We start from the raw sequence: 223,105 nt of genomic DNA on the forward strand, positions 1-223,105 counted from the left end.
TTCCCTCCTAAACTGTGAGCGCGGTTGCTCTGGCTGCTGTGTACACTGGGCAAGGAGAACACTTCCTGGCATTCAAACAACAAACAGATGGAGGCAGACGCCACCCTTGGTAGTTAAATAGTCAGTTGCTGGCCATCCCAGCAGACAGCGCTAAACTGAGAATCACAGATGAAGAGAGAGAGAAAAAAAATAAAAACGGGTTTTTTTGGGCTCTTGATGTAGCTCTTTTGTTAAATGATGATGATGTACCCCTTGGGGTGGATGTGCACCCACTGGGGTGCTCGTGCACTCCCTGGTGTACATCAAATGATGATGTATCTTTTAGGGTGGACGTGCACCCCTTGGGGTACATCAAATGACGATGATGTACCTTTTGGGGTGGACTGCACCCCTTGGGTGGACGTGCCCCACTTAAGATGGACGTGCACCACCTGGCGTACAGCCGGGGAGGGTGCCGTCCCCCTTGGGGGTGTGCCCAAGCTGATTTAATCAGCCCCTTGGCTCGCGTGATTCCTATTGTTAAATCAGCCCCGTACATCAGGTGACTCCCATTGAGTCAATCAGCACCATTTATCACGTGACTCCCACACGTTAAACCAGCCCGCGAATCACGTGACTCACACTGATTAAATCAGTCCCCATAAGTCACGTGGTTCTCGTTGATTAAATCGGCTCCCTTAAATATCATGACCCCCACTAAATCAATCGTCCTTCTTAAATCTCTTGGCGTTCATTAAACCAATCAAACGCCTTAGGTTTCCTGGCCCCCATTAAATCAATCTGCCTTCTTACGTCTCAGGGCATCCATTAAGGATGATTGATTTAATTAGGGTCACCATATTTACCAAGGCAGATTGACTCAATGGGAGTGCTGTCCCACGTGGGCGGGTGCTCAGGCGCCCCTTGGGGGACCGTACACCCCCCCTCGCTGTATATCAAATGATGATGACGTACACCTTGGGATGCACTGCACCCCCTGGTGTACAGCCAAGGAGGGTGCTGTCCCCTTGGGGGGGTGGACATGCGCCCCGTGGGGCAAGAACCTTGACACTTAATCGTGACAATATTTACCACATTGAGTTGAAGCTAAGCTTTCTTCTCGTTTTGTTTCATAGTCACTCCTTCCCCCTTTTACTCTTCGTTATAGAGGGACTATGAAAAAAATGCTTATCGTATTTAACCCCTGGTCACTCACCCCCTACTGCTTAACCCATAAGATGGCATTTCTGGCAAGACAAATTATGAAACAGTCTTAATAGTATTTCAACTTTCCTTTTTGTTTGACTGTGAATTAGCGAAACGTGCCCTTGTGTTCATAAGAGACAATCTGAACATGGAAAAACAAATTTAAAATTTCTTACCTTGAAGCTTTACTGATTTGGGTGAGTTACCTCCTTAGGATAGGCTCATGTTCAGGAAAACCAACAAGACAATACCTTAGAATTTAAAAATCGAAAAAGCAGGAACTTCCCTGGTGGCGCAGTGGTTAATAATCCACCTGCCAGTGCAGGGGACGCAGGTTTGAGCCCTGGTCTGGGATGATCCCACGTGCTGTGGAGCAACTAAGCCCATATGCCACAACTACTGAGCCTGCGCTCTAGAGCCCACGAGCCACAACTACTGAAGCCCATGCGCCTAGAGCCCGTGCTCTGCAACGAGAAGCCACCGCAATGAGAAGCCGCAGCGGAGAGTAGCCCCCGCTCGCCACAACTAAAGAAAGCAGGGGCGCAGCAACGAAGACAAAGACCCAACACAGCCAAAAATAAAAAATTTTTAAAAAACCAAAAAACTAAAAGGTAGAATTCGTTTTTAAAAAATTGTAACTTACCAATCTTTAAGAGCGAGAAAGCTACCATGGATTACACCTTAAGTGACAGCTGATTTACTGGGGCTTCTATTTAATAACTAAAAAGGAATTTAAAATCACATGTTGCCAGCATCTATTTTTTTAAATGAATAAAATACTACATATCAAAACTTTGTCATGTTGAAATAATAATATTTGGGGTATACTGTGTTAAATAAAATCTATTGTTAAAATTTAAAAAAAAACTTTATTTGTATTTGAAGTTGCCAGCTTAATCTTTGCAAATCTCTTACATAAGGCTGTTTAACAGTTAGTATTCTTTTTGCTAAAAATACTAGATTGTAAAAGCATTTACATAATACAAACATAGAATGTATGAATTAAACTCAATCCTTGAATATATATATGTATATATATTATATATTTTTTGGCCACATCACGCAGCTTGTGGGATCTTAGTTTCCCGACAAGGGATTGAACCCGGGCCACGGCAATGAAAGCGCCAAACCCTAACCACTGGACCACCAGGGAACACCCCCTGAACTACACATTTTAATCAGAGATTAAACTCTTGCATTTTAAATTTAAGGTCAAAGAAAAAGATTCACACATATTATACACAAGGACGATTTTAATCCTGCATTTTCCTGCAGTACCATCCACTGCTGGCTATATAGGGACTGAAACTGCATTTGCCAAGAACTGTGAACATTAAGAATCTTCACATGAAGTCACACGTGTTGATACAAGCACAAAGACATCTTCCAGCACCAACAGAATACACACATAACCACGTACCAATTGGTTTTGATGGATAAATTTGCTTCGTCAGATAATTTTATTTAGCTAAATTCACAGTTAATGCAGAATTTCATTTTCTTAATTTACATCTTTATTATACATTCTAAGATTTCAATTATTTAAAAACCCACTATTTAAGATTGCAATTTGCATGGCAATAAACAATGGGTTCTAACTTTCTTATAGGTGTCTATAGCAATTTAAAATACCATGAGTCTTCTTTTTAGTTTGTAGCACCTGACGTGAGACCTTTATAAAAACAGATTTTAAATTCATTTAATGTACTCATTAAGATTCACTGTCACTGTTTCTCTTGTAAGAAAAACACATTTTAACTGCTATTTCCCAGACTATATTGAGCAATGGTGTATATTATTTTCAAATGGTTAGAATTTTACATAAATTTATAGCCAGAAAAAGAACTCAGCCTCTCTGGATGCCTATTCACTCAAAACAATGATGAAAATAACGTATGAAATGGATTTGGGTGTCTGACCTCCTACTTAACATTATCAAACACCTTTCCAAGTATTCTTAGAAAATATCTTAAAATATATGCAAATATTCTACCATATGACAAACCATCATTTCTTTAACCATTTCCCAATTGTTCATCTTTATCATTTGCAATTTTTTTATATTATGAGTAGCACTTTGATGAACACCTTCATCCATAGTTTTAAGCAAAACATTATATCTTTAGGATAATGTCAAGAAGTGGGTCAAACAGTGCAGATGGTTTTAAGGCTTTTAATATACTTTACCAAATAATCTCCAGAACAGCTTGATAAACTATTACCAACAATATGTTAATAGGCCCACAAAGTGAACTTGGTTGGTGACAATGAAGCAAATTCAACCACAGATCCATGAGATGCTCAAGCATCTCAAAACTATCACACCAAAGAAGCAAGGAGACAGTTATTACTGGTGATGAAGCCAAATTCAAATTCTTCAAAGTATCACTCAGCTTAACAACCAAAAAAAAAAAAAAAAAAAATCATGATTTGATAAAATCATGATTATTTAAAAATAATCAACAGAAAAGCTTTCCACAGAAAGTCTAATTTTTCCAAAAATAAAAAGTTAAAAAGAAAGAGAAAAGTCAGTACCAAATGACCAAAATTTTTTATTTGACTAAATTCTATTTCATGCATAAGCATGACAGTCTCTCCTGTTTATCAGACTTTGGCAACAAAAAAAAAAAACAAGCAGCCTTGTACAGAACAGTGAAAATGCCAAGGGTGAGGGTAGGCTACAGTTTTACTGTAGGATAAATATATATATATTTTTTAAAAGGCCTCTCTCCCTTTGGCCATATCAACAATCAGTTCAGATCTTTAAATACAGACAAATTTTCAAAATCACTTCTTCACTTCTCCAAGATCTTCAATGCTATCATCATCCACCTGTAAAATAAAAATAATCACATTTCATGAGCTGTGGTTATCAACTAACACAGAAGCAACTTGCTTTAATAACTTATTTCTATAGATGCACATGTTCCAAATACTCACTTCTGGCCATTTTTCCTGAATGACATCAATTATGTCATCTGTAAAGTCTCCCTGAATGATGATTTCATCCTCCCCTGTTACTGAGGCACCACAGGAGAATTTCTGAGCAAAAAACCTTTGTGCTTCTTTAAGATCGATTTCTGTTATTTTAAAAAAGAAATAGCAAGACTATAATTGGAATCATATGTCAAAGATATTTTTCCATCTTGAAACTTAATCTGCATTTTAAATTCATAAAACAGATTGTGTTAATGGATTTCATGTTCCTTTCAGAACAATAATTACAAACTACCCAAAGGCAGTCATCTTAACAATTCAACTTATATTTTTAAGGTCAAATAAAGCCTCAGTACATAAAAATAAGATCACCCACACTATTCCTAACTCATATAGTAAGACCAAAATAAATCCAGGGACACATTAATTCCAACATTACATATACACTTCCAAGTATATGAAGTTCTTTTGGTTATCCCTTTTTACAAAAGAAAAATATACAGCAGAGAAACAAGCCTAATATTTATGATGTGGTCTAGTGACTGTTTTTCACTCCATGTTGTCAAATGAAGGAACCTAATCACCCTGGTTTCACTATTCATTCAAGTTTTCCAGGAAATGAAGGGGCTCTGAAGCAGGACATTCTGCCACTAACCACCTTCCCTCACCCTCTACTGTCATCCCAGAAGGGATAGGTCATTTTGCAACCACTGGGCTACCGAGACTGCAGGGAACAAGGAGCAGTGCTGGTAGACTTCACAGGGAAACCTATCCAGCCCTCCTCATTCTACATAAAACGTGCCCAAACAGAAATTCTGGAAAGGAAAAAGTTAAACCAGTCCCCTGTGCAAAAGATTTTTAAGTTGCTTCAAAACTTGATTTTGAACCTATAGTTAGAAATGCAAAATCTCATTTTGTATCTTCTTAGCAAAAAACAGAACTGTAAAATTTTCATGATACTAGATTAAAAACAGAGAGAATGAAATGAATGAATGTCGTTCACACATTTTAAACATACTTAAGCTTGGACTCACCAAAAGTTGCAAGGCCACACACTCTTGTTACATATTTCTTCTTTGCTCTGGGAATTTTGGCTATCGTAACCTTTTGTGGTACAGTCTTCTTTTTTTGTTTTATTTGACCCCTTCCACCTTTATTTATTAAGAAAGAGCTCAGGATTAGTTGTTCTGTTCTTATCATAAATAGAGAATACTGTCTCTAAATTTATTAACTTTCAAAAGTTATGAAATACTAATTTCTAAAGTTTCTTTTTCTAATACAAAATTAATAAACACATGCATGAGTATTCATTCAATCCACAGTTATTAAGTAGTATGTGCCATGCACCGCACTAAGGGCTGAGGACACAAAGATGAACAGAACAAGAACAGAGTCGCTGCCCTCCAGGGACTCTCAGTCTAGTGCAGGGAGGCAAAAAGTTAAATAAGTACGGCAACCTGATATATACTGTAATAGGATCCACGAATATGGCACTACCACAAGCTTTGCAGAGAATGGCTAACTCGGCTTCCAGAGGACAGGACAAGTTTCCTACAGGAAGTGGCATCTAAGTGCTTGCAGAATAAGAAATGGTCCATTCGAAGGGAGAAGGGCTGGGGAGATATAAAAAGGATATTCCAGGAAAGGGAAACAAGTACAGAGACAAGAAAGGGCATTATATTTGAGAACTACACTTGTCTTTTTGTGTGTGTGTGTGACAGGAAAGTAGGATCTACTGGTGGGCGTAAGGAGGGGACAATGGCACTCAGGAGCGCAGGGCCCGCCATCTGTCCAGGGGCCACGATTAGGGATCTATTTGACCCCACAGCCATCTGGGATGGGCCGGTTTTCTGCCACTATGTTTTCAAATTCATCCATATTAAACTTAGTAAATCCCCAATTCTTGGAGATGTGGATCTTCTGGCAGCCAGTGAACTTGAACTTGGCCCTGCACAGGGCCTCAATCACATACTCCTTGTTCTGCAACTTGGTGCGAATGGACATCACTTGGCCAATGTGACCAAAGTGGACCCTGGCCACTGTGCCCTGGGGCTTTCCAAAGGCACTGCGCATATCTACCCGGAGCCTAGACTGGGGACAGCATGCCAGACGTGAATGTCCACTGGACAGGGCTGTCTCCAAGATCCCTTAGGGCAACCCATACAGCCAACAGGCTGCATACACTACCAAGGAGGCTACTGCTTGCAACCACTGCACACCCGGCCCCAACGGGGAAAAGAGCACAGTCGGCTTAACTGGCTGCAAATACACTTGTGTTGATGAAGGAAGCGTATGGATATGTAAGGAAGCCAGAAAAGCAAAGATTATATACCAGTAATTTAAGGAACAGCACAAGCTCTGTCATCTTATATTGCAAAGAGAAGCCAGTGAACAACTGACTATGCAGGAGTGAAATTACTGATTTACGTTTTGTCAAGATCACCATGCAGTGTGGAGGGTGGGTCTGTGCAGAGCAATGGTAGAGAGGCCACTGCTGAGGCTCCTACATTAGTTCAGGCAGAACTTAATCAAAATCTGAACAAAGCAGTGGCAACAGTAATGGCCACTGGCACAGGATAAACAGAGGAAGAAGAAATGACAGAATTTAGAACTGATTAAGAGGGTCAAAAAGAAAGAATCTAAGACGGGTCTCAGGTTTCTGGCTCAGATGACTGGATAAAAGGTGCTGTTAATAACCAAAAATGGAGAAAACAAAAGATGCAGATTTGGGACTTAGTAAGTTTACTTTGGAAGTGCTGTGTTTGAAGTACCTGTGAGACCACATGCGCATTTCTAGTCTAGAGACGTGGGCGAGGACTAGAGATATAAATTTGGGTACTGTAAGTGTAGCGTGGTGGCAGAAGTTAAGGATGTGGAGGAATCATCCAGGGAGGATATGCAGAATGAGGAGGTAAGTGGGCCGAGGACAGAATCCTGGGAAACACCAATTTTTAAGGGACACAAGGGAGAAGAGAAGTCTGCACAAAAGACTGAGGAGGAGTGAAAGGAGAATGAGGGAGGAAGCACAACACTTCAAGAAGGGAGGGCTCAGATGCTCTTACCACTTAGCAATCACCTAGCCGTCGTGACCCTTGTTAGAGGAGTTTCAGTGGCATGAAAGTCAGGTTAGGATGGACTGAGGAGCAAAGACTCAATGACCGAACTGAAAGGGGGATAGTTAAGTCTAGTCTTATTAAGGAAGTCTGGCTAAGAAGGGAAGGGGGAGAATAGAGCAAAGAAAGATATGAGCTCTTGGGGGAATTTTTTTTTTAATGCAAAGTCCTAAAAAATATTTATAAGCTAATTTTAGTCACGGGGAGAATTAATTCAGGAAGAAGAAACAGGCGGGGACACGATCCAGGGCACAAGGAACTCATTTTAGAAGGAGGAGAGGGCTTCCCTGGTGGCGCAGTGGTTGAGAATCTGCCTGTTAATGCAGGGGACACGGGTTCGAGCCCTGGTCTGGGAAGATCCCACATGCCACGGAGCAGCTGGGCCCGTGAGCCACAACTACTGAGCCTGCGCGTCTGGAGCCTGTGCCCCGCAACGGGAGGGGCCGCGATAGTGAAAGGCCCGCGCACCGCGATGAAGAGCAGTCCCCGCACCACGATGAAGAGTGGCCCCCGCTTGCCGCAACTAGAGAAAGCCCACGCACGAACCGAAGACCCAACACAGCCAAAAAAAAATAAAAATAATAAATAAAGTAGCTATAAAAAAAAATAAAAAATAAAAAAAAAAAAAAAAAAAAAAAAAAAAGGAGGAGAGGTAAACAGGTATGCCTAACAGCTGTAAAAAGAAAAATTCAACTGAGCTGACAGAAGTAATGAGAGAACAAAATCTTAAGTGTCCTCACTCTAATTAAATAGAATACACAGGTATTTTAATAAGGTAACAAAGTTTTTAAGTCATAAACAAGCTGGCTGGATGCTTTTTATGTATATATATGGCAAATGAAGCATATTTTCTTAGATCCAATTTACTGATAAAGCCCAATTCATACGAAATCCAGTCATCCTGAGAACATGATCCTGTATCCCTCTGTATGGTATACACACAGAATTACTGTAACAGGTAGATGTTATTCACTTTGGGAATGCTTTCATTTCTTATTTCTTCAAGCAGAGGGAGGGTATGTTTGTGTAAATCAAATCATGGATTCAGGTCTCACCTCTCTTTTGTTTTTTCTTCTCTTCCTCTTCCCCTGCTGTTCCTTGACCCTCACTAATTCCAGCTTCTTGTTTGGGTGAATTTTCTAGATGTAAAAACAAAATCCAAAAGCATTAACATCACTTCATTACGTTAAAAAAATTACCCTTGAGGAACCTCAAACACATATAAGGTATTTTACCAACAAATGAGTATAACATTTATAATGTAAGCGATTATATTGCTAGATTCCTATCAAGCCTAACTCTGAAGTCATTATGATAAGTATATGGTGATAGAAGACAAAACAAAGTCTTTGATATGTGAGAATCGCCATTTTTTAAGCCACATTAAAGGAGCATAGAACACTCAAGACTCCACAGGAATATTTAGCATCTAAGCGTACTAGTTCTGTTAACAGGAAGTCTGGTCCTGAATATGAAGGTATGTCCTAGGCAAGTCACATTCAGGGCCCACCATGTAGACCGTGACATCAGATGTGAGGGTTCTTATCCAATCACGGACAGCGACTGTGCTGTCTCAGGGGCTGTGTCTCATGGAAACTATCAGAAAATCAAAGCAGCAAATAGTGGGATAACACTGGGTATACGTGACAGGACCGTTTCCAGCCCAGGATTTCCCTTCTCCCTGCTACTGCCTTCATTTTTAACAATCTTGTAAGAGAGGCCGTCAATTTTAGCTAATTGAGGAAATCTGTTCCTCTGCAGTTTCCTTACCTCTGGCAACAGCAACTCCATTCTTCTAGTTGCTTCGGTCAAAAATTTAGCTGCCCCTTTTCCTCACATCCCACATTCAACACATCAGGAGACCCTGTCAGCTGTACCTTGAAAACGTATCCGGAATCTGACCACTTTTCACATCTCCACTGCTACCATTCTAGTCGTTGTCATCCTGACCAGATTAGTGCAGGAGCCGCCTATTTGGTCTCCCTGCTTTGCTGCCTAAGCCTCTCTTCAGTCTATTCTTAACACAGCAGCCAGAGAACTGCTGAAACAGAAGTCAGACCGTATCACTCTTCTGCTCAAACCGCTCCAATAGCTCATCTCACTCAGAGTGAAAGCTGAGACCTGGCATTTAAGCCATGGTCCTTCACTACTTCTCCGACTTCATCTCCCTTCCTTCTCCCCCTCCAGAAACAAAGGCCTCCTTCCTGTTTTTTAAACATGCTGTAAGCGCTGAGTGTTTGCCTCAGGGCCTTTGCACTGGCTGCACCATCTGCTTGGAACGTTGTTCTCCCAGATAGCCAAAGGACTCTCTCCCTAACTTATTTTAGGTCTTTGTTCAAATGCCATCTTTTCAGCAAAATCTTTCAGGGCTACTACCTAAAATTTCAAATTCCCTCCCCAACAATTCTTATCTCTCCATTCCCTGCTTATCCTAATTTAATGTACTTATTTCATTTGTCTTGTTTTACTTATTTTGTCTCTCCCTCTAGAATATAATTTCCAAAGAGTAGGTCTTTTGTTTACTGCTTTATTCTCAGCATCCAATAAGAATGTATAGCATATAGTATGCTTACAAGAAGCAATTTGTTGGACTTCGCTGGTGACAGTGGTTAAGAATCCGCCTGCTAATGCAGGGGACACAGGTTCGAGCCCTGGTCCAGGAAGATCCCACATGCCGCAGAGCAGCTAAGCCCGTGTACCACAACTACTGAACCTGCGCTCTAGAGCCCGCGAGCCACAACTACTGAGCCCGTATGCCACAACTACTGAAGCCCGCGCGCCTAGAGCCCGTGCTCTGCAACAAGAGAAGCCACCGCAATGAGAAGCCCATGAGCCGCAACGAAGAGTAGCCCTGCTCACTACAACCAGAGAAAGTCTGTGCGCAGCAACAAAGACCCAACGCAGCCAAAAATAAAAATAAATTTAAAAAAAAATTTGTTAAATGAATGAAAGAAAATATATGCCCCTAAATCATTTACTCTTCTTTATATAAAAAAGTTAATACTTTGACCTATCCTGTCTCAGAGATAAGACACATGAAGCAGTCTGTGATTTTTTTTTTTTAATTTATTTTTGGTTGTGCTGGGTCTTAGTTGGGGCCGGTGGGCTCCTTAGTTGTGGCTGGTGGGCTCCTTGGTTGTGGCATGCATGTGAGATCTAGTTCCCTGACCAGAGATCAAACCCGAGTCTCCTGCATTGGGAAGCGAATTCTTAACCACTGCACCACCAGAGAAGTCCCACAGTCCATGATTTTATGTAAGGAATTTTAACCCAAGAACTTAAAACAGTTTTAAAGTTAATCGACATAGATAGATATAATTCTGTAATATCCTACTAAACAAATGCATGCTGCATTTGTTTCAGGTATATAGGCTTTGATGAAAGAGGAAAAAAAATGTTCATACCTACAGTAAGTTTTGCAAACTCATTTGGAAAATTCTTCTCTAACCATTGTCTACATTTAGCAACATCAGGCATATATTCACAGTACTGGAGGGGGAAAAAGAAACTGAGTCACAACAGTACATTTTTAATCATTTTAATTAAAAATCATTCCCTGTGCTTGCTATATATAGAATCATAAAACCAACTACTCCCACCTGACATTTTATCCACAGGAAATCTGTATTCAACCAAGAAATGTCCCATAAGAAATTAAAAATTAAGACACCTCCTCACTGTAGCAATTTATTTCCTCTCCAACAAACAGAAAGGCCATTAGAAAAAGGAGGAAACAGACAAAAACGAGCAGGTGTTTTTCTTGCTTTGGGCACCTAGGTGTCTCATTTTCATGACCTACCCTTAGAGCCTGACTTAGAAGCTTATCAACAGAAAGTCTTACACATAATTTATGCTTTCTCTTCTCTGTTTGGATGTTAAATTTTGGCTTTAAGGTTACTCTTGTTTTATTAGCTGACTATTCATGAGTTCCATGCAAAAATCCAACCTATGTATAGCCAAGTGCAAAAGATGCACACATATAACTCAAAGTCTAAAGAAAAATTTGTAGGACCATAAAATTATTCTAAACCAAAGTTCTCTATAAAAGGTTGAAACTCTGCCATCAAATAATAGAAAATGAAAAGTACGAAGTTCCCAAGCTAGCTCTAAAATCAATGACCTCAAATGCAGAAGTTAAAAAAGAATTTTAGAAGGACTTACCTCTGTTGGTAATGAGCAGACTGGGGATGGAGAGAAAAAAAAGATTTGAAAATGTAAATAAATAAATAAATAAGTACACACACACACACACACACACACACACGCACACACACACACACGGCTCATAACAAATTTTATTTTTAATCTGACAAAATGCTTCATTTGTTTTTTCCTATAACTTTTCTGTACCACTTTTCAAATACTACCCCGTGATGCACTTTTTTTTTTTTTTTAGGTAAATGGCCCATGATTAATAGAGATATTATCTTAATTTTTTTTTTTGGATCTAAAGAACAATGTCTCCTTCAGTTGGTAGAACATCAAACTATACTATCTGGCATGTCTTAAGGTTTTACCACAACAACCTCAATGGGTCTGAAACTAAGCTAGGATGGGAACAATTCCCCATACAACAAAGGTTGAATGGAGCTGGTTATTTCTTTTGATAACTTCACCAAAACAGCCGCTACTTTTTATTCATACTAACACATTTACAGACTTCAGTAGCAATTTTGCTACCATTTCTTTGCAATATACTTTTCCTTTTCTTTTTTCATATTATGCTACATAAGACCAAGACCCAGTGAATTTCCTTCCTTAGAAGGAAGGTTGGTTCAATCCTGTCACTGTATAGCCTGCAAAGGCTAAAGGACAAGAAAAACTCAAAGGGTTTCCCAATTTTAACTATAACTCTATTATTGGGTCAACTGCTTATTTTATTTTTATTTTCAAGGTGAGGAATGGAATAGTTCAGTGTGACAACACCTTGAGATTTGTGAGGGAGAGGAGGGGTGGTACACCATTAATAATAACAGCACTTACCATATATTGGGCACATGCCAGGCACTTTGCGATGCTTTATATTATTATGTTCAATCGTCACAACCTTATAAGGTAAGAACTACCACACGTGTATTATGAATGAGAAAAATGAGACTTAGAACAAGTAACTCATTTGTATCCGGTTAGAACAGGATTTGAACCCTGGTCTGTTTCTGAAGGTCATGCTCTTAACCACTAAATTAGACCACACAACATATAAAAGCAGTGCACCTGTGTGCCAGCCCATCATCACTCTTTTACAGATGAAGCCGAAAAAGGTTAAATAGCTTATCCAAGGCCAAAGGTGGCACAGGGCAGAAAACTAGAATCTACCATCTCTATTTCAGTTTAGAGTTCTTTCTACTAAAGCTCTCCTGGTTAACCAGAAGCTCTCTAATCCTCACAGTTCAAGTTCCAATACTAGTAGGTACAGATGTTCAGCCACACTTTCAGGATATAATTATAGGTTAAATACCATTACAGCAGATACTAAAACCATAACACTTAGTACACCATTTCAAATAATATTTGGTTCAGCAAAATTCTAATACAATGAAAAAAGTTGGACAAATATTCCAAATTGCACATTATTTGCTTTTACAGTCTATTTCCCTCCACAAATGATTTACTATTTGTAAACTGTAGCTTTTCAAGGAAAAGACCGAGCAGTCACCAGCTTCACATCACTAACAGTGGAACAACCTGACATTATGCATCTGCTGACATGATGAGATATGATGAACAAAGCCACATCATCCATGAGACCTTCTGCTATGGTCTGAATGTTTGTGTCCCCTCAAAATTCACATGTTGAAATCCTAATGCCCAATGTGATGGTGTTAGGAGATGCAGGCTTTGGGAGTAATATTTCATTTATTCTTCTCAACAGCCCTCTGAAGTAGGTTGTTATCCGTTTTATGGATGAGGGAACTGACCAAGGTCACCAGTGAGTAAATGGCTAAGCCAGGATTCAAACTCAGACTGAATTCAGATTCTGAAGTCTCAATCCTGCAGACATATATCTCCCCAGAAATGACCCCATCCTACTTACCCTTGTTTCTCACTATACTTCAACCAGCATTCTGCTCCAATCAGCCCCTTCTTTTCCCTCTACCCCCTATCTTTTCCCTCGATCTTTAATATGAAGATACCATATTAAACCATGCCCCCATATTTTTCTTATGAATTCATCCACCTTTTCTTGCAAACTCTGCCCATTACCTAAGGTTTCTCACTTCCTCACTTTGCTTTCCTAGCTTCCCTCTGAACAAAGACCCCTCCCTTTCCTGAAACCCTAATTCAAAGCTATGGTCAGTACCATTGAATTTAACATTTAATATTCCCTAAGTGCTTCTCCTACAACTAGACCTCAAACTCTTTGAGGAAAAGGTAATCCTGTCTCCAACCTAGTGCCTGGAATATCAATACAAACTAGGGAGGGAAATAAAAATAAACTTTTCTCAAAAAGGTTAGGTACCTCTGGTCAACACAAAGTATCACTGGGGTGGACTGCATACTTAGTGCAGTTGTTCAAAGCCGTCTTAGGAGTGACCTAAGCACTTGAACAGGATGGCTTTCATATCCTGTATTTCATTAATTCTAATTTTTTTTCATTTTTATAGGGATGCATTCCATAATTATGGCACGTCAATCTAACAATTTTTTCTTTCTTAGTGGAACCTAAAATAATGGTGCACCTTATAACATATGGAATCTTAGATTCGGTGAATTAGGGTACAAAGAACAATAGCTCCTAACTATATCTGACAAACAAGGAGGAATAAACTAAACTAGTATACTTTCCTAATAACAGTAATAATAGCACTTATTGTATTATGTTCTTATGTTAGTTGCTGAACCAGCTTTATAGGAATCATCTGACTTCAGATGTAATCATCATTTTCATTTTACAGACCTTAAGAAACAGACCTCTAACCCTTAGTGAAATCAGGTAACTTGCCCAAGGTCACACAGCTAAAACTAAGCAGGAGCAGCTGGTAATGCCCAAGGTAAGGATGCAAACCCTGGCCCATGACTCCAAAGGCAAACAATATAACCAAATAAGACGAACATCATAACAAGTCTCCATCAACCCTACAAAAAGTTCCCCTGCCTACTCTCTGGGATATTTTACACTCATTTTATTTTATCATCAAAGATAGTCAATAAATGATGAGTTGATACAGTTTTTTAACTCAGTGACATCACCTCTCCTGTAAGTACTGAAGTACTTAAATTCCAGAAGAAATCCCTATCACACTCACAGAATGTAAGGTCCCCGAGCACAGACCTTTCCTGACTTATTCATTATTCAGTCCCCAGCATCTAAAACTCTGCTAGGCACATAGTAAGTGGCCAAAAATATTTACTAAAAAAAACAATATTTACTTGCCCTTTTACTTTACTGTCTTACGTCTTCAGATTTTTCTAAACCTTTCCAAGATGCTAGTAAAATTAGAGTATTTCCAATTCACAAATATTTCTGGATTGAAAATGAGGAAAAACACTCAAAGGGAAAAAAATCTTGATTTACATTTTATTAATCAAACCAAGAACACTTTCCCAAGACTGTCCTACTACCCATCACTCCAACCTCATGATCTTCCACTCATTATTGACACCATTCCTATACTACACACTATACTAATAAAAAGCTGCTTATTTCTCCACAGACAAGCTTTTTCTTGCACAGCTATTCACTTCATCCGGGATGCCTTTCCCCACTCCCTCAACCAATCCTTCTCATCCCTTAAGATTCAATATCTTCCAAGAAGCCCACCTTTAATAGCCAGACTAGCAAGTAGCATTAGGCTGGAATAATCTATTTACATATCTCTATTCTAACCGGACTGTAAACTTCTCCAGGCCAAGTAACAAGACGCAAGTCACACAGGTTGGGAAAGGTCTGTTAATCCATGCCTCCTCTTCCCCAACTCCCAATTAAAGATTCACCAAATGACAAAGATGAAAAAACTACTAGGACCAAACCAATGTGAAACCATTTATCACAACGCATAAAAATACAGTGAGTAAAAGCCATTTTCTGCCTTCCAACACTTGCCTCCGCAGTAAAGGACTCGAAGTGGGTAATCTGCATCTAACTTGGTATTGCTCCTCGGGTCTCCTTTGCAGTCATGCCCACCGGATTCAGAAATGTCAGCAGCCATTTCAAAACCTGTAAGCAAGGAAAATAACACATCTTCACTATTTTGGACCAAGACGCCCAGAGAAGCTGTGTTCAGGTGTAGTCCGGCCTCCTCCTACTAGAAATCCCCCCACCCCGAATCTGTTTCAATTCTTTGCTGAATGAGAGATACAAGCTGCATTAGGATTCATAAAATATATGAGTAATTCTGGGCACACCATTTTCCAGGTCTGCAGGGAAGCAAGTGACAACAGTGAGACTCGCAGCAAATGGCCCACGACAACTAGGGGGAGGAGGGCACTAGTGGAAGAGGACGCAATGGGGAAAAAGATGGGGAGGGTGAACTCGGTAGGGACAGGGCAAAAGGTCTGGGGGATGATCTGGAAAGGATGCAACAAACTGCAACAACAGGGAAAGGCCACAAAGCAGCTGAAGAGGCTGGAAACGCCTACGAAGAAGGAAGGGGTGGGTCGCCGGAGGTGCCCAGAGGGCAGGGTGTGGGGTGGGCTAGAGGCCAAGGGAGGGACGCGTTAAGAGTCACGGAAGGGAAAGGGAGTGGGAGGGGGCGGGGAGGCCAGAGTCTGAGGATAGAAAATGCGGGCAAAAGAACCAAGAAGGGGCAGAATGTAAGAGCACTGAGGCGACGACAAGAGCGGCCAGGTGTGAGGGCGCGACCTGAGGCGAAGGGGCAACCCCGGGGACACCAGAACGGCCCATGTGGGCGGGGGTGTGGAGACGCCCGGCCCGGCCCCCTTCCGCCGGGGAGCACCTCAGCTTCCCCCACGCTCTCTACGAGCTTCTTGGAAGCGGGAGAGGCACGAGGGGTCATTACCCAGGCGGTCGCACAGCCTCCGCCGCCTCCGCGCCCGCCACTACCGCCAGCTGAAACGACACATGCGACTCCTCTTCCCCGGCCAGAGCCGCCCGAAAGCCCGTCTGCCAGCCGCGGTCCCGCGAGACAATAAACCTTATCGCGAGATTCAGTCTCCGCTGGGCGGCTGTCGCGAGAAGCTCGAAGGCGGGGGCGGAGAGGAATTGGGGAGCATGCGCGTTTCGCTCAGGGGCGGAGCCAAGCAGCCTAGAGGCTGACAGCCAGTAGGCGGTGCTCGTTACCTATGGGAGAGGAGGGGTGGTCCGTGGTCGGCGCCCGGAAGGGGACGCTGTTTAGAGAGTGGAGACATGCATCTAAATCAGCAATGACTCATTATTTTGAGTCGGAGAACGTGGCCCTTGGGGTCTGGGGTGCATCCTGGAGACCTGACTGACCTCCAGCCTGTTGGATAAGTCTTTCCTATCCGGGGAGATTGCAGCTGGAAAAGGCGTTTGGTTTCATTTCAACACAGTACCCTACATTGGAGGAATTCTTTTTAAAAAGACAGTATCAACGCAATTTACATTTTTCTCATCGCCCCACAGTCTCACCACCCTAACAACTGTTTTCACAGCTTCCTAGTGTTTATCGATCTTTATATGTGCTGTGAATTGGAATTAATCTCTCCCATGTGAGTGTTGACTAAAAAACTGCACAACCTAAAAGTTGAGATTTATGTTTGATTCGGCAGGAATTTTTAGGACTTCAAGCCCGGGAGGCATCATCTCAAGTAACCCTGAGAGAACTGCTGCAAGGAGGAAAGGGGGCAAGCCAGCATATATAGGAGTTCTACAACCAAGGGCAGGTAGTCTGAACATCAAAAGATTATTGTTAATTAAAGAAAACCAGGTATGTCTAGTTAAGGAATTTGGCGCTTTTCTCTGTATGGGAAGATGCAAGAGTCTGGGCTCACTGAAATCATTCCTTTGATATGCACCTCAGCTATCTGGGGCCAGCATCCTGTGTTTTCACATCCTGAGTTTCCTCAGGGCTCACCGTAGGGAGTGGCTGCAGTCTGATGGTTGCTAGACAGCAGGTAGGCAGGTGTTCTTTTGCTTCCTGAGTTCCCTCAGGGTTCACCAGCTCACCGTCTGGTGGTGGCTGCAATCGCTGATGACTGTGAAATCCTTTGTTTAAATATTCCATTTATCAGAGACTTCAGAGAAGAGGCCACAGTCTCCGGTGTAGATTATGCCGGATGGCTTCGTGTGCAGTTTTGAGCAGAAAATTTAAGGGTGGTAGTGGTGGTGGCAGAGAAGTTTGCAAAGGAAGGAGGGGAATGAGGCAGATATGAGTGGAGGATAAAGCAAAATAGAAAAGAACAACCTCCACCATCTACAAAGCTCTTTTTGGTCACCGTTTCCCTAACTCTCATAGCTCTGCAAGTGTTGTAGTGTTATTCCCATTTCACAAATGGGACTCAGGCTGAGGATAGATATGAAGGGTTTTTCCCAAAATGAAACCACTAAATGGAAGCAAAGCTAAGACACACCATGTGCGAAAACCTGACGATAAATGGAATATTTCCTGTCACATCGGTAGAGAAAGGCTGTCACAGTCATCAGCGATTGCAGCCACCACCAGATGGTGAGCTGGTGAACCCTGAGGGAACTCAGGAAGCAAAAGAACACCTGCCTACCTGCTGTCTAGCAACCATCAGACTGCAGCCACTCCCTACGGTGAGCCCTGAGGAAACTCAGGATGTGAAAACACAAGATACTGGCCCCAGATAGCTGAGGTGCATATCAAAGGAATGATTTCAGTGAGCCCAGACTCTTGCATCTTCCCATACAGAGAAAAGCGCTAAATTCCTTAACTAGACATATCTGGTTTTCTTTAATTAACAATAATCTTTTGATGTTCAGACTACCTGCCCTTTGTTACAAAACTTCTGTATAACCTGCCTCCCCCCTTTACCTTCTCGGAGCAGTTTCTCAGAGCTATCTGAAACGCTGTCTCCCGGGCTGCAGTCCTCATTTTGCCCCAAATAAAACTTAGCTCGCAACTCTCACGTTGTGCATTTTTTTAAGTCAGTATCTTTCTTAAATAAAAGAGGGGGTTCCCCCCTCTCACAAAAGAGAGTCAATTCTAAATGACATTCATGAAAGAAGATCTTGTTCCAGAGCCTATTTGATTCCAGTAATAATATCTTCCATTTGCTGATACTCACCTCCCACTATGTGCCAAGAACCTGCTCATTTGGAGATAGAGTCCAGGTGGATTCATTTCACAAAACTTTCTTGGGTTCTTACCATGTGCCAGGCACTGTGCTAGGCACTGGGGAACACAGTGAACAAGAGACAAAACCCCCAATCTCACTGAACTTAACAGTCTTAGTTACAAAATCCCTACAAAGTAAGGATTGTCTCTAATTCCCAGGTGGATGGTAAAATGGAAGCTCAAAGATGGGATGAATTAAGTTCACCTATTCTTAAGATCACACAGCTAATAGCATGTTATTGATCTTAAGACACACATTTTTCACATTTTCACATCTTTCATATTGTCACTGAGTACAAGCTCGCCCCGCTCGCCACACGACAGGCCAATAAATCGGAGACGAGGTGTTGAGGCAGGGAATACGACTTTATTCTGAAAGCCGGCAGACTGAGAAGACAGCAGACTACAGTCTCAAAATAACCATCTTATTGGGGTTTGGAGGCCAGTTTATTTTACAGAACAGAGAGTGGGGAGGAGATGAGGAAGTAAAGTGAAAAGGCCATAAGATTTGCAAATGTCCCCTGGAATGGCCAGCCTGAGGGAGGGGATGTGTTAATTTCTTCTTTCTTGCAGCCATCCACAGGTGGACAGGGGCCGGACGTTTCCCTGAACAAAGGCACTTTGGTTTAACAGTCATGCAAAGGGGCAGGGTTCCCTGAGGCAGGCCATTGTGTATAGATAGTATCCTTTTAGTGAACAAAAGCAGCAGAAAGCAAAGGTTAAAGTAAAAGAAACAGGTCCAACTTGTAGTCAGATTTGGCTCTTCCCTGTTACAATATCAAGATGCTTTGCAATGGATGGAGTCTTAGCACTGTGGCATAGTTTATTTGGCAGCATTTTTCTCTCAGTGATGCATAAAATAATGCTGCATCTTACAACCAACGGCATCTTAGATGTGATGAAATATGGATAAGTGGCCAGTCCTGTGTAGTAGACCCAATGTCCTCAGTTCTTTCCCTCACCCTTTTCCTGCTCTGCTTTGTAGGGAAGGGGGTGCTGATCCCTATGACTGAATGCCCAGGCTTTCCTGTTCCTGAGCTTCCATCTAGGTTAAACTAATGGGAAACAGCAGTGAGACCTCCCCACCCCCTTAAGCAGCCTCTCTGGCAGTAGGTAGCTGGTTCTCCCCCTGCATTGTTTAGGGATCCCAGCCCCTGGGCTCCTGTAACATAGTGCCCTCCCTGGATCTAGTCTCTAGCCCACCAGTGGTGATCGATGGATTCTTGCTACTGCTGATCTCCGAGTTGCCTCACCACCTCTGTTTAGCTTTTCAACAGTTCCATTCCCCGTGTTACCAATCCCCTGAATGAAATTCTCCTCTGCTTTAAATGCTTAGATGGGGTTCTGTTTTCTCGGTGTACTCTGCCTGACATTGCTGGCATTCAAACCCAGAGCTACACTTCCTAGCGCACACGTCACAACCTGTCAGCAATCAGGTACTAAAAGGAGGGACAACCCATTAAATAAAGAAACAACCGTGGTTTCTCATCAGGAAGCCACAGACCCCGAGAGGCAGTGGAATGATTGCAAAGAATACAGGAATCCAGTTGAGGACCAAGGACCGTCAGGAAATTGACTAAATAGCTTTCAGGCTTAAGTGTTACTATTTTTCTAGCGTAAGTTACAGTTTTGTTCCAATGAAAGTCCAAAAGTTGAATCTGATCGGGTTGTTTCCAATCGTGTCCACTCCTAAATCAATCACCATAACTAGACAAGCCCTGAGTTAAAAGTGTCCATTTTTGGAGCTGGGTTTGGAGAGTGGAGACAGGGTACATCCCAAAGGAAATTTGAGGAACTATAAATAGAAGAGGGAATGATGCTGAAGTATCAAAACCAACAGATGTTTACTCCAGCCATCCTCATACATGTGCTAAAAATTATTTTAAAATCTAATGCCCTAGGGACTTACCTGGTGGCGCAGTGGTTAAGAATCCGCCTGCCAATGCAGGGGACATGGGTTCGAGCCCTGGTCCGGGAAGATCCCACATACCGCGGAGCAACTAAGCCAGTGTGCCACAACTACTGAGCCTATGCTCTAGAGCCCGCACGCCACAACTACTGAAGCCCGCGCACTTAGAGCCTGTGCTCTGCGACAAGAGAAGCCACCGCAATGAGAAGCCCGCGCACTGCAACAGAGAGTAGCCCCCACTCGCCGTAACTAGAGAAAGCTTGCGCACAGCAACAAAGACCCAACGACGCCAAAAAAAAACTAGTGCCCTTAACACATCAAGTGGGTGTATAGGTGAGGCAGACTTCCTTACTAACAGAATCCTGTGTTGCTGGAGATAGCAGTGTGTCCAGCTAAAGATACTTGATTTCCCAGCCTCGCATGCAGTGAAGGAGGCTATGTGATGCGGTTCTGGTCAATGAGATGTAGGTGGATGCTGAGATAGGGCATGCCTTCTCTTGGGAAACATTGTGAAAGATTTTTAAATGGACAAAAAAGAATGCTGGGTGTCCTATTTATCATTCTGTTTAGTGTTATCTTTCATTGTCTTTGAGCTATTTTACAATTTTGTAAGTTGTAGAAAACTGATAGTAATGCAGTTTGCTCTTGTCCATAGAGATGCAAATGACTTTTGTCTGGTGGAGCTCTAATTGATTATTTCTCTGTTGACTAGTTTTCCATCTACTTGTAAATTCATTTCAGCATTTCTTTTTTTCTTTTTTAAAAATTTATTTATTTATGGCTGCGTTGGGTCTTTGTTGCGATGTGCAGGCTTCTCATTGTGGTGGCTTCCCTTGTTGTGGAGCACAGGCTCTAGGCTCGCCATCTCTAGAGCGCAGGCTCAGTAGTTGCGGTGCACGGTCTTAGTTACTCCACGGCATGTGGGATCTTCCCAGACCAGGACTTGAACCCGTGTCCCCGGCATTGGCAGGTGGATTCTTAACCACTGCGCCACAAGGGAAGTCCTGTTAATATGTTTTGTTTTGTTATTTTTGGCTGCGTTGGGTCTGCATTGCTGCGCGGGGGCTTTCTCCAGTTGTGGAGAGGCGGGGCTACTCTTTGTTGCGGTGCATGGCTTCTTACTGCGGTGGCTTCTCTTGTTGCAGAGCACGGGCTCTAGGCACGCAGGCTTCAGTAGTTGTGGCTCGTGGGCTCTAGAGTGCAGGCTCAGTAGTTGGGGCACACGGGCTTGGTTGCTCCACGACATGTGGAATCTTCCCAGACCAGGGCTTGAACTCGCGTCCTCTGCATTGGCAGGTGGATTCTTAACCACTGCACCACCAGGCAAGTCCTCATTTCAACATTTCTGATTGCTTATGTATGTGGATATGATTGCCTATGTGTGTATGTTTTTTAAAATTCTCCTTTGAATTGGTTTTCACATCTACTAATTCCCTTATTAATTAAGAAGTGAAATAAAACCTTTAACACATGTTTATTTATAATTGGATTAGTCATGCTTTTTTATTTCCACGCCACGCAGCTTACAGGATCTTAGCTCCCCAACCAGGGATTGTACCCAGGCCCCCAGTGAAAGTGCAAGTCCTGACCGCTGGACTGCCAGGGAATTCCCTATTTAAAAAAAAAAAAAAAATCGCTAACACTTCTCAAATAAAAAGGCGAGGCCTCATTTAAAAACAAAAGAAAACAAAACAAAAAAACCCTTGAGGGCTTCCCTGGTGGCGCAGTGGTTGAGAATCTGCCTGCTAATGCAGGGGACACGGGTTCGAGCCCTGGTCTGGGAAGATCCCACATGCCACGGAGCAGCTGGGCCCGTGAGCCACAACTACTGAGCCTGCGCGTCTGGAGCCTGTGCCCCGCAACGGGAGGGGCCGCGATAGTGAAAGGCCCGCGCACCGCGATGAAGAGCGGTCCCCGCACCGCGATGAAGAGTGGCCCCCACTTGCCTCAACTAGAGAAAGCCCTCGCATGAACCGAAGACCCAACACAGCCAAAAATAAAAAAAAAAATAAAAAAAAAAAAAAAAAAAAAAAAAAAAAAAAATGGGTTGCATTCTTTAAAAAAAAAAAAAAAAAAAACCCTTGACTTTTCCGTCTTCTTTCCAACTGAAACATGAACATAAGCCATCTTGCAACCGTGAGGACGGATTACAACCATCTTGCAAGCCTGAGAATGCAGGTGCATGTGCTAAGGATCTTGGACTGGAAACATAAATAGCCTGTGCTCTGGATAGCACTGCTGACTCACCATATCAGCTCCTGACTATCCTCCTTCCAGAGCTTCCTACTGTGAAAGACAAACACTCCCCATCCCTACCCCCGCCCCCCCACCCCCAGACTGTTTAAACTAATACACTAGGGCTTTCTATTATACCAATACTACAGAATGCATTCCTAAATGATACTACCAGGAAGCCAGGTATTTCTGAGACCCGCCTGGGACCTGGGACCCTTTGCTGCAGTGCTGCAACGCTTGCACCTGGACAAACCTCTCCTCCAGCAACAAAATGCAAAGAAACTATAAGGGAGGGACTTCCCTGGTGGTGCAGTGGTTAAGGATCGGCCTGCCAGTGCAGTGAACACGGGTTTGAGCCCTGGTCTGGGAAGATCCCACATGCTGCGGAGCAACTAAGCCTGTGCACCACAACTACTGAGCCTGCGTTCTAGAGCCCACCAGCCACAACTACTGAGCCCGCGTGACACAACTACTGAAGCCCACGCTCCTAGAGCCTGTGCTCTGCAACAAGAGAAGCCACCGCAATGAGAACCCTGCGCACCACAGTGAAGAGTGGCCCGTGCTCGCTGCAACTAGAGAAAGTATGCACACAGCAACTTAGACCCAATGCAGCCAAATAAATAAATAATAAAAATTTTTAAATAAATAAAATGAGCTCTCTAAAAAAATGTGCTCATTAAAAAAAAAAGAAGAAACTATAAGGGACTGAAAAATAACTGCAGGTACGCACAGTTGGGGCAAATTCTGGACAAAAGATACAAAAAGACCAAAAAAAAATCCCAACTGCCACTTCTGAAGAGCTGGGAGCAGAAACAGGGTGTCCGGGAGCAAAAGCAGGGTACTGCACATGCCCCCTGCCCTCAGCACCACCTAAGGGGTGGGCAAAAAACCTCAGTCACCCCTCCAGCCAGACCCCTGGACACACCCCTACCCTCACCCCATATAAGGAACCCGCTCACCTCCCACTCCGGGAGTGAGCAAGCAAGGGAAACTGTTAATTGTTCTTGCTTCCCCTGCTGCAGGAGCCCTAGTAAAGCCTTGCCTGAATTTCTTGTGTGGCCTCTGATCAATTTCTATTGATTGGGGAAGGCCAAGAACCCTGGTGGGTATCATTTCCTTTAACACAAGAGGGGAACCCATGGTCCAGCAAAGCATGTGTGAAGGAAGGGGACAAAAGTTGAGACCTGGCTAAGAGACAATGGGGAAGTGATGTGAGACCTGTCATTCAGATGAAGCATGGAGGAAGCAGCATTTTGTCACTCATTTTCTGAGAATGATTTCGGACGCACTCAGCAGTAAGCGGCAGCTTGCATCAAGCAACAGCGAACAGTAGCTAGAAGCAAGATCTTAGTTCCTGGACCCAGGGTCCTAACCACTAGACCACAGGGGCCAGCGGCTAGGACCTGGATCCCTAGTTCTTGCCTGTCTTGTCAAGAATGAATTCAGGCAAGGAGGCAGAAGGTAAAGAGAAAAGTAAGAAGTTTATTGGAAAAGCAAAGTACACACGGAAAGACGTACACACAGAAAGAGAGACGCACGGGTGAACTCAGAGAGAGAGACGTGCTTTGGGGAAGTTTAAATCCTTTATAAAGGGGCAGTTTTACGGGTCTTTTGTCTTCCTTCTCTCCAATCATCTTGTTTTGTCCCCACTGGCTAAATTGTCTCAGGAAATGCAAACAGAAGTCTAGTTGTAAGTATCCGGCCTGAAGCCCACTTTTTTCTGCCTCATGAAAAGTTAAGCAGGAGGCCAGTTGTAAATGTCTAACCTGGGGCCCATCTATCTCCTGCCTCAAGAAGACTTCTGTCAAAGAGAATGAAAGCGTCTGCCCTGGGCTCCCTGAATGAGAAGTGACTTCTTACCACACGTGATGCTTTGTCATAACATCATCTATTTTCTCAGGAAATCATGGGTTTTATTTTTCCACTCTTGGGGCTGGCTTGGCCCTTAGCCAGACATTTTCTTTCATCTGGTTCTTTCTGGGCATTTTCAAGATGGTCACTTGGGGCAGAGTGGATATTTGTTGACTGTCTTTCTAGCATCTTCTCTCTGTAAAAGGTCCATCTTGGCTTGGAAGTGTTCATCTCCTCCCCACACTCGACCCATGTGGTCCGATCAAACCGTCACAACACCCCCATTCAGAGGTGGAGCCTGTGACCCAGGTCTAAGGCAATCAGCACATGGTGTCCTGCTGGTAAAAGCGATTAACTGATTCAAGGGTAGATCAATCAGAGTGAATCCCAGCACACTTTTGAAGGAGCTTCTAGAAAAGAGGCTCTCTCTTTCCCACTGGACTTGAGTCTCAGAGGATTCACACTAGAGCTGCTGGCAGCGATCTTGTCACCATGTGGGGTTTTTTGTTTGTTTGTTTTTTGTTTGTTTACTTATTTATTTATTTGGCTGCGTCGGGTGTTAGTTCCCTGATCATGGATCGAACCCAGGCCCCCTGCGTTGGGAGCACAGCATCTTAACCACTGGACCACCAGGGAAGTCCCACCCCGCTGTGGTTTGAGAATAAAGTCAATATGGAGAGCAGATTTGAGAGACAGAGAATCCAGCCACATCTGAGGTCAGCCTTAACCCTCAACTTTTCTGGATAAAAGTCAACACATTCCCATTTTTGCTCAGGCCAGTTTGAACTGGAATGTCATTTTCAAATTAGTTCTGATGGACACATAGGGTTAGGGCTAGTGCAGCCCTTACAGGGGTTTGTTAAGACCTGTTCTACCCAATGTTTCCTAACATTTTCCCCCCACTGTGATATACCCAATGGATTTTATGCCCTTGCAGAGCACAATCTCATAAACAAATCTACATTTTGATGACACCTCCAAATGACTGCAAGGATGTAAATCATTATAATAATTTGTGATTTTCGCAACTAATTACAATACACACATAAGGTAGGTGGCCATGGACTATGGCAGATTAAAAGGGTTGTTGTTTGATTCCTTTCTTTCCCCCTCAAGAAGGCATTTTGGAGTTCTTAGAACAAGGCCCAGTCCAAAGAGAAATACAGGGCTAACCTTCAATCTGTCTCATCTGCTTAAGTAAATAAAATTTTAAACTCTAATACTTCCATATTAGCAATAAATTACCAGACACATGCCATACATGAAACTGAATTCAGGGAATTCCCTGGTAGTCCAGTGGTTAGGACTCCTCACTTTCACTGCAGGGGGCACGGGTTCAATCTCTGGTTGGGGAACTAAGATCCCACAAGTCGTGTGGTGTGGCCAAAAAAAGTAAATAAGTAAGAAATAAAAACTGATTTCAACATACCAGTGGATCGAGACACACATGGATGAGAACTGACAAGTGAATTGGGCTCAGTTTATTCCCAAGCTACATGAACTATCTTCAAAACTAATACAATTTTCATCTGTTAGCTCTGGTCTAAATTGAAAACATTTATTCTTTTCTGAAAAGAGAGTTTGTATTTGTCACCTTTCTCTCTTGAAGGACAGATAGCCTTTGAGAATTATTTTCTCAAGGGCAAGATGGTACCTTTCGCTTGGATCTTTGATGTTTAAACTGGTTTAGAAAAAAACATACTTTTAAATTAATACAGTATTTATTTGTCTTTTCTCTGTCAAACCCTGAGCCAACCAATTTCCCTAGGCTGCCTGGGGAGGTATAGGAAAAGGAACATACAGGGCAGAGAAACACAGGAGAAAGAACTATAGGAGGTGGAGACAGCTCCTTCACATGGTAAAGAGGATGAGAAAGGCCACCATCAGGCAAAAGGTCCCCATCGCCTCCGAGAGGGCAAAGGCCAGAATGGTGTAGGAGAAGAGCCGTTGCTTCAGAGAAGAGTTCCTGGCATAACCAATGATGAGGCTCCCGAACAGTCCTGATTCCAGCCCCAGAACCAGCCACCTACCGTGGCCGCCTCAGGTCCAGTGAACTTGGCTGCTGAGTTGATGTCCCTTGAAATGGCACTGAAATGTATATGTATAACTGAATCAGGGACTTCCCTGGCGGTCCAGTGGTTAAGACTCTGCGCTTCCACTGCAGGGGGCGCGGGTTCAATCCCTGGTCGGGGAACTGAGATCCCACATGCCGTGCTGCGCGGCCAAAAAACAAAATAAATAAAAGAGTAAACGGGGATTCTTGTACCATCTTTGCAAAAAAAAAAAGAATAACGGAATCACTTTGCCGTACACCTGAAACTAACACAACATTGTTAATCAACTATGCTCCAACATAAGATAAAAAGTTAAAAAAAAAAGCTGGGGGGCACTGGTTTGGAAGCTGCTGCTAAGAGTAAGCGAAGTCAGGGGACATGGGGCTGCCAAGCTGCTGAGGGTCTCATCTGTCAGCGTCTCTGTTCATTTCAGCACCACTGCAGACAGCGATGGGCTCAGTAGCTTAGAGGTTCTCCTGACCTAGAAGGAGGTGGAGACAAACGTGCAAATGTACATTTTCAGGGGATGAAAAGCTGTGGCAGGAGAGCTGCTCCCAGTGCAGAGAGACAGAGAGCTAGAGAAAAAAAAAATTTTTTTTATTGAAAAAATTTTAAGAATCCAGGATTGGATTCCAGTTTCAGGAATAGCTGGATTCTAGAGATAAAATAACATACTCAAGAATCTACCTCTCTCAGGGGCTTCCCTGGTGGCGCAGTGGTTAAGAATCTGCCTGCCAATGCAAGGGACACAGGTTTGAGCCCTGGCCCGGGAAGATCTCACATGCCGCGGAGCAACTAAGCCCGTGCGCCACAACTACTGAGCCTGCACTCTAGAGCCCGCGAGCCACAACTACTGAGCCCACGTGCCACAACTACTGAAGCCTGTGCGCCTAGAGCCCGTGCTCGGCAACAAGAGAAGCCACAACAATGAGAAGCCCGTGCACCGCAATGAAGAGTAGCCCCTGCTCGACACAACTAGAGGAAGCCCACGCACAGCAACGAAGACCCAACGCAGGCAAAAATAAATAAATAAATAAATAAATAAATTTATTTAAAAAAAAAAAGAATCTACCTCTCTCAAAGGATTGGGAGCCTGGGATTAGCAGATGCAAACTAGTATATATAGGATGGATAAACAACAAGGTCCTACTGTACAGCACAGGGAACAATACTCAATACTCTGTGATAAACCAGAATGGAAAAGAATATGAAAAAGAATATATGTATGTATAACTGAGTCACTTTGCTGTACAGCAGAAATTAACATGACATTGTAAATCAACTATACATCAATACAATTTTTTTTTTTACAACTACTTCTCTCAGAAAATTATAAAGCAAAAGTGAAAAGTGCTTATGCTTGATACTTCTGGGTACAGGTAGGGGAGTTACTTTGTACTATTCTCGTAGCTTTTCTGTAAGTTTGAAATTATTTCAAATTTAAAAGTTTTTTAGGGGACTTCCCTGGCAGCCCAGTGATTAGGAGTCTGCACTTCCAATTCAGGGGTCACAAGTTCGAACCCTGGTCGGGAAACTATGACCCCACATGCTGTACGGCGAGGCCAAAAATTAAAAAAAAAAAGAAAATGTTTTAAAAAAAGAAACTATCTCTTTTCATGCTTTGTCTCCTCCCCTATGCTGTTGTCATACTCTCCAAATACTTCCCCAAATTTACTACTAGTTTAGCAATCCCAGAAGAAAGACTATCTTTTCCAGTGGTTCTAGCAAACAACTCAGGTTGGTATCTGCAATAGATCAAATGTTTGTGTCCCCCCCAAAATTGTACGTTGAAATCCTAACTCCCAATATGATAGTATTAAGAGGTGGGGCCCTTGGGAGCTGATTAGGTCATGAAGGTGGTGCCCTCATGATGGGATTAGTGTCCTTATAAAAGACACCCCAACAAGGGCCTGCTTCACCTGCACCCTACTCACATGACTGACCTTCCTATGTACTTGCCCCAGGTCCCAGATAGTGATAGCTTATCAAAGGGGCAGTGAGGGGCGTACCCCTCTACTGGTTTCCCTGGTAGCAAATGAGCCCACCTGATGTCAATTCCCCTATAATTTGTCATCTCCCCTTCCCCTTGAGAGTGAAGACTGCCACCAAGTCCTGCCTGCCATGTGCTGCACATGGTGGGGCATCGCTCCAGGAACTTGCTTCAGATGTGTAAGCTCCCCCATCCATTAAACCACTGATGTCTCAGATAAAATAAAACAAAAGAGGCTCCAGAGAGCTCCCTTGCCTTCCGCCATGTGAGGACGCAGAGAGCAGACAACAGGAAGTGACCACTCACTAGTGATTCTGCTGGCACCTTGATCTTGGACGTCCCAGCCTCCAGAACTGTGAGAAATAATCACAGAGATAACCTGTTGTTTATAAGCCACCAGTCCGTGGTATTTTGTTAGATCAACCCAAGTGGAGTCATCAGTCCCTTGAGTCCTGTGCCCACCTGACCCAGTCACAGTGGCCACAGGGATGAAACGATCTGATCTGCCAGATGTCCATTCCTAGAGCCAGACCCTCCTAAACCTCAGAGATGGTCAAACCTCGGGGATGGAGCAGTCAGCAAAGGAAATCTGGGTGCCAATGCCAAAAGGAGGGCACGTAGATGCTGGGAAGACCCAAATAGCATAGAACTACCCCGTCAGCCAAGCTCTTGATCCCAGAAGCCCTGCTCAAAGGAAGAAGGATGGGGGGACTGAGATGATAGGGAAGGAGCAGATATGACAGAGGTTAATGAAAAGCAACCTGTTCTGCTTCTCCAAAAAGCTTGATGTTTCATAAGGTCATTTGCCCTTCCTGCCATTCCTGCAACACAGGACTAACAAGGGACACAAGTTCTGCCACAAGAGGCCCATAAATATTCAATATAGAGGAGGATAAATTTACAAAGATGATACAATTTTATCACGATGGGGCAGGAACTTGATCAGGTTTACAGTGAAACCCGTCTTTGTTTAGCCCTCGTATAAGGGGCGCAAAGCCCCCTGACATTCTTTTTTTAAAAAATATTTATTTATTTGGTTGCACCGGGTCTTATTTGCAGCAGGCAAGCTCCTTAGTTGCGGCATGCATGTGGGATCTAGTTCCCTGACCAGGGATCGAACCCAGGCCCCCTGCACTGGGAACTTGGGGTCCTAACCATTGTGCCACCAGGGAAGTCCCAGCCCCCTGACATTCTGAGAGTTATATTACAATACATTTAAGTATACCTCTCTTTTATTACAAAAATATTACAAAACATTCATAGTGTGTACAGTAAAAAAACAAAATTTCCCCCTCTCCAGAGTGCTATTAGCAGTTTGGTACATATAATGATATTAATAGGAATATTAACTAAGACATATATAGCATTTACTCTATGTTGTATACTGCTCGAAGCACTTTACATAGATTAACTCATTTCTGTTACTCAGTTCAATCTCGTACTGCTCACCGCACAACAGGCCAATAAACTGAGAGACGAATTGTTGGGGCAGGGAATAGTGACTTTATTTGGAAAGCCAGCAGACCGAGAAGATGGTGGACTAAAGTCCCAAAGAACCATCTTCCCTGAGTTAGAATTCATGCTTCTTTTATACTAAAAACGGAGGGAGTAAAGTCCTGGTTCCGGTCAGACTTGGGAGGGGATGTGTTAATTTCTTTCTTCCTGCAGCCATTCATAGGTGAGCCCGGTCAGGAGGTTTCCTGTGAGCTAAACCAATGCATTTTATTTTATTTTATTTTTTTCTTATTAGTTAACCATTTTATACATATTTTTTTAAATTAATTTATTTATTTATTAATTATTTTTGGCTGTGTTGGGTCTTCGTTTCTGTGCGAGGGCTTTCTCTAGTTGCGGCGAGTGGGGGCCACTCTTCATCGCGGTGCGTGGGCCTCTCACTGTCGCGGCCTCTCTTGTTGCGGAGCACAGGCTCCAGACGGGCAGGCTCAGTAGTTGTGGCTCACGGGTCTAGTTGCTCCGTGGCATGTGGGATCCTCCCAGACCAGGGCTCGAACCCGTGTCCCCTGCATCGGCAGGCAGATTCTCAACCACTGCACCACCAGGGAAGCCCCATTTTATACATATTAATGGATATATGTCAATCCCAATCTCCCAGTTCATCCCACCACCACCACCACCACCCCGCCGCACCCCCGCCGCCAATTTCCCCCCTTGGCGTCCATACGTTTGTTCTCTACATCTTAAACCAATGTATTTTAGCTTAACACTCATTACATAGGAGGCAGGGTTCCCAGAGATGGGCCATTATGCATAATTTAAACTTATAGGCAAAATCCCTTTAGTGATTAACTTGTAATAGAATGCAGAAGTTCTTCCCTATTACAATTTTGCCTTCATATTAGAATAACATGGGTAATATCATTTCCATTTGACACGTGAGGAAATTGATCCTTAAAGAGGGAAGTAGCTTGCCTAAAGATCTTGCAGCCAATAAGTGAGAGAATTAACTTTAAACCCGGGCAGCCTAACTCCAGAGCACATATTCTTATCTTCCAGATTTCTAAAATGCATATACATGTTTTTTACTGAGTTGCAGTTCACATAAAGTAACCATTTAAAGTGTACAATTCAGGGATTCCATGGCGGTCCAGTGGTGAAGACTCCGCACTTCCACTGCAAGGGGCACGGGTTTGATCCCTGGTCAGGGAACTAAGATCTCCCATGCCACACAGCATGGCCAAAAAAAAAAAAAAAAAAGGTACAATTCAGGGGCATAATACGTTGTTGTGCAAACACCACTTCTATCTAGTTCCAACATGTTTTCACCCCCAAAACAAACCCTGTACCCGTTAAGCAGTCATTGCCTATTCTCCCCTATCTCCAGTCTTTGGAAAATACTAATCCACTTTCTGTCTCTATGATTTATATATTCTGAATGTTTCATATAAATGGAATAATACATTACCTCTTATGTCTGGCTTCTTTCACTTAGAATGTTTTTGAGGTTCATGGACTCTGTAACATGAATCAGAACTTCATTCCTTTTTATGATGGAATAATACTTCATTGTGTGTTGATACCACAATTTGTTCATCTGTTCATGTGTTGATGAACATTTGAATTGTTTCTACCTGTATTATTCAGGGTTCTTCAGAGAAACAGAGCCAATAGGGTGTATATATATACAGAGAGAGATTTATTTTAAGGAATTGGCTTATGCAACCGTGAAGACTGGTAAGTCGGCAGGGTAGGCTGGCAGGCTGGAGACCCAGGGAAGAGCCAATGTTGAGGTCAAGTCCAAAGGTCATTTGCAGGCAGAATTCCTTCTTGCTTGGGGGAGGTCAGTCTTCGTTCTAGTAAAGCCTTCAGCTTACTGGAAGAGGCCCACCCACATTATAGAGGGCACTCTGCTTTACTCAAAGTCCACCAATTTAAATGTTAATCTCAATGTAAAATAGCTAGCTAGTGGGAAGCAGCCGCATAGCACAGGGAGATCAGCTCAGTGCTTTGTGACCACCTAGAGGGGTGGGATAAGGAGGGTGGGGAGGAGATATGGGGATATATGTATATGTATAGCTGATTCACTTTGTTATAAAGCAGAAACTAACACACCATTGTAAAGCAATTATACGCCAATAAAGATGTTAAAAAAAAATGTTAATCCCTTCCAATAGACACCTTCAGAAAAACATCCAGCATAATGTTTGACCACATATATCTGGGCACCGTGGCCCAGCCATGATGACACAGAAAATAAACAATCATACCACCTTTTAGCTATTGTGACTAGTGCTGCTCTGAGCATTTGTGTACAAGTATTTGTTTGAGTCCTATTTTCAATTCTTTTGGGTATATACCTGGAGTGGAATTGCTGGGTCATATGGCAATTCTATGTTTAACTTTTTGAGGAACTGCCAAACTGTTTTCCACAGCGGCTGAGCCATTTTACATTTCCACCCAGCGACGTACAACAGCGTATACATTATTTTTTTAGCTTCCAAAAATGGGATTATTCAACACAAACTCCAGTGCATTTTTTGTGTTTTGGTGGGGGCCTGATCCAAAGGTAGTGCTGTACAAGTGAACGCTACTATTCTTTTTTAATAAGTACACAGAATTTTATTGAATGGAGACACCATAATTTATCTCATTCCCCACTGATACAGATTTAAGTTGCTTTCAACTTTATTTAACTTTTTATAATGAAAAATATATACAAACAGGGAGAATAGGACAATGAATATCCCTGTTCCCATAATCCAGCCACAACAATAAAAAATTCGTAAACTCTGTTTTTCTATTTCTCTTCCCCTCTCCTGTTGGACTCCTTTGAATCACATCCCAAATACCATGTAATTTCATCTACACATATTTCAGTATTTATTTCCAAAAGATAAGGACTCTTTCTTTAAACATAACCAAAATACCCCATTATCACACCTACGATAATTAGCAAGAATTCCTTATTATCCTTAATTAGCCAGTCCTTGTTCAGATTTCCCCTAATGTCTCATACTTTTTAACAGCTGGAGTTGAGAGTACAAACAATTGGTTAATATATCTAGTTTTTTTTTTTTGGCCATGCTGCACGGCATGCTGGGTCTTAGTTCCCTGACTAGGAATCAATGGACAACGGACAACGGACAAAGGATTAATCTCCAAAATATATAAACAGCTCATTCAGCTCAATATTAAAGAAACAAACAACCCAATCCAAAAATGGGCAGAAGACCTAAGTAGACATCTCTCCAAAGAAGACATACAGATGGCCAAGAAGCACATGAAAAGCTGCTCAACATCACTCATTATTAGAGAAATACAAATCAAAACTACAATGAGGTATCACCTCACACCAGTTAGAACGGGCATCATCAGAAAATCTACAAACAATAAATGCTGGAGAGGGTGTGGAGAAAAGGGAACCCTCTTGCACTGTTGGTGGGAATGTAAATTGATACAGCCACTGTGGAGAACAATATGGAGGTTCCTTAAGAAACTAAAAATAGAATTACCATATGACCCAGCAATCCCACTACTGGGCATATACCCAGAGAAAACCGTAATTCAGAAAGACACATGCACCCCAATGTTCACTGCAGCACTATTTACAATAGCCAGGTCATGGAAGCAACCTAAATGCCCATCGACAGAGGAATGAGTAAAGAAGATGTGGTACATATATACAATGGAATATAACTCAGCCATAAAAAGGAACGATGTTGGGTCATTTGTACAGACGTGGATGGATCTAGAGACTGTCATACAGAGTGAAGTAAGTCAGAAAGAGAAAAACAAATATCGTATATTAACGCATGTATGTGGAACCTAGAAAAATGGTACAGATGAACCGGTTTGCAGGGCAGAAGTTGAGACACAGATGTAGAGAACAAACGTATGGACACCAAAGGGGGAAAACCACGGTGGGGTGGGGATGGTGGTGTGCTGAATTGGGTGATTGGGATTGACACGTATATAGTGAAGTGTATAAAATTGATGACTGATTAAAAAAAAAAGAAAGACTCATTTTGAAATGGTGAGGAACTTCTTTGTCAGCTTATGTCAGGTCAGGGTAACTTCTCTTCTGATCACCCTGTGAAGCAATCCCCAGCTCTCTCCTTAACCTTCATGCCCCTAGCTTTCTCCTGGGCTGTAGCAGGAAACAAAACGAAAAATGTGATAAATCATTTACACCATAAATTCCGTCAGTAGTTCCTCCTCCCTTCCAGAGAGGGCATTTTGAAATAGTTTGGTAGAGAAAGGAACTCTGAGACTCAAACACTGACGTTGAAAAGGTCACTGTAGGGCTTCCCTGGTGGCGCAGTGGTTAAGAATCCTCCTGCCAATGCAGGGGACACGGGTTCGAGCCCTGGTCCGGGAAGATCCCACATGCCGCAGAGCAACTAAGCCCGTGCGCCACAACTACTGAGCCTGCGCTCTAGAGCCCATGAGCCACAACTACTGAGCCCGCGTGCCACAACTACTGAGCCCGTGCGCCTAGACCCAACGCAGCCAAAAAACAAACAAACAAATAAATAAATAAATAAATCTCAAAAAAAAAAAAAAGGTCACTGTAGGGGCTTCCTGGTGGTCCAGTGGTTAGGACTCCGTGCTTCCACTGCCAAGGGCCTGGGTTCAGTCCCTGGTTGGGAAACTAAGATCCCACAAGCTGCTCAGCATAAATAAATAAATAAATAAATAAATAAATAAATAAATAAATAAATAAATAAATAAATAAATAAATAAATAAATAAAGGACTCTTTAAAAAAGAAAGAAAAAGGGAAGGTCACTGTAATGCATGGAGTGGTTACCCCTCAAAAAAAAGATATGTCCACATCCTAAACCCCCAAAACTGTGAATATGACCTAATTTGGAAAAAGAGTCTTTGCAGTATTTAAGTTAGTGATCCTGAGATCATTCTGGATTATCTGGGCCCTAAATCCAATGACAAGTGTCCATAGAAGAGGTACACGGAGGAGAAGGCTATGTGACCATGGAGACAGAGATTGGAGTGAGGCGGCCACAAGCCGAGGACTGCCAACAGTCCCCAGAAGCTGGAAGAGGCCAGGAACAAACCCTTCCCTCGAGCCTCTGGAGGGAGCACAGCGCTGCCGGCACCTTCATTTCAGGGTTCTAGTTTCCAGAACTGTGAGAGAATACATTTCTGTTGTTTTAAGCCACCAAGCTTGTGGTGATTTGTTCTAGCAGCCTCAGGAAGATAACACAGCCACACACCAGGTCTCTGATTGGGAAAGGCGTTTTGGAGAAGCAGAGGCCCTGGATTTCTACCTGTGACATAATAAGAAATATATATGTTGGTCTCTGCCCCTGGTTCCCGACACAGAACTCCTAAATCCCTTGGAATTTCCGGGGTGATAGGATTGTCTCGTGTTCTAATGAGGTGACTTTTTTTTTTTTTTTTTTGCCATGCCTCGAAGCATGTGGGATCCTAGTTCCCCGACCAGGGATCGAACCCAAGCCCCCTGCAGTGGAAGCTCAGAGTCCTAACCACTGGACCGTCAGGGAAGTCCCATCTAATGAGGTGACTCTTAAAGGACTGTTGGATGGGGGCTGGTTACCAGAAAGACCGAGCCATCATTAGAGGCTTGGAATTTTAGCCCTACCCCCCATTCTCCAGAAGAAGGAGAGGGGCTGGAAATGGAGTTAATGAGCGACCGTGCTTGCATGATGAAGCGTCCACAAAAATCCCAGTTCTATGAGGTTTGGGGAGCTTCTGGGTTGGTGAACACGTTCATGAACCAGGAGGTCCCCAACCCCATGGGGACAGAAGCTCCTGCGCTCAAGACCCTTCCAGACCTCACCGTACATACCTTTCATCTGGCTGTTCTTCTCTTTATCACATCCTTCATTATATAATAAACTGGTAAACATGACTGTTTCCCTGAGTTATGTGCGCTGTTCTAGCATATGCTCGAATCTGAGGAGGGGTGTCATGGGAACCTCGAATTGCAGCCATGTCGGACATAAGTTGTAGGTATCTAGGGGACCCACAACTTGCAATTAGCATCCAAAGAGGGGGGCAGTCTCATGGGACCGAACCTTTAACCTGTGGGGTCTGGGCTAACTCTGGTTAGTGTCAGAGTTGAATCAAACTGTAGGACACCCAGTTGGTGTCACAGAGAATCGTGTGGCGCGGGGAAAAAAAAAAAATCCCACACACCTGACATCGGAAGTGTTATGAGTGTGGCCGAGGTGCAGGAGTGGAAGAGACACACCAGGAGGAGTGTGAGTTCCTAACACACCGCCACACAGACACTCCCCCTCCTGCCACCTGCCGGGCGGTCCCGCAGGGAATGTCCACTGCCTGCCCCTGTCCCGTACAAAGTGCCATGTTATCTCACAAAGCATCGGGGGAGGTGGCCCGGCGGGGTCCGAGAGCTCCAAGCTCACACCAGATCAGCCTGGCAGGTGTGGCTGCAAGTCCTTTCAACCTGCCCTTCCTGTGTCTCCTCAGAGCCAGGAGAAGAAGTAAACTACAGAGGTCTGTCGGGAGTCATTCGTGCACTAGTTCATTCGTTTCCTCAGGACATACTTCTTGTGTGTCCCCTTGGTGCCAGGCTACAGTCTGGGCTTGCAGAGCTGAATCAGACCCAGCACTAGGCTTCGTGGAGACAAGGGGCTGGGGGGAGACACACAGGTAAACTGTCACAGTCCTGCGTAGTCAGTGTGTGTGTGGCAGACATGGGCAGAGACGAGGGTTTAACCCAGACTAGAGAGGGAGAAACACAGGAGGCTTGGGGGCTGGAGGAAGAGGTATCCCCTGGGCTCCCTGTATGGTAGCCACAAACCACATGCGGCTTTTAGAATTTAAACTAATTAAAATTAAATAATATTGAAAATTCAGTGCCCACTAGCCCCAATTTCAAGCGCTCAAGAGCTGCATGTATATTACAGAACATTTCCATCATTGTATTTAGAAAATTCTAGTGGAAGCTGCTGAAGCCAACAAAAGAGGAGTTATCCAGCACTAGGAGGGAAGGGAAATGTGTTCCCAGCAGTCCCTATAAGACAGCCTTCGGACACTAAACACTGTTATGCCTCATGTTGGATGTTGAGGCCAGTTTCTATGGTGTCTTGAATTCCCTGCTAAGGACAATAGGGAAGAATGGGAGCATTCAGCTGGGTTGGTGGGTGACAGGTGACATCATCAGGTTTGAGTTTGGGGAGATGTGCTGGAGGAAGAGCATGACAAGAGGCAGGAGGACCCATCAGGAGGTGGTTGTTTCCTCTAGAAACTCGGACCAGCCAAAGTGGTAGCAGTGTGGAGACTTCCCTGGCGGTCCAGTGGGTAAGCCTCTGGGCTCCCAATGCAGCGGGACCGGGTTCGATCCCTGGTCGGGGAACTAGACCACATGCACGCCACAACCAAGAGTCCACATGCTGCAACAGCCTAAATAAATATTTTTAAAAGTGGTAGTAGTGTGGGTGGAGAGAGATTTCGGGCGTATGATCTGTAGATGGGGAGGTGGCTAGCAAGGAAGAGGGAACCAAGCTATGGCTTGAGCTACTTGATGGATGGTTCTAACAGTTCCCTTTGTCTGATGTGAACTTTATTTTAAAAGTGTTGGGGGCTTCCCTGGTGGCGCAGTGGTTGAGAATCTGCCTGCTAATGCAGGGGACACGGGTTCGAGCCCTGGTCTGGGAAGATCCCACATGCCGCGGAGCAGCTGGGCCCGTGAGCCACAACTACTGAGCCTGCGCGTCTGGAGCCTGTGCCCCGCAGCGGGAGGGGCCGCGATGGTGAGAGGCCCGCGCACCGCGATGAAGAGTGGCCCCCACTTGCCGCAACTGGAGAAAGCCCTCGCACGAACTGAAGACCCAACACAGCCAAAAAATAAATAAATAAATAAATTAAAAAAAAAAGAAGTTGCCTTTAAAAAAAAAAAAAAAAGTGTTGGTACTCAAGGGCTTCAGTTATCTGGGACACCACACTCCTTGATAACATTGTCCCTATGGCTCACCATGGAACACACTAGAAAGAGAAGTCATGGGCTCTGACCCTGCAGAATTCCCAGGTGACAGCAGTTGGCAGTACTGTGGCTCCAGGGTAGGCAGGAGAAGCGGAGGTGGGACACATATTAAAAGCCTGTTGCTTTTTCATCTCCTGCGTCCGATCTTTACAACGTCACTCACTCAGAAATGGTTCCTCCAGGGCTTCCCTGGTGGCGCAGTGGTTAAGAATCCACCTGCTAATGCAGGGGACACGGGTTTGAGCCCTGGTCCGGGAAGATCCCACATGCCACGGAGCAACTAAGCCCGTGCACCACAACTACTGAGCCTGCGTGACACAACTACTGAAGCTCACTTGCCTAGAGCCTGTGCTCCGCAACAAGAGAAGCCACCGCAATGAGAAGCCCGCCCACCACAAGGAAGAGTAGCCCCCGCTCGCTGCAACTAGAGAAAGCCCGCACGCAACAACAAAGACCCAACGCAGCCAAAAATAAATAAATAAATTAAATAAGTTTAAAAAAATAAAAAAAGCTTCCTCCATAAGAACCTGCTATATAAAAAGAAAAAGAAAAAAAAGGTCCCCCCTGCCACTGAATTCAAGGTCCTCTGCAAAACACCTCCACTCAGTGTGACCTGTTTTATTCCTTATGTTTCTGCAACAGACTCCAAATTCCAGACTCCTTGAACGTTCCTCAGATGCCCCCTCCACCTTACTTTTTCCATGCTCCTCATTTTCCGGAATGTCTGTTCCTTCTATTTCTGCCCCTAGAAATTTTAACAACTCTCCCTCATTCCCCCCACTCACAAAACTGCAATAAAACAGCTGTATTTTTTTTGAACACATATTAAAATAAAGTCATAGCTATAAAGTCAAAGTCCATATGGATATTACTCTCCATCATCTAAAATCATCTCACGTTATCATCTGTGGCGTGTCCACCACATTGTGGACAATATTGCCTTAAACCGCTTATTCAATTTGCTTTTCCTTTATTGTTATTTATGCTCTTGTCTTATTTCTCCTAGTAAACACTCAGCTCCAGACAGCAGGTAACATCCTCATTTTGGGGATCCTGAAGCATCTAGATAAAGTACCTCAGAGGTTCATTGAGTAACCATTTTTTTAATCAATAAAGCCTCTATTTTATTATTTATTTATTTATTTACTTATGGCCGTGCTGCATGGCATGTGGGATCTTAGTTCCCCGACCAGGGATCGAACCCGCTCCCCCTGCAGTGGAAACGTGGAGTCTTTACCGCTGGACCGCCAGGGAAGTCCCAAGCCTCTATTTTATATCAGGCATTGTAATTGGTAGCTAGAAGTAAAAATCAGAACAGTAATGAAATTTGGCTTAAAGAAAATTTAAGACTTTTTTTTAGAGCAGTTTTAAGTTCACAGCAAAATTGAGGGGAAGACACAGAGATTTCCCACAAACCCTCCATCCCCACACATTCGCAGCCTCCCCTATTATCAGCAGTAGACTTTCAGAGAAAGAGAAACCTATCTTTTCTTCCTTAATCCTCTGCTAACTCTAGAGGGAGGAAGAGAGAGGGAGTGGGAGGTGATTTGACAAAACAGAAAGGTTGTGGAAAAAAAAGGCACGTGTTAGTCATTCGGGAAAAGGGAAACACTTGTGTTAGCGTTTACAAGAATCTCGACGGTATCTGCTAACCCAGAAGGAAGAATCTTTTCCATTAGTTGCAAAATCCAGCCTGATCATACTGAGGTAGTACTCAGGGTCACCCACCCAGCCTCATTTTGGGGCATTCCAGCCTACGGTAGTTTCCCCCCCATCAGTTAGCATATTCTTATAGAATCACAAAGGTCCACAGAGTGGAAGTGGCGGATACGTGCTCTGAGGAAAAGTAGGAGTTAATCATCAGATCCTTCTTCTAGGCCCTTACTGTCAAGAACATGGACTTTATCTCCAAGGACCTCTTGGATTGGTGAGGGAGCTAAATGTAGTTGTCTGGTGGACACATTTATTTGTTAGAAGTTCAGAGACTCACAGGTAGGGTGTGAGGAGGAAAGTGACAGGAGAATGACACTGGAAAATTAGTTTGGGAACCATCTGTGAAGGGCCTTGTAGACCAACCCAAGGAACTTGACCTTTAACCTGGAGCAGAGGTGACAAACTTAAAATCCCACAGAGACCAGGCGTGTCGATGAGTGAAGCTGACCAGGTAACAGGGAGGGGTGAGGACTGTGGCAAAATGGGGATTCTCGCCTTGTCTCAAGGGTGCAGCTACTCTCAGCTTCAGCAGACTGTTACCAGGTAGGAATGGTTGGCCCAGTGTGACCAGATCTTCCAGTTTCCAAGAGAGGCTGGAAATCCAGGTGTGTTTTTCTTTTGTTTTGTTTTGTTTAATGAAAAAAAATATTTTTTTTATTTTTCAGCCATGCTGTGTGGCACATGAGATCTTAGTTTCCCGACCTGGGATCGAACCCAGGCCCCTTGGAGTGGAACCACGGAGTCTTAACCCCTGGACCGCCAGGGAAGTCCCTGGAAATCCAGGTTTTCATATGACAGTCCTAGGTTTTTAAAACATATGGGCCAAGTCAAACTGGTTCTCAAACCAGATACGGCTCACAGGCCACACAGCTATCACCTTGGCAGACTGAAGGGTTTTAAGGGGGAAAAAAAAAGATATGATCATATCTGTGCTTTAGAAAAAAATCACACTGTAGAGTGGGAGAGGAGTTACAGAAAATAGACTAGAGGCAAGGAGACTCAACTGTTTCAACAGGAGGGAGTTGACAATGATCCGTGCTAGGGTGGGGACAGGGGAGAAGGTTGTTGGGATGATTTGGAGTCCAGGATTCAGGGGGAAGAATTTAGCTTTCACCAGCTATCTGGAAGAAGGCATATGCCTCCTCTCCGTGCACGCCCTCCCCTCACCCTTTCCTAAACTGAAAGCTGAAAGGACGGACAGATCATCTCTAAAGCCAAAGGACAGGGAAGTTTAGCAAAGACTCTGGTCTTGGGAGCAGACTAATTTTACTAATGATCGTTTTTGAGATAAACTCCTTGACCAACTGCCCCAACTCTCATTCTCCCCCACCAATGGGCTCAGCACGTAATTAAAATTTAAAACTTATAGGGACTTCCCTGGCCATCCAGTGGTTAAGACTCAGCGCTTCCAACGCAGGGGGCACGGGTTTGATCCCTGGCTGGGGAGCTGAGATCCCTTGTGCCGTGCAGCCAAAAAAGAAAACAAACAAAAAAACCATACAGATCATGGCGCTCTGCTCTTTTGAGCAGCGGAATTTGGGAAACTCAGAGCCAAATCCTCTTTTGCTAACAGCAGAGGAAGGACCTGGTTCCCAAAGAGGCTGTTTCATGAATACGGACGTGAGAGGCGGATTCAGATCCATTTCATGGTCTTGGTGGTGGTGCAACTGGTCACTCGGCTCCAAGGAAGAATGCAAAGGGTAGGAGGTGCCAATGGGGGAGAGGAATGGCGACTCGCTTCAGAGAATTTTTCTAACAGCCAACAAGTGCTATATTAAGGATTTTTCTCCTCCGCAGATCCTTCCGATTTTTAAGTGCTGTGTTTTTGGGTCTGGCATAGGAAGTGGCCCTGAGGAGCTGCAGAGCTAAACCTCCCCTCCCTGGCACGGCCTGGGAGCACCCCACAGGATGAGGGAGAGGACAGCAGTCAGGCAAAGGTTAGGGAGGAAAGCGCAGGCAGAGACCCAGAACGGCTCCAGGAAATGTTTGTATTTCTCCACCGGGAGGGAGGACAAATAAGCTTTTTTTCATTCCTTCTGGGCAGCTTTGCTTATTCTCCAGCTAAGAGAGAGGCTGAAAATAAAAATCATTCTGGGACAGGACTCAACTGCTCCTCTCCAGCATGAATCTCCTCGGACCTGCCAGCTGCTTCCCAGAAATGACAACTGCGTGAAATTACCTGCGTTTCAAAGCCCTGGGGTGCTACATGCTTCGGCTCTCAGGGAGACAGGCGGCTTGTGACCCAGGCTCCAGAGAAAGGACCCTCCCCACCTCGAGCCTCCCATTTCCTGGCCGAAGTTTCTGTTCTCCGTGGAGTGGCTGCATCCATGTGCACGTGTGGTACCTGCGTCCCGGGGTGAAGAAGTTGGAAACGTAGCAGCTGGAGCATTCAGGTAAGCATCTGTGTTTTGGGGGGAACTCCACAGCCCAACACACAGAACACTGGTCCTCTGTCCACCATGGAAAACGGGTCGTGCTGCCTCATCCAGGGGGACCCCATCTCCCAGGTGATGCCGCCGCTGCTCATCCTGGCCTTCGTGCTGGGCGCCCTGGGCAACGGCATCGCCCTGTGTGGTTTCTGCTTTCACATGAAGACCTGGAAGCCGAGTACCATTTACCTTTTCAACTTGGCCGTGGCCGACTTCCTTCTCATGATCTGCCTGCCCTTTCGGACAGACTACTACCGCAGACACAGGCAATGGGCTTTCGAGGACATCCCTTGTCGGGTGGCACTCTTCATGCTGGCCATGAACAGGGCTGGGAGTATCGTCTTCCTAACGGTGGTGGCCGTGGACAGGTATTTCAAAGTGGTCCACCCCCACCATATGGTGAATGCCATCTCCAACCGGACTGCGGTTGGCATCGTCTGTGTCCTTTGGACCATGGTCATCCTGGGGACTCTGTATCTTTTGATGGAGAACCATCTGTGTGTGCAAGAGAAGACCGTAACTTGTGAGAGCTTCATCATGGAGTCGGCCAACGGCTGGCACGACGTCATGTTCCAGCTGGAGTTCTTCCTGCCCCTCAGCATCATCTTGTTCTGCTCCTTCAAGATCATTTGGAGTCTGAAGCGGAGGCAGCACCTGGCCAGGCAGACTCGGATGAAGAAGGCTACCCGGTTCATCATGGTGGTGGCGGTTGTGTTCATCACCTGCTACCTGCCCAGCGTGTCGGCCAGACTATATTTCCTCTGGACGGTGCCTACCAGCGCCTGCGATCCCTCTGTCCACGTAGCCCTCCACGTCACCCTCAGCTTCACCTACGTGAACAGCATGCTGGACCCCCTGGTGTATTATTTTTCAAGTCCCTCGTTCCCCAAATTCTACTCCAAGCTCAAAATCCACAGTTTGAGACCTAAGCGTCCAGGACACTCCAAGAGGCCAGAAGAGATGTCCATTTCAAACCTTTGTCGCAAGAGTTGCATCAGTGTGGCAAATAGCTTCCAAAGCCAATCCGATGTTCAGTGAGATCTCCAAATGTGATGGATGGCACCAGAACAGACAGATGGACAAAATCAAGGAAGACCCATGGGCGACTTAGAAATAATTCATGCTGAGGGGTGGAGAGCTTTGAAAATGCCATTCTTTCTTAGCTGTATCCTCCTCACTCTGTTAGATACGAAATTCAGATCACTATGTCTTTTTGGAAGGTTCCAGTTGAGAAGTGAGTCGGTTGCATTTATATGATTTGATTCCAATGACAGGGGCGTGTGTGTGTGTGTGTGTGTGTGTGTGTGTGTGTGTGTGTGTGTGTGTGTGTTGGGTGGTGGGTTGGGAAGAGCTTGGCTCCTGTGTATTTTTAAATGGCTGAGTTAATAGGTACTAATGTTTAAACCCATCATGTTCTCTCTCTGGGGGAGTTAGTGAATTTAATAACCTATCCTCTGACCTTAAATTCTTACCTGTCTTGGAAAATAGAAACTAGTGTAAGTCAATATTTTTATTTCAGGGGGAGTGAGGCTTTAGACTGGGAAGTCTCGACCCCGATGATTTTCATCTTCCTGGGGCCCCTCTGTACTTTTCTGACTTCTCAGGAACCCAAGAAAAATGACAGCCAAACAATCTGCTCCCACCTTCTTGGAGCTCCACGTTTATCTGCAAGTCTTTGCATTTCAAAGAAAGTACTGAAGGATATGTTTATTCCAGTGGGAATTTTCCAGTGGGAGCTGAGTGCTTGAAAAAATCCCGTTAGCCTTTGGGAAGTGCTGAGTCTGGCGTAACTGCTTTGGCTGCTTGTTATGTGACTATGAGTTTGAATTATTCAATCACTCATTTTCCACGTATTTCCTGAATTAATATTCTGTGCCAGGTACTGTGTTAATGTCCCTTTTACCTGGACGGTCCTTAGTCAACTTGTGTGTGGCGGGGTGGGAGGCGTGTGTGTAGCAAGCAAACAGAAGTTAATGAAGTTCACCCTTTCAATGACTATAGTTTCTAGACCTGTTCTCTGCAAACACCAGTGTTGTCCTCTTATTGTAGGATTCCATACAAACACGAAAGGGAGGAAAGGGTAGTATCCCTTACACACATGAATTTCCCAAATATGTCCATGGGACCCTCAAAACTAGATGATTGTATGAATGACATGCTGCCCCTGCCCTGGATTAGGGGGAAAGATTCCAAGCCAACCTTAGCTCCGTTCTCAAGCCACAAAGTGGTGAAAGTGTTCCTGGCTCCTTTATTTACACTTTCTCAAATTCCCAGGGGACTCTCTGCAGTTAAGGCCCTTACCAGCTTGTCATTCTTTAGCCTTGAAAAATCCCGCTAGGCTGTTCCTATTAATTCCTTTTTCAGGGGCACCGCACAGCCCAGGCATGGGCTGTACAAAGCTCAAATCACAGCTCAACTGCTTATGATGTGTGATCTAGGGACAGATTTTTTTTCCTTCGGCTGCACCGCGGCATGCGGAATCTTAGTTCTCTGACCAGAGATCAAACCCATGCCCCCTGCAGTGGAAGCTCAGAGACCTAACCACTGGACCACTAGGGAATTCCCTGGGGGAAGATTTTACCTAACCACGTTTAGTTTCAATTTCCTCATCTGTCAAATAGGGGTAACAATAACGTTGACATCAGAAGGTCATTGGGTGGATTCATTGAATGTAGGATCCTGAAGCACAGGGACTTTGTTTACTATTATATACCCAGAGCCTAGAGGCATGCCTGCACATAGTAGGTGCTCAGTAAATATTTGAATGAATGAATAAGTGCATGTAAAACGTTAAGCGCAGTGTCTGGCATAATATAGTGCATAATATTATGACGTATTACGTTAACACACTCTACGTATAAAGAAACTGAGGCACAGAAGCAATTTCCCCTGGGGTTCAGAGCCCGTAAGTAGCTGCTCTGTTGTGACTACTTGAGTTCCCTGGCTCCCTAGCTTCCAGGGGAGAAGTGAAAGCAAGGATTCTTATCAGCATCAAAGAACCATATATCCTCTTGATAGAAATCTGTGAAAACCCCACACTTCTGCTTAAATTCTATTCTTAGTTCATTCTTTCCTGGGCTGCCCCCTTGTTGCTTCATCTTAATAAAAACGGATTCCAAAAGAAAGTCTGCGTCCTGTGTGTGATCCTATGTTAAAAGATTCATGAGGGGCTAAAGACGCAGATGTAGAGAATGGACTTGAGGACATGGGGAGGAGGAAGGGTAAGCTGTGACAAAGTGAGAGAGTAGCATGGACTTACATATACTACCAAATGTAAAATAGATAGCTAGTGGGAAGCAGCCGCATAGCACAGGGAGATCAGCTCGGTGCTTTGTGACCACCTAGAGGGGTGGGATAGGGAGGGTGGGAGGGAGACGCAAGAGGGAGGAGATATGGGGATATATGTAAATGTATAGCTGATTCACTATGTTATAAAGCAGAAACTAACACACAATTGTAAAGCAATTATACTCCAATAAAGATGTTAAAAAAAAAAAAAAAAGATTCATGAGACTTTACCCTCCAAGGAAAGAAATCCAAAAAAATCCAGAAGCACACGGTAGGCTGAGGTTCTCACTAAAAAACAGCAAAAACAAACGAAAACAAAAATCAAATCCCCAACTGAAACAAGAGGGAAGGGGGCAGGGCACAACCTTTGAAAGGATGACAGTAGCCCAAGGATATGACATACACTGATTAGAACCAAATGGGTCCAAGATGGCGCACAAGTCAACTTCCGCTAGACCTTGAGCCTCAGTATACGCTCACTGTAACACATCAGCAAGCTAAATGACACACCCACAGGCACCATGACAGTTCCAAGATGACCATAAGGATCAAAAAGTGGGTGGTGGCCCAACTCCTGGAAATTCCTGCCCCTTCCCAAAATAGCTGGAATACTCCTCCCACTCATTAGCCTATGAAATTACCCACCCCTATAAAAACTGACAACCCCATACCCTGTTGCCTTTCTCACCTTCTGAGGTGGCCTACACTCTGTCTGTGGAGCGTGTTTCTCTCTAAATGAATCCATTTCTTACCTATCACTTTGTCTCTCACTGAATTCTTTCTGCGATGAGACATCAAGAACCTGAGCTTCATTAAGTCCTGAAACCAGGTGTGTGATCTCAGTTGGAAGACTGTGGGTTTTGGCTGGGTTCGAATCCCGGCACAAGGGTTCATGTCCCAATCTGAGGTGCACCGTTTCACAACCACAGTCTTGACTCTGGTTTTGCTTCTCTTTTTTAAAATTCATAGAATGTGATGAAACGAATGTTATCAAGAAGTGTTCAGAATTGTAAGGAAGAGTCATATAGCTTTGTTGACAAAGTTTTGTTTAAACTACCTGGAATAGGAAAATGTCATCAATTTAAAAGAAATATTGTGTCCTCTGACTCAGGGTCTTTCAGGAAAGTCACATAAAAGTGAGAAGGGATAGTAGACCATTATTGTTCAGGAATTGTATGGAAAAAATAAGAGGTACCTTTTATTGGTGCTGACAACATAAAAATTTAGGTTCTGGTCTATTCTCAGAATGGGTTTCCTTACCCTTTCCGACAACTGACATGGTTAAGATGGTGTCTGAGGTCACCAGTGTGTAGGGGCTGCTTGGATGGGATTAGAACTCTGGGCACAAGGGGTTGAGCCATTTATTAAAGGTTCCCCAGCAAGGTGGGGGAAGTGACCACACTGCAATGCACAGTCTCAGCTTGCTGCTTTCTGGGCCTTCGAATCCACAGAGGTTTCCAATATTACTCAAGACTCCATCATCCCAGTGAGTACCTAAATGGCTTCAGGATCAGCTACATATTGATCATCTGCAGGGCCCAGTTCAAGGTGAAAATGCAAGGTCCCTCATTCAAAAAGAATTAAGAATTTCAAGATGGTGACAGCAGGGCGTTAAACTAAACACAGGACCCTTCTGAACTCATCCATGAAGCTGGGGCCATACGTTTTATGTACAGAGAGGCTGAGATGGAGCTAAATAAACAGATGGGCTCACATATGGGCTTAATCTCTACTCAGCTTCCAGCGATGATACACTTGCAGTGAGAAGGGGGTCAATATTTTCTTCCTTGTAAAGATTCATTCAGTCATTCATTCCCTCTTTCAAGGAACATTTATTAGGCACCAGCTCTGTACCAGGCACAGTAAAAACACAAAAAAAACATAGCCCCTCACCCCATGGGTTCCATTGTAGAAACCAAGGAAAAAGTAAATTTACCATTCAGGGCAACTGCAGTGAAAGTGGTAAACTTAGGGTTCTACAGGAGAACCCAGGGGCCCTTAATCCTGGCTTAGGGGGTGAGGGAAGGCTTCTCAGAGGAAGTGACTTGTGAACTTAGCCCTGAAGGATGGAGAAGAGGCAACCAGATTGAAACCTAACAGGACCCTATAGGGCTCCCAGGCGTGGAGGCCTTTTTGTCCCCCATTTCTTGTAGGCAAGACTCCAGCCTCCATGACCTTCCCTGAGTTCCAAAGGGCAGATTAGAACAGTTGCTAATCAAGGGGGGGAGCAGCGAGGAAACCACTTGAGGCGAGATTAAAGGGACTAGAAAAGCTCATCAAGATTAGGAGACCAGGGACTTCCCTGGTGGCGCAGTGGTTAAGAATCCTGCTGCCAGTGCAGTGGACACGGGTTCGAGCCCTGGTCTAGGAAGATCCCACATGCCACGGAGCAGCTAAGCCCGTGCACCACAACTACTGAGGCTGTGCTCTAGAGCCTGCGAGCCACAACTATTGAGCCTGAGTGTCACAACTACTGAAGCCCGTGCACCTAGAGCCCGTGCTCTGCAACAAGAGAAGCCACCGCAATGAGACGCCTGTGCACCGCAACTAAGAGCAGCCCCCGCTCGTGGCAACTAGAGAAAAGCCAGTGCGCAAAAAAAAAAAACCCAAGGCAGCCAAAAATAAAAATAAATTAATTAATTAAAAAAAAAAGGATTAGGAGACCAACCACCTGAGATCCTGCACACACCCTAATCTTGTCAGCAACCCCACCCTTTTGAAACTTTGCAGAAGAAAGAAAAATGCAAGACTGTTACTGTCTTGATCCTTATCACATACCCCTGACCATAAGCCCCGACTATAACACCTCTCCCTATTCCCCAGGGAGGGGGGCACAGTTCTTGAGGCTCTAGCCTACTGTGTTCCCTCTTTGCCTGGCAAAGAAATAAAGCCACTCTTTCTTTCTCCTCCATAACTCTGTCTCTGTATTTCTGTTCGACATTGGTGCACAGAGAGTCAAGATTTTGGCATCAAGATGACTCAGTGGGGAAAGGTGTTCCAGTTAGAGAGGAGAGAGATGAGAACGCAGATTGTTTGGGAACTGCAGGAAGATCAATGGGACAGGAACGAAAAGTCCAGGCTGGGCTACAACAACCTGGTAAGAGGTGAAGCCCTGAGATCCACCCAGGTGAGAAGGGTCTGCTCACAATCTTTCTTGATAGAAGATTTGTGAATAGCCTTGCAGACCCCTTTCTTTTTAAACAGGAATTACATTTATTTAATCACAGAGGCATACACGTTTTTGTTCAAAACTCAAGGAACACACAAGTATGTAAAGTAAGAAGTAAGTCTTCCTTTTATTCCTCTTAATCTCATTTTCTAGAGGTGATGACTTTTTTTTTTTTTTGGCTATGCCCATTCGGCACGCAGGGATCTTTGTTCCCAGACCAGGGATTGAACCCCTGCCCACTGCAGTGGAAGTGCGGGGTCTTAACCAGTGGACCACCAGGGAAGTCCCGAGGTGATAACTTTTAACATTTGGGCTATATACACTCTTGCACAAAACTAATGAATCTTTAGTTTTGCTAAAACAAGATAGATAGATAGATAGATAGATACATAGATAGATAGATAGATACATAGATAGATCGATAGATAGATAATTTTGCAAGGTACTCTTATCAAAAATATCTTCCTATATCAGAACAGAGATCAAGCTCCTTGTTTTTAATTATATTTCATTGTATAAATGGACCACATGTAGTTTATTTAACCAATGACCTTTTAATAGACATTTCAGTTATTTCCAATTTTCCTCTATTGCCGCCATCCTATGGTGAACATTCTGAATGATATATCTTTGGGTAAATGTGCCAGAGGTTTTAGAAGATAGATTCTTAGACATGGCATTGTTTTTTTTTTGTTTTTTTTGTTTTTTTAAACTTTTTTATTTATTATTTATTTATTATGTTTATTTTTGGCTGTGTTGGGTCTTCGTTTCTGTGTGAGGGCTTTCTCCAGTTGCGGCGAGTGGGGGCCACTCTTCATCGCGGTGCGCGGGCCTGTCACTATCGCGGCCTCTCTTGTTGCGGAGCAGAGGCTCCAGACGCTCAGGCTCAGTAGTTGTGGCTCACGGGCCCAGTTGCTCCGCGGCATGTGGGATCTTCCCAGACCAGGGCTCGAACCCGTGTCCCCTGCATTGGCAGGCAGATTCTCAACCACTGCGCCACCAGGGAAGCCCCGACATGGCATTGTTGAGTCAAAGGACAGGCATATTGAGTGAGGTAGTGTGCACAGTGGCTGAGAGAATAGCCCCTGGAGCCACACTGTGTGGGTTCAAATCCTATCTCCTTTCCTTACTAGCTGTGTGACCTCGTGCAAGTTACTTAACCTCTCACTGCTTTGTTTTTCTTGTCTGTAAAAGAATAATACCTATCCCTTAAGGATGTTCTAAGCACTAAACAAGTTTAGCTTATAAAGCACCTACACTAGTGCCCAAATGGAGTAGCTCTATTTCTATTAATCCTTATTATTATCTTGTATTAGTTCTTATTATATTAGCTTTTATTATAACCTTGATAGATACCACCAAATCACCCAACAAAAAGGCTGAACCAACTTAGACTCCCACCGACAGTGTATGAGAAAGACTTCTTCCATGTCCTTGCCAGCAGGCCCTTGTTTGGTTGCTTTGTTTAATAAGCATTTTTCTCTGTCTTTTTCAAAAACGAAACAAAAACAAAAACCTTTACTCCTTTAAAGTGGTGAAGTCCAATTTATCATTTTTTTTGCTTGTTTGTGTGTTTGGTGTTGTACCTAGGAAGGCTTTGCCTAAGCCAAGGTCATGACGACTTACTCTTAGGTTTTCTTCTAAGAGTTTTATGTCTTACATTTAGGTCTGTAATCCATTCTGAGTTCATTCTTGTGTACGGTTCAAGGAAGGGATCCAACTTCATTCTTTTGCCTATTCAGTCATCCAGCAGCATTTATTAAAAAGATGATTCTTTCTCCCATGGATTTGTTTTAGCACCCTTGTTATAAAATCAGCTGACCATAAATGCAAGAGTTTATTTCTGGACTCTCAATCCTGCTCTATTGATCTATATATCTATCCTTATGCCAGAACCACACTGTCTTGTTTACTGTAGTTTTTTTTTTAAATTAATTTATTATTTATTTATTTTTGGTTGCATTGGGTCTTTGTTGCCGTGCGCGGGCTTTCTCTAGTTGCGACTAGCGGGGGCTACTCTTCGTTGAGGTGTGTGGGCTTCTCATTGCCGTGGCTTCTCTTGTTGTGGAGCACGGGCTCTAGGTGCGCGGGCTTCAGTAGTTGTAGCACGTGGGCTCAGTAGTTGTGTCACGCGGTCTCTGGAGCGCAGGCTAAGTAGTTGTGGCGCACGGGCTTAGCTGCTCCACGGCATGTGGGATCTTCCTGGACCAGGGCTCGAACCCATATCCCCTGCATTGGCAGGCTGGTTCTTCACCACTGCGCCACCAGGGAAGCCCCTTGATTACTGTAGTTTTGCAGTAAGTTTTTAAATTGGGAAATGTGAATTCTCCAACTTTGTTCTTCTTTTTCAAGGTTATTTGGTTATTCTGGTTTGCCCTTAGGTTTTTTGCAATAAATTTAACACCACGTTTCAAAACCCTGAAATACCCTTCTCCTTTCTTTTAATGTCTCTGTTAGTCAGTATCACCAGCTTCCTCTGCCCCCTTACTTCCCAATTTCTCCTACTTCATCTTCTTCACTAGTGGTCCAAAGGTCTCTCATTTCCCAAATGACCCAACTCAATGTCATTTACTACCTGCAGAGGCAAGTCTCCCCAAACACCACCAATGAACTGTGCCTCCTGAAGCCCCAGCCTTATGTGGCCCTCCCCGTGGAATATGGACTGGCGTGGTGACTCGCCTTAGCCAGTAGAATGTGGTGGAGGTGATGCTCTGGGATTTCCAAGCCTAGGCGTTCAGAAGGTCTGCCTGTGTGCTTTCGGAAGTGTTGAGTAGCCTCGTAAGAAGTCCAGCGCACTCAGTGGAAAGAATATGTGAAGAGGTTGTGTGCAGATGGCATATAGAGAGACACAGACCATATGAAGAGGGAGAGAAGCCCAGGCATCCCAAATGGCCTGCGTGAGCCTCCCTGCCATCTAAGAGACCCCAAACAAGGACCAACCAGCTGAGCCCGGTCAACCCATAGAACCATGAGAGATAATACAATGGTGATTGTTTTAAGCCACTGAATTTTGTGGTGGCTTGTGACACAGCAATAGATAACTAAAACAGAGACCCCAGCTACGTTCAAAGACAAACAGTGAGAGTGCCGAATTCTAACCACTAGACCACCAGGGACAGATGGATAAAAAAGGTCCCACTGTATAGTACAGGGAACTATATTCAATATCCTGTGATAAACCATAATGGAAAAGAACATGAAAAAGAATATATATATGTGTATAACTGAGTCACTTTGTTATACAGCAGAAATTAAACACAACATTGTAAATCAACTATACTTCAATTAAAAAAAAAGGCAAACAGTGAATTAACGTCTCTGGGGTTTCTGATCTGTAAAATGGAGATGGTGATCATAATAGGACATCTCACAGGGTTTTTGAGAGGATTAAATGAGATCACGTAGGCACATCTCTTAGCCTCATGCCTGGCACAAAGCAAGCATTTGATAAAGGACAGCTATTGTTATTTTTAATTTTAAAAAGTAGTTCCATCCCTTTCAGGAGCACATTCCAGCTGTAATAAGAGAACTAGGCATGGAGATTCGAGTTAATTGTGAAAGTCACAAATGTTAAATGGAGTTTCCCCCCAGCTCGGTAGAATCACTGCCTGAGCTGTTGAAATGATTCACTGGAACAAGTTTCTGTACAACTCATGCACTAGTAAGAAAAAAAATAAATACATAAAAGAAGGACAGGAGCAAGACAAAACATGCCCACAGCACAATCGGAAGACAGGAAATTCCATAGCAGGGCCAGAATCCAGGGCAGCTGGGATTGACATTCTGTCTGAGTAGTTGTGGACCTGGGTTTAGAATCCTAGGGTGTGAGAACTGGCAAGAAGCTGGAAGATGGTCTCATCCCCCACTTTATACATGAGGAAGCTCAGGGGTTAAGAGGTTTCACGGCTAATGATGGAGTGAGAAAAAAGCATCCAGGGCCTCCAATTTCTCTCTTTTTTTCAAACGTAACAGTATCTATTGTTGTTCTTTCCTAATTTCATCCATGGTATTGGGGTTTTTTTTTGTTTTCATTTTTTAAGATTTTTTTGATGTGGACCATTTTTAAAGTCTTTATTGAATTTGTTATAATATTGCTTCTGTTTTATGTTGTGGTTTTTTGGCTGCGAGGCACATGGAATCTTAGCTCCCCGACCAGGGATGGAACCCGCACCCCCTGCATTGGAAGGCGAAGTCTTAACCGCTGGACTGCCAGGGAAGTCCCCCATGACTTTTTTTTTCTTTTTAAAAAGCAAATATTGGGCTTCTCTGGTGGCGCAGTGGTTAAGAATCCGCCTGTCAATGCAGGGGACACGGGTTCAAGCCCTTGTCCGGAAAGATCGCACATGCCGCGGAGCAATGAAGCCCGTGGGTCACAACTACTGAGCCTGCGAGCCACAACCATTGAAGCCCATGTGCCCAGAGCCTGTGTTCCGCAACAAGAGGAGCCACCGCAATAAGTCCACACACTGCAACGAAGAGTAGCCCTGCTCGCCACAACTAGAGAAAACCCACACTCAGCAATGAAGACCCAATGCAGCCAAAAAAAAGGACATATTATGAAATCGTAAAACTTAGAAAGGGAGGATCCCTTGCAAATTCCAGCTCCCCAAAATAACTATCGTGAATCATCAGGTTTTCTGACTCTTAGCTAATAAAGGCACTTAGGGTTTACTTTAGGGTTACTTAGGGTTACTTTATGAATGTCATTGACAAGTCCACATGCATCCAATAAGGGAGCAGGATATTCACAGGCAGCAAGGATGGGAAGCAAATACTAGTCATTTCACTAGAGTCTAACTACAGCCACATAATGTGACCTCAATCCAGTACAGCCTTCTAGAAGGGGCAATAATATAATAAGAGGGAGTGTAGTGTAATGGTTAGGGACACAGGCCTTGAAGCCAGGGCCAGATTCAAATCTTATTAGCTGTGTAGCCTTGAATAGATGACCAACCTCTCTGAGCTTCCTCATTTTGAAATTGGAATCAGTAACAGTCCCTACCACATGGACTGCAGTCAAGGGAAAACAAGATAATGTATTTCAGATAATGATGGGATTTCCCTGGCAGTCCAGTGGTTAAGACTCCGAGCTTCCACTGTGGGGGGCACAGGTTCAATCCCTGGTCGGGGAACTAAGATCCTGCATGCCGAGCAGCGCAGCCAAATAAATAAATAAAAAAAAATAAAGCACTGAGCATGGCGTCTGGCACAAAGGAAGCTCTCCCTAATGGGGGTGCCAACATCATCTTCATCATCGTCTTCATCATCAAGTGCCACTGCTTCCTGTGTGAGTCTAACATTAGATCATCCTGACTGCCGTTTCCTGGGAGGAGTCTACAAACCCCTATCGTGGAACCTGGGTGTGAAACTAAAGAAGCAGATGTCCTACTTCTCACTCAAAGTAGAAGCAACACAACTCAGAACCTCTTGCACGGCAAGAATTCATCTGACCAAAATATTACAGGGTGGAAATGTTCTGTAGTGTTACACCCAATTATACTGAAAAGCAAAGAAATGATGTGTGAAACGATGACCTGCTGCAAGGCAGAGGTCAAAGTCTTTTTACATTCTCTAAGTTTAATTTCCCAAAAATGGGGGCTTTTAAAATATCACGTGCATCATGGGGGAGGTTGTGTGCGTGTGGGGATAGCTGGTATACCGCTGGTATATATACGCTCTGTACTTTCCACTCAGCTTTGCTGGGAACCTAAAACTGCTCTAAAAAATAAAGCTTATTAATTTTAGTAAGTCACGTGCTCAACAATAAATTACTTACTTGAGCAAGAAGGCATCTCAAAATCTAACACAAACAAAGAAAAAAAACTAACTTATTGTAACATACCACTGGCAATCCAAACTGGGTTCAAGTTTTCAAGCATCTTATGAAATGGCATGCTGCTCTCAAATAGCTTTTTTTTCCCCTTAGCTGGGGATTAATTGCAGTGTTCTGGTGTAGAAAAGCAACCCATGTTTTACAAAGAAGATGGCACGGAAACATCAAATGCAACACATCTGTCCTCATAAAATACTAGACAATTACTGTCCTCTCGGCCTTTCCAAAAAAAAAATCATACACACGCTACTGTTTCTTAAAACATAAGCCTGTTAATATTCCATGCTAATTCTTCACGTTTCTGTTGAGCACAGTAAATTATTATTGCTGTTGTTGTTTTGTTCATTATGCAAGGCAACCGCATGACAGTGAATTAATTCTCCCATGTTAAGTATTCAATATGCAGGCACACAGCCTTCCACATTTCAGTCTGCTTGAATTATGTCATGTCATAATTCACAATGACAGTCTGCTTGGCCAAACGTATTCTTTACATTTAGAAAATTTTGTGGGTTCTTATATGCCCGGGGGATTTTTTTTTTTTTGTTATTTGTTTATGCAAATAGCAGGTTGCATAAGAGCCTTGCTGGCTTTTTTTTTTTTTTTTTTTTTTTAAAGCGATTTCGTAGTTTCCTGGTAACCATTCAGTCATCTATTTCAACACCCTGACATGACATAAAGGCGAGTGATGAACCACAGTTTCGCCACTCAGACCCACATCTTGTTCCTGAGCGTTCGCTAGGTGAGGCGCTCCCTAAGACCAACGCGATTCACTCATGAACCCGTCCCACCCGCAGAATCATTTTCTGGAAATAGGCAAGAAGAACTGCTGTGTGTTCCGGGATGATTTCATTGCCAAGGTGCTGCCACCGGTGGTGGGGCTGGAGTTTGTGTTCGGGCTCCTGGGCAATGGCCTTGCCCTGTGGGTTTTCTGCTTCCACCTCAAGTCCTGGAAAGCCAGCCGGGTGTTTCTGTTCAACTTGGCCGTGGCTGACTTTCTCCTGATCATCTGCCTGCCTTTCCTGACCGACAACTACGTGAGGAAGTGGGACTGGAGGTTTGGGGAGGTCCCGTGCCGGATGATGCTCTTCATGCTGGCCATGAACCGCCAGGGCAGCATCATCTTCCTCACAGTGGTAGCCGTGGACAGGTACTTCCGAGTGGTCCATCCCCATCACGCGCTGAACAAGATCTCCAATCGGACGGCGGCCCTCATCTCCTGCCTCCTGTGGGGCGTCACCATCGGCCTGACGATCCACCTCCTGTACAAAACGATGCTGATCAGGAATCGCAACTCGAATCTGTGCAGTAGCTTCAACATCTGCCACACTTTCCGCTGGCACGACGCCATGTTCCTCCTGGAGTTCTTCCTGCCCCTGGGCATCATCCTGTTCTGCTCGGCCAGAATCATCTGGAGCCTGCGGCAGCGACAAATGAACAAGCACGCCAAGATCAAGAGGGCCATCAACTTCATCATGGTGGTGGCCATCGTCTTCATCATCTGCTTCCTGCCCAGTGTGGCCGCACGCATACGCATTTTCTGGCTCCTGCACACCACTGGTACAAAGAACTGTGACACCTATCGCTCGGTTGACCTGGCTTTTTATATCACCCTCAGCTTCACCTACATGAACAGCATGCTGGACCCTTTGGTGTATTACTTCTCCAGCCCATCTTTCCCCAACTTCTTCTCCGCCTTGATCAACCGCTGCCTGCGGAGGAAGGTGCCGGATGAGTCCGAGAATAACCGCAGCACAAGTGTCGAGCTCACGGGGGATCCGAGTACTACCAAGAACGTTCCTGACACTTTAATGGCCAATCCCAGTGAGCCTCAGAGCCCCTCTTATCTGACTCCAGCCTCTCCTTAAAATAACCAAGCCAAGAAGGGAGATGATCATCAAGGACCAAGATCTCTGGAGAAGCAGTTGGGCTGGTACACAGAGTAACATCATGAGCCTTGGCCTGTGGTTTTCCAGAACTTCCAGATCCAGAGAATCCGATTTAGAGAATTGGTCTGGCAGCATGGGCTGCTTGGTTGCAGCGTGTCTCCCCCGGGATCCTGGGGGAACGGAGGAAGAAGCTTCTAGGCGTCTGAAACTTCTGTTCAATCTTGGACACTCGCAGAACTGAAGATGGCAAAACTGTCCCCATTTCTGCTGCTGGAGTTGGAGCCGCAGAGATGCCCACTGGCACCTGTGACTCACTGGCCTCTTTCCTTCACCTGCCTGAGACTTGGATGGCTCTCAGCCCCTGGGGTGACGCCTAGCCTGTTTGTGGGCTCCCACTGGGATAAGGAAAGCTAAGTGATTGGAGGGGAATTATTGCTCCTGGAGGGAGCACAGGCAAGCCAGGAGGTCACCTGGGTTCCGTGGGACCAATCCATCTTTCAGCTATGCTTTAGCAGAAATGGACCAGACAGAAACTCATGAGCTCTGGTTAATATCTGAGTTTCCAGTGCTGGTAAGGAGGGGATTTGCCCCAGGAGGGACTGAGCAAAACAGTGTTAGTAAGGGAAAGGAAATGGCATTTATGTTACAACCTGCAAGGAATCCATTCCTCTCTTGTTTACACTAATTTGAAGGTTGAACTGTTAAAAAGACTTCAGGGAGAGAGCTGCTTGCCACCTCTGTTTGCTTTTATCACTGAAAGGGAAATGCTGCCCAATGGTTAGAGGGGGGAAAGCTTCCTCCTGGTTCATTTGCTTGTGTTTCTATACTTATAAGAAATCTACCACTTCAATAAACTTTGATATGAGACACACAGTCTGGTGTTGCATGTGTCTGGGTGATGGTTCACAGACATGGACTCCTTACTTAAGTGGAGAACTTTATGGGCTGTTAGCCCATAAAATTTTCAACCAGGTTTGCCCTGGTAGAAAAACACCACATACTGTAAAGTAAGAAAAGGATGTGGGCTCTGAGCTGCACCATGAGATAGTTAGGTAAAAATTACACATGCATTCGAACAAAGATGGGAGAGAGCTGGGAAAAGTAAAAACAATTTAATTCAGAAGGGTAGTACAGACAGGATTGCAAGAGCACTTTGTTTTATTTAGGGCTTGGTGAATGCTGCTATGAGTATTTGTGCATTAAAAAAGGAATCCAGCCAGACTGGGGGGAGAGAGAACTTCCTGTGGAATGGTTTCAGTTCCCAATTCTGGGATGGAAAGGAGACGTACTGGTTTGAGTCTGTGATCGGTCCAAGTTTCTGTTACGCTTTCACTTCCACTCATTAGTTCTTTAGCAAGATGAGGCTTGCTTTGGCATTGTGACTCCGATGCCAATAAGAAATGCAGATACTCAGCCTCCCAGCCATGGCTGAATGGCAGTAAAGGAAGAAAGATGAACGTTCTTGAGGTTCTGAAGTGTTTTTTGATCAGTGTGCTTGTCTGTTTTTTCAATTAACTCCTAGAGACAGAAAGTTAAAAGCAGAGATTACCTTCTTAAAGAGGAAGAGATGAGCAGAGCTGAGCTCAGAGGAAAGTAGGGATTCCCGCAGCCCCAGATGCATGACTCAGCAGGGCACCCAGTTGTGACTCCAACCTGTTCAGAACTAACAACCCACATCCGTCCTTTTTTTTCATTCATCCCATCAGCTTTTATGTATTAAGCACCAGCTGTGTGCTGTTGTGTTCTGAGTGGTTGATGGAAATAGAGCAAGGAACAAGGTCCCCAGGACCCTCTTCTCATAGAACTCACATTCAAGGTGGGGAGGCGGACAGAAAAGAAGTAGACAAATAAATGGAAAGGGAGCTTGGGATGTCTATGAGGACTCTGAAGCCAACAAAGCAGGGTGACAGGCTAAAAAGGGGGTGGGGCTGGGATGACTGGGAAGTGACCTGGAGCTGAGCAATGAATAACAAGACAGAGCAAACAGTGTGAAAATCTGGAGGAAGGGCATTCTAGGCAGCGGGGATGGTAAGTGCAAAGGCCCTGAGGTGTGTGAGTGTATTAGTCTCCTCGGGCTCCATAACAAAGTACCACAAATTTGGTGGCTTAAAAAAACAAAAATTTAGGGCTTCCCTGGCAGCACAGTGGTTAAGAATCTGCCTGCCAATGCAGGGGACACGGGTTCGAGCCCTGGTCCGGGAAGATCCCACATGCCACGGAGCAACTAAGCCTGTGCACCACAACTACTGAGCCTGCACTCTAGAGCCCACGAGCCACAACTACTGAGCCTGCATGCCACAACTACTGAAGCCTGCTCCTAAAGCCTGTGCTCTGCAACAAGAGAAGCCACCGCAATGAGAAGCCTGCGCGCTGCAACGAAGAGTAGCCCCCGCTCGTCGCCACTAGAGAAAGCCCACGCACAGCAACGAAGATCCAACGCAGCCAAAAATAAATAAATAAATAAATTAAAAATTTAAAAAGAAAAGAATGAAATAATGCCATTTGCAGCAACATGGATGGACCTAGAGATTATCATATTAAATGAAGTAAGCCAGACAAAGACAAATACTGTATGATATCATTTATATGTGGAATCTAAAATATGATACACATGAACTTATTTATGAAACAGAAACAGACTCACAGACATCGAAAACAAACGTATAGTTACCAAAGGGGAAAGGGGGTGGGGGAGGGATAAATTAGGAGTTTGGGTTTAGCAGATACAAACTATGTATAAAATAGATAAACAACAAGGTCCTTCTGTATAGCACAGGGAACTGTATTCAGTATCCTATAATAAATCATAATGGAAAAGAATATGTATATATATGTATAACTGAATCACTTTGCTGTATATCTGAAATGAACACAACATTGTAATCAACTATACTTCAATTAAAAAAAAAAGAGAGAGCAGTCTCCTAAATACTTCTGTTTCCCTGTCCAGGAGAATGCCAACATTAATTTTAAAAGGGAGCAAGCAATGACATTCTGGGCTAAACCAATGGTATATTCCACTCAGTCTCAAACTGTGTGTGGTACGTGTGAGTGTGTGTGTGTGAGTGTGTGTGTGTAACTATATGTATGCATGTCTGTGTGTCTATATACATATTGGAAGGGGCAGTTATCAACATTTACACATCTCTTTTTCATTACTTCATTTTTTCCCAGTTTTATGGAGATATAATTGACATACAGCACTGCAGAAGTCTAAGGTGTAAGCATAACGATTTGACTTACATACAACATGAAACAATGATCACGATAAGTTTAGTAAATATCATCTCATATAGATACAAAATTAAAGAAACAGAAAAACATTATTCCTGTGATGAGAGCTCTTAGGATTTACTTTCTTAACAACTTTCATCTATAACATACAGCAGAGTTAATTATATCTGTCGTGTTATACATCACATCCCTAGAACTTATTTATCTTATAACTGGAAGTTTGTACCTTTGACTATCTTCATCCAATTCCCCCTCCCCCACCGCCTTCCTCTAGTAACCACTAAAGGGTATTTTAATTTTTAAATATTAATTAATTAATTAATTAATTTTTGGCTGCATTGAGTCTTCATTGCCGCGTGCGGGCTCTTCTCTGGTTGAGGCGAGCGGGGGCTACTCTTCGTTGCGGTGCGCAGGCTTCTCATTGCGGTGGCTTCTCTTGTTGCGGAGCACGGGCTCTAGGCGCGTGGGCTTCAGTAGTTGTGGCACGCGGGCTCAGTAGTTGTGGCGCAAGGGCTTCGTTGCTCCGTGGCATGTGGGATCTTCCCGGACCAGGGCTCGAACCTGTGTCCCCTGCATTGGCAGGCGGATTCTTAACCACTGTGCCACCAGGGAAGTCCCTAAACGGTATTTTTAAACTACTGTTTATGTGAACTCATGCTGACTGCCAGGCGTTCCTCAGGTAACATTTCAGACCACCGCCCACATCACTCGCTTAAAAAGCACGTTTGCGCTTTCAGCAGACTTGATCCCAATTCTCTTGCTTCCAAAATTTCTGCCACGTTACAAAACTCTGGAGAACAGACAGGTAATCAGCCAACCTTGAGGAAGAAATACAGTCACACTGCCCCAAACCCAAACAGATGTGGACCTCCAGATGTTGACTGCTAGAGCCCTTCTGAAGGCCTTCCCAGAGAATTAAAATCTTTGCAATTTTATATATTACTTAATAAACTCAAGTCCAAGACATACTCTTTGGCAGGCTTAGCTGTGGTGAGTAGCTGGCCATGACATTCTGTTCACTGAGTTCTGCATCTGCTATGACAAAGGAAACATGGCTATTTTACAGCCCAGTGCTGGATTCTCTGGGGGCTCAAGTTTAAGATTTGGTCACCCCCTGTCTCTTCAGGGAGAAGGGGTTTGCGTGCGGCATTACAAACATCAGGCCTGAACACAATCCCATGGCCCTGTCTTATGAAAGGCAAGCACTTCAAGGCTCTTAACAAATACTGATATACTGGGCACTGGCCAGTATAGAGAGGGATTTACTGGCATCAAAAGGTATTGGGAACAGCACATGACATTCCCAATGCAACTGAAAAGAAGAGAAAACTGCCTACTGATGTCATCAGGTTGAAAGACAGTGGGTTTCTTTTCATTGTGCTTACAAAATATCCCTCCTTTGGAATACAATGCTTCAGTAGGAAAATGGTATTGATTCATTTTTTATTTCAGCAAAACAACATGAGGCAAAGATAGACTCATAATTAGAGAGATGCTTCATTTATCATCATTTGATCGCTATCAATTATTGTATGTAAGATTTCCTCCATGCCGTCTGCCAGACACTATGCCTAGTGTTTTCCATAGGTGATCTCGTTTCATCCTTTCAATAACTTCATAGGGTAAGTGCTATTCCATTTCACAGATAAGGAAACTGAGGTCCAGAGAGTTTGAATAATTTGCCAGAGGTCATATGACCTGTAAGTGATGAACCGAGGGAACAAATATATGCAGTCTGACTCCAGAGTCTTTGCCTTTAAAGTTCTGAAACAACGCAAAGTGAGAGATGAGCAACGTGAACTGAAAAAAGTAGGGTGAATGCCTTGACCCATTAGGGGTCAATAAATCCAGAACTTTTCAGGCTGCCCAACCATTAGGGATCTCCCAGGTCCAGGCTGAGCTCATGTACTTAAGCTGCCAGGCACGACGCTTGGCACTGAGTGTATCAATAAATGTTAGTTTCCCTTCTTCCAAAGCTAACTGGTGATTGAGCTCTTTCTTCCTTGTTGAATATTCTTCTTGTCTTTCTGATGAAGCTACCATCTCACAAGGAGGCAGGTAAAGGATGTTCAGTGCAACAGTGTTTGTAATAGTGAAAACCAGGAAACAACCTAAGTGTCCATTAGGAGGGGAATAGATAAACAGCAATACAGGCACCCAGTGGAATACTATCAATACACAGTAGGGAAGAAAAAAATGAACCAGAGTTACCTGTATCAATAGAACTGAACCTTGAGCATAACATCTAGAGCAAAAAGCAAGTTGCCAAAAGATACATGTAATATGATAACATTTTTTAAAATGTTTAAAATATGCTAAACAAAATAACATGGATTTCGGAAGCATCAATCTGTAACAAAACAAAAATCATGGATGATAAGGATGCATAGATACAGATGACCTCTGCGGAGGGAGGAGGAACACTTGAATGAGGGGAGGCCTCAACTGTCTCTGTAACGCTTTTACTTTATTTTAGAAGAAGGATCTGCAAATGTCCTTCAAAGGGGGAATGGTTAAACAGCTTGTGACACGTGCATGCCATGGAATACTACTTAGCAATTAAAAGAAATAGACTATTTGACACATGTAACAATTTGGGTGGATTTTAATGGCATTATGCTAATTGGAAAAAAAAAAGACCAATCTTAAAAAGTTTTGTACTGTATGATCCCATTTATGTAACATTCTTGAAATGACAAAATTATAAAGAAGACGAATAGCGAATTCCCTGGCAGTCCAGTGGTTAGGACTCTATGCTCTCACTGCCGAGGGCCCAGGTTCAATCCCTGATCGGGGAACTAAGATCCCGCAAGCTGAGCGGTGCAGCCAAAATAAAATAAAATAAAATAAAAATTAAGAAGATGAATAGATCAGTGGTTGCTAAGGGTTAAAGAGGAGGGAGTGGGCATTGTATAGTATGAGGGTGTTCCCTCATGGTGGCAGAACCATCTGTATCTTAAATGTGGTGGTGGTTATACAAATCTCCATATGTAATAAAATGTCAGAGAATTAAAACAAAGACCTACAAGAAGAAGAGGGGTTGTTAAGTCTGGGTGGTAGGAACACAAGTTGTGTTATTGGTTTTTGATCTTTGTGAGTAGGAGGTTGTATAAATACGCACACGATCAGGTTACCTGACGGGGCTGTGGGGCAGATGCTACCATTCAGGCCCTCTCTCTCTCTATGTTCAGTTTATCCTCCACCTTCTTTTGCATCCCTCAAAATACCCACGAATGTCCTTTATGTTTTAAAGATTTTATGGCTGGCAACTTGGAAAACTGATAAAGGGTAGCCCAAAATTAGCTTGTTTATGAAACCGTAAGGTTAAAAACTCTTACAAAATGAAATAAGGGACTTCCCTGGTGGTCCAGTGGGTAAGATTCCACACTCCAAATGCAGGGGGCCCGGGTTTGATCCCTGGTCGGGGAACTAGATCCCACATGCATGCCGCAACTAAGAGTCCACATGCAGGAACTAAGACTCGGCTCAGGGCTTCCCTGGTGGCGCAGTGGTTAAGAATCCGCCTGCCAGTGCAGGGGATATGGGTTTGAGCCCTGGTCCGGGAAGATCCCACATGCCGTGGAGCAGCTAAGCCCGTGTGCCATAACTACTGAGCTTGCACTCTGGGGCCTGCGAGCCACAACTACTGAGCCTGCGTTCCACAACTACTGAAGCCCACACACCTAGAGCCCGTGCTCCGTAACAAGAGAAGCCACCATGACGAGAAGCCCGCGCACCGCAACGAAGAGTAGCCCCCACTCGCCACAACTAGAGAAAGCCCGCGTGCAGCAACGAAGACCCAATGCAGCCAAAAATAAATAAATTTTTTTAAAAAAAGAAAAAGACTCGGCGCAGGCTAAATAAATAGATAAATAAATATTTTTTAAAAATGAACCTGGAAAACATGATGTGAAAGTCAGATACAAAGGGCCACATACTGTATAATCCCATTTGTATGAAATGTCCAGAAGAAGCAAATCCATAGAGACGGAAGGCAGACTGTGGTTGCCAGGGGCTGGGGGAGGGGAGATGGGGTGTGACTGCTAAAGGGCAGGGGGTTTCTTTTTCGGGTGATGAAAATGTTTTGGAACTAGATAGAGGTGATGGTTGTATGACACTGAGAATGTACTAAATGCCACTAAACTGTTCACTTTAAAATGGTTTGTTTTGGGCTTCCCTGGTGGCACCGTGGTTAAGAATCTGCCTGCCAACGTAGGGGACACAGGTTCGAGCCCTGGTCCGGGAAGATCCCACATGCCACGGAGCAACGAAGCCTGTGCGCCACAACTACTGAGCCTGCGCTCTAGAGTCCACAAACCACAACTACTGAAGCCCGCGCGCCTAGAGCCCGTGCTCCGCAACAAGAGAAGCCAACGCAACGAGAAGCCCATGCACTGCAACGAAGAGTAGCCCCTGCTCACCACAACTAGAGAAAGCCCATGCACAGCAATGAAGACCCAATGCAGCCAAAAATAAATAAATAAAATAAAATAAAATAAATAAATAAATTAATTAAATGGTTCGTTTTATGTTATGTGAATTTCACGTGATTTAAAAAAAAAAAGCTGTTACAAATGTATAGAGTAACTGCGCCTCTTCTCTAGCTCATCCTCTCTCCCATCCCCCACTCTCTGTCCCCAGTCCTCTCCTGGGTCAGGCAAGATCCCTGCCCCAGAGGCTGTGGTCTGAGGATGGAGTTAGGGTGGAATACTAGGTATGCGCCAGTGTCTGTTGTGATTTCTGGTCGTCTCTAGCCTGGGTAGTTCTCGTATAAACATTTTCCTCACTTTCACCGAATACAACTCCTTAGAGCAAGACATAAACCAGGGTGTCTGTTATGAGCTGATTTGTGTCCCCCTTCACCCACATTCCTATGTTGAAGTCCTAACCTCCAGTACCTCTTTTTAAAAAAAAAAAAATTTATTTATTTGGTTGGGTCAGGTCTTAGTTGCGGCAGGTGGGCTCCTTAGTTGAGGCTTGCCGGCTCCTTAGTTGTGGCATGTGAACTCTTAGTTGCGGCATGCATGTGGGATCTATTTCCCAGACCAGGGATCAAACCCGGGCCCCCTGCATTGGGAGTACAGAGTCTTAACCACTGCACCACCTGGGAAGCCCCTCCAGTACCTGTTAATGTGACTGTATTTGAACAAGGGGTCTTAAAGAGGTAATTAAATTAAAATGAGGTCATTAGCGGTGGGGTCCTAATTCAATAGGACTGGTGTCTTTATAAAAAGAGGCGATTAGGACACAGACGTGCACAGAGGGAAGACCATGTGAGGACACGGGGAAGATGGCTGTCTACAAAGCGAGGGGAGAGGTCTCAGAACAAATAACTCTACCCACTCCTTGATCTTGGACTTCTGGCCTTCAGAACTGTGAGAAAATAAAATTTCTGTTGTTTAAGCCACCCAGACTGTGAAACTTTGATAAGGTGGCCCGAGCAAACTCGCACAGCGTCTGATCCTCTTTGTCCTATGCCGCTGTCAGCCAGTGGTTACAGAGCTTGGCTGGAACGCCATTTGTGTTTATTTAAAACCACTTATCACCTATAAATTAGAATAGAATTTCACATAAGGCCTCTTGTGCTATACAGCAGAGAAATTCAACTTAAAAAAAGTAGAAGAATAACATTAAAGACAGGTTGACTTTTCACAGGCAAACATTGCCCAACTGCCTCTTCTCTCTCTCCAGCTATCTTTTGTTTAATGATGGAAACCAATCTCAAAATTCATTAAAATGCATATTTTTAAAAAACTGAATGAGAGAAAAAAAATCACACTGCTCTCTGAGGTTCCCATAGAAGCTGACATTTCAGTCATGATTTCAAAAAAAAATTTTTTTTAAACGGAACAACTAAAATTATTATAATCCAGAAAAAAATTGCTGAATAGTCTTATCTACTGTTATCATTTCTAACAAAGAATATTCACATGAAGCTCCTAAAAATTATCTTTCTAAAACAAAAATTGAACCATGCCTCTTCCTAACCTCAACAACCTTCAATTATCAAAAGAATAGAGTTCCAACTCAGCACTGCCAGGCTACCTGGTATCAACGTGGGGTGGAGGTGAAAGAGAATGGCCTTTGGAATTAGATGTTTCTGGGTTGAAATTCCAGCTTTCCCACTCATTGGCCAGGTGCTGGGGATGCAGAGAGGATGACAGGGGTCCTGGGCTTAGGATCCTTACAGCTACGGATATTTTATACTGAAATATAATTCACATGCTATAAAATTCATCTTTTTTTTTTTTTAGGTCATTCATTTTATTGAATATCTTGTGTACTTTCTTATATTCTTAACTCAAGAGACTCTCTTTCAGATACACATGCCTAAAAAGCCTGAGAGCAGCAGGACAGCCGGGGCACACAATTCAAACTCCTGCCCAGGCCCTTCTTATGTCTTTCCCATTGAGGACTAAGCCAGCACTTCCCCTCTTCTCCTCTATCTCAACAGCCCAGTGATCCATCCTTTATAACTGACAGAGTGAAATAAAATGGAATCTGGGAGAACCAACCAGTTGGCAGAGGGAAGCCGGAGAAACTCCCAAGAGAGATGGTCCAGCTGATTCTGGAAGCCACAGCAGGTCCCCAGGTATGGCTGCATGCTGGCAGAGGTGACCAGGATGTCCTGGGTCATGGCTTGGCTCCAGACACAGACTGGATTCCCAGCCACCCAATCCGTGCAACCAAGACAGCATGCAACTCCCTGAGGATGCTGTCCTCCAGCCCTCAACCGCAGTTCACTGACTGAAAACACAGACTAAAAACAGATACTGACGCTTGATCTTAGACAAAAGGCTGAGAAATGATAAATTCATCCTTTTAAAGTACAGTTCAGCCATTTTTATTATTGTATATTCACAAACTTGTGCAAACATCACCACTGTCTAATTCCAGAACTTTTTCATCATCCCCCCCCAAAAAATCCCCATGCCCATTGTCAGTCATGCCCCATAGAGCTGCCCCAGCTCCTGGCAAATACCAATCTACTTTCTATCTCTATATCATTATTATTATTATTATTTTGTGTGTGTGGCCATGCACCACTCAGCTTGAGGGATCTTAGTTCCCTGACTGGGGATTGAACCTGGGCCCTCGGCAGTGAAATCACGGAGTCTTAACCACTGGACTGCCAGGGAGTTCCCATGATGTATTTTTTAAATGAAGAAATGCCATTACAATGTTGGGAAAATTGAGGTAGGGCGATTTGGGCAGGGGGCCTTAAACAGGCTTTCTTCCCCATCTGGTTTGTGACTGTTTGTTCTTCTGAGGTTGAGTCCAACAGTCTTGTGGGACTGAGCCCTTCACCTGTGGGATCTGATGCTAATGAAACAGAGTAGGACCCTGTGGGGACCTGCCGGGTACAAATCCTTTCTGTGTCCCCTGTTTCTTGTTTGTAGGAAATAGGCTTTATTCAGCCTCCTTGACCTTCCCTGAGTTAGAAAGGGCAGATTTGAACAGTTGCTTATCAGGGAAGGGAGGGGATGTAGAAACAAAGGAGGAGCAGTGAAGAAACAATAGTGCAGCCCTGGGGCAGGGTCCTGGTTCCTTCTCAAGGGATACACAGAACAATATCTTTGAGTTCTTCTGTAGGAACTAAGGCCCCCACCCAGGTGGAGGATGGTAACTTCAGGACAAGCACAAAAGATTCCTGGGACACCATCCTGTTACCTCACCACCAACCAATCAGAAGAAAGTCTGCACACAGTGGGAGGTGATGAAGACTCTGACCCCATCCCCAAATGATTTCCCTTTAAAAACTTTCCTGGTCAAGCAGAACATTTGGAGCTGGTTTTTGGACACAAGTCCACCTTCTCCCCAGGTTGCCAGCCTCCTGAATAAAGCAAGTTTTCCTTTCCAACCAACACTTGTCTCTTGAGTATTGGCTTTTGAGTGGCGAGCAGCCAACCCCAAGTTTGGTAACAAAAGGTGAGTAGAATCTCTACTGAGATCCAAATGAACAGTCTGGGAGACCAAGTGCAAGAAATGCCTCAAAACATAGAGCAAAATGATAAAGAAATAGAAATCTGTGGGGAAAGGTAAGAGAGTTGGAGGATAGCTCCTGAAGAATGAATGAACACACAATAGGAGTTCCAGAACAAGAATAAGCAACAGATCAACAAATAATAGGAGAAGATTTTCCTGAAATTACTAAAGATCAGAGACTGCAGGTTGACAGGGCTCACTGAGTTCCAGACTGGTCTGATAAGAGTCATATGTGGGCATATTCTGGTAAAATTCCCAAACCTGAAAGATAACCATCTTACAAGTGTCAAGCAGAAAGCAGAAGATATTCACAAAGGAAAAAAAATCAGACTGGCATTAGATTTTCATCTACATTATGGAAAGATGACAGTGGACCCGTATCTACAGAAGAGAGAAAGGACTCCAACCCAAGAATCCTCTATCCAGTTTTCAAAATACTTTCTATCTATTGAGGCAAAAGGAGAAGAGTCAAGGATACCCAAGGATTCAGAGACTATAACTCCCAGGTCTTCATCTTAGGAAATGACTTGACAAAAGACTTACCAAACCACAACTAAACCTGAAAAGAAAACTGAAAGAAGAAGAAAACAAAAGAGAAAACAGTGTTAAGAACACAGGCATATGACGTCTTACATCTTAGTGGATCCAGAGAGGGATTTGTGTAACAGAGAAGGACTCTTGAAACCAAATGGACCTCCCCTAAGGGAGTTCTAACAAATACTAAATTATTTCAGCCAAACCTCAGAGATTGGTGAGTGGGGGTGGGGAGGAAAAGGGTCTCATGGGTCTCAGTGGGGAAGATGGGAAAGGAAAGGAGGAGAGGGAGGAAGTGAAAGTGTTCTAAGGGTCTCGTCTCGGAGGGACGAGGGAGAAGAGGAGGAAACGGACCTAGGAGCTGCGAGGACAGTGCACCTCAGCGTGGGACACGGTGAGTTACAGGCCTCCCATTATCAGGACAAGGAAATTCCTTTTGCCTAGTTGCAGCCAAGAAAGCAACATGGGTCACCAGCAGCTCTACTGGAGTCATCCAAAAAAATCTGGCCAGGGTTCTAGCTCTTGCCGCGTCTGCTCAAACCGGTCCAAACTGGCCCAAACCGGCACGATCTGATCCAGAAATACAGCCTCAATGTGTGCCGCCAGTGTTGCCGCCAGTATGGGAAGGACATCGGCTTCATTAAGTTGGACTAAGTGTGAACTTCTTTTTTTTTTTTTTTAAATTTTATTTATTTATTTATTTATTTATGGCTGTGTTGGGTCTTCGTTTCTGTGTGAGGGCTTTCTCTAGTTGCGGCAAGTGGGGACCACTCTTCATCGCGGTGCGTAGGCCTCTCACTATCGCGGCCTCTCTTGTTGCGGAGCACAGGCTCCAGACACGCAGGCTCAGCAATCGTGGCTCACGGGCTTAGTTGCTCTGCGGCATGTGGGATCTTCCCAGACCAGGGCTGGAACCCGTGTCCCCTGCATTGGCAGGCAGACTCTCAACCACTGCGCCACCAGGGAAGCCCAGTGTGAACTTCTTGAATGGGTCATCCAGCATATCTACCTTCCTCAGAAACAATACTAACTCTTTGTATATAAAATAAAAAATTTTAAACTTCAAAAAAACACAAAAAACAAGGAAATTCATCATGAAGGAAATGGAGAGACCTTCTTAACCAAGCCTGGGAACTCAGAAGCTATGAAAGAAAAGATGGGTATTTGACTATGTCAACATTAAAATGTTTTATGTGACAAGGGATACCAAAAATAAAGCCAGTGCAAATGATGGAGCTGGAAAAATATTTGTAATACAAATAACAGTCACCAACTGCGGTTGACTAACTTAGTGTGTGCCATGCACCATCCTATTGACTTGTATTAACTCACTGGTGTCTAGAACAACAGTATGAGGTAGGAATTATGATGCTGATGATGATTGCTCCTTCACAGATGAGTAAACTGAGGCAAAGTTGAATGACTTGCCGAGGTCACATAGCCAGTCAGGGGCTAAGTTCTGATGCGACCCTTGGCAGCCCGCCCCAGAGGACGATGCTCTTAATCAGTTCTCTGCAATTAAGCCAAAGGTCAAATGGATGCTATCTAAAGAGCTTTTACAAATTGACCTGAACAAGACAAACAACCAAGACAGAAATGGACTTAGATTATGGACAGATTATTTACAGAGGAGCGAAACCAAATGGCCAACAAACGAATGTAAAGATCTTCAAATTCAACAGTGGCCAGAAAAATGCAAATTAAAGAAGCAGTAAGACATTGCATCCATCAGACCGACTGACATAACTAAAACGAGCAATGCTCTCAAGTGCTGGCAGGAATATGGAGAAAAGGCCACTTTGGTACATGTGACGTTTTGCAACCATTTGGGAAAGCAATCTGGCAACATCTGTTAAAATGGAAACGAAACCCTTTGACCCATTAATCCGACTCCTGGGAATCTGTCCCAGAAAAATAAAAATACCAATACTTAAGGACAAGGATGTTGATTGGAACATTGTTTTTTTGTATGTGTGGTAGGAAGCTGGCCATAAAATGAACGCCCATCAAAAGGAAAAGGGGAACGATGGAATAAATGATGCTCCGTCCACCCTATACACATTTTAATAAAATAAAACCAATCCGTGTCTGCAGCCTGGCAACCTGCTGGCCCTAAGGGCTGGCAGATGTGTTTTTGGTGAGCCAGCAGTGTTTTTATAAATTCCTGCAGGTTTCTGAGTCTATGATCCCCTGCAAATATTTCCATTAGACACAAAGTCTGCCGTCCAAAGGGCTACAGCACACAAACATATGTGGCATATGTGTGCTATTAACCTTTCATGGGGGGGCGGGGGGAGGTGTGGGTGAGGATGTGGAGAAATTGGAACCCTCATATATTGCTGGTGGGAATGCAAAATGGGGCTGCCACTATGGAGAACAGTTTGGTGGGTCTTTGATAAGGTAAACATAGAGTTACCATAGGATCCCAGCAATTCCACTCCTATGAATATATCCAAAAGAACTGAAAAAGATGTTCAAACAAACACTTGAACACAAATGGTCATAGCAACACTATTCACAATAGCCAAAAGGTGGAAACAACCCACATGTTTATCTACTAGATGAATGGATAAACAAATGTGGTCCATCCATCCATACGTACAATGGAATATTATTCAGCCATAGAAAGGAATAAAGTACTGATACATATACATCATGGATGAACCCCGAAAACATTATGCTGAGTGAAAGAAGCCAGAACTAAAAGGCCACGTATTTTATGATTCCGTTGATAGGAAATGTCCAAAAGAGGCAAATCCACAGAGACAGAAAGTAGATTAATGGTCTCCAGGACCTGGGGGGATGGGAGAATGGGATGTGACTGCATAATAATGGGTTTGGGGTGATGAAAAAGTTCTGGAACCAGACAGTGGTATTTGTTGCACAACACTGTGAATGTATCAATAGTTAATGCCACTTTAAAATAGTTAAAATGGTGAATTTTATGTTTTGTATATTTTATCACAATAAGAAAAAATTCACGGAGCGGGACAATTAGAAAAAGAGAGTCTGAAAAGATAACTGGGGGAGGGGCAATAAAGGAAAAGGGGTTGAGAAACAGTGGGATAAAGACTAGTTTGTGTTTCAGTACATTAAAGATCGTCGGCCTTAAAGCAAATACCTAAATAATTCACCTTTTTTTTTTTTTTTTTAAACAGTGAGGGGGAATTCCCTGGCGGTCCGGTGGTTAAGACTTGGGGCTTTCACTGCCATGGCCCGGGTTCAATCCCTGGTGGGGGAACTAAGATCCCACAAGCCGCGCAGTGTGGTCAAATAAATAAATAAAACAGTGAGGGATCTTGTAGGCCTTTGAGGCAAATCACCCCCGTTTTCTGTTTCTAACCCAGGATTTGGGGTGCGTTCTTTCACAGCCCACAAGGATTTGAGCTTAATCACTGTTTCTTGTCCAACTTTTGTCTGACTCTGTGTTACTTGGGACCTTCTGGGTTACCTGGGGTAACACACGTTATATAAGCAACCGAAGTAAGTTTGCTCAGGAAACTGTCAAGCCTCGTGCAGGCCTGGACTATACTGTCTTAAGCCAAGTCCAAATACCATCTGATAGAAGATGCATCGTTACTTTATATGCCACAAAGACAGGAAAAGAATGTGCACCCACTATGGCAAACTTCTTATCACTTTAAAATTTCAACGGATACTTGTAGTCTCGGATTTTTTATTTTTTTTTTAGTCTCGGAGTTTTAAATTTCCTATGTCACTCTTGTGCATATATAAAGAGGAAAATGGAAATTTGTTGATTAAGGTATTCCTACAATGTCTTCCTGCTTAGAATCTGACTCTTCTGATCACTTTTCGAAGCAGTCACACTGAGGTCTGTGTTTTTCACTCACCATCGTCCTCTGTGCCTTGAGAATGCTGGTGATGCTGCATTTCTCTCTCTCTCTTTTTTTTAATGTATTTATTTTTATTTTTGGCTGTGTTGGGTCTTTGCTGCTGCATGCAGGCTTTCTCTAGTTGCGGCGAGCAGGGGCTACTCTTCCTTGCCGTGCGCGGGCTTCTCATTGCGGTGGCTTCTCTACACGGGCTCTAGGCACCCGGGCTTCAGTAGTTGTGGCACGTGGGCTCAGTAGTTGTGGCTCGTGGGCTCTAGAGCGCAGGCTCAGTAGTTGTGGCTCACGGCCTTAGTTGCTCCGCGGCATGTGGGATCTTCCCAGACCAGGGCTCGAACCCGCGTCTCCTGCATTGGCAGGTGGATTCTTAACCACTGCGCCACCCGGGAAGCCCGATGTTGCATTTCTTAAAAGACTGAAAAGCCGTTGGCATTGGGTTCTTGTGCCGGCTCAGGAATCATGCAGGGGAGCCTCCTTTTGACTCCTCCAATGGGAATGTTGCTATACATGTCTGATCCTCTTCTTGTCTCATCCCTCCTCCAACTCCTGTGTTCTTAGGAGTGAAAAAAGTGCTCCACTGTTTCCCGGAGCTATCGACACCCATCCTGGCACTTTGGACCCCTGTGCTTTTGGCGCTCACCTTCCTGCAGGCAAGGTCGTCACTCCAGGATTGCTGCCCCCATAGCAGCAAGAATTAAGACACCAGCTATTGTTAGACACACTTCAAGACATTAAATGTCATGAAAAACAAAGGACATATTTAATTTAATTTAATTTTTTTCAACTTTATTTTATACTGGAGTATAGTTGATTAACAATGTTGTGTTAGGGAATTCCCTGGTGGTGCAGGGGTTAAGAATCCGCCTGCCAATGCAGGGCACACGGGTTTGAGCCCTGGTCTGGGAAGATTCCACATGCCGTGGAGTAACTAAGCCCATGCGCCACAACTACCGAGCTTGCTCTCTAGAGCCCGCGAGCCACAACTACTGAGCCCACGAGGCACAACTACTGAAGCTCACGCACCTAGAGCCTGTGCTCCGCAGCAAGAGAAGCCACCGCAATAAGAAGCCCGCGCACCGCAACGAAGAGGAGCCCCCGCTCACCGCAACTGGAGAAAGCCCGCGCGTGGCAGCGGAGACCCAACGCAGCCAAAAATAAATAAATAAATAAATTTAAAACACAAAAAACAAAAAAACAATGTTGTGTTAGTTTCAGGTGTACAGCAAAGTGGTTCAGTTTTACATATACATGTATCTATTCTTTTTCAAATTCTTTTCCCATTTAGGTTGTTACACAATATTGAGCAGGGTTCAAAAGATACATTTTTGCTTACATCGATGAAAATGGTATGCCAGGAGAGAGAAGCTCTAGAATTGTCCCCATTCTCATGATGTGGCCTCAGTTGGTCGTTGCTCTGACTTCTGACTGTCTTCTTTGGGGGTCTCTTGGCTTCTGCCCAACTCCAACGGAGGTGTTTATTTCTTGCATATCTTGCTTGGGTCCAGACTTCCATAAAGAGAGGACCCGACTGCATCGTTGTCACTCTCCAGCATCTTCCCTGATATGACTGGGTCTAATAATCATTATCCAGTGGGAGTGGGTTGCATGGTGATCCTCAAAAAGCTATAGTCATGGATTAATCCCAGAACCCTAACTTGTGAATGTTACCTTATTTGGAAAAAGGGTCTTTGCAAATACAATTAAATTTAGGATCCCAAGATAAGATCATCCTGGATTATCTTGATAAGCCCTAAATCCAATGACAAGCATCCTTATAAGAGACACACAGAGAGGAGAAGGCCATGTGAAGACAGAAGAAGAGACTGGAGTGATGCAGCCACAAGTCAAGAAACACCTGGGGCCACCAGAGCTACAAGAGGCAAGGAAGTGTCCTCCCCTAGAGACTTCAGAGGGAGTGTGGCCCTGCCAACATCTCAGTTTTAGACTTCTGGCCTCCAGAACTGTCAGAGAATAAATTTCTGTTGTTTTCAAGCACCAAGTGTAGGGTCTTCCCTGGTGGTCCAGTGGCTAAGAATCCGTGCTCCCAATGCAGGGGGCCCAGCTTTGATCCCTGGTCAGGGAACTAGATCCCACATGCTGCCGCAGCTAAGAGTTTGCATGCCGCAACTAAAAGATCCCACGTGCCGCAACAAAGACGTGGAGCAGCCAAATAAATAAATAAATATTTAAAAAAAATAAAAAGTGAAGCACCAAGTGTGTGGTAATTTGTTATAGCAGCCCCAGGAAACTAATATGCAGTATGGAGTGCCTTTTTTTTTTTTTTTTTTTTTTTTTTTTTTTAAAGCAAGCACCTGTCTTTTTTGTTGTTGTTGTTAATTAATTAATTAATTAATTTTAATTTTTGGCTGTGTTGGGTCTTCGTTTCTGTGCGAGGGCTTTCTCTAGTTGTGGCGAGCGGGGGCCACTCTTCATTGCAGTGCGTGGGCCTCTCACTGTCGTGGCCTCTCTTGTTGCGGAGCACAGGCTCCAGACGCGCAGGCTCAGCAGTTGTGGCTCACGGGCCTAGTTGCTCCGCAGCATGTGGGATCCTCCCAGACCAGGGCTCGAACCCGTGTCCCCTGCATTGGCAGGCAGATTCTCAACCACTGCGCCACCAGGGAAGCCCCCTGGAGTGCCTTTTTGAGCAAAGCTTATGTACCAGGCCAGCTCACAGCTGTCAGTCAACCAGTGGATGACTTCCCTGGGCTGGTCTAGTCAGTTGAAGCTCAAATGGTGACATGACATGGTACTCGAGCCATGGGCTTCTCTCTCAGCACAGCACAGAGTGACACAAGGATTGCAATTCGATTTTTAAAAACTTCCCCGCTCTGGCCTTTATGGGTCTAAAACAATCCTTTGTTTTCAAACCTAGTATTATTTTTCTCATAAACATTCAGTTGAAAATAAATTAATCCCCATAATGCTCTAAGTAGTGTCCCTGGAGCCTGCACTTGGCCTTGCTGGCTAATTGAGGGACTTCAGTGACATGGGCTGATGTCACTGCTTTCCCTTAACCACTCATTGCAGGGAACTGCTGCAGTCTTTCCTTGTGTCTATTGTCATGGAGGATCCAATCAGAACACTTCCTCTCTTCCACACTTTCATTGTACCCTGTGCTTCTTTTTCTTCATCACATTTATCACAATATTAATTTTAAAATGATCTGCATAACCCAATGTTCATAAGTGACCATCAACAGATGAATAGATGAAGATATTACATATATATATATATATATACACAGTAGAATACTATTCAGCGATAAAAAGGAAAAAATTTTGCCATAACAAAAAAAGATGCAGGGCTTCCCTGGTGGCACAGTGGTTGAGAATCTGCCTGCCAATGCAGGGGACACGGGTTTGTGCCCTGGTCTGGGAAGATCCCATATGCCGCGGAGCAACTGGGCCCGTGAGCCACAACTACTGAGCCTGCGTGTCTGGAGCCTGTGCTCCGCAACAAGAGAGGCCGCGATGGTGAGAGGCTCGCGCACCGCGATGAAGAGTGGCCCCCGCTCGCCGCAACTGGAGAAAGCCCTCGCACAGAAACGAAGACCCAACACAGCCATAAATAAAAAAAAAAAAAAAAAAAAAAAAAGATAACATTCCTTCTAAAAAAAAAAGATGCAAACTCACAGAGCACAAACTAGTGGTTCCCAGAGGGGAGAGGGAAGGGGGGGAGGGGAAATACAGGGGTAGGGGAGTAAAAGATACAAACTATTAGGTATAAAATAAGCTGCAAGGATATATTGTACATCACAGGGAATGTTGCCAGTATTTTATAGTAACTATAAATGGAGTATAACCTTTAAAAATTGTGAATCACTACATTGTACACTTGTAACTTATAGCAACTATACTTCAATTAAAACAAAGAAAAAAGTAATTATTGATAGGTAAAAAAAAGAAAAATAAATAAATAAAATGAGCTGCAGAATTATTTGTTTAACCTCAATCTCTTCCACCGCACTGTTAGCTAACAATGTCCTCCATGAGGACAGGAGCTAAGGCTCTCTGTCTTACCATCATCTCCCGACTGCCTTGCCCAGTGCCTGACACAGAGTAGACACACAAGAAGTATTTGTGGAATAGACAAAGAAATGAATTCCATACGGCTTGGTGGGGGAGGCAAAGGCAAATCTGGGTACACAAACCAGAATCTAGACAACGTTAAATAAATGGGAGTTCCTTGAAACACATTCCCAGTGTTTCAAAGGTGCCATAAGGAAAACACACGCTGGATCCACCAGGGTCCTTCCTTTAGTGTATTTTAAGAGCTTCCATTTCACACGGGCTTCATCGTCTGACATGCTGTTTGTCATGACCTTAGTTCCCACACTTCCTCCTTAAGACAGATGTTTGCAGAATAAACAATCCCCAAAGGAAAGGTTGCTTGGCAGGTAGAACAGTAAGGTTCACACCCTTGAACAGAATACAAATTGCTCTAACAGTATGGGGAGGGATGGTTGACAGAGAACTTGCCTACCTGTGTCATGACATTCACACTCAAGGTCACCACCTCCTGAAAATGGCCCTCTTCCAAGTGACCGTGTGCCCTTCAGAGGTGATTGGGTTCTCACCCAGCTTCAGGGTGTGAATCTTGATTAGTTTTAGCCAATCGTGGTGGTCTCACTCTCCTTGCCAAGACATGGCTGTAGGCTCATAGATGTGACACAATTCTGACCTGTAGGATGTGAGGGGAAGTCTAGGGATGTGTTTCAGAAAATCTCCTAGTAATTCCATTCCTAGGTATATGTCCCAAAGAACTGAAGATCAGTTACTTAAATAAATACATGTACAGGCATGTTCACAGCAGCACTATTCGCAATAGCCAAAAGGTAGGAACAGCAGAAACATCCATCAGCAGCTGAATGGATAAACTAAATGTGGCATATCCACGCAATGGAATATCAGAAAAAGGAGCAAAGTACTGATGCATGCTACAGGGTGGATGGACCTCAAACACATTAGATGAAGTGAAAAAAGCCACAAAAAAGGCCGCATATTGGGACTTCCCTGGCGGTCCAGTGGTTAGGACTCTGCGCTTCTTCCACTGCAGGGGGCACAGGTTCGACCTCTGGTTGGGGAACTAAGATCCACATGATGCACAGCCCGGCCAAAAAAAAAAAACGAAAAATGGCCCCACATTGTATGATTCCAATGTCCAGAATAGGCAAATCCTTAGAGACAGAAAGATTAGTGGTTTCGCAGGAATCGAAGAGGAGGGAAAGAGGAATGGCTGTTTAGTGGGTATGAGCTCTCCTCTGCAGGGTAATGCAAATGTTTTGGAACTCAGTAGAGATGGTGTTTGCAAACATTGTGAAGGTACTAAATGCCACTGAATTGTTTACTTATAAAATGGTTAATTTTATGTCATGTGAATTTCACCTCAAATGAAAAAAAAAAAAAGAAGACCTTTGGAAATTCTTGCCTAAGGATGTAATGTTTGGAGCAGCTGAGGCCCGCCCCCACCTCCTTTTTTAAATTTTTTGGTCGCACCAGGGCATGCGGGGTCTCCCCCTGCAGTGGAAGCATGGAAATCCCAGCTGAGTCCTTTTGTGAGGAGACAAGCTAAGGCCAAACCAGTACATTAAAGGATGGCCAAGTGGAAAGATGGAAAGAACCTGGGCTCAATTACATCATTGGCAAGTTCTGGGAACTCAATATCTGAACTTCTGATTATGCAAGATAGTAAATGCCCTCTTAAAGCCAGTTCTAGTTAGGTTTTTTATTACTGGCAGCCAAAAGACTCCAAAGAAGGTTCTGAAAAAGCAAGGCAAAGGTATTGATTTTATCCAAATGAGAGCAAGAATCACAAGACTAACAGTAGCCGTGTTCGTGTGTCTCTCCCTGGAGAGAAAAGATAGTGTAATGAGTTGCTACAGCTAAAGTGAAAGAAACAAACCTTTTCAGCTTGTAGGTAGACAGCTGATGATAAAGAATTCTCAAGTGCAGTTAAATCTCAGGGTTAGGTAAGGAGTATGTATATGTGTGTGTGTGTGTGTGTGTGATCCCCAAGATGAACCCAGGTCTCATACTGTCTCAAGCCAATCTTAGTATTTCAAAAACAGGGAAGTTCTAGCTTTAGGTGCAATATGTAAATAATTATAGAATTGTCAGCTCTGAGTACTACAGGCAAGATGGAATCACTAGCCACACCACTGAGTTTGTGTGGCTTCTCTCGGGATTTGAGAGCTTAGCATTGAACACTGAAATGTGACCAAACGTTGTGGAAAACTCATGCTTTCTCTGTGTGAAATGTCAATTCTATGCGGTGAAGGTGAGCACTTCCCTTTTCAAAGTCAGGTTGACTTTTCTGAATCACTAGGCTGTGACTGGGAGAAAGCAGAGGAAGATAGAAGTGGATCCCTCTCCACCCCCTTTCCCTCAATTTTCTGTGGTTCTGGAAAGTTCTGGCACCTGTTGGGCTGCACCCCACAGGCCAACAAGCCCTGTGCTTCCCCAGCTTCAAGAGCCTGGAGTCAGCTACAGATACATCAGTGGTTCAATGGATGGGGGAGCTTACACATCTGAAGCAAGGTCCTGGAGCGACGCCCCACTGTGCAGCGGTCGGAGGGCAGGACATGGTGGCGGTCTTCGCTCCTGGGGGGCAGGGGAGGTTACCAGTTATAGGAGAATTGACCTCACGTGGGCTCATTAGTTGCCAGGGAAACTAGCAGAGGGGCACGCCCCTCGCCGCCCCTTTGATAAGAACAATCACTAGCTGGGGCCTGGGACAAGTACTTAGGAAGGTCAGTCCTGTGCGTAGGGTGTAGGTGAAGCAGGCACTGGTCGGGCAGGGGATGGATAGAGAGCAAGAGAACAGCCATGGTCAGTGGCTTGATCATACACAGCCTTACACGTTTCCTGCTCTACTCCACAGAGAGAAAGCTTTCAGAAAAAGGATAATGCAGCTGGATGGGCTTTTATAAGGGCATTTAAGGGCTAATATTAGAGATTAATACTTGAAGTGTGTTTGGATTTGATCTTGCTCTTACTATATTTCTTGGCACTTAGTCCTAAGTCATTGTGTAATGTGTAAACTATTAAAATAAATGACTTAGGTTGCCTACGGTAAAAACCTGTTTCCCAGCTGATGGATTAAGGGAACTAGGTCCTTCACCCATGCTGATTAAGGTGCTATATTTGTCTATAAATATTGCAGGGCCTTAGCCATGATGGAAATTAATTAAGATGTATTCCTCTGAGAATCTCTAATAGGGACATGGAGTTACCTTCCTCTCTGTCTTCACATCCTGGTTGTTTTTTTTTGACTCAGCTGGGATTTCACATATTCAATGGGTCTTCTCTCTAAAGAGGTGAGTTGTTTATTCAAGAAGTCTTGAATCGCCTGGAATGTGAGGTATTTCCAAAACAATGAGTAAGTGTGCTTAAATAAAAGGAAACAAAACACAGAATCCTGCCGACTCTCAGAGGGCTGCCAGGATGAGGACATTGAGTTAAATCTAAACTACTGCCAAGGTCCTTCGGGCTCTGCTTATGAGCCAGCTGCAAAGAAAGGGAAAGGAAAGAGGAATAAAAAATTGTTTTTTGAGACTTGCCCTGCTGGTTACTTGTATCCACTTTTGAAAGCTGTTGATTCTTTAGCTTTTCTGTAGATTTAATGGGATAGTTACAGGAGATGGATGATGGTGAGAGTGGCATACCAATGTGAATGTACTTAGTGCCACTGAACTGTACAGTTAAATATGGTTAAAATAGTATGTTTTATATCATGTGACTTTTACCACACACACACACACACACACACACACACACACACAAAATGGGATAGTTAAAATGCACGTGAGATTGGGTAACACGGCCAAAACCACAGGATCCAGAGCAGAGGGCTAGGTTCTGGTTTAAAAACCCGAAAAACTGAACTCTATAATCACCAAGGAGGAAAACACTAGTGAAACGTACATTGTTTACTAATTAGAATCAGGGATGAAAATAAGTAAACACTTAGCCATAAAAATCGGAAGGAGGTTGTCATCACCTTTCAAAAGAATATGGTTCATATATTATTCAGCCCTAAAAAGGAAGGAAATTCTGACATGTGTTACAACATGGATGCACCCAGAGACATTACGCTGAGTGAAATAAGCCAGTCACAAAAGGACAAATACTGTATGGGTCCACTTAACATGAGTTCCCTAGAGTAGTTAAATTCATAGAGACAGAAGTAGAATTGTGGTTACCAGGGGCTGGGGAAATGGGGAGTTATTGTTTAATGGGGACAGAGTTTTAGTTTTGCAAGATAGAAAATTCTGGAGCAGGATGGCGGGGATGGTTGCCAAACAGTGTGAAAGTATTTAATGCCACTGAACTGTACACTTTAAAATGGGTAAGATGGTAAATTTTGTTATGTGTATTTTACCACAAATAAAATTTTTTCTTTAATGGAAAAAAAAGAAAGAACATAGTTCCTAATCTATACTGGGAATGTTCTGTGTCTTGATTTGGGTGTTTTTTGTTTTGTTTTTTTTTTGATTTGGGTGTTTATTACATAGACACGTTGTCTTTGTGAAAATCCATTGCGATTTCCGTACTTTTCTGTACCTTAGTTTACTTCAGTTAAATTTATAAGATGAGGGCTTCCCTCATGGTGCAGTGGTTAAGAATCCGCCTGCCAATGCAGGGGTCACGGGTTCGAGTCCTGGTCCGCAAAGATCCCACATGCCACGGAGCAACCAAGCCCGTGTGCCACAACTACTGAGCCTGCACTCTAGAGCCCGCAAGCCACAACTACTGAGCCCGCGTGCCACAACTACTGAAGCCCGCATGCCTAGAGCCCGTGCTCCAGAACAAGAGAAGCCACCGCAATGAGAAGCCTGTGCACTGCAACGAAGAGTAGTCCCGCTTGCCGCAACTAGAGAAGCAGCAATGAAGACCCAGCGCAGCCAAAAAAATTTAAAAAAAAAAAAAAAATGTATAGGATGATTGTGGGACTTCCCTGGTGGTCCAGTTGGTCAGGACTCTACTCTGTCACTGTTGAGGGCCCGGGTTCGATCCCTGGTCAGGGAACTAGGATCCCACAAGCTGTGAGGCGCAGCCAAAAAAAAAAAAAAAAGTATAAAATGATTGTTTCTTATCAGTGGCAAAGTAGAGAGCTCACTGTCACTTAAAGGAGTACACACTTTATCCAAAGGCAGAAGCAGTAGAATTTCAGGAGGCTGGAGTGGTTTGGAGTGTCCCCCCTACTCCCCAACCACAATATTCACGTCCACCTGGAACCTCAGAATGTGACCTTACTGGGGAATAGTGTCTTTGCAGATGTAATTAAGGTAAGGATTAAAATGAGATCCTACAGGATTAGGGTGGGCCCTAAATCCAATGACAAGTGTCCTTACAAGACACAGAAAAGGGGAATTCCCTGGTGGTCCAGTGGTTAGGAGTCGGTGATTTCACTGCCGGGCCCAGTTGGAGAAGTAAGATCCCACAAGCCGCACAGAGTTGCCATAAATAAATAAATAAATAAAAGACAGAAAAGGACAGAGAGACACACAGAGCGGGCCATGTGATGATGGAGATAGAGACTGGAGTGATGCTGTCACAAGCCAAGGAACACCTGGCACCACCAAAAGCTGGAAGAGGTAAGGAAGGATTTTCCATTAGAGACTTTGGAGGGAATGTGGTCCTGCTGACACCTTAATTTTGGACTTCTGGCCTCCAGAACCATGAGAGAATAAGTTTCCGATGTTTTAAAGCACCCGGTTAGTGGTCATTTGTTATGGCAGCCCTAGAAAATGAATACAGAGATATTTGGGGCAAATAGAAGAGAAACTTGAGTTTTCTCTCACTGCCTTTCAGGAGACCTAACCAAGGAGGTTGGATGAAGATGATGCGATGGCATAACATGGTCACTGGCTTTCATCCTTCTGGTACTTTCTTCCTTTCCCTCTTGAGATCTCCTCTTTCACTCTTCCATACAACCTTCACCACTTACATTTTCTTTTCACTCTCACTAAGCCCAGAAGTAAAAATGAAAATATACAAAAATCCCACCAGTAAACTAGATTGAACCAAAAGCATGGAACTTTCTGAGAAAAGGTCACCCACTAATATATCAGCATGCAGAATGCAGAATTCTTTTTTTCTTTTTTTTTTTTTTTTGGCCACGCCGTACGGCTTGTGGGATTTTAGTTCCCTGACCAGGGATTGAACCCAGGCCCTTGGCAGTGAGAGGGTGGAGTCTTAACCACTGGACCACCAGGGAATTCCCCAGAATTCTTATTTTTACATGGCAAACTTATGAATGATTCAACTATTACAATCAATGTTGTATACTGTGGTTGGTTAAGAGTCATCTTAGAAAGAGAGAGATTGAAACACCAGCATATGCATTCATATCATTTGATGACAAAAGTTTTCCTAGATATTCTGGCTCCATATGACCAAAAACATCAGCAACTACAGACGTGTGATATTATGGGGTGGGAAGAAGAAGAAGAAATTTTGTAAATTACCACTTCTTCTTTTGAGGTATGAAATATAGTATGGGTTATGAGTAACATCCTTTTCAGACTTAAAAAATCAAGTCTATATAAAGAACATTGGAAAAAATAAGTTGACAATAATCCTGGTTTTGAGATCATGCCATTTCTCCTGATTCATCATATTTCTTTGAATGCAAGGACTATCCTAACACTTCATATGTAGATACACAGTCATATAAATAAGATATTCTCTTAAGTAATTCAAGGAACTTGGATACTGAGTAAATGTCATGTAATAAAGAATGAGTGGGAGTTAACTAGGCAAAGAGAGAATGGCAGCAAAGACTTGAAACAGCATGGTATGTGCAGAGAATCGCTCCCAGAGACAAGACAGGGAGTGGAAAAAATCTGATCATAGAGTCTTAACTGATGTCTTAAGAATGAGTAAGCCAATATGTATACATACTGAAAATAATAAAAACCCCTCAAAGTATCAAGGTGGTTAAAAAGCTATAGGACATAACAATATTATTTATAATAGCCAAAAGGTGGAAACAGCACAAATTTCCATCAATGGATAAGCAAAATGTGGTCTATCTATGCCATGGAATATTATTCCACCATAAAAAGGAATGAAGTACTGATACATGCTACAACATGGATGAACCTCGTGGCCACTAAAGACCACATACTGTATGATTCCATTTACAGGAAATGTCCAGAATAGGCAATTCCATAGAGACAGAGAGTATATTAGTGGTTGCTTGTGGGCGGGTGGGGTTTGGGAGGGGGAATGGGGGATGATAGCTAAAAGGTATGGGGTTTCTTTTAGAGGTGATGGAAATGTTCTAAAATTGACTGTGGGGGCTTCCCTGGTGGTGCAGTGGTTAAGAATCCGCCTGCCAATGCAGGGGACATGGGTTCAAGCCCTGGTCTGGGAAGATCCCACATGCCGCGGAGCAACTAAGCCCGTGCACCACAACTACTGAGGCTGTGCTCTAGAGCCCACCAGCCACAACTAGTGAAGCCTGCGCGCTAGAGCCCGTACTCTGCAACAAGAGAAGCCACTGCAACGAGAAGCCCGCGCACCGCAACAAAGAGTAAACCCTACTCGCCACAACTAGAGAAGGCCCGCGCGCAGCAGCAAAGACCGAAGGCAGCCAAAAATAAATAAATAAATAAATTTATATTTGTGAATATACTCAAAACTATTGAATAGTATACTTTAAATATGTGAATTGTATGGTGTGTGAACTATATCTCAATAAAACCTTTTTTTGTTTAAGCTGTAGGATTACTTACCAAGGGAAAGTCAGTTTAGAGGTTGTATTCTTTGGTCTTATGGATGTTGGAAGAAGAGTTCAAAAAGAGAAATTACTCTAGAAATTTCTTTATTTCCTTTAGAAAACATTCAGTCTTGGTTGTTCTAGAAGCACAAGTTCTTGTTTTCTGGTTGCTTTTGAATATGTAAAGAGTACCAGAAAGAAAAAAAACCCCACTTTGTAGCTCTCTAATTGTTTGTAAAGTTTATGGTAAGACTTAGCTGTTGTGAGTTAAGATTTAGAATCTTGCTGTGCATATTGGTTAAGATCATATAGTGTGATGGCCACTGGACTCTGAGATATGCAGATACACTGTGGATTTAACTCATCCACAAATCTCAAGTGGAAAAGGGAGGGGAGATAAGCCAGTATGGAAGGCAAGATGTTTGTCCTGACATTTTTTCCCCCTTCATCAAGAGTATTGTAAGGTCTCCCACTAGGATGGCTAAAGTTAAAAGGACTGATATATATGCACCCTGGTGTTCATTGCAGCACTATTCACAACAGCCAACACATGGAAGCAACCTAAATGTCCATCTACAGAGGAATGGATAAAGAAGGTGTGGTACATATATACCACGGAATATTACTCAGCCATAAAAAAGAATGAAATAATGCCATTTGCAGCAACATGGATGGACCTAGTGGTTATCATACTAAATGAAGTAAGTCAGACAAAGACAAATATATGGTATCACTCATATGTGGAATCTAATTTTTAAAAAATGATACAAATGAGCTTATTTACAAAACAGAAACAGACTTACAGATATCAAAAGAAAACTTATGATTACCAAAGAGGAAACGTGGATGGGAGGGATAAATCAGGAGCTTGAGATTAACATACGTACACTATCTATATGATAGATAACCAACAAGGACCTCCTGTATAGCTCAGGGAATTATACTCAGTATTCTGTGATAACCTATATGAGAAAAGAATCTGAAAAAGAATCAATATATGTATATGTATAATTGAGTCACTTTGCTGTACACCTGAAACTAACACAACATTGTAAATCAACTATACTCCAATAAACATTTTAAAAAGTAAAAATAAATTTAAAAAATAATAAAATTAAATTAAAATGACTGATGATTCCAAGTGTTGTCAAGGATGTGGAGCAATCTCTCTCTCGCTGGTGGGAGTGTAGATGGTACAACCACTGTGGCAGGACTGTTTGGCAATATATATATATATATATATATATTTTTTTTTAATAAATGTATTTATTTATTTATTTATTTATTTTTGGCTGCGTTGGGTCTTCGTTGCTGCACACAGGCTTTCTCTCTAGTTGCGGCGAGTGGGGGCTACTCTTCATTGTGGTGCATGGGCTTCTCTTGTTGCAGAGCACGGGCTCTAGGCGCCCAGGCTTCAGTAGTTGCGGCTCGCGGGCTCTAGAGCTCAGGCTCAGTAGTTGTGGCGCACGGGCTTAGTTGCTCCGAGGCATGTGGGATCTTCCTGGACCAGGGCTCGGACCCGTATCCCCTGCATTGGCAGGGGGATTCTTAACCACTGCACCACCAGGGAAGCCCTGTTTGGCAATATTTACTAAAGCACTTCCACTCACGGAAACACACCCATGGTCAGTGAGAGCTTCTGTCCACCAAAGACATGTACAGGAGTGTTCAGAGATGCTTTATTCATAATTGTAAAAAAATGGTAATAACCCAACTATCTGTCAAGAGTAGAATGGATAGGGACTTCCCCGGTGGTCCAGTGGTTAAGACTCCATGCTTCCACTGCAGGGGGCGTGGGTTCAATCCCTTGTCTGGGGACTAAGATCCCACATGCAACGAGGACAAAAAGAAAAAAGAGTATAATGGATAAATTCAGGTATATTAATATTAATACAATAGGATACTCACAAGAATGGAAAAGAATGAACTACTTCTATTGCTACACACAATAACGGAGATGAATCTTATAATGCTGAGTAATGAATTCAGACTCCGGAGTAGATGCCGTAACAGCCCATTTATATGAAGTTCAAAACCAGGTAAAACTAATAATCTCTGATGATAGAGGTCAGAAGAGTGGTTACTAATGGGGGGAGTATGCTCTGGGAGGAGGTAGTCTTCTGGGGTGCTAGAATGTTCTATATTTTGATTAGGATTATCATTATTCAGCTGTAGAAATAGGTGAAAAGTAACCCAGCTTTGAACTTAGGATTTATGTGCTTTATTGGATGTAAATTATACCTCAGTATTAAGAGTATTGTGAAGTAGGGACTTCCCGGGTGGTCCAGTGGGTAAGACTCCGCGCTCCCAATGCAGGGGGCCCAGGTTCGATCCCTGGTCAGGGAACTTGATCCCAAATGCCACAACTAAGATCCTGCGTGCTGCGACTGGGACCCCGCACAACCAAAATCAATCAATCAATCAATCAATCAAAAAGAGTATTGCAAAGTAAAGTCGTCTCTCCCAGTAGTTTCCAAAATGGTGTGCACAGGACAATCCATTGGCTATAGGAAGAAAGCATTAGCATCTCTATTTTTTATTTCCTCTTCTTTTTTAAAATTTAACTATATTTGATTTATAATACTGTGTTGATTTCAGGTGTACAGCTTCAGATTCTTTTCCATTGTAGGTTATTACAAGATATTGAATATAGTTCTTATTTCTTCTTTTCAAAATCTCTACTAAAGAAATGGGAACATATTGTATATGTATAACTGATTCACTTTGTTATAAAGCAGAAGCTAACACACCATTGTAAGGCAATTATACTTCAATAAAGATGTTTAAAAAAAAAAATCTCTACTAAAAGAATACACATTGGGAGTATGTATTCAGAATTTTTTACTGAGGGACATGCAATAAAAAACTCTGGTGGGGGAGCACTAGTCTCTTATACCTAGGGCACCAACATTCAACAAAAAAGGAACACGTTGGTTATCTTAAGCACCTATGTATGCTTGCTTAGCTCCTCCCACCTGGATGGATGTGATCACCAAAACTATTTAGTCTTATTCTCTTACTTACAGAAAACTTGTCAAAAACTACCCAAGGGAGGGATCCAATGTGTTTACATAAGCACAGCAAGTAGATTCCAAATTTCTGGGCCCCAGAAGAAACAGCAGAAAGAAGACTGAATATCTTACATGTTGTCAGACCACCTTTTCCATCCTTGGGATGGGCAAGCAGCGCCTCCCTAATTAAATTCTCTACTCCCACTGGTCAAAGGAATGGCTATTGAGCCACCTCATGCAAAGTCAGAGATGATGAAAGACTGTGCATGAGTCATGAAAATTAAATATAATGTCTTTACTTATTTAACTGTTGCTAAATTCCTCCCTTTTTTTTTGGTTATGTGTAATGGGTTTCCTTCATTTGTTCATGTGACCATGAAACATTCGAGGAAGGAAATTTACCCTGAAAAATGGGTAGCCAGAATTCATTTATCTCATACATGTATATTAAGAGCCTACTACATGAGGCATGGCTCTAAGGTTTGGGGACAAAATAATGAATGGTGAGACAATCAATAAAGAAGGCGACAAAGATAATTTTGAACAGTTTTGTGAAGGAAGTACATACGTTCATGCCCTAGCAAGTGACTGGGGTGGGGAGACACTGGCCAGAGAAAAGGGGAGAGTGGTAGGAACTGAGGCCAGAAAGGCAGGTGGGCTGGATCCACTTCTAAGCCATGGTATGGATGGGCAGGTAGCACTGAGCTGTAACAGATCCACCTTTTAAATCCTGTGCTTTAAAAAATGTGACCCTCTGCAGGGTGGAGGGTAGATGTACCGAGCAGCCTTTTTCGGGTAGATGTACCGAGAGGAGAACGTTTTTATAGAAAATCTTCCTAGAGAGTGTTGACAGAAAAAATTAATCAATAGTCAATCTAAAAAAGAAATGAAAAACTTTACTTGAGCCAACCTGAGGATTGTAAGTTGGGAGAGTGTCTCAGAGAGCTCTGAGGACTGCTCCCAAGAGGTAAGGGGGGAGGTGAGTATAGATGTGATTTTGGTGAAGGGGTACGTGCAATCAAGCACACATCTTGATAGAAGGTTGCTGCTAGTCACCAGGGAGAGACATCTTAGTGGTTTTAGTGCTTTTCTAAATATGGGAAGATGCAAGAAACTGGGTTCACAAAATCCTCTCCTGAAAATATCTATTTGGGGACCAGTTCTGCCAGTTTTCCCAGAGCACAAAGTGACTCATCCCCATCCTTTCAGGGGGTATTGTAGGTCAGTGACTACAGCAGCTAATGACTAGATTACTGTAGAACCGGATGGTGGGCACCATTCTTTATTTTACAACCCCTTCCTTTCAGTCTTAATTGCAACCAAGGTTTGGGAGGCATTTCGTGACCAATTTGCCTCACGGCACCAGGAATGTGCATTCCCAGGTCAGGTGGGGATTTTGTTGATGGGCCACTCAGTGTGCTATTACTGGACTAGGCTCTGTTAACTGTAACCAAAGGCCTCTGGACCACCTGTCTTACTGGTCTGCTATGGTCCAGGAAATGGTTCCTTCCTGTTGCTTCTTCCCATATCTAGAGCTATACTATTAAAATCATTGATCTTATAGAACTATATTTTTGATCATTTCAAGTCATCTAGTCATCATGAATTTTTTTTTAAATTTATTTATTTTATTTTATTTTTTTATATTTTTTTTAAATTTATTTATTTATTTACTTATTTATTTATTTATGGCTGTGTTGGGTCTTCGTTTCTGTGTGAGGGCTTTCTCTAGTTGCGGCAAGTGGGGGCCACTCTTCATCGCGGTGCGCGGGCCTCTCACTATCGCGGCCTCTCTTGTTGCAGAGCGCAGGCTCAGTAGTTGTGGCTCACGGGCCCAGTTGCTCCGCGGCACGCGGGATCCTCCCGGACCAGGGCTCGAACCCGTGTCCCCTGCACTGGCAGGCGGACTCTCAACCACTGCGCCATCAGGGAAGCCCTATTTATTTTATTTTTAATTTATTTTTGGCACGTTGGGTCTTCGTTGCCGTGCGCAGGCTTTCTCTAGTTGCAGCGAACGGGGGCTGCTCTTCGTTGCGGTGCACGGGCTTCTCATTGCGGTGGCTTCTCTTGTTGCGGAGCACGGGCTCTAGGCGCGCGGGCTTCAGTAGTTGCGGCACGTGGGCTTCAGTAGTTGTGGCACGTGGGTTTCAGTATTTGTGGCTCTTGGGCTCTAGAGCGCAAGCTCAGTAGTTGTGGCGCACGGGCTTAGTTCCTCCCTGGCATGTGGGGTCTTCCCGGACCAGGGCTCAAACCTGTGTCCCCTGCATTGGCAGGCAGATTCTTAACCACTGTGCCACCAGGGAAGCCCTGGTCATCATTAATTTTATCTGAGGTCCAGTCACACATTTGGTAATGCAAGAAACAATAATCTTGTAAAATAGGCAGAATACAAGAAATATAGCTAGGGCTTCCCTGGTGGTGCAGTGGTTGAGAACCCGCCTGCCAATGCAGGGGACACGGGTTCGAGCCCTGGTCCGGGAAGACCCCACATGCCAGGGAGGAACTAAGCCCGTGCGCCACAACTACTGAGCTTGCGCTCTAGAGCCCAAGAGCCACAAATACTGAAACCCACGTGCCACAACTACTGAAGCCCACGTGCCGCAACTACTGAAGCCCGCGCGCCTAGAGCCCGTGCTCTGCAACAAGAAAAGCCACCACAATGAGAAGCCCACGCACCACAATGAAGAGCAGACCCCGCTCGCCACAACTAGAGAGAGCCCGCGCAGAGCAATGAAGACCCAGCACAGCCAATCAATCAATCAATCAATCAATAAAAGATTAAGGGAAAAAAAAGAAAGAAATATATAGCTAGTAACATTAGTAGTCATAAGTATTTAAGCTAAGAACTTTCATTACGTGCAGCCCAGTATCTCCCCAGGTTGTCTGACCAGTCTGTTCTGCACCAACCTTTTTTTTGTCTTTTTTAAAAATATTTATTTATTTGGCTGCATCAGGTCTTAGTTGCAGCACGAGGGATCTCTAGCTGCAGCACACAAGCCCTGAGGCATGTGGAATTTTAGTTCCCCTACCAGGGATCAAACCCGTGTCCCCTGCATCGGAAGGCAGATTCTTAACCACTGGACCACCAGGGAAGTCCCTGCACCAATCTTTATAAGGGAACCAATATATTGGTATTTTATGTAGTGCTCACCAAAGATGTCTGCACATGCAAGGTGAGTGGTAGGTCATTGTGACCGGTTACAGGATTGCGAAAGGAATGGCATCTTCTAAGGCAGAGGTCCCCAACCTTTGTGACACCAAGGACCGGTTTTGTGGAAGACAATTTTTCTACGGACGGGGGAGGGGATGGTTCAGGCGGTAACGCAAGCGATGGGGGAGCCGCAGATGAAGCTTCGCTCGCTCGCCTGCCACTCACCTCCTGCTGTGCGGCCCTGTTCCTTACAGGTTGTGGACCGCTATCGGTCCACGGCCCAGGGGTAGGGGACCCCGGTTCTAAGGAGTTACATGGCTGGTGCTAGAAGAAAAATTGAGCTTTATGGTTGAGCAGGTATTTCTGCCATAGGGGAGGTCTGGTTATGCATAATGCAGATGCACAATGCACACTAGAGAGGAGGCCAAAACAAGCAGAGAAAAAGTTTTAAGTTTTTCTTGTCTTAAAATGCGAAATTTTCTTTTTTTTGGCCATGCCACGCTGCATGCGGGATCTTAGTTCCCCAACCAGGAATTGAACCTGCGCCCATGCAGTGGAAGCGCGGAGTCTTAAGCACTGGACTGCCAGGGAAGTCCCACAATGTGAATTTTTATTTCATCAAGGTCTTTGTTTCTAATTTGAGCAAAGGTGCCTGTGTGCCTCAGTTGGCGACTTGGATTTTATGTTAAGTGACAATGGTGAGCCAGTAAAAAGTGTGAAGCAGGACAAGATGAGATCGGGCTTATGTTTTTTTTTTTTTTTTTTTTTTTTTAACAAATTTATTTATTTATTCATTCATTTATGGCTGTGTTGGGTCTTCGTTTCTGTGCGAGGGCTTTCTCCAGTTGCGGCGAGCAAGTGCCACTCTTCATCGCGGTGCGCGGGCCTCTCACTATCGCGGCCTCTCTTGTTGCGGAGCACAGGTTCCAGATGCGCAGGCTCAGTAGTTGTGGCTCACGGGCCCAGTTGCTCCGCGGCATGTGGGATCTTCCCAGACCAGGGCTCGAACCCGTGTCCCCTGCATTGGCAGGCAGATTCTCAACCACTGCGCCACCATGGAAGCCCCGGGCTTATGTTTTAAGAATATACTTAGGGAAGGGGACGGAGAATGGCTGTATGGAGACAACAGTGGAAAGATAAAAACGATCATGGCTAATAAAAATATAATAAATATAACAACAAAAAGGTATCCTGGCTAATTATGTATTTGAACTTAAATTCAAATATATTTATACTCCATAAAGCTACTTCTTTGGCGTATCAAAAGCTAACCCATTACCTATCAGAACTGTGCATGTCTGTTAATCTTCCACCAATTTATTTGATAAATTTTCCTAATCTAAAATTATTTTATTTTGAGGGATAATTGACATATAACATTAGTTTCAGGTGTACCACATAATGAGTCAATATTTGTATATACAATGAAATGATCACCACAATAGATCTAGGTAACATCCAGAGCTTTATTCTGAACAATGAAACCAGTGTTAAGACTGGGAAAGAACTCCTTTTTTAGCGCAGCTTGAGTCCATGAAGCCGGAACGTTCATTTCCATTTGTTACATTCTAGTGCCACCACTTGACCCTTTCATTCCTTGCACATTTATGCCCAAGAATAAAATCACAGGCTCTACTTGTGATCTCAGGCTTATAATTACAGTTTTCTTAAGGTTCAATCACATAGATATTAAAGAAATACAAATGTAAATACTGAGACAGTATTTTCACCTATCAAATTAGCAAAAAGTTTTAAAAAGTATGATTGCTAGGACTTCCCTGGTGATGCAGTGGTTAAGAAGAATCCACCTGCCAATGCAGGGGACACGGGTTTGATCCCTGGCCCGGGAAGATCCCACATGCCATGGAGCAACTAAGCCCATGTGCCACAACTGCTGAAGCCTGTGCGCCTAGAGCCTGTGCTCTGAAACAAGAGAAACCACCGCAATGAGAAGCCCATGCACCGCAACGAAGAGTAGCCCCTGCTCGCTGCAACTAGAGAAAGCCTGCACGCAGCAACGAAGACCCAATGCAGCCAAAAGTAAATAAATTAAATTAATAAAAAAAAAAAAGTATGATCACCCAACGTTGGGGAGGATACAGTAAAGCAGACGTTCATGTTTCTGGTAGGAATAGGCTTTTGTGAAGAAGACCTTTTGAAATGCATGCAGTTTGGCAATTTGCATCCAGTCTTTAAAATGTCCTTCTGAGAGTTCCCTGGCGGTCCAGTGGTTAGGGCTCTGGGCTTCCACTGCAAGGGGCACGGGTTCAATCACAGGTTAGGGAACTAAGAGCCTGCAAGCCACTCGGCATGGTCAAAAAAAAAAAAACAAACCTTTATTCCCTTTGATCTGGTGAATCTGTTCCTGGGAATGTATCTTAAGGAAATAATTCCAAATAAGGAAAAAGCTTTGTGGAAAATATTGGTGTAAATTTCCAGAAGAGAGCAAGCAGATGACCATCTAAACCTCCTGCAAGTAGGAGGTTTACAAACGAGGGGATTAAGGCTTTGAGACGTTATATAACTTGTCCAGGATCACACAGCTAGTAGGTGATAGAGCCAGAGGTCAAACCCAGACTTGTCTTTTATCCAAAACCCATGTTTTTAGTCATATTACGTTGTTTCCTGTACAGAAATAATATTTTTCTCAACAGGCAAAGCAAAGGCAAACAAATTCTAGTATTATCAAATTCAGTTTATTCACAAGTAGAGCAAAAGACTACACAGGCAGGATAGAGGTGTGAGTGACGTTTGTGTGTGCTGGGTCCCGGCGGCAGGCTCTCAACTCCACGCTGCCCTTGCAGGCCAGCTTCCATCCTGCCCGGTCCTGCCGGGGGCTTACAGCCTGCAGACTGCGTCTCCCAGACCCCTTGCCAGACGGCTTCTGTTCATTCCTGCTATCTCTTGGCACTGGCACGAGAATCAGGAGGCTGGAGAAAGCAAAACGCTGCCTCTTTTCCCTTCTGGAGGCGGCAGCACTAGCCGAGGGTGACCAAGCGCCGCGTGGGCAGCAGTGCCGGGGGGAGGAGGCTCAGCCTCCGGAACAGCAGCGCCCGAGCTCCGAGGCAAGGCAGCTTCCTTCTCTCTTTTTTTAATTGATTAATTGTTTATTTAATTTAATTTTTATTTTTGGCCGTGTCGGGTCTTAGTTGCGGCACACAGCATCTTCGTTGAGGCGTGCAGGATCTTTTTGTTGCAGTGCACTGGCTCTTTGCTGCAGCTCGCGGGCTTCTAATTGTGGCGTGCGGGTTTTCTCTTCTCTAGTTGTGTCGTGCAGGCTCCAGGGCACATGGGGGGGGCTCTGTAGTTGTGGCACGCAGACTTCTCTCTAGTTGTGGCGTGAGGGTTTTCTCTTCTCTAGTTGTGGCACACAGGCTCCAGGGCACGTGGGCTCTGTAGTTGTGGCACTCAGGCTCTCTAGTTGAGGCATGCAAGCTCCGTAGTTGCGGCACGCAGCCTTAGTTGCCCTGCGGCATGTGGGATCTTAGTCCCCTGACCAGGGATCGAACCTGCGTCCCCTGCATTGGAAGGCGGATTCTTTACCACTGAACCACCAGGGAAGTCTCAAAGCAGCTTCTGATGTTAAGCGAACAGCCCCTTCCCTTTAGTTTCTCCAGCGTTCCCTCTTCATCTCCCTTTTGCCTTTCAGTCCTCTTGACAGCTCTGTAACCAATTCCTGACACTCAGTCCTTCTCTGCTTCAACTAGCTAGAGTGGTTTCTGTATATCTGGCTGGCCACTAACGGATACGCTCTGCAGCAAAGATTATATCCATATTTACTAGAATGCCGTTAAAAAGACTGATATTCTTATTTATATAGATGGAAGAAACAGGATATAAGTAGTTGCTTTTCTTATGGGGGGAGCAAAAAACTTTCCTTCATACAGAGTGCAAAAAAACTAATAGTCTTTACACGTTATACACGTAACTGGCAAAGAAAACATTTATTAATTTGTGACATGAGTTCTTTATGAGACAGTTATGCTATTATAAGCATCTTATTTATTACTTCTCGAGGAACATCTGACAATAGCTACTGTATACAGATTGCACAATTTAAAAACTGTAATAAATAGGGTCAGTTGATAACAGATTCCAAACATCCTCTTATTCTTCTTGAAAAAAGTTTTGATGATCTACTATGATCCATTAAGAAACACCTAAATGGGAAGAAACACAGAAGCATTTTTATGGGTGTCACTTAGTTTTTTAAATAGAAAATGGTTTGATAAACTATAGAACTTAAGCCCTTAACTATATTGCTAAAAATATACTATGAGATTATTTTGCATTTTAGACAGATATGATTGGAGAAAAACAGATACATTTTAAGGGCCACAAATCTGTCTACTGAATCAATATTCTCCCTTTTTGAAAAAAGTAATCTTAAGCCATTGAGCACAACAGACTGGAAGTGGAGAAGGGAAGTTATTAATGCATGTTAACAAAATGCAGGCTTATTTTAATGTGACTGATCTGGACCAAGGGAAGAAAAAAACCGCTAATAACTTAATTACGTCCACTAAAAGTACCAAAACATGATCAAAATTAAAATTTTTACCTTATATTTAAGTTCAGAACAGGAATAAAAGTGATTTACATGCATACTTTATACACAAAAACATTTGGAAGAATGTACACCAAATTGTTAACAATGATCTTATCTCTGGTTTCTGAGATTTCAAGTTATCAGTTTTCTTGATATTATTATTTTTGCTCTTCCAGATTTCTTTTTTTAAAAAAATTATCTATCTATCTATTTATTTTTTGGCTGCATTGGGCCTTAGTTGTGGCGTGCAGGATCTTTCGTCATGGCGCACAGGCTTCTCTCTAGTTGTGGCACGCGAGCTGCAGAGCACACGGGCTCTGTAGCTGTAGTGTGGCCTCAGTTGCCCCGCAGCATGTGGGATCTTAGTTCCCCGACCAGGGATCCAACTGGCGTCCCTGCATTGGAAGGCGGATTCTCAACCGCTGGACCACCAGGGAAGTTCCGCTCTTCCAGATTTCCTTTTGTTTTTCTATAGTGAACGTATATGTCTCAGCTAATTAAAGAAGAAGTAATAAAAGCAATGGATACTCCAGCACAGTATTAATCAATGCCCTTTAAAATTTAGTTTGTCGGGGAGTTCCCTGGCGGTCCAGTGGTTAGGACTCTGCCCTTTCACTGCCGTGGGCCAGGGTTCAATCCCTGGTTGGGGAACTAAGATCCCTCAAGCCGCACGGTGTGGCCAAAAAATTAAATAAATAAAGCTGAGAGTGGAACCTAGGCCTCTTGATTTCTGGTCTGGGACTCTCTCATACAAAAAGTGAAATATAAAAAAACATGCAGTCACACATAAAAATACATTTATCTCCAGAACAGGTTGGCTCAATTTTAAGACCCTAGAAATAAAAATTGTGTCAGGTTAGAACCCAGTAACTCTGGGCCAGATTTACCTTCAGAGTTTCACAGGGAGTGGCTTCTGGTGGCACAGGTTTCCCACAATGCTTGTAATATTCAGTTATAAAGACTGAAGCTTCTTCTAAGCTATGGAATCAGAAAGAAGAAGAGGGGCATGAGGAAAACGTGGGAGTGATAAATACGTTTGCCCTTTCCACTGTGGTGATGGCTTCACAGGTGTATACACATATCAAAATTTATCAAGTGGCATACTTGAGGTATGTGCAGTTGATTATATATATCAATTTGATCTCAAAAAATACTACTTGTTCATAAATGACAACCTGTAATTATGGTTGGATCACAAGTGGTAAACAAGCAGAAAGAAATCCATGGCGTGGCCCTGAGAAAGTGACACCTCCCAGGGATCAGCACAGTTAGATCAAATGTAGGGACGGACCCAGAAATATTTCAGTCCTGACTGAGGTTTCCCTTTCTTCTGTGCCAGCCCATTTCTCCCTTCTTTTTACTTTCCAAATCCCCTCCGAGCCCTATCCCAAGAAGCTTACTGTTTCTAAACTTGTGGGTGCTGGAAAATTAGATAACCAAGCTTAGCAAAAATTATGTTACATATAGCTATTGATTCTTTGGTCAAGTGTCTAAGGAGTAAAGTTGTAATGTAGGGTTTTAGAGCAGGACTATTTTGGGAGGTCAAGCAGCTTGATTAATTGTCTGATTCCAGGTTCATGTTCCAAGAGATTGGATTACAAGACAACTAACCTCTTAGTATGTGTTAGTAGCAAGGTATGTGTAACGTAGTGATGCTACAGCTTAATTATTTGGAGCCTTTAATTACAATCAAATAGCTTTACGATTATTTGATATTTTCCTCCAAAATAAAGATAAGTTTTAAGGAAATTCTACATTAAGTTGTTTTTTAAACAATTTTATTAACTTACCTTAACTCATTTGCCAAATAGTTTACTAGTTCAGTGACGTTGTGGGTATTCATCGTGTGTGATTTCAACGCTGGGAAGTATTTTGTCTTTGCCAAAATCCCAAACTCCTTCTTATCTATGACACTATTCAGCACCAGACTTCTCACCTGTAGAACGACAGGTGTCGTCATCCGCAAAATGTGTTAGATGCCATGTCATCCTATTCAATACCAGAACATTTCTGACAATTAGAAGTTAAATTATCATCGCGTCGTGACTAAGCCTCCTCTTTGAGGGGGTGGGCAGGGGAGACGGCTTTGGTCCATTTCAGTGTACAGTGAATAAATAAAAAGTTGTTGCTAAGCACTTTGGGACTTTTTGCAAGGAAAACTGTTCACAATGACAAGTATTGAAGGCTACAGATTTTCCACTGAGTAGAGCACTAAACAAACAAGACAGCCGGGGTCCCTGCCTTTTAAAAATTTAATGAGGCTTTAATGAAAGCAAAATAATTGTATATATTAACAAACAGATCGAGATGGTAAGTTTTCAGCTTAATCTTGGTTTGGGGAAAATTTATTACCTTCTAATATCAAGTTTTTCATAACAAAAGGGAGAGGAAATTGCCTCTTACTTGATGTGAAAACCCTGCCAGCTGGCCAGTATTCATATGTTCCTCTAACTGCTGTAAAATGATCTGAGGGTCACACGAGCCCAGAAAATTCTAGAGAAAAAAATCAAAACATAATTAATGGAAAAGTATAATTACTACTAATTTCTGTCAAACCTGGAAGGTTTACATTTTTAAATTTGAAATATCATAAAGCATATCTACTATAGTAAAAAAACCACCTCTATCAACAACAACAAAATTATTGAAATAAGGAAAAAAAGCATTTTACAAATAACTATTCCAACAGCAAAGAGTTGCTTAATAAGCATTTTGTCATTCTAAGTGCCAAAAGGAATCTATTTAAATACTAAAATTCTGAAAAGCATCAATGGATGAGTTTAAGAAGAGTCAAAAAGGAACAAAGTCAAAGACAGGCACAGATGGCTCTGAAAAAATGCAACGAATAGAACAAGTGAGAAATAAAAATTACGTGTGCTCATTTATATAGATCTCTATGTACTGGCTTCTCTACCCGTGGGGAAATAATTGTAAAACATTTCCAAATGCTTTGTTCTATTTATTCTATAGTATAAACGGGATGGGAGTTATTTTTAAAAGTTCTATCCTCAGAATGCTCATGGTGCCTTTGTTAGACACCCACACACAACCTGACTCTTCTCTCTTTTATCTCCCACATCTAATCACCAAGTAAAGCAGCATCTTTCCCACCTAGCTCATTTTCGTTACCACCACCCTACTTTGGGTACTTATCCCCTCAGGCTTTCCCTGCCTAGCCACAAGATTGTTGGATAATTCCTATTCAAACGCAATGATTCCCAAGAGTTTCACTTCTCGCCCCCTCTCTCCTCTGATCAGGCCCACGTGGATTATTCCTTCAGAAATACTGCCTGATCATTTCACTTTATTCTGGCAGGAAAATTCACTGTTCCCCACTAATACAGAATAAGGTGCAAACTCCTCTTCAGGCATCCCTCAGACAAACCTTCATCTGTCTCTCAGTCTTGCCTCCCACCAGACCCCCACACACACCTTCCACCCCACTCACGCTTTACAGGTTTGGTGAAAAGAAAGTGGAACCTTTTGCAGGGGACATGCAGCATGAGACCTTCCACACCCTTGGCAGCCCTGGAGCAACAATTTGCAAGATACCTTTATTTCCTGGTGCCTTCTTTCCGAGTGGGGCATGAGCATTAGACAGGCTAATGCAAAAGCCGGAAGCTCTAACTGGACATACTGCCTGGCCACTCTGATCAGGTCAAGATCATCTGAAACTGGACATCTTCAAGAGAGCACGTTAATTAGTTAATAACCTGCCATATTCACTAGATTATACTGGCCTTCCTAGTTTTCCACAGTGGTTACCTGTCTATGGCTTCAATAATTTTAAACATTAAAGTGCTGGTGCATAACGTATGCCTAGTAATGAGTAGCTTGAGCCTTTTATGACATCCTTCATGGAATAAAAGACTTGATCTACAGGAACACAGACTCCTGACTGCAGCTATAATTGTGTCGAAAGTCTATACATGGCTAAAGACGAATACTTAGAAGACTCAAAATCTATGAGACAACACTGTATGATTTACGGTAGTCACAAAAGGTGCTCTATACTCACATTAAAACTGGGTACAAAGTTTAGGGAATGCAGGTTGAATATAAGTTTACTAGTTGCACTGCACGTGGAAAGTAGACATTGTAAAAATAATAGAGATATTTTATTTTCAAATCAAGCAGTATGCTTAACTTCCCCCCAAAAAGGAATTACTCATAGGAACGTTTATTAGAAAGGAATTTTATAAGCAACAAATCTGATTTTGGGGGGTAGGAAAACAAATATTTTACTTACTCTAGGACAGCGATGAGACTCTCACAACAATCTGACAGCTGACTGGGGCTTAAAGGACAAGAGGCTGAAAATGAAAAGCAACAATAATGTGTCTATACACATAACTATAAAATGCTACTGTCAGTGTGTCGGGGAGAGGGGAGAGAAAGATACCTGAAAGTAGCGGTATCTGAACCACGCGCTGCCAGGCTCTGCTGAAGTAGGGAACCTGCGGAAACAAGTATATTAAAGAATTCATGTCTGGGATCTTATGAACCTCTCTTTATTTTGCAGTCACAGAACTATATACACTTAGAGCTTATATTCTTGATGTTAAGACCACAATTGTAAGTTGATATCTCCCAGTTCTAGATCATTAAGATTCTAGGAGAATTTTCTTCATAACTGTATATTTCAGGATATTAACATATAATCCTGGTTGATTCATTATTATTAATTTTGTTCTGCAAAATACCCTCTTATTTATATTTGAAAAAATTGAAGTAGTTGATTTATAATATTATATGCATCGTGATTCAGTATTTTTACAGACTATACTCCACTAAAAGTTATTATAAGATAATGGCTATAATTCCTTGTGCTATATACTATATCCTTGTTGCTTATCTGTTTCATATGTAGTAGTTTGTATCTCTTCATCCCATATCCCTAATTTGCCACTCCCCGCTTCCCTCTTCCCTCTGGTAACCACTTGCTTGTTTTCTCTGAGTCTGTTTCTGTTTTACATACACACTCATTTGTATTATTTTTTTAGATTCCGCATATAAGTGATATCTTGCAGTATTTGTCTTTCTCTATCTGACTTAATTCATTAAGCATGTTACTGCAAATGGCAAAATTGTATTCTTTTTTTTTATGGCTGGGTAGTATTCCATTGTATCTATCTATCTACACCACATCTTCTTTATCCACTCATCTGTTGATGGGCATTTAGATTGCTTCTGTATCTTTGCTACTGTAAATAGTGTTGCTATGAACAATGGCATCCATGTATCTTTCCATGATTCATTATTGTTGCATTTGGGAAAAAAGTGTCAGAACTCAGTTCAGAAAACAAAATTTATACTAAGTCTATGTATGTCCCAGACATTGTGCTAGGACCATAGGAAAGGCGGAAGGAGAGAAAGAATTTCAAAAAATGAATAAGGCAACACATAAATTTCCATCAATAGGAGGAGTGGTTAAATAACTTATGATACATTTTATTCCACATTTTGGAGAACAATTAAGAGTTAAAAATAATGAAATACCTCAAAAGATTAAACATAGTTATTGTAAGACCCAATAATTCCACTCCTAGGTACACACTCAAGAGAAACAAAAACATATGTTCACTTATACACAAATGTTCACAGAGCAGCATTATTCATAATAACCAAAAAGTGGAACCAACCCAAATATCCATCAACTGATGAATAGATAAATAAAATGGGGTCTATCCATACGATGAAACATTATGCAGCAATAAAAAAGGAAAGATATGGGACTTCCTTGGTGGCTCAGTGGTTGAGAATCTGCCTGCCAATTCAGGCGACATGGGTTCGAGCCCTGGTCCGGGAAGATCCCACATGCCGCGGAGCACCTAAGCCTGTGCACCAAAACTACTGAGCCCGTGCTCTAGAGCCCGTGAGCCACAACTACTGAGCCAGTGTGCCACAACTACTGAAGCTCGCATGCCTAGAGCCCGTGCTCCGCAGCAAGAGAAGCCACTGCAATGAGAAGCCCACGCACCACAACAAAGAGTAGCCCCACTTGCCGCAACTAGAGATAGCCCGTGTGAAGCAACGAAGACCCAATGCAGCCAAAAATAAATAAATAAATAAATTCATTAAAAAAAAAAAAAAGGTATGATACACTGATACATGCGATAATGTAGCTGAACCTTGAAAACTTTATGGTAAGTGAAAGAAGCATGAAGGCCACATATTGTATGACTCCATTGATATGAAATGTCCAGAATAGATAAATCCATACAGACAGAAAGTAGACTAGTGGTTACCAGGGGCTGGAGGGAGGGGGGAAGAAGGAATGAATGATCTGTGATGGATATGGGGTATATTTTCAGGGTGAAGAAAATGATCTAGAATTAGATAGTGGTGTTGGTAACACACTTTGGGAATATACTAAAAGCCAACTAACTGTACACTTTAAAAGGGTAAATTTTACGTGTGAATTATATCTCAAAAAAAAAAAAAAGATCTATATGTGCTGATGTGAAACAATCTCCAAGATACCATTGTTATGTGGAAAAAAACACTTTGTCTAGAATGTGATTGCATTTATATGTACCAAAATGAATACATACACACACAACACCCACACCCACACATATACGCGCCCACACCCCTGCTTATATGATAACAGGAAAGCTCTAGAAGAAAACATAAGAAATTGTCAACAGTAGTCACTTCTGGGGAGATAATTATGAAGGGAAATGGTAAAGAAAAATTTTCATGTTTTACTCAGCATATGTTCTAATTTATTAAACTAAGAATAAATTATATATTTCTATTATATATATATTATGTGTGTGAACAACACATGAAATTTAGAAAAGATGAATAAGACATGGTCTTTGACTTTAAGGATCCTCAAAGTCCAAGAGGGGCAGTCGAATGTGTGATTTAAATAAATTATACCGTGACCAATGTTATAGTTGAGCCAAAGTGTTTTTTTTTTTTTTAATTTATTTATCTATTATTTATGGCTGTGTTGGGTCTTTGTTTCTGTGCGAGGGCTTTCTCTAGTTGCGGCAAGTGGGGGCCACTCTTCATCGCGGTGCACGGGCCTCTCATTATCGCGGCCTCTCTTGTTGCGGAGCACAGGCTCAGTAATTGTGGCTCACAGGCCTAGTTGCTCCGCGGCATATGGGATCTTCCCAGACCAGGGCTCGAACCCGTGTCCCCTGCATTGGCAGGCAGATTCTCAACCACTGCACCACCAGGGAAGCCCAAGCCAAAGTGTTTTGAAGGCATAAATGAAGATGTGATTCCTGAGGCCTGAAGAACTGGGAGAAGTGATGTCTTGGATGAGACAATGTCCAAGCTGAGTATTCTGGGTCCAGGCACCACTTTAATGGAACAGCACCCTGCAGCTTCACTGAGGAGCTGACTACTTAATCGAGTGTACCCAGCACTAGCCGGTGAGAGGAAAGATTAAATTCTGTAAAATTTACTTTAGAAAACTACATACCTGCCATAAAGAATAGATGCTAGAAATGGCTGTTAAAACCTTCCTTAGATAAGGAATCTGAAAAAATAAAACACAAAAGTTCTGAAGACCACCCAAACAGAAAATTCCAGTGTGAAAATTAAACTTTCACAAGACTATCAGTAAAATTTATCTTCCATGAGGACCACCAGAGAAGGTCCCTTACAAATTCACAAACATAAAAAGAGGCCAGGGAAACTTCCATTTGTTTCCAATGAAATTTATGTCAGTTTTGAGTTTGCACTTTCTCTGGCCTAACGCCAAGTTCTTTAAGTTGGGCACGAAGCCAGTGAGAGTGAATGTTTTCAGCATCCAGCTGTTCAATAACGAGTATCAGTGCAAAATGTTTAGGAGATGCTGTGCAAAATCTTTAAAATATACTGCAGTCTAGGGCACTGAGTCTTACCATTTTGAAGCCAAGAAGCTTTTGCAAGAGTCCATTCCAAAGCTGCAGGTCATAGATTTTGTATTCTAAACAAAGCTCAGTCACCAACCTTACGGCCTGAAGCAGACAAGAAAAAAAAATCATACTGTTTCAAGACACCAGCAAATCAAACCACCTTTGGAAAAGGTAGGGCAGCTAAAGACAAAACATGCTTATAGTCAAAGTGTGTCTATTGCCTAATTTCAGTGAAGGCCTTCATCTCTCTAGGGAAAGAAAAAAAAATTAATTCTTTTTCTTTCTTGCTGTTATGGATTCACAAACGGCATCTCAGACTCCCCTTCCTCCCCACTTTGTTTCTTCTGTCCTAGAACAGTTTGCCTGTTGGCCTCATACCCTTCCTGCCCTGGGCTCCAACTGCCTCAGAGACTACATTCCCACCAGTAACTAGAAGGAAGAGAAACAATGTTCCCTACACAGGGACAGTCTGTCTAGATGAGCACAGGCAGGACTTGGGGAGGGATTATGAAAGTGTTCCCTCGGGTAGGTAGGGATGGCTTCAGGCTTTCAGGGAGAGAGGTAAGGGGACTTCCAAGTTGCCTTGTCACCTGCCAGGATAGGAAAGTCAGGAAGCCCTCAGAGCAGCAGACCTGTTCAGGAACCAAGAGTTTCTCTGGTTCTGTCTTTCAGAACTCTGAGTGGTGGCAGGCAGCTGAGTGAACACAAGAGCATCTGAGAAGACAGAGGCCCCACCGCCGGATGACTCAGTGTACATACCATGGATTCGTGGCTGTGGTTTTTCCATAGACCCTTAATCATTCCTTCTTTAGGACTGTTGCAAAATAATTCATATGTGATGGGGATATTCAGAGCCTCAAATGATGCCAGAAAAGTTATACATTTCAAATAAGATCTGGAAAACAGAGGCATGTATGGGAATCATCCTCACCGACCATATTTACATTTAAAATAAAAGCCAACCCTTGGAAATATCGGACAGTTTGTTGTTAAATGTCTAGTTTAGGCTTCTAAATATAGTCATGGAATATTAGAAAGAAATCAGTTTGAGGGGCTTCCCTGGTGGCGTAGTGGTTAAGAATCCGCCTGCCAATCCAGGGTACACAGGTTTGAGCCCTGATCTGGGAAGATTCCATATGCCGCGGAGCAACTAAGCCTATGTGCCACGACTACTGAGCCTGTGAGCCACAACTACTGAAGCCCACGCACCTAGAGCCCATGCTCCACAATAAGAGAAGCCACTGCAATGAGAAGCCTGCGCACCGCAACGAAGAGTAGCCCCCGCTCGCCGCAACTATAGAAAGCCCACACGCAGCAACAAAGACCCAACGCAGCCAAAAATAAATAAATAAAATAAATTTATATATATATAAAAAGAAATCAATCTGAGCAAGATGAAGAAAACACTCAGTTTCTAAATGGCTCAAAGCCTCAAGGGAAACAAGGTGTTCTTAAAGGCCTGTTTCCCCTTTGCCAGAACGTCAAGGACACTCGAGGCAACAGAACCACGTTGACACGGCCCCTCTAACGCGCTCTTCTGAACTATGGGGCTTAAAAGTTATGCTTCCAAAGAATCTGTTTTCTATTAATACGATTTTTAAACTTCCACTTACTTCACTTCTTCAAAGGGTTTTTTGAAGAGAGATTCTACAGTTTCCTTGTCAGCCAAATAGAGGAGACACTGCAGGGCTCGAGTCCTGTGGGCGAAAGTGAGCTGGTGCACACCTAACGTCTGTAAGACCAAAAGAGGTTTGTAGAGCTGTGCCGCGTGCTGTAGTTGGACAACTGAGTTTCCATCTAGGTAACATGAGCCGCATCAGTTTTTAAAAGATTAAAGTCTATGTCTGCCCTTAGGGAGTCAGTGGTTCTTAAAGTGTGTTCCATGGACCCCTGCATAGGGGTTGGAGGGTTTCTTACACTCTTTGAGAAGGAAAATAGAACCACTTTTGTAATAATACTATAATGGTATACCTGCCTATTACACTGTGTTAATATTTGCACTGATGGTGCAAAAGCACTGGTGGGTGAACGGTAGCAACACCCAACTGCTGTGGCAGCCGCCATAGTCTTCACATTTGCCGTATTGAAAACAAGAGACGTCCACTTAAGAAGGTTCTTGAAGCAATAAGAATTTTATTAAACCTCAACTCCTGAATATAGTACTATGAGTTCACACTTGAGTACGTGTTACTATTAATTAATCAAAACATATTCACTAATGTTCTACATGACTAAACAGGAAGTACTGGTAAAGCACACCGCGATGCAATGGGTTTTTTCAGGGAAAAGCCCTTGTATGACTGAGCTGTGAGCTGAGCCAGGCACTTTTCATGGAACACCATTTTTACCTGAAAGAATGACTATCAGATAAACTAATATGCAAGAAGGGATATTTCCCCCCCCTTGCTGTCAAGGACATACAATCAGCATCTCAGCCTTTTCCCCTTTCTTCCTTCTATCTACATCTTTACTCTCCCTCTGCTCCAGCTGCCTCAGAGAGCATTTCTATATGCAGAAGCCTGAAGGCCGGAGATCAAGCTGCCTTTAGGGATAAGGGAAAGTTATCCCTAGAGTTTAGTGGGGAGGGGGTGTGACAGCTCAGGCAGGGCCTGGAGACCAGGGTGGAGACTTCTCTCAGGCTGGCTCATTGGGGCCTCTGGTATTAGGGATGCAGCTGGACCAGGGTGTTAAAACAGTGAATGTGGATAACCCGTGGGAACTGTCAACAGCTGCACCACTCAGTTTGCCAAGCAGGATGTCTCAGAAGCCAGCACTAAATGGAGCTCGGCAGACACTACAATCCTCATCTGTAGAGTAAGATGTACTTTGAGTAAGTACAGAAGTGAGCATTATCTTAATCATTTGTAAATGGTAAATATGCAGGAAAAAAATGTTAAGCTTAGATGCAAAGATGAGCTTTGATTAAGTTTGTAGAGCTTACAGTTGTAGCTGATGTTGCAAAAATGAACAGCATTCTTGAACTATAATCAACCGGACGAGACAGAAGGAGATACAGGACTCTGAAAAAAAATTGTTAATTACATTTAGACTTTAATTTAGTGAGAGATTAGCAAAACAAGAGACCTGTTTTACTGTCCACAGAAAAAGTCATTAGACATCCCGAACACAGGCCTGAAGGGCTATCTCCTTTAAAGGGTGCTTAATCTTTTCTTGAGTTACTTCACAGCTAAAGAAGATAATAAAGACAATAAATGTCAAGCCTCAGTCCTCTCATCTATGAAATAGCTAGTCAACCTCCCAAAATTTATATTCTTTCTAGTTAAGGAATTAATACAAACCATAGCTGCAAAGTACATTGAACACTACACATGGAAACTTCAGGTTTAGTTCACAGGACCTTGTTAGTGGCACGTTTTAACCTCTGGACTCAGGGCTGACTGGCCCCCTCCAGAGAAGGGCAAGACAATCAGATGTACTGGAAGGGGCGTGGGTGGAGATTGCAGTGGGAAAAGGCAGGAAGTTATGAAATTGGCATGAAGTACCCTTTGGGATCTCCTTCTTGGGGTTTTCTCTCTCTCTCTCTCTCTCTCTGAACTGTTTCCCTCTAAGCCTGTCCAGGTGGCTGGTTCAGTCAGATGCTCCAGAAGCTACCTTTTGCTTAGACAAAGGTGTCCCTGCCCTTAAAGGACTAAGCAAGGATGAAGGGGTGCCCAGAGGAAAGAAGGGCATGGAGGGGATACTAGGCCAGTTCTCCCCAAACCAGGAAAAATTCTTTTCCAGTGTTTATCTTTCCACATCCTCTCTCACTATCAGATCTCCAGGGCCAATGTAGGGTGTAGGGCTTCCTGAGTGAGCTGACCTACTTTGGTCCAGACCAGAATGGCAAAAAGCTGGGATGCATGCTACCACTCCCTTTCCCATGCCTATGCCAAGCAACATTAATAGATTACCACATTTTCTGATTTGAGCACAGATATAGCCTTCTCAAGAGAGCAAGCCACAACCAATCAGACTTAGCACAGTACATAACACCAATGTGCCTTTCTAGGTCTCAGTCTTAGGTTAGAAGGGAAAAAGAAATCCTGGTGGCCTATATCTGAACCAGCCTAGCTCCCCAGGGAGAGAGAACACACAGAGGTTTGGGGCCAGAGTCCTAGCTACAGAAGAGTTTTCCTTTGCTCGATGTACATTTTCTGCTAAAGGTGTTCTAGTGGGAACTCACTGAGGGTTCAGAAACTCTGGATCTTGGTCGTTTTTTATTTATTCCACTGGAGATACTTAACACACTCACAGCCATATATCAATGAACTGATTCTTCTCAGAGGTTCTGATCCAAGTTATACCAAGAAAGTCCAATGTCTAACACATTCATTGGTAAGATTCCTACTAGGCAACAGGATGTAGACAAACGTAAGTACAGGAAGAATACCTTCGTAGTGCTTCATCTTCCTGAAGTTCAAATAATTCTGATGGTGTCTTTGAAAAAGTGAAAAAAAAAGAAAGTTAAAAATTGAAGAAAGTTGGTTGACTGTATAAGCTTATAAAAGTCTATTAGATGAAAAAACCCAATATACAAAATTATATTTACAGGCGGAGGTGTAGCTCAGTGGTAGAGTACACGCTGAGCATACGTGAGGCCCTGGGTTCAACTCCCAGCACCTCCATGTTTGATGAAAAAAAAAAAAAAAAAAAAAAAAAAAAGATTTATAAAAAATTTTAATTTACAGACAGGGAATTACAGTGTAATTCATTACTTTATGAGAAGATTCTTGCTTTAAAAAATGGGTTTACTCACATTCATTCAGTGAACAAATATGTACTGAGCACTTACCATGCACCAGGCATTTGCCTGAGTGAATAAAACAAATATTCCTGTCCTCCTGGAGCTTATATTCATTGGGTAATTTTTAAAAGGAAAGGACTCCGTGAATTTTATGAGTTATCCATTAATTCAGTATGTATTTATGGGGACTTACAAAGAAATGCATTAGGTGCTGTATGTATAAACACAGTTCCTGGTCTCAAGGGGCTTTCAGTTTAGTGCTCCAGATTTATGCGTAAGTTAAAACATGTGGGTTTGAGTCAAACACAGATTCTACGTGGCCTGGATATGCTTCTAAGTCCTCTGTTTCCACTGATACACAGTCCTTGCTCTTGGTAAATACTCAAAAAATACTTGTTAAAGTGAATGCCAAGTAATATAAAAACCAGTAGTTGAAAATCTAATGTCATGTTAGTTATACTATTTGTCTAAAAATGGATTTTTTTTTCAAGGATATCGGCCTAGGTGGATAGAGGAATTATAGAATCTCCCTCATTAAATTCTGCCTGAAAACTCAGAAGAAACAATTCAGAAAATTCTGCATTTGGATTGCCGAATCCCATCATAAATTTAGATGTTAATATTATTTCTAAAAAACTTATGCTATGTGTTCTCATATCTGAAGAGAACACATCACCTACAGAGTATTGCTGCTAGGAATCCATAACCTGACTCTAATCATGATTAACATCAGTAAACCCAGAACGAGACATTTTATAAAGCAAATGGCCTGCACCCTTCAAAAATGTCCAGGTCCCATCACAGATAAAACAGATTCAGGTAAGAATCATCAGTCGAGTCTAACTCAGGGCACATGCGTGGTGCAGGGGGGAATCTGAAGAACAGAATATTTCACTGTCTCAAAACATCTCCCCTAATAATTATAAAAGGAAACGTAGTAACTATGTGGTACAGAAATGGACAACAGCATAACCAAGTTAGCTAAATTAACATCCCTATTAGGGCAAAGAGACATCGTGTGCCCCCAGATGTCAGACCCTGGGAAAGACACACCATCACTCAGGTAATACTCTATCCAAAATGCATAACTCCAATCTTTTTTTTTTTTTTAACTCCAATCTTATCATGAGGACACAGACAAGCCCAAGTTGAGGGGCAAAATAACAGGCCTAAACTGTTCAAAAATGTCAGTGTCATGAAAGACAGAAAAGTTATGGAGCTGTTCTAGAGTAAAAGAGATTAGAGACATGACAAATAAATGCAACACATAATCCTGGATTAGATTCTGGTCCCAGAGGAGAAAACTGCTATAAGGGACATTATTGGCACAACTGGTTAAATTGTAACATGGACCATAAATTCAGGTATACATACATATATATATTTGTATTTTATCAATATTGTATCAAAATTGTATCAATATTAAATTATCTGATTTTGATAATTATACTGTGGTTAAGTAAGAGAAAATCCTTGTTCTTTGAACTACAAACTTAATTCTTAAGGGGTAAAAGGGCATGACACATGTAATTTACTCTCAAATGGTTCAGAAAAATGTTATGGGTAAATATAGGGAGAGTGATGAAGCAGATGTGGCAAAATGTTAAAAACTGATAGATCTTGGCGAAGGATATACAGGGAATTCTTTTACACTATTCTTGCAACTTTTCTGTACCTTTAAAATTATTTCAAAATAAAAAAATAAAATAATCACATGAATCTGAGTCTAAGAATAGGCCACTTCTTTTATACAAGAATTCATCTGAAATTCATCTGAAATTGATTTAATTCATCAATTAAAAGGTAGACTGTATCAACTATACTTCAATAAAAAAATATTGGCAAGTTAAAAAAAAGAGGTAGAATAGCAGCAAAACAATAATTAAAGGAAAAGAAAATGTAAACAACCCCACTAAAACTCATCAGATAACAGAAGGTATTAAAATGCTCGAATGTTCCTTCTAACATTCCGTGCTCCTAATTAGAAGTTGCATCATTGCAAGACAAATAATTAGCCTTTGAGAAGACGCCATCAGCTCACACTCAACAACAGACACTCTCAGAACGAGCACTTACTTCACCAGGTTTGGCAGATGGGCACAGCCATTTTTCCAACAACATGTCCCAGACTTTCTCCAAATTAATTTCATTGACTTCAGCTATTTCTTTGGCAGCCGCATGAATATCTAAGATATTAAAGGTAAAGAATTAAAGAAAGAAAACCTCAGGTTTTCAATGCAAGATACCTGGGAATCAAAAGGATAGGTCTCCCTGGACAAAAAGATAAAAAGGGTTTTGCCCTCACCAGGATAATCTTTGCCAGATGAATTCTGAATTCTTTGATTTATGCTGGGATGTTCGTACAGACTGACAATGAGATGTGCTGGTTTTCCGATCACTCTTAAATACTCTGCAGTGTTCAGCTTGTGGGCTATGAGCACAGCTTCCGTGCCTGATCGCCGGTACTGAATATGAAGCTTCTTCAACAGAGCTTCAGCTTTTTCACGTGTTTCATCCTTTTAAAAAATTCCAAGCAAAAAGAAACTCTTGTTTTCTAAATCGCAAGTGAGCCTAAGAATCCAGCTTTATTAGTCAAGGTCCCTCTCTGCCTTAGTTACACCCTTAAGTATCTACACCAAGCCTCATCTTCTTTTTCCATTTTAGGCATCCAACCCTTGAAAACACCTATCACTAGGGCAGGATGAGAAGGGATGCTAGGAGAGCACAATTCAAATTAAAAAGAAAGCGGAGCCTGTACCCCAATGTTCATAGCTGCACTACTTACAGTAGCCAAGATATGGAAGCAACCTAAGTGTCCATCGACAGATGAATGGAAAAAGAAGATACGGTATATACATATATATAAAGGAATATTACTCAGTCATGAGAAAGAATGAAATTTTGCCATTTGCAACAACATGGATAGACCTATAGGGTATTATGCTTAGTGAAATAAATCAGACAGAGAAAGACAAATACTGTATGTTACCACTTACACGTGGAATCTAAAAAGTAAAACAAACGGATGTATATAACAAAACAGAAACAGACTCACAGATGGAGAAGAAACTAGTGGTTACCAGTGGGGAGAGGGAAGGAGAGAGGGGCAACATAGGGGTAGGGGAATAAGAAGTACAAACTACTATGTATAAAATAAACAAGCTGCAAGGATATATTGTACAGCACACGGAGTATAGCCAATATTTTATAATAACTATAAATGAAGTATAATCTATAAAAATTTTGAATCACTATGTTGTACACCTGAAACTAATATAATATTGTAAATCAGCTACCCTTTCATTTAAAAAAAAAAAAAAAAGAGGAGCCTTCAATCTTACAGTTCAGACACACCTGAGATGGGATATTCTGAAGCCACCTCTCAGCTAAATACAGGCAGAATTTCAAACTGGACATCTTGAAGGAACCTAGAGAGATAAAAGATTTATAAGCAAATCATAGTCCTTTCAAGACAATGTATTTCAGTCAAATTAGCCAGTTTTAAAAAATAATGACAGGAAGCATACTCATAGTAAAAAAACAATTTAAACAGGCCAGAGGATACAAAGTAGGAAGTACAAGTCCACAGAGGCCCATCTCTTCAGCTTCTATACCTATTCCCTAGATCCTTACATTCCTCCAGAAGTTTTCTGTGTGTATGTGTGTGTTTGTGTGTGTGTGCACGCACATGTGCTCAAGCACGTTAACCCAAATGGGATAAGATCATACATGTAGTACAGTTTGCTGTTCTCACTTAATACATATCTTGGATATTTTTCCAGATCAACTACATAGAATTCCACTCTATGAATACACTATTTTTTTAACCAGTTCCTGACAAATGAGCATTTAAAAAAATTAGTTATTTTCAACTTTTGTTACAACCAAAAACATGGCAATAAGTGCCTGTGTTTGTGTATTTTTTTGATCATGCAACAATGTCTAAGGATTCATTATTGAAAGTATGTATGATTGGATACGAGGAAGTATTAATCTATATTCAAGCTGAGCAATGCCTATGTCTCTGCGCCCTGGGCAAGCAGCATGGCGTCTTGCTTGGTTCCTCTTTAATGTACAGCAGTGCCGCAAGTGAGGAGAGGGGGCACATACATTTCTAAGCTATCATACTGTTTCTCCTTAAAGATAAGAAAGGAGTACATTTTTTTACGACAAGTTCCAAAAACAACACAGCCGACCATTTTAAGCCCAATTAAAGGAAGGATCCATACCTTCTGGGACATCCTGGGCTAGACTGATGGCAATGGCTACAGCCCACTCCGGGTTAACGATAGATAACAAGTAGGATTCGATGGTTTGAGTGATCTTAGTTATCTCCTTGTTAATCAGTGTTGAGGATTTAGCTTGTGTTAACTGCAGGAGCTTAGGCTTCAGTTTTTTTTCAAAAACGTGTTTGGCTGTAGACACGTACAGAGTGTCCAAAGAGAACTTCAAAGAAAGGAAAAGTTAAGGCTGACTTACGTGCTCACCTTTAAAGGCTTTCCATGAAAACAGCATAAAATCTTTCTACACAGGGTCTGAATGAATTACAGAATAAAGATACAACTTTTACGAGTTTTAACCCATTACCTTCATTAACTTAGAAATTAAGAGCAATGTTGGGAAGGATTCTTCACTGAGTTCTGTAGCTAGAAAGGAAACAAAGATAGTATGATTTACCTAAGAAAAGGGTTTTGGCTATTCGGTACAATTCATAAGAAGTTAATGAACATACAGAGAATCTTCCAGAAGCTCTGTGCTGTGCCGAAGAATATTAGGTGAAAAGGCAGTCTAGTTTGGGCAGCTGATGGCAAAGTTATTACGTGCTCCAACATATACTGATATTCTAGGTCCACTGGAGGAGAAATTCTTCTGTATGACTTCAAATGTTTCAGAAGACTCAATGCCTACATTAAAATAAAAAAGTATTTTCCTGTGAGATTAAAACAATCATTGAGTGTTTTAAAATCATCTAATTCTATACTATCATAGGGTTCCATTCCTGGGACAGTCTCATATTCATAAAGATGATCAAAACCTTTCGTAGTTTTACCTTCAAAACTATTATGCTATTCTTCTAAACCATAACTTTTGTGATCATTAAAGAAATTATACTAGGAGAAACCAGCGGAACCCTGTTGTTGGTGGGATGTTTTATAAACCAGAGTTTGGAAGTTCTCTACTCTCTTCAAATAGTTTTAGATATATCTCAAAAATACTTGATTTCACTTTAAATACATAGGCAGTAGATCTAAAATTAATCCTCTATATTCTCTCTTAAGTTTACATCTTATATTTTGGGGGCTTGTACAACTTTTTTTTTTTTTGGCCGTGCCACACGACTTGCATGTGGGCAATCTTAATTCCCTGATCAGGGACTGAACCCAGGCCCTTGGCAATGAAAGAGACACAGCCTAACCACTGGACTGCCAGGGAGGTCCCTGGGGCTTATATAAATTTTTGAATCAACCCATTTTCTTTTAATTTTTAAAATCCAATTAAAAAATATATGTAAGCTCCTATGACCATATTTGTAAAACACTAGGAAGTTACTGAGTACTGAAACAGAATTTAGTCCAGGACCTACCTACTAATATAGAAAGCTAAATCTGACTCTGGGTCTTACATGCTTTGATTTTTTTTTTTTTTTTTTTGCCAGATGACAAATATTTTTGCCTTAATTCTTCTAAATCAGTCTTTTAGTGACTTTGTACTCTTGGCCAGATTTAAATTGCCTCAGTAGAGCAAAAACTGGATTAAGATAAAACATGGAGAGCACAAAAACTCTTTTTTACTTCTGTATCCCTTTTAAAGAAAAGGAAATAGAGTAAAAACTACAGTTTAAAGGGAACTCAGAGGACAGTCCAGAAAGACACTAGATAACAGTAATTTTTTAAAATGGTCCAAATAAAAACATAATTTTAAAATCTATAATATATTTGTTATACCTGATTAATATTAATGTTGGTTATCTTTTCATCAGCTCTTTCTATGACTTTCAGGACGACTTCAATCATCTCATAGTCATAGGGATCCAACTGTATAAAAACAAAAATACGTCAAAACTGGAGAAGACGTTGCCAGGCTGGTTGATGGTTTTATGCAGTTATGTTCATCAGCAGAGATTACAAATATAACAGCTCAGTGCACTACAATATTAAGTTAGATTATTCTTTAAAAAATGAACTAAGGGGCTTCCCTGGTGGCGCAGTGGTTGAGAATCTGCCTGCCAATGCAGGGGACACGGGTTCGAGCCCTGGTCTGGGAAGATCCCACATGCCGCGGAGCAACTAGGCCCGTGAGTCACAATTACTGAGCCTGCGCGTCTGGAGCCTGTGCTCCGCAACAAGAGAGCGATAGTGAGAGGCCCACGCACCGCGATGAAGAGTGGCCCCCACTTGCCACAACTAGAGAAAGCCCTGGCACAGAAATGAAGACCCAACACATCCATAAATAAATAAATAAATAAACAAATAATTTAAAAAAAAAAAAAAAAAAAAAATGAACTAACATTTTCTCATCTCTAAAATTAACTATTAGAATAAACATACGTCTTTAGAATGTCTCAAAAGCTGTTTTTTAAGAAACCTGTACGAGGCAATGTCATTTCAATAAAGAGAAATGTTCTTAAGGTACTAAAAACCTAGAAAGATAAACATATTAAAATTTTATAAGATTTTTAAAAATTTTTATTTATTTATTTATTTTTGGCTGTGTTGGGTCTTCGTTGCTGTGCGTGGGCTTTCTCTAGTTGTGGCGAGCAGGGGCTACTCTTCGTTGCGGTGCGGGGGCTTCTTTTCTCATCGTGGTGGTTTCGCTTGTTGCAGAGCACGGGCTCTAGGTGCGCAGGCTTCAGTAGTTGTGGCACGCGGGCTCAGAAGTTGTGGCTCGTGGGCTCTACAGCACAGGCTCAGTAGCTGTGGCGCACGGGCTTAGTTGCCCTGCGGCATGTGGAATCTTCCCAGACCAGGGCTCGAACCCGTGTCTCCAGCATTGGCAGGCGGATTCTTAACCACTGCGCCACCAGGGAAGTCCGAATAATTTTACAAGGTTTTTAAATTAAAATTCTTTCTTCCATTTATGATGGGAAAATTAGAATAGGAGAAATTTGACCTTTTCTTGGAAAATGACATAACTAAAAGTGTGGGCCTCCAAGCAAAACCTTTTCAAAGGATTTCATTCCAGCTATAACCATACACTAAGATACAAGAACTAGCTGGGTGGCATCTATATGTGCTTATAATAAGAAAGGAAATATTCTCTTTGTTCTGTTTCTGCCCACACACCATTACTTTTTAAAAAAAATTTTAAATGCCAACTAAGTTCATGTGAATAATAACATTGAACAAAGTGGGAAGGTGATCTCTTTAGTAACTAGAAATTTTGAGCAAGTCTATATAATTTTTGGCTGAATTACAAGCAAAACATAAAACTGAAGTATTATAATTTTAGTCTTATAATTTTATTTCCCCTTCTATCCACCTTCACTCCCCCATCAAACTACCCCTTGACCTAAAAGTTCCAATTCTCAGAAGATCTCCTAAAAAAATAATCAGACAAGAGGGCAAATGTGTGTATGAAGATATTCATTTTAACAACTTATAATAATGAAATTTACAAACAATTTAAATGTCCTTTCATAAAGGCCTGGTTAAATACAGGATGTTTCATCCACATAGTGGAATAATAAATATGTATCTGTCAAAAATGAGAGAGACGTCTATGCATTGACAGGTAACGACAATATGTTAAATGAAAAAAGAGAGTGACAGGATAGTATATTTAGTCTAAGATATTTACCAAATTATTAACATTTTTATCTGTGGGAGTGGGGTTGTAGGGAAATTTCTCTTTTTGATTTATACCTTTCTCTCTAGTTTGATCTTTTTCCAAGAATGTGTGCTATTTAAAAAAAATCTGGGGAAAAAGGGGTATTTTTATTTTGGAGGAAAAAAAGACAGGAAACGTACTGTATTAAAGTATAATAAAAATACAGAAATCTAAAATTTTTTGAAAATTAATAGTTTACAAAAAAATATAGGACTTACGTTTTCAATTTGTTACTATAGATATCTGATTAATTAAGGGTAGGAGGGATGCTTGAAACGACCCAGTGCATTCATTTCACCATTCATCTACCTTATGCAGTATTCCGCTAAGACTGATGACCAAATCTTTTGTGCTTGTCAGTAAAGGAACCGTTCCGAGGGCTTCGGCCAGGAGTTTGGAACGCTGCTGTTTTGTGGGTTCCGTGCTTGCGTCTCCCTGGCTCTGGCTGGCATTAGTGTTGTGCAGGAGTGTTTCAATGAACAGCTGAAGAGCTGCATCAGAGTCCAACTGAAATGTGCTGAAATAAGTATTCAATTACACATGAATGTCCCAAAATGCATGCATTTCTACAGAGTTTCTCACAGAAAACTTAGGCATGAGCTCCCACCACTGAAATCTAACCCTTCCATTGTCAAGTGTCATAACCAGACCATCTACTTGTTTTCAAAGTTAATTCTTGCTTTTAAAAACATCAGCTATTCTTGGTGGGCATATAAACTGGCACAATCTTGGAGGGAAATTTGTAATAAAGTTGAAAATATATATTTATGTCCTTTAATAGAGATATTCCACTTTCGTACACTTCATGAAAGTAGCAAAGATACACATATAGGATGTCCTGTAACAACTGCTTGTAATATTTAAAAATTGGAAACAAATACTCATCAATAGGGGGCTGGTTAAATAACTTATTCAAAGGAATACCATAGGATTCAACAGATATGAGGAAGAGCTATATGTCCTAATCTGAGAAGACATTATTTTGTTAAGTGAAGGATACATGCTACAAGATAATGTACAATTCTGTTTTTCATAAACTTTTAAAAATGCATGTTAGTAAATGCATAAGGAAAAAAAAAAAAAAGAACAATATAGGCCAAACTCTTTTAACAGTGATTATCCCTGACGGGTGGAATTATGTGGGACTTTGATTTTAGTATGTTCCATCTGAATTAGAAAAAGTAGTACATTTAAAAATTAAGAATCAGGTTAGTATAGACAAATTGACAACTGAAATGCCTTCTAAGCCCTATTAATAAGATAGGGATAGTTTAATCTGTTATACAGAATAACTGAAATGTCAAGAAGAGCTTTACATACGATAATTTTAAAGTCACTCCCTGAAATTGTAAAGGTCATCTAAATTTATTCAGTGGGACTGCCTGAGGCAAGACAGTCACTATCACACAAGTAAAAATCAGCAATGCCATGTAAGCACAACGATTGTGAAATGAGCCTGACATAATTATAGCTATTTAAATTTCAGAAAAGGGGTCATGCCATAAAACAACAGACAAAAATCTACCAGGAGTTCAAATTAATAAAGAAGAGGGAGTGTGCGTACCTCGTTCTGGATTTGTAGCACTCCAAACTGAGGAATGGCATAGTTTTGTTATATCAGAGTGCAGGTAAGTCACAGCTAGTTAGAGCTATGAGCAGTCTATGGTCCTTGACTTGCAGGTTCAGGATGGTGACAGCCAGGGGCATTACTCCCCACCATCCACAAGGACAAAGAACTAGATCCCTGTCTGGTGAGGAAATGCACTAAGCAGCCTCATTATCAAGAACTGAAATTCCACCCATCTGTCACAAATTGGATAAGGATTACAGCACCCTTGGTATTTTAGAAGCAGTACTTATTATCTACCTTGAGCAGGGCACCTAATATGGGTTTGTTTTCTCATACATAAATTGGTTATAATATACAATAAAAAGTAAACGTGATGATGTGTGGGAAACCACTTTGAAACTAATAGTGGGCCAGCAAATTTAATATCTAAATTTATCAGATAAAAACAACTGAGATATAAATTACAAATCATTTGATCCTCCTCATCACAGTAAGCTGTATCTATAAATAACACTTAGTCTTAGTTTTTTTAAGTTATTTAAAAAAAATTCTCCCTAAATCATACTTTTCACCAATTTTTAATTTAAGATCAACTTGCCCCTAACTTGACCTGATTTAGAAGTTTACTTGCTCAGAATATTCCCAAACTTCCCTTATCATGTGAATCGTCTGGAGCTCCTATTGAGACCAGTTTTCTGGGCCTCAGCTCAGACCTGCCGAGTCAGAACCAATACAGAGGGACCCAGGAATCTGTATTTTAAATCAAGTGCCCCACATGATGCTTATCATGAGGCAAGTTGAGGAAACACCAAAGAGTGAATTAAAAAGGTGATACCATAAGAGAATTTAATCTGGTTCGGACTTACTCAGTTTGTGGTTGAGCAAAAGAAAACATCAGAGGTCATGGGCCACATGTAATAATCACTGTTATCACTGTGTTCTCACATTAGCATTACCAGTTTGTTAAGCTAACAGCAAAAATACCAATGAAATTTAAAGAATTACCTGCAATATTCCAGAATGAGGCTTGTATCCATATCTATATTCTCCACAAGAGCTTTAATGAGGTCTTTCTTGGTGAGAAAATGTTGCCTAAAAACTGGCTGGAAAGAAATCTAGAAATAAAAAGAGCAAAACAAAAACCCTGCTAAACTGAAATGTATCAGACTAAGGGCACTGTTGCGACCTGCCCTTTTACTATCCATTGTTTTAGAGAAACATTTTTCTATAGCTCCTTCAACTTTTATTTTTATCATACTACCCAACTCGACCATCACTCTGAAATTTCAGGTATATTTGGCTAGAGGTCCAAAATCTCTCTTAGTCACACTAACCCCTGGCTCTTCAGTAAAGTTTGGTAGTTAGCAACAAACAGTCCCATTACTGCATAGGAACGAGGCTTCAAAACATATACCATTTCTACAATGGTTACATTCCCGATAAGTCAACTATTTGCAAATAAAATAAAATGTTTTACATTCATAGTAAAGAAAACAGGATTTTGTTGGTTTGTTTTTGCAAAGTGAAAAATAAGGGCCACTTACTTCTCCCTGGTAGGAGTTGCTGAAGTGTAGATACATTTTAATATTATCTTTAAACAAATAGCACACAAAAACGTATGAGGCTAAACGGTAGGCCTGGAATACCTTAAATGTTAATTAATACTAGATACATTCCTATAATGAGAGGGCTAAGCAGATGAAATGTCAAGCCTCTTCTAATTTCTTTAAAAATATAGCAAAAAGAAAATGAGGCAAAAGGTCCTTATTTCTTTGAAAGCACCAATGCGTGTAATAACTAAAACTTACAAGTCGGTTTATATATAACCTCTCCAAAAGTAAAGGATAATGAGTTCTTTGTTTTAAATTTTCCAACTGGGTAATTATCAGAATGGATGAAACTTCATGGCACTTGAAGAATACTCACACCAAGTTTCCTAAGACGAATACCCCACCGGGAATCAGTACTGAGTTCACAGAACTTAAGCTCCATTTCTATTTCCTGATAGAGACTGGCCAGCTGAGAGCCCACCAGAGATATTGCCTAAAAAATTAAAATAGAATTAAAATTGAATTGCAAATAGAAAATGTTCTAATACCTTTTAAAAGAAACCCAACAATAAAAACCATAATCTTTCTTTATGATAACAGCTGGAATGTTACATGTTGCTTCATACACCGTCATTACTTATGTAATACTTAGGTAATTCGGCTTTTAGTGTGATGCCATAAATTTAGTCTGGATTTCTTTCGTAAGAAAAGGCCAAATTTGAGCTATCCTGCACGTAAAATGCCCACAAAGGGCACATTTTGAAACAAACAATATCAAAGACAAGTTTTGCATCCGTTAAACTTGTCTTACAAAGAAGAACTGGCTCACGGGTCTAAGGTTTCCAGTACACTAGAGTAAGCATAAGCAGTGAGGTTCTCTGGCTGAATACAGATTTAAGAAATAAAAAATGTAATCCTCTGGGTTAAGCAATGCTTAGGACCTGCATATACATTCACTGGTGTGTCGTCAGTTAAGGAAAAGCTGGTAGAAACCATGTGTGTTAGCTTGACGTTTCTTCTGCTAAATCTTTAAGATCTGGTGGCAAAGCCAATTTTACTTCTTCCCCTAAATCTTCAATATTTCAAGAACTGAAGGTGTGCTTCCTTAGGTCATACCAATATTTTGTCGTAATTCTGCCATGCTTTATCTATGAGCTTCCATATATTTTCAAAGACTTCTTTCTGTGGTAAGAGAGTGCAGTACCCCAATGCCAAGTTGAGATCCACCAGACGACAATTAAATACCTGTGGGAAGAAAGCATTCAGAGAAGCAAATTCCTCACAATCAAAACAGAATTCAGCAAAAAAAAAAAAAAAAACAGAATTCAGTCTCTAAAGGCTGATTTGTCACTAAATTTAGTTTTAGGCCCTACGAAAGAATGAGCATTTCATGAAAAGTTATTTATAGTAAAATAGTTCCAACTTGTTTGCTTAGTTTTAATGTCTTTTATCACTATTATAAATTTAAGGAAAGAAATTCTAACAAGTTCTATATGACATAGAACACTTACCTTCTCTGTATTACTTCTTTTCAAGTCCCCAACATCCCCTCCCCCTCCTCACTCTTATCCTCACTGAAAAATCAGAAGCAAGCAGGAGAGAGAGAGAGAGAGAGAGAGAGAGAGAAAAGAGCTTACCACAAACGAATACTCACTTTGTACAAAAGTGTTGCGGCATTTCCCCTGATAAACATAACGGCTTTCTCTTTCAATTCCATAACAACATGCTTGGATTTAACTAATGTGGCCTCTCCACACAACTTTTAGAAAAGAACAAAAGAATCCTCAGGTCCACGTCTATGCACAGTTTTGAAAACTTTTCTTAAATATTAAGGAACTTTGAAAATTCAGCATTATATGCAAAAAGTATTGTCATTTAATCTATAATGACAGAAAGCTGGGGCTTGCAAGGAAATTGACTGGGAAAGGGCAAAAAGGAACCTTATAAAATACTCTGTACCTTGATTATGGTGTTGGTGACAAGGTGAATACATTGGTTGATATACTTAAAATATGTGTTGGTTTTTTTTTTTATAAATTTATTTATTTTATTTATTTTTGGCTGGGTTGGGTCTTCGTTGCTGCGCACAGGTTTTCTCTAGTTGTGGACAGCAGGGGCTACTATTCGTTGCGGTGCGCAGGCTTCTCATTACAGTGGCTTCTCTTGTTGCGGAGCACAGGCCCTAGGCACGCAGGCTTCAGTAGTTGCAGCACACGGGCTCAGTAGTTGTGGCTCACGGGCTCTAGAGCACAGGCTCAGTAGTTGTGGCGCACGGGCTTAGTTGCTCCGCGGTATGTGGGATCTTCCTGCACCAGGGCTCGAACCCGGGTCCCCTGCATTGGCAGGCAGATTCTTAACCAGTGCGCCACCAGGGAAGCCCAAAATACGTGCATTTTAATTTTGAAAGCTATACTTCAATAAAGCTGATTTTTTAAAAAATTGGCATTTAGTAAATATGAATAGAGTAGTAGAAATGAATACAAGACCAGCTTCATCAGCAAGTTATCAACAGATAGTTTGTCTTCTAGAATCTTTTTAATGATGCCGTCAGGTAATAATTATAATTTGGGCCACAGTATAACAAATAGCAGATCGACAGTTTTGACCCAATGTGGTCACTGGGCTTGGAGTAAGAGGACTTACCACTGCAACCAAAAGCCTCAGATTATTTACTTTACCTCCCTGAATCTGAGTTTCTTCGTTTGCAAAGTGGAGTTTCTGAGGTTTGTCATAAACATTAGGTATGAAAATGTGTGCAAGGGCTTCCCTGGTGGCGCAGTGGTTAAGAATCCGCCTGCCAATGCAGGGGACATGGGTTCGAGCCCTGGTCCGGGAAGATCCCACATGCCGCGGAGCAACTAAGCCCATGTGCCACAACTACTGAGCCTGCGCTCTAGAGCTCGCGTGCCACAACTACTGAAGACCGCGCGCCTAGAGCCTATGCTCCACAACAAGAGAAGCCACCGTGATGAGAAGCCCGTGCACTGCAACGAAGAGTAGCCCCCGCTCGCCGCAACCAGAGAAAGCCCACACACAGCAACGAAGACCCAACACAGCCAAAAATAAATAAATAAATAAATAAAAATTTAAAAAATAAAAAGAAATAAAATAAAATAAAAAATAAATAAAAATTTTCTTAAAAAAAGAAAATGTGTGCAAGCACCTTGAACTATACCTGACTTTGTACATGTTCAACAGACGTTTCCTAAATCTGACAAATTATCAATTTCCTTACTACAAAGCCAAATAGGAAAATGTGGGTTCCAAATTCCTTTGTTTGGCAGTGCTTTTGTATCTGTATTTGCGCAAAGTGAAAGTAGTTGTTCTCGAAACTGTACCTTGTCACTCAAACTGGCATTCATGAAGTTTGACACGGAGTGCTGAAGACAGGTACCAAATGAACCAACTACAAATTTTAGGGCGAGCTCCCATTGGCTAGATTCCTGAAGGTTCTGAAGCAAGGCAGAGATGGAATTGATAATAGGTAACATAAGGCTGTCTCCTGTGAAATGATAAAAGTATTTTACTCGAGTACAAGTATTTTAATATTTAGATTTTTTTTTTAAACAAAGAAAGACCATATTTGGAAATTGTTTTCAGGGACGGTCTACTCCTTCAATGCAGGTAACGGTCATAGAATTGATTCTCAAAGTTAGTAAATAAAAGAGTTAACACGAGGCTTGATCTAAACCAGAAAATAGCTAGGTACGTGGATACTGAGGTACTTTGATTGTAACTTGCCTATTTTGAGATGCTTAAATCATTAGCTGAAGAAAACCATTTCTCTACTTGGAAGACCAAAATTTATGAACAGATTCATAAAAGTTAACACTATAAGCCAAATGACCCATTTTCCTGACAGTTTGGAAGAGTAACAATGTGACAGTAATAATTAAGAAACTATATTAAGGACATTACATCAGATTCATATTCAGGATTTCAAGAAATTTCTATGTTGGCCTATTCACAAAATCGTAATTCAATGGTTATACGTTTCTGATGTCAAATACCTTCACTGATGGAGCAGTATGGTAAACTTGTAGAATCGAAGGGATATCTCTTGCTTTCTACAAAAGAGAATAAATTCAATAACAATAAGTAAAATAACTCTCTTTTAGAGCACATAGTCCCAGAGATACTTTAATATTGTGCTCTTATCAAATAATGTTCTAAAGCAACCTGTTACTTAAAAAAAACCAAAACCTTTACAGGTCTGGATGTACAGATAAGTGTACATCCAGACCATGATGCAGAACACTACTAGCATGCAGAAGCCGTCCCCTTGCCCGCTTCCAGTCTACCCTCCAAGCGTAAACACTACCCTGATTTCCAATAGCATGGCCTCCTTATAGCCCGTCCTTGTACTTTACATAAATGAAATCATACAATACATATTCTTTTGTTCCTCACTTCATTTGTTCAGCATTATGTCTACAAGATTCATCCATGTTACTATGTGTAGTTCCAGTTCCAAACCGCTACCATTTAAACTTGCATGAAGCAGAAATACACAGAAAAAAGATGACACAAATGAGATTTACCAGCCAGAGGCACAAGTGATGAAATCAATTCATAGATGACAGGGAGCACCATCTGTGACTCGAGAACTATCCCATCTTCACTGAAGAAGTCACAGTAAGACCACTCCTCATATGGATCTTTATGAGTTCCAAAAGAAGTCTAAATATCAAATCATACAGAAAAGACACAGATAAGGACACTCCGGAACACAGATTCCTTCTTCACCAAGCAGAATCCAGAATCAGATCTATCAGAGCCAAACACAATGTTGATGGTCAAATACAACCATGTAGTCTGTTTCTTCTAGTCTATGGCTTAAAATAATGCCGCTTTAAATTAAATTGTTACTCAGGGAATTCCCTGGTGGTCCACTGGTTAGGATTTGGCACTTTCACTGAGGGGGCCAGGTTCGATCCCTGGTAGGGGAAGATCCCGCAAGCCACGTGGCCAAAAAAAAAAAAACAAAAACAACAAACTGTTACTCTGGACAATGTCCAGAGATGCCTTGTTTGAGGCCCAATGTTTCAAAAGATAGTGCAAATTAAAGCCAATAAATGTGACTAGAAAAGAGGAGTGGTCTCATGCCCTTAAGTAGTTCTCTGGTCTAGAGTAAGAAAATATGAGAGGTAGATTCAGTATTTTTATAAACTATGCAAGTGATTTAAAAGTGGTGCGTAATGGATTGGGTAGGGGTTTTGTTTAAGGAAAAGAAATTCCAAGCAATTTACTTTCATGAGAATTCCGCAGTCATCCATTTGGCACTGTCTGGAAAGCTCTACTGCCATTAAAGTATATTTACAGAGTTCTAAGGCATCTAGCAAAAAATCTGAAAGAAAATGGAGAAAAAAATCATTAAACTAGTATTTCATGTGTTTAGAACAACAAAAACAACCTTTGAATAATTACCATTCAAAATTCTAAGGTAGGCCACAAAGCAGAGAGAAAGGTTTCCACATAGCTTTGACTACCCTAACTAATACAGGTAAACATTTTTCTTAAGCTTGACTGGAAAGTAAGATCAGATATGGGGAGACAAGGAATTTCACAATCTTCTGAAAGCGAATATTGTCAATAGTCAGAAATGACATTGTTAATTTTGGAAATACTTTAAAATCATAACCCCCATAGAGATTCAATTATAAGTGTCCCCTTTGTGAAAGAGGGATAATGATCGCTTCTCTCTCTACCTCAGTGTCCAACTGTAAGGAGACAGCATTAGACAAGTACGAAATGAAGCAGAGAATATAAAACCACGTAGATTATAAATCTTGTCACCTGGACTGCAGATGGTGGCAGCCTGGCATGCTAGATCATGTATCTCAGAAGGAAGATTTAGTCCCGCAGGGATTGTCATGGGAACGCCATTAGCCAACATCTGACAAAGCTTCTGACACGTCAGGAACAGCAATTTCCCAGTGTCGGTGTTGCAGTGATACTTAAACAAGTCTCTTTGGAAGAAAGGAAGTGTTGGAAGTTAGAGCACTCGTATGGAAAGCAGATGTATTTGCCTTTCTTGGATTAATATATAACAACTAACAACATTTACAATGTCTTTAAATGTTTTCATGGTATACAGTGTGCTTCGTTTTTCTACTTGCTTGGGATACCACTAACTGTTGCACTGCAAGGTGACCTAAACTCAATGGTTTGGTTACCTAACTACACAGGGTTAGTCACTCCTCTTATACGCCACCACTTTCTTTCTTTTTTAAAAATAAATTTATTTATTTAATTTATTTATTTTTGGCCGTGTTGGGTCTTTGTTGCTGCACGTGGGCTTTCTCTAGTTGCGGCGAGCGGGGGCCACTCTTTGTTGTGGTGCACGGGCTCTAGGTGCGCAGGCTTCAGTAGTTGTGGCACATGGGCTCTAGAGCACAGGCTCAGTAGTCGTGGCGCATGGGCTTAGTCGCTCCCCGGCATGTGGGATCCTCCCGGACCAGGGCTTGAACCTGTGGCCCCTGCATTGGCAGGCAGATTCTTAACCACAAGTCCCTACATCACCACTTTCTGACCCAGGCATCCAAAACAGGCTCTCAGGGCGAGAAACCAAGAATCACGTCTGTGGAAGTGAAAGGGTCACCATCCCTATCCTCGTCACCGAAGAAATAAATGAAACCAGTGTTCCTTTCTGATGAGCTGTGTGATTTGGGGACCCGGAACTCACCTGCATTTTCTCAGCGCCACTTCCACGTTCCCGTCGTTCAAGGCCCTCAAGATCATCTTGGCCTCCAGCTCTTGCCGGGACACCTGCAGGGCCAGCACCTGTCGGTGCAGCTTGGACTCGGCGCTCAGCCTCTCCTCCTCAGCAGCCGCAGGCTCTGCTGTCCTCCAGGGTTTGTGTTTAGCCTGTGCGACTTGCTGAGCTTTAATGTGCTGTTCCCGGAGCTCTGCTACCAGGGAACTATTGCTGTAATCTTCAAACGACAGAAAGACCTCAAAGTTCTCCTGTAGCAAGGCAAGCAAGACAAAGCCCCACGTCCGTTCAGTTCATCTGCGGTTGAAAATCGTCGGTGTGTCTCGAACCTCTATTTTACCTCTCTCTCTCCCTTGTAAATTAAGAATTTAAGACTCTATATTTCAAAAGTAACTTATTCTATAAAGGCTGGAAAAGGGGAAAGTATCACTTAAGCCAGGGCTTTCTCAGCTTTGGCACTGCTGACGTTTTTGGGTCTGGTAATTCTGTTGCGGTAATTCTGCCCTAACCCTAACCCTAACACGAGCCCCGAACAGAAGGAAGGGGGATTAAGTATTAGGCTTGTGCGATTGTGCCCTGGTGGCTTGAAGAAGCCAGTCTTGCTCTCTTCCGTGATGACTTCCGCTTAGCTGCTAACTCCAGACCTAGAACGAATGTTTCCAGCCCCGTAAAAGGATCCTGCTGAAGCCCAGGGAAGGACACCAAGAGGCAGTGGGAGCGAGTGAGACCTTCTTCTTTGACACCACACTTTAGAACAGGGTTTCTCAATCTGCCAGATGATTCTTTGCCGCAGGGGCTGCCTTTGCACAGGAGGATGTTTAGCCTCTCCCACTAGACCTGGCACAAGGATTGTTCCATAAATGGTAGCACGATAACTAAACATGACTTTGCTTAGATCTAAACCATTGCTTTAAAGTACCTGCAATTTTCAAATTTAAGAAGACCGCGGCGAGGTTAACTTATGCTGACTCCTGGGTGCTTCACACGAAGACATCTATTGTTTAATACAGAAGATCGCAAACTTTTGGGTTGTAGCACCTCTTTACACTCTTAAAAATTATTGAGGACCCCAAAAAACTTTTTAAGGAGATATCTATCAATATTTACCATATCAGAAATTAAACAGAAAAGTTTAAAATACAAGAGCATATAAAAGTGCACATACCATCAGCCTTTAGAGTGATGATATTACCACATCATGAAGCCTCTGAAAACCCAGTATACTCTCATGAGAGAATATGGATGGAAAGAACAATTTTGTATTTTTGCTATAAATAGTTTTAATCTCATGGACTCCCTGAAAGGGTCTCAAGAGACCCTTGGGAGTCCATGGGCCATACTTTGAGAAACAGCAGTACAATAAACCGTGATAAATTATTTCTTCTTTACACACTTTGAGATAATACCGTTGAGAGTTAAATCTGCCGGTGTGTTAATTTCAAGTTTTCACAAAGAGACCCTCACATCTACCCAATTTCCTATTTGATGAAATTTATCAGTTAACCCTGACAGCCCTTCTATTTACAAAATCTTTTCACGTTAGGAAGGCCCTAGAGCCAAAATAAAATAATTAATTTCAAATCTGAAGACAGTTAATCAGTTCAAAGTTAACAGAAATTAATTTTCAAGAAAAAGTGAACTACCTAGAATGAAACTATATAGAAAAAAAAAATTAAGACATTATGAAGTAGACAGTAATCTTTTGGGCCAGTTTCTATCGACAATTTGCTGTCTTTCGCAATATTTTGAGACACTGTGGTGCCTCAGTTTCCTCATCTGTAAAGGAGAATTATAACAGTACCCTCCCTGGGGATCTACTGTGACAAATAACACATGCAAAGCCCCATGTCTAGTACATGGTAAGTACTGAGTAAATGACAGCTACTGTTAGCCATCATTCCGGGCCACCAGAGTTAAATAAATAATCTATAAAGATACCGTAAACCAAAATGGTTTTTTAAAAAGGCATAAACTAGAATACAATTAAAAAGGAGAGAACAGTTCCTTAAAAAGTTAAACATAGAATTACCATATGACTCAGCAATTCCTCTCCTGGGTATATACCCAAAGGAACTGAAAGCAAGAAGTTAACAGATATTTGTACGTCCATGTCCAATGCAGCATTATTCACAGTAGCCCCAAAGTGGAAACAACCCAAGTGTCCATCAAGAGATAAATAAACAAAAATGTGGTAGAGCCAGACAGTGGAATACTATTCAGCCAGAGACAGGAAGGCAGTTCTATACATCCTACAACATGGATGAACATTATACTAAATGAAAAAAGCTAGACACAAAAGGACAAATGTTTTATGATTCCACTTTAAATGAAATTTATGAAATAGGAAAATTCATAGAGATAAAAAGTAGATTAGAGGTTACAAGTGGCTGCGGGGAGAGAGGAATGGGGAGTTATTGCTTAACAGGTGCAAAGTTTCTGCTTGAGGGGATGAAAAGTAGATACTGGTGATGGTGATGGTTGTACTGCACTGTGAATGGAGTCAATACCACTGAATTGTAAATAGAAAAATGGTTAAAATGGCAAATTTTACATTGTATGTACTTTACCATGATTTAAACAATCAATAATGCAATACACCCAAAACCACTGCATTATACACTTCAAATAGATGAAATGTATGGTACGTGAATTATATTACATTAAAGCTGCTTTAAAAAAGAGAGACAGAAAGAGGAAAACCCAGTATATCTGAAGTCTCTGAAGGCTAGTGCAGATGGTTTTAAGAAGGAGGAACTGATCTATGTCAAATGCACTGATGAATCAAGTAATTATGTTCAACATGGCTTAACATCTTTACCTGTAAGCTAGCAACAGTTTTAAATTGTTTCAAGGTTTCTTCCCATTCATCCTTCTTCTGCAGATTGTCTGTAATTAAATTTTTAAAAGTTATAGCATACATCCAAATTCTGATATTATCAGAATTTTTAAAAGCTAAAATTTTAATTCGCTTTGGTTTTCTCCTCTCAAGTCTTCAGTAGTTCTTTTCAGATTCTGACAGAAGACAATTTAAGTACAAAAAGAAATCTAATTATTCTTTCTGAAGGTAGAAAAGAGAAGTTTGTTGGTTACAAGACAAATGGCAATTTTTCTGAAATGAATTACAGATTTTTTTTTTCCCCAAGAGAATTACTTTGTTAATTGTTTTAAATTCAAGGTTAAATGGGTTTTTTCCCAATCATAACCAAGTGATAAGTGAGCAATGTGAGTAAAAAGTGCAAGGCACCAAAGAAATCTAGTCTAGCATTAAACAGTCACTGAAGCATATACACAAATGATGAGTTGATCTTACATGCTTCTGCTCTTACACTACTAATCAAAAGAATAAGGCAAGAAAGCCTTTTCATGAAGAAAAGTGTGTGGGATCAAAAAAGACAATCAGAGGCAGGAAAACTGTGGGTCAGGATGGGAGATGTCACTGATGCCCTCTTCTGAAAAGGATCAGCTTTAGAACTAAACCAAGAGGAGCGAACAGAGATGGAAACTACCTTTCTGAATGTCACACAGTAATTTAAGAACGTCTACTGATGTCTTCGCTACAGACAGTCTCCAGGCCTTGTCCTAAAAAGAAAAATGCAAAATGAAGTCTCTTTCTTGTATTTGCCATTGTATATGTAGTGCATACATAGACAAAGAAATAAAAAGCACAGAATCAGAATAAACAATAGATATGGCTTAAGAGTTGAGAGGTCGAGGGCTTCCCGGGTGGCACAGTGGTTAAGAATCCGCCTGCCAATGCAGGGAACACGGGTTCGAGCCGTGATCTGGGAAGATCCCACATGCCGTGGAGCAACTAAGCCCATGCGCCACAACTACTGAGCCTGCGCTCTGGAGCCCGCGAGCCACAACTACTGAGCCCGCGTGCCACAGCTGCTGAAGCCCGCGCACCTAGAGCCCGTGCTCCGCAACCAGAGAAACCACCACAATGAGAGGCCCGCGCACCACAACGAAGAATGGCCCCCCTCGCCACAACTAGAGAAAGTCCACGAACACCAACGAAGACCTGAGGCAGCCCAAAAGTAAATAAATAAATAAATAAAATTTGTTTAAAAAAAAAAAAAAAAAAAAAAAAAGAGTTGAGAGGTCTGTGTTACAGGGAGTTGGGCAGCCAAAGAATGGATCATAATTAAATAATATATAAGCTAAACATGAAAAATACCCATATGGACTCTTGGATATATGATTTAGAAATACTATAGAATATGCAAATCTCCCAAATCACCTTTCAGATACACTATAATTAACAGGCATTTGGGTTTTGTTTTTTTAACAGCTTTTACTTATTATTTGAGAAAAAATCTGGAAAGGATCTCTGGAAAAGTTAAAGAGAACTGAACTTGTTTAGTACAGAAATCAGAAGTCTAAGAAAGAATCATCCTCAAGACTAACAAAAAAAAAAAAAAATCTTTTTTTTTTAAAGATAAGAAAAACCAAAGAGGGAAAAGCTTTAATTGAAAGACATGGTATGTGTAAAATGCTTAGCAAGGGCTGGGTCCATACAAAGTACTCAAACATTTTGACTACGGGCTGCAGTTGAAGCTGGTGGTTGAGAACACAGACAGTTTGAAATGAGACTCTGCCACTTTCCAAATACCCTTGGGAAAGCCACTAATTTTAAAATTTTAGTTTCTAAACTCAATCAAAAGGAGCTAACAATAGGGCCTCCTTCACAACTTTGTTCACAGTTTTATTGTGAGGAAGAAATGGACAATCCATTTGAAGTATTTAACCTAATGCCTAGTGGGCAATAAGAGGATAATAAATTTTAGGTGTTAAAAAAAAAAATCATTTCCCTAAAGGTAAAAAATGATTGAAGTGCACCACTGAGAGAGGCTGGGAGGTAAGTATCTTCAAAGGTTTAAAAAACTCAACTACCCTGGATAAATTAGGTTTTCAGTTCCTTATCTCTCTACTGTGAATTGACTCTCTGGAAATCGTTTCTAAGTTTCAACGTTCTGTTCTCAGATTAGATTTACGTTGGTTCTGTGGCTGACATTACTTGAGAGTAATGACTATGTCCCATACAATGCAAAACACTGTCTACACTTCAAGGCATTACGGAAAATTCTTTATGTATAACAGATACTTCAGTTAATCCTGTTGATCTTCAGATCCTAGATTATTCACTGTGGGCTCAAAGCCACTGCTACAAAGCAGCTGTATTTGTTTGTTTGTTTTTCTATATGGTAAATTTTCTATATAGTAAATAGGAATTTTAATGTTAGGCCATTCTAGCAGTGAGAAGAGCAAATACTCATATTTGTAAGTCTGTCTTTTCTATCCTGTTGATAAATATCCATAAAACTTGGATTTATCTACATTTTATTTAGTGAAAATCTCACCTCATTAGAATTATCTGGTTCTTCCTGTAATGCCAGTCGTGCCCATATGATTACTCTTCCTGCAGTTTTCTGAGCTTCAGCAGGAGGCAAAGACCTCAACAGAAGGATACAGTCTTCACCCTGCAAACAGAGTTTGAAAGGAAGAAAAAACAGCTGCTACCTGCAAAGGATGATTTGGATTTACCTCTTACTTTTCTATTTAAAGATGAAAAGACATCATTTTGAAAAAGACATTATGGTTCCATGGTTTAAAAATCTGAAAATTCTGTTTTGGATGACAGCAAACAGAAAAAGTAAATTAAAACACTACCCTTTGTATTTTGTAATTCTTAGGTATGCCTGTAGTTTTAGAATTATATAAAAATAAAGACACTTAAAAACACAAAAAGAAAACCCACCTCCTATTCTGGAAACAAAGGGCCCTACGCATATGTAAAACATGAGTCTGAGTTTTGTTAACTACCAAAGACTATGAAAGCTCATTAGGTATTCACAAAATACTTAAAACAAAACAAAACAGAACTATATATATATAGGCCAATCTAACATCCAATGTTGGTATAACTTTATTTTGTGCTTGTCTATTTGGATAATTTGATAGTTAAATCTTTAAAAACTCAAAACAAACCAACCAACCATATAAAAGTACAATATAAAATTTTCACACCTTTTCTCTATCAATCAGGTCAATAATCCTTAGACTGTAGATTTCGTCTTTAGGCAACATATATGCTTCGGCCACCTTTAAAGCATCTTCTAAAGAAGATGGGACATCTTGTTTGAGAATGTATCTTACCACCCTCTGAAATAGAGACAATACACATTTCTTTGTTATGAAATCTCACAGAGAGCCCAGAAATCATTTGTTCATATAATTAAAACAATGCAGCAAACTCTAAACTGTATGAAAAATTAAAACATGATTTGCATTCTGAATTTAATGACAGTCCTTTCACGCTTCTTTTTTTCCCCTTAGCTTTACTGAGGTTTAATTGACAAATAAAAATTACATATATTTAAGGCGTACAACATGATGGTATAATATATTCCTTCAGCTTCTTAATTTACTGTCTGTTGTCTTTACTACTCTAACAACCAATCAAACACTCTCTTAACATTCTATCTAACAAAAGGGAAGCGGCGAAGAACCTAACTCTATTAATCTTAAAGAATATAAAATCCGGTTAAATTTCCCATGTTGCTCTGGAAGTGGAGCAAAGGCGTTAAAACATTCAATTATTGTACTTACCATTATTTCCTTGCTTAAGAGATTCACCTCCCTTATTCCATAGCCTCGTAAAAGTTTTTTCATCTCCATTAGTTTGTAACTCTCCTGTAATAACTTGACTCTAAAAGTAAATTTATTGATATTAACATAGACTGTCTTTTTATATGAAATACTAAGGGACACAGTAAAGGATAGAAAAACATATATGAATTTCAACTCAAAACATGAAGTTTATCCAACACCAAAAAAGCTGTTTGGTACAGTGTAATCTTACTTGGGATGGTCCATCTCTAAGTGCTGTTTCACTAGCTGCTCCACAGCTGCACTCCAGGGGACCACTGCTGCATACATTATCTTGAGCACAGCATCAAATATGAGCTATAAAGACACACACACTGACAGTGAATAGCCCTCGGATTTACTTTTCATGCAAATTAATGATGAAGCCTAATCTACAGCAGGGATCTTGCATCTACTGGATGGAAGCTTGAGAATATTTCATCTTCTGACTGCAAAAGCATATATGTCTTCCAATATTCACACATAAAGGGCAATTTTATTATTTAGAAAAATTCAGAAGAGTATTTTCTCTGCTGAAAGTTAAATCATATAGCTCTATTAACTTTCTATAGACTCTGTGCTTAAAAATATTCTCCATGATTTTATTCACATTTTATAATGGTGACTAATAACAGTGTGAAGTCAAAATAAAGGCATATGATAAACATATTTTAAAATGTCTCTATGTTTGTAAAACCATAGAAATGCCTGAAAATATATGCATCCAACCGTCCATGTGGGTTTTTCTGGGGGTGGGAATGAGAAGACTTTCACTTTTTATTTTCATAGGAAAAAAGGATTGAGTGGTTTTTATTTTCTTTTTATTCTTTTTTCCTATTACACAAATTCTCCCTAACAAATATATGTTGCTTTTGTGACCAGAAAAAAAGTTTTAAGAAAGGATGCAATGCTCAAAAGGCAAATCTATATGATCACTATTTACTTACATCTGTGTCAGATAAACATCCTATTACTGCCATAGCTTTTGCTTCCCATGCTGTATCAAAGAGTGAGGTGAACTTTGAGCTACATCTCTTCAATAAATCCTAAAATGGGATAAACATTTTTTTAAATTTAAAACTCTCACTAAAACACCCACACACACATATATAAACATAGATAAATAGCTTTTATGGATGCGTAAAAAACCAAAAACTTCTACTTAGCCATGAATGCTGAACAATGGTCAACAAGTGCAAAATTGCCAAAACCTTGGCCTTCAGTTTTACATGGTACAGAAAACTTTGTTCATGCTCTATTATTTCGAAACAACCATTTGGAGAAAGTCCTATTATTATCTCATTGTGCTCAAGGTGACCAGTCAGTTAGTAGCAGAGTTAACCCACATTCTTAACCAATACAATATGCTGCGTCAATCCTAATGGTAAAGCATGACATTCCGTAAAGAGTTAAACATTTAATACAATGACGCACTGCACAGATCCAGAAAAAAAAGACTAGAGCTAAAGAAGAAGTTACCTCTATGTACAGAAGGAGAAGTTCCTCCTCCTGTAAGTCATGTTCCCTCATGTAAACTCTGATAAACTTCTCGAAGACGGAAGGAATAAGCTCGGGGGCCAGCACTTTATCAAACATTCGGAATACAATGGTGGTTGTGTCCTCCTGGATGTCGAAATAAAGACGGCATAAATGCAAACTCTAGCTGTGTTGGCTATGACAAAATAGTAATAATTCTGATAAATCTAGACTTCTACCTTCTCAAAATCAGAGAGGGCCAATTTGCAGTTGTATTTCCTATGCAGTGTGATTAACTCTCGCAGGTTATTTACCAAAGTCCTTAACTGACAAACTTCCTCCATGTTTTGATGATCCTTATAAAACAAAAGTGTTGAAGTTGTTAAGGATATGAAATAAAAGTGTGAGAGGGAAATACACATAAGAGGAAACTGCAACTTATGCCTTTAAATTTTGTAGACGTTTAAGCAAAATTAACTAGTACTAATTAACAGATCAGAATCCAATAGAAATCTAAAAGAAATTTTCTTTCTTAAAAAAATAGAAAAAACTATTAATATTAGTGTAATATTTTTTCAGAACCCCAATATACTTAGGTACACAAACATCATTTAGATAATCCTCAATGTTCCATCCAAATAGACCATGAACAGATACAAAGCGATGACATTTCCTAAAGTTATATACAAGGAACAGAATTTTCAGTTGATAAAAGGCAATTAGGGAAAAGACAAAGTACTGTTTTATAGCAAGAGGAAAAGCTCTTCTGTGGAAAAACATATAAAATGATCAATATACATTGTACATTATAACATGTATTGATTATATAACATCAATATACTGCTTGAAACTTACAGAAAAAATTCCCATCTTATTCTTAACAGCACAAAATCAGTAAGTATAATTAATAACAAGAATCTACTATATCAGAAAGTAGGAGGAAATTTATTATTTATTTTTGGGCTCCAGAAACTTCAGGAATAAATGTAATTTCATAATGTATGTATGATGTTACAAAAGGCCATACCTTCCGGTCCTTAAGTACTTTAAACTTCAGAGTTGAGGTTATACTGAGATGTCTCAACATGTTAGTTTGTAAACTAAATTATGGTACCCCAACAAACTTTTTTAAAATATAAGAATGAATTTTTTTTTTCAATATAATGAATGCTTTCTAGTTTAGAAATCTGAAGGGAAAAATAAATGAACTTAAGAAATTTAGAAGCCAAATAATAAATTCAGTTCATTAACCTCAAATTAACATCATATGTAACATCAATATTCCTGATTTTAGTTCTCTTTCTAGCATTGCTATTTTATTCAGTCAGTCAGAAAGTCCCAGAATTTTTTCAATTTGATCTTTTAAAAAATTCTTTGGTACTTAAGCCATTATGACTATTGGAATGCCTAAGAAATGCAATGAAAACTAGAAGTAGTTTACTACTTTAAATAAAAGAAGTAAACCTGATTGATAGAGCCTTTGAAAACTAATCCTAATATGTTACTAAGTTTTGCCCTTTTAAAGGACTGTGAAATGTTACTAATGCATAAAATCCCAATTAGACTACTTAGGAGTATGTTTATATATTCTTTCCCTTTTGGTTGGCTCAATAGAGAAAAACAGTGCATTAAGACAGGTTCAAGTTTTAATAGAAACATAAGGAAGAAAAAAACCTAATTTTCCTTTTTGTGGATTTTAAAAGTACACAACAAAAGAACATACAAAAAGAATATTTAAGAAGTGAATATGTGTCTAAATACACACAGACAAACCCTTCAATATAAATTAAATGTTTTATTAGTAAAAATTTGTTTTTCATATCATACCAAGGAACTCCAATGCCAAGAGGACGCCAATCCTAACTCATCTGGTTTTTCTGCTGTAAAAAATACCTCTGCCAGTTGAAGCCCATTTTCTGGCCAGTTTGCCTTTAAAAAAATATTAGAGACCATTAAAAACAACGTTTTATGCCATGGGGAGTACTGGAAATGCCTTTTCAGTGCTAATTATACTGGTATTACCTTATCAGTTAGTTCAAGGTTCCTGGCTGCTTGTTCCAACCATTTTGCAAGAACTTTCTGAAATAGATATATCATAAAAAGTATGATACGAATAAATAATCACTGAAATAATTTAAAACCTCCATCGTAGTCTTTCAAGAGACACTAAAATGAACTAACTGGTGTTAGCATGACTTAATCTTCAATGATATAATGTAAAAAATAGAATCATCAAGAGTAAAAACACTGAGGGAAACTTACCTGTCCTTCAGGTACAGTCCTTCTCACAAATGGGATCACATCATTTTTAAGCCATGGACAAAGCTTTTGCAAAGAGACTGGTGTAGAAATTGAGTTGAGCAAGTTCTCAAGCATTTTCACATCAAATCTGCTTTCAAAGTTTGCCTAAATCGTACAGAGCGAGAAACTAAGATTTATCCAACAAATTTAAACCGATAGCCTCCCAAGAGGGAAAGACCTATTAGAAAGTCATTTCAAGAAATATTTTACTGTGTTTCCCTGGTGGTGCAGTGGTTAAGAATCCACCTGCCAATGCAGGGGACACGGGTTCGAGCCCTGGTCCGGGAAGATCCCACATGCCGCGGAGCAACTAAGCCCGTGTGCCACAACTACTGAGCCTGCACTCTAGAGCCCACGAGCCACAACTACTGAGCTCACACACCGCATCTACTGAAGCCCGTGCGCTCCAGAGCCCGTGCTCCACAACAAGAGAAGCCTGCGCACCGCGACGAAGAGTAGCCCCGGCTCGCCGCAACTAGAGAAAGCCTGCGCGCAGCGACAAAGACCCAACATAGCCAAAAATAATAAATAAATAAAAATAAAATAAATCTATTAAAAAAAAAATTTTACTGATGTAATGACCCTTAAAGGTGATTTACTCTGTGCAAATGATTCAAGTTGGTAGCCACAAATTCCGTGAAACCTCATGGCAGCGAGTATTAGTTAATAAATTAGAGGCAGAGGAACAGGCAGAGATGGCATTCTAGGGAAAACTTAACTGGAGGTGACAGTACAAACCCTAACAAGCATGTGTCTTTAATAGCATCACACCCAGATACTGAGCTTTGGACCTAATATTCTATATCAACATTAAGGAGATTCGGAGCAGCAATTATAATGGGCAATCCTTTTCCACAATCTGAGCTGCAACAGGACTACCCTCTCCACCATTCCTACATAAGAAAGCCCATCAACAAACTGCTTAATAAAATGTTACCTCTTGACCTAAGTTTAGGAGCTAACTAGACTCTGAATGATGAGATAACATAAGTTTATATTTTATGTATAATATTTCCTCTGAGTTAATATCATCAGAGGATAGTTTTCTCTGGGACAGGTCATATTTTATCAAACCGTCTGAAAACACCCCATTGCCCAGTCACTCCTGCCACCCTATTAGTTTCCAACACTGATTCAATCACCTCTCACAGGAGCTATAAAGCCATTAAGAAAAAAAGGCAAAACAAATTACCCGATGTCTCAGCCAAAGGTACTGTGCACAAACAAGGTTTCCTTCTCTTAGCTGTAAAAAAATATCCTTAAGGTCATCTTCATTATTCAGAAATTCAATCCAAGAACTACCCCTGCAAAGTCAAAGAGAGGAAAGAAGTTAGTAGTCAAAAAATATATATTAAGGTTATATGTTACAAGTAGATATCATTATGCATTTTAACTAGGTTTTTTTTTCCTCAGAGTTAAAAAAAGAATCAAAGATTATACAGTGAAAAGTAAGTTTCCTTCTTATCCCAGACCTATAGAACTGTATCTCCCCCAGAAGTTATAGCTCTCCTTGTAGGTCCTTCCTGAGATAATCATTACATATACAAGCAACCATTTTTAACTTTAAAATGAATGAGAATTTTTTATGTATACTATTTGTACTTAAAAAAATTCATTTTATATTATCTTGGCAGCTTGTACCAAATGAGCACATATAGATATTATTCTTTTTAAGGACTACGTATTATTCCATGGCATGGATTTACTATAATTTAACTAGACACCCACAGTTGAACATTAGGGTTACTTCCAGTCTTTTGCTATAACCAACAAAGCTGTAGTGACTACCCAGTCCTAATTAAAGCTCAGAAATAGATGATGAATACTTCCTTAAAATGATAAAAAGACAAAACCCTATAAGCCTGTATCATGGTTAAATGATAAAACAAAATAAGCATTTTCACTAATATCAGGAACAAGAGAAAGATGCCTATTTACCACCATTATTTAATAATGTTCTACATAGGACTTCCCTGGCAGTCCAGTGGTTAAGACTTCACCTTTCAATGCAGAGGGTGTGGGTTCGATCCCCGGTCCAGGAGCTAAGATCCCACATGCCTCATGGCCAAAAAACCAAAACATAAAACAGAAGCAATATTGTAACAAATTCAATAAAGACTTAAAAAAAAAAGGCCCACATCAAAAAAAAAAAAAAAAAAAAAGTCCTACAAGTACCAGTCAATGAAATTAGGCAAGGAAAAAAAAATGAGGAAAAAAATGAAGCAAAATTATCATTATTTGCATATATAATTATATACCTGGAAAAAACAAGACCAATTGAAATATTACGACAAGTGAAAGAGGAATTCAATAAGGTAGCTGGTTTAAAAGTAATTTTAAAAAATCAATAGCTTCTATATCCTTTTGAAAATACAATGGAGAAAAGTCCCATTTATAAAAGTAGGAAGAAAGATAAAATTAACAAAAATATGTAAAAAAATCTACATGAAGACCGCTGAGTAGATACCACTCAGGAACATAAAAAAAAGGATAGAATGAGTAGGAAGACACATACTGCCCTTAAATATTGATATGAAGACTTGATATTGTAAAGATACTGATTCTCCCCAAACTGATTTTAGGTTCAGCACATTCCCAATAAAAATAAATCATAAAAAATCCAATAAAAATAAGATTTTAAAAAAACTGGATAAGCTGATTCTGACCCCAAGTGTCATACAGAAAAGAGTAGCTACCCAAATTCTGAAAAAATAAGAAAAGTATAGTAGGACTAGTCTACCAGTTAATAGGACACTTTAAAGCTACATTAATTAAAACTATTTTATACTGGTGAATGAATAGAGAGATGAAACCAAGTGAATACAATTACATTGCAGAAACTTAAATACACATGAGAATTTTAGCATGTGATTAAGGTAACATTTCAATGAGCAGTGAAAAGGTAGAATGTTTAATGATAGTATCGGGATAACTGAATAGCTATAAGGAGAAAAAATAAAGCTTCCTTCATTGTTAGTTTATCATGATAAATAAATTTGTCTTAGCTTTAAGGTAACTAGATCTCATATTTGTCAATAACAATATTCTTGGTGCACGTTAGTATATCTAACAGGATTAATTTCCAGAAGTGGATTGTTAAGGCAAAAGGTACGTTTATTTAAATCTGCCTTCCAAATGTATCAATTCCAATGGACGATGTAGGAAGTGCCTAAAGCTTAGCAGGAAAGATAACATTTTCCATCACTGAACCCCCCAGAAACACAAATTCACTCAAAGCAATGCTATATCTTTTATAACATTCCAAACTTAAATCTAATTCATAATCCAGAATTCAAAATGGGGAATGCACATACCTGAATTTTTCTGGTCCAAATGCTCCATAAAAAGTAGTCAACTTTGCATGAGCCCTTAGCACCTAAAAAGAAATAACTTGACAGTCTGAATGTTGTGTGCAATAATATCAAAATAAAAAACACCAAAAATTACGCATTCTGTTTCATAAGTCTTGTACATATTCTCATTTTATCCCATATTACAGGTCAATTCCCATAAATATGACTGCCTTTACTTAGCACAAAACAAAAAAACTTGAAATAACGGAAATATTTCCAATCACACTCAATGCAATAAACCCGCAAAGAAGAGGAAGGTATTTGTACATTAGTTGTAGGTGCCTTTCAAAATCAATTAGTTTTCCCACTGATTTATAAATATGCCTTTATGGTAAAACCTAGCTGGATTATACTAAACATTTACTTTGAGGTAAGAGTTAAAAAATATATAGATGGTCCCTGACATGCAACGGTTCAACTTTAGATTTTTCGACTTTATGATGGTGGAAAGGCAAAACGCATTCAAGTAGAAACCATACTTAGAATTTTGATCTTTTCCTGGGTTAGCAATGATATATAGGACGATTCTCCCCCGTGATGTTGGCAGCAGCAAGGAGCTGCAGCTCCCAGTCAGCCACATAATCACAAACAACCGATATCCTTACAACCATTCTGTTTCTTCACTTTCAGTACAGTATTCAATACATTACATGTGCTATTTGACAGTTTATTATAAAACAGGCTTTGAGTCAGATGACTTTGCCCAACTCTAGGCTAATATAAGTGCTCTGAGCACATTTAAGGTAGGTGAAGCCAAGCTGTCATGTTCAGTAGGTTAGGTGTATTAAGTGCATTTTTTTTTTTGAAAAACATTTTTTATTGAAGTATAGTTGATGTACAATATGGTGATTCACAATTTTTAGAGGTTATACCCCAATTATGGTTACTATAAGATATTGGCTATATTCCCTGTGTTGTACAATATATCCTTGCAGATAATTTTTTTAATTTTATTTTTAAAATTTAATTTAATTTATTTTTTATACAGCAGGTTCTTTTCAGTTATCTATTTATACATATTAGTGTATACATGTCAATCCCAGTCTCCCAATTCATCCCAACGGAACCACCACCCCTGAAGTGGACTTTTGACTTGCGGTATTTTCAGCTTAACAGTGGGTTGGTCAGGATGTAACCCCATCATAAGCTGAGGAAGATCTGTACGTACACGTGCACGCACATGTATTTTTGGCACCATCATAGCTATCATCACAGTTTACAATTATTTGAAATAGCAGGCACTATGCAAAATGATTTATAGGAAATATTTCATCTGACCTCAAAATAACCCGTAAGTATTATTATTATTCCCATTTTGCAATAAGGAAAAAAATGTATTAATATAACTTGCTCTTGAAAAAATACAGACCTATCTTGAATTCAAAAGTATATTGTAACAGTATATTCACTCCCAAATTAACCTATAAACCCAATGTAATTACCTCTTTTAAGCCATCAGAATAGATAGGAACAGCTTTATCTTCTTTCTTCAAAAGCTAAGATGAATAAGAAACACGGTTAGAATATCGGCTATACTAGGTTTTTCATGAAAGAAGATGGATTTCCTGTGAATTAAAGGAAAAAATCATCTTTAAAAATTAAATTGCACTGAACTCTGAGATGAACAATGAACAATTAAGAAGTTACATACCTTAAAAATAATGCATTTTATGAAAACAGCTCACATTTTACCCATCTGTTACACCTTGATTTTAAGGTATATAACTAGCAATGGTACTCATTTACAGGTGAGTGAGGGGAACAATCTATAGCAAAAATGGCATCATTTGGAAGAGCAAAAAAAATGCACTTTAAAAAAGGTCTATGGGAAAAATCATTGTTTTTTGCAAATTACTTCTTTTGCATAAGACAAACTAACATGCACAGAGGTCAGAAACACTTACCCTGGTTTTGGCATAATTCAGCATTTCCTGGGTCGTTTCATAGGTTATCCATTGAGCTTCCAAGCAGTAATTCACCACAAATTCATCGTCCTGTTTCATAAATGCCAGACATGGTAAGGCAACGTAATGTTGATCAATCCATCGATCTGAATACTCTAGTATACGACAGGGAAAACATACCTGGATTTTATGCAGATTTTCCTTAGCTTCATCTACAAGTTTTTGCCATTTGGTCTGCTCACTGGTGTCCACAGAACTCAAAGCTAGTTTCTCCAATATATCATTTGATTTTACTTTGTAAACAAGCTGTAATATAAACATGCCACATCAAGAAACTTGAAGCAAAATAATGCCTGTGGATGAAATCTCACGCTGTATGTTAAAAAAAAATGTGAATATTCATGTGGTTCAAGAATAAGCATTAAAGAAGGTAACACTTAGATAACTGAAAGGTAACCCAGATTACAAAGTGTTATGGAAACCATTTCTACTGAGTCCTCACTAAATGTGACCAGCAGTGTACTAAGAGCTTTATGTGAATTATCTCAGTTAATGCTCATAAAAACCTAAGTAAGCATTTGTACCTCATCATAACCCTATGGGGTAAATACTGAGATCCTTATTTTACAATCAAGAAAACTGAAGCTCAAGAGAGGGTAAGTAATGTGTCTGAAATTTTGCTGTTCAGAAGTGAATGGAGGGCTTCCTTGGTGGCGCAGTGGTTAAGAATCCGCCTGCCAATGCAGGGGACATGGATTTGATCCCTGGCCGGGGAAGATCCCACATGCCGCGGAGCAACGAAGCCCGTGCGCCACAACTACTGAGCCTGCGCTCTACAGCCCATGAGCCACAACTACTGAGCCCGCGTGCCACAACTATTGAAGCCCGCGCGCCTAGAGCCTGTGCTCCGGAACAAGAGAAGCCACTGCAATGAGAAGCCCACGCACTGCAATGAAGAGTAGCCCCCACTCACCGCAACTAGAGAAAGCCTGCACGCAGCAACGAAGACCCAATGCAGCCAAAAATAGAAACAATTTTTTTAAAAAACAGGAAATTAATACTGATATATTAAAAAAGAAGTGAATGGAGCTGGTTTTTAGAAGAATACCACACAATTATGTTTCACGTCTACTTTTCTAAGTTTATCAAAGGTTCTTTTTTCTAAATTTTATTAATTAATTAATTTATTTATGGCTGCATTGGGTCTTCGTTGCTGCGCACAGGCTTTCTCTAGTTGCGGCGAACGGGGGCTACTCTTCATTGCAGTGTGAGGGCTTCTCATTGTGGTGGCTTCTCCTGTTGCAGAGCACGGGCTCTAGGCGTGTGGGCTTCAGTAGGTGTGGCGCACGGGCTTTGTTGCTCCACGGCATGTGGGATCTTCCCGGACCAGGGATCGAACCTGTGTCCCCTGCATTGGCAGGAAGATTCTTTTTTTTTTTTTTTGTACCTTTATTAGCCACTGAAGATGTCTTCCACTAGACTTTAAGCTGAGAGAAAGAGGGGGGTGTTCCCACAATCCTTATACTTAGCAAGGTTCTCACTACTTATTTGCTAATTGATTTGCTAAATTGATATAGTTTAACTCAGGTTAGTGAGGCATACCATTTTATTTTATTTTATTTTAATTTATTTTTTAAACATGTTTATTGGAGTATAATTGCTCCACGATGGTGTGTTAGTTTCTGCTTTATAACACAGTGAATCAGCTATACGTATACATATATCCCCATATCTCCTCCCTCTTGCGTCTCCCTCCCACCCTCCCTATCCCACCCCTCTAGGTGGTCACAAAGCACCGAGCTGATCTCCCTGAGGCAGGTAGATTCTTAACCACTGTGCCACCAGGGAATTCCCAGTCTATGAAAGGTTCTTTAGCAGCTAGAAACAGCTTGTGTTAGACAAAGTCAAAATTTCAGGTTCCTTTTTTATAAACAAAATACCAACTTTAACATGGGCTCTCTGGTTCCGAAAGCTAAAAATGATACAAAAGAGCAGTTTCTCTAGCTCTGTGTCTCCACTCCCTGAAAACATCTTTCACTGGTTTTGATTTTTTTTGCTTCATTTGCTCTGTTTAAAAATTAGTTATTATGAAACTTTCAGATGTTCAAAAAGGTAATAATACAACAAACACTCATGTACTTATCACCTAAATTTAAAAAAAAATAAAGCACATTACTAATATAGTTTAATATTACTTTCACTTCTTCCAAATAAATCATCCTCCTTCCCTGAACCAGAAGTCTCCATTATTCTGATTTTGGTGCTTGTTATGCCATTAATTTATATACTGCTTTACTCATATACATTTGTAAACAATATACAAAATTGTTTTGCATGTTTTAAAATGCTACTTTCTTTAAACTTTTTATTTTACATTGGAGTATAGTTGATTAACAATGTTGTGTTACCTTCAGGTGTATAGCAAAGTGATTCAGTTATACATATACAGGTACCTATTCTTTTTCAAATTCTTTTCCCATTTAGGTTGTTACATAATATAAAATGCTACATTTTTAAAACAACAAACACATGGGTACCCACCACCCACTTAGCAAATGTTAGTTCTTCACTACCATCAGGCTTCATCCTTCATTACTTCCCAGGACTTTCAAGGGATATCAATGAATTCCTAATCACCAAATCCAACAGACAACTTTCAGTTTTTATACCTGATTTTATTGGTAGTATTTGCAACTGCTGATCACTCCCCACTCAACTGTTTGTTTGTTGTTTGGCCACACCTCACGCCTTGTGGGATCTTAGTTCCCCAACCAGGGATCGAACCCGTGCCCTCAGCAGTGAAAGCAAGGAGTCCTAACCACTGGACAGCCAGGGAAGTCCCCCTTGGCTTCTTTAATCGTACATTTGTGTGGTCTTCTTCCCAAATATGTTTATAGCCCTTCTTCCTCTATCCCCCGTGTGCTGGTGCCCCTGTATCTCATCCTCAGATCTCTTCTTACTCCACACATTCTCCTTGAGTGGTCTGAGCCATTCCTCCGGTGTTACCTATGTCTAGATTCAGTTCAGATCACTCTCCAACTTCCTATCAGACAGCCTCATTTTATAAGATCCCTTACATGCAATTTTTATAAAGCAGAACCCTTCATATTTTACCCCTAACCTGTTCTTCCACACATATTCCTCATTTTAAGTAATGCCATCACATTCCAACTACAGTAAGTCCCCTACATACGAATCTTCAAGTTGTGAACTTTCCAAGATGCGAACGTGTGTTCACATGTCCAATCACGTAAGTCAGTTCACGTGTCTGGTGTACACTGTCACATGCGTGCATCCTCTACAAGTGGTTGTGCTTTTGTGTACTTTACCGTACACTACTGTATAGAGCACAGTAGTACAGTATCTTTATTTCAAGCCCAGGATGTCCAGAAGCAAGCGTAAAAGCAGCGGTGATGTACCTGGTACTGCTAAGAAGCACAAGCTATTGTACTGCACTACTGTATTTTTCAAGGTATGGTACTGTAAGATTAAAAATGTTTTATTTCTTGTGTGTGTTTGTTTTTTATGTATTATTTGTGTGAAAAGTATTATAAACCTATCAAAGTAGAGTACTATGTAGCCGATTGTGTTAGTTGGGTACTTACTTAGGCTAACTCTGTTGGACTTCTGAACAAACTGGATTTATGAATGTGCTCTTGGAATGGAACTCGTTTATATGTAAGGGACTTACTTGTAGTACGCTGAGCCAGAGTCCTGCTAGTCTGCTCCTGACATTTGTACCCCCCACTATGTTTGATCGCTGAGCCCTACTGCTTCTACCTCCTATACACCTCTCTCATCAGACCTTCCCTCCTGTGTGTCTCCACCTCACTGCATTGGGTCAGTTTTTCAACCGGTCTTTGCGTCTCTAGATATACCCTTTTCCAAACAATTTCCCATGTTTACAAAATGACAACCTAATCAAGACATTCTCCAGCTTAAAAATCTCAGTAGCTCCCCATCACCTGCAGAATAAGATCTAAATCCTTTGCAGTACATACAAAGCCCTCCAGGCTCTGATCCTCTCCTTCTCCATCATCTTCTTTCCCTTCTATGCACATATAACCTACACCCTAGTCCTATCTAATTACTAGGAGTTCCTGGAAGCACCATAAGCCTCCCTCACTTTCTTCATGTGTCTTAACACCTAGAATTCCCTTCCTCTCCCAGGACTATCTGGAACATCTTCAAGATCTGACATAAAATCACCTCCTCCATGAAGTCTTCCCACCCTACTTTAAGGGTCAATATCTCCTTTGAATCCCTACTCTACTTTGGTCGTATCTTAATTATAGGCCTGATCACACTAAATTCCCATTATGTCTTACACATTTGTCTCCACAGCCTCTAGCACATGAAGAAATGCTTTCAATGAATGAATGAATACATGAATAATTACCTCAACATCTAGTCCAAACTGAATGGCAAAGCTCTCGGCTTCAGCAAATCTGTGTTTGTGAAGTAACCGACTCAATCTGATAAATTGAAAGAAATTTCAGTAAAATTTTTATTAATCAGGGAATTCAAGCTTTTCATCAAGGAGTAAGGCTTAGAAGAACACAAGAGGGCTTCCCTGGTGGCGCAGTGGTTAAGAATCCGCCTGCCAACGCAGGGCACATGGATTTGATCCCTGGCCCGGGAAGATCCCACATGCTGCAGAGCAACGAAGCCCATGCGCCACAACTACTGAGCCTGCACTCTAGAGCCCATGCTCCACAACAAGAGAAGCCACCGCAGTGAGAAGCCCACACACCTCAATGAAGAGTAGCCCCTGCTCTCCGCAACTAGAGAAAGCCCGCGCACAGCAACGAAAACCCAGTGCAGCCAAAAATAGACAAATAAAATAAATTATAAAAAAAAAAAACAAAACACAAGTAGTTACCTGTTTTCTGGCAAAGCTTCTGTAAGACATCTGAGTACTAAAACAGAGACTGAGTCTTCAGATAGTCTGAAAAAAGTTTTAATATTGACATTTGTCATTTAACATCAGTAAGTATATTTTAACTTTGCTATTATTTAACGACTTATCTGATAAACAAAACAGGACTTACTTTGGATCATTTTTGCAAATTCCTTCCAGAAGGTATATGGTATCCTACAATAGCAAAAACATGTTTAAAATTGAAACATAGAATTAATTCACTTTATAGTTACTAGAGTAACAATTGGTTTAGGCAGAAATTATTCATCAATGGATTCTAAAATTACTGGGAAAAACTGGTGAGGAAAAGGATATTCCCATAGTCTCAAAATAACACCACGGAAATTACTTACTAATTATACAGGGGAAAATGTACCTTTACAATGGAGAAATCTGGCAGAACTGCTTTAACCAAGTGATCAAATTTAACAGCACCAATAACAGGACAAGTGGACATGAGTCCTTTAATGTGATGCAGTTAGGACACAGTATCACTTATGCAGGATGCTTGCCAAAAATCTTAGCACGAATCTAATCATGAAGAGACACAGATCCAAATAGAGGGACATTCTACTACACAATCGGCTAGGACTCGAAAAATGTCAATGTCCGAAAAGACAAAAACAGACTAGGGAAGTTTTAGAGATTAAAGTAGACTACCATGTGACCATGACAACAAAATTCAATTCGTGATGTTTGATTGAATCCTGGGTCAGGAACAAAAAAAAGTTCTCAAGTAATTGGCACAATTGGTAAAATTTGAACTTGGATGGCATATTTCATAATAGTATTGCATTAATGTTAAATTTTGTGGGCCTTATTCTTAGGAGATACCCGCTGGAATTAGGAGTGAGAGGTCATGATGTCTGCAAGTAATTTCCAAATGGTTTGGAAAAATACAACGTGTGTATATAAAAAGAGATAAAACAGGGGCTTCCCTGGTGGCGCAGTGGTTGAGAATCCGCCTACAAATGCAGGGGACAGAGGTTCAAGCCCTGGTCCGGGAAGATCCCACATGCCGCGGAGCAACTAAGTCTGTGCGCCACAACTACTGAGCCTGCGCTCTAGAGCCCGTGCACCACAACTACTGAAGCCCACGCGCCTAGAGCCCGAGCTCTGCAACAAGAGAAGCCACTGCAAGGAGAAGCCCGCACACCGCAGCAAGGAGTAACCCCCACTCGCCGCAAATGGAGAAAGCCTGTGCGCAGCAACGAAGACCCAACGCAGCCAAAAATAAATAAATAAATTCAAAAAAAAAAAAAATCCGCCTGGCAATGCAGGGGACAGGGGTTCGATCCCTGGTCTGGAAAGATCCTACATGCCGCAAAGCAACTTAGCCTGTGCGCCACAACTACTGAGCCTCTGCTCTAGAGCCCACGAGCCACAACTACTGAAGCCCGTGTGCCCTAGAGCCCACGCTGCAACTACTGAAGCCTGCGCGCTCTAGGGCCTGTGTGCTGCAACTACTGAGCCTGAGTGCTGCAACTACCGAAGCCCATGTGCCTAGAGCCCGTGCTCTGCAACAAGAGAAGCCACCGCAATGAGAAGCCCGCGCACCGCAACGAAGAGTAGCCCCCGCTCGCCACAACTAGAGAAAGCCCGCGCGCAGCAACGAAGACCCAAAGCGGCCAAAAAAAAAAAGCAAGCAATAACCTCCCCCAAATTAACAATCATCTGTATTTCCTGTGGAGAGACAAGAAAATTGAATGTGCAATTGACTGATGTTTTATTTGATTAATTTCCTTCTTCTTAAATGAAGACTGACCTCCTGTAAACATATTTGAGGACCTCTGATAACAATAAATATGGTTTACCTGAGATCTATCCAGGTATTCCACTAGGTTCCACTCATGCTTAGCTTAGTTATTCTTATTTTTTTTCAATTATAAAAAAATATATTAGTTCAAAATACACATCAACTTACTGTGCTAATTCCTGTTTGGACCAGAGAAGAAACACTAGATACTTCCAAAGAATATAGTATTTCCATCATAGGTAATGAATAGACCATGAGGTTTCTCATCTAAGAAAAATAGGACAGCAATTAATGTCTTAGGTCAATATAAACCTATGAGCACAAGACAGCACTTCACAATCTAGGGCATAGATTAAAACACTTGATACAAAGTTAAGTGCAAAAAATAAGTAAATCTGTTACTGTATTATTTAAATGTTACATAGAAAATTATGTTCTATCTTACCTTTTAAATCTGTTAAATGAAAATCCACGTACCTGGAGTCCATTCTACAATTTGTTTTTAAGGCAAATGTAATTCCTCAGTGCCAGAACTACATAAGTATCACTATAATAAACATTTTCTTACAGACATTTTTATTCCTGAAATGCTCCAATTAAAATGTGGAGCTGAGATTTATACCTTTTTTTTTTTTATGAGAAAAAAGAGCTCTGCAGGGTTATTTCTGATCTGTCAAGTACCTGTGTGAACTAAGAGCTAATATGCTGTGAGTACTACTTAACAACTAGTACTTTTATATAAATGCTATTTCTAACACATAATATGGATGAATGTGATATAAATTTTCCAATACCTTCTTATTAGTAGTAGTTGTCAGAGCTACTAACTTGAGATTTGTAATCCCTTGCCTGAAAGAGAAAAGAAGGTTTAAGTGAATCAAAGAAGCCAACTGCTAGACATAAGCTAAGTCAAAGTGATATCCTTGTATAATAGTAAAAATTAATTCACACAGAAGATACTGAACTTGACTTCTGAATGTTTATGGCCCAGACTCACACTCTTTCTAACACATTCACTTGGAGGTTTTTGTGTTGCCTATTTGTTCTCAATGAATTTGGCTAACAATGAAATGGTCTTTACCCTGTCAGTCTGTTCACAGTGTTATCTGGAATGTAACACATAAGAAATGATCTGAACAGAACCAGGCAAGAAACCTGGTTCTAACAGAAGGGAAATCAATATGAGCGTCATAATGTACCACGTGACTGATGAAGGCGAATCTGCTTCTGTGGTGAGAAGAAAGTCTTCTATGTGAAGGGAGGGCCAGTTCCATATGGGAGTTAGGGTGTAAATATCCCATAAGCTCAGCACGTTCTGCAAAAGAGACATTTCACTGATACGTCCTGTTAACGACTAAAAATTTACATTTTGGAATCTATCTTTTGATATGTAACTGAAATAAAGCACATTACACAAGATAGTAATCTACCCTGGCTAAAGTCCTTGTCTTTGTTAAGTTCGACAAAATTTCTGTTGTTAAACAGAACACCAAGTGAAAATACTTAAGGGGAAGTATCAGAAACATACACTGGTATCAAGAACAAAAAGTAGATTGTCTATCAGCTGGAACTTCTTTGCACCTACAAAAGAGAAAACAAGGTGTGTAAGGACTATGTTTCTGGGTTACATATAGCCATATTTAAAATAGTAAACTAACATATTTATGGAAAGGCAGAACTACACTTAAAAAAGAAGTTCCCATTCCCATTTATTCCCGTTTCTCTACTTTTTTGGAGGATCACTAAAACGTAAAACCTCCCAAAATGAAGAGTAACAATTGCAACATGCTAAGAAGCCAAATACATGGACGATCATCAGACTAAGCTGGCTTGTTTCCAAGGTTTGGTAAAACGGCTCATATGCCAGACTTAGTGTACTGACATGAAAACGACAACTCACAAGTACCAAAAGTAGTTTCATTAACTGATGTTACCTTCAATAATCTCTGCATCAATAACACTCTTAACGGTCATCCCTTTCCTAGAAGAATCTGGTTCCCATTTTGAGAATGCACAATTACCAGTTCCCTACAGAAGTGAAAATAGTATGTCAATTACAAACTTGGGTCTAGATCTGAATTCTCCACCAAGTAGAAACATCTAAGTTGTACATGTGACTAATTTCAAAATATATTTATATATTCAAGCCCAGCTAGCTCTTATCATCTCGTTCCTCTCTTAGTTTGTTTTCAACAGAACAGAATGGAAAAAACAGCAAACTCCTGCTGTGCACTGTTATCACATGAACATTTAATAAGGAGGAGGCATATTCAGGCAACTCACTCTAGAGACATCAGGTAAGCTTCAAGACCTCCTCCAGCATTACAAGATAAAGATAACCTTTGATGAAGTATTTTCATTAAAATAACTACTAATATTTGAAAATCATTCATAAATATTCGCTTCAAATTATTTGAAACCCTGATGAAATACTGAACTAGATACACAAAACGGGGAAAAGTGACTGCTTCTTAACATGTTATATAAATTTGGCAAGTAAAAATGTTGTAAATGCTGTAATAATATAATTCAATATAGAATTTTTGCCTACTCCTTGAATATAATATTAGATGTTTTGTTTGCTGCTGTTGTTTTTGCCTACACTCATAATTGAAAGACATGCTAAATGTCAGGTAGAGATTAGTGAAAATAAAGATGCAATATTTTTTCCAACACAGAGACTTAGTTTTACTTGTTGAGTTAATTTTATGACCTTCATTTTATAATTTCCCTGTTTCTGTTATACACTACAAATTAATTTGTAATTTTACCAAAACTATGTTTTAATGAAGAAACATTTCAGAAAAAAAGCCCAAAATTTTATAAAAAGAAAAGAATTACCCCAATTATCACAGGGATTTCGCTTGCTAAATCACCAGCCACAAGATTGAGACAACCAAGGGTATGACAATTTTCAGTAGAAATAAAACTGGACTTGATTTGTCCTTGTAACTGCAAGATTTAAAAAATAAGAATGTTATATATATGCTCCATAGTCCAAATTCCTTGGAAAGACTGATAAAAAATCAGTTTAAATCAATAGCTATAAATGTATTTTTAAAAATAGGAATATTATTAAAATGTTTTATCATGTTAATTCCCAAAATATCAACCATTAGACAATTATGCAGAAACACTTTCCTAAACTGACATTAAATCTAAGTTTCTAGAAGACAGTGTGGTTTTGTGTTCTTACCTTTTTTGCCGTATGGAAGTCTACCTTTTCAATCGCTGCATGAAAAAGAGAAAGTAGGCTGAATTTACACTATAACCTATAAAATACATATGAATCTCCCCTTTTGTGTCAAGGTTAAATTACATACAATCTAGGGAGAGGAACACTGGTCAGAAATTCATAAGGTGCTGGTGACTTTTCAGTTTTGCCCTTGACCAATGAAATAAACTGCGATGACATGTCGTACTCGGGGCACCAGCCAGGCTGCCTTACGGTCCCTACAATGTCTCTCCACACCTTCCCTTAAAAGGTTCTTCCTACTAAGATGGTCTTCTCCCTGCTCCAACTCTCCTATTCAAGCTCTGAAGTCCTACCTGTGAAGTCTTCATCACTTTGCACTCCCTTTTGGAAGAGCTGTTTCACTTGTCTGGCTCCTTCATTAAACTATAGAGAACCTTGTATCTTAAATCTTGTTGTATCCCCAGAACTTGGCACATTCTTAGCACAGAGTAGATCTTTAAAAAATATTTGTTGAATACATGCCCGGAATCAATTCCTCAATCTCTGCCAGCTCAGAGGGATGTATGGTCCACACCACTCACTTAGCACACACTCTAGATTATTGCCTTGTATTGTTAACACTTACAAAATCATTTCAGTTTCCAGGTTCATTCATTCCATCAAAAAGCATTTATTACTATGCTAGCGTTACTCCTGTCTCCCCAACTAAGTAAAGTCCTTGAAGGCTATAAATAAATATTTCTTCAGATCCTGTTGTAGCCCTAACTGTGGAGAATAAGTATATTACAAATACTTTAAAGTATACCCAATATCATAGAATGTAGTTAAACTAAAATATTCTTAAAGAGTCTATTTTAAAATTTACCTGGAAAACTAATAAGAAATATTGCTGCAAATCAGTAATAAGAAAATAATACATTACTTACCTTGTTGAATTTTTACAAGCTGAAGGTTTGTAATACAAAAAAATCCATTGTTTGTAAGAAGCAGCATATAATAGGTACCTATTAAAATAAAATCAAGCCAGCTTCTTTAAAAGGCACATGATATAAAATTTAAACCAGGGTCTGGATCTAGCTTAAAAGTATGTCCATTTGCTCATTTAAAGTCTAATAATAAAATAACACGGTAACAATACAAAGCTTATTTACAAAGAATTGGTAAGTTATTTGCAAAAACAATGGTAACTTCTTTGAAACTTCTACAAACCAAATTTCATTTGCCAGAAAAAAAGAAACTCAGATACATCAAAATAAATTAAGGTCCAGTTAACATTTGTTAAAAAGAAATACGATAAATACACTGAAACCCATAAGAACATATTAAAAGAATATTATGTCTCCCTGATAATCTATAGAACTCTCAAAACTGTAAGAAGTTTAGGATATTATACTTAAGAAGAGTACATTTAAGCCTCCGAAAAGAGCTAAAATCAAAAACTTGTTTTTTAAAATAATATTAATTGCATCCCTAGAAAGTTTAACATTGTGTAGGTAGCACCAATTAATTTACATAATATATTAACTATAAATCTGATTTTTTGACTGGGTATTAATAAGAAGACATTAAAAAAGAAATTAAAAACACTTACCTTCATTTGAACTATCTTTCTCAATAACAAGATTCCGGTAAGTACACTGATTTTCATCATTAGCTTTCTGAACAAAAGCCTAATTGCAAATTAATTTCAAATGATAAGATTAAACCCAGAAAATTACAGTCAAGGATTATATTCTTTAAACTCTAGGGATATCAATTATCATTAGCAATAATTCTGCCTATATTCCAAACATTTTAGTTTTCAAATGGAAAGCTATTTACAAGCTTCCTCCAAAAATGTTTATTTTCAATACAAAACTGCTTTGGACAAGTATACTATCTTCAAACCATACTTTTTCAATTTTGCATTTATTGCATATGTTTTGTGGATGAAAAATGTTGCCTGCCATATTAGCAAACAAAGGATGCTGCGACCATCAAGCCAAGAGGGAGCCCAGGATGGAGATAAACAGGTTGCCCACTGTCAAGCCATCAGCCATTGCAGCAACCCCCAACTGTGCATCCTGAGGGGACTCAGGATGGAAAAGCACAGGATACTGGCCCTAGACGGCAACGGTGTATATCAAAGGAATAACTTCAATGAGCCCAGACTCTTGCATCTTCCATACATAGAAAACGCTAAATTTATTAACCCGATATACCTGGTTTTCTTTAACGGTAATCTTTTGATGTTCCGACTACCTGGTCTACCTTGCAAAACTCCTATGTACCCTGGCTCCTCCCTCACCTCTTCAGAGCATCTGAGAGGCTGCCTCCCGGGCCTGAAGTTCTCAGAAAGTCCGCCCAATAAAACATAATTCTCAACTTTTAGGTTGTGCCCTTTTTTTTCAGACAGTTTCTAAGGTATGATTCTTAAATTCAATGTAAAGAAACATTATTCTTTTAATTTAGGCCACAAATCAAGTAATGCTTTGCTAGAGCTTTAGCTATCTAAAAGATAATTTAGAATTTAGATAACGAAGATGAAAAACATAACAGGGTCTTACATTGGTGAGTAATGTTTGCTTTGATGTTACATGAATAAGATGTAAGTTGCCACTTCTCTCCCCAACCAGAAGAAACTTTCCTTCTTGACATAGGCCAACCACATCCACTTCAGTATCTGAAAATTTCAAGTCAAAGTTACAAGCTTCCTCTGAAAATGTTTATTTTCAACACAAAATATTGCAAATTTTGTTATTAAAAGTCAACTCTTTAAGCTTCTTTTAAATATGTCATGAAAGTAGTGACTAATGTAAAAACGAGTGCTACTGACTCTTTGTCAACAAATATTTGCTGAGCACTTAGTATATGCTAAGCATTGTTCTAGGTCTTTTGCATATATCTGAGAATAATAACAAGAGTCCCACCTTCATAGAGCTCAAATTCTAAGGCAGAAATAGATGATAAACAGTCAGCATAGTAATCAAATTGTATGACATACACAAAGGTGATAAATTCTCTGGCAAACAGAAAAAGTAGAGCAGGGAAAGAGAACTCAGAAGAGCCATGCAGTATTAACTGGAGTGCTCAGGAGAGCCGCCTGTGATAAGGTGAGATTTGAACAAAGACTTGAAGGAGGTGAGGAAGTTATTGCTTGCACACAGCAAGAAGGCCAAGGGGAATGACATGGAGACCGAGAGGGGAAGACTAAGAGACAAAAGCAGTAACATATAAATTGCTTATAACTAAAATTATTCAGCAGCAATATCTTTATACAAAAGTATTATATGTAGGGACTTCCCTGCTGGCACAGTAGTTAAGAATCCGCCTGCCAATGCAGGGGACAACGGGTTTGATCCCTGCTCTGGGAAGATCCCACATGCCGCGGAGTAACTAAGCTCATGCACCACAACTACTGAGCCTGCGCTCTACAGCCCATGAGCCACAACTACTGAGCCCGCGTGCCACAACTACTGAAGCCCACGTGCCTAGAGCCCATGCTCCTCAACAAGAGAAGCCACTGCAATGAGAAGCCTGTGCACGGCAACGAAGAGTAGCCCCCGCTCGCCACAATTAGAGAAAGCCCACGCACAGCAACAAAGACCCAACGCAGCCAAAAATAAATAAATAAATAAACAAACAAATTTATTTTAAAAAAAGTATTATATGTAAACACAGCCTCACTTTTCATTGGTGAAAATGTGAATCTTGGGGACCCATCAGGGTAGATGCATTAAGATTCCACAAAATATGGGTTTCTCTCCTGCAAACTGCGATCAAGATTTTGTTCTTATGTGCATACCTTCTAATTCCTTTTCATCTAAGTTCTTTTAAAAAATAATTAATTAATTAATTTTCAGCTGTTCTTACGCAAACATTTCAATAACCATCTTTCTCTCAAAACTTCAGAAAAAATTTCATAATACTATCACCTATTTTCCAGCATAATCACTGACTTGTCTGTCCCTTAATTTACTCTGAAGTTCATACTTGCATATACACACTTAAAGCCCTTTAACTCAATAAAGAATTAATTCATAAGTACTTTTTAAAAACTTTTTATAGTGCTAAAAGTATTCAAATATCTGTTGATGGTATTGAAATTATGTACAAGATTCAGGAACTTAAACATAATTGGGCTCAACTGTTTTCTACAGTATTCTAACACAAAAACCATGCAAATAAATTGTTGCTTTCCATGTATGTTTTTCCTTAGACTTATTGAGAGAAGGGATCATCTCAGTACCTGTTCTGTCTGGTACTCAGCACAAGGCACTCAAGATTAATTTCTTGAAATTAGTGTAATTTCGAGTCTTATAAATAATGGAGTAAAGAAAAGGCAATGCTGTAGAAATTGGTAGCAAGATATAGTTGACTTCCAACTTACTTTACTGCATTACATTAGACTTACCAAATATAAGATGCAATTGAAGCAATCTACAAATACTGTCCAACAGTATCACTGATTGGTCCGCTACAATAATAAACCCATCACTTAAGCTGCATGCTTGTAGTTTTGGATTTAATGAGGCCTGTGGGAGGGAAAAGCAGGACTAAAATAAAACATTTTTATACATGTTTAACAATACCTATCAATAGTATCACCATAGTCGCAAGCACCCAAGTTTAAAACTTCACTTGATAGGTCTTCTTTCTTTAGCCCATATATCTAATTAGTCAAGCTTTTCTTTGTATGATATATCTTGAATCCGTTCAGAGCCTAGAACAGGGAAATAGTCCAGGGTTGCTAGAACAGGGCAAAGGATTCAAAAGTACAAGTCTTTGTTTCCTAAGGGCAGAGCTTACGCCTGGAGAAGCCAGCAGGCATTAACATAAATGCATGAACCAATAGTGGCATAAGTCTCAGGGTCTGGGAAACAGCAGGGAGGGGGACTGTGAACTGGAGGACACGAGGCCCCAGGTAAACTAAAGAGAGCAGAGTCAGCCAGATGAATGCCCCGTGGAAATGCGATCCTGGCATGGCCACAGCTTCCAATTTACCAAGAAAATCTGGAGCTTTAGGTGAAATATTCTAATTTTTAAATATTGGCAACTAAGTCAACATTTTAAAAAACACAATGCAAGCCAAATATCAGTCTCCTGTTTGTAGCTTCTGTTGATTAGAGCTTCCCACACATAATCATTTTTTTAAAATTAATTAATTAATTTATTATTTTTTTAGTTGCATTGGGTCTTTGCTGCTGTGCACGGGCTTTCTCTACTTGTGGTGAGTGGGGGCCACTCTTTGTTGCGGTGCATGGGCTTCTCATTGAGGTGGCTTCTCTTGTTGTGAAGCACGGGCTCTAGGTGCATGGGCTTCAGTAGTTGTGGCTCGTGGGCTCAGTAGTTGTGGCTCGCGGGCTCCAGAGCACAGGTTCAGCAGTTGTGGTACACGGGCTTAGTTGCTCCATGACATGTGGGATCTTCCTGGACCAGGGCTTGAACCCGTGTCCCCTGAATTGGCAGGCGGATTCTTAACCACTGCGCCACCAGGGAAGCCCTCCACACATAATCTTGAAGCAGTTGGATAGCTCAGTAGTTGAGAATGCTGTCACTTACTAGCTGAGTAATCTCAAGCAAATGCCTCAACTGACTCTCTGGTAAAGCTGGAATAATAATAATAATAATAATGCCTACAACGCTGGCTAGTATGGAGATTCAGTGAATTAATTCACGTAAAGGGATTAGAAGGGAACCTTGCCTGTAGCATATGCTCGGATAAATGTTAATTACTCTTAATCTTCTCTGACAAACTAAGCCAATCAGCTCATTTTATACCTGTTTCAATGGTCACCTTCTGCAGGTATAACTTTTGAAAACTACATTCTGATCCCTCTTATACTCTTTTTTTTTTTAAATAAATTTATTTTATTTATTTATTTATTTTTGGCTACATTGGGTCTTTGTTGCTGTGTGCCGGCTTTCTCTAGTTGTGGCAAGCAGGGGCTACTCTCTGTTGTGGTGCGTGGGCTTCTCATTGAGGTGACTTCTCTTGTTGCAGAGCACGGGCTCTAGGCATGCGGGCTTCCACAGTTGTGGCACGCAGGCTCAGCAGTTGTGGCTCACGGGCTCTAGAGCGCAGGCTCAGTAGTTGTGGTACACGGGCTTAGTTGCTCCGCAGCATGTGGGATCTTCCCAGACCTGGGCTCGAACCCGTGTCTCCTGCATTGGCAGGAGGATTCTTCACCACTGCGCCACCAGGGAAGCCCCTGATCCCGCTTATACTCTTAACTTGCTTCTTCAATTAGTGAAAAGTTACACCAAAGTGTCGCAAAGAAGAAACTGTGCTACACGTCCTAGTAGGGGTCTACCCAGGCTGTTTTCTCTGCCTGGACTGCTCTTCCCCCTCTTCTTTTTAAGACTTTTTTTGGCCGTGCTGGGAGGCTTGTGGGATTTTAATTTCCCAACCGAGGATTGAACCCGGGCCCTTGGCAGTGAGAGTGCGGAGTCCTCACCACTGGACCGCCAGGGAGTTCCCAAGACTTTAATTTTTAAGAGCAGTTTTACATTCATAGCAAAATTCAAAGGGAACTATAGAGATGTCCCACATAGCTGGTGTTCCACACATGCATAGCCTCCCACATTGTCAACGTTCCTCACCAGATGATACATTTGTTGCAATTGATGAACCTACACTGACACATTATAATCACCCAAAGTCCACGGTTTACATTACAGTTCACTCTTGGTGTTTTACACTCTGTGGTACACACATCTAGCATTATGGTCTCATACAGAATATTTTCTCTACCCGAAAATCCTCCGTGCTCTGCCTAGTCAACCTTCCCTCCAACCCCCAAACCCTGGCAACCGCTGATCTTTTTTTCACTGTCTTTTCATTTTCCAGAATGTCATAGAGTTGGAATCAAACAGTATGTCACCTTTTCAGGTTGTTTACTCCTTGTGTGAGTTTTAGCAGATTGTGTTTTTCAAGGACTTGGTCCAGTTCATTAGGTTATCAAATCTGTGGGCATAGAGATGTTCATAATATTCTTGATTATCCTTTTAATGTCCACAGAATCTGTGGTGATGCCCCCTCTTTCATTCCTGATATTAGTAATTTGTGTCTTCCCTCTTTTTTCTTAGTTATCCTGGCTGGTGGCTTATAGATTTTATTCATGTTTTCAAAGAACCAGCTTTTGGTTTCATTGATTTTCTCTATTGATTTCCTATTTTCAATTTCATTAATTTTTGCTCTCTTGTTATTTCTTTCTTTCTTTTTAAAAATATTTAATTAATTTATTTATTTGGCTGCACTGGGTCTTAGTTGTGGCATGTTGGATCTAGTTCCCTCACCAGGGATCAAACCCGTGCCCCCTGAATTGGAAGCATGGAGTCTTAACCACTGGACCACCAGGGAAGTCCATCTTCTTTTTCTAGTTTCCTAACTTGAAACTTATATTATTGATTTTAGATCTTTCTTTTTTTCTAATATATGCATTCAATTTCCCTCTAAGCACTACTTTTGCTGCATTCCACATATTTTGGTAAGCTGTGCTTTCATTTTCCCTTTTTTTTCTTAATGCCCAAGTCAGGTGCTAGTTTATGAAATGCTCCTTAAATTGTCCCAACCCACAGTGAGCTCTCCATCCTCTGAATTCCTACTGCATTTACTGTCTGTACCATTCATTTGGTATTTCTCATATACTGACTTGCACATCTAGATAGATATCTTTTATTGCTTGTGTCCTGTCTGCCTAACTTTAAGGAAAGATCCTAAAAAGAAGAGATAATGTTACCTTACCAAGGGCCTACCACGGGTTGTGAACACAGCATTTGCTACAAGTAATGCCCCAAGCTAATAACAAATGGAACTTTAGTTGTTAACTGAATTCAAAGCTCAATACACACTATTATTTTTCAACAGGAGCCCTCAGAGATCAAGTGGCCTGGGTCACTTCCATCTTTTAAGGTTGCTGGTAACATTAAAAAAATAAAGAAATACCACTTTCTCATTACAGAACTTACGGTATTCTTTACACTTTTGCCTTAACAAATAAACAATTTAATGCCAAAGAACACAATTTATCTGTATTACTCATAAAATTTATAAATTCTGTGACTTTTAAATGCCACAAAGCAGTATAGCCTGACAACAGGATACAAGCTGAATGAAGAATGATTTTTTAAAAAATCCCTATTGGCCAGTGTCTCTGAATGCTCATTTGAAGAAAAGTCAAAAGCCTACACTTGAGGCCATTTGTGAATAAGGTTCCCCAGAGGAGGCCCTGCCTTTCTAGCCCTAGAAAATGAAAATCTTGTCTGGTCTCTTCTCCTTTCTTTTACACTTTTTTTTCTTAATTAGAGAATTAAACATTACATTAACTTACTATGGGAAGTAGAGGAATCCTGGGCTATAATACTGTGACAGAAGATCATTTGCACTTTCTCTAAAAGAAACTTTTGTTTACCACGATCATCAAAATTTTATCAAAAGCAAATTACTGAGAAAGCAAATCAAAGATAAAAAACTAAGAGCAATATTTTCCATAAAAGGCAGAGAATAAGGTTTCAAGCCCGGTGTGAGAATGGTGGAATAGTTATTAAAAGAAGAAAGTTAAAATATAGAAAGAAATTCATGGAAAGGATAATCTCAATCTCAGTAGAGTGCTTAACTCAGGGCTGGAGTATGAGAAGAGCCTGGGGTCAGGAGCGGGCTCCAGGGGCTTGCTTCAATTCTATTGGTAATGTTTTACTTCCTAAGCTGGTGGTGGATATTCTTTGTATCATTTTATATACATCTGTATGTCTAAAATGTCAAGAGGAGCTATGAAAAATTCAGGTTTGGAATACTGACCGTAAGATGATGCAGGGGGAATTCAGATGGAAATTTCCAGTAATCTGATACTGAACTTTGATTCCCTGAGAAAGGACTATACTCATTTATAAAACATTTACCACGTGGCCACTAGTCTTACTAAACACTCAGTAAAAATTTTGTTAAAGAAAACAGTCAGCGTCATAACCATTACCTTTTCGGAGGAGATCTTCGCTAGTAAATCTACTTGATATAAAGCAGTTCCGTGTTCTTTTCTTGAACCAACACTTAGGTACCCACTTCCTGTATCATCATTCGTTAGCAGCTCAATATCATTCCACATGTTTCTGAGATTGTTTTCCTGAGACAGGAACCACTGCGTTCCCTGTGACAACATGTAAAATTAGGCCAAATTATATTGTTGCATAGACTCCAGTTCCTTGGGAAATGAAAATGCTTTATCCGCCCCCCCCCCAAAATATACATATATACACACACACATCAATAAGTAAAGACTTCTCTGTCTTTGTGTTATTTCTGTGGTCACTAGACACTTTGGATCAATAAGATACATGGAACTAGAGCTATGATTATCACTAGAGAACTTATTGGTTTAGGGACACAAGAAAACAATTCCAATCTTACCAATCTGTCCTAGAGCTTCTAGTATTTTGTGTGCCTAGTTGAAATTATAACAAGTTTTCATTTGGAAAAAACCTTTAACCAATATAGCAATAAATAGTGAAGGCTCTGAAGTCGGACTGTATGGGATATCTTAGAATGGTAAGGTTCCAGATGAACTTAAAAAAAAAAAATGTCCATTCATGTTTCCAGTATTGTTATACAATGAATGAAAATGTTAAGGAGAGGAAGAAAAAACTGCATTAGGTTTCTGACTGGACCAAAGAGTATATTTGTAACCTTTCGAGTCACTTAACTATCTCATCAGCAAGGACTTATATAACTCATTTCATTGGATGTGGGTGGGCATAGAATACTAAAATGAAAAACAATCCTTGGATCAAAACTAGTGGGGAACAATAACCAAATAATTACAGTTGCTTTGGTAAGTGCTCGCAGAAATATGTTTTTAAATCTTTGGAAGGTACAGTACAGGGAAGAAATGATTTTTGACTTGGTGTTCTTTCACATTTACTAAGCTGCTGTCCTTAAGCAAGTAACTTAACCTTTCTGTTCCTCAATTCTCGTCTATAAAATAGGAATACAGTTGTATGTAGCTGGAAAGGTCACTATGAGTTTCAAACATTCACAAAACAATGTTTCGTTCATGGCAAGCACTCAATTTAAGTGTTATCTAATTCACTATTGTTATTCGTGGAAGCAAGTAACACTTGGGTTAGAAATTTAAGGTCACAGGAGCTTTTTAAATATAGGAAAAGAGTTCTTACTAGGAGTGTAAGCAAGGGCACAAAAACAAAGTATGCTAGAATACACGATTTTAGTGGCTCTGTTTGGGTGGGAGTTGGGAGGAGATTAAGACAGGTTGGAGTGAATACTTTTATGGGTCTCAGAGTCCCACATCTGTAAAAATAGAGAAATATCATCAGCCTCCCAGGTCTGTCACACTCACTCATTTGACAAATGTTTATTGAATGCCTACTACGTGACAGGCACTGTTCTAGGAGCTGGGAATACAGCTGTGAAGAAGACAGAAAAGGTCTTTGTCATTATGAAATTTATATTCTCGTACGAAGGATAGACAAAAATAAAATAAAGACGGTATTAAGTAGGCAAAACAGTTTGAATGCATCATTCATTAAATCTGCACAACAATCCATTTTACAGCTGAGAAACATGAGTCAGGGACTAAGTAAACGGCCAAGGTCACCTAAAGCGAGTTAATGATGTAGCTAGACAAGACTCAAATTCATGCCAGTTATTAACTGCCTCCCTACGAAAAAATAAGTAAACGCACAATTAGAAATAGTGCTCAAATGAATGGGGGGAAGGGGCGCATAAGAGACACCTGTTTGGGAAGGGAAAGAGATGACATCTGAGCTGAGACCCGAATATCAAGAAGCCGACTATGTAAAGCTCGGGGGGACAAAGATGCAGGCCGAGTATCAAAGACTCAGAGGGTGGAATGAGTTTGGGGCGGCTGCCGGGCCACAGCAAGAATGGAAAAGTGCGGGCGCTAAACGAACAGGTGGAGCCAATGAATCCTTGATTACAAGATTGGGTTTCATCCTCAATGCTAGGGAGGGAAAGATACTAAGCAGACCAGTGACATGATGTGATTAACGATTTGAGATTCCTCTGGGTGCCGGGTGAATAGATTAACGAATTAAGCGAAATGAAACAGTTTCATTTAGGCCTCCACGCGTAAATGCTCTCAGCTGGACACCGGGGCCAGACACCGGGGCCAGCAAGAACCGACTTCAACCTCTCTCCCGCGAGCGTCTTGAGGGGAAAACACATCGAACTGAGCTGAGGCCTCTACTACTTCGACCTGAATCCACCCGCAGCTCCCTACAGCAGCGCGGCTCACCCTCCTCACCTGCAATTGAAGAAACTAAAGAGGAGCACTCAAGTTTATCGTCCCCGCCCTTCCGAGCTCCAACAGACGTTCCCAGTCTCTTTAGGGTCCATGCCACAAATTTAAATTGGCGGGAGAACACCAAGCCCAACCCCTTTTACGGCGGCCAGCGGAGGCCAAGATTGCTTTAGAATCGAAATAGGAAGTCGCCCCACCCTAAATTCCACCCATTCCGATATCCGGGCTGCGCATTCTAGGGTGTGTTCTAGGCCCCGCCCCACTCCCCGGCCTCACAACCCCCCTTCAAAAGAACAACCAATCACCGTCGAACCGCGTTGCTACAGAAACTCTTATCACCACCCCTTTTCCTCCCAGCAAGCTGTGCGACGCGCCGGTTATTAGCCTCTTTGTGCCATCCGGGTCTCTCGCGCGAGCGACTTCAGTCTGGCGAAGCGTTTAGGCGGCCGGTACTGTGGAGAGCGGGAAGTGGAGGTGCCGCCGTAGCGGCCAGGACTCTGCACTATGGCGGTAGGTGCCGAATCTGAGTTTAAAGTCAGGCATATTTTTCTGCTGCTCTGCAAAGAAGGGATGAACGGCTCCCAGAGCTGTTGTCGGGGCTAGTGTGTGGACAAGATGGCGCCGCGGCCTTCTTCTGCGCCCGCCATCATGGCTGGCTGCTGTAGGGAGGGGGAAAGAAGGCGGTGTCGATGGGGGTGGGGAGCCGCAGGGAGTGTCTTTTCTTCCAGAACTTTCCTCGTGTCTTTCCCAGTTTTATGTTCCTTTTGTTCCACAGAACTGACTCCAGTTTTGCTTACTCACTCTGGTTGGTGATTAATACTGAGTTTCGTTAGGGCTTGGGCATTTATGTTCGCGGTGGGAAAGGGCTGGGGAAGAGAGAAAAGGGATCAGGGGTCGTCTCTGAAAAGTATGGGGTCAAAAAGGCGGTGCCTGTAAGAGGTAGAACGTGAGAAGAGAGCAAGCGGTCTTGTAGCGATTATTTTGCCTACGGTCAATGAGATGATTTTAGCTGCATAATTTCGGTTAGGGTGAACGTCCGTGTAAACCTTAGTTTATTCCTTAGTAAGCATCTAGGGAACGTGTTTCTCGAAGGGAGTAAAAATTCGACTTATTGAGAAGTCTTTGGAGCTACGAATTCTGACGCTCCGTTTCCGAAGCTGCTCCTGATGTAATCATTTTGAGGTTTTTGAGAAACATAATCAAAGCCCTAACATGGGCATTGTTACTTTAAATTTGGGAGTCCTTCATAGGCCCGTTTAATTTTAAATGAAAGCTACAGTTCTTAAATTACCTTTTCTGAGAAATTAAGCCTGCTTTGGATATAAGATGCCCAATCCTGATAGATCGCATTATTGTGTGATTACTTCATTTTACTTACTCGGTTACAAGAAAAATGCAAACATTTTTTGCATTCTTTTCCATTGACTAAAAAGTTGTGTTTTCTCGTTTTCGAAGATAAATAGGACTATTAAGCATAACGAAAAACTCGTAGATTACTCATCCTGATCATTGTGGTATCTGGAAGTAGAAATCGTTGTCTGCCCCTCCCCCCGCGCCCCCATACTTAATTGATTTCATTTAGAACCCAGTTTCTGATAACCGATTTAGAACCCCTTTTGGAACAGTTGGGCACATAATCGATTTAAATATTTTTTTGTTTAACTAGTGTTTTGGGCCTCTTAATCTACTTGAAAGAACAGTATTATTTTACTTGGGCGCAAATATTTAAAAAACAACAATTCAGACATTCGTTTCTGCAGCGCCTTGTTCAATAAAAAGACACGATCCCCTCGAGATGTGGCCTAGTATTAAGTCCAATGTGCCGTCTTTGCGCTGGAAAAAGATTCCTATACTATGTCTTGAGTGTCATTGGGGTTTTAAAGATGATGTGAATTTTAAGAAACCGTGTTGTTTTTCTAATAGAGCAAATGGTAGAGTGAAGGGCATTTTTGCAGTTAGCATTTAAGATTTACACATAGGTCTGTACTAAATTGAAATCTTAGATATTTTCAGAGAAGTTTTAATACTCAATTTTACTTGGATACTTTTGTTATGCTACTGTAATATATTCTCAAGGAAATAAAAGCTTCAGGTGAGCTAAGCGGCCCCCTATTATTCATATCTGTTTAGTGATAGATGGTTTTTGTTTTTGTCCTGTAGTGTGTTTTACAGATGAAAATGGCTGTTTGGTGTAGGTTATTAGCCCGTTTTACAGAGTGCCTTCCCTTAAGGGCATTTTACTGAGTGTAACTTTACCAACACAGCACATCATAGACCTGTCAGAAATAATCCTTAAGAATAGTGATGAGGGGATTGACATATATACACTAAGATGTATAAAATGGATAACTAATAATAACCTGCTGTATAAAAAAATAAATTAAATAAAATTCAAAAATTAAAAAAAAAGAATAGTGATGAGAGGACTTCCCTGGTGGTCCAGTGGTTAAGACTCCATGCTTCCATTGCAGGGGCCATGGGCTACATCCATGGTCGGGGAACTAAGATCCACGTGCCGGGCTACATCCATGGTCGGGGAACTAAGATCCACGTGCCGCACGGCGAGGCCCAAAAAGAAAAAAGAATAGTGATGAGAACAAGAATAAAAGAAAATGACCAATGTTAGTTGTGAAAATCAGAATCATCTTTAGTTGTGTGATAGAGTAGTGTCATGTATTACTATTAGACAGCAAAGAGAGTACCATCTACGTGAGTCAGCTAATGTTGCTGGATCTCATCTGTGAAATGGGAAAGTTGAGCTTGATTCTAAGAGATGAGAGCCTTTCTGCACAAAAATTTTATGATTCCAGAAATCACCCATACATAGAGAAACATGTGTGCTGGAATGGGCCTCCCCAGTAATTAGGTGTTCCGTCCTATTTGTTAGTGGGTTTTTTGGTAACATTGTTAGAGGCGTAACGCATAATATGTCTTTCATCCTAACTAACCTGTAAATCCTTCCCTTTTAATTTATTATTTTATTCCTGGAGTCTAACATCGAGTTAGGTGCATTTTTGACTGTCAGAAAATAGTTAAAATAATGTGACCTCTCACACTTCATTTGTTAAAGTACTCCCCATTTAGTTTACTTGGTGTTTGTTTTCTGGACTAATCTTCCTAAAGGAAGAAGTGCATTATCATGTGATTATTCCTCCTGCTGAAAATGTATAGTATATTCACTATTTACCCATTCCAGATCTTTTTTCTGTAAAGAGCAAGTTAGTAGATACTTTAGGCATTGTGGACCACGTGCAGCATACAGTCTCTGTCACATTCCTTGCTTGCTTGTTTTAACAACCCTTTTAAAAATGTAAAAGTCATTCTTAGCTCAAGGGCGATACTTTGCTAACTCATGTGCTAAGTAATCAACTCCCCAGGCATATTGACTATTTTCGTATTTCCTCTCTGGTTAGATGGGTCACCAACGTCCACCTTCCACATATTACGGAAACTGTTTTCCCTGCCTTTTATCAGAATCTCACTCAGGAGAACATTTAGGTTCTAATTTCTCCTTGAAGCTTTTTTTCTATGACTTTTTTTTTTAATAAACTTATTATTGATTGATTGATTGACGCTTTGGGTCTTCGGTGCTGCACACGGGCTTTCTCTAGTTGCGGAGAGCGAGGGCTACTCTTGGTTGCGGTGCGCAGGCTTCTTATTGTGGTGGCTTCTCTTGTTCCGGAGCACCAGCTCTAGGCACGGGGGCTCAGTAGTTGTGACTCACGGGCTGTAGAGCGCAGGCTCAGTAGTTGTGGTGCACGGGCTTAGTTGCTCCGTTGCATGTTTGATCTTCCTGGACCAGGGCTCGAATCCATGTCCCCTGCGTTGGCAGGCAGATCTTAACCGCTGCGTCACCAGGTAAGTCCCTCTATGACTCATTTAAATCAGTTTCATGAAGGAACCTACTCTCCTAGGTAAATCAGGTCTTTGGGAAAGAGTGTGTACTCTTGACTATTTAAATTTTTTTTTAAATTTATATTGTGATAACTTATAAAATGCTTTAAAGCAGAAACAACTTAATGTTTCCATAGCCCAGAGCATATGTGAGGAGAGGCAGACCATATTTTGCAGCAGCACTGTGCCAAGGGGCTTTCATTAAAGAGGGTTAATGAAATTAAGATTGGGTTCTCAGATAGGTAAGTTAATTTTCTGTTGTTTTTTTTTTTAATAATATTCTAGAACCATTCTCTTTGCTTTTTAAGATTTTACAGTCCTCGGTCTTTTTAACCTTTAACAGCTCATTTTTAAATGCCTCTTTATGCTAATTTAAAATACAAGTATTGGAAAAGTCAACTAAATGAATTCACAGATCTAAGATGGACTCTATTTTCTCTGCTTGAATACTTATTGGAAATACTTGGAGCCCTATTTTCCCCTTCCCCCAATGTTTTGAAAGTTATAAAAATAATGATTTTAAAAAATAAAGATATATCCATTCAGTTACATGTGTCTCTTTGGTATTGGGTTAGTCATTTCAATTTATTCAGGCCTACTTAGCAAGTACAAAGCATATTTAGCTACTTGGAAATAAGTTCTTCTGATTTCTTGATTTTCTTTATTTTTTAATTTTGTAAAACTCAAGGATAACTATCTTTCCTCCCTTCTCACTCTTTTAAGCAATTGGAAACATTTTAAATGCAGTTAAGAATTTATAACCATTTTTCTCTAAACTTTTAGGCTAGTGATACAGAACGAGATGGACTAGCCCCAGAAAAGACATCCCCAGATAGAGATAAGAAAAAAGAGCAGTCCGATGTATCTGTTTCTCCCAGAGCCTCAAAACATCATTATTCAAGATCACGATCAAGGTCAAGAGAAAGAAAACGAAAGTCAGGTATGTATAAGACATAAGTTTACTGATATAATTAACGTGTTCTTCCCATTGAGAAATGGATAGTGAAAAGTGCATTGGGAATTTTCTGGAGAATTTTTCAATTATGAGGAGTACGAATGTCCTAATACAGGAATTTTATAACTTGTCAAAGACAAAATGTATGCTTAAATTTGTGTCACAATAACTATTATCCCTCAGATGTTCAAATTTTATCCTTTCAACATACGCAAAACAGTATTTTGAAAGATGTAGTCTGGGCAGTGATATATTCTGAACTTATTTAACATCTTTGACATGAGTTACAAGAACATTTTTAACCTTGGTTTTCTTTTTAACTTAATGTTAAAATATTTCTGAAAGCAAGAGTTTTTAGTGTTTTGAAGTGCTCCTTATTTGGAGCATTTTTTTAACTAGACTGATGTGGCATAGAAAGCATGATGTATTGCTAATGAATCAATACTTAAGTAGTTAAAAGAGAAATAGAATAGAAATGAGTTTAAAAGTTTCAAGACCTGGGCTCTGGTTATTTATCCTTTGCACCCACAGATAGCCCATCTACAAAATGGTTTCAAATGTAATTTTTATGTATCTGTTTGAAACTGTACAGTATCATCATAACTACTTTTTTTTTTTTTTCATAACTACTTTTTAATGGGAATTTTTCTAAACTGTAACATCCTTTTGGCTACTTATAAGACACCAAGTATAATTCAACCTGTTTGTTTTCTCTTGCATTCTTTGTTCCTTTTGTTCTTAATTGTTTTCCTCTAATAAGACCCTTTATAAGTTTGCTATGTAATAGGAAGCAAGATGAACTGGACAGAATGTTTTGTAAAATATAAAGAATCTGTGACCACCTAAAAGACAAAGTCTGTTTGTCATGTGTCATGGAACATGGACTTGTTGTGGAACTTTTTTTGCTTACTTATTTGATTATATTCTGGTTTGCTCAGATTGCTTGATTTATTTCAGATACGTGAAGTATTACTGTAGTAGAATAATCCCACCCCTGCCATAAAAAAATAGGCTTTAGAGGATGACTAGTAAATAGATTAGTTAGGCAAGTGGCCAGAAGTGTCCTTTGTATGAGTTTTGGAGTTTGTGTTTGAGATGTTTCTGTACCATTATTTATGGTGAATTTTTGTGTGTTCACAGATAATGAAGGAAGAAAACACAGGAGCCGGAGCAGAAGCAAAGAGGTAATTAACACTTTGTAGTGAATAGGCACTTTAGAATACTTGTAAAGTATCTGGTAGAAATGTTTGTGTGAATATATGATATTGTCAAGGTAAGTACCAAAACTTGAAATTTAAAAGGTTTAATTCAGTTATAAAATAAGCATGATTTGGATTCATCATTTTTCAAGAAGATAGTTGTTTATATGAAAAGTTCATTCAAAAACTATTAATGTTATGTTGTGAAAATATTCACAATAAAAATTTCATATGAAGAATATAACTGGTTTTTTAGGCCTGTCACACAGAGCTTCCATTAATCTGAGGTCCCGAGTCTCTTTATGCCTGACGACTGCTCAGGACTTTTAAATAGCAATCATCTTTAAGTAGCAATACTCTAGATATCTATGGGCTACTTTTTCTTTATGGAAGATAATGAGAGTCCTTTTCATTAGTAAACTAGTTTGATTCCCTAAGAATAGTTTTGAATTTTGAAATAAAAGTGTCAGTGAGGGACTGCTGGAAAGATGGCGGTGACACAAAACTTGAGGATAAAGAAAGACAGCAGCTGTATTGCAGAGGAGTTAACTTGCCCACCTGAGAAGACAAGGAGTGAGCCAACAAAGGAAGAGCAGAAGTAGAAGCCAAAAAGGGAGGAGAAGAGTCTCATGGGGGCTGGGCAAGGGACTCCTTAAACAACTGTGGGCAGGGACTTCACCTCTTTCCCTAATGGAAGCTCTGTTGAATTTTAATTTAGGAGAGTTTTTGTGAAAATGACTATTTTGTTTAGCTCACATGATAACATTTCTATAATAAATCATACTCAGCGTGCTAATGCGCGAAGAGACTGAACTGAAGACGCTGCAGACTCAGATAGCAAAATAATAAGCCTACTTCATGATAAGGTAACTATTAGTCATTCAAACTCCTATTTCCCTTAAGTATATCTTAAATCAGTTAAGGGTTTTAATGGTTTTTTTAAAAAATAATAATAGTAATGTTATGTTTGGAAAACTGGTTTGAAGTAAACTAAAACTTTTGCAAGCTTAACCACTTAAAGCTTTTCCAGTTTGCCACCATATGGCAAAATCAAGGAAATAGTCTTTTTTATAAGCTCATATGGAGAACTGGCATTGAAACTAAAATTTAGCTGTGTCTCCAGGTCTCTTATTTTTCTGCAAAATATAAATTACAGACTATGATCCTTTTCTGATGTATCACCATGCATGTTCTAAAATGTTTGACTAAGTTTTTTGTTTTTAAGAAAAGTTAATCTTGAGTGGAAGGAAATATGCTAAGGTCTATTCTGGGAACTATGAGATAAGTGTCCTGTTGTGGTGGAAAACGGTGGCCTGGGTGTCAGAAGAATATGGGGTCTGGGTTCAACTCTCCTAATATGTAGCTTTGTGACTTTAGATCTTAATTTAGTCATATATAAAGTAAGGGGAATTAGAAGATCTGAGTTTCCTTCCAGCTTTAAAATTGTGATTCTGAAATGTCCAGGATTTTAAGCTTTAGCTACAAGATGGATTTGACAAATCTTAATGTGGGGAAATCGAATGTTTAGCACTTCCTAATTCAGTATGTGAGTGTAGGATGGAGACTTGATCATACAATTAATTTAGCTCAGTCTCTGAATGCATATGTTGTGAAAGCAAAAGCCTTGGTTTTTATAATCATTCAGAATATGGGGGAAGTATGTATTATATAATGGTATAGGGATTAATTGTGTTACACCTAGTTTGATTTCAAAAAAATTAAAACAGATATGGTTGCCATTTTCTACCCTAGGTACATGAAATGTAATAGAACTCCAAGCCTGTTGGGATATTGCAAGATGAAAAGTGATTGCTTCACAGTTTAGGATTGGGAGAAAAATCAAGAGCCGTCTTTAAGAAAGGATGTGGCAGTATAGCTATAAAAAGGACACTTAACTTTGCGTAAAGTAATTTGAAGTTGCAGAAGACATTAATACTTAAGTTAATTTTACTTAGTTACCTAATTGGAAATGCATTTTTCTGGTGCATTTCTTTGTGTCCTTATCTTCGTTATTGTTAACTTTTAAAACTTAATATTATGTACTCTGGGTTTAGAAGTTGTATATATATGTCTGTTTCTCTAAAAGGTTTGTTGGAAAATTGAAAAAATTTTGATACATGTGTACTTCCCTCTTAGATAAAAGAAACATCAGGGATTCCTCTTTTTCTGAAATAGTGGTTTTTCGATATTATTAACATTGAAAGTTATTGTTTTGATTGTGGTATTGAAAGTATTTGGGGGGTGGAAACTGCATTTGGGGGGGGTTATAAAGAAAAAGTAAAATTAGTAATATACATCTGCAACATTTGGGTGATGTGAAACTAGATCTTTTTTTAAATTTGCCACACACTCCTAAGGTTACTAATGTTGCATCACAACATTTTTGCTACTGATACCCATACTAACTCTCTTTGTTGCACTATTTTCCTGAAAGAACCAACTTCTTCTTAAAACAGGCAAGAAGACATGAATCCAAAGATAAATCCTCTAAGAAACACAAGTCTGAGGAACATAATGACAAAGAGCATTCTTCTGATAAAGGAAGAGAGCGGCTAAATTCATCTGAAAATGGTGAGGACAGACACAAACGCAAAGAAAGAAAGTCATCAAGAGGCAGAAGTCATTCAAGGTCTAGGTCTCGTGAAAGGTAAGTAGTTTTTCCTAAGTTAATGCCTTCTGAAGAACTCCTGAATTACATAAAGGTTTGCATTAATGGAGCAACACCCAAAAAAATCTTAGTTAGAAAATTGATATTTTTAACTTTCTGAGTTGTCTGTCACGGTGAAAAAATTTTTGCTGAACTATGTTTATATAGTTTGCTAATATCATAATCCTTTTACATTGCTGGTGCAGGATTCGTTTGCTGCTGAACTCTAATCTAGGTTTTATTTAGGTATGGGTTAAAAGATTTTTGAGAAACTGGGTCATGGTTCAGATTTTTGTGGCTTTTTTTTTGTGTTTTAAGGAACCAGTGTCTGCAACATATTTTGCGGATTTCGGTGGGGAATATGTGTGTGGTATCAGATTCGGTCAAAAATTTTCAGTAGTAGAATAACTTGATTGTTACTCTTAGAAATAGTTTGGTATGGCAATAGACTTCAAGCTATTAAACAGAATCTTAAATTGGGGTAGGAAACATTGCTTTTTTGACGTTATCAGTTTATTGTGTTCCCTCTAAGTAACTACAAATTTATGTACTTGAATTTCAGGCGTCATCGTAGTAGGAGCAGAGAGCGGAAGAAGTCAAGATCCAGGAGTAGGGAGCGGAAAAAGTCAAGATCCAGAAGCAGAGAGAGGAAAAAATCACGATCCAGAAGCAGGGAGAGAAAACGTCGGATCCGATCTCGTTCCCGCTCAAGATCAAGACACAGACATAGAAGTAGAAGCAGGAGTAGGACAAGGAGTAGAAGTCGGTAGGTATTCATCATCTTGAATAAAATCAAATAGGCCCCTCACAGGGTCTGTTAAGTCAGGCTTAGAAAGGTTAAGTAACTTGCTCAAGAAGCCCAATATCATACAGTTCTTAAATGGTAAAGCTAGGACCTGGTCCCAGATGCATCTGAAAGCAAAGTCCGTATGTGTGCTTAATCCACCGTACTGGTTATATTCTCTCAGATACTCAAAAAGATGAGCTTATAAATCCACACTTGTCTTGATTGGAAGGAAATTTTAATTTGTTTATGCAAGAAATACAATAAAGAGCATTTAATTATAAATATTCAGAGAATATGTTTATTCTCTACTAATATTAATAGTGTATTATATCTATATTCACAGATACTGGTAATAAAGTTAATGTGACAGCTTCTTTGTTCATTGTTCATTAAGTCTAACAGTCTATAAAAGAATGAAGTATGGGTAAAAGTGTACTTTGGTTTATAATAACTTGGTTTGTCACTTGTTTGATCATTTTTTCAGTTTTTAATCAGTGGTTTTAGTATGTAATAGTTGCCTAAATTGAACTTTACCAGTTAGGAGATTCAGTCAATCTAAAGTGGTAATTTCACCATTAATTACCATTGTTTTGTTTTGTTTTTTTTTAAATCACCATTTGGGCATTCGGGTCATTACTTATGGCATTTCTAGTTTTAACCACTGATACCTTTGATTCTAATCAATGACTATTTTTAATTTTTCTCATTTTGTTTTAGTGATTTATATTTTTGAAAACATCTACAGGTTAATTTATTGTACATTAGAATACTAGGACCATTTAACTTATCAATCCCACTAGTAGGAATTTATCCTACCTATTGACCTGCACAAGTGTAAAATGACTAACGTACAAGTCTAGCCTTTGCAACATTGGGTATAATAGCAAAAGATTGGAAACAACCTAAATGTCCATCTGAAACAGGGATGGTTAAGTGAATTTATAGAAACTAGTCTTTTACACAAGGAACTTGGGGTGCCTATGGAAGGTGTACAACAGGTGGAAAGGAAAGGGTTCAAAATATATTTCCTAGACCAGTTTAATTTTTATTGAACTATGTAACTATAATTTATTTTGATTCAATAAAATAATTATTACTTGGCCATACTGAGACATGTAAAATATGATTTATTAAAGAGATAGAAAGAAGAGAATTGAAAAACCAAGAAGATTTAGCAGAAGTTTAAGCCGAACTCCTAGCCCACCTCCCTTCCGAGGCAGAAACACAGCAATGGATGCACAAGAAGCTTTAGCTAGGAGGTGCGTGTATTTTTTATTCGATACATTTTTTTCTCCTTTTCATATTGAGGTAGATATTAAATTGTGTGGACCAAATGAATGCTTTCAGAGGATAATTCAGATAATTAAATCTAGCCATAACTGCTGTGGCAGTTTTGTGATACAGAACTGCATTAAGTGGTTTGTTAATTCTCATCTTTAATTTGCTTATTTGCACAACTGGAAAGAGTATTTCTTCAACAGTTTCTTTTTTCTTCATGATTAACTAATTCATTTTTCTCAAGTCTAGACTCATAAATATTTTCAGTTGGCCATTGGAACTTTTTAAAAAATCTTAAATGTGATCTAAGAACTGTTAATTTTGCATCTAAAACTGCTTTGTCTTTACTTTACTTTCTTTGTTCTTCCTTAAGAAAAGTCTCTGAAACAATAAGTAGAATTCTGTCAATAGTTTTCTTATTTTGAAGGTGGCAAATAATAAGCCAGTTCATTTGATCTTAAAGTTTTTACTGCTGTGATAGCATAGGAAGATCATTGTGTTTTAAAATTTTCTAATGTTTCCAAGATGGGTGATTGTGGGACCACACACAGCAGGGCTGTCTAACCGAAATCTGCAAAACCATTGAAAGAACTGCCTCATAGAGGCAAGAAGTAAAGTAGAATCCAAGCCCTTGTTTGCAGGTTTTCCCATATTCTGAAAACTAAAATCTTTTGATTTTTTTTTCTTTATGAAATTGAGTTTGTATTTTTTTTTTTATTACAAAAATGCAGTTATCACAATGTAACCTGATGGGCTGCTGCCCTGTGAACCCAGCCTGGCAGAAACTCCAGCTGAACAGCAGCAGCAGCAAAGGTGTGAGCTCACCCCTTCTTCATTCCATTCACCTTAGTGAATGGTATTGATTCCAAACCTGCAGTGGCCATTGGAAATACACAGCCAGTAGCTGTCAATCACTTTCTGACTGAAACTAAAATCAACAGAATTAGGAAATAATTTTCTACAGTATCTGAACTAATTTATAAAGAATGGTCCGTTAACTTTGATCATGAATTTTTTTAAGCCCTAAAGTTTATTCTTGTTTACTCTTAAGTTTATTGTATTTTAATTTTTGGATTATACTAAAGTTGAATCTATAACTAGCATCTAAAACTTTAACTTAGTCTACTTAGTGATTTTCAGGTGACAATTTTTAAAACTGCTTTGGAAATATTTTTATTTATGAATCTATGTTTTAACATTAATCCTAATCAGAAACTTGTTTCCAAGGACAAATTCAAGGCTGTACTACTTGTCTTTCTTTCATGTGTGCTCAATAGAAGGGAACGAAATTATAGATTGTTATCCTCCTTTTATGTAAATTACAGCAATTGTTAAATGTCAGTTTTCTACTACTGTATTTTACTTGTAGTGCCCACTGCTCCCCTCCCCCAAAAAACTTTCCGCAATCCTTGCCCCTTTATACCACTTTAAAGGAGGGAGAGGGTGGTGTTTAACTTATGATTGGTAAATCAAGGAATCTTCGGAAGAAAAGGGCTTTCTCTTTCAGGAACTCATTGTGAAGATAACATTACTTACGATTTGCTATATACCAGATAGATACCTACTTGACAGCACATTTTGTTTAGTATGTGTATTCAGTGGTGAATTTAGTGTGAATCAGAATTCGTTTTTGTTTGGGGATGAATTTGTGTTTCACGTTTCCAGTTCCTTTGCTAATAATTTCTTTACCTCCTAAAAGTAATTTTCTAATATTTAGTTTTTTTACCCCCATTTTATTAGATTATAGAGGGTGGCAGGGTTTGCTTGCCCTTTTTTAAATTTTATTTTTGGCTTTTTAATTTTCACTGATTTAGAGACTAATAAAGTCTGTTTAGATATAAAAATCATCTGCATGTTTTGATTGGCCTTAATCCTGTATCAGCCTCCCTTAAGAAGCATTTAGGTAATTCTATAAATTATTGCATGTACCCTACGATTTACTCAGTTTTCAGTATGTTTTCTCAATGCCTCAATTTGCAAGATTTAATTTTATCCTTACTCCTATAACCAGCACTGATGAAGATTGAATAATTTTTTATCTCTTAACCATTTTAATGATTCTCTGTGGGAACTATATATAAAAGCTACTAGAGTTGTTGGCTATTCAGTGAAATTAAAAATGTTTAAAACCAGTAGTGAAATATTATTTAATTGTGACTGATACCATCTTAAGAATGATTGCTTTTTTTCCCACATGCAGATATCAATTTGGGGAAGGTATTAAATTTATTTAAAACTCTATATAAAGTGTTTTATGCCTACATATGTATACATAGAGATAAATGTTGGCTTTATATTGATATTTTTATTAAATTGTCTTTGACAGGTTGGAAAGGGCAAAGAAATTACAAGAACAGCGAGAAAAGGAAATGGTTGAAAAACAAAAACAACAGGAAATAGCTGCAGGTAATTTTTGTTTTCTTTATTATGGAAGTATGACATTTTTTTGTAAAACATTTGAAAAGTTCAGGAAAAGTAATAGGAAGAGAATCACGTATGATCCCTTCTACCCATCAGTATGCTGTAGATCAGTATGCTGTAAATTATTAATTGAATTGTGAACATGTTATTTTTAGTGTTAACTTTTGTACCTCATAAAACTTTTTTTGCACTGTATTTCTGATTTGGTCAATGTAGATAATTTTGAAAAGTGAATAGTGACTATTCTTGTTCATGTAGCAGTTTAGCCATCACTGCATGTCTTTTAGTTATGATTTTAGAAATACAGTTTATTAAAGATGATGAACTGAACTGGAGTATGTATTATGTCTTACTATTAAGGAAATCAAGTTTTTAGACAACACAGACACACTGCCTGTGGATGATTAAAAGGTGATCAGAGAGAGCCTGTATGAAATGTAATCTGGAGGGTGGAAGTAACAGACCTGGCACTTAACTTTTATAGGACTTGGGCCTAGTATGTTAAGTGTGTATAATACCTGTTTAATAGTTTTAAACGTTTCTTGTGAGTTTCAAATCAGATGTTGTGAGATCATTTTGTGAGCTATAAAGAACCGTACAAATAAAAGTCAATTTATTAAAAGTTTAGCTACAATCACTATAGTTCATTTCCATTGAAATCATACACCTTTATGTTATTCGCAGGATTCTCTTTATCCTCAGAAGTGAAGTTTAAGTATATATAAGGGATCATATACAGAAATGTCTAGTGATGAATACATTAAATAAATGTTTGCTAAAATGTTATTGCTTTATAAGCTTAACCCTCAGTCACTTTTTATTTGGTGAAAATATTCCGCCTTTTTGCAGATTAGTAGCTCTTATATATAAATAATGTATTACTGTAAATTAGGAGGTTTGTTTTGGTTAAAATCCATACTTATTTCCTCTTCAGCAGCTGCAGCTACCGGAGGTTCTGTTCTCAATGTTGCTGCCCTATTGGCATCAGGAACACAAGTAACTCCTCAGATAGCTATGGCAGCTCAAATGGCAGCCTTGCAGGCTAAAGCTTTGGCAGAGACTGGAATAGCTGTACCTAGCTATTACAACCCAGCAGCTGTGAATCCAATGAAATTTGCTGAACAAGAGAAAAAAAGGAAAATGCTGTGGCAAGGCAAGAAAGAAGGAGTAAGTTCTCTTATTCTCCTTTTTTGTCATTGATTCCTCAGCTTAGAAAAACAAATTTGGATTGGAAAAGATTAGTTTGGGTTTATCTTTCTTCTGAGAGCCTAACTGGAATAATTTAATTTGCTACAATTATTAGCAAAAATAATAAATGCACGATCTAAGTCAGGCTTTCAAAGAAAACCAATATTGCCCTACATTTATTAAGGGGAAAGAGTTGGTACCTTAGCTTAGATTTTTTTCATATTATTAAGTAATTATAAATTCCATTGGTGGAATGCCATAAATGCTGTTGTTTTCTACTAAGACTATATTATGGAAAGATCTAGTATCATAATAAAAGGTATTTAAGCTTTACATATGCTAAAAATTCATTGTTTTTTTAACAGGACAAATCCCAGTCTGCTGAAATATGGGAGAAATTAAATTTCGGAAACAAGGACCAAAATGTCAAATTTAGGAAATTAATGGGTATCAAGGTGAGTTATACACTTCGTAATAAAGTTCATGTCATTTTATATTTTTAGGGTAACGTTGGTTCTCAACTTAAACATTATTTCAGTGATGTGTCATCTCTGGGTACTTTCTAGTGCTCTTTCATTTGTGTTCTCTAGATTAACTTCACAGAATTAACCAATAAATTATCATCACTAGTCAACAGTACAAATTGTTAAATTTGATTAAAACATTTGTTGAGGGACTTTCCTGAAGGTCCAGTGGTTAAGACTGCACAATTCCATTGCAGGGGACGTGGGTTCAATCCCTGGTTGGGGAACTAAGATCCCACGTGCTGTGCGGCACAGCCAAAACGAAATAAAACAGTTATTGATTGTTACTGCATGTTTATGCCTTAAGCAAACCTTGTTCAAAATCATAAGCTTCTCTTAGTAAATTTTTTTAAAAAATTTGTAAAAAGGAATTAATTTGCTTTTAAAAATTCCCATTTAAATGGAATATTACTCATCCATAAAAAGGAATGAAACAGTTATTTGTAGTGAGGTGGATGGAACTAGAGTCTGTCATACAGAATGAAGTAAGTCAGAAAAAGAAAAACAAATACCATATGCTAACGCATATATATGAAATCTAGAAAATTGGTACTGATGAACCTAGCGGTAGGGCAGGAATAAAGATGCAGACATTGCGAACGGACTTGAGGACACGGGGTGGGTGGGGGAAGGGGAGGCTGGGATGTAGTGAGAGAGTAGCATGGACATATATACACTACCAAATGTAAAATGGATGGCTAGTGGGAAGCTGCTGCAAAGCACAGGGAGATCAGCTCGGTGCTTTGTGACCACCTAGAGGAGTGGGATAGAGGGAGGGTGGGAGGGAGGCTCAGGAAGGAGGGGATACGGGGATATATGTATGCATATAGCTGATTCACTTTGTTATACAGCAGAAACTAACACAACATCGTAAAGCAGTTATACTCCACTAAAGATGTATAAAAAGAAAAAATGCCCATTTAAGGCTAACTGTACTTGGTGTGGGGTCGGACTTTCTTAATTTTTTTCAAGGAAGGTTTTTGTTTGAGTTTTTGTGGTTTTTTAAAATTAATTAATTAATTAATTTGGCTGTGCCGGGTCTTAGTTGCAGCAAGCGGGATCTTTTAGTTGCGGCATGTGAACTCTTAGTTGCGGCATGTGGGATTAGTTCCAGACCAGGGGCTGAACCCAGGTCCCCTGCATTGGGAGCACAGTGTCTTAGCCACTGGGCTACCAGGTAAGTCCCAAGGAAGGTTTTAGGTTTTACACAACAACCTGGTAAGGTCGACAAATGTTCAGATATTGATTATTACTAAGGGAGTTGGTTTTCCATTGAAGGGATATTTGGTTTAAACTCCATCCCCATTTTCTATTTACTTTTCCCTAGACACTTTATTTATTTTTGGCTGCGTTGGGTCTTCATTGCCACGCATGGGCTTTCTCTAGTTGCAACGAGCGGGGGCTACTCTTCGTTGCGGTGTGCAGCCTTCTCATTGCGGTGGCTTCTCGTTGTGGAGCACGGGCTCCAGGCATGCGGACTTCAGTAGTTGTGGCGCACGGGCTCAGTTGCTCCATGGCATGTGGGATCTTCCCGGACCAGGGCTTGAACCCGTGTCCCCTGCATTGGCATGCGGATTCTTAACCACTGCGCCACCAGGGAAGTCCCTGGCATGTCCTACATGTTCTTCCTTGGGCCCACTGAATGACTTTTGTTATGTCCTGCTCTATCCCAGTACCTAGAGTGAACATTGCCTTGAATTCCATAGGTGCTGAATGAATGAATGCAAACTAAGTGAGGTCAAATACATACTGCAAAAATGTGATCTGCTAGTACTTTTTTTTTTTAATTATTTATTTATTTATTTTTGGCTGTGTTGGGTCTTCGTTTCTGTGCGAGGGCTTTCTCTAGTTGCAGCAAGCAGGGGCCACTCTTCATCGCGGTGCGCGGGCCTCTCACTATCGCGGCCTCTTTTGTTGTGGAGCACAGGCTCCAGATGTGCAGGCTCAGTAATTGTGGCTCACGGGCCTAGTTGCTCCGCGGCATATGGGATCTTCCCAGACCAGGGCTCGAACCCGTGTCCCCTGCATTGGCAGGCAGATTCTCAACCACTGCGCCACCAGGGAAGCCCCCTGCTAGTACTTTTTAAGTGAGAAGCACTTTTTATTCCTAGGTGAATTCATTTTAATATTATATTTTGTATCTGTTATTTAGAGTGAAGATGAAGCTGGATGTAGCTCCGTTGATGAAGAAAGTTACAAGACATTGAAACAGCAGGAAGAAGTATTCAGAAATCTAGACGCTCAGTATGAAATGGCAAGATCACAAACCCACACACAAAGAGGAATGGGATTGGGTTTCACATCATCAATGCGAGGAATGGACACAGTTTGAAGAAAATCACACTTTATACTTGGGACTTTTATAGACTTCTGGTTCTGATGTCAGGTCCTTGTTCACCAAACAGCTGGCATTCTAGCTTGCATGGGTGTTGCATTGACTTTAATTTATTGAAAAAATACGATTTTTTGTAAATATCAGATCAGTGATAATGGTGTTAGTGTTGTAATCAGGTTAAACCCGCTTCCATTAAACTTGACAGGACTATAGAAGGACAATATTTTTTAGTTAATGAATTCTACTTTTCAAATATATAAAAGCTGCAGATGGGATAAAATCTCATACATGGATTTTTGGTGTCCACTGTCTTGTGTACTTTTGTACTTAACCTTGTACAGTTATTTTCATCTCTTGAAACATGAAAGAAATGTTATGTAGATGTTCTTTAGAAGATCTGGCCATTTGGTACATAATCCAGCACAAATAGGCTGGGTGGTGATGATAATAAAAATGGTTTTCTCAAAACTCGTGTTAATTTAAGTTACCTGGAATTCTTATTTGAATTTGTCTTATGGTTTCTGTAGCATTTTGCAATTTCTAGTAGAAGACACTGGCTAGAAATTCCTTTTTTTTTTTTTAAAGAATTATGCTATAGGCAATACCATGGTGAGCAAAAATGTAAAAGGAAGTTGGGAGGCGTGAAAAAACTTAGTAAAATAAATCTGTTTTCCTACTATTACAAGGGACAGAACTGGTGTACAGTATTTGTTAAATATTCCATATGTTATTCAGGAAATAGATTAATACATTAAAGGGATGTAAGCACTTTTATTTTAATAAAGTGCCTTATAACAAGTTCTTTGTATGCCCTTTCCTCATTATCCCTTTTGAATTGTCTAACCTGAAGTACTAAAACAGAAAACAACTTTGTCACTAAATTGAGTAAATTGAGGGCATAGTTTTGGTGGAAGGAGGGGACTACAGAACTTGTACTTCATTTGCTTTCATTACAACAAATTCATAATTTTTAGCTTTCCCTGGAAAAACCCTTTGAAAAACATCTCCACAATGTAGTAGCACAAGGGAAGACTGTTTAATGTGTTTTGGTAAATGTTTGGTTTTCCCAGAGCACAATTATTTTGGGGAGAGATGGCTCTTCATGCTTCAGTGACAAAGTCAAGTTTCTGGGGAAATAACACCATGGTTTTTCATTTTGGAGTCATCCCAAATTCACATTTTCCTGGTGAGCTGTACCTTCTGAAATCTGTTTCATTAAGAATGTTTGTGGCAGGGGTGGTGGGGGAAGAATGTTTGTGGGCCTGTAATGCAGTGTGGATATGAAAAGCACACATTAAACTGCTTCCTGTGTTTTTCTATGGTATTTTAGGAACTGGCCATACACGATGAATGATACGGTCCATCCTGTACTCATTTAGTAATTTAAAGAATTTTTGTAGCCAATTTTAAACAGGAAACTAGTTTTGATTCATTTAGTATGTATTCATTTAGTATGTCTAAAATAATTGAGTTAGGTAATCAGTATTCTTAGTAGAGATTTTACATTCTTACTTGCATGCTTGTTTTTGAAATCCAGGGGGTATTTTATATTTTAACATCCCAATTGGGACTAGTCATATGTAAAGTTATTAATAGCTACATACAGCCAGGGGAAACCATCCTGGACAGTGCAGATTTAGAGGGAGGCATATAGGTAATTGCAATTTGCGTAATTAAATTTTACGAAGCAATTATTGGAGTCCTGGGGGTGGGGGACAGTTAACTGCTTGGCTCAATTTGAAATGAGTTTGTAGGGAAGCTTTTATATGCTTAAACTTTGTTTCCCCTTTTTCCTGGCTGTTACTGTGCTTTCCATGTCAGAGCCTGGTACTCCATGATGGATGTTTTGGGCTTTACTCTTGAATGCGACGGGAACATAAGTTGCTGTCCAGGAGATTCTTTAAAGACATGGTAGTAAGACAAGAAGACCACACTATTTGAGGCAAGGTTTTGATAAGCTGTGTGAGACCAACTGGCTTGGAGGATAAGAAAATTCAAAGATGATGTTTCCAATTTGGGTGATCATTCATTGTGATTAAATTAGAAAACTTAAATACTATAGTAGGTTGGTGGAAGGAGATAGAAGCAGAAATTAAGTTGTGTTATCATTCCAAGTTAATTTCATGGCCAAAAGATGATTTAAGAATATACTTAAATATAATTTCTCTGGGGCCCTCTCCTAGTTCTCCCACTGGCTGTGCATCAATTTCTGTAGTTGTCTCATCCTTAATCCCAGCCCTCTAGGGCTCAGTTCTGGACTTCTTTCCCACTCTGTTCTTCACTATGAAGTCTCATTCTCTATCATCTTTGTATTTACTTTCCATAAAAATTTGAACCAGCCAAATGCTAATCTTTAGTTCAGTCCTCTCTGGAGCTTAGCCAAATATCTGTGTAATATACACCTCCACTGAGCCCGAAAATTTTACCTTCAATGTACTAGTGCTTCAAAAATTTCTTCCACTAGTCTAGTTACTTACCTAACTAGAGTTATATAAGGATAAAATTGTTTATAAGGATAAAATTGCCTCAAGGTACCACACAGCCAAAATGGAACTCACCCTTTACTCCCAAACCTGGTCAACATCAAATGATTTTTTTCTCTATCTCAAACGATCACTTATTTAACCAGTTTCTTAAGTCAGAATCCTGGCAAATAATTCACCACCCTTTTCTCTCATTCCTATATACAACCCTTCAGTTATCTCTGTTGCTTTAATTTTATCTTTTAAATATCCTCTATTAAATATCAACTCTTCAGCACTATTGCCACTACCCTAATCCAAGCTAACATCTGTAATCTTATTACAAAAATCTATCAGTCTACTAGATTTGGAATTTTACGTTTGCTCCATCGCCAGTCCTTTTCCTATCATGCCATCAGGACCATCTTACCAAAATGAAAATTTGTGGGTCATAGACCCACAACTTGTTTAAAATGTTGAAATGACTTCCCAATTTTGGGGTGGAAACAATGTCCCTAATGTGGTGAGTACTTGCCTAACGTTCCAGCCTCATCTTGCTCCACTCTGCCTTTTCGTTCTACATGCCATTTCTTCAGACTAGGACTCTCTTAATTCCATCCTCCATACTCACCACCAACTTTGCCCTCCTAACACTTTATAATTCAGTTCAAACCTCAGTTCTTCGATTCACTGACTCACACAGAAATGTCAAATTTGTTACATATCCATTCCTGTTTTTGTTTCACATATTTATTTCTTAATATGATGAATACCCATCAACATCCACTTTGACCCAAGAGCGGGAACATGTATGTTTATTTTTTTTCTTTCTTTTGCTAGACTGTACCCTCTATGAAAGCAGGAACTTCTCTAGTTTGCTCACTCTTACACCCTCAGCTCCTAGAACAGTGCCTGGCACATTGAACTCGGTAAATAAATGTTATTGAATGATGAGTGATTGAAGGAGAGAAATCACCAAAAGCTGCAACAGACAAATCTAAAATAATCTAAGATCAAGCTAGTTCTTCATGAAAAAGTGAAACAAGCCCAGTAAACTGAAGTAGCTTCTCCAAGATCACAAAGGTAGTCTGTGGCAAAACTGGAGTTCCTTATTCACCAGAATCTGTGATAAGCCGTACATCGTGCTCTGATTTTTTGCAGCCTTAAATGCATAAGAGACAACTCATATTGTTGTAACACATTCTGATCTAGTTGGGCTTTCTTCACGTTAAAAAGGACCAATCCCAGTATGCAATGCAAACGATGAGTTAACAGTCGCTAAGAAACCCATATCCCAGCATGCCTTGCTCCCGAGCGACCTCAGAAGTGGGTATGAGAGACGCCATTGCATTCTGGGAGTTGTAGTCTCAGAGGACTGGCCCGCCCATTATGCAGCTTCGGCGGCCTACGTTTGGAGGAAACCGTACTGGGTGGCTTAGGGCGGCCGGAGCCCTAGAGAGCGGTGCCGCCCAACAACCTTTGCCTTCGGCTGGGGGGCCAGCTCCGCCTCTTCTCGTATCTTTCCCATAGCCCAAAATGGCGGCGGAGGTGGATTTCGGCGACCTAGAGCTGTTCGAGGCGTTTGACCACCTAGAGGAGTCGACTCCGAAGCCAGTTCACACCCTCTTCAAGGACGACGACGGCGACGAGGAGGACGAGAATGGGGTCGGCGACGCGGAGCTGCGGGAGCGGCTTCGGCAGTACGAGGAAACCATCGAGCAGCTCCGCGCCGAGAATATCCTTCCCGCTCGCTGGGCCCTGTCACTGGCGAGTGTGGTGTGTGCCGTGCCCGGGAGGGTGCGGGCGGAAATTCCACGAGGCTGAGAATCGCGGGTTCGGGTTGCGTAAGCTTCCCCGAGGCCTCGGTGCAGACATCTCCCCTTCTGGGATCCGTATCCTGGACCTTATTCGCTCCTCCCGCCCCCCAATCTGGGGCCGGTTTTTAGTGTTATTCCGGACTCTTCCAACTGTTCAGTTGTAGACTCTTCACCACTTCCCTTCCCCTCTTTGGAGTCGTTATCCGATCTCCTTTTTTGGAGCCAAGCTAAAGTTGTTGCACTCACGCTGTAGTTGTATGTTAGGAGATACCGGATGCTTAGACCTAGGCGCAGATGTGTCTTTAGGGCGGGGCAAAAGTTAGTGGTGCTAGGATGTGCAGTTGGGGGCGTTAAGGAGTCGAGGCATGCAGAGAGAAATGGTTAATTGCTTGATGAACTTCGGGGATTCATTTTAAAGTTCTTCCACTTTGAAATAGCTTCCGTGGTTAAGGTCCATTGCAAACCCCTAGGGAAAACGCGCCAAATAAGTTTCCGTTTGCCTTTAGTCACATGTTTACAGCCTTTCTAGCAAGATGTGTTAATATGTTTATTCCCATTCTTAGAGAATTTTTGGTGTTTTTTTGTTTGTAATACACATGCAGGTAATTTTGGCTCAGGTAGTTTTTCTAGTGTAAAGACCCCTGAAAGTGGTTGGTAAATCATCTTCTAAGGTTTTCGAAGTCATTTTTTCATAATGCCTTTTTCCTCGACATTTTATTATGAAAAATTTCAAAATACAGAAAAGTTGAAAGGATTTTACAGTGAACATTCATAGATTCCATCCTAGATTCTTCAGTTCTTAACAGTCTGTTATGCTGCATAACATTTTTGGTTTAGTCTGTTAGTCTCTTTGAACTACGTGACCCTGCCTTAGAAGTACCATGTTGGAAGGGATGAAAACTGTATTTTAGTTTGTAGATCCAGATACCTAGCCCTGCAACAAAACAGGAGGTCAGTAAGTGTGTCATCCTCAAAATATTTATCTTTTAACGTTTATAACATATGTTTATAACATTGACACCAACAGTGAGGTTAGTAGTTGAATTTTATGATCTTCATATTTCTATTTAATGAGGGCTTATACTCCTTAACAAGTAATAACATCAAGAACTTAAAAGAAAATTGAACATTCTGACTCGACCAAGGTATGAGATCTTGAATTTGAATATTTAATCACAGGGTTTTTTTTTTGCAAAAAGGGTGTTTAGGATTTTTGTACCATTTTGTACTCAAGAAATCATAGTAATGATCCTTTATTTTTAATTTGTGAGGGTAAAATTTGAATTCTCACAACCGTATTAAACCTTGAAACTGACTTATTGGGTGAAAATACGTGTGAAACACAATTCAGAAGTTTTTGACTTAATGTTCAGAACAGGCAAGTTATCAACCTAGCTGTTGCTATTCAGCGAACATTTCTGGGAAGTTAGAATTCAGATTACAGTATTAATCTGGCTGAAGATTTATTTATACAATTAAAATGTGCTCATAAATAGAAATAATGCAAGATGCAGCATTTTAGAAGGGAAAGTAGTTGCTTTTGAAAAAAGTACAGTGAGTAAATTTGCATTCAGGCATCTGATTTTAATAGAAGAATAAATGTTGATATTTTGTAATATAAATTTATTTAGTAGTCACTAAATTAAAATATTTCTTAAAGTACAAATTTATTACACAGAACGGTATGTTAAGGCTTTCAGAATATGGGGTGCCCTGATGCAGTTTCACATGGAATTTTTTGTCCCTGGTACCAGCTGAATTAACTGGCTACACTGGTGACTAAAACTTTAAAATTTTAGAATTTAACATATGTAGAATTTAGACATATTTCAGAATATGTCTAAAGAATAACTTCTCTATGCCCTACTTTCCTTCCTCTATGTGAGCACGCTTTGTAGATCTACATTTATTTTTGGTTAGGTAGTAAACATATTGAATGTAACTAGGATTCTTAAAAAATCACAATTTTTATATATGTAAAGATATTTTATTTAGACAAGCATATGCTTTGTAATAGAGTTGTTCATTTAAACATTAAATATTTATTTATAAGGGGGTTATAATCACCTGAATTCAAATGATTACAGCATCATAGGCTTTGCCAATTTATAAGAAGCAAGCATTAGTATCCTGAAAAAGGAATATATATATATATATGTGTGTGTATATATATATCTATATATATATATTTTAAATTAATAGTCCTCCACATTGTCAGACTGACAAAGCTTTCTACAGAACACCGAGGAAGAAAAAAATAAAATTATTTAGATAAAATTGTACCCTACATCTCTTGATTTAACCCTTATTTTTGGAACTTTCATGATCAGAAGTGTCTCTTCTTTTTATCCAGTAAACATAGTGGGGTGTTTTTTTTTTTTTTTTTCTGTTTTTTCTTTATATGATGAAAATTTTCAAACGTACAGAAAGTGGAAAGAATAGTACAGTTAATACCCATATTTTCATCACTTAGATTTAACAATATTTTGCCATATTTCCTTCTTCTAATTCCATGTACATACTTTACCCCAAATATTTCAGCATGTATTTTTTTTTCTAAAGACTTTCATGTTACCACAACACCATGATCACACCTAATAACTGGCACGATTTCCTTAATAACATTCCCAACCAGATTCAGATTTCCCCAATTGAATGTCTTTATTGCTGATTTCTCAAACTGAACTCCAGTCAAGGGTCATGCAATTGCATGTAGTTTTTAAAAACATGATGTATTTTTTAAAACTGAAGTTTGTGCAAATTGAAGCAAGTTTCTGGGTGTCTTCATATTTTAATTTTATTTCTCTACTTGATGTGGGCAGTTCCACATACGGATTGATTTATTTCACGTGCTGTACAGGTAGAAGGATTTGAGGCAGGTGTGAAGGAATCAGAGATTCAGCTGCTGCCAGGTTACCGAAGGGATATATAGCAGATTTCCAGGCTGCAGTCTAGTTCTGTTTTTTGCAGTATTTGAAAGTCAAATTCAGGAATGAGATACTTTTTACATCTCTACTTTAAAATTTTGGATTTGAGCTACTTAGTGCAGTGTGCTCTGCCCTCCAGAAAGAGTCTACCCGTTTATTTATAGTGTTTCAATTTCCCATATATTTCCAAGCCAATTTCACTGATTCTTTCAGAAATATATTCTTGTAACCTGCTGGTTTATTCAATTCGTCCCTCCCCTCAATTTGTAAACAAACAGCCATTGGGTAAAGAAGCTTTTTGGTTGAAAGATTAACTGTAGTTTTTAATTTTTTTATGAAATATTTTTTAAAATATGTAATGTAAAAGATACCCCTAAAAACTGTTAAAGTGGGTAAAACTGGAGTTCTTTGTGGTTCTTGATCTTATTTGTAAAATATTATATGATCTTTGGTACTTAAGAATTATAAAGATTCAGCATTTATATATACATATGCAAGTTTTACTTTAATGTCTTCTAAGAATATGTTTTAACTTCTGTTTTAGTGGAATATTGGTGAACAATACTAAATTAGATGGACCTTTATTTCAGATTCTATTTATGAACAATGTTATTTCAAAGTAAGTAATTTTCCCTTTCCTAAATATTATGAGCTGATGTATTTATGATACAATGTCTTCTATAAATACGCTGTTTTCATTTTTACTTTATATACCATCTTTATTCTTTTACTTAAAACTTATGGAATCGTGATAAGAGTGAGGACATTAGAGTCATATAAACCTGAATTTGAAGCTGGACTCCTCTACGTTCTATATCTGTGAACCTGGGCAGGTCACTGACCCTCTCTGCATATCAGTTTCATCACTGGAAAACAGAACACTAATAGTAACTACCTCTTAAGTAGCTAAATGAGCACCTGTAAGAGCCCAATAAATAGCCTCAAATAAAAGTCACCGCTACCGCCATAAATAATCTTAACCATTTCTCTACCACAATCAGGGAAGTAAGTTTTCCCTGTTGGCTATCTTCAAAGCTTACCCACATGATTTTTTTTTTCTTTTTAATAGCAAAACTAGACCTTTGCAAGCCTTCCAGCATGCTTGGGTCTAGGATGACTCAGTGCATTCCTGCAGTGCTTGCTAGAATGTTCTGACATGGTTTGAGGCCTTGACCTGTCCCTTCCTCAGAGCATGGTCATAGACATTTCAGACACTTGCTTGCCCCCTTCGGCGTCACTTAATCATATTGTTATCTTAGGCGCCGGGCAAGGTAAAGGGACCACACATAGGGTGTTACCTGAGTGGCAGGTCCATTGGCTACTTCATCTCAGCAGCAGCAGAACCTGAGGCTCTGGGAGGGTGGAGCAGCCTGTGGTGAGCTCAGGAGCAGCGCGGTGCTGGGCACGCGGGGCTCCAGCGCCGCTGTCACCGTCAGAATCGGCCTCTAACTCAAGCTCCTGGCAGTCTTAATGTCTGCACCGCTCAGCTGGTGTTGTGCCTGCAGAAATCTTAGAATGTCAGAGCTAATGAGACCTGACACATCAAGTCTGTAAAGAGGAAGTTGGCTCTTTTGGCCCCTCCTGAACTGAGCACTGGAGAATATTTGATGAATGTGGTTCTTGACCTGGAAAGCTGGGGAAAATAGACCTCAGTCGTTTTTCTTGCATTGCATTTTGGTCTTTTTTTCTCCAGTGTAATATTTACATAGGTGTTTCCTTATATGTGCAGAGAGGGTGTCTGGGAGGAGGATGTGGAAGAGCTGAATGCACTGATTATCTTTGTGTTGCAGAAATAAGGGGCTGAGAGACAGGGTAGGAAGGGAGCTTTTCGTTACATAACTCACCCTTTTAGTTCTTTTGAATTTTGAACCATTTACATGTATTATAGATTCAAAAATTAAGTATGTAAAATTTATAAATAAAATCCATTTAGTCTTTGCATAAGTATTTGCCAGCTGTTACATCCTAGGCACTGTATTAGTTTATCATAATCATTTTATTAACTTGACAACAATGTATATATTTTTCCTAAGGAATAGATTCCTGAGTGTTACAAAGAGTCAGCGATTTGATAAACTCTGAAAAACAAAATAACAAAATTTACACATGACATCTTCTAAAAATGCATAAAACTCAATCAAGTCAATGTTTTACTCTGTCTGGGTTCTGACCATTTTGTCCTCTTACGCAGGCAATATCATCAAGAAATAGAGGAATTTGTATCAAATTTAGTAAAAAGATTTGAGGAACAGCAGAAAAATGATGTGGAAAAGACTTCCTTTAATCTTTTGCCCCAGGTATTTCAAACTTAAGAGATTTTAAGATTAGTAGGTTATGCTTTTCACTGCCAATTGTTAGACTCCGGGGATCCTCTTGAATCAAAACCAGAATGACTGTTGAGATTGACTGTTACCTCCCATCCTGCAGCCGGGCTTCCTTCTCCACAGTCTGACCAGTGCAGCCACAGGGCTTTCTTTTGGATCCCGGGTGCTTTTCTCAGGGAGTCATATTCACACCTGGCTACACTCAAAACTGAAACCTCTTTATTTTCTATTCCCTGACTTGGACATGTGGTTTGGGGCAGAAAATTAATTTTAGGTCAGAAAAAAAAATCTCTGTTTCTGGGGTTTATAAAAGATGGATTCTTTTTATGTAAAATGAACAGGTTCATATGCCATCCTTTCTTTCCCTTCTACTTGTTTTAAAAATCAACAGCATGCCCGAAGAAATCTGAGAGATTCCACTCTGAATATTAGGGCATGAGTTTACCTTAAGAAAATCAGAATTATGATTTCTGGGCTTTTTTTTTTAATTAAAAATTAAGGTAAGTAGAGTCTCTCAAATAAGGATCTTTAGCTGTTTATCCTCAGAGGTTGGAGAATGGAGTATTGTAATTAATTAAATTTTTTGTTTATCACCTTTAGTTTTCACCTATCAGATATAATTTTTAAAGATTCACGGAACAAAATACATTTAACAATAAAAACCATACTGAAAAAAAGAAAAAAACCATACTGAATATTATTTAATATTTGATTCAAGAAACACTACAGAATTTTGTAGTGGCTTGAGGTCTGTAAGGGTTATAATATCAGTATTGACCAGTGATACCAAGTTATATATTATTTTAATCTTTGATTATCTGATTTCAAGGTAAAGTCTGTCTTGTCAGTTTAAGTGTTGAAAGTTCCATAATTAATATTTGTTAACACAAAAGTCATAGTGTAAAAATAATTTTTTAAAAAAAAGTCATAGTGTATGCTAATGTTCCAGAAGATACTATCTTTTATATATCTTTTTAACTTTCCCACTCGGGAGATTTCTTTCATAAACATTCCTACCTAGCTTAACTTCTCAACTCACCCTAATTATGACAACAATGAATTCAAAATTTTATATACCTTAATGGTATGTATTAGAAAATAAAGTGAGTGTGTTCAGATTGCTAATATTTGAAATTTAAAGTTGTTAGAATTTGGTTACCTTTTGTAACGTGTGTTTCTCTTTGTGTTAGCCTTCCAGTGTTATGCTAGAAGAGGACCATAAAGTAGAAGAATCCAATGCTGTTAACAATAAGGAAGCTTTTAGTGTAAGTTTGGACATTTAAGTTTTGAATTCTGCAGATATGTTTCCTATCCTATGTCCATTGGGTGGCATTTAAATGATAAAGTGGTATAGTCGTATGTCATCAGATGGTCACACATTCTTTCATTAAATTTGTTGTAAACAACAGTGTAGGCTTCAGCCTCTAAATACCATAGTTTGCTTTTTAATAACCATTTCACTGTGGCCTGGGGGCACAATAGATATACTTTGGAGGACTTTATTTTTCTCTTGACTATCCTCTCAGTTCATCTTCTTTCCTTTCTTTTTCTTTTTTTAATAGATTTTTTTTTTTTAGAGCAGTTTTATGTTCACTAAAAAATGGAGTGGAAGGTACAGAGATTTGCCATGTATCCTCTGCCCCCAGACATTCATAGCCTCCCCCACTATCCACAGCCCCTACCAGGTGGTACATTTGTTACAACTGATGAACCTACATTGACACATCATTATCACCCAGAGTCCATGGTTTACGTTAAGGTTCATTCTTGGTGGTGTACATTCTGTGGGTTTGCACAAATTTATAATGATATGCATCTACCATGAGACTATCATACAGAGTAGTTTCACTGCCCTAAAAATTCTCTTTACTCCACCTATTCATCCCTCTCTCCCACCTCTGTTCATTTTTAAGAACTTGGATGAAGATGTAGAAAGCATGCTTGTGGAACTTAGAGATGGGTGAAGCTGAGAGGGATATATAGCTAATATAACAGGTGGCAGACAGGAAATTTTAAATGTTCACAGACTCCAATGGTGGGTGAAAAACAGAAGACGATTTACAGAGATGAACCTACATTTAGCCCTTTCAGTACCTATGCAAAATTCAGCAGTGTCAGTGCAGTGTAGTGGTGTGATTTTGCAACTTAAAAATTTTTAAAGAAGATGATGTAATCCTGGATTCCATTAAAGGAAGACTAGGTTTCATGTTCATGGAGTATTGTGTCCCATTGGTGTACCACAATTTAGACTAAATTAGTAAGTGCAAAATCCCCCATTTCCAGGCAGGTGCCACTTTAAATCCCAGAACCTTAGAGTTTAAAAGGGAAATGAAGTTACCTAATTCAAATTCAGGAATCTTTCTTTAAAGTGCCCTTAGAGCATCTTGGTCTTTTTTTGAGTCTTTCCAGTAACTTGGAATTCACTTTTTAAAAAAATGAGACAAACCACTTCATTCTTCACACCTGTGATAGAAATTTCCACTCTCTAAAAGTTGAGCTGAAATGTGCTTCTTGTACTCAATCCAATCACTGGTCCTAGTTCTTCCACTTGGCATTTATAGGGTGATCTAAAACGATACCTTTGCAAATATCAGCCTTTATCACATTTGCAGAGATGTGTACATACCTTGTGAATCTTTTCAGTAAGATCTGTGGGCTCTTCATCATCCCAGCACCCCCATGTCTTTAAAATTGTGGAAAACTGAAAATAGATTGGATATAGATGATTTTAAGGTGTTAGTAATTTTCTTAAGCATGACAGTGGTATTGTGATTTGTAGAATGTTCTTATTCTTAGAAGGCTCATACTGAAGTATTTAGGGGTGCAGTGTCATGAATAGAGTCTGTAGCTGGTTATGTGTGGAAGCTAGAACCCGGGTAGGAAGTTATTGTATTAATCTCAAGCTGGAGAAAATAGTGACTTAGACTAAGATGATAGTGGTGTCAACTTACTTTTTAAAAATGGCTCAGTAAAAATGTGTGTGTGTGTGTAGAGATGTGCACACAAAAATGTCAGTTAACAATTGTCGAATCTAGGTGGAGGGTACGTGGGTGTTCCATGTACCATTTTTTTCAACTTTTCTGTAGGAAATTGTTCCCAAAAATTGGAAAGAAAGGAAAAGAGTGATTGGAAGGAAAGGAAGTGGAAACAGTGACTATATAGATATAGACAACTGTCTGAGGATCTTGCTGCAAAAGGAAGCAAAGAAATGGGGAATTGGAGGGAATGTAAGAGTTGTTGACAAGTTTTAGTTTTTTAAGTCTGGAGAAAGTGCAGCTGATAGTAGTGGTCCAACAGGAAAAATTCAGTGATCTAGGCAACAGAGGGGAATTCAGTGATGGAGATCTTACTTACACATCAGAATGTGGCTCCTTTAACTAGGGAGTTGATTATTATTTCTAATAATTTCATCCAGAAATAAATTGTTAAAACAATTAATCATAGTCTTACATTATTTAATGTCTTTTTTTTTTCTGCTTAAATAGCAATATTTTTTGACTTGTTTTCTGCAGGTTGTAGGAAGTGTCCTGTATTTTACTAATTTTTGCCTTGATAAATTGGGGCAACCGCTACTAAATGAAAACCCTCAGCTTACGGAAGGATGGGAAATACCCAAGTATCCTACATAGTGAATGAAGATCTTTATGCATCTTGCCATTAAGTTCACCTTTAAAAAAAAAAAAAAAACCAAATTTTGCAGACTATGATAACTATTCCTTAATAAAACTCACTAAAGGTACCAGCAAGTCTTCAGCCACATTGTTTCTCTAGAAGGGCAAGAAATACAAGTAAAGGCAAAAAGGTTTGTGTGGGGAGTTGCTTTTGTTTTCTTCTTCTTCTTCTTTTTTAACCAAAACCATGAACTCTTTTAGCTTGAAAAGTTAATATTCTTTATTGCTAGCTTACGATAAATAAACAGATTAAACTAGAATTTCAATATATAGACATGTTAAATGTTTAAGTCAGTCATATTGGAATTCATTGGTTCACGCCTGATGTGCCTGGGTGGGTGGAAAGGTATAATTACTGCTGTCAGTTTGATTGCTGTCTTATAACCATCTACCCCTTTCCAAGTTACCTAAAGGAAAATATGATAATCTGTTTGCCTTGGTTCTTCTGTTATTAGCCACTGAGAAAACTCAGAGGTAACAGATCAGTCGGGAACACAAGGGTTCTTGGTTAAAAGACTTGGTCAAAAGTACTGTTTGTTTAAATCACTAAGCACAAGAGGTGAAAGTGTACTCATTTTTGCAGATAATAATTGGCGATCTACATGCTTTCTTGTCTCTGATACACGTTGCTGTCATACAGAATTCTGTTGATTTGCTTTTATATTTCTATTTACATTATGAAAATCTTTGTTTTTTGACCAAATAGGCCAAAGCCTCACTGTTTCAATTGTGGTTCTGAAGAGCATCAAATGAAAGATTGCCCAATGGTAAATTTTTCTCATATAAAAAAAAATCTTTGAACCAGAGCTTTCTAATGTTTTCAATACATCTATGGCATTGTGTGATGTGAAGAAACTTCCTTTCTTACTTTCCCGTAGTCCTTGATTTTGAAATCTTTCCAAATTTATACATAAGTTTTAAAGACATTAGATTTCTTAAAAAATAATTTATTACAGTACTCTGTATTTGAGATGAATAAAACATTATGAGAGTTCATTTTTAGACAACTTATTTTCAAAACTTTATTTTATGTTATGATAGTACCAAGGTAATAAGAAATTAAAGGACTGCTTCTCTTCTTTGCTTATTTTTCTAAAGTATCCACTCTTTTATACCTGTCCCTTATGCATTAAAACTGAAATAATTTGTGTGCTTGACCTAGAAAAAATGCTTGTATTTATTTAATTTCTGAAATATTTCTAAACTGCTCGATACCATTCTTTCCAAACACATTATGATTTAGCCTCGGAATGCTGCTCGAATAAGTGAGAAGAGAAAAGAGTATATGGATGCCTGTGGTGAGACAAGCAATCAGAATTTTCAGCAGCGATACCATGCAGAAGAAGTAGAAGAAAGATTTGGAAGATTCAAGCCAGGAGTTATTAGGTACCTCTGTCATTTTACCATAGAATGTCATTTCTACTTCCCCACTATTTGGAACGTTCTGTGGATCTTCAGGGTAATAATCAAGATATAAGTGTTCTCTAGCAAGGCTCTACATAATGTACATCAATTAATCCAAAAACAGTTATTGGAATTTTAACTATGTGTTTGATAGGCACCGTGCCACAGGTGTGTAATATAAAACATAGAAGAGTTTTAAAATATCAGACCAGTACGTATTTTCATCCAAACAAGAATACAGTATTTTTCTCCCTCTTTTATTTTTACTCAGTGAGGAACTTCAGGATGCACTGGGTGTGACGGACAAGAGTCTTCCACCTTTTATATATCGAATGCGCCAGCTAGGATACCCACCAGGCTGGCTTAAAGAGGCCGAACTAGAGACCTCAGGGCTTGCACTCTATGATGGAAAAGGTATAGTATGTTCAGTTAGATAAGTCAGCTTAAGTGTTCTTTTTTTTTTAATTAAAAATCACAGTAAAATGGGGTGGGAATGGCTGGCTTATTTAGTGTGTGCTGAGTTAACTAAAAATATCTTGATGGTGTTTCCCTTGTTTTACAAGGAAGGAACTAAAACTTCATTGAGAGTTATCAGATGGTTATCTGGACTTGCTCAGTGACTACCTAGCAAGGTATTAGCTCTCCAGCTAGACCGCGTAAGCTCTTGCCTTTCTCAGTAATGGTAACAGAAATATATCCATCTCTGCCAGGAGACCTATAAAAGTTAGAATAAATAAACCCTCCTATAATCTAGAACTTCTCTTAGGTACCTCCTCTAGAAAAATATTCACATGTGCGCACAAGGAAATGTATGTATATAAAGATACTTTTTAACATTGACTATGATAGTGAAAAATTAAAAACAACATTAAGGCCCTAAAGGAGAATGGCTAGGTAAACCGTGGTAGATCTGGGGGGTGGAATCCCTGCAGTATTTTTTAAAATGGAGTAAATCCATGGAGCTAACTTGGCAAAATCCCTATGCAGTACTGAGTTTAAAAGGCAAGTTTCTGGATGACTTACATATTATGATACCATTGATCTTAAATTTAAAAAAAAACCTACATGGATGAAACAATGCTCTATATTTTCTATGAGGAGTTATGTTTGTAAAAGATATTTTTGAAAGATCTTAACCAAGAACCACCTAGATTTCAGGGTTTGGACTCATAGAGGCCTTCCCTGACCACTTTATTTAAAGGTGTCTCTCCCATGTTTACCCACCTGTTCTACCAGTCTTTATCACTTCACCCTGTTTGCTTTCTTCATGCCCTGTCACAATTTGTATCTATTTATTTATCATGTAGCACAGTGCCTGGCATCTGGTAGATAGTAAATAACTTTTTATATAAAAATTTTTAAAGTCCTAACCAATATACAGCAAACTCAACAGTGGTTATCCCTGAGAAGGAAAACAGGATTGGGCTTAAGATTTTAGTATTATCTCTAATGCTCTACATTTTTAAAAAATGAAAGTGTTTCTAGATATTACTTAGGTAATTAAAAATAAAAATAAAAAATTTAGGGACTTCCCTGGCAGTCCAGTGGTTAAGACTCTGCACTTCCACTGCAGCGGGTGCAGGTTCGATCCCTGGTCAGGGAACTAAGATCCCACATGCCACGCAGCACAGCCAAAATAAATTAATTAATTAATTAAATAAAAACTAAATAAAAAATTTACCACCCCCCCACCTCAAGTAGTACCAAAGAATATTTAGCACAGCCTTTTTTTTAAATTCTATTTAAATTTTATTTATTTATTTTTGGCTGCATTGGGTCTTTGTTGCTGTGTGCAGGCTTTCTCTAGTTGTGGCGAGCGGGGGCTACTCTTCGTTGCGGTGCGCGGGCTTCTCATTGCGGTGGCTTCTCTTATTGCGGAGCACGGGCTCTAGGCGCGCGGGCTCAGCAGTTGTGGCTCGCGGGCTCTAGAGCACAGGCTCAGTAGTTGTGGCGCATGGGCTTAGTTGCTCTGCGGCATGTGGGATCTTCCCGGACCAGGGCTCGAACCCTTGTCCCCTGCATTGGCAGGTGGATTCTTAACCACTGTACCACCAGGAAAGCCCCAGCACAGCCTTTTAATATATCCCCAAGTCATGCTGACATTCAAATTATCATTGCTTGTGCCACTCTGTAGGTGCTTGCATTTCTGTGTTCTCTCTCTCTCTCTCTCTCTCGCTCTCTCTCTCTCTCTCTCTAAGTTATTTGCTTGAATAGGGATTCTTTGGACAAAAGATTGTAGATCATTGAGAGCCTCTTAAATCTCTTTTAATCTGTAAGTTCCCTTTCTTGTTTTTAACAAAACTCTGTATTTTGTCCTTTTGAGTTTTCGAGATTTTGCTGATGCATCCCTGTGGTGTTATTTTAGCATGTTTCTCTGTCCCTCTGTTTCCTGTGAATTGTGGTGGAATCAGTCACTGGTGATCACTGCCTATATCTATCTGTTAATGATACAGATGACACACTGGTTATATTCTTATTCTTTCATTACTTGGCTTCTTATCCTGAAAACTTATATAAAGAGAAACTTCTCATCAACTATTTGTTTTCCTTAGGTATATAGACATGGGACTAGCAAAATAAATGTTCGATTTATTTAGTACTTTTCAAAATAATGAAGTGGTTCCCAAGTATCCTTCACAGACTATTCTCATCTGTAAAGTGGTTTTAATAGTATGTACCTCTTAGGGTTGTTATGAAGATTAAGCGAATGAATACTTGTGAACTGTTTAAAGCACTATCTGAAAAGAAAACACTAGCTCATACACAGTAACCATTATATAAATGTTTATTAAATAAAGAATTGGAATAGAGGATTAGGCAAATCATAAGACCAGTGCAAAACAGACTTTTCAAATAACTCATGGAAGAACTAAAGTTTCCAAGATTTTAAATGTTTATTTTTATCAAAATAATACGTCCATGTTGTTTAAAAATTATAATCTAATGGTTCAGACAAATTATAATTAAAGCTATTCTCGGAATAATTCTGTGGTCATGAATCTAAGCACTTTCCAGGTTTACTTTTGGTCTGGAGAGGTATTTATATGGGCATCTAGCAATATTAAGCTTTTTGATGGTCTGTAATAGATGGTGCTGATGGAGAAACAGAAGCTGGAGAAGTACAACAAAATAAGAGTGTCACTTACGATCTCTCGAAATTGGTAAACTATCCAGGTTTTAATATATCTACTCCCAGAGGAATTCCAGATGTAAGTGTGTTGGTTTTTTATTCTTCTGGGATGTGACTTTATTTATGTAGATTGTTCAAAATGTTAGCTTATGTAGCAATTACTGTTCCATAAAGAAGTAAATGTGTTACTTTTGTGTTTAACTTTTTAATTTCCTTTATGTTGATTAGAATATTAAGTGAAATCTTGAATTCATCAAAAAGAAAAAAACCCCACAGTTTTTTCCAATTTTATGCCCTAAGAAAAGGAGCTAAAATAGAATGGTGAGATTCTATAAATCTAGAACTATTCTAAAATTAAAAGATTATTTTTTTAAAATATGGGATGGTTTGAAGCAGTATTATAAGTTTTACAGAATTAATTGGGAAGTAAATTTCTGCCTTTAATAAATCTAAGTATACTATAACTTTTCCCTACTCTTCCCTCTTCCCCCCCTCCCCAAAGTAAAATTTCTCCTATACAAGAAAGGTTTGCTACACTTAATCTTTTCCAACTTTCATCTTACGTTTCAGGCTTTAACAACTAACTATAGTAGTGGTGATGCTGGTGGTGGTATTTTAATAAAAATGCATTCTAGGTGTTCTTAGGGACTGGGCTTTAGAGAAACAACCAAAGGTCTGAACTTACAGTCTAGTGAACAGATACGAAGATGTGTGTAATTAATCAAGGGCTGAGTTGCATGTACAGATCATCAGTGCCTCTGGAAGTGGGTCCAAGTACCAGCCTACATCAGAATCTCCTTGGGGTGTGCATTAGAAATGCACATTTTTGAGCAACGCCCCTTCCCACCCTTAGACTTAACTGACTTAGTCCTTGGAATCTATAGGTTTCACAAGAGCCCAGAGTGATTTCTATTGAGAACCACTGTTGAATGTGTTACTGGCGATAAGAGAGAAATGAGTGATGTTGAACCTTAAAGATTATTGCTCAGTTTGGAAAGGGAAAGAACAGATGATAAAAAAATCAGCATGAGTGAGCGAGTTAGGAGAAGGGAACAGTTAACAGTCATGTGAAGAGCGCTGGTGCGTCAGGAGGGGGCGGGAGCCAGCCAGGCCGGATGAGAGTCTGTGTCATTACTGCCTGTAAGTTCTTCTTGTAGTAGGTAGAACCTTTCTGGGCCAAGCGGTTTTGTCAAGTAGTCTTTTAGTGTTCAGTCCTGAGCGTTCTGCAGGCAGAGTTGGGGTTTTTTTCCCCTTCAGTGCTCCATTATTTTCATTAATTTCCCCAAAAAGGAAAAGTCACATATGAAGGAGAAATGTAATTTGAGACCTCCACCTTACCTCCTGTCAGCAGACTATTCAAAGCATGACGTTTTCCAAATACATACTTATTTTTCTCTTCTCCTTTCATCATTAGGAATGGAGGATGTTTGGTTCCATACCAATGCAGGCATGTCAGCAGAAAGACGTGTTTGCCAATTACCTAACTTCTAACTTCCAAGCGGTAAATAGATTTTCAGAGTGTGGTTTATAAACATGTATCGCGTCTATCTGAGGAATTTTGTAACTCATTAGGCATCTTATTGCCTTTTCTCGCTTTGGATATAAAGCACTCTGTGTGTTCTGATGAATCCAAAGGAAAAAGATAACTGCATTCACCAGTTACCTGGACTTAGCTCCAGATTGGTTTTCTACATCATATTTAAGTGAAGGGATGGAGTTCAGTTCTTTGTGGACCCACCTGACTTGTGTTCGGTTTGGTTCTCCGTTAGCCGAGTGTGAGGTCCAGCAGCAAGAGGTCTTCGTCTCTGCCCAGCCCTAGTAGTCCAAAGAAGCAGAAGAAGGAAGGCAGCTCAGCAGCCTCGCCCGCCGACATGGAGCTCGACTCGGGTAGGTTTCATCCCGTGGTTTTGATTTCTTTAGAAAGTAGGGCGAATTTGTACACTCCTGAGTTCCATAAGAAAGAGGAAGCTCTCTATGAGCAGTAACTAAAGAGGAAATCTTTTCTTTTCTCCTTGGATATCAGAGCATCTCCACTATTACTGCTCGAAGCTCAGTTGGAAGACTCATAGCTTGGTGTGAGAGCCCGCTGGGCAGCCGACTGGATACCTGAGTCAGACAGACCTACCCACCCGGTCCCAGTGGTTCTGGACCTGGACCGGCCCCTCTGGTGGGCAGCGCTTTGAGACAAGCAGTGGGACATGCTCCCCTTTGGCAGCTTGCTCCCGAGAGGAAGAAGGGCAGAGCTAAGTCAGGCTTTCCCAGTTACTCTTCCCAAGTGTATAAATCCACTAAGTCCCTCCTCCCCCCAGGAAAGAGAGACCAGGAAGAAAGTCCATCCTCTCAGAAACCAGAAGGGAACAAAGGCCTTGCCCTCTGATACTCCCCCAGCCTTTTGTTCTCTGAACCCTCTGGGTTTACCGTGGAACCTGTGGTCAAGCAGGGTTGTGACGGTCCTTTTCAGCAGCTCAGTAGTTATGAGGACAGTCACGCTCCCACCTTTTTGAGTCCCCGCTTGCGCCACTACCAACCACCACTCCTTTGGGTTTCCCCCTGGGACTACTGATGAGTAGTTTAGATTTTGCCCCCAGAAGGCTCTGGAATGGATCAGAATTTTGTGTTAATTGGATAAACTCCAAGTTCGCTCTGAACCTAATGAAAACTCACCCCTTGTTCTGTTTCCCGTCACAAACCATGCCCCTCTACTCTGGTCCCATGTAGCATGTCGGATGTTCTGAAAGCGAAATGAAATGGCAACATTAGGGTAAAATGCATACAGATGCTCTAGTAATAAGATGCCAGCAATGTAAATTGCCTCAAATTTGAATGGAGACCTCCCTACCCCGAATACCCATTTCCAGATTCCCAGGGAGAATTTATTTTACTTTATTGTTTTGGCCGTGCCGCACGGCACGCGGGATCTTAGTTCCCCGACCAGAGGTTGAACGTGTGCCCCCTGCAGTGGAAGCACGGAGTCCTAACCACTGGACTGCCGGGAAGCCCCACCCAGGGAGAATTTAAAGGTTGCAGATTAAATCACCTTAAAGCCCCAAATTGAATTATTTTGCACTAGCAACTTCAAAGTCCAAAATTAAAGCCTCCAAACCATTTTCCCAAATTTTTTATTCTGCTTGTTCTTACCACAGGAGTCTTGATGCCTTAGTAAAGTTCACAACCTGGACGTTTAGCACCAACAGCCTTACTTCAATATCTAGTCTCACTTTTAACACGGCCAAAGAGTTCATAGGAAACAGAATTACAGCCTTTGCCACATACCTATGAAATTTTGAAAGCAAGCAATTCCCCAGAACCCAAAAGCAGTTGTCCCAGACAGAATTGCATTCCCAGAGCCCAGCACTTCCCAGTGTTATCAAAGGCCACAGCCGAGATTTCTGAGTAAGGGCAAAAGTCTTGGTTTCTGTCTCTCAAGGATGTTAGTTAGTGCCAGTCATCTGACTCCACCACCTGGGAACTTAAATTAGGTTGGAAGAAGTTTCCCCATAAGAAGAGAATTTTGGTCTTAGGCACTTAGAGTAGTACCTATGAGGAAAAGACACCCGAGCTTGGTATTTTGAACCATTTGGGTTGTAGTTGCTTTCTCTCGAGGTTTGGGAATTTGCGGCGGTGGCACTCCGTAACTAGGTCCACACACTACCTGCAGGCGCTTTCAGCCCTGTGCTGGGAGCTGCTGCTTCTGTTTCTTGTGAGGGGATTTCTGAGGCCTAGGAAACCTTCCTCTTAAGGGAAGTTTCTCTCTGTTTGTCTGTCTGTCTCTTTCTTTCTCCTTCATATATAATTAACCAATCAAGAGCCAGCCTGAGCCCATGTGATGAAGTGAGACTCAAGAATCCAAGTTTAGTGCCTCCACATTCCTTCCGTGGTTCTCGGTCCACAGTGGAATTTGGGGCAGAAGATCTAGTGCTAGTGCTTGCCTAACTCACCCTGGGATAAACAGTTTAATTAGAACCTCTTTAGTTCTCTGTAAGACAGACAGAACCTTTGCAGAACAAAAATTATTTACCCCGGGTGCCTAAAAGGCCTGAAATGCCTTCTTTCCACACTATATATCTGATCTCTGCCTCTGCCACACTTCCTGAGGACTCAGCTGGGCCCCTACCCCGAAGCCTGTGCCTTAGTTCGCTAGATCCCCCTCGCCCTGCAGTCTGTAAGTGAATTATTTCGTCAGTTGTGCCTGCTTCCGAGCCTCTGCTGCCATCCGCTGACGCTTCTGCCTGCCCGCACACATTTGTTAAATGTAGTTCAAGGTCCCAGACCACCTGCTAAAGGCCCCTCTGGTCGCAGCCATCAGCAGAGGCAACTGGTTTTGTTTACAAGCGCCTGCCTCTGTGCAGAAGCTTAAGTAAGCCTCTGCCTTTCTAGAAACAGCCGCACCTCTAAAAGAAGCCACCATAACATGCAGTCACCTGCTGAGGACAAAGAACCCCGTGACAAGAGCTTTCTTGCCCAAGCCACAGACTTAAAAGATGGGCCAGTGCCAGGATCAGAACACTCTGACCACATGTAAAGCTCAAGGCCTCAAGCCACATATCTTGACCTCCATGTGTCTTCCCACCCCCAGGCCATCCTTCTGTTGTTAAAACATGTTGTTTTCCATGTTCCCTCTCAGCACACTGAATGTCAGGGTCTTTGAGGGGGTGAATAGCAACCCCTTTCCCTACCCTGGTTCTGAACAACTTAAGTGATCATTCAGTGAGTAGTAACAGATCAAATTATCAAGGCCAGTTATAGGGCTGCTTCATGAAAGGGCCGAGAGGGTCTGCTAACTGAACTGGGTTGGCTTATGAACACCCTGGTAAATGGTCCTAAAGGCAGGCCCTTCCCACCCCAGAACCACCGCAAGCCCCCCCCCACCTCCGTCCCCAGCTTCTTCCTGCTCTGCAGGGATGAAACTCTGTAAGGCGTAGGAATTTGAGTGACTTTTGTGGGCAGCTCATTCCCAAGAAGAAGAAACAGTGAGTCAGTCTAATTGCCATTTTCCTGTGGAAAATTTTATTAGCAAATAATGTGTTATAAGTGAAATGGGTTCCATATTGCAAAGCTGTGGGTACAGTGATTCAGCTTGGAACTGTGAACTATAAGTACCTGAACATCCTTTTCCCATTTAGCATTCTTATGTTAATAGTGTTCATTGTGATATTTTGTGCAAAATGAAACTTGGGTTAAACTGTTTAGTTATGTTTTATTCTTAAAAGCATGAAGTACATATATTGTCAAATAGCTCACTAGCTTCGCCATCCCTTCTCCCTGCCAGCTGCCCCTCCCTCCTCTGTGCTCTCTGCTGTAGTCGGCAGCACCCGTGTTCTCGTAGCTCCCGAGACTGAGAGATGCCATTCGTCTGCAGCCGCATCCCCCCGTGATCGTGGCTTTCCATTTCTAGCCAGTTACCGAAATCTTAACACTGTCTCAGAAATTGCCTCTTCGTTCAGGCTTTTCTCTCTCACCTGATTGCTCTTGGCGCCCTTATAACTGATTTTTTTTTTTTAATCCTTCCTTTCAGCTTTTTTATCCATCCTTTGCTCTTCTGATTGAGTTAACGTCTTAAAATCTGAGTGACAGTGTATTACCCTCCTCACAGATCTTATTGCCTATACAATAAAGTTCAGACTGGCTTTGCATAGGCTTTATGATTCTGTGTTATGCAGTTGAATTTTCCAAAGTTTTTACACACATAGTGTGTTTCAGACTCCTCTGTTAGACCCTGAGGGCAGGAAGATTAATAAGACACAGCTGCTACCCTTAGTTACGGCTCTCTGTCGCCTAGGACTGCAGATGTGTGAGCATCATTTTAATATAAGTGTGGTGGCCTGTAGTGCTACACGCAGAGGTCGGTATCACAGAGCTGGTCACCAACCGTAATGGTGGCACCAAGGAAAAACTGCGCAGCCGTGCCGGATAAAGTCATAGCCTCTTCCCAAGGATGACTTCAAGCTGCATCTTGAGGGATGAATTCAGAGACTTACCAGGGCCATGAGAAGGGTTAGGGCATTTGAGACAGTGAGAAATGCAAATACAGAAGCACGAAGCATCGCGGCACATTGGTCCAACAACAGTGTGACAGCTGGAGTCTTTTCAACCAGGCAGTAAGAAATGACATGGTGGAAATAGGCAAATTCTTGGTTGTGAGAGCCTCATAAGGCACAGAGGAGATCGGACTTCTTCCTGTAGGTGATGGGAAGGCACTAAAGAGTTTCTCATGAGACGGAAAGGTTATTAGGACCAGATTTATGTTTTAGAAAGACTGATAGTTTGGAGGATGAATATAAGGAAGAAGAGTCCAGAGGCAGGAAGGACTCATATTCCTGACAAACAGTAGTGGGTCCAAAATAACGCAGCACCTATGACAGGCTGCAGGAAAGGGTGGACCCCAGGGAGCCAAGGACCTGCTGTGGGCAGAAGGAAAGGGGGAGGACTCTCTGATGACGCGCAGGTTTCGGTTTGGGAGACTTCAGCCAGATGCCACCGGTGGTGCTACTAGCGAGCTTAGCAAATGGGGGAAGAGTGTGAATTTTAGGAAAAGCTCCTCTGTTTTGGACAGGTCGGATCTGTTGTGTCTGTGGGACATACAGGCAGTGATGACCAGTGACCAGTTGGCTGCGTGAACCCACAGTTCAGGCGAGCAGTCTACACTCAGGGTACAGAATTGGGAAGTAAGCCAGGGACTTTCCCGCCCTGCCTGCTCCACTTCATATCCTTCTGCCTCCACCACTCTGGAGTCTAGGCAGCTGAATTTCCAGCCCGGTTTCCTACTGTGTTAAAGTTTTCCCTCGGTTAAAGTTCCTGGCGCCAGAGATCCTGACCTTTCCCCCTGCAGATGTTCTTTTCAGGTGGATTGAGGACATTAAGTGATGGTCATGGTATCTGAGGACCCAGTTTTCCCCTCTTGAGCCAGTTATTTTGGCCAGTGAACCTCTGGATTCACCTGAGTTCAAATAATAAGTGTCAGTAAAACCAAATAAATGCTATATGACAACTCAAAAGTATCTCAACGTCCTCATTTCAGATGCAGAGGTCCCGCACGGGCCCCCGAGCAGCGAAGCTTTTCAGTTTCAGCCCCCGCTGCCCCCTGGCACTCCTCCGCTGCCCCGGAGCACCCCTCCACCCATCTTCACGCCTCCGCTCCCCAAGGGCACCCCGCCGCTCACTCCCAGTGGCTCACCCCAGACCAGAACGGCATCTGTGACTATGGACGAGGACGCACTGACTCTGGAGGAACTTGAAGAACAGCAGAGGCGGATCTGGGCGGCCCTCGAGCAGGCCGAGAGCGTAAACAGTGATTCTGATATTCCTGTTGAGACACCTTTAACCGGGAATTCGGTTGCCTCTTCACCTTGTCCGAATGAGCCTGACCTCCCTGTCCCAGAGGGAAAAACATCTGAAAAGCAGATGTCAGATGAGGCTGAGGTACCAGACACCTGCACAGAGAAATCAGAAGTTGAACAAACCTCGAGTCCAGATTCTGAGGCTGCCTTGCCTGGCCAGAAGCAAGAGGAAGGGCCGGCCGAGGCCGACTCTGAAGGTACTCTTGACAGTGGCAGGGTCGGGTCAGACTGTGAGGTCAAGAATGGAGGCAGCAGCCAGAAGCTCCTTCAAACGGACACCAGTCCTGGAACAGCCACTAAAATCCATAGCCCTGTCCCCGACATGAGCAAGTTTGCAACCGGAATAACGCCATTTGAATTCGAGAACATGGCGGAATCTACTGGAATGTACCTCAGGATAAGAAACTTGTTAAAGAACTCGCCCCGAAACCAGCAAAAACACAAGAAGGCTTCTGAATAACTGCTTTTGACATAGCACCAAGAGCTATTTAATTATAACTGTGCATTCTGGTAATTAGTACTAAGTGGACAGGTAAAATTATTTTCCTGTTTGTCCCTCCCATGTTAAAAGAAGTCTATCTAAGGCTTAATTGTGGTCTGAAGTCAGGCCTCTTTTAAAGAACAGAAGGACTGAGCTTGCTGGTTTACTATATTTTATTCTCGCTGATAAAATCTTGCGGGGGGGGGACGTAGGTAGGAGCTGGTTTAGAGGTAGTTTGTTAAGGTTTATACTATTTTTGGATCGTGTCTGTCAAGAGTGATGGTTTTTATCTGTCTTTTGTACATTGTTTTCCCTTTCTACATTTTGCTAATTATCCTGTATGTAAGTTTAATATATCACTTTTTAAAAGAAAAAATTCTAACCATTTAAAATTCATATTTCAACTCTGTCAACCAAATGAGAAAAATCAGGGATGGGCAGCTTTATCCCATTTCGGGTATTTTTGTAAGTGATTTACATGCATCAGTTTTAATAACACTTTTACTTTTTTGTAACTTCATTCTTCATATAAGCTTGCTATACAGGTATGTTCATCTTTGTGTACAAAGGTTTAATAAATTAGTTTTCATATACATAATCTGAGACTTTGAATACAAAAAGATGATTCACAGTTAAATTAGTATATACAACCTTGTAAGTTTGGAAGTAAATTATGTGCTTGCAAAAATTAGTGGCAGCAAAGGAAATAAAGAAATTACAAGTTTGGGTATTTTCAGTGGATTTCAGCCTTCAATATAGAAATAGCAAGACGTTTTAAAGTAATCATTTTGAAAAAAATAAATGGAGGGCAGCTAGCCTTTGTACAAAAATAGTTTTCTAGATTTGAATCCTATGATAATTGTTAAAAACAAAAAGTAGACATAAACAAATTGTGTTTAATTGTCAGATATATCAGATAGAGCTGAAACTATGTTTTTTGTCTTTATGTGGAATGCCATTACATCTTTATAGTCAAGTCCATGAAAATAAACATTTAGATGATCTTGAATGATTCCTGTTAGGTAGTGTTATTCTCCTCACAGGCCAGCAGAGGGAGCAAAATATAACCATTTCAGATTTGGTTTTCATTTTGGAAACTTGAGAAACCAAATTAACTGGGAAGAAAAATTATATGAAAGAGAGAAATTTATTTTCAAGGCCCTCACAGAACGTGCTAGAAATTGAATAAAATGTTTAATACTTTTGACTTTTTTCTCTGAGTCGAAGTCCATAATAAAACTGATCTTTTACAATAGTTTACATAGTGCTTTTACGTACATTATCTTACTCAACATTTCTGTCAGGTAAATATCTTATCACCACATTATGTACATAACCTAAGGAAACTTCAGCAGCATAGAGAGGTCAAAAGGACTTGTCAGCAATTAAGAAGTGGTTGTTGGGATTTCCCTGGCGGTCCAGTGGGTTAGATCCCTGGTCGGGGAACTAAGATCCCACATGCCACGTGACACAGCCAAAAAAAAAAAGTGGTTGTTGAGAGGCCAGTCCAACTAAAGACTTGACTGTTCCCTAAATCACAGAAGTAGTTGTTTAAATGCCCCTTAAGCACCGCATTGTGCAGAGTCTCCTGTGACACCAGAGATAATCTAACAGTTATCTCTCTGGCATGTGCCACAGACAATCATGTTGAGGTTCTTTGTGCTTTATTACCCCATTGTCAAAATCGCCATATTAGGTAGGGATCATTAACTTCATTTTTAGAGGAAATGCCTAAGACACACAGTGGCTGAGTAACCTGGTGAACCTAAACCCAGATCACTCTGACCCCCATATCCATGCTCTTAACCATTAAACTGCCTCTCTGTCAAAAGCTCTATAAATCACTGGTTTCTCAAAAAATGGACTCCTATTTCTCTATTTATCCAGTTACTTATTGAGGGCACACTTGAGTTGTTCTATGTGCTTTGGGGCATTAAAAGAAGAAAATGATAGAATCTGTTTTAAGAGGAGGTTGGCTACTAGCAGGAGAAAATGGATGGTTTCCTCTTAGGAGATTGATCATGTGGCCATGTGAAACGGGCAAGGTACCTGGGCTATTTTGGGGTGGTGGGAGAGGCACCTAGGAAGGACTGGCTAAATTCACAAGGCCAGGGGTTTCAGTATTCGTTTGGAGGGTATTTGAAGACTTCTGGAAAGAGAACCTTTGAGCTAATCCTTTAAAAAGGTAGGTAGAACTACAGATTTCCATAGACAAAATGAGTGTTGAAATACACAAGAAATGGCATGAGTAAAACCAAGCAGGAACACTCAAGAAATGTAGGATGGTAGAAAAAAAAAAGACTTAAAAGTATTGTTTATTCATTGATGCTAAGAACTCTTGATTGCTTTGCTATGGGGTTTGAATTTTATTAAGACAAAGGATCTGCTAAAGATCTTGCAATGTGAAGTGACCTCATCCAAGTGGTATTTTAGGAAGTGACATCCTAAAGCAGAATTCAGAATAATTTGAGAGGAGATATTTTATAGAAGTGAACCCAGAAAAATGGAAAGTGGTTGCCTTAAGAAGGTGCCCCGTTTTTTAAATGCATTCTGTTTGGTGTATTTGAATATTAGGAAGAGAGTGTTGGGTGGAGGAGTGAGTTGTTGTTTGGACTTGGCCATGCTGTGACAGGTCTCCAGGTGTGGAGAGGTGAGGTCATAACCAAACACTTGCACTTCAGGCTGGACTGGGAGCCGGGGTGGGGACCCATTTCTAAGCTTTGCCTTCAGTGAAAAGGAATGTGAATTGTCATACAGGCTGCTAAAACGAGGCCAGCTCTTTGTCATCTCCTTGAGCACGTAAGTGGAAAGAAGTCACCGTCCTTACTAAAATACTGAAGGACTGATTTCTTTTTTCAAATGTTGCATGTCCTTACATGGTCAAAGTACAGTCTACTTTGTGCCAATAAGAGGCTTCCTCCTAGTTGGTTCTATTCTTCAGCGTCTCTGATGGAATCATTTTGCCCTTCTGTCTCATACTGTGTAGGTTATCATTAGCACATAAAACCAGCAAGGGTATTGTAACAATCGTGAATTTGTAAGGTAGGGCTCAGTTCCCAAGAACTCGTGTCCACACAGGCTGTGTTTTTCTTTAGCATTTAAGAAAATTATTTTTTCTTCAACTTAATACATTCGTTTGATTTACTGGTATAAACTCACTTTTAAATGTTTAGGATTAAATTATTTTGTTAAAGGGTTTCTAAATAGTTCTTAATAACAGAGCCGTTTCTATAGTCTTAATAATGTGGAAGTCTCTGAACCAACCATGTTTTGAAAATCAGCAATCTAGCTAGGATGTTTATATTGAAATATTGGAGTGGAGGGGAAAAAAGTGAAAGCTGTCTTAAAGGAAGTATCTTTTTTTGTCTCCTAAAGAAATAACTGCATTGGAGAGGAACCCAGATGGCGGAGTAGAAGAACGTGCTCTCATTCCCTCTTGCGAGAACACCAGAATCACAACTAGCTGCTGGACAATCATTGACAGGAAGACACTGGAACTCACCAAAAAAGATACCCCACATCCAAAGACAAAGGAGAAGCCACAATGAGACGGTAGGAGGGGCTCAATCACAGTAAAATCAGATCCCATAACTGCTGGGTGGGTGACTCACAGACTGGAAAACACTTATACCACAGAAGTCCACCCTCTGGAGTGAAGGTTCTGAGCCCTACGTCAGGCTTCCCAACCTGGGGGTCCGGCAACGGGAGGAGGAATACCTAGAGAATTAGACTTTGAAGCCTAGTGGGAATTGATTGCAGGACTTCAACAGGACTGGGGGAAACAGAGACTCCACTCTTGGAGGGCACACACAAAGTAGTGTGCACATCGGGACCCAGGGGAAGGAGCAGTGACCCCAGGGGAGACTGAACCAGACCTACCTGCTAGTGTTTGAGGGTCTCCTGCAGAGGCGGCGGGGGGGTGCTGTGTCTCACTGTGGGGACAAGGACACTGGCAGCAGAAGTTCTGGGAAGTACTCCTTGGCGTGAGCCCTCCCAGAGTCTGTCATTAGCCCCACCAAAGAGCCCAGGTAGGCTCCAGTGTTGAGTTGCCTCAGGCCAAACAACCAACAGGGAGGGAACCCAGCCCCACCCATCAACAGTCAAGCAGATTAAAGTTTTACTGAGCTCTGCCCACCAGAGCAACAGTCAGCTCTACCCACCACCAGTCCCTCCCATCAAGCCTCTTAGATAGCCTCATCCACCAGAGGGCAGAGAGCAGAAGCAAGAAGAACTACAGTCCTGCAGCCTGTGGAACAAAAACCACATTCACAGAAAGATAGACAAGATGAAAGGCAGAGGGCTATGTACCAGATGAAGGAACAAGATAAAACCCCAGAAAAACAACTAAATGAAGTGGAGATAGGCAACCTTCCAGAAAAAGAATTCAGAATAATGATAGTGAAGATGACCCAGGACCTCGGAAAAAGAATGGAGGCAAAGATCGAGAAGATGCAAGAAATGTTTAACAAAGACCTAGAAGAATTAAAGAGCAAACAAACAGAGATGAACAAATGATACAATAACTGAAATGAAAACTACACTAGAAGGAATCAATAGCAGAATAACTGAGGCAGAAGAACGGATAAGTGACCTGGAAGACAGAATGGTGGAATTCACTGCTGCGGAACAGAATAAAGAAAAAAGAATGAAAAGAAATGAAGACAGCCTAAGAGACCTCTGGGACAACATTAAACGCAACAACATTCGCATTATAGGGGTCCCAGAAGGAGAAGAGAGAAAGGACCAGAGAAAATATTTGAAGAGATTATAGTCGAAAACTTCCCTAACATGGGAAAGGAAATAGCCACCCAAGTCCAGGAAGCACAGCGAGTCCCATACAGGATAAACCCAAGGAGAAACAGGCTGAGACACATAGTAATCAAATTGGCAAAAATTAAAGACAAAGAAAAATTATTGAAAGCAGCAAGGGAAAAACGACAGATAACATACAAGGGAACTCCCATAAGGTTAACAGCTGATTTCTCAGCAGAAACTCTACAAGCCAGAAGGGAGTGGCATGATATACTTAAAGTGATGAAAGGGAAGAACCTACAACCAAGATTACTCTACCTGGCAGGGATCTCATTCAGATTCAATGGAGAAATCAAAAGCTTTACAGACAAGCAAAAGCAAAGAGAATTCAGCACCACCAAACCAGCTCTACAACAAATGCTAAAGGAACTTCTCTAAGTGGGAAACACAAGAGAAGAAAAGGATCTACAAAAACAAACCCAAAACAATTAAGAAAATGATCATAGGAACATACATATCGATAATTACCTTAAACATGAATGGATTAAATGCTCCAACCAAAAGACACAGGCTTGCTGAATGGATACAAAAACAAGACCCATATATATGCTGTCTACAAGAGACCCACTTCAGACCTAGGGACACATACAGACTGAAAGTGAGGGGATGGAAAAAGATATTCCATGCAAATGGAAATCAAAAGAAAGCTGGAGTAGCAATACTCATATCAGATAAAATAGACTTTAAAATAAAGAATGTTACAAGAGACAAGGAAGGACACTACATAATGATCAAGGGATCAATCCAAGAAGAAGATATAACAATTATAAATATATATGCACCCAACATAGGAGCACCTCAATACATAAGGCAACTGCTAACAGCTATAAAAGGAAATCGACAATAACACAATAATAGTGGGGGACTTTTAACACCTCACTTACACCAATGGACAGATCATCCAAAATGAAAATAAATAAGGAAACAGAAGCTTTAAATGACACAATAGACCAGATAGATTTAATTGATATTTATAGGACATTCCATCCAAAAACAGCAGATTACACTTTCTTCTCAAGTGCGCACAGAACATTCTCCAGGATAGATCAGATCTTGGGTCACAAATCAAGCCTCAGTAAATTTAAGAAAATTGAAATCATATCAAGCATCTTTTCTGACCACAATGCTATGAGATTAGAAATGAATTACAGGGAAAAAACCGTAAAAAACACAAACACATGGAGGCTAAACAATACTTTACTAAATAACCGAGAGATCACTGAAGAAATCAAAGAGGAAATCAAAAAATACCTAGAGACAAATGACAATGAAAACACGACAATCCAAAACCTATGGGATGCAGCAAAAGCAGTTCTAAGAGGGAAGTTTATAGCTATACAAGCCTACCTCAAGAAAGAAGAAAAATCTTAAGTAAACAATTTAACCTTACACCTAAAGGAACTAGAGAAAGAAGAAACAAAACCCAAAGTTAGCAGAAGGAAAGAAATCATAAAGATCAGAGCATAAATAAATAGAAACAAAACAATAGCAAAGATCAATAAAACTAAAAGCTGGTTCTTTGAGAAGATAAACGAAATTGATAAACCATTAGCCAGACTCATCAAGAAAAAGAGGGAGAGGACTCAAATCAATAAAATTAGAAATGAAAAAGGAGGAGGTACAACAGACACCGTAGAAATACAAAACATCCTAAGAGACTACTACAAGCAACTCTATGCCAATAAAATGGACAACCTGAAAGAAATGGACAAATTCTTAGAAAGGTATACCCTTCCAAGACTGAACCAGGAAGAAACAGAAAATATGAACAGACCAATCACAAGTAATGAAATTGAAACTGTGATTAAAAATCTTCCAACAAACAAAAGTCCAGGACCAGATGGCTTCATAGGTGAATTCTATCAAACATTTAGAGAAGAGCTAACACCTATCCTTCTCAAACTCTTCCAAAAAATTGCAGAGGAAGGAACACTCCCAAACTCATTCTAGGAGGCCACCATCACCCTGATACCAAAACCAGACAAAGATACCACAAAAAAAGAAAATTACAGACCAATATCACTGATGAATATAGATGTAAAAATCCTCAACAAAATACTAGCAAACAGAATCCAACAACACATTAAAAGGATCATACACCACGATCAAGTGGGATTTATCCCAGGGATGCAAGGATTCTTCAATATACGCAAATCAATCCATGTGATACACCATATTAACAAATTGAAGAATAAAAACCATATGATCGGGCTTCCCTGGTGGCGCAGTGGTTGAGGGTCTGCCTGCCAATGCAGGGGACACGGGTTCGAGCCCTGGTCTGGGAAGATCCCACATGCCACGGAGCGACTGGGCCCGTGAGCCACAATTGCTGAGCCTGCGCGTCTGGAGCCTGTGGTCCGCAACAAGAGAGGCCGCGATGGTGAGAGGCCCGCGCACCGTGATGAAGAGTGGTCCCCACTTGCCACAACTGGAGAGAGCCCTCGCACAGAAACGAAGACCCAACACAGTCATAAATAAATAAATAAATAAATAAAGAACGTGAATTTCTTTAAAAAAAAAAAAAAAAAAGAAACACAATCACCCTCTGGTTATAAAGGAGCAGCTCTCCCTGTTGGCAGTTGGTTATATTAAAAAAAAAAACAAAAAAAAAACCATATGATCATCTCAATAGATGCAGAAAAAGCTTTTGACAAAATTCAACACCCATTTATGACAAACACTCTCCAGAAAGTGGGCATAGAGGGAACCTACCTCAACATAATAAAGGCCATATACGACAAACCCACAGCAAACATCGTTCTCAATGGTGAAAAACTGAAAGCATTTCCTCTAAGATCAGGAACGAGACAAGGATGTCCACTCTCACCACTATTATTCAACATAGTTTTGGAAGTCCTAGCCACGGCAATCAGAGAAGAAAAAGAAATAAAAGGAATACAAACTGGAAAAGAAGAAGTAAAAGTGTCACTGTTTTCAGATGACATGATACTATACATAGAGAATCCTAAAAATGCCACCAGAAAGCTACTAGAGCTAATCAGTGAATTTGGTAAAGTTTCAGGATACAAAATTAATGCACAGAAATCTCTTGCATTCCTATACACTAATGATGAAAAATCTGAAAGAGAAATTATGGAAACACTCCCATTTACCATTGCAACAAAAAGAATAAAATACCTAGGAATAAACCTACCTAGGGAGACAAAAGACCTGTATGCAGAAAACTATAAGACACTGATGAAAGAAATTAAAGATGATACCAACAGATGGAGAGATATACCATGTTCTTGGATTGGAAGAATCAATATTGTGAAAACGACTATACTACCCAAAGCAATCTACAGATTCAATGCAATCCCTATCAAATTACCAATGGCATTTTTTACGGAACTAGAACAAATCATCTTAAAATTTGTATGGAGACACAAAAGACCCTGAATAGCCAAAGCAGTCTTGAGGGGAAAAAACGGAGCTGGAGGAATCAGACTCCCTGACTTCAGACTATACGACAAAGCTAAAGTAATCAAGACAATATGGTACTGGCACAAAAACAGAAACATAGATCAATGGAACAAGATAGAAAGCCCAGAGATAAACCCACGCACCTATGGTCAGCTAATCTATGACAAAGGAGGCAAAGATATACAATGGAGAAAAGACAGTCTCTTCAGTAAGTGGTGCTGGGAAAACTGGACAGCTACATGTAAGAGAATGAAATTAGAACACTCCCTAACACCATACACAAAAATAAACTCAAAATGGATTAGAGACCTAAATGTAAGACCGGACACTATAAAACTCTTAGAGGAAAACATAGGAAGAACACTCTTTGACATAAATCACAGCAAGATCTTTTTTGATCCACCTCCTAGAGTAATGGAAATAAAAACAAATGGGGCCTAGTGAAACTTAAAAGCTTTTGCACAGTAAAAGGAAACCATAAACAAGACAAAAAGACAACCCTCAGAATGGGAGAAAATATTTGCAAACAAATCAACGGACAAAGGATTAATCTCCAAAATATATAAACAGCTCATGCAGCTCAATATTAAAGAAACAAACAGCCCAATCCAAAAATGGGCAGAAGACCTAAATAGACATTTCTCCAAAGAAGACACACAGATGGTCAAGAAGCACGTGAAAGCTCAACATCACTCATTATTAGAGAAATGCAAATCAAAAGTACGATGAGGTATCACCTCACACCAGTTAGAACGGGCATCATCAGAAAATCTACAAACAACAAATGCTGGAGAGGGTGTGGAGAAAAGGGAACCCTCTTGCACTGTTGGTGGGAATGTAAATTGATACAGCCACTGTGGAGAACAGTATGGAGGTTCCTTAAAAAACTAAAAATAGAATTACCATATGATCCAGCAATCCCACTACTGGGCATATACCCATAGAAAATCATAATTCAAAAAGACACATGCACCCCAATGTTCATTGCAGCACTATTTACAATAGCCAGGTCATGGAAGCAACCTAAATGCCCATCGACAGAGGAATGGATAAAGAAGATGGGGCACATATATACAATGGAATATTACTCAGCCATAAAAAGGAACAAAATTGAGTCATTTGTTGAGACGTGGATGGATCTAGAGACTGTCATACAGAGTGAAGTAAGTCAGAAAGAGAAAAACAAATATCGTATATTAACGCATGTATGTGGAACCTAGAAAAATGGTACAGATGAACCGGTTTGCAGGGCAGAAGTTGAGACACAGATGTAGAGAACAAACGTATGGACACCAAGGGGTGAAAACCTCGGTGGGGTGGGGATGGTGGTGTGATGAATTGGGCGATTGGGATTGACATGTATACACTGATGTGTATAAAATTGATGACTAATAAGAACCTGCTGCATAAAAAAACAAACAAACAAACAAAAAACTAATACGAAACTTTCTTTGGGTTATTTGTATGGAAATATGTTAATACAAACGTTTCAGACATTACATGAAATGTCTAAAAATCTTGTATGTTCTGGTATAATGTTATAAGTCATAATTGTAGTTATTACTTTAAAATGTATATCTCAGAAATAACTAAATTTCCTTGTCAATTGCATTATTATGAACTTTCATCAAATCTTTAACCGTGGTCATTTTTAAGTCTTTTGTCATTTACAGACAGTTCTGGGTGTACTCTGATGCTTTCGCAAAAATGTTCCTATAAAAGGGTTTCAAAAAAAAAAAGGGTTTCATCTTCAAGGAGTTCATGGAAAAGACTGACAAGTACAGGTTTCTGGTAACTGACTATACTGCTGAACTGAATGAATAAGCATTTTCAGAACTCTGATGGAAAACTGATGAATTCATAAAAGTGCTAACAAAAGATCAAGATAAAAAAAATTAATTACATGGGACTGAATGAACTGATGAGGATGATTATAATTTTTGTGACTTTCTGTTTGAATAAAAAAAAAAAATCCCACAAGGACTCAGAGGCAAAAAATATACAAATCAATTTTCACTGCAAAGTAAAGGAGCTGTTACAATGGAGGATTACTGGGCTGAATGTCAATATTATGACATAGTATGAGTGTGTTTCGTGTTTGGTAATTGCAATCATTGTTGCTTTTGTTGTGGTCATCCATTTACAATGCTTGGTGTCAGTTTATTTATCTCTTGTAAAAATAAAATACAGTGTGTGTGAAAAAAAATTACATTTATTGTGGGAAAATACGTCACATAAAATTTACATCTTAACCATTCAAAAAAAAAAAAAAAGAAATAACTGCATTTTGTGGGAGGGAGCTGGGGGAAATGGAGTGAGGCCGTAAAATGAGATTAAGCAAAAAGTTCTCCCTCTTATCGATGAAAAAAGTAATCAATAGTCAATCTAAGAAAGAAATGGAATGTTTTATTCAAGCCAACCTGAGGACTATAACTTGGGAGACAGTTTCTCAGGAAAAGCTCTGAGGATGTTCCAGAGAGGTAACGGGGGAGGTCAGGATGTATGTGATTTGGGTGAAGGGGTATGTGCACACACCTTAGTAGAAGTTTACTGCTATTCGAAAGGAACAGATACCTTAGTTAATGGTTTTAGTGTTTTTCCAAGTATGGGAAGATGCAAGAAACTGGGTTCATAAAATTTTCTCCCGAAAATACCTATCCAAGAGCCAGTTCTGCCCGTTTTCCCAGAGCACCAAGTGCCTCATCCTGATCTTCGCCCTGAATCCCTTTCAGGGTGTATTGTAGGTCAGTGCCTGCACTGGCTAATGACTTGATTCTTGTAGAACTGGATGGTGGGCAACATTCTTTATTTTTACAATCCCCTCCCTTTCAGTCTTAATTTTGACTAAGGTTTTGGGGGCCATTTTGTGACCACTTTGTCCCATGGCGCTAGGAATGCTCATTTCCAGGTCAGGCGAGGATTTCATTGATGGGCCACTCAATGTGCTATTGCTGAACTAGCTCCCTGTTAACAGTGACCAAAGGCCTCTGGACCACCTGTTTTACTGGTCTGTTATGGTCCAAGAAATGGTTCCTTCTTGTTGCTTCTTCCCGTATCTAGAGCTACACTATTACAGTCATTGATCTTATCGAACTATATATTTGATTAATCGTTTCAAGTCACCTAGTCATTATTTTTATCAGAGGCTCAGTCACACATTTGGTAAGGTAAGAAACAATAATCTTGTAAAATAGGCAGAATATAAATAATACAGCTAATAACATTAATAAGGTCATCAATAAGTAAAGTGATCTAAGGAGTTACATGTTGGGAGCCAGAAGAAGAAAAACTGATCTTTATAGTCGAGCAGAAATTTTGTGTCATTGTGAAGGCCTGGTTAATACACAATATGGATACACAATACACACAAGAGGGGAGGGAGGAGACCCAAACCAGCAGAGAAAAGTTTTATGTTTAAATTTTTCTTGTCTTGCCTTAAAATATGAATTTTATTTCATCACTCCCTATTCATACTCTGGCTGAGCATGTCTTTGTCATTCACCCTTGGAATTAGAATTTGTGGATTTTATAATTTAGAAAACAGCCTCTCTGTAAAATTCACCTGCCATACCCTTCTATTAGCTGACGTTCAGTGTCTGTGCATTAGAGCCAACTTCTAAGACATTTTTATTTGCGATTAAATTAGATCCTTTCATAACCATTTAAAGAATAAAATAAGATACTTGATTTCTCTGCTTAAAATGTTTATTTTTTTTTTTTTATTTTTATTTTTTTTTTTTTTTATAGCTACTTAATTTATTTATTTTTGGCTGTGTTGGGTCTTCGTTTCTGTGCGAGGGCTTTCTCTAGTTGCGGCAAGTGGGGGCCACTCTTCATCGCGGTGCGGGGACCGCTCTTCATCGCGGTGCGCGGGCCTCTCACCATCGCGGCCCTTCCCGTTGCGGGGCACAGGCTCCAGACGCGCAGGCTCAGTAGTTGTGGCTCACGGGCCCAGCTGCTCCATGGCATGTGGGATCTTCCCAGACCAGGGCTCGAACCCGTGTCCCCTGCATTAGCAGGCAGATTCTCAACCACTGCGCCACCAGGGAAGCCCAAAATGTTTACTTTTGGAACTTCCCTGGCAGCCCAGTGGTTAAGACTCCACGCTTCCACTGCAGGGGGCATGGGTTCGATCCCTGGTCGGGGAATAAGATCCCACATGCCATGCAGCATGGCCAAAAAAAAAGTTTACTTTTAGAATTGTAAGCAGAAGGAATAATAAAGCCATAAATTTGAAGGAAAATAACCCATAGAGAAAGCACACAACATTTTTTCTTCATACTGCATAGTAACGTATTTTCTCACCAGATAATTTTCTAAACCCCCCAATTTTTTTTTCTTTCCCAAAATGGAAATTCTTGATTTTGTTGTGGATTATAAATATAATACATATTTGTTTTATAAATTCAAACAAAACAGGATATTATAAAGTAAAAGTCCTTTATGATCACAACTTTCAGAGAAAATTGTGTTCAGAGTGTGGTATATCTTCTTCCTGAGCAAATACATGTAACTAAGAATTTTTTATTAATGTGTTGTATATATAAATGTGTGTTTTAACAAAAGTGAGATTATACTTTCCTTGTCAGTATTTAAAATCTAAATTTTTATTATTAATGGATGTGTAGTAGTATACCATATTTTATTAAATACTGTTTACAATATTAACAATGCTGCAGTGAACACTTTTAGAGGTAAATCTTTGAATATTTATGGAAATATGTGCATAGGATGCATTATTTCTAGATTATAAATCTGATTTATTCGCAATTTTTATTTCTTCTATGAAATGTCTATATCTTTTACTCATCGTTCTTTTTTTTTTTTTTTTGTCTGTGTTGGGTCTTCATCGCTGCACACAGGCTTTCTCTAGTTGCGGCGAGCGGGGGCTACTCTTTGTTGCGGTGCGCGGGTTTCTCATTACAGTGGCTTCTCTGGTTGCGGAGCACGGGCTGTAGCCGCACGGGTTCAGTAGTTGTGGTGCGCAGGCTCAGTAGTTGTGGCTCGCGGGCTCTAGAACGCGGGCTCAGTAGTTGTGGCGCACGGGCTTAGTTGCTCCATGGCACGTGGGATCCTCCCTGACCAGGGCTTGAACCCATGTCCCCTGCATTGGCAGGCGGATTCTTAACCACTGTGCCACCAGGGAAGTCCTGTGATTTTTATAATATGAGGAATGACTGAAAAAGCAAGGGTCTAACCCTGACTCAGGTTTCTATCACTGTGGACGGCTGAGATTGCTCCTCCAGAGGGGTGACATCATGCTAGAGTGAGTCCTTAAAGTTTTCGGTGGAGGCTAGATCATGAGTCATAAGCGAGAATGACAAATGAAACTGGATTACGACACGTTGTGGGGTTAGACCCGGGGCAGATTTCTCACAGGCTTCTAACAAGTGTCCTTCTGTTCCTACCTCGTGCCTTCCATGCCTGTCCTGATCTTTGACTCTCTGCACCAAGTACAATTCTGCTTCTTGTACTGGTCCAGTTTACTTTAATGTTTTTTGTTTTGGTGGGGAGTGCACCATGTGGCTTGCGGGATCTTAGTTCCCTGAGGAGGGATCCAACCCATGCCCCCTGCAGTGAAAGCATAGAGTCTTAACCACTGGACAGCCAGGGAAGTCCCTCTGTTGATTTTTTTTTTTATTTTATTGAAGTATAGTTGATTTACAATGTTGTGTTAATTTCTGTGGTACAGCAAAGTGACTCAGTTATACATATGTATATATATTTTTCATATTCTTTTCCATTATGGTTTATCACAGGATATTGAATATAGTTCCCTGTCCTATACAGTAAGACCTTGTTGTTTATCCTCCTTTAATGTTTTTATATGAGAATATACGGCGCAATCCTGAGGCCCTACTATGTTAGGGTGGTTGAAACGTAATGTGGTTTCATGACTTAGAGAATCAAAGATCAGGACAGGCACAGCAGGCATTGCTAGGAGTAGAAACTGTTGCCAGCGTTCATAATCCAAAGAAATGTTTCCCTGAATTCTATCCAACAGGTGTGCGGACTCACAGTTAAGAACCTCACATTAGAGCAATCAGAGGAGAGGTGTCTCAGGCCTGCCTTAGGGAATTTGTTCTGGCTGTTTCCTCTGCCTGGACTGCTTTTCTCCTGAAATCCAATTGGCTACGTTCCTCAGCTCCTTCAAGTCTGTGCTTAAATTTCACCTTCTCAGTGAGACCACCCTGACCACGGATTTAAAAGTCTACACACACTCACACACACACCACCCAATTGTTCCCCATTTCCCTTGATTTACTCTCTTCTCTGTAAGCATTTTTCACTCTCTAACATATTATAAAATTACTTTGGTTATTGTTTACTTTTTTATACATTTATTTATTTTACTTATTTTTGACTGCGTTGGGTCTTCGTTGCTGCGCACGGGCTTTCTCTAGCTGTGGTGAGCGGGGGCTACTCTTCATTGCAGTGCGCAGGCTTCTCATTCCAGTGGCTTCTCTTGTTGTGGAGCACAGGCTCCAGGCACGCAGGCTTCGGTAGTTGTGGCTCATGAGCTCTAGAGCGCAGGCTCAGTAGTTGTGGTGCATAGGCTTAGGGCTCGAACCCGTGTTCCCTGCATTGGCAGGTGGATTCTTTTTTTTTTTTTTTTTTAATTAATTAATTAATTTATTTATTTATTTATTTATGGCTGTGTTGGGTCTTCGTTTCTGTGCAAGGGCTTTCTCTAGTTGTGGCAAGCGGGGGCCACTCTTCATCGCGGTGCGCGGGCCTCTCACTATCGCGGCCTCTTTTGTTGCGGAGCACAGGCTCCAGATGCGCAGGCTCAGTAATTGTGGCTCACGGGCCTAATCGCTCCGCGGCATGTGGGATCTTCCCAGACCAGGGCTCGAACCCGTGTCCCCTGCATTGGCAGGCAGATTCTCAACCACTGCGCCACCAGGGAAGCCCCGGCAGGTGGATTCTTAACCACTGTGCCACCTGGGAAGCCCTTGGTTATTGTTTATTGACTTCCATCTCCTATTAGAATTTAAGTTCCACAGGCGCAGGGATCTTTTTTCCACTGATATGTCCCAAGCGCCTAGAACATTGCCTGGCACATTAGTAAATGCTCAATAAATTCTTGTTGGTTAAGTGACTAGATTTGGAAGTTGAAATATCCTACTTGTTTATTACCTTTTAGAGATTGGCTGGCATCTTGGCAGAGAAGTGGATTCATGCACAAGGTAAGAGTTTAAACTCTGATCTCTAAGGTCCCTTCCGACTCGTGAATGTCTGTGTTTTGTCCTCACTTAGGCTTCCTTCACCATGAACTGCATTTCATTTTTGAGGAACCAAAGCAATCTCCTAAGCACATTCTTTATTTAGAGCAAAATTACCCTCATGTTTAATATGCTTTGTGTGAATGATTCACTCTCAGTTGTATGTAGGGTGTGTAGGCAAAGATAGACCTTACTGTGCTTTCAAGAAGTTGCAACCAAGTGTATTTTACAAAGGAATACATGAAAAACCGCAGGCACAAAACAAATGATCTACTGAAAATTCATCAGTTATGGTGGGATGGGTTATGTTGATTTCCTTGTTCATTGAATGTTTTCTCATGAAGCAGTATTGAATTTTGTCAGATATCTTTTCTGCATTGAGATTGTGTGGGTTTGGTCCTTTATTCTATTGATATAGTGTATTCCATTAACTGATTTTCAGATGTTAAACCAACTTTGCATTCTTGGGATAAATCCCACCTGAACGTAATGTATAGTCCTTTTTATGTATTGGTAGATTCAATTTGCTAGTATTTTGTTGAGAATTTTACATCTATATTTATAAAAATATTGGGATGTAGCTTTCTCTTTTTGTTGTACTGATTTTTAAAGTACAGTGAAGATTAATGAGTCTGTGGATAGTAATCCAATTGTCTAAGAACTTGCATCCTTGAAAAATTATTATTATTTTTTTAGTGTCTGAAGCATTTATATTAACATATTTCCATACAAATAACCCAAAGAAAGTTTAGTATTAGTTGTTTTTTTGGTTGGTTTGTTTTTTTATGCAGCAGGTTCTTATTAGTCATCAATTTTATACACATCAGTGTATACGTGTCAATCCCAATCGCCCAATTCAGCACACCACCATCCCCACCCCACTGCGGTTTTCCCCCCTTGGTGTCCATACGTTTGTTCTCTACATCTGTGTCTCAAATTGAATAATTATTTTTACTTTATTTTATTTTTTTTATAAACCACTTTATTGAGATAATATATCACACAATTCTCCCATTTAAAGTACACAATTCAATGGTTTTTAGTATATTCACAGACTTGTACAACCAACACCAGAACCAATTTTAGAACATTTTCATCAACACAAGAGATAATCCCACCCCCCCATAAGCAGTCATTCTTCATTCCTGTCACCCCAGTCCCTGGTCACCACTGCTCTGCTTTCTGTCTCCATGGATTTACCTCTTTGGGTCATTTCATAGAAATGGAAATTTGGAGAGTTTTGCCATCTTAACAATATTGTCTTCTGATGCATGAATACGGAACATCTTTTCAGTTATTAGGTCTTCTTTAATTTCTTTTAACAATGTTTTGTAGTTATTTAGTGTATAAAAGCCCCCATCCTTTTTTTTTTTTGCCAAGCCATGTGGCATGTGGGATCTTAGTTCCCCAACCAGGGATCACCCCCTGCATTGGAAGCGCGGAGTCTTAACCACTGGACCACCAGGGAAGTCCTCCCTCTTTTTTCTTTTTTTAAAATGCCATTGACTAGTTGAAAAAACTGGGCCAGTTGTCCAATAGAACATTCCACCTTCTGAATTTGTTATTTAACTTTTCCTCTATCTCCTAGATTTCTTGGAAACTAGAAGATAGCCCTAAAGGCTGGATTAGATCCAGGTTCAATTATTTGGGCGAGACTACTTCATAGATGGTGCTGTGTGCTTTGTGTTGCATCACATTCAGAGACACATAAAGGCTTGTTGTCCCATGGAAAAGTTTTAAGCAGGAGTTATATTGACTTTGCCTTAGAAAAAGACCTCTCTGGGGTCTTCCCTGGTGGTCCAGTAATTAGGACTCTGAACTTCCTATGCAGGGGGTGCGGGTTCAATCCCTGGTCGGGGAACTAAGATCCCACATGCCATGCAGCGTGGCAAAAAACCCCAAAAAACAAAAAACCTCTGTGATAACAAGGCAGGGACGGGATTGCAGAGCAGTAACACAGAGTCAGGAAGACCAATAATCATATGTATTATTTTATCCAGAGGAAAGGACATCATTTTTTATGTTGCAACAATCCGAAATTGATGGTGGTTTAGACTAGAGTGGCAGTAAGGATAGAGAAGGGTAGATGGATTTACAACAAATTTGATAGAATTGGCAGAACTTGGTGACTAACTGCATGGAGAAAGGAGATAAGGAAATAAGGAACCTAGAGGAGGCATTAGCAGTTCAGTATTGAATATATGCAGTTCGTACCCATGACACAAGCAATAAATAATTATTGAATAAATTGAAGTGGAGATGTCCAATATTCATTTGTATATACTAATTTGAAAGTCAAGAATTCTGGACTGAAGATGTAGATTTGGGAATTATTTGTATATAGGTAGTAACTGAAGACGAGTGAACTGGTGAGATTATCCCAAGGAAAATGATGGGTGAAAAGAAAAGAGGGAACTCAAACAAATCCCTAAGGAACATTAATATTAAGGGGTAGATAGAGAAAGGCCTGCCAACGAGATTGAGAAGCAACAGCCAGAGAGGAAGGAGGAGCATAAGAAAAATGTGATGTTATAGAAAAGAAAGGATGAGAAGGGGATATGGAAAGAGGATGTACCAGTTAGCTGTTGCTGAGTAACAAACCACCCCAAAACTTAGTGGATTAAAACTTCAGCCATTTATTTAGCTCATAATTCTGTAGACTTAGACTGTGCTTAGTTACGTAGCTCTTCTGGTCTCATCTGGCTCCCTGATGAGTCTGAAATCAGTTGCAGGTTATTTAGGCAGCTCTTCTAATCGAGTTTGGCATGAGTAATTGTAGCCACTTTTTACAATATACCACAGAGGGAATAGACAACAGTGAAAATGCTAAGATGTTGAGTAGGTCAAATTCTTGCCTCCACTGCTCAGCTGAAACGACTGTTGCCAAAGTCATCCATGAGAGCCATTTCACTAAGTTCACTAAATGACATGGCTGTCATGGATGATGTTGGCAGTAACAGTTTCAGCTAAGCAATGGGAGCAAAACCAGATTGAAGTGGGAAAACAGAGACCTCGGGCATAGAGAACTTGTTCAAAAGCTTGGCTGGGAAAGTGAAGATGTGTAAAGGGAGTCCTGCTGCTCTGGGTCTCCGTTGCAGCGTGCAGGCTCCAGAGCACGCGGGCTCAGTAGTTGCGGCCCGCGGGTTTAGTTGCCCCACCTCATGTGGGATCTTAGTTCCTATACCAGGGATAGAACCTGTGTCCCCTGCATTGGAAGGTGGATTCCTAACCACTGGACCACCAGGGAAGTCTCTGTCTCATTTTGTTTTTAAGAGAAGCTTGAACATATTTACATGATAATGAGGAACTGGTAGAGAGAGACAGGTTGAAGATGCTGAAGAAAAAAATGGATAATTGGTGGGGGAGGGCAATATGAGGGGGGAGTGAGAGGTACAAACTATTGGGTGTAAGATAGGCTCAAGGATGCATTGTACAACATGGGGAATATAGCCAATATTTTGTAATAACTGTAAATGGAAAGTAACCT

The 223,105-nt window shown here is 40.6% G+C and overlaps 6 protein-coding genes, 3 non-coding genes and 2 pseudogenes across 21 annotated transcripts; 7 read left to right on the plus strand and 4 right to left on the minus strand.

Annotated features, from left to right (window-relative positions):
• Positions 1-3,344: 3,344 nt before the first annotated feature.
• DENR (density regulated re-initiation and release factor) lies at positions 3,345-16,347 on the minus strand. The gene is made up of 8 exons (XM_036823587.1): positions 16,196-16,347; positions 15,280-15,393; positions 11,397-11,416; positions 10,640-10,724; positions 8,291-8,374; positions 5,157-5,273; positions 4,126-4,265; positions 3,345-4,017 (listed from the first exon to the last, which is right to left on the minus strand). Exons 2-8 carry the CDS (start codon positions 15,383-15,385, stop codon positions 3,973-3,975), a joined length of 597 nt encoding a protein of 198 aa, XP_036679482.1. The 5' UTR covers positions 15,386-15,393; positions 16,196-16,347; the 3' UTR covers positions 3,345-3,972.
• On the minus strand, positions 6,253-6,387 carry LOC118880456. Its single transcript, XR_005016322.1, has one exon. It is a non-coding gene; the product is annotated as a small nucleolar RNA SNORA70 (small nucleolar RNA).
• A 9,953-nt stretch (positions 16,348-26,300) lies between the features above and the next one.
• LOC118880180 lies at positions 26,301-27,053 on the minus strand (annotated as a pseudogene).
• A 14,741-nt stretch (positions 27,054-41,794) lies between these two features.
• On the plus strand, positions 41,795-43,990 carry HCAR1 (hydroxycarboxylic acid receptor 1). The gene has a single exon (XM_036823291.1). It carries the CDS (start codon positions 42,113-42,115, stop codon positions 43,118-43,120), a length of 1,008 nt encoding a protein of 335 aa, XP_036679186.1. The 5' UTR covers positions 41,795-42,112; the 3' UTR covers positions 43,121-43,990.
• Positions 43,991-55,045: 11,055 nt separating this feature from the next.
• On the plus strand, positions 55,046-57,134 carry HCAR2 (hydroxycarboxylic acid receptor 2). The gene has a single exon (XM_036824035.1). The coding sequence runs from the start codon at positions 55,149-55,151 to the stop codon at positions 56,238-56,240; it is 1,092 nt and encodes a 363-aa protein (XP_036679930.1). The 5' UTR covers positions 55,046-55,148; the 3' UTR covers positions 56,241-57,134.
• An 11,335-nt stretch (positions 57,135-68,469) lies between these two features.
• On the plus strand, positions 68,470-68,669 carry LOC118880275 (annotated as a pseudogene).
• Positions 68,670-80,818: 12,149 nt separating this feature from the next.
• TRNAD-GUC lies at positions 80,819-80,892 on the plus strand. Its single transcript has one exon. It is a non-coding gene; the product is annotated as a tRNA-Asp (tRNA).
• Positions 80,893-93,677: 12,785 nt separating this feature from the next.
• On the minus strand, positions 93,678-161,476 carry KNTC1 (kinetochore associated 1). 2 transcript variants are annotated; one of them, XM_036824100.1, is made up of 64 exons: positions 161,380-161,476; positions 159,076-159,246; positions 154,515-154,635; positions 152,668-152,783; positions 151,713-151,791; positions 151,048-151,125; positions 150,122-150,156; positions 149,767-149,877; positions 148,860-148,953; positions 148,454-148,506; positions 148,125-148,240; positions 147,720-147,774; positions 147,094-147,192; positions 145,300-145,343; positions 145,131-145,196; positions 144,648-144,723; positions 140,429-140,554; positions 140,249-140,338; positions 139,787-139,840; positions 138,306-138,367; positions 136,184-136,295; positions 134,953-135,096; positions 134,713-134,769; positions 134,518-134,619; positions 132,930-133,046; positions 132,694-132,837; positions 132,162-132,260; positions 131,429-131,532; positions 131,176-131,275; positions 130,594-130,728; positions 129,927-130,046; positions 128,073-128,145; positions 127,385-127,452; positions 124,537-124,817; positions 123,648-123,820; positions 123,101-123,198; positions 122,393-122,531; positions 121,862-121,918; positions 121,190-121,353; positions 119,506-119,610; positions 118,968-119,096; positions 118,228-118,344; positions 117,307-117,416; positions 115,041-115,248; positions 112,850-112,939; positions 111,637-111,808; positions 111,492-111,550; positions 111,134-111,350; positions 110,259-110,332; positions 109,210-109,420; positions 108,981-109,090; positions 106,551-106,597; positions 105,102-105,180; positions 103,774-103,892; positions 102,920-103,055; positions 102,167-102,262; positions 101,743-101,799; positions 98,704-98,758; positions 98,551-98,614; positions 97,854-97,983; positions 96,705-96,794; positions 96,092-96,237; positions 95,189-95,279; positions 93,678-93,912 (listed from the first exon to the last, which is right to left on the minus strand). In XM_036824100.1, exons 2-64 carry the CDS (start codon positions 159,202-159,204, stop codon positions 93,892-93,894), a joined length of 6,624 nt encoding a protein of 2,207 aa, XP_036679995.1. In that variant the 5' UTR covers positions 159,205-159,246; positions 161,380-161,476; the 3' UTR covers positions 93,678-93,891. The 2 variants fall into 2 exon arrangements, with proteins under 2 accessions (XP_036679995.1, XP_036679996.1); XM_036824101.1 differs by lacking the exons at positions 127,385-127,452; positions 128,073-128,145.
• A 262-nt stretch (positions 161,477-161,738) lies between these two features.
• Positions 161,739-179,402, plus strand: RSRC2 (arginine and serine rich coiled-coil 2). 7 transcript variants are annotated; one of them, XM_036822875.1, is made up of 10 exons: positions 161,739-161,886; positions 166,054-166,210; positions 167,366-167,409; positions 169,859-170,071; positions 170,634-170,837; positions 171,995-172,117; positions 174,463-174,542; positions 175,495-175,724; positions 176,111-176,200; positions 178,422-179,387. In XM_036822875.1, exons 2-10 carry the CDS (start codon positions 166,130-166,132, stop codon positions 178,599-178,601), a joined length of 1,245 nt encoding a protein of 414 aa, XP_036678770.1. In that variant the 5' UTR covers positions 161,739-161,886; positions 166,054-166,129; the 3' UTR covers positions 178,602-179,387. The 7 variants fall into 7 exon arrangements, with proteins under 7 accessions (XP_036678770.1, XP_036678772.1, XP_036678769.1 ...); XM_036822874.1 differs by having other exon boundaries at positions 161,740-161,886; positions 175,492-175,724; XM_036822873.1 differs by having other exon boundaries at positions 161,740-161,886; positions 169,881-170,071.
• A 2,983-nt stretch (positions 179,403-182,385) lies between these two features.
• On the plus strand, positions 182,386-204,881 carry ZCCHC8 (zinc finger CCHC-type containing 8). 6 transcript variants are annotated; one of them, XM_036823053.1, is made up of 15 exons: positions 182,386-182,396; positions 182,597-182,801; positions 183,986-184,028; positions 186,355-186,429; positions 188,002-188,107; positions 189,325-189,399; positions 191,647-191,750; positions 191,871-191,936; positions 192,512-192,572; positions 193,049-193,191; positions 193,481-193,623; positions 196,297-196,418; positions 197,754-197,840; positions 198,109-198,226; positions 203,358-204,881. In XM_036823053.1, exons 2-15 carry the CDS (start codon positions 182,603-182,605, stop codon positions 204,134-204,136), a joined length of 2,121 nt encoding a protein of 706 aa, XP_036678948.1. In that variant the 5' UTR covers positions 182,386-182,396; positions 182,597-182,602; the 3' UTR covers positions 204,137-204,881. The 6 variants fall into 6 exon arrangements, with proteins under 6 accessions (XP_036678948.1, XP_036678947.1, XP_036678950.1 ...); XM_036823052.1 differs by lacking the exon at positions 182,386-182,396 and having other exon boundaries at positions 182,418-182,801; XM_036823054.1 differs by lacking the exon at positions 182,386-182,396 and having other exon boundaries at positions 182,603-182,801; positions 183,991-184,028.
• LOC118880464 lies at positions 186,893-187,027 on the plus strand. Its single transcript, XR_005016327.1, has one exon. It is a non-coding gene; the product is annotated as a small nucleolar RNA SNORA9 (small nucleolar RNA).
• Positions 204,882-223,105: the final 18,224 nt, after the last annotated feature.

Source organism: Balaenoptera musculus, chromosome 14, assembly GCF_009873245.2.
Source record: "Balaenoptera musculus isolate JJ_BM4_2016_0621 chromosome 14, mBalMus1.pri.v3, whole genome shotgun sequence".
Taxonomy (NCBI): Eukaryota; Metazoa; Chordata; class Mammalia; order Artiodactyla; family Balaenopteridae; genus Balaenoptera; species Balaenoptera musculus.

What these genes read in the sequence shown, in the direction of transcription:
- DENR (XM_036823587.1), bottom strand. Translation starts at nt 15,385, where the DNA reads ATGGCTGCTGACATTTCTGAATCCGGTGGGCATGACTGCAAAGGAGAC. An exon ending in TCTGCTCATTACCAACAGAG is followed by an intron (nt 10,725 to 11,396) that starts GTAAGTCCTTCT and finishes TTCCCCCTCCAG; the next exon opens with TACTGTGAATATATGCCTGA. An exon ending in GTTTGCAAAACTTACTGTAG is followed by an intron (nt 8,375 to 10,639) that starts GTATGAACATTT and finishes TTTTACATCTAG; the next exon opens with AAAATTCACCCAAACAAGAA.
- HCAR1 (XM_036823291.1), top strand. Translation starts at nt 42,113, where the DNA reads ATGGAAAACGGGTCGTGCTGCCTCATCCAGGGGGACCCCATCTCCCAG.
- HCAR2 (XM_036824035.1), top strand. Translation starts at nt 55,149, where the DNA reads ATGAACCCGTCCCACCCGCAGAATCATTTTCTGGAAATAGGCAAGAAG.
- KNTC1 (XM_036824100.1), bottom strand. Translation starts at nt 159,204, where the DNA reads ATGTGGAATGATATTGAGCTGCTAACGAATGATGATACAGGAAGTGGG. An exon ending in ACCTTGAACTAACTGATAAG is followed by an intron (nt 134,620 to 134,712) that starts GTAATACCAGTA and finishes ATTTTTTTAAAG; the next exon opens with GCAAACTGGCCAGAAAATGG. An exon ending in TTAGCGGAATACTGCATAAG is followed by an intron (nt 112,940 to 115,040) that starts GTAGATGAATGG and finishes GTTTTTATACAG; the next exon opens with TTGGATCCCTATGACTATGA.
- RSRC2 (XM_036822872.1), top strand. An exon ending in AGGTCTAGGTCTCGTGAAAG is followed by an intron (nt 170,072 to 170,633) that starts GTAAGTAGTTTT and finishes CTTGAATTTCAG; the next exon opens with GCGTCATCGTAGTAGGAGCA. An exon ending in GGAAATTAATGGGTATCAAG is followed by an intron (nt 176,201 to 178,421) that starts GTGAGTTATACA and finishes TCTGTTATTTAG; the next exon opens with AGTGAAGATGAAGCTGGATG.
- ZCCHC8 (XM_036823053.1), top strand. Translation starts at nt 182,603, where the DNA reads ATGGCGGCGGAGGTGGATTTCGGCGACCTAGAGCTGTTCGAGGCGTTT. An exon ending in AACATTCTGACTCGACCAAG is followed by an intron (nt 184,029 to 186,354) that starts GTATGAGATCTT and finishes CTTCTGTTTTAG; the next exon opens with TGGAATATTGGTGAACAATA. An exon ending in ATGAACAATGTTATTTCAAA is followed by an intron (nt 186,430 to 188,001) that starts GTAAGTAATTTT and finishes CCTCTTACGCAG; the next exon opens with GCAATATCATCAAGAAATAG.